The sequence below is a fragment of the Nyctibius grandis genome, chromosome 4 (genome assembly GCF_013368605.1).
Source record: "Nyctibius grandis isolate bNycGra1 chromosome 4, bNycGra1.pri, whole genome shotgun sequence".
Classification (NCBI taxonomy): Eukaryota; Metazoa; Chordata; class Aves; order Nyctibiiformes; family Nyctibiidae; genus Nyctibius; species Nyctibius grandis.
The window spans coordinates 33,043,750-33,275,346 of NC_090661.1; the positions used below are offsets into that span (position 1 = coordinate 33,043,750).

A 231,597-nucleotide genomic window follows, 5' to 3' on the forward strand; every position below is an offset into this window, starting at 1 on the left:
CATCTGCTTATGGCAGTAGGGGTCACATCAAGGAGGCATCAAACCTCTGTTGTACATCAAAACCAGAATATATTCCAGTCTTCAAAAGCATTTCTCTCCACTCCTCTCTGTTCAAGGTGACCAACCAACAATGACAAGAACAAAGGGACACTGTGGAAATAAAATATGTATATTTATGATAGCTTTACCTCTGTAATTTAACCGCATTTTAGATTATTAAACATGAAGACATTTTAAAAGTCTAATTTACTGTTCATCTCTGGCACAGCATGTTTGTTTTAGGCACTTTTCTTATCCTTCAAAATATTACAAAATTATTGCTGTTATTATATAATTATATAATGTCTGTATTTAGTTTCATATTTGCTTTCCGTTGCTGTTTTAGAGCATAACACCATGGGGAAATTTTAGATACCAACAGTTACCAGTGAAAACAAAAGATCAGCTTATGAATCTTGACAAGAGCACCCCATGGCACAGGCACAAACTCTTAACCCTTCTTCTTACTGCCAGGACTTTTAGTGCCCTTTTAAAAGCTGGAATGGGAGGGCACCAACTCTGCACATGGGCATCAGCAGCTGTGGTTATTTCTCTGACAGAGAGCTAACAGTACTCAGGTGAGACAGTAAGACTGAAGATGAGGTTAGCCTAATGCTGGAATATTAGAGTTACAAGACAAACTGTTTCTAAGGAAGGTTAGGGTGAGAGGAAAGAGGTAAGTAATAACCTCTCTTCTCAGCATGTCTGTAACTATAACAGCAACCTCTTAATTTCAGGACATTATTCTTACTGATTTTTTTTTTGTCAGTTGAAAGTCTGAGTCTGTGATTTGAGGTTTATGTCTCTCAAATGCTTACAAAGTTTAAAAAGGGACAGTTGTGCTCTCAGAGGCCCCGAGTGAGATGGTCCCCCAGCACTGAGCCTGTTCTCTGCGATGACTTCATCCCAGTCTCAGCACAGTGCAGAGATGGACACAGACCTGTTCTCTTGCTCTTACTGCTCCCAGCTGAAAGTTCGCATTTCTGGAATTCAGATCCATGTTGCCTTTGTGTTACTGAGATATTCAAGAAGCAGTCATCTCATGCTATGTTATTTTTTTATTCTTTAGTTCTGTTTATTTGTCTCTAGGCTGGAGAGGCTCACAGTACGCGTTAGTGGCCACTGAATTGCAATAATGTTAGTTGATTTTGTTACTACACGTGCCTTGACTTTCCTCTCATTTTAGTTTGTATATATGTGGTGGCTTATTGACACATTGGGAAAACTTTGGTAAAGTACCTCCACGGATTCCATGATGTGATTAATGGAGAAGATCAAAGGAAGCAATCATCAGTGTTTCATTTTTCAAATCATTTTAAATTACTCTTTGTGTTGAGACAGCGAGTGCCCTGTTCTATTTTGTCCCTGCTGTGCTTGCCATCAGGCAATGTTTTCGGTTGTGGAAAGGCTGTGTAGTGACGCAGGAAGCATTTAGAAGAGGGGCTTTCATTCTCCCAGCTCCACTCTGCCATTGCCACAGGCTATCAGAACATGGCAGAGCATTTGGCTACAGTAATAAGTGAAAACATCGCAGCCTATGCCTGGAGAATACGTGCTCTTAATCTCTAACACGTCAGCGCTCCATCATTGTGCATGTGGCTGTAGCTGAGAGGTGTTTGAGTGGATGGCACGTTTAACTACTAGCAGGAATGAATGACTAATGGCTCTAAATCTCAGAGTAAGACCGTTCGTTAGCGCTGTTGTAGCCAGCTTTGTTTTGAAAAGGCTATACAAGTTTTTGGGGGTCCAATGTGATTGGGACCCCCAAATGTGAAGGGACAACAATGCAGGAAAACAGACAGTATGATCATGGCAATCTTCTTTGCTTAGTAAACCAGGCTACAGAATGAAAGACATGGCTAGTGGCCAGGGCTTCACAACTGCTTTAATCAATGAGCTTTGATGGAAAGTTCAAAATTACAGAAGATGGCCCTCAGTAAAGACATGAGTTCACCTACCAAAGCTAGTGGGGACTCCATGTGCAGCTTAACAGCATTGAGCTGGCTTGTCTCTTGTTACAAGTGAAGATTCAGCTGGCTAAGTTCTGGCTGTCCACTGGGTGATTACTAATGCAGCCTTCAGCTCTCACTGGAGATGGCAGAGGCTGCGAATGTTTCTCTCCAGCAGTGCCCTCCATGCTTCCTGATCCTGAATGGCAATGTTTCCTGCTATTTCATCCCTGCTCTCCCTCCCACCCTGCCAAGGTATCCCAGGTGTAAGCTGCAGAAGCTCTTAGTCTCTCCGTGCCACTTGCTTTCCTGAAGTGTCCCTGACGTCAGTTCTGCAGGCTGGCTTTTCCAATGTGTGGGGGAGGTGAAATGCCTAGCTCTGTCGAGATTCAGTGAACTAGGCAGTCATTTGAACTAGTCATCATTTGATCTTGATTTTGCAAAGTGGCAGATTTTTGCCTTTGAGTTCCACTTTACCCAAGCCAAGTCCTTTTACCAAATACCCCACAGAAGCACAAAAGGAAGTTCAGAACACAGAAAAATGTTGGGAATCTGAGTCAAGGCCTCTCACTTCAAAGTCTTTGTAGATGTTCAACACAAAACAGAGAGGTATGCTCAGTGAGGCTAGTAACCCTATGTATGTGAAATACATCTTTATTGCTGGAAGTCCTTGCAAAGTAGGTATATGCAGTGCTAAATCTTTTCCAGGTGACTGCACTACCTAGAGCTCCTCAAGCAAGAAAAAGCAATCCTTGCCTTGCTGACAGGTGGAATAGCACTGTCTTCACTGCTGGGGATGCTGCAGCAGCTATTGATGCTCACATGGATTTTTCTTCGCTACGCACAGCAGGAGCCTTCGTTTTTTTCCCAAACTATTCACTGCAGGCTTTTCCTCTGCTGGAACGAGCTTGTCTGGGGAAATATGTTCTTTCTGTCACCTTCGAGGTTCTTGAAGGAAACTCCTCCTGAGAGGCTTCCTGTGGCAAACTACCCAGCCTCATGGTAGCACTGAGCTCCTCATCAGCCTCAGGGTTATCTTGAATCTTCTTCTCTGTAGTCTTTTGTTATTTTCTCATTTCTGTGACTTCAGAGGTGACCTTACTGAAGGTGAACTCCTCTTCCCCTTCCCCATACACATCCAAAGGGAATTTTATCTTAGTAGGATAATTCAGGGTCAGGCCCCGGCTACTGCAGTTTTGTGGATGGTGCTTTCATCTCACCATTAGGGACTATGCTGTCATGACTAACTTTGAATTTTTCAGTCCTGGCATACAGACAGACTGAACTGCCACTCATGGATGTAATTACCTTAATATAATAGCACAGTATGCTCATACAATGTTTTGTGATATTAGTGAATGGGCATTCACAGTTACCAAAAGTAATCAACAGTAAGAATAAGAGCATAATGTGTAGCAGCCCTAATCAAAAAATGAGAATGCCACTGTGCTAGGTGTTGTACAGACACCTAACAAAAAGAGCACATTTGCACAAAAAAGCTTCCAGGAGGAATAAATGGTTGGGGAGATTTCATTCCACATGCCACAGATGGCAGATGAAAAAAACGGGCAGAAACCTCAGAGGGGCTTCAGGACAGCACACGTTTCGCAGCCATATAGTCAGATCATGTTAAGCCTCGATTCCCCCCTCAGCACACACATGCTGTTGATGGCACCCCGGCCTTAAATCCTAGCTGCACACTTGTGCAGGCAACAGGATGGCTCCAGCCCCGTCCTTTCCTTCCCAGAGGTACAGTGGAACCTGTATCAGGTCTAAGCACCTTAGCTACGGCTGGTGTAGGACACAGGGACGTGCTCCCCTTCCCCATTTCTTCTCGGAAAAGCCAGAGGGGTGAGTGAAATGGATCACGGCCCAAGCTAGTACCAGGATGCAGGCTGCGTGTGTTAAACATCCGTTAATTCGGAGCTTCTGCGATGCGTGTGTGTGCGTATAACGTAGAAGCACCCTGTGGCTTTATAATCGGTGACTTTACAACGTTTTAGGCTTCTGGGCGTGCTGCACCCCCCCACTCCCAGCCCCGCCGAGGCCTCGGGCCGCAGCCGCCGCGCCAGGCAACGCGCCCGGCTCGCTGCGCGAGTCCGACCGCACGATTTCGTGTGGGTCATTGCAACGAGCGCTCAGCCGTGTCTGAGGAAAGGCGAGTAAGAGCTCGCTAAGCCCGGCCAGGCCGCACAGGCGGCGGCTGGTTGGCGCTGAGCTCCGCCGGGCCCAAGCCCCCTCTTTTTGCCAAACACCCCCCGCGGCACAGAGGGCACCGCGGGACCCGGACACCGGAGCGGAACGCGCTTTCCCCGGTTGCGTTGCCGCGGCGCAGGGGGCCGCTGTGGCGGGCGGACCCGCCCCGCGCCGGAAGTGCTGAGGCCGGGACGGAGGCGGGCGGGCGCTGCCCGGGGAGGGAGGGGGATGGAGCGGCTGCGGAAGGTGTGGCGAGGCCGCACGATGACCTTCGGGGTCCCCCTGTTGGTAAGCACCGCGGGGGTGGGGGGGCACCGGCACCGGGGGGCGCGGCCTGGGGGCGGGCCGGTGCGACGCGAGGCCCCGCCCCGGCGGCACCCCGTGGGGCGAGCGGGCTCCGGGGGTGCCACGGTCCCCTGAGGGGAGCGCACGGCCGGCGCCGCGGGCGCCTGCGGGGACCTTCACCCGTGTGCGGGGGGGCGCTGGGGACAGCGGCGGCTGAACTGATGCTGAGAGGGCAGGGGCGGGGGTGGGCTTTGGGGTAGCTGGTGGCGGGCGCTGCTGTCTGCCGCCCTCCTCAGGACCGGGCCGGGGGAGTGGTGTGTGCCGGGAGAGGGGTTGAAGGGAGGGCGTGAGCCCTGTGCCCCCTGTGCCCGCAGGTTCGGTGGGCCGGGGGAGGGCTATAAAGCATGCTCTTAGCGATATTCCTGACTAGGAGGTGAGGAGAATGCATCGTGGTGTTTTTTCTTTAAAGCGCTGCTTCTGTGTTTGTCTAACTTTCTTTAGCTTTTCAGCGGATTTTAACCCACAGCGGCGGATTTGATCTGGTAATTTGTACATCTAAATAAACAGAAAGAATTTGAGTAAATGAGTTGATACGGTTGTGCTCGAAGTGATGGGTGAGGCATTACTATTTAGAATGGTCGAGATTAGAAAAGATGAATAGAGTCAAAGCGAGAAAACAAAATTGTAGTAGGATGGACACCATAATAGATTGCACTTGCCTTCCTAAGTACCTGTGCACATTAGAGGAAAAACTAAACAACTGAAATGCACTTACGGATAAAAATTCATGAAGGAAGACAAAAGCAGCAGCCAGGACAGTGTGGTTTCTGTTTATGCAATTCACGTCTCATTTTCCATATATACAATTGGTTTAGAAAAAGTAAGCAAATTTCAAGGTGGATAAAGAGTAGGGCAAAGGATAATGTCAACATTTTTATAATCCTACTGGAGAAATTAGTGTCATCCTCCTCTAATCTTCAGCAATACGCCTCAAAATGGAGTGGTCCAAAGAAGGACAGTGACACTTGTTAAGAGTAAAAAGTTTAAGGCCATTTATTTTGAAGTGATGTTACAGAGGTTCTAGAGGAAGGACTTTAAGTGGAGATGTTCATGCAATTGAATACACTGAAGTATCTTTTCTCAAAATACTGATGAAGACATCTGTAAGAAATGAAAACAGATTTTTAAAAAAAAACAAACAAACCAACAAACTCGTGTAATAATACCACAACTGTATGAATCATTTGCATTAGCAACTCCACTCCCTGATATTGCAGACAACCTCTTCACTTTTCATAAAGTGATCATAGTGTTACAGCTGTTTAGATATCCTGCTGCATGCATGTATACCTAAAAGGCTGACCAGAACTTTTCTGCTTTCATGCTTAGGCTGAATTTGTTTTGCTTTCTGATTTTTCATGTCATTTTTTGAGTGCTCTGACATTATTTTTTAGTTTAATAATACCTTTCTTCAGTGTTTAAGGTTGGATGTAGTTTTAGGTCACAGTCCTATTTTTTATGTAATTATTTGAGGTTTACTACTTCTCTTTCAAGATGAGGGGAACCCACGCAGTTTAGTATTCTCCAGCTCAATTTTAACTCCGTAAAAGGTTTGGGGAAAATATTACGTGACTAAATTATAGATACTTAGACGTAGTGACCTAGTGGAGCAAAAAGTCACCATAGGTTTTCAATAATAAGTATATCAGATTTGATATTTGATAGGTTAACTGGTATAGTAGGTGAGGAGATGCCACTGATACACAAGATCTTGACTTTGATAAAACTTTCTACATTACCTTCCCTGTGAGAATTGTCCTTCAGAGAAAGTATGGCAAAGATGTGCTGCTTATCATTTGTGTTCTCAAAGGATTGAAAAAATATTATAAAATGTAGTTTTCAGATGCCTTCCAAATTGAAAGGTATCTTAGGTGGGGTGGGTCCTGGAGAAACAATGTGGGCTGTAATGTTGTGAAAAAACAGACATGTTATTATAAGACACAGAAGCTTGTCAAAAGTAAAGTAAAACATGGAACAGGACTCTTCCAGTCTACTTAAAGTCCTCAGCTGGAGTAATTTTCCAGCTTTGTGGTGTCATTGTAGAGATGATGAAGACAAACTGTAAAGTCTAGAAGAGAGCAACATAAAAGATACAGCAGACCTTCCACCTTTAAGGAATGCTTGAAGGAATAGACTTAAGTTTATTTTAGAAAAGTCTGAGAAGTTCTATACATCATATATTGAGAGTGGTGATTGCTTTTCGTGGCTTGGGAAAGAAGTCCCAAAATAAATAAGCTTTAGATCAGATGTTAGGAAAATATTACTCTTTGTTAGGATAGAGCACTCATGATTCATACTTGGGGTTTTTAAGGAGAGGTTCAACAACCATCTGGCAGCGATAGTATAGATTTTTCTCAGTTCTGCTTCAGTGCTGGAGGTAGGACTTCAGCTTCCTTGGCCAAGGTAGACCTGTGGTTGTCCTTTTGGCCTTCCTAGTGTTTTTGCCGATTTGCCATAGGTCATAGCAGAAATTTTTAAGACTGTTTTCTTTGACTTTGTACTGCCTAATTTCATTCCATTTCTGTTACTGCAGAGCTCTTTCCTCCAGAGACAATATTATACAGAGAAATACTCTATTTCTTTCCAGGGTTTCATGTCTCCCTGCTTTAAAATGATTTTCCCCTGTGAATACTTCAGAATGTTTCTGTGTTGCTGCCCAAAGGCTTCCCAAGGAGGAAGAAAAAAGGAAAATTCATGCAATTTTTGTCAATTCCCCAGCTGTCTATTGAACTCTGAAAGCATCTCTGAAGCTGAACAGAATTGTGCTAAAAGATCAATTATAGCAAAAAAGATACTGAATCTATGCACAGAATCAGAAGGAGCATGCCTTTGTAACCCTTTAAATTCTGCTGAATGTGTTGATAATACTGAAACCAAAGGTTTCGGTTAGATTCGTGCATCCTGTACACACTTTTTTTCACTAGACAGGTACAGGACTTTAATCTTCACTACTACTGGACTTTTCCTCAGTACCATATTTGCTTTTTTACGGGGGAAAAAATCAAATGGCTTTCATATCTTCCCTTCTTACACTGCATATTTAAATGAAGAATCCCTGTGCCACTTTTTCTAAAGGCTCCAAGGTTAAAGAGGTCATAATTCAAAGACAGATGAGTATCTCGTTATACACATGCATGCACAAATATATATTAAAAATATTTCTTACTTTTTAGTGTAAATTCTCTTGATCCTTTGTTCTTTTGGTCTTGGGGCTGTTAGAATATTTCAGTGCAGAAGGCATTTTCTTGATTGATCTTTAAACCTCAAACTGACAACAGCTTTCAGAGTAAGATGTGTACATCACAGTTTTCAGTCATACTTTCTCAGAAGAGAAGAATGTTTCTTTGTGAGCACCAACAAGACTGTAGGGGGTAGGAATTAAACCTGCAGGAAACCTTGATTTGTGAATGTTTCCTTTAACTCTGTAAACTTCGCAGATGAGATATCTCTGCATGGCATAAAACAGTAAGCATGCAAGAGAGAGTGATGTAGCCTGGCATGGAATATCTTAACAGCTTGAGCGCTACAGGGTGAGTAGTCCTAAAGCACTGGTAAAGATGGTAAAACATCTGTGTAGATGTTGCGATGAACTCCAATGAGCTTACAGATGTATCTGTAAAATTTGCTGTTATGATGGAGGGCTGTGCCACCTCTGTGGTAACTTAAACATCTTTGTCAGCTATACTGACATCTCCATTTCCTGTCATGCTAATGGAACTCTTTCCTTATCATGTGAAGCTTAACTTACAAGTTGTCAGGGTACTTGCCTCTGTTATAGAAAAGCTTCAGTCACTGCTGCTTTGTATTCCCTGATCACCTCTACCCGACCAAAAGGGATGTGTCTGTCAATGTCCTATTGCAGCTGTGATGCTTCTGTAAGATCCTGAGAGAACAAAGCTCTTTGGTATTACATCTAGTGGATCCAGTGTCATACCTTTCTTATGAGACACTGAACATGTAAGGTTACTTCTCTAGTGCAGTTAGAATGTTTAAGGGTTGCTGGAAGTAGTTTTTTTCAGACAAGTATAAATGGTGATTCTAGATCATTGAGGAAACATTTTTGGATTCAAAATTGCAAAGCAGTAACAGTTTTAAAACACATGTTAAAACGCTATTATTTCATATGCTCACACCACTTTCTAAAACTCGTGTTTGTGGTTCTGTCCATGTCCAATTCTAGACAAGGATCTTTCGTACTCTTCTTAAGTTGCAAAGTGAATGTATAGATGAAGTTACAGTTCTGCTGTCAACATGTTACAAGGGAAAAATTAAGTTCTGAGGATCCTAAGTGGCATCTTAGCAGACAGAAAATATAATCTGTGGCTCATTTGGTGATTTTTATTGCACAGCTAAAATAAATATGTTGCAGTATATATGTAGGGCTGCAAGTTTCGTATTTGCAGTATGTTGTGTTGCAACATTCTCCATATCTATAGCTGCAGATTTTGACTTAATTTTTCTGGTTTTTTTTTCCCCCTCTTCCTGTAATGACCGTGCTTTTACAAGTACTTTGCTTGTGCATCTCCTTTTCCTTCTGGATCTCATCTTTGGTGTTTTATGTGATATGCATAGTGTTGCCAAAAGAGAAGACGGGGCTAGCTTGGAACAGTGAAAGATTTTTCTGTGAGTGAACATGTTTCTAAAATCTATTTCCATCAGTGTTTATACACACAGACTGTACTACAATGCCATCTACATTGCCGCCTTGAACAGTGCAAGTTTACTTTGATAAACACTTTGTCAAGAGATGCCAAGAGTGCATGTCATGTACAGGACAAGAGAAAAGGTCAGATCAGAGCGAGTCCCTAACAATGCTGCAGCAGCGTGGTCAGTGGTCACCGTTAGAGAATGTCAGTGGCATCTCCAGCCCTTGTTTATGAACCAGTTGTCTCTCAACCTTTTGACAAACAAAACAGAACGCCTTTCCCAGACATGACATCAGGACGTGAAATTTTATGTCTGTGAACTAGTTTTGTTCACTGGTCAAGTCAGTGTCATCTGGAAGGCATGACTGATGCTCGGAAATGTTTTGCAGATATTGTAAAATGGTATTTTGTTGTACTGTGAGTCACTGAAAGTGAAAGTTTTACAGGATTAATGGATAGGGAAACTATGTTTTTATCATTTAAATGTATTTAAATAACTATGTTTCCAAAGAGTTCTTGAAATACAACATTCCTAATTAATTTCATAAAAAGCTGCTGAATTCTGAGTCCTGGGGTGTGCTAAATACAAGGCACACTTCTTCCCACAGTTTCTGGAGGATCTGGCTATAAAAGATTATATGAACGCTGAGAAATATGGAAAATTCTTCTCAGGAGGAATCATGTTTCTGAGATCTGTTGTTGCCATCAGTGTCTATGTGTAGAAGCTGTTTTTACATTATCTTCTGATATTGTATGAAAAAGAATTACTACAATCAGCATTTTTCACTTTTAGATATGTCAGTGTTACTATTAACATCATTCACGTTATCACCTTGAACAATTCATAATATTGAATTGCAGGACTTTTATTAATGTATATTATTTCATGTAACTTTACAATAAAATTTGTCGTATGCAGAACAGTTGATTTAAATGTTAATATGCATTTGAGAGATGAATAGAAGTTAACATTTACCCGTGAGAGGAGAATTCTGACTTCTAATATTTGTAGATAAATTGTGATTGCCTGTAACAGTCCACAGATATTACATTTGCAGCCTAGAAAAGCAATAAAACTGTTTTTAGAATTTTAAAATGGTTTCTCCCAATCAGCAAATCACAGTGTTGCTTTTATGCTTCAGTGACTTATATGGTAAATATTGGGTCTCCAAGTTTACGATATGTCTTCGACTTCTTTTGCGCTTCTGCTTTGTTCATCTGTGTGTGTTCGAATCCACAGCAGAATGTGGAGCGGTTCCAGACAAAACCACCCCCTGGAACTGTTTGTGACAGAGTGGAAGCCAGCATGTTCAAGCTGAAATGGGCTTCTGTGGACTCCGGTTTGTGCAGTCTCAATTAGCTGACTTCCATCTTTCAGATGACTTATCAGGCCTTAAAATTTCTGAGCTCATCTTTTGAATTAGTGCCTTAAACTTTTCTTTTGATTCTTAATCTTTGACTACTATTTTCCAGATAAATGTTAGACAAACACAATTTTGTACTCCAAATTTCGCCTCTGTTTCATTTTAAAACATAAAGAGTGTATTTACATTGTTTAGTGCTGTTAGAATGGACTAATCTGTGAAACGGTTGAGGGCCCCAAGAACAAAGAGGATGTTGTAAATACCTTAGACATTCGACTAACCTAGTTATATAAACAAAGGGAGCCTTTTTTTAATTTAGATGGGTATATCTCACTTCAGACAACTGGGCCTTGAAAAGATAGTTTCTAATTAGGGTGGCTGTATTTCACTTCAGACAACTTGGCCTTGGGAAAACAGAGGCACAGAAACCTAAAGATAAGGGAGTTGCAACAGCTGCCTTGAAGGACACAGCCTACGTGACCTACGTGATCCCTGGACTGAGTTTGCGCAGAAGCAGGGGTCAGTTAGCGAACACAGCGAGGAAGACTATAAGCCTTCATCTGAAGACCCCTGACGACCACCAGAGAAAACGACTGCGCATGCGGAACGGACATTTACATATATTAATGAGTTCCAGGAAATCTCATGACTATGCAAATGAGTTATTGGGAATCTTATGACTATGTATAACTTTATGGTATATAATCTCTGAAAATCTGCAAAATCGGCGGAGCACTCATGGTGGATAATCCCCAGTGCTGCCCAGCGCTGCAATAAAGAATGCCTGCTTAATAACACACTCTGGTGTTATTGAGTTTTCTTTCGGACTCCTTACCCAGCCGCACCTAGCTTCCCACTTCGGTGAGGAAAGTTAGAAAGCAAGGGGGTTTGGAGATCTCCGATTTTTTTTGTGTCATCTGGCACTCAGGGGAACTGAGGTTCTATGTTGAGCCTCAAACAGGAATATAAGTACAGACTTGCCTGTTTTCAATTTGTGTGTTTTGTCCTGCTCTAAGTCGCCACCTCCTTCAAGGGGTGGTGAAGGTAAAGATGTAAGATTAATATTTACTCTATAGTACATTTCATCCCCTGTCCAGTGTTGTCAGTGGGGAAGTCTGACTTGACTAGTAGTGGTTTCTTTTTATGTTCTTTAATGCAGGTTTCAGTTTATTGCTGTTTTGAGCTGGGCCTAACACATCACAAGAACACCAGGTTGCTGTGAGATGTAAACAGTTTCTCATTGTAGTGTACCTTGGCTAGATTTGAACCTGTGAGTAATGGGAATGATAATTTTAATAAGGACTCGAAATTTTGGCTTTTAGAAGCTTATGAAGAAAGAGAAGGTGGTTTTCAGAAACTGCAGCTTGACCACCACGGCAGACTTGGTTTTCAAACAGCTGCAGCTGCTGGGTGAAATTCTCTTGTCATCTGACCAGCCCAAGCAATGTGTGTAATACAAAATGACAATGCTGTGGCTGAAAATGCCCTTTTTCACTAATGCTGACGCTGAGGAACATATGGGTTTCTGTCTCTTCTGCATTGTTCTTAGATTGGTTTCTATTAAATGCATTTTCTGTGCTTTCCAACCTGTTGTAAAATGGACATTTTAATAAACAAGTGTTTTGTTTTCTTCCTAAGACATTGAATAGTAGCATTGAAAGGATATGGACAGTTTTTGTTGTACTCTGGCTTGTAGCTATTCATATTTGCAATCTTTAAAATCATTGCTTTGAAGATAGTCTATACTGAGCCAATTAACCTGATACCTTTGGTCAAGTTTAATATTCTGCACAGAGTTCTACATGCTGTGAAAACTACACTCTTCTGCTTTCTTAGTTGCTGTTGGCTCCAGTTTATATCAGCTGCTCTCCTGGGTAGCCAGCATGGTATCCATGCGGTCATCTACTGGCATGTTTAATCCATTTTTGAATGTAATGCAGTTCAGTCGTTCTACAATTTGTAAATTCTAATATATGCATTAAATCAGTGCATTCTCTTACTTTGTCATTCTTTTGAATGAAATAACTACTAAGGGATGCATAGTTTTGGTTTCTGTTTTCCCTCAAAGGAAGCCTCTGATCTGAACTAAAAATGATTTCCGTTTGTTGCAGACAAGAAGAAAAGGTGGACCCTCTTCTGCTCCTGTCGAGGGTGGGGAGAGGATTTAGTACGTTTCTGAGAAGAAACTTCTGCACTCTTTATTCTCAGCAGTGTCAGCGTTAGAGCCAAGTGCTGGAATGGCTGTGGGAAATACACTCTTCAGAGTTAGAGCTGGCAGAGGGGGGCGCTTCAGGTTAAGATCACTTGCCTGGGTCTTTTCTGGGACTGGCAGTTTGCCTTGCTACTCTAGGGAACAAATAAGAGACATCAGTCTTTGGGGCTGTCAAATTGCCGTCTTTCACCAGTCTTGCACTGCACATACGACAGTTCTTTAAAAAGGAAACCCCAGTGCTTTTTTTTACCATGATCACTGCAAACCAAAATAAAATCATTGCCATGACTGTTCTAGTTTGAAGCTCCTGATGAATAGCTGGAGGGTTTTGCAGGAGCAGCCTTGAAGAAGAGGTTAGAAAATTAACATGTTCCTTCTCCAGTGCTATGTATCATAACATTTTCCACCACTGCATAATCTCTGTTGCCAGCACTAAATACTGCGATTTGGTTAATTTAGGGATTTATGAGAAATGTAATTTTGTAGTCTGGCTTTCAGAATTGGTACCGTAGCAGGAATGGCTTTCTCTAACAACAGGGATGCCTATAATATGGCAAATTGCTGGTACTGCCAGAGAAATAGTGTCTTGTTATTTTGTTAAACCAAGGAACTGAAAATGTCTGCTTTAGATTATGCAGGAAACTAAAAAAGTAGGTATCTGCTGTAAGTCCCAAGTTATTCTGCTGTTATGAGTCCTCAGTGAACATCTCACTGTAGTTGGTGACAAATACAAGTATTTCCCATCCTAAGATGCAATTCAAGGCATCAGTCTGATGCCGTCTGTAACTGATTGCATAATATACTTCCAATGGAGAAGTGAACAAATAGAATTTTTAAAAGAATGTTATTAAAGAGAATTTTGTGTCATTTTTTTACATAAAACATTCATGGAGGTTTCTGAGTGTGTGTGACAGATGGTGCTCTTATGTCACGTCCTATCTTTCATTTTGTTTTGCAACATGCAAGTCTTCCATGCATGCATAATTGCATTACAAATTATAGGGTGTTTTTTTTTGTGTACTCACTGAAACATAAAGGAATAATCCAATGTGAGATCTTTAATGGGGGGTAGTGTTAGCACTGCTGTTAAGCTGCTTGCTTTGGTGTTAAGTGCTGACTAACTAGTATGTTTTATGATTTTTGCCTTCTTAAGGTAAACTTCAGGTGTAAAGGAAAAAGTGAGAAGTTATTGTCATCTCTTCAGTCTGCTGAATGCATTCAAGTAACTAGACAGATGATGTTCACTACATAACAACATTTTTTACTCCACATTCTGGAGCGTATAAAATGAATAGTTCCCTCACAATGAAAAAATGCAGGTATATTTGAACTTTCCAGCTTGAGTACTCTTTCGATGCCAATGCCTTGATATTTTATAATGTCAGTCAAGTATCTGTATGATTCTAAAATTAGATTGAAGAAAAATATATCTTAATTTTCATTATATGTGGCATTACTTTTCCCCTTTCAGTTAACTGGAGAATGAACTTGAGCCTGACTTCGTTAGAATATTGACTGCCTAACTGTTTTATTTATATGGCATCCTGAATAGCTGCTACTGTCTCTCTTGTGTCTGGACTGGTGGATGGAACATACTGGACTTTGCTGTTGCCCTTGGCTTACATTAAGCAAATTAATCCATTGTAGTGCTTTTTTAACTGTAGAGTGTTTTGCAGGGAATGTAGAGATTATTTTACAGATTAGGAAACTAGAAAGGTATGTGAGATGTACAGAATATTCAAAGCCAACAAGCTGATAATGTTGCTGGAATTTTTAACTCAAGTCTTATCCCACTTCTGTTTGTTCTGACTGGTGACTCTTGATGCTTCATTGTTGTTTGTTTGTATGCATTCTTCTCTTTAAATACAGTTAACTTAATTGAAGGTAGTGAGGGCATCTTCCATCATAAAGCAATAAAGAGAAAGGAAGCGCTTAAACCAAGACTAATATTTCTACTCAATGCATTGTCAGTCACTGAGTCCTCTACTACCTTTAATGCTATTACAGTTGCATAAACTCATCTATACCATCTCTTGTTGGCATTTGAACACAGTTTTCAAAAATCTGATTGACTGAATAGCTGTCCATTGCTGCTCTGGCTTGTGTAGATGAAAGTAATTCATGCTCAGGGTTGTCAGCTAACTGTATTGACATGCTGTTGGTTGGTTAAATAAGTGCTGAATATGACTGATTCTGGTCTGGTTTTACAATGAAGTCTTAGACAACATGTTTGGTTCTTTAGAACATTGGTCAAGTAAAACTGTAAACATATTATTTATACTTTGTGTGTATTCTGTACTTTTGAAAATTATTTAATCTTAATCCTAACCTTCCAGCATTACACTATGTAATATTTCAGTGGCATTTATAGTTTCTTACAGCATCAATATACTTTGACTCTGACACAGCCTAACTGATGTTTCATCATAAGATAAATGAACCATTACTGTATTGGAGGTTTAAGGGCAACTATACTGGTAATGCCTGGTAAGCGAAATATGCCAACTTGCCAGACTAGTTATACTGCTTATGCTGTATGAAGAGCAAAAGTACATCAGAAAACAAGTGGGTTTTTTCCCTTCAGTAGTATAAAGGTGATGTGAGTAAAATTACAGTCTCGGGCCAAAACCTGTCTAAAGGAACTGAGAAGTGTGTGTGTATTAACTTGTTTATCATGTGTATAGCTGCAAATGTAAAATGCACTGTATGGTTGCTGTCAAACAAGTGATAGGATGTGATGAGACAAAATGAGTAGCACATGACTTATTTCATGCAACAACCTTCTACTTGATTTCTCTTATTGTACACTACATAGTTTTAAGTCATCAAAGCTGAAGAATGTAATATTTCTTTTTTAGCTTGGAGTTGGCTTTGTAAGCCACAGTGTACCTTTTCATTATGTTAAATAATAGTTGGGTTATGAGGAACAGGCCACTTAAAGGTCTTCCACTTGTTCATATTGCATCTCGTAGTGGTATATACTTCATGCATGTTTGCTGTTGGGCAAACTAATTTTTCATTAATGTCACAAGTAATTGCTACTTTCTGCCTAGTTTAACAACTGTGTACTGAACTGTTTCTAGTGCAGTTTCTTTTGCCCCACCATAGCCACTCTTTGACAACATGCTAATATACGCAAAGGCAATAAGGTGTGGTTTGTAACAGCCATAAACTTGTCTATAGCACTTCTGATATCTGTTCATTAGGACATAAGTTTGTTAAGTTAACTCAGTGGCTGTCAGTTAACATAATACTTAAGAAATTAAAGAAGATCAGCTAATGAAAACTTATGCTGAGGTGTCAACCATATTAAAATTCAATTATAGTCTGATCCTTCAGACTTTCAGCATTATGTGTTACCATATCTTCAGCTGACAAATCTTCTGCTTTGATTGAATAAATCTTGAATAATTTTCAGGTTCTTTTTAACCATTTTGAATACTTGTCACGGTTTAAAGCTGGGCCGGCTATTAACCCGGTGGCAGACGCTCTCTGTTAACCCTCCCCCCCACCCCACCCTAAGGGAAAGGGAAAAGGGAGAGAGACTTACGGGTTGGAAAATTAAAACAGTTTTAATAAACTATAGTAATGAAACAGAGTATAATAAGAATAATAGAAATAATCAAATATATACAAATATATACAAAACCAAGATCGAGAGCTTGGAAATCCTCCTCAGGCAGAGTTGCTCCCCCCAGCACAGGCAGAGGGGAAAATGCAGTAGCTCCCCCTGCCATCACACCTGCAGGCTTTTAACTGGAGAATTGGCAAAGCTGGTACCAATCAGTGGGAGACAGGAGGGCCCCTCCCTCCTGGGCCCCACCTCCAGGAGGCAGTGGGTTAGTGATAAATAGGAAAGTGAGAATGACGTGTATGGGATGGAACATCTTGCTGGTCAATCCTGGGTCACCTGCCCTGTCCGCTTCTCCCCGCAGGTGTGACCCCCCTTCGGCTCTTCACTCATAAGCAGTGAGGAATTTAGCAGTGACCTTGGTTTTTCTAAGACTAATTGGCCTGGTTTGGGCCAAACCAGGACATTCCACCCCTTATTCCATACCATTCACATCATACTCAGATCACCACTACCTTTTCATTTTCAAATATATATACACATATCACTAGTTTATGATTCATCTTTATGCAAAAAATTTCATCAAGTTCATTTAGTTCAGGATTGTGGGTTTCCATCTGGCTAGCAGTCTCTCAGGGCAGGAGACATGGTATGAGTTTTGTCACGGTTCATGCCCACGGGTTGTAGGTTCAAGATGTCAGTCTTGAGGAGGTTACTGGACGCCACTTGCAGCTAGCTCCGGTCTCATCACCACTGTCTTAACCTGAAAGACACTTATGAACACTCTTAGTATTATGCAGCAACAACATACAGTTCAGAATTAAGTAGTCTCACCCAGAATCAGATCACCTTCAGGGACACATCGGTCTTCACCATCTTGCAACATCACCCACCAAGTACATCCAGGTCCCTGAGCAAAAGCAGTCCCACGAATGGGTTTACCTTTGCCCGTTGCAGGAAGAATCCAGACAGTTTTTCCCAATAGATTCCTTTCATGCACCACAGGGACTTTATCTCCTTCTACTGTATGTAGAAGGTCTGACTGAGCAGGGCCAGCTCGATTGATAGATCCCCTGGTGTTAACTAACCAGGTAGCTTGTGCCAGATGCTTATCCCAGTTTTTAAAGGTTCCACCCCCCATTGCTTTCAGGGTAGTTTTTAACAGCCCATTATACCGTTCAATTTTCCCAGAGGCTGGTGCATGATAGGGGATGTGATATACCCATTCGATGCCATGCTCTTTGGCCCAGTTGTCTATGAGACTGTTTTTGAAATGAGTCCCATTGTCCGACTCAATTCTCTCTGGCGTGCCGTGTCGCCACAAGATTTGCTTTTCGAGCCCCAGAATAGTGTTCCGGGCAGTGGCATGGGGCACAGCGTATGTTTCCAACCATCCGGTGGTCGCCTCCACCATGGAAAGCACATAACATTTACCCTGGCGGGTTTGAGGGAGTGTGATATAGTCAATTTGCCAGGCCTCCCCATATTTATATTTCAACCACCGTCCCCCATACCACAAAGGTTTTAACCGTTTGGCTTGCTTAATTGCAGCGCAAGTTTCACAATCATGGATAACCTGTGCAATAGAGTCCATGGTTAAGTCCACCCCTCGGTCACAAGCCCATCTATATGTTGCATCTCTCCCTTGATGACCTGAAGTGTCATGAGCCCACCGAGCTAAAAATAGTTCACCTTTATGTTCCCAGTCCAAATCTATTTGGAACACTTTAGCAGCTTGATCTGCTCGTTGGTTGTTTTGATGTTCCTCAGTTGCCCAACTTTTAGGTACGTGAGCATCTACATGACGTGCCTTCACAACTAGTTTCTCTAGCCGAGCAGCAATATCTTGCCACAATTCAGCAGCCCAAATAGGTTTACCTTTACGCTGCCAGTTGCTTCGCTTCCACTGCTTTAACCACCCCCACAAGGCATTTGCTACCATCCATGAGTCAGTATAAAGATACAGCCTTGGCCACTTTTCTCGTTCAGCAATGTCTAAAGCCAGCTGGATGGCTTTTACCTCTGCAAATTGACTTGATTCACCTTGTCCTTCTGTGGCTTCTGTGACTTGTCGTATGGGACTCCATACAGCAGCTTTCCACTTCCGATGCTTTCCTACAAGATAGCAGGATCCATCGGTGAACAGGGCATACTGCTTCTCATCCTCTGGTAGTTCATTATATGGTGGGGCTACTTCAGCACGTGTCACCTCCTTTTCTGGTAGCATTCCGAAGTCTTTGCCTTCTGGCCAGTCCATGATCACTTCTAAGATTCCTGGGCGATTATGGTTTCCTATTCGAGCCCTCTGTGTAATTAATGCAATCCATTTACTCCATGTAGCATCAGTTGCATGATGGGTAGTGGGAACCTTACCCTTGAACATCCAGCCTAGTACTGGTAATCGAGGTGCCAGGAGAAGTTGTGCTTCAGTACCAATTACCTCTGAAGCAGCTCTAACTCCTTCATATGCTGCCAGTATCTCTTTTTCAGTTGGGGTGTAATTGGCCTCGGAGCCCTTGTATCCTCGACTCCAAAATCCTAGGTGTCGACCTCGAGTCTCCCCTAGTACTTTCTGCCAGAGGCTCCAGGTAGGACCATTGTCCCCAGCTGAGGTGTAGAGCACATTTTTAACATCTTGTCCCGTACGGACTGGTCCAAGGGCTACTGCATGCACAATCTCTTGTTTAATCTGTTCAAAAGCCTGTCGTTGTTCAGGGCCCCACTGAAAATCATTCTTCTTTCTGGTCACTTGATAAAGAGGGCGTACAATCTGGCTGTAATCCGGAATATGCATTCTCCAGAAACCCACAACGCCTAAGAAGGCTTGTGTTTCCTTTTTGTTAGCTGGTGCGGACATAGCTGTTATTTTGTTGATCACCTCTATCGGGATCTGGCGACGCCCATCTTGCCATTTAATCCCTAAAAACTGGATCTCCCGGGCAGGTCCCTTGACCTTGCCTCTTTTTATGGCAAAACCAGCTTTCAGAAGAATTTGGATTATTTTCTCCCCTTTGTCAAAAACTTCTGCTGCTGTATCACCCCACACAATGATGTCATCAATGTATTGCAAACGTTCTGGAGCTCCACCCTTTTCTAGTGCAGTCTGGATCAGTCCATGGCAAATAGTAGGACTGTGTTTCCACCCCTGGGGCAGTCTATTCCAGGTATACTGGATACCTCTCCAGGTAAAAGCAAACCGTGGCCTGCACTTTGGTGCCAAAGGAATAGAGAAAAATGCATTAGCTATGTCTAGGGTGGCGTACCACTTGGCTGCCTTTGACTCCAGTTCATATTGAAGTTCTAGCATGTCTGGCACAGCAGCACTCAGCGGTGGCATAACTTCATTTAGGCCACGATAGTCCACAGTTAATCTCCATTCTCCATCAGACTTTCGCACTGGCCATATAGGACTATTAAAGGGTGAGCGAGTCTTGCCAATCACTCCTTGATTTTCTAATTGTCTAATCAGTTTATGAATGGGGATCAAGGAGTCTCGATTGGTGCGATATTGTCGTCGGTGCACTGTCGTTGTAACAATTGGCACCTGTTGTTCTTCAACCTTCAGCAACCCCACAACAGAAGGATCTTCTGAGAGGCCAGGCAAGGTAAACAGCTGTTTAATGTCCTCAGTCTCTACAGCTGCTATACCAAAGGCCCATCTATACCCTTTTGGGTCCTTAAAATACCCTCTCTTGAGGTAGTCTATGCCAAGGATGCACGGAGCATCTGGGCCAGTCACAATGGGGTGCTTTTTCCATTCATTTTTAGTTAGGCTCACTTCGGCCTCCAATACAGATAACACTTGAGATCCTCCTGTTACTCCTGAAATACTGATAGATTCTGTCCCTTTATGATCCGATGGCATTAGGGTGCACTGTGCACCAGTGTCTACCAGGGCTCGATATCTTTGTGGTTTTGATGCGCCAGGCCATTAAATCCACACAGTCCAATAAACTCGGTTGTCCCTCTCCTCCACCTGGCTGGAGGCAGGGCCCCCCTAATTAAGAAATGGATTCATGCTGCTCACAGGGACTGGACCTTCATTTCTCCTATTCACACTTGGGAAAAAGGGATTTGAGGCCCATCTACCCTGACTGGGGTCCTGCTCACTGGTAACTGGAGCAGCCATCCTTCTAGAAAAATTCTCTCTGGTATTTCTTTAGCTTGCAACTCACGTACTCGTGCCTGTAGGGTACTGGTAGGTTGTCCATGCCCTCTGCTCATGTCCTCCCCATAACCACGCAGGGCAAACCACAGGATACCTCGTGATGTGTTCCGTTTCCTTGGAGCTGGTCCTGTAGGAGAGCGTTTTCTCCTAACAGCTGCAACGTGCGCCTGTGTAGGTAGAGAGTCAAGTTTATTCTCGATCATGGACAGTTTGTCTGACAGTTGTTTAAATGAGTCCTTGTTTTCCTTAGTCAGTTTTTCCACAGCCGAGATGCGTGCCTGCAGTGGGGAAGAAATACTATCTTCATACTGTCGCATACAGTTAGCCATTTCACCCACACTAGGTCGTGCCATAGCATCTTCTCCCCATACTAATATTGACAATGTATGGGTATATGTCGGTGGAGCATTCTTCACAGCCTTCCGGAACATGGATTGGTTGCATTCCACTTCATCAGGACCTACAGGATCTACGATGTCCCGTGGGTGTCTATAAATGATCTCTTGCACAGCTAGTTCTCTAAGGCAGTTAATACCTTTTTCTATAGTGGTCCATTTGCTTAGGTGGCTCATAACATCATCTTTATAGGGATACCTGCTCTTTACAGCTGACAAGAGTCGCCTCCAGAGACTGATAGTGTTTGACTTTCTTGCGAGCGCCTTATCAATACCACTATCTCTGGACAGGGATCCCAACTGTCTGGCTTCTCTGCCATCTAATTGCATGCTATCTGCCCCATTATCCCAGCATCAGAGCAACCAGGTAATAATAGGTTCACCGTCATAACGGCTGAAGTCTTTCCTTATATTTCTCAGGTCCTTCAGGGATAAGGAGTGGTAGGTTATCTCTATGTCCGAGTCCTCCTCCTGTGATAGTTCTGCTTTAGAAGGACCTTTCTTCTGTGATGGGTCTGCTTTAAAAGGACGATCGAGGAAACCCCCATCTGTGTCAGGCCCTAACTCTGCCTGAGAAGGGCCCTCACCTGGGTCATATGATGGCTCTGCCTTAGAAGGCTCTGAGTCATCATCCTTCTCTTCACAAGCTGATTTCTTTTGGTATTTCTTCCTGGTTACAGGAGCAATTGGTACAGATTTGATAGATGCTGGGGTCTGAGTAGATGCAGTGGCTGTTGTGGGAGTGCTGAGACTTGTTAGAGTCTGAGTAGCTGCAGTGGCCATCTTGGGGGGTGTAGCAGCTGTGGTGCAGGCTGCTGAGGTTTCAGTGGGTTTAGTGGCTGTAGCAGCAGCACACGCTGTAGGATCTGAGGTGGCTGCATAACACCTACAACTGTCCCTGCACTGATATTTAATCTTATCCCACATCAGAAACACATTCAGGACAACCGAAAATAAAAACATGCCACCTAGACAGCACCACCCTAATTTCGCAAAATCTAGTGGAATCAGCTTGGCAGAAAAGGAGAAGGTACTATTTCCCGAAGTAAAACCGGAAGTGTAATCATTAACAGAATCAGCTAAAGGACGCCTGGAGCGTGCAGATGAAGTCGCTGCTACTGATTCGCGATTAAAGCTGCCCATCGTTGTGTCATAGAGATAAGAGATCGGAATATTAACTGCCTAGTTTATCACAGCATAAATCAGTATCAAACCCCATACCAAAACAATACATTTTGACCAGCGCCCACTGCTAAACTGCATGTAAACATTCATAAGAAGCAAGCAATAAGACAGTGCCCATAGCAGGTGCCATCATTGCAATACTCAACTGTGGAAGAAACTCTATAAAAAGACGAGATAACACAGCATTCAAAAATGACATCACCATCTTCACTATCTGTTTTAATTATCAACCCCTCATAAATCTCAAAGGAAGAAATCTGTTACTCTCTCAGCTGAGCTCTCTGGGTCTCCTCCCACCAGAGCCAGGATTCAGCTTATCAGAGCAACCTGTTGGAGCTTCTTTCGAGCCCCACGTTGGGTGCCAATAAATCGGTCATGGTTTAAAGCTGGGCCGGCTATTAAACCTGTGGCAGATGCTCTCTGTTAACCCTCTCCCCCCCACCCCACCCTAAGGGAAAGGGAAAAGGGAGAGAGACTTACGGGTTGGAAAATTAAAACAGTTTTAATAAACTATAGTAATAAAACAGAGTATAATAATAATAATAGAAATAATCAAATATATACAAATATATACAAAACCAAGATCAATAGCTTAGAAATCCTCCTCAGGCAGAGTTGCTCCCCCCAGCACAGGCAGAGGGGAAAATGCAATAGCTCCCCCTGCCATCACACCTACAGGCTTTTAACTGGAGAATTGGCAAAGCTGGTACCAATCAGTGGGAGACAGGAGGGCCCCTCCCTCCTGGGCCCCACCTCCAGGAGGCAGTGGGTTAGTGATAAATAGGAAAGTGAGAATGACGTGTATGGGATGGAACATCTTGCTGGTCAATCCTGGGTCACCTGCCCTGTCCGCTTCTCCCCGCAGGTGTGACCCCCCTTCGGCTCTTCACTCATAAGCAGTAAGGAATTTAGCAGTGACCTTGGTTTTTCTAAGACTAATTGGCCTGGTTTGGGCCAAACCAGGACAATACTTTATTTTCTCTTTCCTGTTATTCTTTCTTACCAAAACATTGACATGTGAAAAAGGCTTTTTTTTCCCCCTTTATATGAATACCTTTTTTTCTGTTGTGTATTTTGATGATTCAATATTTGCAAGAGCATCATTGATTCCTTGAACTGTTATGATACAAGTATGGTGCCATCTAGTTTTTGGTAGGTCAAATTTCTGGTTGCTGAAAGTTAACTTGCTACCACATGATGATTTTCTGATTGGCTTTCTGAAAGCAGAGTTCTGTGGCCTAGCAGCTGGATGTTCGTGTCAAAAAATTTTGGTCTATTTGTTTCAAATTATCAGCTAGATTCTTAGGCTTATCGAACGGGCCAGGCCAGACAGAGAGTGTGGAGCCTTTAACTCCTGGCTATTGGTGAAGGGTTCCCTGTTCTGTGAACAGAGCACATTAGTTCCTGAGTGCCAGTCTGTAACACACCAGCATCTAAGTGTGTGTGGGGAGTGTGTTCACATGGTTGTGAGTAGTTTTACCTGCTTGATAGGAAATCATGTAGTCTTGCAGGTTTTAGCAGGAATAAATGTAGAAGGCTTTTTTTTAAAAAAAAAAAAAAATTCCATTGAATGAATATGGCTTTGTGGCCTCAGTGACCTGAACTTCAGATAGCATACTTTTTGGACAGAACATATGTTTTGACTACCTATGCAGCATAATTATAACAATTCTTGGACACAGGCCATTGTTGCAAACCTAATATGTAGCAAGAAATCAGCCAGCATTGTGTAGACAACAGTTACCAGCGCAGCAACAGCCTGTAATGAAGGAGTGTAACAGCAATGTGGTGTGATAAAATAGGGTGGTGTTGGGGTTTGTTTTTTTTTTTTCCCACTCAGGTCTTAGAGCTTCCTTATGCTTCCACCTTCCTTTAGATATGCATCTCTAGATGTGAAGCCTTTTGGCCTCCTGTGCATCTGCCTTAACAGAGAACAGCAGACGGAGTCTGTCAGGTCAGAGCAGGAGCAAGAGGCCTGATTCTTCCACAAAGTAGCTAGATTTCTAAGCTAATTTTCAAATCCTTAATGGCGTTTGTTAACAATACTTCATCTTTTGGTTGATCTGCCCTTTTTTAATGGGAAAAATACATAGACAGGTTTATGATACCCTCTGTCATAAGAAAGAATAATTTAATTATTTCTTTACATGGATATGAAAGTTCCCCCTCCCCGCCCCCGCTATTTCTCCCTTTATTATTCTTGTCCATAAGCTTCACAGGTGTGGAGGGAATTGCAAGACAACTAAGGAGGCAATAATAAAAGTGCAGGTGTGCCGGATATGATTTCTTAGCCTATGTGATAATGAATCATTGAACTACAGCTTCAATCAGCTGGTCTGTTCAGAAGCTTAATTAGATCTCTTACCCACAGACATCAGAGTAAGTCCATGTGGCATTGTTACTTCCCTGTTGAGTTTGAAAATGATGAGAATAAATCCTGTGGCGGTGAGGTAGAGGTTCCTTTGCTGCACTTATGTCAGGAAGCCATATGGGGAGGGAAAAGAAGGGGTAAGAGGAGAGGAGGTCCCTAGAAAATGTGAGTCATGAAGCAGCTGTGTTTGTATGAAGGAGGAAATTTGTGAAGTCCAGGCCCAGAGAGTGGAAGAAGGCTCTGACTTTACATATATTCCCTCTTCTCTTATACATATATTCAAATTTATTATTTTCTTCAGTTCTTGGTGTTTCTGTTGGAAGTACAGTAGAGTCCCTTGGTAAATGAACTGGGTCAATATGCAAAGTGTTCTTTTTCATAGTAGTCCTAACACGTCTGTTTTCATTTTGTTGTTTTTCAGCTATATCTTGTTGGAGGATCTTTTGGACTCCGTGAATTTGCTCAAATAAGATACGATGTCCACAAACTACATGGCAAGGTAGTTGGAATGGTTTCCTTTACTTTTCCTTTTCATTTAATTTCATTTAATTTTGCTTATGTACTGTCTTGTAAAGGATTGCTAGGACAAGCAAACTGTTGGTATTGGGGATTTGCTTTTTACCACTGGGCTACAGCTGAGGCTCTTAGGCAGGGAGTAGTGTAGGTAACAATAAAGGGGCTGACATCATGATGAATCCTTTTGCTGTCTGTGAAACAGATCAACGTAAGTAATAGAAAAATTTTGTTCCTTTGGTTGATTATAAGTGGCAATTCTGAATCCCAACAAAGAAGTGTAACACATCCAGAAGGAGGTTATTACAAAGATATGGTATCTGATTTAGACTAAGAAAACTGATATTTTAAAAGGTCCTGTTTTCAAACAGTACTTGGCATTGAGTATATAATGTTAGATGGTTTTCGGGGCTTGGCTTTGCATTGACTGATATAAGCAAGTACCTTTAACACTGTGCTACATCCTGTTCTTTAAGCTCTGTGAAATAAACAGGAGCTAGCCTTTTCTCAGTATGTCAGAATGTACTATATGGAAGAAGCCTGCTTTTAAATGAACTGAAAACCTTCTGCATGAGGGAAGATTGCTTACTGGTGCTACTTGCACCTCCAAGGGTAATGCTAGTTCAGATTGTATAGGAAATGATCTGAAAGGAGCATGTCAGTTCAGCAGAAAGTAATATTGGCTTGCTTTTCTTAACTTTGCAATATGCAGGTCTGCCATTGCAATGCAGAGAGGCATTCTGGTCTCAGTGCTGCTGACTTGCAGGTGGCATGAAGCTTTTTTAAAGACTATTGGCACTTTATATAAAAAATATTTGTGTAAGACTCTAGACACTGTGGCTTTCTACTGTGGTGAAATCTTTAAGATCCTGAGCTGTTGAGAGTTTGGAGATCCCCTTGTTTTGTCTTAGACTCTTGTTGTGGGCCATCTAAATTACTTCAATCATTCCTCTTTGTTCCTTGTGTTGCATACCTAGCTGCGGCCTTTGAAGCACCACGTGTCCTGCTCCTGCTCAGTCCCGTTTTGACATAGCCCATAGACAGGGGAGAGTAATCTTACAAATCTTTTTTCCAGTGCTGTCTTCTGGGTAGTTATTTTCTACCAGTCCTGGGCTTTTAGGAACAGTTGGAGCCTTTAAGTTTTTCTCCAACTGGATGGGGATCACAACAGGGGCAAGAATTTGCTTGTTGTGTTTCTGTCAGGTTTTTTGTCAGATTCATACCCAGTGAATTACATTTGGCCTCCATGATCTGTGCTGTAACTGCAGCCCAGGGAAAAATAGTTGTGCTCGTTCAGATCTATGAGGCCCCTTGTCCCAGCATTTATAAACAAGTGAAACATCATCAAATTAGACAGTAGTACATGAAAGCTCTGAGGGGAAGCTGCTATACCCTGGAGTTCCTAAGCTCTGAAAAGCTAAGAGGACATCTGGATTCTGCTGTGACTGGTATTACTTAAGGCTGAAGCATCTCTTTTGTGTTTTCTTTTTCTTTTCATTATGATTTTATTTAGGAATAGATGAAACTTAAATAAAGAACAATGCAGTGTTGGCTGAGAACTAGCAACAGCAACTTTGGGCTTGTTTGTAGACAGACATATCAAAGCAATGTGTTCCATTAGTTTCTGTTTCTATGTCCATAAAAATAGACTTAAGAACCATTCTAATTCATTAAATAAGATGCAAAAAGACATTATAATGTATTTTAACTGCTACAGAGAAACAAACCTAGTTTAAAATGTACATGAAACTCAAAAAAAGAACATTAAGTTAAAAATGCTATTAAAAATCCTGATGGTCATAACATCTGTTTAATTTTTTACTGGTTAAAATGTTTCTGTGTTGGAGTAGAATCTGCTTTTCTCATATAACACACTTTGACTAGCATAAGTCCTTATCAAAACAGGGACAAGTGCTCCTTTTGGGGGGTTGGGCAGTTATATGCAAATTGCAATAGGTAATAAAGTAAATAGGGTTTTTTGTTACAGTTGCTCCTTCGGAATATAACAATGTTTAATTAAATAACACTTTTCATACAAGGACCTCAAAAGACTTTCACAGAATTTAAATGAATTAAGCTTCATAGCTTTACTGTTAGAAAAGGCACGGTTATTATTTCCATTTTACTGCTGAAAAAATGGAGGTTGTAAAAAGTTAAACAATCCATCCAAAAGTAGGCTAGGATTTGCAATACCTGAGTGCCTATATTTTTTGATCATGTTTTAAGGATGTGCAAACTGTATGCCCCTTTTTGCAAGCATGACTCCTAAACTTGTTTTCTTGCTAATTCAACTGCTAGATAGACCAGACTTAGATGATCCTTTTGTGGTATCTCTCTACTACATTTCAAATGCTAAACTATGATCCCTTCCTTTCAAAAGTATTTGTCCTTTTCCTTTTTTCAATCTAACCGTTCTCATTGTGCTGAGAGGGAAACCATGTTAGTAGGCAAGTTCTCAGTTGACAGTGGTATTTCAAAGGAAGCGTTATAGTAGAGCTAGTGTCTGTGTTTCAGTAACAAAGGGGTTAACTGCCACTTTCTCTTTGTATTCTTGTGGGTGAATGAGCAAAATCTGCATTAGTGATAATGCCTATGTTATTAATGTCAAACTGGCTTTTGAAGAACGTTCCTTGGTAAAGGAATTAAAATTCAAGAGAAAATTGTGGTTTGGACTTTTGGGGGAGTATGCTTTTTATGGTGATGCATTGGGCTGGGGCTAGAATTAGGGCTGGGTGAGAGACAGAGCCTAGAGCTGTAGCTGGAGTAGGGCTGGGAAGGGGCTGCAAAAGGAATTCTGTCCTATTGTTCATTTGAGCTGTGGCTTGGGATCTTGGGCTAAGGCTCAGCTGACGTGCAGGATAGAGAGACAGAGCCTAGAGCTGCAGCTGGAGAGGGGTTATTAACATCTCGAGAATAGATGTTTTATCCATTCGGAATAGCATCTTTGGATATCAGGGCTTTGTATATTCCCGTCTCTTACAAAAGCAAAAAACCATTTTGGGTACACCTTAATTTACTCAGGATACCTAAATCAGTCATATTCCCTCAGCACAATGAATGTTCTGCTTTTAAAGCAAACTTATGCTGAGACTCTTATTGATGTAAATGCCTGTTTATGCTAGTCAGAATTCTCCTGAAACTAATCAAAGATTCTCCATTATCTATTGTTACCAAAATGTCCATTAATGGAGAAATCATTCGGTTAGGTAATTGCTCCTTTTCTGGGAAGAATTTATGTAAATCAAAATTGGTTACAGAAAACCAGGTATGCTTACGGGAAAATCATATGGAATTAATGAAGAAGAAATGAGTAGGTTTGTATAGGCATCGTTCCAAATGCCTTTGTTCTCAAATGGAAAACTAGAGTCTTTCTTTGTCTTACTTCTCATTGTGTATGTAATTGAATAGAGATGCTTATTTAAGGAGGTTTTTTTACAGAAAATGTGACTTTGTTAAATATACAGAAAATGTTTCCTTTCAAGTATTTATAATAAATTATTTTTATTTACTGTGTTCATTGTTGTCATTCAAAGCATGATAGAGACTTGCTGATTGAGATCTGATTTTAGATATAAGAATCCTGGACATGTGGAATGGCTGATAGTTACTGTAGATAGTTGAAGAGAAGCAACTTATTAACTCTCTGGGAAAATCTAGGCTTTTAGGCTATCAGCAAACCATTTAGACTAATAAAATAGAGTTTGTAAGCTCCAAAACTGCTTTGTTGAATAAGTATTATTGTGAGGCAGGTTCTCAGAGTGTAGGGAGGGGATAGGACTGAGCAAGTTCCTCCAGGGTAACATGCAGCAGAAGCACTTCTAGGAAGGCTAGAATCTCTAGGTCATTTTGTCAGGAAACAAAACATCAATTAGCCTTTGAAGTCTGCAAATAGTTCCTGCTGTGGATTATGTGGGACAGTGTTACTATACTGACCTCTTCAGTGTTTACAAACTATGTAGGTCCTGTTCACTTTTCCTTTGTCCTATGCAAAGTGAATGCACCCCAAAAGTAGAATGCTAAGAAATGAGAATAATAATGTTTCTGTCTTCCTGAGGCAGAAAGTAGAGGCAGTGAAGGGTCAAAATGACAGAAGTTCTATCTTTTCTTTTACGTGAGTTTTACCTTTGGATTGGCTGTTGTGCGTTAAAATACATATGACCATTGCATGGCACTCCAGAGTTAAACTCCAACTGAAAATGAAAATACATGACCTGTTCTTTCAGAATGCCATCCTCTATGAGCAATAAAACTGTAAACACAGAAAGAGTACACAAGGAGTGATGGTGGTAGTGTGAAGCATACTCCTTAGCAAGCGTGCTAGGAGTGTAAAGCTTTCTTTATGCAGACTGAGTAGATTGCCTTTAAAATTTCTGTAAAGGGAATGGTAGTGTTTTGAGCTCCTTAGCAAATCTTTTTGATCAATTGACTGGCATGTAATTACCCATGAGGCATTGCTTATAGACACCTGCAAGGTGTGAGTGTTGCCATTGTCAATTCTCATTTATTGCATTTACTTGGTGTCTTGAAGTCCTAACTGATGAAGTGATATAACTGTGAAGATCTCAGCTTTCGTTTTATAATCCTAGACCTCGGAGTTGGGAAGAAGAGCACATATGGTGCATAGAGGATTATCCTGGAAGCTTTGCTGTCCTTTGAGAAAGAAAAGAATGAGGAGTGGAAGAAGAAAGGCGGCTAACAGGATAACTTATGACACACTGACATTTTACTGGTTTACAGCTGTTCTCATAATCGGGCTTGATAGTGATTTAAGTGTGTTGACTGGTTGGTTATACTCAATATTACAGCTTTAGAATATTGTTGGTGGGTCTCTGGTGTTGTCCTTTAACATGGTATCTTGAAGCTCATGAATGAGTGTCAGGGGACCCACAGCATCATGAGATTTAAATAATTTCCACTGATCTAATTGGAAATTTTATTTCCATCTTGTTCAGGTTCTTGCTTTAGTTCCCTCCTCTACCACAGAGCTCCTCTCTGCCTACAAGCAAGTCACTGAATTTTAGTGAGTCTCACTTTCTCAGTCTGTAAAAGGGAGATAATTAATGATGCTCTACTTTATATAGGGAACAGGAAAGTTATTTAATTCAAATAGAAGGAATTATTTAAATTCAAATGAGGATTTTAAAAAATGTTTAGTCAGGTGTGATCCATTAATTCAAGTGTTTTGGGTCAGGGTGAAATAGTTTAGGAGGAAACAAGAGCAGAGAACTGACCAGTTTCTGTGAGGCCTTTATATCAGGGGAGAACATAACTGGCATTTGCTTCTGGAAGGTCCAGGAAACCAGTCCAGCATTTTCTCATTATTATAAGTGGATAGTCGAGAAGTAAGTGGTATCTGTCTATTAGAATGCTTTTGTGTTGCAGTTGAAACATTACTCTGGTTCACCAACATACTGTAGTTTGCTTCAAACCATTGAGTTGAGATGGTGACAACTGCAGCAACACAGTGTTTAAATGATGTTGCAACATCCACCATAAAAGGGGAATAAATCTGTGACTGACTGGACAAGACTACGCTGTGTTCCTGGCTGGCACATTCGTATTGCTGTCATTATGTAAACTAGCTCAGGTACGTCTACAGGAGTTTCACACATAGGCATGCCCTGTAGTATTACAGCTAAAATTGTGTGTTGGTTATTGCTTCTATTTTATCTGCCTATGAACTCCATCTGGATAGGATTTCTGTGCCCCAGCAGAAGTTTGTTTTGTTTTTTTGTTTTGTTGTGGGTTGTGTTTTTTTTTTCCTGAAAAAGAAGCATTACAGAATTAGATGTAATTTAAAAGGTTATTGTAAAGTTAGTATTGTTTCTGAACAATCTGTCATGTTTCTATATGTCACATCATCTTCTTCCTGTAAATAATGTATTTCATATGAAGTGAAGATATTAAAACAAAGTCACATAAACCTCTGAATATGTCTGTAGCATTTAAAATTACTCAAATAATGCTATTTTTTACTTATAGTTGTGGAATATCAGCAGATTGTCCACATCATTAAACGTATTGCAAGCTGCTAGTGCTAGGTCTGCTTTACTTCAAGCTGTCTTGTTTATCTTATTTGAGGACCTGCATCTGTTTTAGAAAACAGTATTTGCTCTATTTGCAAAGCTATCAAAGGTACTAACAATTTTACTGAGATAGCAAACAGTATTGTAGCAGGATGTAAAGGTGTGTTTTTCACTTTCTTTCCTCGAACTGTTCAGTTGACTGAAAATTGTAAGGTGTTTTTATTGCAGTTCTTAATGGATAAGCATCCATACTTGAAATCATATTACACCTTGGTGTTCCCAAAGATCATAAGTCTGACCAAAACTTGACTGACTTTGTAATTTCAAGGAGTAATCTGGATGGGCCAAGTCTTTGTGATTGGACTGGGCTGGTGAAGCACATGGTGGTGTAGTTTGTTCTAATGACAACTAATGGGCTTAACGCTATTGCTGCCAGCCCAGGTCGTTCCATGCACTCAGTTATCTTCTGTGTTCTGCAGGCTTTCTGCTTGATTTTGTTCCAAATGGATTTAGACTCAGCCTCTAGACTTCCTGGTGTGCCAACACACCCTGCCAACACTAAGGTCAGTTTGAATTAACACTCTTAGTGCTGAAAATACTCTAAAAGGGTTATTTGTATTGTTAGAGTTAGGGAAGTGAAATTTAAACACTCGGTATCTGCTTAGCTAAATCTAAACGTATGTTTGTGGTGCTGTGCATTAAGTCGGGGATTCATCTTGCTCATGTTTCCATTGTCTTAAATGAAATGCCTGGTTTGAGATAGCTATCCAGGCAGCCCTTATAGATGGTTTGAGAGAGAAATGCCCCCATAAGATGCTTCATTCAATTTTAAAATAGATGCTTGAGAAAGATATTCTCTTTTGACCTATGGAAAAGTAGAAAGATTAAGTTTAACACTTTATTATTACCACATTTCAGGGAGATGAGTACCATCCTTAGTGTATGAATACATTTACATTTAATTTGACCAGTGAATGGTAGGCGAGATAAACCTCTGCCTAATTTCAGGTGCAGCCGAGTTAGGTTTTTGGACACATATCTTAAAGTGGGATTTATTTTCTCTAGAAATGCCCATCTCTATTCAGCTGACTGTAGGAGGAGCCTAAATAGAGACTTTGTGCTTCAAGTCAAAAGTTTAGATGGCTAAAATCTGGTGAGATGAAGCCCACTCTAAATATTCTCTCCCTGGAGCTTCATTGGCAAACTAGCAGATGGCTTGAAGGTAGAGGAACTCTTATTTAATCCATTGTTTGTGTCTGAGGTATTATGTGATTCTGGAGAGCTTCCTCCATAATTTCGTAGGAGGTTGTATTAAAAAGATCCTGTTTGATTTGAGTGTGAACAAAATCAAACTGAAATATCTTTTAATTGGTGTCTGGTGGGATCTTTTAGATGGGAAAGGTACCCTTTCTAAACTTGTCAGCAAGGGAACGTGGAATCATTTTAGCGTCTGTCACTGAACTTGGAAGAATAATTAAGTATTCTCAGCTAGCATTTTAGCATTTATTTACTTATAAATGCATCTTCATGCGTTTAATTGGTTTCAGCAAGCTAATTGCACAAGCACAGTGTGGCAAGGGATTGATGTTGGTGATTATAGTTTTCTTCTTTTTTTTTCCTTAAGCAGGTCAGGTTGGCCTGAGTCTCAAGTCTAATGAAGACAAACTTTGACTAATTTCCTTTTGTAAGTAGATTTAGTTGATTTTCAAAGACTAAATTCATTAATGAGCTTGGCCCTAGGTCCTCCAAAAATAAAGAAAATATTACACTGAAATGTCGTTTGGTGCTTTAGAGGATGTGAGAGGCATACATTTATGATTGCTTATAGGAAAAAAAAGAAGATCTTTGTCAGTCATTTATCTTTATGTAATGAAGCACATTTTACTAAATTAAAGCCAGACCTTGCTTTCAAGCATGGCGTGCTTAGTGGAGGGTTTTAGAATTGAATGTTAAGTGAGGCAGCGTGGCTCCTGACTGATGGCTAAGCAGGTGCCCTTATAGTGTCTTTGTTTCTGTTGGCAGGGAGAATTTGGAACTTGTTACATCTTTTGACCATGGTTCAGAGTCATCCAAGGTAGTAATTTCAATCCTGAATTATGGCACAGAAATGAAAGGGTAGCAGAGCTTTTCATACTCTGTATTGTGGTGGTACCAGATGTTCAGACGTCAGTTTTCTCTCTTGTTTCAGTTCAGTCCAGAGGGATTGTATGGAAATGAGCTCTTTATCCATGCTGTTCTTGAGGATTTTGAGGTTCAACTGCTGTTGGTGGGTTGAAGTTTTTGCATTGATTTCAGCAAAAACAAATCCATTTTGCTTGAGCTCAGATGACTTCTGCACTTTGTCTCTAAACACCTGCTTACTGAATTTGCTATGATACTGGACAGAGGTGTATGTTTTCATTTTCAGACATCTTTTTGGTTTAGCATATTAACGACCATTTTTCTGTAAAAGGCAAATAGGGGGTCAGTCTGGGGTTCAGTAAGATTTTTGTTGCTGCATTCTGAGGCTGACACTGTGTGTATGCTTTTGAATGGTTTCCAGTGATTGGATCCACCTAAACCCACTGCTTATTGTCACTACAAACAGCTTAAAGCACTGTAGGACAACTTGGAGATAAGGTATTGCCCATACCTGCCCTTTCATACCATCTTGTATCAAGTTGAAAAAAATGAGACCAAGGCCATCTAGCCTGTTCTGATGAAACCAGGAGACCTGTCAATACTGGAAGACTTCTGTTAATAAAGTGAAACAGGTATGGGCTCTCAAAATCACAATATGATGGTTAAAAGTTGGGGCAATCTAATTAAATCCGGATGTGATGATGTTAATAATAGTAATACAGAGATTATTTTGGTAATATGTGTGTTCACTGATGAAGAATTAAAGCTGTACTAATTTTTAACTTTGAAATACGTGAGTTTTAAATGAATCTTTAGTTTCAATCTTGTAATATTGTGCCAGCATATTTTTTGGCAATGAATATGAAATTGTATTGTTCATGATACTGAGTTTGGCCAGAGACCCTAAACAATAATATTCAGGGTTTCCATCATAAAGTGTTTCACTGAATCCTTGTCAAGCTTTTTTTACAAGTTTTTTTAATGAAGAAAAGCCCTTACCTATCAGTTTCCGTGTATGCTGTGGTTCCTACTACTGTACAATTCACAGGGGTTTTCTGCCATCCATTCTAGGGTGTCATGCTATCTCCTGTGTGTAAGGACACATTAAGAAACATAATTGAATCAAAAACGGCATGTCTCTGAGAGGCAGAGAGGTCTTGTGCCTTTTGTAAAGACTGGGAAAATTGACTTAAAGTTTCAGGGGCTTGATATCTGTCTAGATACAAGGTTTTCATTCTTAGAACTTCCATTCTGCAGCTGCCTGGATGTGTATTGCTTTTGGACTGAAGATCCTTTACGTGCCTGAAACTGCTTTTGGCCAAGCTCTCTAGTACCATAGTTTTCATGGTGCTGCTGCATAGCTTGGCATCTGTTAAATATATAGAAAATCTTACAGGCTCCATTAAATAGATGTTCCTCAATCTGTGTTAGCTGAGATGTGAGTGCCGCTAAGTGAGCTGTTGAGTACAACTTGTGAGGCTTCATACAAAATGGCTGTAGAAGTAGGGATGCTGCTTCCTGTGACGTGCTGGTTCAGCCAGAGGGCAGGTACATCTCCCATGGATGAGAGTTTCAAGGCACATCTCCTTTCTCTGGGAAACATGCAGTAACCATGAATTGCCTGGAGCTGCAGACATTATCAGCTTTTCTTTTTAAAACTCATCTCTGTATGGAATAGTTAAGAAATTAGAAGAAGGAGGGAGAAAATGTGATTGTGACCTAGTAGTTAGATTATTTACATGAAGTAAGGGAAACCTGGTTTTTAGTTCCTATGCCGTATAGAATTTCTCTGTTTTTATCAAATGAATATTCGATATGAAACATCTTGAAGCTGGGCCCCCTTTTGTCAGGGCATTTTTCTTTCTCTGAAATGAAGGATTTGTTCTTTTTCTTTAAAACAAACAAACAAAACTTGGTCCACCTCACTCTGAGATGGCTAAAGACTATGCATCCTAACTGGAAGGAGGTATGTTCTCAAATCTCAGGATAAGTTGTCTAGTACTTACAAACTCTTCAGCCTTTCTTCTTGTCTGTCTGTAGTTATTGCTGCTCTAGTTGCTGCCCTGTGTGTATCCCCTTTCTAAGCATCTAAATTGTCAGTTGCCTTTTTTTTTTTTTTTTTTTTTTTTTTTTTTGGCTTCCAGAAGTCTAATTCAGGCTGTGGATTTTGCAACACAACCAGGTGCTAGGTCCCTGTAAATCTAGTTGTGAATCTTAAAGTGTGTGTACTAACATGTATATGCCTTTTGCTGTTTACCTGTCTTGAACTAGTAAATACCTTGGTGACCCTGTGTGTTCTTCCAGCTTTCTCATATGTGTATGGGAGTTGTAAATGCACTTAGAAGATTGCTTAGAGTCAGTGCTTCATGTCAGGCCTCTCATATTTATGTCCAGGAAAGTCAGGACAGAATTGGGATCCTATCTGGCATGTCTTACTCGGGAGTACTCAGTAGAGGGAGCATGCTAGGTATGTTCCGCACACAAGGTAACTCTTCGGATGCACAAAAGTCCTGGTGGATATACATTGTCCACAATTTCCATGCATCAAGCAGTCACGTTAGAGCTACCACCTGACTATGCTGCCCAGAATCTGGAAATTCCAGGAAAATGGCCAGGTTTGTCTTTTTTTTTAGCCTGGACAGAATTTCTGTGTGGAAATAAAGGGCTGTATCTGGAGAAACCTGGACACCTGGCAGCTGTACCTCAGATTATTGAGCTTCTCTGTGATGAAATACAAAATAGAGTGCAAGTGTTCAGAGTTCCTTGTGTTAAACAGAAGCCATTTTTCCATTTCATAATTCTTGATGATATTTCTGTTGTCGAGATTAGATTTAGGTGAAGAGAAGGTTATTAACTGGAGAAACTCATTCTGATGCCGTTGCAAGTGGAACTAATTTCAGTACATAAGATGTTGATAGATTTCAGATCTTTGCATTTTATATACTACCAAGAATTCTGTTTGGTTGCTTTAAATCCTGTGATATTGCCACAATTAATTACTAGTATTTTTGCCTTGCAATTTAAGTGATTACAAGTGTGTAATTTAGCTTCAGGCAGCTTTTAGCCAAAACATAATTTACTATCCAGCAGTTTTTCCCCTCACCTCTCTCAAGCACCAGAAGACATCTAGCTTTCCAGACTCATCTTGTGAAGCCAATAGCCAGGGTGTCAGCAGATTGAAGCTCAAACAGAAGTACTGGTGTCCCAGTCCCTAGACCAGGATCTTCTGCACTTCTTGACTTGTAGATCACTACAGTTTTTACCAAGAAAGTGTTGAAAACCCTTTGCCCAGGAATGTTTCCATTTTAAGTGCAATCTCTGTCTAAATGGACCTTCCCTTTCTTCTGCTTTGTTTTTTGAGGCTAGAAAGACTCAAGTCAGTTGGTTCTGTTGCAAATTACAGCTATGCGGCAGTCTGAAAAAGCAGAGACGAAACTCTCATCTGGAGTAAAACCACTAATGAGAGGGGAAAATGCATAATCTGTCTCTCTTCAGATATCTGTCACTGCAGAAAGCATTTATAGGTTCGCTCGTGATTCAATAGGTGATATATTTTCCCTGGAGTCAGCACTGAACCTCCTGTATGTTGTGTCAGGCAGTGCTTAACTGCCTTTTTTTGATGAGGCATAAAAATAAAACTTTGCCTTTAGAACCTTAATGAGTTCTGAAATTATTGTTGTAGCTAGTACAACATCATGTTTTGCCTCCCTGGAGTGCAGCTCAAGGAGGGTAGAAGGTATCTGAGATTTTATGTTGTCCCTGTGCAAGTAGATGGGCAGCTATGGGGTCAAGAAATTCACAAGCTCTTCCTAACCGTCCTTCCACTTCTGCACCCTCAAAGACTATGTACTCTGTTCAAAAAGCCTACCAAGCATAAACTCTGGGATGATTCAGAGCAGGAGACTAATTGAGGTATTCCCAGAGGAACCTCTCTTTCTTCATTGATTACAGAGAGAATGTGGGAATGCAAGCTTCCTGGATACTGCATAGAGAAGAGAGATGACTTGTCTTATTAATGTCTAAAATGTATGAATTAAAATCTTCTTCATTCATAATTCCCACTGAATTTCGTAGAATTGTTTTGTTAATGTTGGATGTTTAGCCCTTTTAAGTACAGTAACAGCCAGAGGGCATAGGGATCTGCTTTCTGCGTAGCTGCTGTTGGATGCTATAACATTTTTAATACTCCTAAGTATGATGTGTTTCTTTAATATTTTTCTTTGCTATAAATAGATATGTTACACTTGAAACAATACATTAAGTGACAAGATCCAACTGATCAGAACACTTATTGGGAAATCGGAACTGAAATTTTTTGTCTGGCATAACAGGAAAACAGTAACTTTACTAGTCATGTTTTAAATTTGATTAAACCAGATCTTATCTAATGTAACTTATAACTTTATCTAATGTACCCATCAGAATGTCTAAGCCTTTGGCAGGTAAACATGTTATTTATTAAAAATAGTGGCAAAATATCTTTCAAAACAAAATAGTGCATGATGTACAAATGTGTTGCAAATTCTAGTAATCTAAAATATAAGTCATTTGGAAGATGAAAAGCTTTCTGTAAGTGCAAAGTATTAGAATAGGCTTTTTCGTCTTACTGTAAAACTTCACTAGATGTCAGTGTGGAAAGTATTTTTACTTAAATGTGAACTGTAGAGTGAGAAGTGTTAATTCCTTTAATACATGCAGATTAGGATGGCAGTTATTAGAATTTGGTAGTTGGAGATTTCTCAATATGTAATTTATTTTTAGAAATGCAGTTTCAGAACAATGAAAGCAATTTTGATGGGTTCACACTGAATTCTGAAAATTGTTTCTGTTCCAATAAACATAAAAAAGTCAAAATTTGTTTCAGTATTTACAGAAAGTTTTGAGATTTGTATTATAAATCAAAATGACATTTTGAATCATAATTAAAAACAATTCTTAGGGTTAAAAAACAGCAGACTTTTTGGTTTTGTTTTATATTGTTGATTATTTTGAGTCAGCAAAAATTCTAATGTATATTTTCTTGCTGTTGGTTTGTGAAAGCTGGACTTGTTTGTATGAGGGTAGCAAGGGTATTTTCACATGGCTCAAAGTTAAAGCTTTTGCTGATAAAGATCACATGATTCTGAATGCAGTAGTTCGACATTTTTCGTATTAGAACTGGACTTTCCTTTTGCATACACTGGTTAATGCTGTACTACTAGTAACTAAATAACACGGTGATGGGTTAACTGAAATATGCAGAAAACACATTTGAAAATGTAAATGTCAAATATATGTATTAACAGTAGACGCATTATAAGGAATTTTGAGAGGTTTGTTAAAACATTGAAAAGAGCTGACATATAAGTTAAGGTATGATGAAACCAATACTTATGAACTTAAAATCTTTTTTAAGTAGTAGATTTCATTAATTTTTCGTAAATTATACCCACATTTTGAGGAGAAGAAAAGGAATTTTTTAAGTACTGTTTTATGTAGCATTTCCTTTTTCTGAACTGATCCCTTAAGGGTGTTTAGTTTATGTCCTGTACTTCATGATGTTTAAGTGGCTGTAGCAGGACAGGTATAGCATACTAAAGAGACTTTACAAAGGCACCTTGAGAAATTGTCTTTCAGTGTTTTTAAAATAGATGTCTTACTCCTCTTGCTTTTTTCTCTGTCCATGTTTTATGATGGCTGACTCAGCAAATCCTGCAACTCTTGTTCCAGGTTAAGAATCTTTGTGACCAGTGGTCCACTTTTTGGCCCACAGGAAAGAACGTGTTATTGCCTTACTTTTCACCACTTTCTGTCGTGATAAGTAAATGCATTAAATCCTCTGAATCAGGCTGAACCACTCTTGCCTTTCTTGTATAGTTTACACCATGGATCTTCAGCATGTTCTGTCCAATTCACCTGGGAGGTCTTACACTTTTGTTTCTTGTTTCGAAGAAAGTAAAAAGGAAATTCGTGAAAAACTGTACAGAATACTTGGCAAGTTCCTCCCTTTGTACTAGGTTGCAGGGAAACCAAGATATAGCAAAGCCCAGGAATCCCAGCTTTGAGATCCTGTGTTGGAGAGCTCTGCTGTTCTGACTTTAAGGTGAGAGGTGTGGTTGGGTCTATACTTAGAACTGGTTCATATTTAAGAGTGCAGCAGGATTGCTTTCGCTTGCGGGGACCTTTCAAAAACACCAAGGGTCTTGTTGTTAGTTCCAGAGTTGTGGGGTTTTTTTCTCTGTTGGAATATTTTATTTTATACCAGAAGGACAGTTTTTGCAGTGAATTTTGCTGTGAAATGAAATTTATGCTAGCATACTGAGAGCCAAAGTTTAAGGCACTGATTTATGTTTTATAAATCAAATAAATAAATGCGCACCTGAAAATCAAGGTGGATGCGAAAGCATACAAATCATTGATTAAATGGTTGAGTACTTTCTTCTTGGAACTGAAAGCTATAGAACCCTTGTTAGTTTTGATGACCTTATGTATGAGAAATCTAGATATGCTTAAGTGCTTGCTGAAGTATGGGATGGTTTGGTCATCATATTAGCCTTTAACTTAATAATAATAACTTGCATTTCCCATGGCATTATCATGTGAAAATGTCCGGTCCAGAGTCTGGGATTGTAGGTCTTTTTTTATCCATCTAGAAGCAAGTAGAAGATTTGGATTTTGAGACATCACTGGTGCACCATGTACCATAACTCTGGGAACTGCGTCCGTAATACAATTTTATATTGCTCCTTTGGAAACGTCTGCATTGATTTCTGTCAGAGGCTGGATGAAATATTTTTTTGTTTAACCGTCTGTGTTCTATGCAGATCTTAGGAAAGAGTCAAAGGACACAAAGCCAGGTTTTGCATCTAGTCTCAGCTGTCTCACCAGTGTTCAAAGTATTCCTGTCCAAGCATATGCAGTAGCGTTACCTAAGTGTTTTTCATGTACTAAATATTATAAATGATGTGGTTAAAGGATGTTGTGAATGAAGTTGCACAAAATGTTATGTTTTGTCTTGCCCTTCTCTGTTACCAAAGACTGTATGCCAAACGGTTTAGCATAAGAACAACATTTGTTGTACTTTACAACCTTTACAAGCTTTGTTCCTTTAATTCCTCGAGTAGAATGGCACTCAGCTTGGCTGTAGTTCACACTGCACTTCCTGAGTCCTGGGATTTATCCTCTCTTGTCTACAGCTTCTCACTCTGCTCATAAACCACAATTTGGAATATTTCTGACACAGACTTTTGTAAAAATGTATGGGAGTGTTTTCTTAAGGAAGATTAAAGTTGACTGATCCACGCAAGATTGCTGATTTTCCATTTAGAGGAGTTAGGCATGTGATAAATGTTTTCAAAGAAGATATTCTATTGGGAGAGCCAGAACTGGTGGTTCTGGTTTACTCTGAGTTTAAAAATGGGTGGGGAGAACAAAATGAAGAATTTCATATAAACAGTCATTTTGTAGACTCTCTGTGTTGTGAATATTGCAGGAGAGTTGTGTCCCATCCATTTATGCATTTGTAAACAGATGAAAAAACAAAAGCTTAAATATGTTTATTACAGTGAAGCCACTGTTCCTCCCCGTTTCCAAAGTAAAAACTGAAATCTTTCTTGGTGGGATATTATTTTGTGGAGGATAGGGTGGGAAAGGATACTCATGTTTTAGTAAAAATAACTAACTAGTTTTAGGGTAGAAACATCTACCACCTTCTGGAAATGCTTGCTAGAGGGAAAGCTTTGTAAGACTTTGGCATACAAATATTTGGTCAGTACATGCTGGTCTCTGGACACAAGTATACAACTTACTGCGCTGACTTATGTGAGAGGACACTGTTAAAAGCACAGTCCTCTTCTCATGACATGGTTGTCTCCTGACAGTTTCCTTGTATAGTAATTGAACCCTTAATTTTAGAAAATGTAATATATTTGAGACTTGGTTTGTGCTAAAACCCATGGCCACAAATAGTAAGTGGACAAATAAATAATAATGGTTATAGCTGAGACAGATATTCCTTGTGAAAGTGGGCTATTTGAATTACAGATCTGGGCATACATGTATTGTGGACGACTGGGGTGGTAGCCTGAAAATCAGAAGTGAATCGACTTGCTGCTTCTATCTGAATGCTGAACAGGAGTGACACTGCTAATCTGCTTTGTATTCCTGTGTTTCATAGAATCGTTTGGCTTGGAAGGGACCTTTAAAGGTCATCTAGTCCAGCCCTCCTGCAGTGAGCAGGGACATCTTCAACTAAATCAGGTTGCTCAGAGCCCCGTCCAGCCTGGCCATGAGTGTTTCCAGGGATGGGGCATCTACCACCTCTCTGGGCAACCTGCTCCAGTGTTTCACCACCCTCATTGTAAAAAATTTCTTCCTTATGTCCAGTCTGAATCTACCCTCTTTTAGTTTAAAACCATTATCCCTTGTCGTGTCGGAACAAGCCCTACTGAAAAGTCTGTCCCCATCTTTCTTGTAAGCCCCCTTTAAGTACTGAAAGGCCACTATAAGGTGTCGCTGGAGCCTTCTCTTCTCCAGGCTAAACAACCCCAACTCTCTCAGCCTTTTTTCATAGGAGAGGTGTTTCATCCCTCTGAAATCAAAAGGGGATAGTGGTGGTGTTCTTTGGGTTCCTTTGTGGAAGAGCTATACTTTCCATATCCTAGAAATAAAGTTACGGACATTCACAAATTTCACAGTCACTCTATCTGTATTATTTGCTTCTGAACCGAAACGAACTGTGGTCACTGAGGATCAGAGCAAAATTGTTAGCCAGAGAACTTTTTTAGTAGCAGCACATTTAGGTTTATAACTGTACCAGAAATATTTGTGTCACAAACAAAAATTTCCCTTTACTGAAACGAATGTAGAGAGGCCAACAGTTTCTCACAGTGCATTGCAGGAGTCCCTGGTTTGGTAGGGGCTGCCAGCACCAGGTATTCCTGCTTTGCTCTGAAGTGATGCCTCTTGTCTGCAATTCGAGGTACACCTTTTTTCCATCTAGAAATTCTGTCTAGGTTCTCACTGAAAAACTGAAATGTCAGCCTTAAAATGAGAAGTGGCAGACACATTTTAAAAGATCTTTAGGTACTTACAGCCTCAAATAGCTGCCTACTAAGATTTCTAAGAATATTTTTGTGCTTAACCCCTATTCCTTTTAGCCACCTAAGAATTTTTTTAAAGTCTGTATTTTTGGGAACCTTTTGAAGTTAAGTAAGGGTAAATCTGAAGGAGCAGTGGAGTATGAAATGGGACAAAATTCAAATTTGAAAACTTTGTTCTTAAACCTTTTTTGAGATTTGTCTATATACCTGCCCTTGCAGTTCTGATTGATGTAATATAAAATAAGCCTGTATAGTGCAAAATACTCTGAGAATGTTTCATTCATTTTTGCCACAAGTACTACACAGGGAAGAAAGAAACAACCCACAGCCTAGGAAAAGAAATAGTAAAGCCTTGAAAAATTATATTTACAGTATTGGTTTTGAGGCCTTGCAGACAGCATGTCATGAAAGCTGTCTGAATATTTGCATCAAGTATTTCAATAGTTTTTCAGTAAGAATTTAATGTGAAGTTTTGCTGTAATTATAAGTCCACACATCTTTGAATTCCATATTTAGAGACAAAGCTTGAATTTAAATGGATCTTAAAGAAGCATCTGAGATTTTGCCTGACAAGAAGGAGTCCTCTAGTGTAAAGGGATATTGTCCGCTGTTCCTTCCTGCCTCCTAAATAATGGTGCTGAGGACACTGCCAGGCTGTTAGGCATTTGGGCTTTGTCTGCTTCCCCCATCATATTTACTAATAGGGATTTGTATTCATAATTTAGCTGGTGATTCATTTGCCAGTACATAGCTGAATACTTTTAGCTCATTTGGCAGTATGTGTGTTGGCATAACAGCCATCATGGAAGCCAAATGTATGTGTTTGTATTTGGATCTTGTGGTGGATGTGTAATATAAAGGAGCTACCACTTTGACATGGGCACTTTCCTGGCTCTGCCCACATTTTAAGTGTTCCTGGGTTATGATCTGTGATTGTGGCTCATATTGATGTTTATCTGCCTTATCAGAATGAAAATCGCACTGTTCTGTTTTCCTTTTTTTTTTTGTTCTTGTGATGTTGCAAAGGTAGTGCAGCATGGTACAAACACTGTGGAAACAGAACTTTATAATATACCTTTTCTCAACTGCCATATTGGTTCTGAAAACGATTTGTAACCTGTCTGTCTCCATTTGACAACTGAAAAGCAGAGGTTTGCAACCAAGGCTTTAGAATGTGCAGATGACTCAGTTTCTGTGCAGAGTCAAGTATGTTTAAATTATTCTACATGGATAAGTATGTAGGGAACAAAAACATAAAGATAAGAGGAAACACATACTTGCTCCCACCTCCTTTTTTTGTGGAACTTTGAGCAAAATAACATGTTCTGCAGGGTGGACTTAAGTCTTTCATGTGCCTTATGTTAAATATTAAGAGCTTGCCAAGATCTGTGTACAGTTTGCCATCAAAACAGGGTTTAACTACTCTTTTTGGTAACTTAATTTGCTGAATAAAATTCCTGCTTCTAAAGAAGAAGTAGTTTCTCTTAATTTCTCATTTACAGGATAACTTTTTCTGAGAAACTTCAGCTAGCCTTGTTCATTTCTGCATTTTTGTCAGTATTAAAGCTACAGCATCAAACAGTTATGAGTATTAGGATGCTGTGTCTCAGTTTTAGCTAGTCTTCTCCCTTTGTGCAGGCTGAAGAGAATGAATACACAAGGAAGTCTGAGGACAGAAGGGCCTGGAAGGGAGGAGAAGCAGCAGTAGCTTCACTGCTTGTTTCTCTTTACCTTACGCAAATGTGGCCATGCAAACACCACACATTAAGCAAACACTAAAAATTGCTAAAATAAAACTTTATAATGGGGATATTGAGCTGTCTTTGTAAGTTAAATTCTGTCTGTGGTTAATTAAGGAAAAATGCTGCTGCAACCATGTTATCTTGGGTGCCTTATTATTAAATGAAGGGCAAACATAGGAGGAAATAAAACTCTCTCTTGCTTCTTTACTTGCTGGAGCATTTATTTCCCCTTGTCCATATGTGTACTACGAGAACACCAAGCATAACAAACAGTGTTTGCATTTAGTTCTGAATACAGTGAGATCCACAATATGTGGATCTGTGAAAGCAAGCTCCAAAGCCTGTCTGGCTGCCTGATGAGTTCGTGTTTCTGCACATGTGATGGATGGGTTTGTTGCCCTAATGAAGCATGGCTGTTGTTGGAGGTTGTGGTCACAGAAGGAGAGGGGCAATCTGTCTTTAATGAGGGGCAGTTCTATGGAGGCCTTGAAAGCCGAGGCAGAGATGTAGCATTTCATTTTTAATTTGATGTAGAGGGTCGGTGCAGAGACAGTACCTTGTTTTACAAGTTTTTTTCTATTACAAAGAAGGTGGGAGCTGTATTTTGTACAAACTTTAACCGTTTTAGATGTTTTGGCTTAGTTTCCAAGTGTAATGAGTCTGGAGATTGCAAATGCATGTATTTCCATGGCCAGATCTCTGATCAGATAGGGAAATCAAACCTCTGGCCATGCACAGATGGTGTTAGACTTGCCTGTCTGAGCATCCTTAGGAACTGAGGTCTCACAGGCTGCATACTAACTAGCAGACAGTGTCTGTAATCAAGGGGAACATTATGGCCTAGGGAAATTCTTAAGAGCAATTCCCATCAATACAGGTAGTAGGTGTGTATTTTAAGTACCTCTGAGGATCAGGAGCTTGTGTTGGGGCAGAATCTGAAGGTGGATCTTCTCATTGACCAGGCAAATTCTATAATGTGTTTCCTCCTTTTTCTTTTCTAGACTGCTTAATTTGAGGTTGGTTGTGATAAGGGTAACTGAGCCCTTTTCATTCAGATCAAGCAACAGCAAATTAAGAGTAACAACTGTTCTTCACTGAACTAGTAATAGTTGGACTAGTGTACCAGGGATGTAGAACTAAACACGTTACCGGTCTCCTTACACATCTGGTTTGTTTAACACTGGTTGTATTTAAGGTCTAAAAATGAGAATGTTTTCTCATGGTAGATTTATTTGATATTTTAATTGATTAGCCTAAAGACTGTGTCTGAATACTGCATATGTGGTTGATGTCTGTTTGAGGAGAACATAAAATGCTTTCTCTAAGCATGAAGAATGCTAATTATCTTTTTCGCCTTTGCTTCTGTGCTTAGGCATGTGGGAGACAGATGTTATTTTGCAAAGGGAGGGATGAACATATCTTCTTCTGGAAGTTTGACTCATGCTTAGACCTTGAAAACCAGAGTATATTGTATACCTATTCACTGAACACAACATTCAGGAGTAAAATATGTAATGTGATCACAGTTTTCTCTTTCTTGGTCTTTCTTGTTTCATTTGTTTAAGGCTTTGTTTAGTTTAACAGTTTCAAACTAAACAGTTACAGATTTGAGTATCTAAGGTCATGCAAGTGCAGGGCTAGTTACAAATGTGCTTCCTTTTTGATTTGAAAAGTTTGGCTGTTGACTTGTCTCTTTTCAGCCCAGTTCTTGTACTGTGTTCATCATCCTGGTATCTGAATGAACAGCACATAAACTCATTTAGAGGAGAGGAGGGTTTGCATGTACCAATATTTAGTTTATTTGAGGTTAAGATTTCTTTAAAAAAAAATTCTTAAAGGCAAACATTTTTCCTGTATTTTTGTTTGTCTTGCAGGTTGATCCAGCTTTGAAAGAAAAATTAAAACAGAACACTGTGACACTGGAATCTGAATATGAGGTAAAATAAATTTGTTTCTTGGGGCTCATAACCTTGGCTACCCTTGATTACCCTGGCCCTGGTGGGTTTTATCTGTCCCTAACTAAAATTAGATCAGCCATCTGCCTTTGACTCACTGATGTCAAATAAAAACAAGGTTTTATGTAAAGAAAGGTTTTTGAACATGCAGTGCTTCTTTCTGAACACAGCTTTACTTTGATGTCCAGGTGCCAAGTACAGTGGTACAAATAAATTCCGCTATTTCTGTGGTTAACCTAGTCTATAAATGTAGAGCTGATGTTGGCCTTAGATGGAATGTGTATACGTATATGTCAACACTTCTGCTGCATGAGTTTGATGATCTTTAGACCAAATTACAGAACAATGTGCTTGACGTGCTTTCTGTTATTTTTTGCTTCTAAAACTTATGTGTATCTTTCAAACAACTGGTGTTCCTTTTTCACTGTTTCAGAAAAATTTATAGAGAAATATTTCACTCTTTCCTCAACAATGCATTTTCTTCAAACATTACTGAGCTCTAAAATGTCTGTTTTGGCCAGTTTAATATCCAGAGTTTCATAAGTCTTCAGGCCTGCAAAAAGCCATGTTAGGAAAACTGGAAAAAGCCTCCCTGTAGCCAGAAACAATGGATAAAGCTATTTAAGATAGTTTTTAATGTTTTAAAATTACTTGAATCAAATATCCAGCTACACTTTATCTATCTCTGTGGTCTTTATGCGGAACACAGGTTTTCTCTTTCTTCCCGTACCACATTCCTGTCACAAGCCTTTGAAGAGCTTGATTGCACCTATAGCTCTCATACTTAGGTGTCCAAATGGCAGTACACGGTCTTGCTAATAAAACCTTTCGTTATATTACTCTTTTGTGATTTGTCTGAAATAAAAATAAAACTTACCTTTTGTATTTTTACATGCCTGTTTTCACAGAACATGTGCCCACCTGCCAGGTTTGTGATGGTGTTTTACCATTATTGTGATTGTGAACAGTTTTGGGCTGTCCCCCTTCTGCGAAGAACTGTGTTTTATGGTGTAGGGAAGAAAAAGATTTGATCCCTGAGTGCATATGGAGAGCTGCCATGGAAACTCGAAACATACAAATCCATTAAGTTCTGATTGCCTCTGGGATTATTGTGTCTCTCACTTGCCATAGAATATACTGTAAGGCTGCTCTGATTTATTTATGTGGAAGAACCACAAGCAGTAAAAAGAACCACATCTCTCTGTTTAACTCACTACCTAACCTCAAAATCAACTGATCTGTATTCAGATAGGACTTGCTTTCTCTCCAGAAGATAAGTAAATAGTTGAAGGATAATATTTAAGTGGCCATAATTGCATTAGCTTTATGGATAAATCAGTAGTAATAAAATCCAACTGGCATAACAACATATAACAAGCCTGCTTGGGTAATGAGGCACCTTCCTGATGGACAGAAATGACAGAAGCAATCTTATTTTTTTCTTACTCTAAACTGGACAGAGTTCCCAGGCCGAAATTCTTCCAAAGTAGTGTTTGGGTATTATAGAGGGCAGATCAGTTCAACAAAACAAATGGATTTGCATTTCCATATAATGAAAATAGATTCAGACTATTGTTTAGAACTCTAATCTCAATATGTACTTCATTATGGGCACTAGGCATATTAATTTCTTGCTTCAGTGAAACTTTTGGAACTACCAGCAGTCATGCACATACTTTGCAGGCTCCACACTGAGTGTGTGACAATTTTAGTCAATGTACCTCTGTATTTTGGTGGACAAAATCTAACCAGTCACTAAGTTACAGCTGACATTTAGGAGAATAGTTTTCTGTGGACTCCATGTGTTCCAGGCTAGGGGGTTTTGGGTGGTGTTTTTTTCTCTTTCTTTATTTTTTTACTTGTCCAAGATATGGCTCTTAAGAACATCTTTTAATTCTATATATAGGTCACATTGGAGGATTACATTGGTGGCTGTTAGTGAATATGGTATGATAAGAGATCGAGGGCAGTTAAAAAAAATGTTGCTGTTTTGATATGTAAAGCCTTTCATATCAAACAAAACATTGCTAATGTTTTACAATATTATTAGCATTGTATCTGCAGCTGTTACTGAGAATACCAAGCCAGCTCTTTTGAAGCATGGTTGCCTGATGCATGCAAATGTCCATTGGCCCTCCCTAAGACTTTTAAAAATATCTTATTGTACTTACAGAAATGTACATATTGAATACATACTGAATTCTTTTAGAATGTCATCATTTCGGCTGTAAGCATACACTTTTATGGGCATATCGCAAAAGATAAAGACATTTCTGATATTTCAAACATGTTGAAGTCTGCATTTTGTCTCCAGTGTGGTGGTGGTGATGAAAAAAGTTGTAATCACAGATTTAATCAATTTACTGGGAGGCAGTTAACACAAAGACATTTTCTTACCTTCTAATTTACTAAATTATATCTTCTCAAACTATACAAAATTTACTTTATTTCATATAGGGAGTATTTCTGGCCAGGATACTCTTTTGAAGAAGAAAGAATTTGCATGTGTAATTTGTACTGTATTTCTTATATCTCAGATCTGTTAATAATGCCATTTATCTTGTGCCTTGGGACGTGCCAGAGGAGCAAGCTACCTTTGCATGTGTTCTCCATTGTTTATGCATTCCTCTCACACACTTACGTGTCCTCATATGGCCAATTAGTTCTGTTCCCCTTTGCCTTATAAATCATTGCTCTGTCCACTAGTGACACTGGTACTAATGTGAATGTAGTTCTGCTGCTGAGTTGGGCCTTGTAGAACACACTGTAAAATATGTCAAGTGTTTGACCTGTGACAAAAGCCTAGAATATTTTATTTGAAAGCACAAAAATACTGTTTGAAGGAGAGTGATAAAAAACTGATTAATGTGATGAGTGAAAAACATTCTCATGGATGTTTAACAATCACAGTACGTTACTTTGCGTCGGTTTAAATGCAATCTCAAATTAACATTCCTTATTGTAGCACTTGGTTTCTGTACTTCTGTGAAATTAATGGTCTAGTCACACTGAAAAATCTGGCCTCAGTCAGTTACATCAGACCCAAAAATAAACAATTGTTGTTCAGGGTTTTTCAAGCAAATAAAAACATCTTTAAGAAGAATTTATTAATATTTTACAATGGAAAAATCAGTTGAGTTTGAATCAAATATGTGATATCCAGTGGGAACCAATGGCAATTGAAGGCAGAGGAAAAAAATATTACAATAAATAAAAAATGTGAAGGATTGCTATGGAAACAGTAAATGAGAAGTTATAAAGCAGAGAAGATTGATAAAAGACACTGAGGACATCAGAGAGTTGTTTGATAAGTAAGCTGACAAGGACAGGGGTAAGAGGATGGTGTTGCAGCAAACTAAGAATAAAATAATGAGGGTGTAAAATCATGAATAACCACATTGGCAAAGTAGTAACATTCAAAAAATATATTTGTATTTCTTTTAGAAAAAAATTCCTTTGTATTCAAATCAGGAGAGGCAAGGGTTGTACTTCCAAACCTCCGAATAACCAAACAAGATGTTATTTAATATCTATTAGGCTCTCATGGTTTATAGCCAAGTTCCAAGAAAATGCTTGGAAGACTTCAGTGGCTTCTGAAAATCTCAGTCTAGAAATGATGGTTCTTTGGGAATCATCACGGGCAAGGAAGATGATATTTTAAGTGTTCTATGAGTTTGGTACATATCTGGGCAATACTGAACACTTTTTTCAGTGATACAGAAGAAATTGTAAAATCATTATTGATGTGCAAGTGACACGAAAGTATTGAAATAGAATCATAGAATGGTTTGGGTTGGAAGGCACCTTAAAGATCATCTAGTTCCAACCTCCCTGCCATGGGTAGGGACACCTTCCACCAGAGCAAGTTGCTCAAAGCCCCATCCAACCTGGCCTTGAACACTGCCAGGGAGGGCGCATCCACAACTTCTCTGGGCAACCTGTTCCAATGTCTTACCACCCTCACAGTGAAGAATTTCTTCTTACTATCTAATCTAAATCTACCCTCTTTCAGTTTAAAACCGTTCCCCCTGATCCTATCACTACATGCCCTTGTAAAAAGTGCCTTTCCTGCTTTCCTGTAGGCCCCCTTCAGGTACTGGAAGGCTTCTATAAGGTCTCCCCACAGCCTTCTCTTCTCCAGGCTGAACAACCCCAACTCTCTCAGCCTGTCTGCACAGGAGAGGTGCTCCAGCCTCATAAAAGTATGGCAAGGCAGGGACAGAGAGCTGTTCGTATTACTTGGTAAGCTGGGCCCCTTAAATCAGCAAAGTACTTTTTAAAGTAACCGAAGTTATTTGTTTAAAAAACTGGAAATACAGGCCAGAGTGGGCTGCATTATGGAAAGCAGCAACTCTGGAAAAGATTTAGGAGTCAGTGAATAAATAATTCAGATTGATCTACTGTGATGCGGTGGCACAAAGAGCTAATTCAGCCTTTATGAATATAAGCAGGAGTAGTAAGTGGTAAGAAGAGGTGATTTTACTTCTGAGTGTGGCACTGATGAGTCTAGTACTGAAATACTGGATCTCCTTCTGTTGTCCACATTTTGAACAGGGCTTTAAAATGGGATAGGTTGCAGAACAGGCTGAATATATTAACTTGGGGCTCAAGAAAATGCCTTAAAAGAAACTGAAAGATTTAAATCTTTTTAAAGGTACCAAAAAGAATGTTAGTTGTATATAAATACCTTCATAAGAAGAAAGTGCTAGCTATTGAAGATTTTTTTTTTATTACAGCAAAGATACTAAAATTAGAAGTCAGGTCTGTTATTAATAGATGGGAACATCATTTGAACACAACAGCAAGAAAAAATGGGTTCTCTGTGTTTCAGAATATCAAAACTGTAAAACTTTAAAAAGTTTTCCTTCAACTAGTTGCAAGCTATTGGACTCAGCATGGGATAAGTGAGGGAATATGCTGGTCTGCAAACAGTCAGTCTAGAGAATGCTGCTTTCTTGACTTAAAGTATATGAATAGTGAGCAGTTTTTGTTCCTCATAATTTGATAAATCTTAAAAGGTCAACATTAACTGTGGACAAAAGTTGTGTAATTGTTTATCCTGAGAATTACAAAAAGATTCAAGCAACTTAATGCTCTTTTGACTTAACTTTGGGGATTGTAGTGCCAACAGAATCACAGAATCATAGAATGTTAGGGGTTGGAAGGGACGTCTGGAGGTCATCGAGTCCAACCCCGCTGCCAGAGCAGGACTAATCTAGGGCAGGTTACACAGGAACGCATCCAGACGGGTCTTGAAAGTCTCCAGAGAAGGAGACTTCACAACCTCTCTGGAGAGCCTGTTCCAGTGCTCTGTAACCCTTACAGTCAAGAAGTTCTTCCTCATGTTGAGGTTGAACTTCCTGTGCTCTAGCTTGCATCCATTGCCCCTTGTCCTATTGCAAGGCACAAGTGAAAAGAGGTTGACCCTTTCCTCTTGACACCCAGCCCTCATATATTTATACACATTAATCAGATCCCCTCTCAGTCTTCTCTTCTCCAGACTAAAAAGCTCCAGGTCTCTCAACCTTTCCTCATAAGGCAGGTGTTCCAGTCCCTTAATCATCCTCGTAGCCCTTCGTTGGACTCTCTCCAGTAGATCTCTGTCCCTCTTGAACTGGGAAGCCCAGAACTGAACGCAGTACTCCAGGTGAGGTCTCACTGGGGTAGAGTAGAGGGGAAGGAGGACTTCCCTCGATCTGCTGGACACACTCTTCTTAATGCACCCCAGAATGGATGAAACATTCAGGAAGGAACAGTGTAGTAACATACTAATTTATAGTATTAAATAGATGCATTGAAGTGTGTGATGAGGACTACTCCTGAAGGAAGGTAATTCCTGAATGCCAGTAGTTCAAATCTGCAAGTATCTTGTTACTGCCATTATGCAGTGGTGCAGAGTCTAGTTGGAGGCCTGTAGCTAGCGGTGTTCCCCAGGGGTCAGTACTGGGTCCAGTTTTGTTCAAGTTATTCATCAGTGACCTGGATGAAGGGACAGAGTGTACCCTCAGCAAGTTTGCTGATGACACAAAACTGGGAGGTGTGTCTGATACACCAGAAGGCTGTGCTGCCATTCAGCATGACCTGAACAGGCTAGAGAGTTGGGCAGAGAGGAACCTAATGAAGTCCAACAAAGGCAAGTGTAGGGTCCTGCACCTAGGAAGGAATAACCCCATGTACCAGTACAGGCTGGGGGTTGACCTGCTGGAAAGCAGCTCTGTGGAAAAGGACCTGGGAGTCCTGATGGACAAGTTCACCATGAGCCAACAATGTGCCCTTGTGGCCAATAAGGCCAATGGTATCCTGGGGTGCATTAGGAAGAGTGTGGCCAGCAGGTCAAGGGAAGTTATCCTTCCCCTCTACACTGCCCTAGTGAGGCCACACCTGGAGTACTGTGTGCAGTTCTGGGCTCTCCAGTTCAAGAAAGACAAGTAACTACTGGAGAGAGTCCAGTGGAGGGCTACGAAGATGATAAGAGGACTGGAGCATCTCTCCTACGAGGAGAGGCTGAGGGAGCTGGGTCTGTTTAGCCTGGAGAAGAGAAGACTGAGGGGGGATCTTATCAATGCTTACAAATACCTTAAGGGCGGGTGTTGAGAGGATGGGGCCAGACTCTTCTCAGTGGTACCCAGTGACAGGACACGGGGCAATGGGCACAAACTGAAACACAGGAAGTTCCATCTAAATAGGAGGAGGAACTTCTTTACTTTGAGGGTGACAGAGCACTGGAACAGGCTCTCCAGAGAGGCTGTGGAGTCTCCTTCTCTGGAGATATTCAGAGCCTGCCTAGATGCGACCCTGTGCAATGTGCTCTAGGGGAACCTGCTTTGGCAGGCTGTTGGACTAGATGATCTCCAGAGGTCCTTTCCAACCCTAACCATTCTGTGATTCTGTGATTATCAGCACTAGAGGATTACTGATTTTGTTGTTGTTTAAGAATTAACAGATTAGTGTATTGAATTGATTTACTTCAGCATCTGTGAAGGTACTAGTGGCTAAATACCTTGAGCTGTTTGAGAGATGAGAAAGATGTTAGGAAAAAATCCCTCCTTAGTGACTGTTGTGACACTAAATGAGGTTGAGATATTGTTTTTTCCCCTTTTAATCACTGCAACCCTTTCATGCTCTCTTCTTTGTTGGTGCATTGTCCAGCCTAGCCGTTAGATTCTGAATGTCATCCAGGTTGTGTCTGGGACAAGTGGAGTTTCTTGCATTTCAATTTAGACACATGTAAAATGGTCTTGAGAGTTTTTATTTCACTGTGAGTCTTCATCCCTTCATGTTTTGTAGAGAAGGACAAAGTGGTGTTTGTTTATCATTAATGGAAACTGCCATGGGTAAGACAGGGAAAGGATTTTAGTTAAAATGGTTTGTGCTAGGCATTTTATTCTGAGTAGATGTTCAGTGCATAGCCAAGCTATAGTTTTCTCCTTTTCTTCTTGACATCTCAAAAGTCTTGTGTGCCATAGTTCAAAATGTGATCAGAGAAACACAAGGTGGAATTTGGTGATGGGTATGGCACAGCAAGAGTTCTGGTGGAAAAGCCTTCTTGCAGGAAGAGAGATACTTAGCCTCCAGAGGAAAGTTCACAGGGCATTGCTTTTTACTGGTCTTATTTCTAGAATTCGTATTTAGTAAATAGTCTTTCCTGTTCATGTTTATAACATATCTCTTTGCACAGGATTTTCCTCAACTGTGAGCTGTTTCTTTCATGTGTGTTGCATTTGCACTTTTCTTATCCCATAAGAAAACACTGATTTCTCATAGATGGAAAATGAAGTAAGGCAGTAAGGCAGTTAACAGTGCAATCAGACAGCAAACATGATCAGGATGTACAAATGCCTGTTATAAATAATTTCTTCTCTTCACCCTTTCTTCTCTCTCCAAAATAGAATCCTTTGTACCTGCTTGAGCTCCCTGTACACTTTTTTTTTATCCCAGAGGAACCGACCACTCTTGCAATGTTAGGGCCAACACTGTGTGTTGTCTCAGTCACAAAAATAAAGTTTGAGTAGGGAAAGTGGCACCCACACAGCATGGCCGAATTCTTTCATTTATTGTCCTAAAGGATACTGCTAGCTTCTACCAGGCAGTATTGGGAACATTTTCTTATGCAGCTGACTAGGTGGAAATGTTAAGGACTTCTGTCATACTAATGGGCCCCCAGTGGGGAATTGCTAGGTCTTTGGTATGAAATATCTCTGAAGTAACTTTAGTACAGTGCAGGGGAATTTAGCTACACGGCTGAGGCTGTATACATTCCTCTCATTGACTGCCTCTGAAGAGAATACAGCAAACCAGATAGTTTTGAAGGAAGCTCTTGTCTCAGCAACCAGGCAAAGTAGCTTTTTGCAAGAATATCCTCATTTGTTTTGCTTAGCTTTTTTTTCTTTTTTTTTTTTTTTTTTTTTCCAATTTCATAAACACTGTCTGGAATACTCTGTGACTGCCAGTGTGCTTCCAGATGATGCCCACATGGACACTCAGGCTAAATTTGAAATACTGCAAAAGATTGTTATACAATTCTTGCATGTTCTTTGCTTCTCAAATTACTGTTACCCATCTATATTTAATGCTCAGACTACGCTGTACAAATGTACTTTGCAGTAGCACGTTACTGTCAGAGAGTGGGTCGCTGTCCTAAGAGGCTTGCTGATCAAATGGAGAAATGAGATGCAAGATGATGGTGGAGACTGACCACGGAATTTGCACACTTTTTAACTAAATAATCAAACTTTTAAAAATGGAATGAGAAAGTTCCCTATTTCAATCCCTGAATTCATCATACATCTGATAAGACTTCAGTTTTGGCCAAGTGTAGCTGGGAGACTTCACTGAGAAGTTGAGAGGCTAAGGGAAATGCTGTTGGCAATTCAATATATAATACTTTATCTTGTTCATGACATCTTCCTAGCAAGTCATTGGACAGCCAGTGTCCCGCTGTGCCATATTACAGCTCTAACATGAAAATGAAGAAAGAGTCTTTAAGCACGATGCAGTTCAAAACCAAAATACCTTCCAACCGTAGAAAGACCCCAGACCTTACCTTCTAAAACTTCCTCTTCATTCTTGTAAAAATTAGGTAGGTGCCTTGATCCTTTTCAGATACAAGTCTTTCTGATTTGATTTTGAAGGCCTGTTGGTTCTGATGATAGAATGAAAGGTAGATTTATTCGTGAGTTATTTGTTCACTGTACATTCAGCAGTATTGCTGAGAAGTAGCTTTACCGTAATTGGCAGTATAGCAGGGGACTAACACCTGTATTACTGTCCTCATCAAATAGACAGGGGATGGTAGCCACAGAGAAGAAACAGGAGGGATTTTTTTTCCTATGAGAAATTTACCCAACAGCACAAATCAAACAGTAGCCATTGATGTCACTGATAAAACTATTTATGGCTGAAAGGACTGAAGTTGCTCTGATAACATTTAGCCAAAACCATAGTTTCTACACAGAGAAAAGCATTCTTTTTCAGCATATAAATTGACAGGAAGAGAGATGAGTGGAAAGAGTTCTGGAAGAGAGATGAGTGGAAAATCAGCAGGAAAGTGTAGATAAGAAACAAAAGTCCTAAACTACATTAACTCTGTGTGAATGTTACCTGAACTAACCAAAGCCAGGATAGAGGCATCAGCATGTGAGAGACAGCAGATTTAACTCACCAGTTCAGAGTGATCGACTATTTAATAAGGTTGACTGCTGGTTTGGAGGAGCGTGGTTACTTTAAGGTACTTATTTAATGACCTGGATTTAAGTTTAATTTGACATTATTGTCATAAACCTTCTCTAGTTGTTTCTTTTCTTATGCCTACACACTACTGTTAGTAGTTCCATGGTGGCAACTGATCATTTCTTGTGGTAATCTCTTAGCCCTTCCCTGTGATACTGATCACAGATTTTCCTCTCACATAAGAAACCTGTAAAAGCTTATTTTTCAGATCTCTTCAGAAGGAAAAACACCATGTGTGACTCATGGGTCTAATATATTTTGATCCTAGTACACCTCTTTTTCTTTTTTGATTAGAGTATCTTTTAATTATTATTAGAAGGACATACTGTGCCAAATTTTATATACACAGAGTGAAAAAATTGTCCACACTTCCAAGTATGCAAGTCCTAGCAAGATGTTTGAAATAAACCTTTTCTGTGGTGTCGGCAGGCTTTTGTGGGCTCCAGACAGGGACATGCTGTGGAGATCCATATGCTTTTCTTACCAGCCACAGGACTATCGTTTTTTTCTCTTACTGCATTCCTGTGCTGTAGATCACATACCACCTTCAGCCAAGCTCACCTTTATATAGTTGAAAAGGAGCCTGCAAACATCCCAAAAGTCTGTCCATGGCTTCTCCTCTTTTAGAGGGTTCTGCTGCGGTAACTAGGACATACCTTTACAAAGTTTAATATGATATGAAGTTGGCAAGATCAGGCACTCAAAGCTGGGAAATTCCTTGGTCCTATTAACTTGGCTAGGTCTCCCAAGTTGTAAATTTAGTGATAAACCTTAATAATCAGCACTTCTCTTTTTAGGGCTCATTAACCATACCTTGATAAAGCTTCCATGTACAAGGGAAATGAAAACTCTCCTAAATATACTTCATTGCTTAATTAAAAGTGGAATTTACTGAATTTTGAATGTTTGATCTGAAGGTATACTATTGCACTCATGCTATTCTTTGTATGTTGGATGTTTCAGAGTTTCATTTTTGCTCAAGAAAAGAAGGTAAGCTGAAAGTAAACGACCCCATGCATGAGTTCTCTTGACTTTACCCATAGAGCTTGTGAATACTTTGGAATGAGAAGTCCATCTTGGGTGATCTGCAGGTGTAATGCATAAATGGGTTATCCTCTGAGATTTGAAGTGGTTTTTAAGGCATTATTCATTTTAAGAAGGGAAACTGCATGTCGGTTAGGAGGAAATCATGGCAAACCCTAATTCCTAGATGGAAGTCTATCTGCCTAATGTTATTTTCTGTTATTTTGAAAATTCAAGGCTGTGTAACCGTGTAGTTTTAACCGAGTGCTATAATTGTTTGGTTTCCTGAGTAATTTGTACCACTATAGCATCTTCACACAAAACCATGAGAGCACTCTGCGAACATTAATTAAACTCTGTGACACCTATGAGATGGAGACAAGTCCTGTTCTCATTCTTCAAATTGGGAAAATGATGCACAAATTGGTGGTGCAGTTCCTTGATACACATCTTCTACAACATAGCCACCTAAAGATGCTTCTGTTCTCTCTCCACGCAATGATTCCTTCAGCTGTGCCAGTTCAAGGGTTTGCATAGTCTTATGCTTAAATAGGATTCATTCATAAACAGTATATGTTTGTTTTCCTAATCTGTTTAATTTTTCTGATTGTGGCACAGCCCTGCGTAGTGCTGAATTGGCATAATTAAAGGGAAAATAACCTATGGGGAAAGAGTCTCTTAAACCAGTTCACCATAGGTTAATTCATTGTGCCATAGATGAATGGTACTGGATCCCACTGAAGTTAGCAACAAAACCTCTGTTGGTTTCATCACTGCAATTTTTGCCAGTCTTCAGCAAAGCCAAAAAGAGAAGCAGTACTCTGGGTGCTTACATGCAAAAAAAAAAAACATCCCACATTTCTTCCCTTAATGAACAAAACCACCTTATTCTGGCTATAGCATGCTGCTTGCTGACTTGCTTGTACACTAATAGGATAAAAACCTAAACATTCTCTAGTTGGAAAAAATACTTCATTTTAATCTAAGGATTAAATCACTAATCACAGGCTATTAAATCACAGAATGTTAAATCACTAATCACAGATATTAAATTATGTCACATCCTAAGCAAAGTAAGTAACACTAAGTTTATATTAAGAAAATGAGATGTCAGAAAGGTGGCTCTGGGAAAGCGTTGTAAAAAAACCAATAAGGCCATATCAGTGTGGCGATAAAGTTAAGATTTTCAGTCACACACAAGACAGCAGATTCAGTGTTAGCCTTAATTCTGTACCTCTGTGTCTATATGTCATTACATAGAGTTCCTCATTATATCTTTTGTGGTCTTCAAGCTGCTTTGGCACCCCTGCAAAAACAGACTGGTTTAATGAAGTGCTTTCACTGCATCTTTCAGCCATGAAGATATTCTTCCCTGGCTCATCTTTTATCTGCAAATGGGTTTGCTTACTATAACGATGGGAAATACTTGTCTCTCTGAATTAGAGCAATTTCTTTCTGTGGTGCTCATCACAGAATTTATTGCATCAAGACGTAGAGTAAACAGGATTTTCTTATCCCTCCTTTCACATGTGGGGAACAGAGACTAAAGCCAAACATTTTTTGTAAGTGACCCACCTTGAATTAACTCAGCTTGAACAGCAATAGCTCTAAATGAATTTCTGCAGATTTCAGTTTGTTTAGTGTGGTATGAAGACTATCTTGCAAGAGTAGAATTCAAAATCTTCTTTATATTTTATTTTATTTTAAGGCTGACAGAGGATTATGGCTTTTACTTAATATCAAGCCAGGCATTTGAATCAGCAATTAAGAAGTGAAGGTCTCTTTACATCCTTATTGGTACCTTTGCACCAGGCAAGCTGTTTAACAGAAGTCTGAGAAGTCAAGTGTGTGTCAAACAGTTGAACATTTTTTTGTTGTTGTTCACTGTGCCTGTCTGCATAGCTGTATTTTTTTCTTGAATTTACAGCTTCTGTCAGTCCCATACTTTTAAGAGGCAGTTTAGCTGATTTAGAAGGTGAATCAGTAGATTTAATGGACTACACTGATCTTACTTTAAACAGCTAATTTTCAGTATCCTTTGGGCTATTTGAGACAAGCAGGAAAAGTGGTGCTGGTCTGATCTGATTACATTTCATTGTAGTCTCCAATGATTGACTATTTAGTACATTTGAATTGGGAGAAAAGCCTTTTTGGTTTTTAGATTGCCAGTTCATATGGATTTCCGTTTAGTAAAAGCTGGAAGTAGTTTACCATCTTTATGTGATGTCTCCATGAAGTTAGGTGGGCAGAGTCCAGGTGGCTAAAAAGAAAAAAAAGAAATAAAATAAGAAATTAAAAAGACTCAGCCAGTTCGAATGAAAGAGGTTGGCTTCATCTGGGAGCAGAACTAGGTGCTTGCCTCAATCCTCACTGTACAGCATAGCCCCGGCGATCTGAAGGAGCTGTGTAACTTTGCAGCCTGTGCTGCACCTAATCGATAGAAGGACTGTCAGTTTGGTCTTATTCTCAGCACTAAGATTAATTTAAAATGTAGCTACATACAGGTCTTTGGCCTACAACTAATGTAGCCGTTTATTCTGGGGTGATACTGTTGTAAGAATTTTCATGTCAGTGATGAAGCAAAAAGGTTAGGTTTTGTTTAGTCATATGTGAGGTGGTGTCGTGGTTCAGCCCCGGCTGGCATCTAAGCCCCACACCGCCACTCGCTCACTTCCCCCCGGTGGAATGGGGGAGAGATTCAGAAGGGTAAAAGTGAGAAAACTCGTGGGCTGAGATAGAGACAGCTTAATAGCTAAAGCAAAAGCCGCACCCATAAGCAAAGCAGAACAAGGAATTCATTCGCTACTTCCCATGGGCAGGCAGGTGTTCAGCCATCCCCAGGACAGCAGGGCTCCATCATGTGTAATGGTTACTTGGGAAGACAAATGCCATCACCCCTTTCCTTCTTCTTCCCCCAGCTTTATATGCTGAGCATGACACCATATGGTGTGGAATATCCCTTTGGTCAGCTCGGGTCAGCTGTCCTGGCTGTGTCCCCTCCCAGCTTCTTGTGCACCCCCAGCCCACTCACTGGTGGGGTGGTGTGAGAACCAGAAAAGGCCTTGACTCTGTGTAAGCACGGCTCAGCGATAACGAAAACATCCCTGTGCTATCAACACTGTTTTCAGCACAAATCCAAAACAGAGCTCCATACTGCTACTATGAAGAAAATTAACTCTATCCCAGCCCAAACCAGCACAGGTAGATGCATGTGAAAATAGCTATACAGTAGGAAAGCATTGCAGAATAGATTTTTGGGTCCCCTTTCACCGGTGATACTCCTTCTTATGCTTATCTACATGCAACAGGAGTCCTTTATTCTTTCAAAACTTGATAGCATCAGTTTAGATAATTGTTTAATCATGCTGCCTTCTGATGACTGAAAAGATACCTGTCCTGTAAACTACTAATTTTTGCAGATACTGTCATGTGCCAGTAAGGAAGGTGCTTTCTTCTTGAATTGCCACAAGTTATCAAACACAATCCAGTTGGAAACTGCCAAAATACTTTTTTGTACTGTTTAGTTTAGATTGTATAGTTTTGAAATATTTCCTGTTTTGGACAACCCTCCTCTTTGACAAGCCTTTGTGAAATTTCAGTGGCAGATTAATATGAGCTTCTAGTAAAGCTCTCCAGTATGCATGTCTCTTTTGATAGACTTCTTTATGTAGCCTGTCTTTAGATGCTACGAGTTTTGTTGTATATATTTTAAATGTTGATTCTTGTTCAGACTTTGGGAGCTGAGCACCTTTGGGAATAGTTAAGATTCTCAGAGCTGTGTTGTACCTTTGTGTTTAATAAAATCAGCATGCTTCCCTTCAGTTAAAGCACAAGGTTATTTTCAGTGTAGTTTCCTTGAAGCTTCCATCAGGATCAGATGTTAAATTCTGAATTTGCAATCAGAGTGGATAGTCGCTGCTGTGTGGGATGATGGGTACCTTCCCTACTTTTATCTCCTTCCGTGTCAGCTCAGATCCCTTCCGGTTGAAATGAAGTACCAGCTAATCATAAGATATATAAAGTAGTGAAGACAATTCTTCAGAAAGACCTATGCCAACTCCACTGTATAAAAAATTCAGCTGCTCCTACCTTGTGAAAGTCTGCTGTGTTTGTGCGTGTGTTGAATTCAACATTCTGTTGAATGTTGCCTAATTTCTTTTGATATCTGACTAACCTCATTGCAACTTCCTCAATTGTAGAAGTGGCAGAAGACTTTTACATAACATGAACTAATGGCAGCAGGTCCATTCTGTTCTAGCTGTTTAATTATTCTGCAACTATTATTCAAGTCCCTCAGTATCTGCCATTTATTTGGATGATTGATGGCAGGCAAATTAGACCACAGGCTCAGGGCAGGGTTAAGTATTTTCTGATGTATTTTTATAGCATTTGCTGAGATGAGGCCAGGATCACAAATCAGAAGTTTAAATACTGCTGCAGTACCTGTCATTAATGGTATTCAGTATTGCCCTTTTCAGTAGCATGTGGAATAGCCCTCTTTCAGGCAGCAGTGCAGATCTCCTCCTTAGTCTCTGGTTGGCAGAGCCCCATCATGTCTGATGTACCATTCCAGACTGCAGGCTGGTATGTGAGACTTGAGGTCTGTGTCTGCTGGGAAGGGACTTCTATGTCTCTGCCAGTAGAACTGTGAAAATGCAGTATATGTTTGTCATCTTCAACTGCAGCACTTGGTAGGTCAGGTTAGGAGGGTGCCTGTTCTTCATTTTTGTGCGCATCTAAGGCTAGATAAATACTGCAGTCATTGGTACTTCTGGGTGGGGATGATAGGAATAGTCAAGGAAGTAATTAAAATCTAGATAGTTTTTAAGTATCTGACAGTTCAGCCAGCTAGCCATGATAAGCTAGGCAGTAGAAAGCATTGCATACCTCTTTCAAGTTAAACCCACATGGATTGAAGGGGATTGCACTGTTACTGTCTCTCTTTGTGCTGGATAATTCATCTCTTCCAGTATGCTTTGCATCTGTGCTGACAGGATACTTCAGGTCACTAATTGCTAATCTTCTGAGATATACCAATACTTATCACTCCTACTACTTCAGTACTTGACAGACTTGCAGTTGAAGAACAGATCTGGAAAACAAGGTGACAGAAGAAAGAAAAAGTGAATACAAGATACCTTCAGTCGTGTTCAGATGCTATAGTGCTTCCTTTCCTACATGTTATTTATCTCTTGATAAGCAGATGCAGTAATGCCCACCGCAGTCATTTATGTAGCTAGATGGATAACTCACAAATTTTTTTTCCCCAGCTTCTCTTGCAGGGTAGGTGAAAGTTCATCCCAATAGTGATAGAGTTTCTTGTGCAAAAATAAAACAATATAGAATAATACATACTTTAAAACATGGGGCTGTCAAGATGACACTGTTATTTTTGCTGTTTATCTGCAGAAGCTGCAAAAGTCTGACTTGGATAACTGGGAGAACATCAGAGGACCCCGTCTGTGGGAAGATTCCAGGACTGTTCAGAAGCAACGGCGGGAGGCTGTCCGCCTCAAGACAGAGTGATTGAGCAAGCCTACTTTGATGCCTCTGCAAAAAAAAAAGTCTCTGGCTGAACTGTCTTATTTTTTAATCCAGTGTCAGGAACAGACACGGGAGGGGGGCATTGCACTGGGCAATTCAAGCCAGCATATATATAAGTAACTGTGAGATCAATCCAAAAGGCACTGTATTATATGAAGCTCTTTGATTGCATCCATTTGCACAGAGTTCCACAGGCTGTAGATATGAATTCTCAATTAAAAAATAGCTGATTATTCTACTGAGAATTTCCCATTGTTTTTCAATCCCTGTTGTTCAAAACTGAGATGCTTCAGCAAGGAATAACATTTCAGGAGTCACTTGTCAGTACCAGAAGTTGTCGTCCTGATGAGAACAACAGTGGTGTCATAAAGATGTATGTGACCAGATAAATGCTGCTTCAGGGAGCCCCTGCGTGACTTAAGGCTCTTAAGCTTGCAAGGGACTCCACAGGCGTGTGAGCTGTTCAGAACAGCGAGTCCATTTTTGGCTAAATAATATTCTTTTCTTTCATTTCCAGGAACTTGACTGTACAGAGGCCTGTACAGAGTGTTGGCTGGTACTTGGTCAAATAACATTTGTTTAGCTGTGGTTAGATTTTTATGATTCGTTTATTGATACCTTCGTGCAGGCAGGACCTTTGCACTGGAACTTCTCAATTTAAGTTGGAAGAATTCTTCCTCACTAAGAGCAGTGCTGTTCCTCTGTGAGCAAGTATTGTAGCAGAATCTTCTTGAACCACTGTATAGTGGCAAAGCTCATCTTACATGTATTATTACATGTATATTTGTGCATGTGCACAGAAATTTTTTTATCTTGTGATGAATTCTTCTGAAATGCTTATCTTTTTGTGTTTGTCTTTGTGTGCTAAATGTTTGCTGTTAGAGGAAACTATGCTAACGTTCAGGACCCTTTGCTGACACAGTTCAATGAAGAAGCATCTAGTCAATTTTTCAGATGAAATGAAGCTTTTGATAAGGTGTTACAACAGACTTGTAAAACTCCTCTGCAGGGGAATGGAGTAGGAGTAGCAGAATACAGAGTAACAGTAGATTCTAGTTTCAAAGCATTCAGCGACACCTATATGTAAATCCTTTTGGAACTGTCTTTGGAAGAGGTGTGGTCTTATTCCTCTCTGCAAGACATGTCAAATGCAATCTAAATGTCCTTTTGGCCACTTTATTTAGCGTAGCTTCCTTGTCCTCGTGTACATCTTCTCTCAGCACTTAATTTTCTTCAGTCTCTCAGTGATGAGGTCCAGTCTTTCAGGAAGAAGAATCAACGTTGATCTTTAGAGAGTTGTAAAGCAGTTCATAAAGCATTACATGAAATATCTTAATCATGTTTTGTGCATGTTTTCTTCTGTTAGAGTTGCAAAGACCATCAGAGAGTGTTACATGTTATCTGGAACAAGGTTGGCACCATGTGTTTGTGTGTTTCCCTGTTCAATATCATATATGTCTTTGGGTCTAAATAAATGTACTAACAAATTAAACCAACCAGGAGAGGAACAAGAGGAGCAATACAAGAGTGAGGTAATCATTAACGCTATAGGGAAACAACTGAAAAACTAGAATATGGAGGCATTAAGCTGTGCTAGATCTAGACAAGACAGAAATATGTTTAATTGTTTTGTCATTAGTTTTACCTAAAAGATAAAACAATATTCTTAGGCAAATAAGATATAAAATAGGACAAAAAAGGAGTAATTAAAACTGCATACCTTGCTAAGCATTTTTTCAACTCTTAAATTCAAATTCTGGTGCAGTTCCACTGACAGCAGCAAGATTGATTTCTCAAAGGACATCAATGCATTGACTACACTGACAGAGTATGCTCTGAGTTAGGGCTCCTGCAGCATCACTGCTACTGTTATGGTACTGGCTGGACTACTGGAAACGTTTCTTCACATCCCCCAGTATAGACCCATCTTGTGTGGACTCTGCAAGTTCACTGTGTCTTTTCCAGAGGATACACATCTTCCTTTTCCTAGCCTTGATGGAAGGAGAGGGGGAGTTGCCGTTGCTTTGCGTATGGAGAGGCATGATCAGCTCCCAATCTGGCAACATTGGCTCACAACATGGACCAACACTAACCCTGAAATAAACACATGGCTTTCTAGGAACAACATGTGTAGGAAAAGCTACCCCTTCCCCCAGGGGAAGAAGCAAAGATACTTCACTTTCATGAAGCCCTTAGACTTATCAGTTTTGATAAAAACAACACTCACTGAAATATCCTGTATATTTTTAGTAATTTGATATCCTGCAAAGACTATTTTGGAAATGGTCATATTATTTCAGCAGGTCTGGAATATAGTTGCAAATAATTACTTCTATGGAGAACACTTTTTATGTCCTAACTCAGGACCCAGTTTTGTTTGGAGGCTTGCTAGTTGTGGAGTCCCCCCACCCCTCCCTTTTTCATAGGCACTAAATTTTCTGTAGTTTCTGAGGGCATATTTGTAACTACCTTTGAAGTGGCATCTCTGGAAAATGAAGGATTTATCTTAGCATCTCTGAGAAACACTGACATGCAGCTGGAAAACTTTCCAGCTTGCCCTTCTTTTCAACTTCCCTTTAAAGAGACAGCCCATATCTATTGACAGACCACTAAAAAGAATTCCCACTTTTTTTTTTTAATGCTGTTGACTCATTTATGAATTAAAAAAAAACCAATAATAACTTTTGGCAGGTACAGAAGCTATACTTTTCATAAAATGGGGAGAGCAATTTCAGCAATTTCTCTTTATTGCTGTATACTTGGACAATGGCTTCATGTTTTATGCTGTGCTTTTCTTAGCCAGTGAATTGGAATATGAAAGGTGTGTTGAGAGTCAATTAAAGTCTCTTAAGTTATCATGCATCCTAAAGTAGAAGGCACTCCAGAAATGTGGAGAATTATAGTTCACAACACTAGCAAGAGAGGCAAACTTCAGTTGGTTCAGGACTCATGCTTAGTCTGGCTGCTTATTTGAATTGTCCTTTTGAAAGCCATGTCACAGCACTTCTGGTTATCTCTAAGGCACCTGGGAAGAACCTTGTTGAATTCCGGAATTGTTATTCTAAACATCTGTGGCTGCGGGGGTCAGAGGTAATTAAACACAATTGTCAGTTTGAGAGACTGATTGTCGTATTTGCATCCTCTTTGGTTACTGGCATATACCGGTCTGAGGGGAATGAAAACAAGGCTTTAGTGAGAGGTGTGAAGTATTAAATTGGTAAAAGAAGCCAGACCTTCTAGCCAGTGTTGCTGAAATTAGAAATAAAAGAAGGCAGTCTGGCTAGGTGTCTGTGAGTATGTGGACTGAAAAATCAGTTTCAAAATCTCTGTTTTGACAGTAAAGGAGAAAGTGTTTATCTCTCAAAGAAACTGCGGCAAGGTTGGTCTCTGGGATCTTCCATAACAAGAAAAGCAGTAGGGCACAGAAGTGGAGGGAATCTGGGGAACCTGTCTCCAGGAATAGGGAGACCTCAGTGTAGCACCAGTGCCTATCTGGCTGGATGGTTCCTAGTGGCAGCTACCTGCAGCTCAAAATGCTAAGCAGATCTTCGTATGAGATCAGCCCTGTGGATCCTGCTAATGGAGTGTGTTTCTCCTATAGCACTTCGAATTTGCAGGCTCATAGATGACCCAAAAGAGAAAGTGCTCAGTGTCTTAGTTCAGCTGTAACACAGCTGGAGAGGCTTAGCAAAAGCTGTAGCTACTGTGATCCAAAAAAGGTTTCAAAACCTGCTCAACAGCATAGCATTTGATTTTCAAAGCTTCTAAATACATCTGGATGAGCAGCTGGGTGTTAAAAACTTTTAGAATTAAGACACAGAGAACAATCTTGCTAATACTGATCCTCCAAGGTCTTGAAAATGGCTCCAGCTACCCCAAAAAGGTAGGTTATGGCATAGTAAGAGATGAGTGATGGGAGTTTTAAACCAGAATATAGAATGCAGAAACTTCTGAAAAACAACTTAAACATACCCTGTCATCAGCTGGTGACCAATCCCAAAAAGCAAAGAGAAATCCATTTCTTGACAGAGAGGCAGCAATTTGGAGTGATTTAAAGGTCACTGTTTGTTGGATGTTTTACGTGGACGCTTTTTGTTTAATTGTACGTGCGTGTGTACAGGTGAAACTTAAAACAGTAGTTTTCACCTTCTGAAATAACTACATAAACCCTTGTACTTCTTGATGATCTTGCATTTGCTCTGAGTTGCTGTGTTTGAATTTCCAGCACAAATCCAGGGCAAGTTTCATTTTTATATCGTGTATTTTCCAGAGGCTTTTCTTTCTACAAGAAATGGTAAAGCCTAATATTATCCTTTGCTACTAACTACTTCATGTCCACTGGAAAAAAAAAAAAGGAATCAAGAAACAGAGAAAAGAAGGGAATGATCTGAAGTCTTAGGGAAAGCGGAATAACTATTTTTACATGAAGATGGTCACAGAATTTTCCATGAACATTTATGGTTAGAAAGACTGCTTTTTGTCAGTCTTTTCAGTGGAAACCCTCTTTTCATCCTTCAGTGGAGTGAAGTTCACAAAAAAATTTCCACTCTATTTTAGACTAGCTAACTAGAAAGTTTCAATCAAAGGAAGGTAATTGCTTACTGTTAGGCCTTCTTTTCCTACAAGGACTTGCAGCCAGACTCAGACAGGGCACAAATAGTCTCTAGACTTACAAAGAAAAAGCCCATGAAGATGTTTTTCTTAAACTTTTCCACAGCCCAGGAGACCAAAGCAGTCTTTCATACCACTGGAATCAGACTGACCATATTTTCTTGTTGAACATGTGCTTTAACTGCATGTTTAACTGTCTTGCTTAACACAGACAGGCAATTAGTTTCACCCTCACCATCTCCGGGCTGCTTGGGAGATGTGTTAAAATTAAATTCAACCAAAGCAGCATCTGGTAGTGCTGCAGAAAGGACATGTAAAATATGGCTATACGTTGCAAATGTGAAAAGTAGTGTATGTTTGTGTCATAGTCACATGTCATTTGAGAAAGAAAAAATCCGAAAACCAGAAATAAGGGAGTACTGTGTATTGCCAGTGCCTCTGTAGATGTAATTTATGCACTTTCACCCAGCATGCTTGGAATCTGGCTTGATGTGCTTCAGTTGATGGAAAAAAATGACCGTACCTATTTAGCATGTTAGTTTCAAGGTGGTTGATGAGATCCTTTATGTTCAATACCAACGCCATTGTGCGTGTTCAGTACCAATTCCACTATGGTATCAACCTCAAGAAGGTCCAGTGGCTCCCAGGAGAACGGCTTACTCCCAGGCAGGATCAGGGGTAAACCCATCTGTCTGCCCTACACATCCATTCTCTTCTTTCCGTCCTGTATTGAGTGTTCTTCCTAAAAAGTAACAGCTCAGTCTCTGAGCTGCTCTTTTCTAATGGAGCTGGCTGTAAAATGTCACCTTCTTTTTTTAAAAGTTCATTGTCTACCAAGAATTGAAGAATAGTGGTTTCTAAATTAATTTGAAGATGCCCTGTAGAACGTAAGCTCGGAAACACAGACCCAGTATTATATCCCCTTAAGTATGGCACCCAGCATACACTGGGTCTCTTTTTATCTTTAGATACACAATGCTGTGCTCTCTATTTTATGTACAAAGGAAATTAAACGTACTTTTTTCTTTAAAAGATGAGATCTTCATACGTCACCAGCTGTCAGTTCCTAATAATGTTTCCCAGAGAAGTGTTATCTGTGATTTAGTGGCTTTAGTGGGCTATCTTTTGTTGAACAGAGGACAGCAGAATAAAATTTCAGCTTAATATAGCTCTTTTAATACTCCTCCTGAATAAACAGAGGAAAAGAGGAGAGCAAGAGCAAAGAATCTTGGTTTCCAGGCTCAAGTTGCTTCTGTTTTGCAATAGATGGGGCATTTTAAGAAAGAAAAGGAAGGAAAATGAAAGTGAAAAAAAAGGAAGTAAGAGAAAAGAAGAAATGTGAAAAGAAAAAAGCTTAGGGACAAAAATAGTAATAGAAAACAGTGTTCTTTCTGACTGGTCCCTCTGGATAGGGTAGGAAGGAAAATTGTTTCTGTCTCAGGAAAAACTTTTGAGCTCAAAAAGTACTTGTCTCAAGCCAGAATGAAAAGTCAGGTATAATATTCTGCAAGCTAGTGGTTTTAGAAAGACTTTTATTTGGGTGAACTGCTATGTTATATTTTGCTTTTCATGTTTTTCCATTTCTGATTCTTTTTCCTCAGGTAGCTTAACTCTGGAAATGAAAAACCACCACTGATCTTAAAAGCGCATTTTTCACTTAAAAGACTGTCAGCACAAAATGGTTCAACAGTTCCCAAAACTTTTCACAAAAAGCATTCTCAACAAGAGTAAAGATCTATCAAAATCGATCCCTCTCTATGAACAGGTTGCAAAGTGTCAATCAACCAGATTAAAAAAAAAAAAAAAAAGCATTGTAAAAGATCTTTTATTGACTGTGCCAGTCAATTGGTGAACACTGATCCTGCTTGCTGATGAGTGTGTGACTGCACACCTCTGTGGCTGTGTACACTAGCGTTCTCCCCACTAGATGTGCACACCTGCATTTGGAAAGTTGCATGCTTGCAATTTAACAGAGGATTTTGCTTCTCAGTTAACGCGTAAGAAGAGACCTCTACACCCCTTACTGCATCCAATATTCTGCTATCCCAAGTAATGACATTGCAACTTTTACATAAACTGATGCAGTTGCCTCTAAAAATGAGTCCTCCTTTCTCCCTGCTTTCCTAATGCTACAACCTAAATTTCCTTCTGTTTAGTTCACCTTAAATAATGTCATTTTGTATTAGATATTCAAACAGCGTGCTCATATGTTGTAATATAATAAGAAGAAACCCAACATTTTTCCAGTCTAAAAAAAGGCATCGCCCCTGTTCAAGTGCTAGGTCTAACGTTTCCATCATTTCAAGTTACCTGTTTGGCAACAAATTGGCAATCAAAGATGAAAAGCCTCCAGTCCTACTCACATTCATATATATATTTGAGGTGACTATAGTCCATCCAATTTTAGAGTCATGTCTTACCATTATTGGCTATCCACCCCACTGCAGATGCTTTTTTGCCTTGCAAACATTGTGACTGGGTGGTAGATGTGATTAAAGTTAAACACATATTTTCAGTACAAAAGTCTGAGGTTGCACATTTCTTATAACGAGCCTTTTGGGCTGTGTGCTCCCTGTGAAGTGCAAACATCCTTATCGGCTGTGCTGGAATAATAGACAGCAAAACCGTATGTTTTATTTTTATCAACCTTTAAATCAAGATGAACTTGAATGCAGTATGATCAAATTTTTAAAAGTTCACCCTGGCCCCGATACGGGTTTTTTTTGGAAGGTTTAAAAGTGAATTATGACAGACAATGTTTTGCAACTTGGCTTAGGGAGGTCATTGTGGAGGAACAGCTGGGAATTTACAGTATGTTTCAGTTTAGCAAAAGAAACCTATATTTTAAATAATCAGAAATTTAAATGTCTTCAATGCTTGTGTGAATGTCGTATTTTAGTGTATCTTCCATGACCAGCATAAAACACGTCATTTTTTGTTAACTGAACTGAGGTTTCTGACTAATCCAGGTTATTCAGACTTTGCAAGAAAAAGGTAGATATGGGAACCTGTATTTTCTACGGACAGACCCAGTTGGCTGGTCAGTGATTTTGATCTCCTACGAATAGGAGTAGGAGACCTTTATCTCTTAGCTTTCATCTGTTCAAGAAGATTTCTTACCCCTGTAATGAATTATTCACAACAGAAATTAAAAATTGAGCAGTCTTTGTCCCTTGAAGCTACACAGGATGTGCAATGTTATCTGACAGGTCCATTTTCCTAACACGTGCTGCACATGATCTTAAAAGTGCAGATATAATTTCCTGGCGAAGCCAGATTTGCACATTACTACATTAGATTAACTTCACTAACTTGATGATGTCCTCTGCATGTATCATATCATACACAGGTCTCTCAGTTATTTATCCCTGAGTTGTCTATTGTTTTCCTCCCATCTTCTTTGCTAGCAGTAGAAGGATGCACAAGGTTTTCTACAGCACCCAAAGGTTAAAAAAATCAATATTTCTTCTCCCAAAAAGGATATTTTCTTCATTTTTTTTTTTAGTTCTATTGCTGGCAAACACTATCCACTTTAACTGCCACATATTCTATACAGTCTTTTTGCGTTTCCCTTTCTGTGTGTTCAGGTAATGCCAAGAAACTAGTGGGAGAACAGGTGTTAGTTCTCTTCTGTGCTGTCTGCCCAGAGATACCCTGATGCAGGTACTCCTGCAGCAGTTGACCAAGGTATTTCTGTGCCTTGTTCTTTTGCCCTCCGAGGATTCTCCATTCTCTGCTTTCTTTGTGTGAAGAGGTGTAGCAGAAGATCTGAAATTTGGAAAATACGTAATGGCTTAAGGTCTCTTGTGTGTTGCCGTATGACTGTTAAAGCTGTTTTTTAGAGTGTGCATTATAGATCAAATATATATAGATAGATAGACATGCACATATTTAGAGAGCCCCAAAGACTGCATTTCCCTTTCTATGCACACACAACGGCGAGCTGGAGCATAGCATCCCTTTGCAATCATTGCCCTGCAAAGGTGGGAACTTTCAGGGATCACTTCTGAGGGGTGAGAATGGTTGCCTTAGCAGGAACTGGCTCTGTGCAGTGATTGCCTGCTCAGGTTACACAGAAGAGAATTCGTTTTCCCACCGGCATACATGGTAGCTCCATAGAAGTCAAGTGTCTAGGCAAACATTATCAAGGCACATGCAGACAGAGATCACCTCATTCAAAGGTAAATGTCTACCAAAGTGGGTGTTGAATTGTGCTCCACTGCTTCTTCCCTTCCACTGATCTTGGAAGCCACTTAGATGATGAGTTTTGATCACTTGTCCTTTATAAGGGCTAGCTTTGGGTGAGCTGGATCCCAAGAAGTCTCCTCATTTATTAAGCAGTCTGGGGAACTCCACTTTTGGCTTTCATTGAAGTAAAGCCAAAACCTTCAGATGGGTGCTTGCAAAAACAGCGAGAGCCTGTGTTCCTCTGCTAGTGCCCTCGACCTTCTCTCCCTGAACCCTCTGCGATAGGGTTATGGGCTCTGAATGAGTTTGAAAAATTAGGGCAGCTCTGATAGTGCCATAATTTTTTGATTTATTAGTTCTTCTTTCTCTTGAAAAGCTGCTGAGTTTATTGCCAGCTTAAATAAAAATTATCTCAGTAAATTATTATTACAAAGATCAGCAAATATCTTAACTCTGTCACACTGGTGTTTAGATGGAAACTGCAATCCCAGAATTGCCTACTGCAGAGGTAATGTATCTAAGCTACATTTCTGAGGAGGGGAATCATGGCATGGACAAGGGGAAGTCACATGATAGGCTTTCTTGGGCAGGACTGAATGCAGTCCTGTCTGCTTGATGAAATAAACTAAGGGAATACATCTTTCCTACTTCAAAAGCTAAGTTTTGCTTAGACCATCCTTCAGCCAAAGCTCATGTTGTATGGGCAATAAGGTCAGAGGATCCACAGTGTCCTCCAAGTCAACAGGGAGCAATAAAAATATATTTTCTGCCATTAAAGATAACCTTGTGTACAGCAAGTGCATGAACAGTGTGTCAGCAAAGTGGCCCTGTGAGACTACTTATTGATGCCGCTTCAGGTTTTTTTGTAACATGCAAAACAGCTTTATTACTAGAGTAGAGAACTGGCATAGACCTTTCAGGATTATGTATTAAGAGCAGCAAGTCAAATACCATCTGCCTAACGTGATAAATTCTAAGTATTATTCCAAAGAGGTTTGCCTGAATCTCCTTTGCAGACCGCATAGAGGCAGCCGCCAGTCGCTTTTATCCTCAGTCCCCTTCGCATTATTGCTTCGTGGCCTTTTGGCTAAGATCAAGTGTAGTATCAGTTGAAGTCTTGACATGTCCTCTCTTTGGGGACTCCATCCTGCCCTGGCAGCAGGCTGGGCTCAGTGACCTCCTAGCTCTTTCCCATCTGTAACTACTATCATTCCTGCTCTTTAAGAGACCTGGCAGCTTTTAGAAGTCAAGTCTCCTTTAACATGCCTTGCAAGTACAGCTGAGATGCATTGGCCTGAATTACTTCTGTTTCAAAAGGCAGGTGGGCCTCTGCTTTCTAAAGTGGGAGAATCACACAATGTTAGGGATTGGAAGGGACCTTGAAAGATCATCTAGTCCAATCCCCCTGCTGGAGCAGGATTACCTAGACCATATCACACAGGAATGTGTCCAGGCGGGTTTTGAATGTCTCCAGAGAAGGAGACTCCGCAACCTCTCTGGGCAGCCTGTTCCAGTGTTCGGTCACCCTCACTGTAAAGAAGTTTTTCCTCATATTTATGTGGAACCTCCTGTGTTCCAGCTTGCACCGAGAAAATGCATTGCTGTTGGTGGGCTTGGTTCCCTTTATATTGAAGGCCAACAAAAAACATCTGTAATAGGAGATTATTTACTTTTTTTGTGTTTTGGGGGTATTTTTTGTGTGTGGGGGGGGTTTTTTTGGTTTTTTTTTGTTGTTGTTTCTTTTTTGTTTTTTTTTTTAATTTTTTTAAAGTTAGTTTAATGTTTAGAGGAAATCTAAAACCAACATGTTTTGGCAGAAGACAGCACAGGTAAGTCCTCTGAGAGCTTTGTACCCCAGCATCGGTGGGGTTCTGGGACCAGGCAAAAAACCATCCCTTACACAGGAAGATCTTAAAATACTGTGATGATAATACAGTGATAATAATGTCCATATTTTTCTAGTTTCGGTAGTTGTAAACTTCCTAAATCTAAAGTTAAATATCCACAAGGGACACTTAATTGCCAGCCAGATTTAGTGCCTGAAGACCTTACCTAATCCTGGCTTTTATAAACAGATCTGTTAATTTGTGATGAAAAGGAGTTTGTTGGGCAGTCAGAATGGGGGGAAGATGCTGATGTCCCAGATAAAAACCTTTGGATGCTATTTTATCTGGGATTTTGTTGGGACACTGTTTTTTTTCATGCCTTGCCTTCCTGAGCTGTGACCCATTCTAACTACTGTGACAGGAGATGGGTGCCTCTGTTAAAGCCTGTGATATAATGCAGGTGGTGTGTCCCTTCCTTCCTAGTCTGTTTTTCATCCTGATGCAACTGCACCAGTCTAACTTCCAAGTGAGGAGCTCTCCACTAGCAGATTTTGTCCAGAGATCTGTGCATGTTTTTCTGGCATATTCTTTTCAGAGCAGTCCCTGGTTTGTTTTCTGTAGTGGACCTACCTCAGGGATTACATGGAACAGTTGCATCAGTGTAACTACATGATGCATGGGTGTGGTGGGGTTTTTTTGCCTATCATGGAACAGGAAATCATATATATTATCTATGGAATAGACCATAAAATGATGTAGCGAAACCTCGTGTGTAGCATTCCTACAGCAAACTCTGTAACTACAGGGTATCTTCAGTCTTTGTGCTGGGGGAGATCATTTAAATAATAAACTGTTGTCTCTGCAGCTACCCTTTGCAGAGGAGGTACATGGAGGATATTGTGAATTTGCCTTCCACCTAGGGAGGGCTGGCCAAGTACCCTCCAAAACCACTTCTGAGGCAGCACCAGCCAGCTTGGCATAGGGAGGGATGTAGGAGACTTCTGCTGCGGGAAACCTCTGGCTGGCTTCTGTGGGAAGGTAGTAATGTCTTCCAGGGTCTTAGTCTCCCAGCTGATTTTATCACAAAGATTTGTCTGGTCTAATGACACAAGTTGTGGGAGGCCAGGTTCTGTTCACTGTCTCTTGCTGCTATTTTCAGGATGTGATTTTTCTATTTTGGTTGGCTGAGGTGGAGGGAGTGTTGCTGTGCTTTAGGGAACACTGCAATTAGATGCACTCAAAACAATCATGATTAATAATTATGACTGATTTTTTGCTAAAAAAGGAAAAGGTAGAAATAAATAATAAACCACAGTTACTTTGAAGGCAGTCTGTGTCTTTCTCTGTGTCTCTTTGAAGAGCTTTGAATGGACTTAGGAGCATTTGGGCTATCCTTAGGGGACAGCAAAGCCCTCATTTCCATATGTGGCAGTGAGCCTTGCTCCAGTGTAAGTAATCCGATGAGCTCCCTGACAGAAGAACCACATTTACCAGTTGGTGACTCCTGTTTGGTAAATCTCGGATAACTGCAGCAGCTAGGCAAATCTCTACTGTGTTCCAAATAATTAGCAAAAGTATTTGAATCAATTATGGCAGGGAAGCCACTGAAACAGCTTTCCTGGAACAAATCAGCGAATAAACACTGAAAATTTTCAGTCCAAGTGAAATCTTTACTGAGCATAGCTGCTTTCTCCCTATGAGTGCGTGGCCTCAGGCCTGTGATGGCTGACAGAAGCTGTTACTACCTGAAATCACACTTCATTGTCCCATCAGGAGCTGAACTGGAGAAGAGTCACGCTAGCTGCTGGCCCAGTTTGCCAGCTTCTTGCTCCTCCTGATGTCACGGTCGGGAGATGTCTTGGTGTCAGGAAACAGTTCTGACCTGGGAAGCAGCTGCTTTGGGCTGCTGGCATGGTGCAGTGCTGCAGACAGGCTGGGGTGAGCAAGGGTGGTGAGAGTGGGCACACCGCACAGTGTGGTGAGCGTCTGTGCTGGGAGGGCAGGGCGCTGCCAGTTGCTCCCTGGAAGAAAAACATCTGTTTTCTTCAAGCTTCTGTAGACATTGGAATACACTGTGCAGTGAGAGTCTGGCAGCGTTGCTGTCAGTCTCTCATGGGCACCACCGCTCGGTGTCTCAGTCCTGGCAGGACTCCTTCACCACGAACAGGCAGTCTCGGGGGAGAGGATGCAGGCTGCCCTGTCCTTGTGGCAGCAGCTCTGCAGAATGTCTTTGGAGCTTTTTGAATCTCTTTTAGCTTATATATATATAAATAATAGACATTTTTTTATATATAAAAAAATATATGTACTCAGTTCACTTTTGACTTTGTTCACAGGAGCTGAAAAGCTGTTTCAGTTGGTCCAAGCACATGTGAAAGTGTCTTTAAATTAAAGTTATCTCTTAAAAAGTAACGAATTCTCATATCCTGTAATTGAAACAGAAGGTCATCTTCTCTCTTCTTAATTTTTCTGGAGAGGTAACTCATATTTCTGAGTTTACTAAGAATTCTCTTCCACGTTCCCAAAAGGGTAATTCATTAGCCCTCAATACAAATTTTATACTTAAACGATCTCTGATCAGTAACTAGAACATAAAGTGAGCGTGATGGTTTTGTACATAAAGATGTCCTCTTCATCTAACCTCGCTATGAAGTTGTTACATGAGGCTTGCATGCCTCTACCAAACATCCACCTCAAAAGGGTTTTTTCAATATGTAAATGTCTGATTTTAAGCAAATAAAAAAATTGGGGACCACAAAAGATGTGGTTAAAATGCTTTCAGTCATCAATTTCTTCTATAAAATTTTGAAATGAAAATTTTGGAGTGCTTATCAAAAGAAGTGTCTTTCAATAGTCTTGCACTCTTTGTGTACAAACCAGAGGCATAAGGGCATTTTTTCCTGAAAGAACAATGAAAAGCCAATGTCAGTCCCTAAGTTTTGGGATACTGACAATGATCCGGAGTAGAAATGTCTGTATTTTCTTAATCTTCCTAATGCAGAAATGTTTCATAGAATATGTTGCTTGAGGTAAAACTCTTCCTCTAACAACTGAGGTCTTGTACTAACGTGTCCTGGTTTTAGATAAAAACAACCATGTTACTGGTTTTTCTTCTCTTTTGATCCTCTGTAGTTGAGATCTATTGCCTGCCATTTATAGCATTTGCAACTTGCAATTAAGGCTTCTATTTTGAATACCTAACACATAAGCAGGAATTACTGTAACTTAGTATTTGGATATGTCTTTCAAACCATAGCAGAAAAAGAAAATGTTTCAGATGTGAGGTAAAAATGTTTAAAGCTAGAGAAAGTTTATAGTGACCTAACGGAATATGAATAAACTGTAATTTCATTAAATATTTTCCAGTCAGTTTGAAGAGGTCCCCTGCATAAAGTCTGTCTGATTTCAGCCTACAGATGATATTTTTTTTTTTTCAGAATTGCAAGTACATTGAGCATTTTGAGCAAGAAAAGTTTAAGATTTCTGTAATTAATTCTTTGTTATCTTAACTCCTGTATTTAAATGCTCAGCTGGCTTTGTGTAATAGAGACTGGTTGGACATTCATCTCTGGTCTGGAATGAGTATTGGAGCATCTGATCTGTGCATCCATGAGCTGTATTCCCCAGAAAGATAATTTCTACAGTCTGTGCCCCAGTTCCTGGGCCCCTCTCTCCCCAGGGCCCCGCAGGAGCAGCAGGCAGTTGGCAGGGCTTGTGTGGTGTATATATACTGGGAGGCTTGTGTTTTGGGGGAGCATCTAGCTGCTGCACGTGTGATGAACCCCCGCTCTGTGTCTCTGCTCAGTCTTATGGCAAGGAAGGGGCTGTGAGGGCCTCAGAGAGTAACTAAAGTGGCCAGCAGTGTGGGAAATACGGACACCACTGGGCTAGACCTTTAATGATGCTGAATGGCTGGCAGGTTGAAGGATGGGCAGGAGAAAGCTCCTTTCCCTTTGGGCTATGGGTGGGCTAACTGATGGTCATCTGAAGAACTAGACTGGGCTGTTAAGTTTGAGCCTTGGTTGTTAGTGTTGTGTAAAGGAAGGAGATAATGAAAAGAAAGAAATGCTCTTGTCCCCCAAACACCTTTCAGATTAAATCACTGTTTATTGGCTAACGGGAAAGCTGGAAATTCTATTCCACCAGAGACAGGGGAATGGAACGAAAGCCCATGTGTATTTTTAGCATCCCTTGTAATCATGTCACCTTTTGAAATGAAAGCATCAGTGCATTAGAGCGGAGGAACTGGGGAGAGAAGATGCTCTACCAAGAGAAATGTCATGCTCAAAGTGGATTGACTGAGTCATACGTTGACTGAGTGATACTGGCGCTGGCCAGGGCAAACCCATCTCCTCCCTGCTGCACGCTTCCTCCCCCTCCCAGCTCCTCAGTTTCATTTGGCTTTCTCCTTCATGCATCTCTGCTGGTTGTCTCCTCACGCATCTCTTCCCAGGTGATTTTACCCTCCAAACTATATCCAGCTGGAATAAAACCCAGCACATGCAAGATGCTTTGGGATGTTCACCCAGAGTCCTGCCCAGAGGGCAGGCAGCCCTGGCAAAGTGACATTGTGTGCCTTAGTGGAAGCTACTTAGCAATACCTTTTTCTTTTATCTTTTTGCCTAAGAAGAAATCGGATCTAACACAAGGAAGAGAGGAGGACATCTGTTCAACAATGAATGTTTATTTGCTGTTCACCTCTGAAATGCCAGTGAGCATTTGTGCTGTCTGGTTTGAACTGACTATTGGCCTTGGAGAAATTACTGATGCTATTCTTGAAAGAAATGGTCCCTTGCTTTCTAAGGAGGTAGAAAAGGTCTGTCACAGTCTCCCTCTGTAATCATGGATAGATCATGTCGTTGCTCTGCTACATCCAGGAAAAGGGAGTAAATCCTCTTTATTCTCACCCTTTGTCTAGCCTTCATAGGCTGGTAAGAAGGCAAAAATTAGTTTCTCTGCATTTACACGTTCTCCAGAACAATGATCCTCTGCACTAGACATATTCCTTCGTGCTGTTAGCATCCACCTCAAGCCATTAGATGTCCACCCTGTGCCCCTGGCTCAGCTCTGACAGGGGCATGCAGGCAACCAGCTGGTTTGTGCTGTTTTTTCAGCACATTATTCAGCACTGAGTGGGATGCTTGCACCCCTGGCAGGTAAAGAAGCAGGAGGAATGCAATGGCTTGAGAAGGGTTGACTGTCACACACCAAGCCATTCACTGCAGCTCTCTGTGCCTTGGTGAGGTGCTGTCTGTGGCTCAGGTGACCTTCCTTACCGAACAAGGCGGATATGCAGTTAGTGCTGTAATCTATTAAACAGGTCCTGGTGTCCAGGAGCCTCCCTTGATGCACCCGAGAGTGGCGGACAAGCCTCCCCTCTTTCCCCTTCCTCTCTCTGCTTCTTCCCTTGAGCGTTACATTAAATCCATTCTCCCTTATACTGGCACCAGCAGAAGTGTGATGTTTCTTCCTCGTGCCAAGACTTTGGTCTCATGTTTACATTACTTCCTGCTGCATGATAGCCACCCATAAGATTAATTAATCATCGGTGCTGGTTTTCTCATCTGTCTTGTGTATCTTCACTTGGTACACAAAGCTTTGTGACTTGACTGAAAGCAGAAATGGAAAACTTCATGCTAAGAGTATGAGGGCTCCCTCTGAAAGCAGCAAGCCCACAAGGGCAGCAAGCAAACACCAGTGGAGGAAGCTGGCCTGGGCTGGAAGGCAGCCTGGTCCTGCAGCCACTGCACACTGTCCCTGGAGCTCCTGAGACGAGATGTGTGCTCTGCCCCTGTCTCCCAGGGCTAAGTGACACTCCTTCAGCAGCTGGGGAGGGGTGCAGGGTCGGAGGCAGCCACAGGCAGGCTGCCTGCCCAGGGTTGCTTGCTACTTTTTTTTTAACCTGATCAGAGAGGAGGAAATTTTTCAAAGAGTAAATGTGGCTTTAGTAGATTACTTTTTTTTTTTTTTTTTTTTTTTTTTTTTTACCCCAGGCAACAGACCCACCAAAAGGCTTAGTGTAGATCTTCCCATCTTCCCCGTTTCTTTTTTCATTTTACCTGGTTGTTAATGACGACAATTTCTATTTGCACAGCACTCACCTAAGGCTCTCCAGATATTTTTCTAAAGGTAGATGTCTATTTTTAACCTAATTTTATAGACAGTGAAACTAAGTAGTAGACAGGTTTCTGCAACAAACTCCTTGCAGCACAGTTGTGTCAGGGTGAGAAGAGATGAGCTGGCTGGCTGCTGGAGCCAGGCAGTGCGTGGATGGGGCTGGGCAGCCCTCCTCAGCCTGCATCTGTCCCCCCATCTACCTTTCTTCTAGTGAAAATGGGATTTTCTCATCCAGAGTTTCTCTATTGTGACTTGGGACTGTTATACACATTTGGGGCATGGCTTTGTTGTCCCCTTGTGCACGCACTGGTACAGTACCTTGCTAAAGCATTCCTAGTGCTGCCTGAGCCAGGCCTCTCCAGCTCCCCAGTGAGTCTTGGCAGAGTTAGGGAGCAGCCCTGCGTACACATAAGCTTTTGCTTTAGTGACTTACCCATCAGTTAAAGTGGAGTTACATGCTTAACTTACCAAATTACTCTAGGCTTCGCTTCAGTATGTAATTAAGAATTATGTACTCAAAGATAACCATTTGTAGGGCTGGAGCTTGCTGTCCTGCTTCCGTTTTCCTAACAACATGGGCAAATTACTTGTGCTCTTGTCTTGTTCTTCCTGGGTAGTGTTTCCAGCTGCTGGGATCAAAGGATAACGGAGACAGAGTGTACAGATCCATAGGAACACCTCGTTGCTCTGGGAAGCAGTCTCAAAACATGGGAGCATTTCAGAGGTCCAAATAGAGCTGGAGAAGCTTATTTAAGGACAGTGCCAAATCCTGGCTGTCCTCCAACTCCAAGCCTTTCTTCAAGGGATCTTTCCCTCCGTGGGTGGGTTGGAAAGGAGCCAGCCATGGTTGCCCTCAGCCCAGCCACTGGCAGGGCTGTGTCCCAGAATCACCAGCTGGCCAAGGACTGGTTGGTGCAAGCTCAGCTTTGCAGACCGAAGCCCTCACGTACCTCCCCTGCCAGTGGTTTCTCCAAATTGCTATCAGTGTCCCAGGGGGACAGCACTGGGGCAATGCAAGCTGCCCATCCCTTATGGCTAAACGAGTATTGAAGGCTACAAATGAAGAGGGCTGACCAGCCACTGTGACCGCAGCCTTCCACCGGAGACACCCATCGGCAGAATGAGGCCAGGAAGATCATTTTGCTCAGAACTCCAGACTGTGGCAGGCAGAGAGCTCCTGAGCAGGAACGGGTCCGAACTGATAATGGCAGCAGGCGATGCCTAATGTCCATCAGCTCCTAGATGTTGGTGTTTCCTAAACAGCACTTTCCAGAGGGAGAGGGCACTTTGTCCCCGTGTGATTTTGGCAAGCTTTGCCTATGGCATGAGAGCAGCCAGAGGAAAGATGTATTGCCTCCTAAGGAAAGGAGTGCTGTGCAACTAGCACAGTGGGGATGCTCGCTGCTGTCCTTTCTTGTCACCCCTCTCGTCTTTCTCATTATGTCTACATGACCCATATTTGTAAAGATGGGGATGCAGGTTAAGGAGCTAAAACCCATTTGGTGTTTGTGTGATTTGGGTGATTTTTAAATACAAGAGGTAGGTTTGGGGGCAGTTTATCCTTTTCTTCTAATGATTCACATTGCCTTTTCAGGGCCAATTTGCCAGAGCTTGGAGAAGGTGATTTAAATTTTTCATGTTCCCACTCTCTTTTTCTTTCTCTCTTTAGGAAAAAAAAAAGTGTTCCTGCTTTCTTTTTCTGTCTCTCTCTCTTTTTTTTTTTTTTTTTAAAAAAAAAAAAAAAAGGTCTCTTTGCTCTGTGCTCCTTTCTCCTTTGCCCAGACTGAGCCTGACCCTTTGTGGTGCCTCTTGTACCACCATCTCCCCCTTTGGGCTCAGTGAGGTGCTATTGCAGGTGGGATGTGGTGGTAGGCCAGAACCACTGGTTGGACCCACTGGTCCATGGGCAGCTCTTCCTCTACCCATGTTGCGGGGACAGAAGGATGTGCAACTACCCGAGCACGATGCATTATCTATTACAGCTCTGCATGTGCTGTGCAAACAAACCGCAGAGGTCATTCAGGAGTCCTGTCTTCTGACATATGGCATCGTCACAAAATCTTGCAAGAGAGCTGTACCTCCTCCAGGCTGTCTTCCTGCATAGGCCATGCCATCTAAACTCATTGAGTAATCCCTGCCTCATTGCATTGAGTAAGCTCCTGCCCTAAAGCGGGTGGCATGGTTATGGTTGATGAAATCTTTGCTGTGCTCCTCCAGACTGTTTCATTTCACGGGTTGATGGAGTGACTCTGGGTGTTTTGTGTAGTTTTAGTAAGGCTTTTCTTTGATCCTTGGGAGATGAACTGCATTGTGGCTGATACATACCCTTGCTTTCTGCAGCAATGAGCAGGGCTTGGTCTGTTCACAATTTTTTCTCTCTAGTAAAGTGTGAGCAGCTTGGACAAGAATTTAATGGTGTCACCTACAGTATGTCTAGTCTTTAAGGAGAACCGAACTGCTTATCTGAAAATATGCCTTTGGAGCAGATGCTTGCTTCAGCCTGCACTGGAATGGAAGATCCTTGGCCCACAAAATGGGTGCTACCTTCAGTGCCCTTGGACTAATCTGTCTCTCAGAGTAAGCCTAAAAATGCTGTTGCTGCTATTCAAACAGTGATCACCTGCCCACACTGAGTAATTTCCACTTCCTTTTTTTCACTCCAGAGATACCAGTGACAAACTCTGTGTCACTTCAGTGTTACTGTTCAATTCATCCTGTGCGTTCAGTTCTGTTTTCCTCAGCTTTTAGCAGCTCTGTTGTTTGAACACAGCTTCATCCCACATCTTCCTGCATAGCTCCTCTCTCTGGAATACGCTAGGGAAAGGCAGGTTTGTGTGTGTGTCTTTGAGAAAGAAGCGTCTCTTTCCAAATTCCTGCCCATGACGTGGTTGTTCGGGAGCTGAACTCTCTGCCATAGCCATTTGTGGGGTTTTTTTTGGTGTGTTGGTTTTTTTTTTTTTTTTTTCATACAGAGGCGCCTCCTCTTCTCTGATCTTCTGATAGCAAATGTCTCCTTTCATGTCCTACATCAAGGCTGCTGCTTTGGCCTCCTATCCCATTTGCTCCTCTTTTTAATGCTGTGCCAAGCATATTAATGTCAGGCAGGGCTGCCCTGGACCCCTTGGCATAACTCCCAATGCAAAACCCTCCCTTCGCCCACCTGGCCAGAGCTTTGCTGGGCCAGCTCCTTCCCGGCCCCATGTGCAAGCCGTGACACCGTCTGGATCACAGCCATATACTGTCCTGTTTATTGTTCTTGGGGATCCAGGAGGCTGGACTGACTTCTGGCCCCACTGGCTTTTCTGTGTCCCTCTCTAAATGCAACCTGGTGCCCTCTAGTGAGAAATGCCTGTGGTTCAGGCCTGGCATTTGGGACCAGAAGGAGAAGAAAGGGAGTAAAATATCTGTTATATGCAGATATGGGTGCATTATCAGAGCCTGGCAATGGAGGACCTGCTGCTGACCACAGTGCCCAGCTCCTTTGGGAGCACATGCCACCTCCTTCTCCAGGCTTTGTGGGGTACTGGTCTGCTGCCTCCAATTCACCTGCTCACAAGTAAGCGTTATCCTCAGTCTAAATATACTGCAAACCCATCGAAAATCAAGAGCAGGGTGACAGGGAGACAGACAGGCTATAAAGGCAGTGGGGAAGAATGAGGGAAGGTGCAAGATATTTGACAGGTGATTATAATTAGGGATTTTCACAGAATCACAGAATGTTAGGGATTGGAAGGGACCTCGAAAGATCATCTAGTCCAATCCCCCTGCCGGGGCAGGATTGCCTAGACCATATCACACAGGAACGCGTCCAGGTGGGTTTTGAATGTCTCCAGAGAAGGAGACTCCACAACCTCTCTGGGCAGCCTGTTCCAGTGTTTGGTCACCCTCACAGTAAAGAAGTTTTTCCTCATATTTAAGTGGAACCTCCTGTGGTCCAGCTTGCACCCACTGCCTCTTGTCCTGTCAAGGGATGTCAGTGAGAAGAGCCTGGCTCCATCCTCATGACACTTGCCCTTTACATATTTATAAACATTAATGAGGTCACCCCTCAGTCTCCTCTTCTCCAAGCTAAAGAGACCCAGCTCCCTCAGCCTCTCCTCATAAGGGAGATGTTCCACTCCCTTAATCATCTTCGTGGCTCTGCGCTGGACTCTCTCTAGCAGTTCCCTGTCCTTCTTGAACTGAGGGGCCCAGAACTGGACACAGTACTCCAGATGCGGCCTCACCAGGGCAGAGTAAAGGGGGAGGAGAACCTCTCTTGACCTGCTGACCACACCCCTTCTAATCTACCCCAGTATGCCATTGGCCTTCTTGGCCACAAGGGCACACTGCTGGCTCATGGTCATCCTGCTGTCCACTAGGATCCCCAGGTCCCTTTCCCCTACGCTGGTCTCCAACAGGTCTGCCCCCAACCTGTACTCATACATGGGGTTGTTCTTGCCCAGATGCAGGACTCTACACTTGCCCTTGTTATATTTCATTAAATTTCTCCCCGCCCAACTCTCCAGCCTGTCCAGGTCTCTCTGAATGGCTGCGCAGCCTTCCGGTGCGTCAGCCACTCCTCCCAGTTTGGTGTCATCAGCGAATTTGCTGACAGTGCACTCTAATCCCTCATCCAAGTCATTAATGAAAATATTGAATAGAACTGGTCCCAGTACCAACCCTTGAGGGACTCCGCTAGACACAGGCCTCCAACTGGACTCTGTCCCATTGACCACCACTCTCTGGCTTCTTTCCTTCAGCCAGTTCACAATCCACCTCACTACCCGATCATCCAGACCACACTTCCTCAGTTTAGCTGCGAGGATGCTGTGGGAGACTGTGTCAAACGCTTTACTGAAATCAACACAGACCACATCCACTGCTTTACCATCATCTATCCACCGGGTAACATCCTCATAAAAGGCTATCAAGTTGGTTGAGCATGACTTCCCCTTGGTGAAGCCGTGCTGAGTGCCCCTAATGATCCCCCTATCCTTGATGTGCCTAGAGACAGCATCAAGAACAAGTTGTTCCATCACCTTTCCGGGGATGGAGGTGAGGCTGACCGCTCTATAGTTACCCGGGTCCTCCTTCTTGCCCTTTTTGAAGACTGGAGTGACATTCGCTTTCCTCCAGTCCTCAGGCACCTCTCCCGTTGCCCACGACTTAGCAAAGATGATGGAGAGTGGCCTAGCAATGACTTCCACCAGCTCCCTCAGCACCCGCGGGTGCATCCCATCAGGGCCCATGGATTTATGGGTGTCCAGATTGCTTAATTGGTCCCTGACCCAGCCCTCATCAACCAAGACAGATTCCTCCTCTATCCTGACTTCTTCTGAGGCCTCAGGGGTCCAGGACTCCTCAGGACAGCCTCCAACAGTATAGACAGAGGCAAAGAAGGCATTCAGTAACTCCGCCTTCTTTTTATCCTCTGTCTCCAGGGCCCCCACCTCATTCATCAGTGGGCCTACATTGCCTCTAGTGTTGGCTTTACCTGCAATGTATTTGAAGAAGCCCTTTCTGTTGTCCTTGACCTCTCTTGCAAGGTTTAATTCCAAGGAGGCCTTAGCTTTCCTAGTTGCCTCCCTACATCCTCTGACAACAGACTTATATTCCTCCCAAGTGGCCAGCCCCTCCTTCCATGATCTGTACACCCTCCTCTTCCACTTGAGTTTGCCCAGCAGTTCCCTGTTTAACCATGCAGGTCTCCTGGTACCCTTCCTTGACTTCCTACTTGTTGGGATGCTCTGGTCTTGAGCTCGGAAGAAGCAGTCCTTGAATGCTAACCAACTATCTTGGGCCCCCTTACCTTCTAGTACCCTGTCCCATGGGATTTCCCCTAGCAATTGCTTGAAAAGGCCAAAGTTGGCCCTCCTGAAGTCCAGGGTTGTGATTCTGCTAGCTATTCTGGTCCTGCTACATGAGATCCTGAACTCTACCATCTTATGGGCACTACAACCAAGGCTGCCCTCAACCTTCACCTCTTCAACCAGACCCTCCTTGTTAGTGAGGATAAGATCCAGCAGCGCTCCTGTCCTAGTTGGCTCATCCACCATTTGCATCAGAAAGTTATCATCAATGCACTGGAGGAACCTCCTGGACTGAGGATGGCTGGCTGAGTAGGCCTCCCAGCAAATATCAGGGTAGTTGAAATCCCCCATGACAACCAGGCCCTGTAATTGCGAGACTGCTCTCAGCTGCCTGTAGAAGGCCTCATCACCCTCCTCATCCTGATCTGGTTGCCTGTAATAGACACCCACAACAGTATCACCCCTGCCAGCCTGCCCCTTAATTCGCACCCACAAACTCTCAACTCGCTCCTGATCCGCCCCTGGACAGAACTCAATACATTCTAGCTGCTCACTCACATAAAGAGCAACTCCACCACCTCTCCTTAGTGGCCTGTCTTTCCTGAACAAGACATAGCCATCCATGACCACATTCCAGTCATGCGAGGCGTCCCACCAAGTCTCTGTAATTGCCACTAGATCATAGCCCCCCGACCGAACACGGATTTCCAACTCCTCCTGTTTATTCCCCATGCTGCGTGCATTGGTGTACAGGCATTTCAGGGAGCGAGCTGAGCACGCCGATTTGACCCCAGGGAGATGGGAGGCCTCCTGGTCTACCTCAACACTACAGCGTTGCCCCAGTGGTGCAAGCCCAGCTACTACCCCATCCCCCTTCGAATCTAGTTTAAAGCTCTCCGAATGAGCCCTGCTAATTCCTGTCCCAGAACCCTTTTGCCCCTACGACATAAACCTTTCCCATGTATTACGGTCACACCTGTTGTCTTATAAAACCAGCCATTATCAAAGAACCCAAAGCCCTGCCTCTAGCACCAGTCTCGTAGCCAGGCATTAATAGAGAGAATCCTACTATTCCATCCCACGTCATCACCTGAAAATGGAAGGAGGGAGGAGAAAACAACTTGTGCCCCAGACTCTTTCACCAACCGTCCTAGGGCCTTGTAGTCTTTCTTCATCCCCCTCAGACTACGGGATGCAGCTTCTTCCCCACCTGCCTGGAAGATCAGCAGGGGGTAGTAGTCTGTGGCCTTCACCAGGCAGGGGAGTTTCCTGGTGATATCCCTGATTCGGGCTCCAGGCAGGCTGCAGACCTCCCTGTGATGGGGGTCAGCTCTGCATATTGGGCCCTCAGTTCCCTTTAGGAAGGAGTCTCCAACCACTAAAACTTTTCTCTTCCTCCTTGTGGAGGAGGTAGCTATACGCCTGTCAGGTTTTTCTGACTGTGGTGGGACCTCTGATATAGGTTGCCTCTCCACCACATCCCCATTGGACCAGCTGTATTCCGCTAGGGCTTCATATCTATTGCTCAGAGGCACCTGTGGAGGCAAGGTAGGCAAGGAGGGCACTCGCCTTTTGCCACGGCCATAGACTTGCCTCCACTCACTCCTCATTTTCTTCCTATTTATCCTGGTGTAGCTGCATGCAAGCCAGTTGGACTGCTCTGTATTTACCCTGATGTAACTGGATTTTGCTGTGGCCTTAGCATGAACGTTGCACCATTGCAATGCAGAGGGAGATGCTCCTCATCATCCACCCCTCTAGTGCACAGGAGGGGTTTATCCAACCAGTCTGATGCCCTGCAACACACCGCTGCTGCCCAAGTTAATAAGGCACAGGAGGATCTGGTCCCTCTGTGTTACTGATAGCCCCCCTGGGCAGCCGAAGTACTGTGCAGTGTGACAGCTCTGGCTCAGCTGGCGATGAGTCACCCTGAGTACCTGACTTCTTGATAAATCCTGGAAAAAACAGGGCAGTTAGATGTCAGCCACTGGGGAAAACTTTCAGCTGGGGTAAGTTAAAGTAGCTTCACAGCTGTTGGGGACACTTGGCCACCAACCAACCACCTCCAGACTAGCTGGTTTAATAGCACTCACCTGCAGTGAATTTGCTGGGGTGAGGTGGTCCACAGTTTTTAAGGAAAGCTGGAGCTGCTGGTACTGTCCTTTCTCTCCTGAGGCCAAGTAGATAAAGAAAGAGGCTCTGTCTTCCCCTGCTTCTCAGGAATTCAGGTAAAGCAGCTGCTGGGAAAATGCCTCAATTTCTGCCTAATCTATGGTTCTTTCCAGCTCCTCAGCTGTCTCTTTAGTCACTTTAAAAGCTGATAGGAGTTATCGATTTCACTTACCCTCTGTATATCTTGAGTGATTCTTTATTTGGAAACTAGAGTCTTAAGATGCAGAGGAAAAGTAAAGTTTGTTTCATGGTCTAGAACAAAAATGTGCTTTAGTGTATCTGAAATCTATAAGGTGGCTTTGTGTTTCCATGGGTTGTGCTGAAATACCGAGTCCCTGGCAGAGGGGGGACTGTGACCCACTCCTGTGCTGTGGAGAGGACTCTGGCCTTCTGGTCCTCTAGCAAGAACCTCTTTTGCAACTGCCCTTGTGTGCATTTCTCCAGCTTACCTGAACTCCCAACTCTGGGGAAGGGCAGTTCCTGCTCAGGAGGAAAGCTGCAGCCAGCATTTCTGCCTCTGCCCAGGCAGCTTCTGCAATCTGTAGCAGGTCTTGACGGTACTGACTGAGGCGTAAGAGACAGAACTAACTCTTCATTTCCAGTTAGCGTTGCACAAGCTTCTCTCTGAGCTACAGCTCTCATTTTAGGTCTTAAAAGCGGGCTTGATGATCAGTCCTAAGAGCACTGAGGGAAAGCTCAGTAAAGAATATGGTTGACTTTTTAACCCTAGGAGCAGAGAGAGACACCTTTTCCAACAGCTGTGCTCAACAGTGAGATGTTTCAGATGACCCACCTGCAGGAAAGAGGGGAGAAAAAAAAAAAAAAAAAGAAAAATAATTCTTAATTCTGGACACTTCTTGACTTACTTCCCAGCCATGTTCTCTCCCCACCACCACCCATTGTCTGCGAGAGCAAAAGTTTTGCAAGGAAAATTGCTGTGTGACTGTTAATAGTTAAATGCAATTTTGTTTATTGGATGTTTTAGAAAACATAAAAAACAGCTAAGTGCACAGACAGACTGTTGCATCCAAATGATTTACTGCTTTGCCTTTTATAGCTCTTGATTACATCAGGTTGCTGCATCAATATCTTGTCTGTTACAGTTCAGCCTGATGGGCCAGCAAGGCAAGGAATATTACTGCTGGGTGGTTTTCCAGGTGCTGTGGCAATTAAAATAGCTTTCCAGGGTGATGTAGTGCAGATCCCCCAAAGCTGGGAAGCAATTTAAACTCATGCATGTTCAGATGCTTGTCCAGCCCATAGATCTAAAATAAAGATACACTGTTTTCATAAAATACCCACGGCATTTTGCTTAGGACTGGCTGGCTGTACTTAAGCAAAAACCTTGCCTGAGTATTTCACTGTCTTTGATCCAGGCTGCAATCTAGAAGTGCAAATACCTGTCTGTAACAAGAGGTGAGTGAGGGCTGTAAATCAGGGTCCGGACTCCAAAACCTCTAGGATATGAGCTGTTTGAGTCCAGATCAGAGAGGGACCAGTAGCAATGCCCTTCTCCAGGCTAGGATTCACAGGCTTAATCTCCTTCAGAATATCAGCAGGGTAGGATCCAGGACTTAGTGCCCCAGTGCCACATCAGGGTTTGGCTTTGCACCCACAAGTCTCATGGTTCTTCTGGCAGAGTGCTCTTCTGCCTGCCTAACAGCTGAGGAGGCATGTGATGGGATTTGACTTTGAGGGCTCATCAAAGCCCACACAGGAATGGATTCCTCATGCCCTGACAGCTCGACAGCTCCTGCAAGGACAGATCCAAACACAAAGGAGGTTTTACCATGTATTAGAAAATCTACCCCTGCCCTGTTGTGGTCCCCCTCCCTTCTCTGTCCCCTTCAGCAGGCAAGCCAGCTTTTGCTGTTGCATGCAGAAGGCAGCAGAGTGAAGGTAACTAAGGTTGGGTGCCCAGCGTATTACCTCTGCCATGGTGCAGGGCAGCTGGGACAGGAAGGGAGGGGGGAAGGGACTCTGTGCACTTTGAGAGAGGTTTCTTCACAGTGGACAGAAAAAGTGGGGCTAGAAAAGGAAGTACTAAAACATTTCATTGGTGTCTTGGTGAAAGAGGCAATAGTTGTGACCTTAAGCCCTGGACAACACAGAATGCGGGAGGCAGGGAGAGGAGAAGGAGGCTCCCTGCTGAAAACCATTTTCATCAACAGTTCAATTTCCTACTGTAGCCAGAGCCTGTACCTCATTCGCGTACATGTTTAAATTGATACACTTCATACTCCTGTTCTTCAGCTGCACACTAGTGATGGCAGGAAATTGAACACAGGACCGCGTGGCTGTGGCTGCTGGGAGCGCAATGGCATTAGCAATCCGACCAAGTGTCTCTTTCTGGTGGCTCCAGAACTCACTGAAATACAGTATAGAGTCTCAAATCCAATTTCCTGCTCCCCTTTATCCTGGGTGTACACGTCAGTCAGCGCAACTGCCTGTCATTATCAGGTGATCCATCATATTAAAACAAGGGGGAAGGAAAAAACGCAGCAAAAAGGAAAATTAATGCTTTGCAGTCTTTGAAGTACTTCCCCCTTTCATTCTAGCCCATAAAGCTTTAATTTAGTTTTGTATCCTGGCTAAAGGATTTCTCTCTGTCCCAGTGCTCTGAGCTGCTCAGTCTAGTTTGGACACTGGTGGAAGCCAAGCAGTACACGCACCTGCATGTGCTAACCTGGCCCATGCTAGCCTTCCCTTCTGGACAGGGTCAAGGCAGATGCCTTGCGGGACTGTCACTTCACCAATGCTAGCTAACACCATCCCATGCAAGGGAAGCAGAATAATTGTTGCTGCCCCAAGTAATCCTTTTCCCCCACCTGCTTCATTAAATAATAAACAGTCAGAGTGTAATGCCAGGGTGGCCAGTGACCTTGTGCCAGGCTGGTGTGTGAAAGAAGAGGTCCTGCAGCATGCAAGGGGAATGCAGGTTGCGTCAGGTCTCCATGCATGTTGCACTCTTCTCTTTGAGAGGCTGAGCCTGTCAAAGACTGGTGGTGGGACTGCAACAGTCTCCAGTCCAGTTCAAGGACAGGAGAAAACCAATGATCTGTTTGTGATCTTGCCTTTTAATAGAAGGCATCAACTCAGCAGTTGTCATTGAAGGTCTGCTATACTCCATGAGGGCACCAGCGGTTATCATGTTCTGGACAGAGTCCAAAGTTCATTCTGCTTCTGTGAATTCCCCTTGGAAGGTGTTGGATGCAGCATGCTTTGCTTCCTGCCCTCCACTGCTCTGCGCTGCCTCTCCAGGCTCTTCAGCAGCTCACGTAGCGTGTCATGGACTATAGTGCTCGCAGTGACGAAGTTCCAGCTAATTTCCATAGGATCAGGATTTGGCTTGATCTCATAATCCGTACTCTGCTAAAGTGACTGGAAGCTCTCTGCATCTTCCCCTGTGCGCTGCAGTAACACTGGGCTGCTCAGGACCTTATTGCACTTCTCTGTAAACACACTGGGTGAGGGAGAGGTCCCGTGTTGGCAGGTGTGGATGGGGTGAGGAGGGGTTGTCCTCAGATTCTCCAACAGCCCAGAAAACGCTGTCCGAAGTTCGGGAGTTTCTGTTCTCTGTATTGGTCCTACAAGGTGCAGAGACCCTTGACCTGGTCAAGGACAGTGCAATGCTTAGATAGTTAAGACAGTGCCTGGAGGCTGAGTCGAGTCTGGGCTCTTGGTGCTTCACAGCCAGGGCACCGGGGCTCAGAGCTCTGCCCTTGCTGCTGCCGAGTGGTGCAAGAGCCTTTTGCAGGCAGCAGAGCCCTGAAGGAACTGTGCACTTGTTGTATTTACTGTGTGCTGGCGAGAAATCTGTGAAGAGAACTTCCCCTGCTCAGCATCTTAGCATCCTTGGAAGTTTCTGTAGCAAGGACAGCCGCTCGTCTGAGTGTTTCCATCAAAGAGAAGAGGTGACCTGTTTTGGAGTGTTTTGTCTCATTGCTTTCCCCAGTGGTATCTGGGGTAAGGGGGGAGACTCGGTAGCTGAGAATGAACCTGCAGCTGCAATTGCATTCAGGAGAGAAAGGTTTCATGTCCCCACCTTCTGTGATGAAAATCGCAGTCATAGAATTAATTGGTGATTTCATACTTCCTGATATGCTATGAAAATGATTAGACACAGCAGCAGCTGGGGGAAGTGATGGGACTCATTGAGGCTTTGCTGCTTCTAATAATATTTTTTCTCTTTTTTTCCCTTTTTTGAACATGCATTCATTGTTCATGGAAGCTGGCAAAGGACTTAAAATCCCCATACACCCACCAAACAAGTCCAGCAAGGGAGCTGCTCTTGTAGGCTGTCCCCTGACCACATAGCAGCAGCTCTCTGTCTCGTGAAGGCAGTAAACGATAAAACCACCAATAAGGAAATGAGGATGAAAATGTGTCTATGTAGTGGCTAGATAAAGGGTGTTTCCTGGTTTCTGTCTTTCTGAAGGCATGACGAAATGAGCTTCACTTCATAGCTCTATTGCATGCTCTTGTCCCTGCTCACCCTTACAGGGATGGGATTAAAACCCTTACAGCATGTGGAGGGGGAGCTATGCCCTTCATCTCCCCTGGGAGCCCACGGTGGGTCTGGCAGTGACCCGAGCCAGGGACTTGCTGCCAGGCTTCTGAGCACGGTAGGTGAGAGGCAGCAGCCTGGATGCCCGGAGACATGCTGATCTGCAGGATTGTGTTGGGCAGAGCAGAGATGCAGAGAGGATAATGGTCACAGAATGTTAGGGATTGGAAGGGACCTCGAAAGATCATCTAGTCCAATCCCCCCGCCGGAGCAGGATTACCTAGATTATATCACACAGGAACGTGTCCAGGTGGGTTTTGAATGTCTCCAGAGAAGGAGACTCCACCACCTCTCTGGGCAGCCTGTTCCAGTGTTCGGTTACCCTCACTGTAAAGAAGTTTTTCCTCATATTTATGTGGAACCTCCTGTGTTCCAGCTTGCACTCATTGCCCCTTGTCCTGTCAAGGGATGTCACTGAGAAGAGCCTGGCTCCATCCTCATGACACTTGCCCTTTACATATTTATAAACATTAATGAGGTCACCCCTCAGTCTCCTCCAAGCTAAAGAGACCCAGCTCCTGCAGCCTCTCCTCATAAGGGAGATGTTCCACTCCCTTAATCATCTTGGTGGCTCTGCGCTGGACTCTCTCTAGCAGTTCCCTGTCCTTCTTGAACTGAGGGGCCTAGAACTGGACACAATATTCCAGATGCGGCCTCACCAGGGCAGAGTAGAAGGGGAGGAGAACCTCTCTCGACCTGCTAACCACACCCCTTCTAATCCACCCCAGGATGCCATTGGCCTTCTTGGCCACAAGGGCACACTGCTGGCTCATGGTCATCCTGTTGTCCACTAGGACCCCCAGGTCCCTTTCCCCTACGCTGGTCTCCAACAGGTCTGCCCCCAACTTGTACTGGTACATGGGGTTGTTCTTGCCCAGATGCAGGACTCTACACTTGCCCTTGTTATATTTCATTAAATTTCTCCCCGCCCAACTCTCCAGCCTGTCCAAGTCTCTCTGAATCGCTGCGCAGCCTTCTGGTGTGTCAGCCACTCCTCCCAGTTTTGTGTCATCAGCGAACTTGCTGACAGTGCACTCTATTCCCTCATCCAAGTCATTAATGAATATATTGAATAGTACTGGTCCCAGTACTGACCCTTGCGGGACTCCACTAGATACAGGCCTCCAACTGGACTCAGTCCCATTGACCACCACCCTCTGGCTTCTTTCCTTCAGCCAGTTCACAATCCACCTCACTACCCGATCATCCAGACCACACTTCCTCAGTTTAGCTGCGAGGATGCTGTGGGAGACTGTGTCAAACGCTTTACTGAAATCAACATAGACCACATCCACTGCTTTACCATCATCTGTCCACTGGGTTATGTCCTCATAAAAGGCTATCAAGTTGGTTAAGCATGACTTCCCCTTGGTGAAGCCATGCTGAGTGCCCCTAATGATCCCCCTATCCTTGATGTTCCTTGAGACAGCATCAAGAACAAGTTGTTCCATTACCTTTCCGGGGATGGAGGTGAGGCTGACCGGTCTGTAGTTACCCGGGTCCTCCTTCTTGCCCTTTTTGAAGACTGGAGTGATATTCGCTTTCCTCCAGTCCTCAGGCACCTCTCCCGTTGCCCACGACTTAGCAAAGATGATGGAGAGTGGCCTAGCAATGACTTTCGCCAGCTCCCTCAGCACCCGCGGGTGCATCCCATCAGGGCGCATGGATTTATGGGTGTCCAGATTGCTTAATTGGTCCCTGACCCAGCCCTCATCTACCAAGACAGATTCCTCCTCTATCCTGACTTCTTCTGGGGCCTCAGGGGTCCGGGGCTCCTCAGGACAGCCTCCAACAGTATAGACAGAGGCAAAGAAGGCATTCAGTAACTCTGCCTTATTTTTATTCTCTGTCTCCAGGGCACCCACCTCATTCATCAGTGGGCTTACATTGCCTCTAGTGTTGGTTTTATCTGCAATGTATTTGAAGAAGCCCTTTCTGTTGTCCTTGACCTCTCTTGCAAGGTTTAATTCCAAGTCACAGTGCCCCTGTGCCTAGTAGGACACAGAGACATCCCTCCACTCTCCCTTTCAGTAAAAAGAAAGTACTTGAAGAGCTTCTAGAAGGATGTTAAGTGAATACCATAGGAATATAACTACACTGAGTGAGTAAGGACTCAGTCCATTTCTAGATGCAGCTGAAACCAGTGACATGATGGCAATAGGGACAGCAGCTGAAGGGCGAGTGCAGCAGTTCATAGCAGAACCAGCTGAAAGGGAATCAAAGCACCGCAGGCCCTGCTGATCCTGCAGTGTGAGCAAAACCCCATGCTGCTGGGGAAGGAGGCTGCTTTGCGGTGCTGCCGCTCCTGGGATGCCATTTCCCTTGTCTAGTAAATACTAACTTCTGTAATGAGCCACATGAGTGTGCTGAACCACACCTTCATCCTCGGGAGGGCATTGCAACCAAGTGTCAAGCAAGTAGGCCTTGCAGCAGCCTTGGGAGATGAGTAAATGCCCCATTGCATTCAAGGAGTTGCCTGGTGCTGCTGAAGCTCCTGGAGTAAGATAGGTCTTAGTAAGCTAGGACTAAGGAGGTCTCCTGGCTCCTGGTCAAGTGACTTGGTCTGAGCACTGCTGGAACTCAGAAGCCTGTTCTGCTGCATGGGTGATGACTGGGAGATGTACCTGGAAAGTGCTTCTGGCATTGTCAGTACCTTTGACTTCCAGTTCAGGAGTAAATCCAAGCCCTTCTGAGGACCTTGGATGCAGCAGATGTGAGCTGAGGGCAGGCTGGGGCAGGGAACAGCACGTGGAGGCAGCAGCTGGGGAGCTCACATGGGTTCACAGATGCTCCCTGTCCCCAGGAGGAGTGGGGCTGGTGGCAGGACAGGGGTGAGGGCTCTGTGACCCCAGAAGGACTCCTGCAGGGCACTTCTATGGCACAGCAAAGGCAGGTATCTGAACGAGGACCTGCTCTCTGGCATCACCCATTGCTCTCCACAGAGGCAACAGTGCTGGGGAGGCAGCAAACTCCCCCGGGGGCTGGACCCCACCTGCAGCTTGTCACCATGCTGCTCCCACCCTGCTGGGCAGCCTGCTCTGAGCATGCACCCGCTCTCTGTGCAGGTGAGCTGGGCCTCCCTGAGCACCACAAAGCCACTTCTTCATCTCCTGCCAGCACTGCAGGGGACATGGCTCTGCCTCCAGCTCCTGTGTGCTGCTGGCCTTTGGGGCTTGGCTTCCTCTGAGCTCTGGTGTTTGCAGGAGGTTCTGCTGCTCTTCCCATTGAGGTAAATGGCATTTTCTCATGGGTTAGCCTTTGCAAAGGGCTTGTGGGGTTGGCACTTAATCTGTGTGTATGATACCTGCTGAGAGCCCTGTTGTGACTTCTGGACTGGGCTCCTGAGGCAAGGAGGCTGTGTGGTCTTCCTTTGCCACGAGGTACCTATCTGTGCTCATCTGATGGTCCCTTCTGTAGCTCTGGGACCTGCCAGCCTACTGCAGGGAAATTTGGTAGCTGGATAGCAGTTCCCAAAAATCTTAATTTCCCAGTTGTGGAAAAATTACAGAATCACAGAATCACAGAATGTTAGGGATTGGAAGGGACCTCAAAAGATCATCTAGTCCAATCCCCCTGCCGGAGCAGGATTGCCTAGACCATATCACACAGGAACGCGTCCAGGTGGGTTTTGAATGTCTCCAGAGAAGGAGACTCCACAACCTCTCTGGGCAGCCTGTTCCAGTATTCGGTCACCCTCACCGTAAAGAAGTTTTTCCTCATATTTATGTGGAACCTCCTGTGTTCCAGCTTGCACTCATTGCCCCTTGTCCTGTCAAGGGATGTCACTGAGAAGAGCCTGGCTTCATCCTCATGACACTTGCCCTTTACATATTTATAAACATTAATGAGGTCACCCCTCAGTCTCCTCTTCTCTAAGCTAAAGAGACCCAGCTCCCTCAGCCTCTCCTCATAAGGGAGATGTTCCACCCCCTTAATCATCTTCGTGGCTCTGCGCTGGACTCTCTCTAGCAGTTCCCTGTCCTTCTTGAACTGAGGGGCCCAGAACTGGACACAATATTCCAGATGCGGCCTCACCAGGGCAGAGTAGAGGGGGAGGAGAACCTCTCTCGACCTGCTAACCACGCCCCTTCTAATCCACCCCAGGATGCCATTGGCCTTCTTGGCCACAAGGGCACACTGCTGGCTCATGGTCATCCTGTTGTCCACTAGGACCCCCAGGTCCCTTTCCCCTACGCTGGTCTCCAACAGGTCTGCCCCCAACTTGTACTGGTACATGGGGTTGTTCTTGCCCAGATGCAGGACTCTACACTTGCCCTTGTTATATTTCATTAAATTTCTCCCCGCCCAACTCTCCAGCCTGTCCAAGTCTCTCTGAATCGCTGCGCAGCCTTCTGGTGTGTCAGCCACTCCTCCCAGTTTTGTGTCATCAGCGAACTTGCTGACAGTGCACTCTATTCCCTCATCCAAGTCATTAATGAATATATTGAATAGTACTGGTCCCAGTACCGACCCTTGAGGGACTCCGCTAGACACAGGCCTTCAACTGGACTCAGTCCCATTGACCACCACTCTCTGGCTTCTTTCCTTCAGCCAGTTCACAATCCACCTCGCTACCCGATCATCCAGACCACACTTCCTCAGTTTAGCTGCGAGGATGCTGTGGGAGACCGTGTCAAACGCTTTTCTGAAATCGAGATAGACCACATCCACAGCTTTACCATCATCTATCCACCGGGTTATGTCCTCATAAAAGGCTATCAAGTTGGTTAAGCATGACTTCCCCTTGGTGAAGCCGTGCTGAGTGCCCCTAATGATCCCCCTATCCTTGATGTGCCTAGAGACAGCACCAAGAACAAGTTGTTCCATCACCTTTCCGGGGATGGAGGTGAGGCTGACCGGTCTGTAGTTACCCGGGTCCTCCTTCTTGCCCTTTTTGAAGACTGGAGTGACATTCGCTTTCCTCCAGTCCTCAGGCACCTCTCCCGTTGCCCACGACTTAGCAAAGATGATGGAGAGTGGCCTAGCAATGACTTCCGCCAGCTCCCTCAGCACCCGTGGGTGCATCCCATCAGGGCCCATGGATTTATGGACGTCCAGGTTGCTTAATTGGTCCCTGACCCAGCCCTCATCTACCAAGACAGATTCCTCCTCTATCCTGACTTCTTCTGAGGCCTCAGGGGTCCGGGGCTCCTCAGGACAGCCTCCAGCAGTATAGACAGAGGCAAAGAAGGCATTCAGTAACTCCGCCTTCTTTTTATCCTCTGTCTCCAGGGCCCCCACCTCATTCATCAGTGGGCCTACATTGCCTCTAGTGTTGTCTTTACCTGCAATGTATTTGAAGAAGCCCCTTCTGTTATCCTTGACCTCTCTTGCAAGGTTTAATTCCAAGGAGGCCTTAGCTTTCCTAGTTGCCTCCCTACATCCTCTGACAACAGACTTATATTCCTCCCAAGTGGCCAGCCCCTCCTTCCATGATCTGTACACCCTCTTCTTCCACTTGAGTTTGCCCAGCAGTTCCCTGTTTAACCATGCAGGTCTCCTGGTACCCTTCCTTGACTTCCTACCTGTTGGGATGCTCTGATCTTGAGCTCGGAAGAAGCAGTCCTTGAATGCTAACCAACTATCTTGGGCCCCCTTACCTTCTAGTACCCTGTCCTATGGGATTTCCCCTAGCAATTGCTTGAAAAGGCCAAAGTTGGCCCTCCTGAAGTCCAGGGTTGTGATTCTGCTAGCTATTCTGTTCCTGCCACATGAGATCCTGAACTCTACCATCTCATGGTCACTACAACCAAGGCTGCCCTCAACCTTCACCTCTTCAACCAGACCCTCCTTGTTAGTGAGGATAAGATCCAGCAACGCTCCTCTCCTAGTTGGCTCATCCACCATTTGCATCAGAAAGTTATCATCAATGCACTGGAGGAACCTCCTGGACTGAGGATGGCTGGCTGAGTAGGCCTCCCAGCAAATATCAGGGTAGTTGAAATCCCCCATGACAACCAGACCCTGTAATTGCGAGACTGCTCTCAGCTGCCTGTAGAAGGCCTCATCACCCTCCTCATCCTGATCTGGTGGCCTGTAATAGACACCCACAACAGTATCACCCCTGCCAGCCTGCCCCTTAATTCGCACCCACAAACTCTCAACTCGCTCCTGATCCGCCCCTGGACAGAACTCAATACATTCTAGCTGCTCACTCACATAAAGAGCAACTCCACCACCTCTCCTTAGTGGCCTGTCTTTCCTGAACAAGACATAGCCATCCATGACCACATTCCAGTCATGCGAGGCGTCCCACCAAGTCTTTGTAATTGCCACTAGATCATAGCCCCCCGACCGAACACGGATTTCCAACTCCTCCTGTTTATTCCCCATGCTGCGTGCATTGGTGTACAGGCATTTCAGGGAGCGAGCTGAGTACACCGATTTGACCCCAGGGCGATGGGAGGCCTCCTGGTCTACCTCAACACTACAGCGTTGCCCCAGTGGTGCAAGCCCAGCTACTACCCCATCCCCCTCGAATCTAGTTTAAAGCTCTCCGAATGAGCCCTGCTAATTCCTGTCCCAGAACCCTTTTGCCCCTACGACATAAACCTTTCCCATGTATTACCGTCACGCAGGCAATTAGGCAGGTGTGGGGAAGAAGGAGAGGCTCGGGATGCCTAGGCTGAGGGAAGCACCCAGTACCTTAGGGCTCTACTGTGAGACATGGAGTGTTGCCAGCTGGGTCTCTTCTGACCAGCTCTGCTGAGTGATGTTGGGTCACTCCTCTCCAGTGTGGTTCAGGTGGCTGGTGCAGCTGCCAACCTTGACAAATCTCCTACCAGCATATGGAGACAAGGCGGTTTTTTCTACCTGGTGTTTCTGCTCGTGGCCCTTGGGGTGAGGTTGGTGTATTCAGTAAACAACACTGTGAGTGGCCCCATGTGACTGGGATTCCTGGAAGTGGGAGATACTGCTGTGCAGCTGCAAGATGGTCAGCAGTGCAAAAATGAATGTGAAAAACTGCACAGGCTGTGCAAAATGGCCATAGTCTCCCTCTGCCAGGAGCACCAGGAATGTGCCGAGGGCGAGAGGTGGGCAGCCCGAGACTCTTCAGGCTGAAGTGCTTCTGCCCTTCTGGGTTATTCCAGCTATTATCTCCAGAGCAAAACTCCTTCTGCACATTATGGGATGCAAATTAGTTATCGTGGAGAGAAAGAGCGAGCTACTCCAAGCTCACAGTTTATATGATGTGTTGACAAAGAGCAACAGCTAAACCCACATCCCCACAGCAACAACATAAAGGGGGGCTTAGAGAGGGTGTGCGGTGAGAGGAGCAAGGGCGAGAGGCACGAGTGGGTGGGAGACGGTGTACAAAAAGGGGCAGAGGCTGAATGTAGGACTGTGTACAAAGTACAGGAAAAAATATATTGTGTGTAAAAGAAACCCCTTCGGAAAGAAAACCCGGGGCTATTAGAGACCACCCTGTCTTTTGTGCCTTTCTCCTCCACTAATTAACTTCCTTCCATCTGAATCCTTTTGACTACTCTGAGGGTGGGATCCTGTTGTCAGACGAATAGTGTGGGACTGCTTCAGGCTGTGATGGCGTGTTTAGGACAAGCGGGTTGTGTTCAGCAGGATCTAAGCATATATAGGTATATATTGCATGTGCCTATGTCCTTTTGTGGTTGTGCATTTTTTTAAACATTGAAACAAAGGATAATGCTCTCATAAACTCAACTTTTAGGAGAACCTGAATAAGTCAATACTTTAAGGGTAACCTATGTTTTGTCACCCACTTCGTCCAAAAACATGGCACATATCAGAAGGACAGTTTGGTGACATAACTAGAGACTTAAAGTCAAGGCTTTAGTGCTGAGGGTGGTGGCAGAGCTTGCGTGGAGTCCCGACGGCAGCCTCTTCCCAGGCAGACTGTCTCTGCCCCTGTGTCTCACCAGAGCAATCTGGGGTCAGACCCTGCACCAGCAGCGCACATCCCATATGTGTTTCCCGGGTCCTGCCGGACCTGGGCAGAGGCCACATGTATCCTGGAGATGGATGCATCTCTCCAATCTCCCTATGCACAAGCCTCTCACTCCTTTAATTAAACTGTTAACTTTCATTAATGGCTGATGTTAATTTACTTTATAGTTTCTTTTTTTCCCCATGATTTTTATAAACCAGGATCAGAGTCTCCTGGAGGGAAGCACGCTTTCTTCTAACTGCTCAAGGGGAAGAGACAATCTGGCACTCTTCACTCTGTCCCAGATTTTTAAAGGAAGAGACACTACTGCATAGGAGACTTTTTTTTTTTAGTAGGTCTCAGCTGTTTTGCTAAGAAAATTATTACACTGACCTTAGGGGAATAGTAAAATCTTATTCTATCTTTATCCAGCATTTATTGTTATCCCTGTTGGACTGTGCTATCAAGGTCTGTAGTTGTGCTGTCTTGAGGTCAGGGGCCTTCAGCTCTGGCATCTTGCATGCTCCAAGTAGAGACAAACCACAGCATGAAACCTTGTTTGCAGCCCCCACAGAAATTGCCGTGAGGTTAAGGGCAGGGGCCGCCACAGCAACACCAGCATTTTCTGCCTGTGACCTGAGCACTGACAACCCCGTGCCAGGCACTGCTAGTGTAGGCGGGTGGCTGCAGGGTGCCTGTGGGTCCATTGGCCACCTGGGCTGCAAAATGGGTGGGAGGGTTTGAATTGCTGATGCTTTGAAAGACCCTTAGGAACTGGAAGCCAATATAGGGGACAACAAGCTCCTGCTATCTATATGCCATCTGCAATATAACATAACCCTAACCATTTTTCTTTACCAATAGCAGCAGAATTTAGCCTGTTAGCAAGCCCACTGGCCAGGGAGAAGCTTACCCAGAACTTGAAGGTACAGGCACAGGATGAAAGGGAAGAGTTTGAGAGAGGCATAAGAAAGCCAGCCTGTGCGTGGCACGTGGCCGAAGCATCGGCTGCTGCTCTAGAATCGCTGTGAATCCTCCTCTCCACAAAGAGCTGGCTTAGTTTTAGAAACGTGGATTTTTTTTTTTTACAAGTTATTAGCCAGCATGTGGTGCAGGAAGCAGAAAAAAACAAAATCTTGGTGCCAGTGTTTAACAGGGAAGCCAGAGTGGTAGAGGTACAATCGATTTTTGTCTTTGTTAGGTTTCAAAATCAATGAAATATGAGCTTTTCCCACTGACTTTTGGAATTCAAAATTATTTTGGGAAGCTGTTAAATAAATTGACAAGTTTGGGAGCCAAATCCTCTTCTAGGGCTTTGTAGGACATGCATGAGAACCCATCAGAACATGCTGATGTGCTTGCAGGCTTCTCGCCATGCTAATATCTGTTGCTGTCATCTGTCATGCCAAACCTCCTCCTCTGAGGCCAGGCTCCTTGGTCCTCAGTGAGAGTGAGGAGAGGAGAGGAGCAGATCCAGTCCACGGCTGTAATTTGAGCCTCGTGTACTTATTCTGCAGCTGAGAAAATGGGTGTATTGCCAGCAGTGTTGGTGCTGGTTGCTAATTACTGGTCACTGAAGTTGAAAGGCACCTTCTGGATCTGCTTGTGACCTCTGTCCTGGCACATGCCCTGATGCTGTAAGCAATAGAGTCCCATTGGTCCTTCCTGGAAAAAAATTATGTTTTTGGAGGGGTTTTATAACATATAGCCTAGTTTGTAACAGTTGCTGTTAAGCTATTGCTCTAAGACGCCAACAAAGAAGGGAAGTCTCAGAGCTCCTCAACCTGAGAAGGTCCCCCTGAATACCACCTGTGGTTGGCATTTTAAATGCTGGAAAAATCCCCTTCGAATGAGTGTCTGTTTCCTGCCCCAGGATGCCCTGGCTTGCCAGGCCTTGCCCCTGGGTGTTTGTCCTGGGCAGGTATGCTCCACCACAGATATCCACTTTCTCTGCATTCTGCAGTGGTCAATCTATGGATCAACACAGTTTCTGAAGCCAATGCCAAAATGGAAAACTTTGGAATTAATGTGTGTCCTGGATTCCACCATGATCAAAATCTGGTTTTGAGGTGTGCCTTCACTCTCCTTCTTTGTCAGGTGGATTCTTTGAAGAAGTCACTTCTCATAAAAAGTTTTCAAGGGTTTGAGTTGCCCTGGACTCCCAATGACTAGCTGCTATCTTTAGTTAGGGGTTTTTTTTTGGAGGGGGGAGTTGTACATGGTGTCTGAATACTGTGTTAAGTTCCTTTAGGTCCATGTTCACTTACACAGAATACCCTTGACAAGACCAGACCAGGACATGTTTGTGGTATCAGTCACCTACACGTGGGCTTGTCTCTACATTACTCTGCACTTAGTTGCAATGGTGAAGATGATTGCACAAAGAACTGCCCTTCCTTCTGAGACAGACCTGAGGAACACAGACTCCGACCCCAGACTAAACCTGGGAAGGTCTGCAATGAGACTAGAGGATCTTATCATACCTGACACCTGTCACAGCCACATCTGTGGATCAGAGGGATTAAACCCGTATTTCATAGAATCGTTTTGGTTGGAAAGGACCTTTAAGATCATCAAGACCAACCATTAACCTAACACTGCCAAGTCCACCACTAAACCATATCCCTAAGCACCATGTCTACATGTCTTTTAAATACCTCCAGGGATGGTGACTCAACCACTTCCCTGGACAGCCTGTTCCAATGCTTGATAACCCTTTCAGTGAAGAAATTTTTCCTGATATCCATCTAAACCTCCCCAGCGCAATCTGAGGTGGTTTCTTCTTGTCCTATTGCTCGTTACTTGGGAGAAGAGACTAACAGCCCCCTCAGTACAACCTCCTATTCAGGTAGTTGTAGAGAGCAATAAGGTCTCCCCTCAGCCTCCTTTTCTCCAGACTAAACAACCCCAGTTTTCTCAGCCATTCCTCATAAGACTTGTGCTCTAGACCCTTCACCAGCTTCGTTGCCCTTCTTTGGACTCGCTCCAGCACCTCAATTTCACTCCTTCCTGATAAGTGCACAAAATGAGCAATGGTTTTTTTTGTGCATCTGTGGCAGAAACCCATTTGCTAGGACCTGTGGAGGAATTGCCCGCTGGCCACAGGAAGTGCCATGAAGAGAGCATGGACTGTCCCAGGTGTCCCGTGGCTTGTCTGATAGGATCTTGTGCACTGTTGAGGATGTGTATGTAAAGTCCAGCTTGGCTCCCAGAACACCTGTTTGCAAAGCAGGCTTTTATGGGGGGAAAAAATAAAGCACAGAATTTTAGATTTAAACTGGGTTCATTCACTCTGTAATCATGGATAGTCTTGAAGCTGCCTCCTGCATGGTGGCTCCTTTCCTCTTTCCCCTAGAAAGTAATTTTTTTCCAGATTTGGAACTTCATTTCAAGGTTCTGCAGATGGATCATAGAATCACAGAATCACAGAATCAGTCAGGTTGGAAGAGACCTCTGGGATCATCCAGTCCAACCATTGCCCTGACACCACCATGTCAACTAGACCATGGCACTAAGTGCCATGTCCAGTCTTTTCTTAAACACATCCAGAGATGGTGACTCCACCACCTCCCTGGGCAGCCCGTTCCAATGTCTAATGACCCTTTCTGAGAAGAAATTCTTCCTAATGTCCAACCTGAACCTCCCCTGGCAAAGCTTGAGGCTATGTCCTCTTATCCTATCGCTCGTTGCCTGGGAGAAGAGGCTGACTCCCACTCCACTACAACCTCCCTTCAGGTAGTTGTAGACTGCAATAAGGTCACCTCGGAGCCTCCTCTTCTCCAGGCTAAACAACCCCAGCTCCCTCAGCCGTTCCTCATAGGTCAGACCCTCCAGACCCTTCACCAGCTTGGTCGCCCTCCTCTGGACTCGGTCCAACACCTCAACATCTTTCTTGAAGTGCGGGGCCCAGAACTGGACACAGTATTCAAGGTGCGGCCTCACCAGTGCCGAGTACAGAGGGACGATCACTTCCCTAGACTGGCTGGCTACACTATTCTTAATAGAGGCCAGGATGCCATTGGCCTTCTTGGCCACCTGGGCACACTGCTGGCTCATGTTTAGCAGGCTGTCGATCAGCACCCCCAAGTCTCTTTCCTCCAGGCTGCTTTCTAACCACTCTTCCCCCAGCCTGTAGCACTGCATGGTGTTGTTGTGGCCGAAGTGTAAGACCCGGCACTTGTTCTTGTTGAACCTCATGCCGTTGGTCTCGGCCCATCTATCTAACCTGTCCAGATCCCTCTGTAGGGCCTTCCTACCCTCCAGCAGATCGACACTCCCACCCAGCTTGGTGTCATCTGCAAATTTACCAAGGATGCACTCAATCCCTACGTCTAGATCATCTATAAAGATATTGAACAGCACCGGCCCCAGAACTGAGCCCTGGGGAACACCGCTAGTGACCGGCCGCCAGTTGGACTTTGCCCCATTCACCACCACTCTCTGGGCTCGGCCATCCAGCCAGTTTTTAACCCATCGAAGAGTCCACCCATCCAAGCCCCGGGCAGCCAGTTTGTCTAGGAGGATGCTGTGGGAGACAGTGTCAAATGCCTTACTGAAGTCTGGATAGACTACATCCACAGCCCTGCCCTCATCTACTAAGCAGGTCACTTTGTCATAGAAGGAGATCAGGTTGGTCAAGCAGGACCTGCCTTTCATGAATCCACGTTGGTTGGCCCCAATGCCCCGATTGTCCTGCATGTGCCGTGTAATGGCACTCAGGATGAGCTGTTCCATCACCTTGCCTGGCACCGAGGTCAGGCTGACAGGCCTATAGTTCCCTGGATCGTCCTTCCGACCCTTCTTGTAGATGGGCGTTACGTTTGCTAATTTCCAGTCAGCTGGAACTTCTCCAGTTAACCAGGACTGCCGGTAGATAATCGAGAGTGGTTTGGCAAGTTCATCTGCCAGTTCCTTCATTACTCTGGGGTGAATCCCATCCGGGCCCATAGCCTTGTGGGTGTCCAACTGGCACAGCAGGTCACTAACCGTCTCCTCCTGGATCATGGGAGGTTCACACAGCCCCCCGCCCCTAACTTCAGGCTCTGGGGGCTGAGTCTCCTGAGGACAACCGGTCTTGACATTAAAGACCAAGGCAAAGAAGGCATTGAGCACCTCTGCCTTCTCCTCATCCCCTGACACTACACTACCCTCCTCATTCAGCAAGTGGTGGAGGCTCTCCTTGACCCTCCTTTTGCTGTTGATGTATTTGTAGAAGCTTTTTTTGTTATCTTTGACTGTAGCAGCCAAATCAAGCTCTAATTGAGCTTTGGCCCTTCTAATCTTCTCCCTACACGACCTGGCAACATCCCTATAGACCTCCCAAGTTACCCGACCCTTCTTCCAGAGAGAGTAGGCTCTCTTTTTTTACCTTAAGTTCTAGCCTAAGTTCTCTGTTAAACCAGGCCGGTCTTTTTTCCCGACGGCTTGTCTTCCTACACACCGGGACAGCCTGTTCCTGAATATTTAGCAATTCCTTTTTAAAGCATGTCCAGCCTTCCTGGACTCCTTTGCCCTTCAGGACCAATTCCCAAGGGACTCTGTCCACCAACCTCTTAAACAGGCTAAAGTCTGCCCTGCAGAAATCTAAGGCAGAAGTTCTGCTCTTGCCCCTCCTTGCTTCCCCCACTATCGAAAACTCTTAACATTTCATGGTCACTATTCCCAAGACGGCCACTGACCCTCACATCTCCCACTAGTCCTTCTCTGTTCACAAACAACAGGTCAAGCAGGGCCCCTCCTCTAGTGGGCTCATTTACCACTTGCATTTACCACTATCATACTAATAAATGTCACATTATCCTGTCTCTTCTGACAGGAACGTGAGCAGGCACCTGATGATAGCTCATGAGGGAGGAAAAGCAAAGCTATGAAAAAAATAGCCTGACACATAACCCAGGTTTACCAAGACCAAATCTTGAATGAGAGAAGGGGGCTGTGCCATGCCCTTAGGTACAAACTTCGGGGCAGGAGCAGTTGGGCTGCTTGTATTCAAGCAATGAGGGCAAATGTATGTAGTGTTTGTGGCCATTCTTGGGTTGTTAGGCCAAGGGCTGAAAGATCGAAGGAGGACAACAAGATGTGGGAGCAATTCCCATAGCCTTGGTCAGCTAGAAATTTTCCAAGGAGGAGCCAAACCTGCACCTTGTGATGTCTGCTGCAATATAGCACTAATTTGGCCATACCTGCCTGAAATTTTGGATGGGAACTGTGTGCAATTCTTACCTGTATGTGCTAAGTGCATAGCTGGTGGATGAAGGGGAAGGAATAGGTCCTTTCTAACTCAGCTAGAGTTTCTTCCAGAACTTGTAGGACACTGGCAGGTTTTTATGTCAATAGATGTTGTTGGCCTGGCAGAGCAAGTCGATGCCTGCTACGCACATTGTCTTTATCGACAGCGCTGCTGTTGGCTACGTTCTACTGACAGCATCTTTATTATCAGCACGGTCGCCAGCAGAAGACTGAAGCCGTGGGATGTTGAAACCATGGATTAAGTTAAAAAAATCTTCTCTAGTCTTAAGTGGACAAGGACAGGAAGAGCAAAGCCTGCATTTCTTGTTCCACTCCAAAACTTAAGAGCTTGGAGACAGATTTGAGAGTGGGATTAAGGTCCTGATTGCTCATGGGAAAAGCACCCAACTGATGCCTTTCTGGTTCATGAGTGACATTGCCTACCTGTGGTTTCGGTTTCAGGTGATCATGGAGGAGTCTGGAGGGGAATAGGTTTTACTTTACAAATTTTGTATTTTTGTTGTTGCTGCACATTGTAATTAATTATGTTTATCATTGACAGAGGGAAAAGCTTTTACGAAAGAAATAGTGTGTATTCCCTCAGTGTATTAGTATTTGATAGTCTTCCAGTGGTTTTGGTTCAGGTGAGGTAACACTTGAAACAACAAGTGATCTTGTTATTCATTAAAAACTGACATCCAGGCTTGTTTAGTGAGATTGTGCTAAGCAGTCCAGGAGTTTGAGATCCCCGTATTTTATTTGCTAAAGCTAAAATAAACAAGAGGTTGGGTTTTAAATTTTTTTTAATAGTATTATTATGTAATGGGTTTGGATGCTTTCATGCAAGGTTAGTACCTTGCAAGCACACATTTAAGACTAAGGAGATAAAAAAAAAGTCATATACTCCCTCTTGTGATGAACAATTTCTGCCTGAACTGAGCAACGTAAGACCAGACCCATATGGAAAGAAAGGAAAGAGGGAAATGCCTGGGAGCATTTCTTAAACGTGTTAGGCATGATTTTATGTACTGAGTTGAGGAGATGAGGTGAAATGAAACATCTGTGTACAATAAAGAGCTCTGTCTGTCTTAAGTTATTGTCAACTGTAAATTTGTGTGTCACCCTCAGGGCTTGTTCCCGCTGACGAGCAGTTTGTACCACCGTTCCTCAACTCCAGACCCACTCTCGCTGAGCCTTAAACACAAGCGGTTGTTTAGAACTGCCTGACGATGAGCCACAGGTTGGGAGAGTTCCGTCATACCAGCCAGGGCAGTTTCCTTCCCTCGATGTTGGAGGGGACTGGAGAGCTGCCACCGCAGGGTCTGCTCCCCCTGGCAGGGGTGTGAGGTTTGGAGGTGTCCACCTGGAGATCGGCTGACACTGGCCAACACCAGGGTCCCTGCATCCACCCAGTCTTGGGTTTCAGCCATTGATGCTGTGCTGTTGATTTTATGTGTCGACGTTAATAAGGGCTCTTCCACAGCTCCAATGAGACTGATCGGCATTTTAATGCCTTGGCCCACACATGCGCATGTGCCTGTGTGCCTCCAGGCTCTGGGAAGCCCTTCCCCTCCTTGAAGTCACACAGAAGCATCATCCAGGTGTGCAGCCCTGTGCGGGGCTGGCTGGCACCCCAGGCTCAGGCAGCTTGGCACGTGTTAGGTCTTGCCTTGTCCTCTGGCACGCATGTATCCTGTGCCACGTTCCCACCTGGTACACCACCTTTCTTGGGCTATTTGGGGACAGCAGGAGTGGCAGGTGGCATTTGGGGAGTTACAGGGCTGAGTCTGGGAGCCACAGGACAATCTGCAATCTTCTGTGCTGCCATCTTCTACTTGTTCACCCCACCTAGCAGCAACCCTGTCCCCTCACGGCCTGCCCCATCTGCCCCTCTGTCTCTGGGTATCCATGCCCTGCTCTAACTAATAACAGTAAGTAGCCAGACCAAAATGGGTAACTGCTCTTCCAGGTCTCTGGATCCCTTCTGGGCTGAGGTGTGGGGCCAGGGGCTGCCCTGCAGAGCGGTAACCAGAACATACCAGCTGACTTTCAGGGACTTGGTGGTCTATACGTTCCTGCAGGAGGCACAGCCCGTTTCCAGCTTTCCTTACCCATTTTTAGCAACATGAAGTAAATGCAACTATTTCACGTCACCCTCCCAGTAACTGTTTTGCTGCCCTTTCCCCTTCCCTCTTTGTACACCTGCTGCCTGTGCTTGGTTGAGGTAAAAACTGTTGCCCAGTGTAGGACTTGGGCTTGGGTTTCTCATGGCAGTTTACACAGCTGCTTTTGACAGGGACTGTTTGCGCTTGCGCATGTGCTCAAGTCTCACCAGGAAGCTTCTGCTCCCTCATCACATCATGGGGTAAGGAGGGTCACTGGGGACCGCAGAGTGGGGACAGTTTCTCTCTGGAGGATGAAACTGCCCATCCTTTGGCAAAATGGCCTTGTGTCAGGGATCAGTGCCTTATAGTACATGGGCTTGCCAATTCTTTAAGTAAGGGAGAAGCCATGCCAGAAGGTAAATCTCCTGGAGGGACACATCTGCCCATAACTGCTTGGGCGAAAACAGAGGGGATCACAAGGAGAGACAAACCTGTGGGCAAACATCATGATGTGTCTTGTGCAAGGCATAAAGCTACTGTCCTGTTCCACCACCCTGGAAACCAGCCCCCAGTCATCATCTGCCAAAGTCAAACAGCAACTTTGGAGGCAATGTGTATTTTTTCCCTTAAAATGACTTGCTGTCTCACAACTTGTTATTTGACTTTGGTTAAAAAAAATGACTGGGTGGTTTCTGCAAGCACAAACCAAAGCATGCAGCTTCAAATGGAAACCAGGACCAACGCTGCCTGTGTAATTACATTGCCTATATTTAATCTCTCAGAAGTGTTTGGCAGATGCTTTAAATTTCACATATGCAACTAATATCTCCTGCTCTGAGGCTCAACTACTGTGTTCTTCCCTTGCTTGAAATACACAAAGTCAAGTCAATATACTTGGAGGGTACAGGAGTGATCGCCGCTCAGTAAGTGTTTATTTCTATCTATATATACCCACAGAGATCTCATAGAGAGATGTGTGTGTGTGAGTGTGCACGTGTTACGTGCCTTTATTTATTTTGGAAAGGGTTTGCTCTGGTTTTGTCGTGCCTTGCTTTAAACGATCTGAAAATCCCCCCCCTTGATTCGGAAGAATAAATATGCATGGCTTGTAATTCTGTTGCAGCTCTCGCTCCCAGCTGATAGGGTGACGTGCAGTTTGGAGGCTCGCAGATTGGCTTTTTGATTTGGCTTCTTGCTGCAGTTGTGCAAAGCTCGCTGGCTCCCAGAAATCAGGCTCAGCGCTTTGCCGTGCACCGTAATGCCGGGAAGCCTGGACCGAGCCTCGATGGTGTGAGAGCGGGAGCGGGGGAAGCCCAGCAGATTCAGTGGCAATCTGGGGTATAATCCATTTTCTTTTCCCCCCACCCTCGACCCCCATTCATCTCCGTCCTCCCCCCCCTTCGCCAGATCTCTCTTCCCTCCCCAAACTCCACCACACGGAGCTGAAGATCAAGGCTGGTGGATTTATCAACATTTTACCTCCACCCCCCACCCCCTTTTCCAGATGCACCTCCCCGCTCACCCTGACAGCTGCAAAAGCGAGCACAGGTTTTGTAGCCAGCAAGGCAACTTGGACTGACATGCAAAGGCGACCCCCCCCCGTACCCGCACACACCGTCGGTGAATCACCGGGAGATGCGATGAGCTCCCTTTAGGAACCGGAAGGATTTGTACTGGGGAGCCAGCAGAGCGCCCCCCTCCCAACCCGCCCGACCCTCCAAAAAAAAAGTCAGGAAAGCCACCAGAAGGGTAAGTAAGCGGGTGCTACCCCCTGCTCCGGAGGAGGTGCAGGGCTGGTGGTTAAGTTTCCTGCTATCAAGTGGGGCTTCATGCCTTGCATGGGAATGCCCGTGGAGCCGGGGGTGCTGGGGGGAGCAGGGGGCTCTTTGCAGGCTCATCTGCCGGGCTGGGGGCGGGGGAAGGGGTTTTAACGGTGCCCAGGCGCCGGGAGCCCGCTTCATTCGTGCCGTTTTCCCGGCGCCGCGGCTGCTCCGTGTGTGTGTGCGTGTGCGTGTGTGTGCTGCGGGGGGAGGGCTTTGCACGGGGCCGCGGAGCGGCCGCTGCGGGAGGGATGCGCGCCGGGGAGGGGGCGCCGGGCCGGGCCGGGGCCGGGCGCTGCGGGGCCGGGGCCTGGCGGCGGGAGCGGGCGAGCGGCGGGAGCCGCGGGGCTCCGGCGGGGCGTGCGCGCAGGGCGCAGCCCCGGCCCGCGGCACCGTGCGCGGCGGCACTGGGATCCCTCCCGCCGCCGGGGGCGGGGGGGTTACCTCGGCTCGGCGCGGCCCGCAGGGATGCCGGGGAGCCCGGGGGGGCGGCTCTGCCCGGGGCTGCCGGGCGGGGGCTCTCATGCAGTGCTATAAATTTCCTTTTTTAAAAAATTTGCTTTATTTTTTTTTTCGGCCGGGGGCGGGGGGGGGCGGGCCGGTCCAGCCCCGGCCGCGGGGTGGGGGCGCCGGGGCCGCCGTCCCGGGCAGCTGTCGCGCTCCGTCCGCCGGGGCCGGCTTGTTTACCCCGGGTGTCAAATATAGCTGCTGCGCCAGGCTCTGCCCTAAATAGGGCACGGGGCCGCTGGCGGGGCCCCCGCAGCCCCCGGCCGCAGCGGGAGGGCGATGATACACGCACGCACACGAGCTGACCTACATGTTGGGTAATTTCATACCCTGCTTCCCTCCCAGCCTGGCTCCAGGGCTTTATTTTTTTCACCTGTGTCTAAAGTATCAGTCACACAGGGTGGGAGGTGAAACCCTTGCGAGTGTTTTTGGTTTTTTTTTACTGTTCTTCTAAAACGTGAGGCTATGGCCATTTCCCCCACCTCCCCCCCAAGTGGAGCTGTAGTGTAATGGTTGGGTTTCTGGCTCCTCAGTTTGTTCCTGGGCTTGTTCTGGGTATTTCACCCTAAAATCTGTTTCAGATTTAAGGCGACACCCCAGAGGAACCGTGGGGATGAGAAGGGGTGCCTTGTGCACATCCACCCCTCCTCATGCATATATGTATATTCCTTTAGTTCCTCGCATCTCTTTGTAGAGCAAAAGGGTGATTTTCTTGAGCTGTTTTTTATTTCTGGAGAGGACAGGGCTGCAAGACTTAGGTAACAGTGGCGTCTTTCCATTCAAGAGTGCTCATCCCGTGCTCTCTGGGAGCCTGGCGGGAGGCCCAGGAGAGCTGAGCTGGCTTGGGGGACTGCTGAGACTCAGAGGCCTTGAAGGTGCTCTGTAGGTGTGGTGCAGCGGGGAGAGGCATCTCTCCCCCCGCGGCACAAGCATTTCTAGGGAGTTCCTAATCCTCCTCCATCCACTGCTGTTGCAGGCATTTGTTTACTCTAATCATGGTTTAGCTAAGAAAGTCAGTCATGTTTGCTTATGTTCAGGCTTCTGTGGTCAACTGAAACAAGACTTGTTTCCTGAGCAGAAGTAGTGATGTTAGAAAAGAGCATGTCCAGCTACTGCTGAGGGCTGGCTGGGGAGGAGTGAGAGCAGCCCAGGAGCCCTCAGCGATGTGATAACAGTCAAATCCGTTATCCCCTATTGTAAGTAACAGGGTGTAATATCAAGCGGGGTGGGGAAGGAGAGGTGCCAATCGTGAGTCCTATTCTAGTAAGTGAGTGGTTCAAGCATTTCCCAAATGCCCAAGGTACGACAGATTGTGGTAATCCCACTGCTGAGGTCCTGTGTGAGGGCACTGGAAATGCAGGTAGGCTCCCAGTCCCTGGCAAGCCTCCAGTGTGCTGCTGGGCACATCATTTCATCTCCCTGGGTCTCATCTGTATCGTTAATGATATTTTTCTACTTGCATGGGGAGTTGGTGAGGACATGGTTGCCATAACTAGTGGGTGGCACTGTGCGAAAGGGAAGGTGGATGTGTAGCCATCCTAACGCGACTCTGTGTAGCAATTGTCCCTTCCAGAGAGATTGCCCCTGTTCCTCTGCAAAGCTGCCACCTGAGAGGATGGCACCTGGGATTGCAGATGCCATCACCAGGTGGGATAGTCCTTTCCATCGCCCTGGGCAGCACGGGAAGCATGCTCTGTGCTCTCCTGGACACGAGCACCCAGCACAGGAGAGCGCGTGTAGAGCTGGATACCGAGCGTGGCCTGGGTCATGCACCATGCTGTGCTCCATAGGCTCTTTCTGGGCCGATGTGAGAGCAGGAGCTGCCTCATCCGACTGGGGACCATTTTGTCATTGGCACTCATGGGCAGTCATTTTGCGTGTCACACTCGGCGCACTGCTCCTCGGCTTGGCCGGCTTGTGGGAAGGAAAGAGGCACCCAGAGACAAACCCAGCCTCCCTGCTTCCTCTGCCTTCTTCTGGAGCTGGTGGGGCTGAAGTCAGATGAGGCTGGTCTGAGCGTGGTGGATCCTATGATATTGCTGGTAGGACAGGAAAGGGTTTTTCTAAGGTCCTGGGGTGACCTGCTGCCATGTCATGCCTGATCCTGCACGCATCCCTTGGTTTCAGAGGGTCCTTCCTGCTGTAGGCATCCTCCATCCCCAAGGCAGGGAAGTGCCATAACGGAGTGTGTCAGCACTTTTATTAGAAACCGAGTTAAGATGTATTCCCACCACCAATATTTTCAAGTGAAGTACTATACAGATAAATGGTCTGTCTGTCAGGGTTTTGTTTGCTTGTTTTAAACAAACAACATCAGTCTCCTCCCCTAAGCTTCCCCAATGACCAAGTGGCTTTGACAAATAGTTCCTTGTTCTTTGTTGCTGTCATGTTTCAGATGCCTTTTCATGTGCTTCAACAGTTAAAAAGATGGCTTTGATTGCCAGCCAAATTTAATTTCTTTTTTTTTTTTTTTTTACCAGGCAATAATATCTAATTCTGTACTTTAAAAAAAGTGAAGGAAATTAATTTACACAAAGAATAAAAATCATCTTAATATGGAAAAAAATGTCTGAAGCCAGGAAGTTGATAGTTGTGATGCTCTGTCTACCATCACCCACTGTGTTTAGGTGTTGTGGCACAAATTAATAATGTTGTTGATTTAATGTTTAGGTAACAGTGACTCCTAAAGGCATAAGCCTGGTTGGGGGTCCACGTTTCAAAGTGCCTTACAGATGTCTAATAAAAGATAGTCTCTGTCCTGAAGAGTTTCGTGCGTTGAGAGATACATGAGATCACAAGCTGTTCTTGGGGCACCTTCAAAGCACCTTCTGTACTAGTCCTACATTTGCTGATTTCAGTGATGTGGGGCTGTGGGGTTTGAGGCTGAAGACAAGCTTCCTGTCCCTGCTCATCTCCAAATGGAATCTGGGAACCACCTGGAGTCTCCTGCAGCTTGAGTGGGCTGCTGGGCTGCCTGGGGACTAACATGGTACAGACAGTAGTAGGCTTCCCTCCTCTCCTTTGCTCTCTCTGCCTTACTGCTTTAAACTGTGAGCTCTGGTTGAGGGCCATCGTGGATGTGTGTGCGCAAAGTGCAGCACAATGGCCTCCCAATCTTCCCTCTAGGCATTTCTGTCACAGGGTTTTGCAGGAATAGCAAGGCATCAGGCAGCAGGGATGTGTCATGCCATTCTGAAGGTATCACCACCGCCCCATCTTGCCAGTGTTGCAATGAGAAGACCCAGGTGCCATTGTTCCCGTGGTACAGCATCGTAAAGTAATTAGTTCACCCCATAAGACACATTTATAAAAAGGTGATGATCATGCCCCTGTGCTCCTTCAACTCTCAATTTTCTGGTAATTCTGTCTTTAAATCTGCTTGCTGGAGCCTTTGATCACACAGCTGAGCTGTCGCTGATGTCTCTGACAGTTGACATCATGGGAGAGAGGGGAGCTTAGGGCTCTTAACATTTCTTTTGTGATAGCTTGTTTTCTAACTAAACACTCCAATGAGGATTTTCCATCATAATAAGACAGGGAGCTTTTCCAGAGGGCTCAGATTTAGGGAGAAGCTTCTGTTTCCATTCAGCATTTCCATTCACTAGCAGATCATTTCAAGGCTGCAGAACTGGACTTGTTCTGTTTGCTGCCTTCCTCTACTCTGCTGTCTTTTTACCTAAGCCTGCTAACTCAGGACAGCAGGAGGGACAGCCAGGTCAAGAGCAATCAGAAATACTAAATATGCTATGCTGCTGGGCATGTTTTGCAACCAAGGAGGTGTCAAAGGGTTTTAAAAACGAGACTGCATTGCCACTGCTTTCATCGTCACCCTCTTCTCCACTGGAACTTGAAGGCTGTCTCGAAGCAAACAGCAGCACTCTCCAGCAGCGAAGCAGAATACGGTTTTAGTTAAAAGAAATGTAGTGATGCAGGGATGTGCCTGTGAGAGGGCACTTAGATCTGACTGCTGAGGTTGTGTTGAAGGTGACATGTCCAGGAGTGAATGGGAGCCTCCAGTGCCAACACCGCAAGGCGCCCTGCCACCGCGCTCATACGGTGTGTGCTGGTGAAAGCTGGTTTCCTTCCCCAGGCCAGAGCCAGGGCAAAAGCAGGGAGAGCTGGAGCATGTCTGCACCTTGCTCTGCAGTCAGGCTGCACCTCACTCTGGATGTGTCCTAGCTCCTCTCAAAGCGGGTAGTGGTAGGAGAGAGTCTGTCACCAGGGTCCAGGCAGGCTGTGAAACCCACTGGTGCCCCAGTGCCACAGCTCCCCACACCCATATTGGGGAAGGTGGCGCTGCCTCCATTGTGCACTGCTGGCCCAGCCCAGCTGGTGATGGATGGGGACGCAGAGTAATGCTCTGTGTGAAGAAGCAATACTTTTGCCCTACATACTGTTTGCTGTCAGAGAAATTTGTTCTGGGGCATTAAGGCCTGGATGTCTTGGTTTACCACCTTGAGGTGACCTTCCTTGGTGGGAAGTCATATCTTGATGTTGAGCTTAAAGTTCACCTTTATGAGCACCTTTATCCTCTTCCATGGTTTTGGTTGGGATTACTCAGTGACCCTTGAACTTTGTTTGGGAAAAATGGAGGTGGAGATGGCTCTCTGCCTTTGTGTGGCAAGACAAGGCTGTTAAATGGTCCAAGAAGCAGATGTTGCAGGATTCACCGCTACAAGAGGCAAACCTGCCCATGCAGCTAATGCCCCTGCCATGCTTGTCATTTGTACCTTGGTTTCTACAGCCTTCCCGCCCTGGCTGCTTGTTCCTGCTCCTGTCCCGCTCCCTGCAGGGTACTGGCGCAGTGGCGTGTGTGGCTGGGTGGTGGGTTCACCTTGCTTTTCAGCCACGTGGGTTCCTGGTCCTTGTTCATGGCATAGCCACGCAAACAGTTGTGCCAACAAAAAAGGGAGAGCTAGCGCAGAGTGGGAACAAATGACTAGAGGTGGAAAATGTTCAGGTTGGCTTAAGAAGCCCTGCTTCCACCCGTAAAGCTGCTGCCTAAATTGCCTGCAGCAGTTAAGGCTTGGAGTTGGCCTAGCCTTGAAGTCTGCTTTTGATGAGACGGATAGTCCTGAATGCAAATTAGTTGCAAAGAACCTAAGAGTGACGGGGTCTGCAAAGCACTTCTTAAGCTATTAGGAGGCACAAGAATCAGCAGAAAAAAAAAAGACAAAATAATTTTTAATATAAAAGCTTCCCAAGAACATGCACAGAACCTGATCCTGTTAACAACAAAAAAAAAATCAGCGAGTCTAGGCCAAGCTGTTTCTCAGATGCAACATGCTAACTGGACTCAGGTTCCTGAAGAAGAGGATGAAATGAGAACTTCCCCTCTGCTCTCCATTCTTTCAAGTCCCTTGAAAGCTTCATGCTAGCACTCAGCACTTCATCAACAACAATCTCTCCATGTTGAAGCCTCCAGACTGCATTGCCTGGCAGCACAAGTGGGAGCAGTGCCAACTGTTTTATTAGATTTGCACCCACGAAACCCACTAGCAAGGGAGGACCTGACTCCTTGTCCTCATGAGGCCGCAGTGGGCTAAGTTTGTGCTGCTGCCCTGCGCTCACTAAGGGTGCTGTGCTTAGCCAATGTGTGAGTCCTGGGGGAGCTGCCTGCCTCAGGGCTAATCAGGGGCCCCCGTGGGAGGACCTGAGGACCGAAGTGAGGTGGAGGTCTCAGTGGTGTTGTCTTCAAGTGCAAGACAAGGTGAGTCTCTCTGCGTGTGCTTTTCCTTTGTGAATAATCCCAGTGAGGGATAATGACATGCTGCTGCTTTTGTTTTGGCCGTCCCCAGAGAAGAATGAGCCTTTCAAAGCTTGCGTTATAGGAGGCAAGCAGAGGGGGTGCTGCTGGAGTTAGACATGGTGGGGTATTCTCCTGGCTGAGCATCTTGGAGAAGGGTGCACTAGATGTTGCCCTCACATAAATTACCACCTGCTCTCACTCTTTAAGCATCATTTTTTCCTTCCATTTTAACCTTCCAGAGTAGTTTCAGGTTCACTTCTTCTAGTAGATGTTTCCTTTTCTCTAACTTAAATAATCCATCTCCCCAAAGCTGACCTGCAGATGTTTCCCCCCGCAGTGACCCTGCATACACAGCATACTGCATGAAACCTGTCTTCCATGGGGAAATGCAGCACCAGCAGTGACCCTGCTGGTGTCCCAGCTAAAAATAAAGCCTGTCCCTCCTGGCTGTGTTGGGGTTTGCTTTTAAGTAGGTAGGCAGTTTTACCCATTGGCTGCACTGTGGTCTTGTGCCAGGCAGAAGGCGCAGCTTAACCTTCAGAGCATGACAGAGCTGCCTCCCCTCTGGGGAGTCACACTGGCAGACTGAAGTGAGAAGATGCTCAGCTGCACTTGGTGCACCTACATCACTCCCAAAAAACTGCCGGCTTGCCTGTTGCCTGCCTAGATCCACCTCCTTGCTGCTTCATGCATCCTAGTGAGTCATGACCACTCCTTCTTCCCTCAGCTCTGGCCTGTTCCCTCTGCTTTTCCTCTTAAATATATAGATTTCTTCACGATTCTCCAGTAACTGCCCCAACTACCCACTTCCCACAACAACTCCATCCCTTCTAGCTTCCCAGTCTTCTAATGGCATCCCTCACATGTTCAACCCGCCATTTATCCTCTGTGTGTGGCTTTCTGCCTGTTTCTCAGGTCCATATGGGCTTGGCTTCTAGGACAAAGCAAGAGGTTGGCCCAGTCAGCAAGCAGATGCTCAGTTAAGAAGGGCCTTTCCAGCTTTCACTGTATACACACGTTAGCGAGTTTCACAAAAACCTGTAAGCAAGTGGTTGAAATATGCTCTGGAGCAAGAGAAGGGATGCATCCTGGCTGGTGAACCTATGGATATTTTGAGTATTTATTTCCATGAACATCTGGTTTTCCTTTGAGCCTTCTAGTACTTATCTTAATATATTTCTTACGGTATTGAGTTCCACAGATTGCACAAATGCACAGCATAGAATTTAAAAAGTTTCCAGTGCTCACTAGATAAAATACCCCGAGTCTGGGAGCTTTCTGTTGGTGTTAGCCTCGAGATTCTTTTGGCCTGGTTTACCATCTCTGACCAAAGCTGATTTCCTGAAGAAGGCTGAGGGAGGGGACGTGGGAGTTGTTATGAAAGGGCTGAGAAACATGCTTGGTCATGCAGGATTCCAGAAACCTCATCTACCTATGGTTGCAAAGAGAGCACAAAGAAGTGGCATGGCCATAATTTGCAAGTATCTGCATGGGAGCCAATAGCTATCATGCACGACAGGCTGCATGTAATCAGCTCGGACAAAAGGGTGGTGGTCTCTCAGATGTCATGTTCTTATGCACTTCATGAAACGTGCACCAGTGCCTTGCTGACCAGTTGGCCAGCACACAGGACTCAGAAGGGGCTGCAGCACGTGCTGCCTCTTGCTTGGCTGGTAGCTGGGTATGGGAAGGACCGCAGGGGTTGCTATGGGAGGAAAGGTCAAGGGAAGGGGCATGGAAGGTCTGTGGGGAGAGAGCAGAGGGCGGGGAGAATGGGCAGAGGAAGGATTGCTGCAGAGTGGAGGGTTGTTGGGATACAGGGCTCAAATTCATTGAAAACCCATTTTTATTCATTTGTCTGCTCATTGAGCTTCTACAGCAAAATGGATTCATTTCAAGGCTTTGCTTGTCTTTAAAAGTGACCATCCTTTTGTCAAAGACCTTTTGTGCTTGTTCTTTTAACCATTTGTGTCACAGACCTGAATGAAATAGTAATGGTGGCTCTGCCCAGGGGAATGCTCTCCCTGTCCCACTGCTTCTCACCTGCTGGTGTTCGGGGACAGTTGCACCTGTTCTGGGCAAAGCAGTTTTTTCCATCACTTGTGACAGGTTTCCCAGATGACAGGAGTTACTGTCTTCAGCAATGGCAGGGAGGGCTGGGTTCGGGGCACTGCCACCGAAGTACAGCTGGGCAGGAGAGGTTCTGGGCTGAGGGAGTGGGGGACAGGGCAAGAGTGTGGAGTAAGGCTGTGGAAACAGGCTGATCATTCCTGCCTTAGGTGTTGCTCAAGTCAGTCCTCCACCGAAACTCCCAGCAAGAGAGGGACCCTGCAATTTTCTTGCCTTAGCCTTGTCTTAGGTGAGGTTTGGACTTCAAAGCAAGTAGAGCACGTCTCTGTTTTAATCTTCTCTTTGCAGAAATGGATGGAAAGATAATTTCTGCAGTGCCTGAAGGGGATTCTGAGCTCCTCAGTAAAACTGATGTAGATATGGGACTGCTGGCATCCATAATGGAGACTGTGCCCCTCAGTGGCAGGATAGGGGCTCTCCTCTCTCTTTGCCTTGGTGGCTTAAATAGACCGTACAGTGGGTGGCTGCATGGGGTGAGCATGTTATCCAAGCACCTACATTGATCCAGTGACTCCTGTCATTGTACCTCCAGGATGAGGCACTTCAGGAAGCTGATCCAAGGTGACACTGGGCAAGTGGTGGAGAAAAAAGACTCCAAGCCTTGTTTGCTGGGGTCTGGGTTGTGGAGGGAAAGAGGATTTTTCTCCTTCCCTTGTCTCTCTTGGCTGGTGTGGTCACCTTCCATGACTCAGCTGCTCCTGTTGGCAGGACTAGTTGTAGCAAATCTGGGGCCAGCATGGAGCATTGGGAGGAGGGAGGAACCAGGGCAGGATGGACAGGAATACAGTTAGTATGGAGGAAGCAGGAAGATGCACCCCAGCTGATGTGTGTGACGTGAATTGCAAAGAGGAAATAGATGAAGCTTTCCTTTTGGAGGTTTATGTTGTATGAAACATTGCCAAAGCTCCTCAGGCAGCTCTTCCAGTAGAATAAGCTGGCTCTGCTGACTTGGGCTCATTGGACCTATGCTAATTTATGCCAGAGAAAATCTGGTCCTAAGGACCCCCTCTCTCTTCTCTCTTGCCAGCCTTCAGTTGATGGTATGCAAGCTGACTGGTCTGGAAAGATAGTCCTCACTTTTAAGATGACTTTGTGTAGAAGGGGGCTTTTGGAGGGGAGGGTCAAGGGAGGGAAGCTGGTAGTGCTCTGAATACAATGAAAATGCTATTTCTTCCACTTTGGAGATAAAAAAGAGCATGATTATTATGTATTTTGCTAGGAAATTCTTCTGATACACAATGCCCTGCATACAGTTTTCAAATGTTCCTCACTAGTATCTAAGTTAAGACTTGCTGACTGCTGGGAATTGGGACAGTATCATTGCATGGCAAGGGGGGAGCCTCATCCTTTTCAGACAAGGTGCTTTGTTGTATGCACCGTTCCCAAGTTGGCATACACGTATAGATTTTTTTAATCTTCTTGAAGGATCAAGTCATGTATTTACCTGGCTTAGCCCTACGTCTTTTGGGTATGGGACCTGCCCAGTACTCTTGGCAGGAACCAAGAAGTAAACCTCATGTCTTTGGAGCAGATGGCAGCGGCCTCTCATAGTCATCTGTTTGGTTTTCTGCAGGGATTTTAAATCATGTTTAGGTGTCCAGTGGAAAATCTGTGATTTAGATGGGATCAAGGTGTCCAAGTGGGTTAAAGACCTGCTCCATTAAGCTTATAACTACCCTCTAAAATGTGGTCCTTTGCAACTCCCTTGGTGAAATAGCTGAGACACATTCAGACCATGGATGGGGCAGAGGAAGAAGTTAGTGCTGTTGTAACAGTGAGAGAGAAAATGGGGGTATTGAGGGCGACTAGCTCCAGATGATATTTCAGATTACCTACCCTTGAGAGGACAGAGTGGGGCAGGCAGCCAGGGAGGGCAGACCTGCAGCTGAAACACAGACTGAAAGGAAAAAGGTGAATAATCCTGTCTGGTAATGCCATAGTGAAGAACAAATCTCCGCCTGTCTCTGCTATAGAGATCAGAGTGGCACATGGCTTTACATAGCCCACGAGGAGAGCCGTCAGAGAGTGCGGAAAGAAGAAATGAAGGTGGTGCGGCAGATAGCCTGGAGACTGCTGCCGCTTACTGCAATTGCCGTAGCTGCCCAGCTTCCACTGTTGTCCATGTCATCCCTGCAATTACCATATGGTAAATATGACTTGAGTCTGTAGCAAATAACGGAGCTAATATTAAGAGAGAAGCTGTAAACAGGTAGTGCATAAATGAGCAAAGAGCAATAAACAGCCTGGACTTATGAAGAATGAATTAATCATGGTAGATGCAAAGGTTTATTTTTTTAAAGCAGTTGCAGAATTAGCAGCTGAAGAAACACTGAAGGATTAAGATATCTAAATTGTCAGTAAGAGATACGTGGGGAAATGTGTCAGTAAAGGATGAGGGTGCTGTGTGAAATCTTATTTGATAGCTGTATTCAAATGGATGAGTTTACAGGTTTTGGCACCTTCCAAGTGAAGTGGGAGGTATTTTGAGGATAACCCATAGCTCAGTGTATTTTTCATGCCTCCTGCTGTGCTCAGATCCGTAGAAGCAGTGAGCGCATTACAGCGTATTTCCCTCCTCTCAGCTGGAGACCCTGACCTTTTCGTTGAAACTCTGGAAATCTCTGCTTTCCTTCTACGCATGGCAGTCAGCACGGCGCTCCTCACGCAAGCCCCACCGTGCTGGGGACGGAGAAAAGATGCGGAGACACCTTCGAAAGTGAGCAACACAGCAAGCCCGTGTATAGCAATCTAGATTTAATCTTTGCAACAGTCCGTTACCTCCTGAAAACCTGTTGTATGGCAGAGATTTCACTGCCCAGGCTTGGCTTGCCTGCTCCAACAAGAGCAGACCGGCTGCTGGTTTTGATGGGAACAGACACTGAGGTGTGATGTTCCCAGATAGCTGGCTGCTTCTGACCGCCTTCAAGATGGAGAACCAAGAGGAGATCAAGATAAATGATTAAAGGGCATCCTGGGCTAATTTATCAAGATTAAAATAAATGTGTGCTTTGGCCAAAGAATAACTGTGGAGGAGAGCAGCTATTTACAAGTATCTGAAGCATGTAAATCTCAGGCAGGGAGGAGAATGGCTGAGAGTGCTCCAAGGACAGGATAATGAGAACTAGCAGCATAAATTTTCTTAATTTCGTCCTAAATATAAGGAAGACGGCTAAAACCTCTGAGATAAATTACATCATGGCATAGTCTCTATGGGAAGTTGTGGAAAATGCTGTCACTTGGGTAATTTAAAACTGGGCTGGACAAAGTGTTAGGAAATAATGTTCACAAGGGGAACAATGCAGCAGTGGCCCCTGAGACACGGACCAGACACCTCTTCTGGCTCTGGTCTAATTCTGAAAGTAGTGAAACCTGTGCTAATTGGACTAAGGGAGGACATTTCCTATCTAGCCTGTTTCTGTGCCCATCGCACAGAGAAGCATAGAAGTCTTCAGTTTAGCATGACAAATGACAACCACTTGTTCTCCATGGCAGTGGTAAAGATGATTTCTGAAGTGTAGCCTGCTCTTGCTTCTTTCCCCTCCCTGTTTTCTGCCCACTCTCCCACTGCCCCATTTGTGCTGCTTCTGCCTCCATTCACTTTTTAAATATTTTCTTTCTCACCGAGCCGGGAATGAGCCCTTCTGAATAGAGTTCTGGAGGGCTTATAATTTCTGTTGTGTGTGATGTGGCATTTTGGTAAAAATGTATTTTTTTTTCTGTATTCAACAACAAAATTAATTACTTTCCTTGGAGGAGAAGTTAAGAAATAAATGGGCCCATTTCCAGAGGATCAGAGCAGTGTGTGCCCCAGCTGCCGGGGTTAGCACCCAGCGTGGCTGGCTGGTGGCTGCCCCAGGAGCCCATGAGCCAGCCCCAGGGAAGAGCTCCCTGTCCAGCTACTTGTTGCATCAAATCCAGTACATCACATCATTTGTTTTGTTTGCCTCAAATGAGTGTTTTCTGTCAGAAAACTTGTATTTTTCTTAACTGGTTCTGGATCTAAAGAGGATGAGATGTGACTAAATACCTTTTCCCCTCTTATTTACCACTTAGCCTGCTTCTGTGTACGAGTAACTACTGGCTCTGCAGCACAAATGCACTGTTGACAACAAATCCTGGGGTCTTTAATTGTAGCTGTTGCAGATCTGTCAGCAGAGTGCTAAGGAAATGTCACGAGTTTCCACTGTCATCTTTCCTGTAGGATGCTGTGAGTCACTAAGGTGATAAGTTGCACTCTGATGGTGGCACCTGAACCAGCAGTATAATATGTCCATGAAGCAGGAGCAGTAAATAACACAACCTGTGTGCTGCCACGGGCAGTACATAAAATGTCTTTTACTGACAAGAAGTTTTCCTCACACAGCTGGAATAATTTTTTTCCCTTCCTTCTCTCCCCAAATGGTCTTTGCTGCTGTTTATAAACCTGCAAGACAGAGAGCGATGAAAAGCAGTGCCTTGAAGGCTGCAGCAGAGGAGTTGGCGCCTGTTGCCACCTCACACGTTGCTGGGTGGCTGCTCCGGGTTTTCTCCATCAGCTGCAGTCTGTGGAACAGGCAGGGGGGCAGCGAGTGGGTGACCCAGTAACTCCACTTCTTTATTTCCCTCAGCCTCCTAAACCTCAAAGGAAGGACTTTCAGCCCCTTCACTGGGCCTTTCACATCATAGGCATAAAATCAAGGGCCTGAAGAAGGCACTTGAAAGTACCTGCCCTCTCAGTTTGGGGCCATTCAGACTGCGAAGAATGGTGTTTTCAGACGTGCGCTGGTGGTATTCAAGAACCTAAAGGCTTTATTTGTGTTCAGAAATATGTCTAAATGCAATAAAGAGACTGATGTTTGAAGATCTGCCTCTAAGTGTCCACTGGAGGCTTCCCAGCGACTTCCAAAAGGTCACGACAATGACTTTTTGCCAGATGTGTGTGGTTGCCACTGAAGTGCTACAGTGAGCTCCCAGTGCAGTTTGTACACAGGGTGAGTTTGTTCTGGCTTCCCGTGCACTAACACTGGATGTGGTTGTCATGAGCAGGCCTGGACTCCATAACTGCACTTTTTTTCTTTTTTACTGTGAGGGTGATGGAGCACTGGCACAGGTTGCCCAGAGAGGTTGTGGAGACTCCATCCTTCATCCTTGAATATCCTACAGATATTCAAAAGCCAACTGGAGATGGTCCTGGGCAACTGGCTCTAGGTGGCCCAGCTTGAGCAGGGGGCTTGGACTAGATGACCTCCGGAGGTCCCTGCTATCTCCTGTGTGAACTGGCTGCTTGAAAGTCCCGGAAAAACAACAGTGAGATTGTGTAATATTCATGAAAAGAAAAAAACCTCATCTATATCAGAGCAGATAATACTGCTTTTTAAGCAGGAGGATGGCCACTACTAATCTATATGTCAGCCTAAATACCAGGTTTTGTTTTCTGAATGTAAAAAAGGCTACGGTTATGGGGGAAAAAAATGAAAAGGGTAATGCTCGCTGTCCCTTAGCCTGAGGAATCTCGGACATACGGATGTACATGGGGAGTGGAAGAGCAAGCGCACCGCGGCTCCCCAGAAGGCTGTGCTAGCCCACACCATAAATAGGGATGGCTCTCATAGCATGGCTGTGGTTGCCCATCGAAGGGTTTCCTTCAGTGTCTGCCTCCTCCTCCTTTACGTGTCTGTGCACAGAGTGTAAACTGCAGCTTCTATGTCCATATATATCCGTCTATCCTGTACGGATATTTTTCAGCTGGGGTGAGAGCAAGGAAATAAAATGCCCGGCCAGTCAAGTGCAGCCGGAAGGGGACAATTAAGTACGGGCATCTTTATGGGTTAGCTGTTTATGGCACTGCTTCTCCAGGAGCATCATGGATACTAAAATACAAAAAAACCATCATGGACCAGTTCCCTGGGGCAAGTTGAGTGTTTGAAGGTTGCTCCTAGCTGTATACAGACTTGTGCTCCGTTTGGGTCAGCCCCTGGGGTCACTGAATGTAACTGCAACACATCACTGCAGCATTTCTATAAGGAATTAGTGGACTTAAGTCATTACGTCAATTAACACCCATTTACTGTACTAGAATGGTAGGAACTGCTCAAATTAGTAGAGACACCAGCTTGTAAATATTAAAAGACTTGCTACGAGAGCTGCGTTTTTTATGGTAGCTTTTTGCATGATCTTGAGAGAAAATAAAGGCAGCTTTGACACATATTGAGGGGGTTATTCTGTAGGCAGCTAATTCTGGGTTTTGGCATGTTTACTGTGAAGTGCAAAGCAACAAGCACCTACGTCTCCCCGCCATAACTTTTCCATAGAGCCAAACTGCAGGGATCTGTCATGGCCTAAGCATGAGTTATGGTGCTTTTTCCCTTGTAAAACGTAAGTGGCGTGGTAGTAGGGAGTGAAACTACCTATTGCTGTGTAATAATCTGTGTAAAGTCAGCTTGGGGTCCTTGGTCGTGCTCGTTTCAGATAGGTGTGTGTCATCAGTGTGATGGTTTAAAGCGTGGTCTATGTTTGGAAATTTGCATTTGTCTGACATAAATGGATCTAATTACACTGCTCTGGCTTTTGGCTTGCAGGTAAATCTTAACATATACTCTGGGTATTACTCTTGTAGTGATGAGCAAAGGGCTCAATAGCATTTGAATGGAGATGATTGAAAAATATGCTTTATTTTGTATTAAATATTTTGTAATGCTTTTATTTGGGGGGAGGGAGGAGTGTGAATTAGGTATGATACCTCTTCTGTGAAAGCTCAGTCATTTGTGTTCTTTGGCAGAAAGGCTATAATTTCAGGTTTAGCTGATGGTTATCAAAAAACCTGTGTGCTCAATTAAAAAGCTTTTATGTGTGCTTTGGAGCTGAGGAATGTGAGGCCCTGTTATTAAGCTGAACCTTATTTCTATCTCCTCCAGCTTCAGAGCGGGGCTATAAGATGACAGTAATAGCAGCGCTGTATCTGCTCTGTTCTGGGACGGACGCTTGCCAAGCAGACAAAACCTTGATCTTGAGATGTCTCTGTCTGGCCCTCGTGCAGCACCCACGCCTGAGCGGGGCTCACCCCACGCTCAGATCTAATCAGCGGCCTTTCCTGGCTAGGCTCAAGTGAGGGGAGAGAGGATATATGGCCACAGATGTACTCCTGTGTCTGATTTATTTGGGGGGTGGGAAGGAGAGGGAAGTGCCAGACAACCTAATCTTGTTTGCAGGTCAAATCCAAACGTTTTTATGATGGTTTAAGGGGAATTTTGCCTAAATAAGAAATTAATAGGGACTTGGAGGTTTGCCTTTGGTTTTGTATTTACTGGGCAGTGATCTTGGGAACTTGGTATGTGGAGGTTACGTGTTAGCAGCCATCACTGTGTTATGTTGCCTCTTGATTTGATTTCTTGTTGTGAATGCTTTCTTTTGAAAATAACCTTGCCTTTAGAGTCCTGTGGGCAGCTGTGTACAAAAAGCTAAATTATAGGGGATCAGTATAGCCTTCCCAGCTTTCTAGCTCGCTGTAGGTCCACAGCGGGCAAACCATCGATCTTCTGAAACTCAGCTATTAGAAAAGATGTAAGGAGCTTGATAGTTGTCTAAAAGTTATTTTCTATTGCAGGCTTAGTTGTGACAAGCGTGGTCTGTGCTACTTTCTGGACTGTCTCCAGAATTATTTCAAGAACTGATTTTTTTATTTATGGGTTCTGTTTATGGATTTCTGGATCATGTGGCCATTGTCAACTCCTGTAGAAGGAGGAGTTCCCCCTGCTAAAATAACTGTTACGCATCTTCCCAGAGCCTTGCTATTGAACACTAGCTCATTCAGTTGTATGTATGCTTTCAGCTTTGTGTCTCTCTTTTGCATTGATTGTGTGCTTTGAGCTTACCATACCAGATAGGGGACACTTCACTCAGTACCACTGCCCTTATTTGCAGGTATTCGATGTGATAGCAACAGTGGGGCAGAGACCTGTGGGCCAAAATGATGTCTGATAGCAAAAAGGTAGCGTAAATGATGATCCTCATGGTATAAAGCCAAAGATCACCTAATACCAACTGACTTTCCCCTGTTGCTGCAGCCTCCAGCTGTTTGCATCCCGCAGGGCCAGGGCAGTGACGTTGCTGGAATGACACCTCTCTGCACCAGGCGTGGATGTGTTTTGTTACACTGGCGTCAGAGGAGTGACACTGTGATGCCTCCTGGGTGACTAGCAGTGACTCAGGAATGTGCTGCAAGCCCACCTGGAGTCTCGGTCCTCAGAGCAGGACTCACGCTGAAGGGTGGCTCTTGTCATAGTTAGCCCTGCTGACATCAGTGCTGCTGCTTAGAGGAGGGATAGGGGACATGTCTGCTTCGCTCTGGGCAGGCCAGAGCTACAAATGTCCACTCCAGGGATCTCTAGACTGAGTTTGGTAGGTATATCTGAGGGCAAACTTGCACCTTGTGTAAGCAACCGTGCTGACCTAGAGTGAGCTTTAACTCTTCCACCCTCTGTCATCTGAATGTTAAAACTTACCTCAATTTTTTATTAACAGCAGTTTTAAAATTTAGTAGTTTTATTCTATGTTGTAAAGCACTTTTGCACCAGTTCCCAAGGGGGAGATGACAGTAAGAATGCCTCACTGTGTTTTTCACATTGGTTAGGTTAATGCTTTTCGTATTAATGAACAAATATTAAGATCTTATTAGACAGTGTATCTGTGGGCAAAGTTACTGTTGAGCTCACTGGGGAGTTTTATCCGTGTCAAAGGTTTGCAGGATCAGGTCATTATTGTGTCATTTTAGAAAATGATTGTGACCTTTGCTTAACGTTAAAATGTTGTTAAAGCAAGTGAAAACCAGTGAAGAAGCGTATTCCCAAATTCTGAAATTTTAGTGTACAACCCATAGCCTGAGTTTGGAAATCCGAATGTGTAAACAGAGCCTACCCTGGTAGAGGTTGTTTTTGAAATAATATACAATTAGTTTGAGGAATAATAGTAAAATTACCCTCTGCTTAAAATCATATTAAAAATTCAAGAGGGACTGGCAAGGTCCTGGAGTGTGTTGAGGAATAGTTAGCAATAGAAACCATCATGGCATTACAGAAGGTAGACAGATAGTGTTAATTACAGAAGATGGCTGTCCCACAGAGAGGGAGGTTGGTGGTAGCAGTGATTTATTTCAGAGGGCAGTTTAGTCATTATGCTATTCCTAGACAGGGCTCTGAATTTAAGTGATACTTAGACTCTTAAGTTGTTTTTGAAACCAAATTTAGGTGCTTGAGTCACATAGATGTTTTTGAAATTACCCGTCTTTCTGTCAGCCATTTCTACATGGCTGATCTTGGAAGACAAAGCACCTACTGGCTGCTGTAGAGTTAAGTAGGAGCTGGAAGCTGGAAGTGTCAAGAGGTTGATGGATACCTGCCAGCATATGCAGTACAGAAAAGGATGATCTGATGTGCCCGGGGTGTTTTTGGAGCTGCTGTGCTTGTGCAGTGGGCTTCTGTGTGCACCTTCAGTCAGAGGCACCTGGAATGTGTCATCTTTACTGTGCATGTGCACACATCTACCTTGCAGCTCAGAGATCTTGGGCTTGCTGCTCGTAATCACTCTGCACATGTCCCTTTCTCAGAAATTTCCCAACATCCTGCAGCCAGAAATCTGGTAAAATACCATGTGGAGCAGGAGGGAGGACACAATGTGTCCTCCTGAGTGTCAAACTGAACCCAAGCTGTATGTGCTGGGTAGCTCAGTCTTCCCTGTGACCCTGAGCTGTGCAGGCAGTGGGGCATTTTAATGAGACTTCAAGGCTGGGGCTAGGGCTGGGGCTGGCTATCAGCCCTCACTGGGTCTGGGGTCCCTCTGATCCCCAGGGGCTCAGTCAGGCACTGGGGCTAGGGTAGACAGGCAGATAGGTAGGCATTGGAGAGAGAAGGTAAGTAGTAATGTGGGCGAATCTGTCTCTTCTGAATTAGTCCAGGTAGCATGAAGAAGTGTATTATTTTTTCATATCAAGGGTGTCAGATATGGATTTGTGATCCTGATACTGCGTAATCAATTCTCTCCCCTCTGCTGTGCTTTGTCAGGAGCGGTTTTGTTCATTTGCAGTCCTTGTTCACGCTCTCCTTCCTGTTTCGCTTGTCTTTATAGATTTTTATCTGAAAGTTGAAAACGTTTTTGTTGATACCAGGAAGATCGCACCCGCTTTCGGAAAGAGGCGAGCGACACAACATGATGATAAAATAGCTATTCAAGATGCATTTGTTAATGCTGATAACATTAAAATATTGCCTGGAATATTTACAGTGCAAGGGAGAGAGGAGGGACCTCCTCAAGTGTTCAGGGGCCAGTTCATCTCTTCAAACTGCCACCATCTGAAGGTTAGGTATTTGCTCTAAATTGGCTGGCTGGGCACCCTCTATAGACACGGAGGGAGATGGGCGGGGACAAAATCCCTTCTGGAGATGTGTGTCTTAAATACATCTTTTGAGTCAGAACAGGGTGGGACAGGAAGGATCATCCCCTGAAAGCGACTGTCTCTTTCCTCTGACTACAAAGGGAGCCTAAGTGCCTTCATTTAACTTACTGCCCAAGATTTAGAGAGCTGCAGTAGGGGAAATTAATCCCAGCCCTACGGATTTGGCAGTACAAACCTCAATGAAAGTTAGTGGTAGTTAAGGCTCTTGAACCTTCCAAGTGCTGTAGATAATGCCACTATTAAGTTTGATGTTTCCTGTGAGATACTTGGCTGTGTCTGGACTCACAAACGTGATTTGTCAGCTAAGCCTGAGACCAAATTCTTCCAGAGGCCTGATATAGAGGAAGGAGGATAGTGTGGTCCATGACAGTGTGAAGGGTTCAGAATCCAGTTTTAGGTGGTGCAAGCCCTGCAGTGATGTAGTCCATAAGTAACAGAAAGCATTGTTGGGCAGCGATATGCCAAATCTATGTGATACATCGATCAGCTTCTTTGGTTTTGCCTGGTATTTTGGGTTAGAGATTGCTTTCATTTTAGTGGGTATTTGAAAATAAATCAATTTCTTAGGGATGCAGAGGGAATGATGGTGGGTACATCCGTTTTGCTGTATCCTCTGGGTTTATGAGCACAACTTTTTCTAATTGTGGTGGTTTTGTAGGTTTCTGTGACCATTTAAAAGCAGGATTATTGATGTAAAATGTGATCCTCCAGATCACAATGGAAAGGCTAGTGAAAAATGGCCTTTGGTGCTTTGCCAAGCACACAAGTCCTCTGCCCTTTTTCTGGGCAGACATCATTACCTCCTAACATGGAGGCCCTGTGCCTCAGAAGCTTAGGGGAGCCCTAGGACTCTTCTGGAGACTTTGCAGCCTATTAGGAAGGGATGGTTTGGCCACCCAGGTACTCCATAATTCATAACCGAATTATGTTCAACAAATGGACTTAATTTGGAGATTGCTCACTGGCCTTAAATGGTGCTTCTTGTGTTGCTAGTGATTCCTTGACTTGTCTTCACCTGGGTGTTGAGACAAGGGAGCCTTTAAATTGGTTTCTTGTGCTGAGTGAAGTGCTATGTGCTGGTGAACACCGTGACATCATTAGGTGAGTGGCAGCTGAGCACTCAGTACTCTTGTTGCACATGTTGTAGGTCAAGAGTGGGATATTATATAAATACACTTTTCCTCTGAGTTACTTTTCTAGCAATTGATCTTCATAGGCTGGGCATGTAAATACTGCAGTTTGTTAGAGTCCCCGCTAAATACCTTCTTCAGAGTGACAGAGAGACAACCCCTGCATCTCTACCAGTACTCTTCAGTGGTGAGATACTGAAGTGCGTTTGGGTAAATGTTGCATCTTCATTTTCTCTCATGCTTCCCTCCCCCCTCTCTGTTTTGTTTGTTTCAGGTTCTCAGCGTTTTTGGATCTACACAGTGGAAGTTGCATCTTGTGTATGGCGTGGTTAAGCTTGCAGCCTGTCACCTCGGCCTTCCTCCATTTTGGGCTGGTTACTTTTGTGCTGTTTTTGCATGGTTTGCAGGTGGATGCTGGCCTGACGGGAGACTCAACCAGTTCAGTACAAAACAGCTCGTGTTCAGGATCTTTTGACTGCAAGGAAGGTGTTATCCTGCCAATATGGTACCCAGAAAACCCATCCCTTGGGGACAAAATTGCCCGTGTTATCGTATACTTTGTAGCGCTTATCTACATGTTCCTTGGAGTCTCCATCATTGCAGATCGTTTCATGGCATCTATAGAGGTCATCACATCACAAGAGAAAGAAATCACAATTAAGAAACCCAATGGAGAGACCACAACGACCACCATTCGGATTTGGAATGAAACTGTTTCCAACTTGACACTCATGGCTCTGGGCTCCTCTGCTCCTGAGATCCTTCTGTCTCTGATAGAAGTGTGTGGGCATGGATTCATAGCTGGAGACCTGGGGCCATCTACAATTGTTGGCAGCGCTGCTTTCAATATGTTTATCATCATTGCCATCTGTGTCTATGTGATCCCTGATGGGGAAACCAGAAAGATAAAACACCTGAGGGTTTTCTTTGTCACAGCTGCGTGGAGCATCTTTGCTTACATCTGGTTGTACATGATCCTTGCTGTCTTCTCTCCAGGTGTGGTTCAGGTCTGGGAAGGTCTGCTCACGCTTTTTTTCTTTCCACTTTGTGTCCTTCTGGCTTGGATAGCAGATAGACGTCTGCTTTTCTATAAGTATATGCACAAAAAGTACCGTACTGACAAGCACAGGGGCATTATCATAGAATCAGAAGGTGATCACCCTAAGGGAATTGAGATGGATGGGAAGATGATGAACTCCCACTTTATGGATGGAAACTTAGTGACTGTCGAGGGGAAGGAGGTGGATGAATCTCGCAAAGAGATGATCCGTATCCTTAAGGACCTGAAGCAAAAGCACCCAGAAAAGGACCTGGACCAGCTGGTAGAAATGGCTAACTACTATGCCTTGTCTCATCAGCAAAAGAGCAGAGCCTTTTATCGCATTCAAGCTACCAGAATGATGACGGGAGCTGGCAATATTCTGAAGAAGCATGCAGCTGAGCAAGCCAAGAAGAGCACCAGCTTACATGAGGTGCGGCCAGATGAACCTGAGGAATTCATCTCCAAAATTTATTTTGACCCGTGCTCCTACCAGTGTCTTGAGAACTGTGGTGCTGTTCTCCTGACAGTGGTGCGGAAAGGAGGGGACATGTCCAAGACCATCTATGTGGACTATAAAACAGAGGATGGCTCTGCCAATGCTGGTGCTGACTATGAGTTCACAGAGGGGACTGTTGTCTTGAAATCAGGGGAGACCCAGAAGGAGTTCTCAGTAGGAATTATTGATGATGACATCTTTGAGGAAGATGAGCATTTCTTTGTGCGGCTCAGTAACCTCCGTGTGGTGGAGACCGAGGAACCTCCAGAGCTCAGTAACTCCCCATATCCGAAGGCCATATTGGCTTCTCCTTGTGTGGCCACAGTGACTATACTGGATGATGACCATGCTGGCATCTTCACATTTGAGTGTGATGTTATACATGTTAGTGAGAGCATTGGTGTGATGGAAGTCAAAGTCCTAAGGACATCAGGTGCTCGGGGCACAGTCATAGTGCCATTTAGGACAGTAGAAGGGACAGCGAAAGGAGGTGGAGAAGACTTTGAAGACACTTATGGGGAGTTGGAGTTCAAGAATGATGAAACTGTGTAAGTACCCCATTTGTCTCTTTTCCTGGGTCTGGTTTTGGTGTTTAACCCCACATTTTGCCTCCATTACAGGTGAATGCTGACAAGGGAGAGGCTCCTTTCTTCAGCTTTCCTTCAGTTTCCCTACTTACCTCTTTCAGGCAAGAACCGACAGCAGGATTTAAGAGCTCAAAGCTCTTGTCCCTTCCCTCTTGGGAATGACAAAGTGAGGCTTAGAAATACTGCAGGGGAAGAGGGGGTAGAAGGAAAATATATCATTCTCTGAGGTCTTGTACTAAAGCTAAGGGTGAATGGAGGGTTAACATAGAGAAGAAAAAGGGTAAGCTTTTACCTGGCTAGGCAAATACGGGAAAGCCTCTTTTTGAACACCAAACATAAGAGGGCACAGGAGTTTATTGCTATCCCTAGATGAAAAGTTTACAACAGTTGTTCCTAGGCAAGCAAAAGCTGCTTAGTAGATATGGGGCTTTATTTTCACAGGAGCAACATATCATACCTGTGTCCCTAAGCTGCCTGTGCAACTTGCAGGTCCGTGTGGCAGCTAATTCACGACATAGGTGCAGCTGCAAGCTGTTCTGCTGGACTTGTGAAATCCTTCCAGCTTCTTTGTCCCTAAGGCCTACCCATGTTCCCCATGTCACTTTCGCTATCATCTCCCTATGTCTGTACTTCTACTACCTGTGCTTTTTTCCCCTTGTAAAATGCCATAACAATTGGCAATAATGGTCTAAAGCACTACAGCTCACAGCCTGTCCATGTGGCTCCATGACCCAGTGTTTTCATACAGAATAAAGAAGGGAAGCAAAATAGTCTGCACCAGTCCTGTTAATTCAGCTCTTTTATTGTGTACAAAGTAGCTGATACGAAGCTAGGAAGTAATAAAGACCAGGGACGCAATAATGTCTAATTGGTTTAAGTACCTGCTGTTAACATTAGTGGGGAATGAGAAAAATCCCTTGGCTGAATAGGGAGAGGGAGGGGGGTGTGAACCTGCTGCTAAAACTCCCTAGTGTTAAGTGCCTAGGTTCCTCTTGTTAACACCCGATCACTTGAGCCATCAAAGGAAGAATGGTGCAGACTTGCAACTGGCATCAGAGAAAGGAGATCTTTGTACCAAGCCTCCCAATACAGTACCCAAAAGGATGTTAATGTATTAAATGCTATGGAATAGGGATGCCCTAATTCAGTAGCACCCTCTGCCTTAGCCCACTAAACCATTTAATCAAGCTAATATCCACAGTCCTGATGCTTGATTGTAAGTATGTGTTCTTCTCTGTTCAGCCACTATCAGAGGTGGAAAAGGATCATATGGCCTTGTCAGGGAGATAGGCCATGCAGGTTAGTCTCCTTAATTGAGCCGCAGGCTGATTTTTCTAGAGAAAGTGAAGAAGAATGTCAGCTGTGTGGTTACAGTCTCCTGTGAGTAGACTGCCTAAAATATAATGGGTACTACCTTGCTTCAGCCAGATCTTGAAGAGACTTTTCTTGCTTGAAAATGACTCATCAGTGAAAGGCCAGCAGATTTGAGGTACCAGAGAAAAAGCCCGTGAGCCCTCTTACTCCCAACTGTACTCCCTTTCTTTCATCTTCTGTCTGATGGAAGACTTACTTTTGTCCTTGAAAAGTGTGACAGAAGGTCAGAGCATACCCACATAGTTGCTTCACTTGAGTTAAAACAAATCACGTTCAGCAGGACCGTGTGCATCCTTGTGGGACAGACTCTAATGAAAATGAAGGCAGTCCAGAAAGCAAGTATGTGTAGGTTGCTTAGTACTGTGGTTTGTGACCCAGAGAAGATGCCTTAGAGCACAGATGAGGCCTTTGTGGTGTACTTAAAACTGTGCCCACACCTAATGCACTAGTGTAGCTTTCAGTTCTGCATCAGAAGACTGCTGGGAACAAAGCCTGCTAGCCACAGTGGCCATGGAGACCATGTGGCTAGCAGAGATTAATTTATTTTGAAGCTGGAATTAGAATGGCTGGCTTAACATAGCACTTAATCAAACTAATAAGCCTAACAAGGAGGGAGATCATGCCAGCCAGCAGGCTGCCTTTATTCACTCCTGGGTTTAATTTTAAATCTCCAAGTCTTCTGCGAATGGAGTTTTGGGCTGGAAACACGTGAAGGTAGTTTTCAGTAATCAGCCCTTAGCCTTTAAAGCCAGTGAACACAGATCAGTTGCTGTACTTTGCCAGCTCTTCTCTGAGGTGCAGGTGGAAGCAGCTGTAGAAAATTGGAAGCAGTAATGGGTGGGTTTAATATCTTCCTCCTTTTTTGCTCTCTAAATCTGAATGCAGAAAATAATTTTGAGCAAGTATTCAAGCTGCAAACAAACTTGAGGTAATTCTGGGACAGTTTTGCTGACCTACAGGGCAGTTTATGAGTGACTGGTCATGGTACGGCTTAGTACAAGGCTGTATGAAGACACTGGGTCACCAAATAGCCAGGGGGTTGCCTGGCTGAATATTTCAATCTCTGCCTCTTAAATCCCTTACCACTGAGGGGAACCCACCGTGAGGTACTGGTGTCCCCTGTGCACTGAAGCGGGGACTGAGGGTCCACAAAGCGTGGTGCAGAAAAGAGGGGAAAGCAGGAAGACTAAGATGGTTAGTAGACAATGCCGAGAATGGGGTCAGAAAGCAGTGAGAAGTTATGTGCTCCCCACTTCAGCCTAATCGTTAGGCCCTTGCTTAGGAAAGGTGAAACTTGGGCTCTAGTTTCCATGCTGGTGTAGGAGCTGCTCGTGGTTTTGCACAAACTCGAGATGGGTCCTGCCTCCCTCGCTGCTTTAGCCTTGTCGTTCTCCTCAAAGAGTCACTTTGAAAAGATTTTTGACTCATGGAGGAAACAAATGTATTAACAGCATCTTGCAAACACGTAAGACGGCGTTATGCTTTACTGTGGCTGTGCGTGTATGCTAAGGATCTACAGAACTGCAGCTGCAAAGAAGCACTGATCAGTGTACACCAGAGGAGAGTAAAAGCTTCAGTTCAGGCTCTCAGCTTCCTCTCTGACACACAAATTAAAAAAAACTTCAGCTCGTGTTCTGCAGCAGCAGGCAATCTGTCAGTAGTTTGTAGGTCAGCTTCCTTAAGTGTAGCAATGGCTAGATTAATCTGAGAGGTGCTGGATTACGCAGCATCCTTGAGATTAAACTATAGGAGAGGCACTGCCATCTACCAAATCCCTAGGGCCAAGGATAAGCACTTGCCCTGAAAACTAAATGGAGAAGGGGTCTTCGCTTAAATATAACAAGATAAACTAAACTATCTCAAGGTTGTTTTTAAGAGGCTTTCCGTAAGATATGTGGAATTAAAAAAAAATGAGTTGACGCAAACATTACAGAATGAGAGGGAAATGGATCCTGCCACCGGCTCTTGCTTATTGCCTCTGTGATTCTTTCTAGACTAACGTGGTCAAAGTTTCCTTACTCACATTTGGGTGGGAGCATAAGAGAAAGCAGGCTGAGATGAGGAGGCTTGAAACAATGCTGTTATTACTGAAATATGGTCCCGTGCAGTGTGTGTGTGTGTGTGTGTGTGTGTATGGATACGTATGGGTGTTGGACAGCTATAAATCAAGCCATATAATCTTGAATGCTGTCATCTATTGAGAAGGGAATTGATCAGGTCTCAAATATTTGATTGTGCTGCCTCTTTTTCAGTACATTTGTTATTTCCAAACTCGTGCTCCAATGAGAGTCAGAAATGACCTAAGCAGCTGAAGCAGAATCCTAGTTCTCTTGTTGGCTAAAAGGAAACACAAGAAATCAAACCCAAAACTTAGAATTTTTTTGCAAGATGACTGAACACTTTTCTATTAACTGATTTTGTATGGAAGTAAATGTTAGGTTCTTGGAGGTATGAAAATGTAGAAGAATGATTGACCCAGATGCTTTATCATGTCCAAGCAATAACGAAATCATTAAGAGCCAGCAGCAGGAAGTGAATTGGGTTTTAAAGGATTTTCTTTTTGCATAATAAAGGGAACTCCTAGCAAGTCATTAAATTTAATTTAAATTTTCTCTGTTTAAATTGTTTCCTCTGTTTTAAACTGTTAAATTCATATGGAAATTTGTCTAGGTCTTGCTTTAGAAAGTTTAGGAAGATACACAAGTTACCAGTAACTAATTGATATGCCAGTTAGAAGATAAAGCGACAAGTTCTGCTGTGGCCATGTCACTTGCAGCAGCTATACTGAGGTAAGGTTTAGGCCAACAGATCTACTTTGTTACTTGCCATTGTTGCTGGTTGCTCAATTACTTGCAGGACCTGAAGGCCACTGGACATGTAGCCATCTGCCCTGGTCCATAGTTCCCAGCGTATTGCCTGTGGCTCAGGAAGGAACTGTGTGTTGAGAGATGCTGTGGTCTTGAACTGGTATTAGGTGGCGTGCAGAACCTCTTTGCAAAGTCAGCATGGCTGAACTTTGGTAACATGTGGGAACCTACAGTTGTTTAATGTGTGTGTTAGGCAGAGCGCTCGGTAACAGAAGGGCTTTCTCCTCCATTTGTACAGAGACTGCTGGAGACAAACATATTAAGCCTGCCCCGATAGTCAGTGAGATAGATTTTTTTTTTTTTTGCCTTTAGGATTTGGGCAGGGCATTGCATTTAAGTTGCACGTTGCCTCTTCTTGTCTGCTTCTCCCCGGAGAAGCCCCTAGGTTGCTGTGTGCATGACTGTGGCTGCTCCACCCAGTCACCGTGAGCCTTGGACTGTCTCTGAGTGCGTGACTAGCTTGGTGGGGCTGGTCCTCCAAAGTGCTGCCATGACACTGAGCGTTTCTTCCTGGCTTCAGGCATTTTCTGACAGGGGGACTCATGGGGTGTGCATGTATGTATGCATGAACTGTATCAGAGGTGGTCCTGTCTGGGTAAAGCTCAGGTTGATGCTGTGCCCCAAGGCTGGTGCTTAACAACTGTCCCAGGCAGCCACCATGTGCTGCTGCTGCCGCCCTCTCTCCTGTGTGTTGTGCCACCCTTGTTTGGTGGGAAGGTCAGTATCCCTTCCTCCTCCTTTTCCTCTCCTGTCCACCCATGCTTGGATGCGAAGAAACCTGGGCTCTAACCCCTTGCTTGTAGTCTTGCCGTGGCGGCTGTTAGCTTTCCCCAGCAGATCTGGTGAAGGTGATAGTGGAGAAAGGTGAATGGCAGCTGTCTGTTTGAAGGACGTCATACTGAGGTTTGGTGCAATTAATTGTCCTTCCTTTTTGCCATTCAGCGCTTGAGGAAACTGTCAACTTAATTTGATCACCTACACAGTCATGGATGTGGCATTTTGAGGGGAATGCTATTAATGATACTTAGCTCTTTTGCATGGTATTTTGTCAGTAGATCTCCTGGCACTCCACAAAGGAGATTGAGGGACATTGTTCCCATTTTGTAGATGAGAAAAAAAATGCAGAGAAAGTGACTTCTCTTCCCTCCAGATTACCCAGCAGATCAGAGGCCAAGACAGGAATAAAACTGATCTTCTTGAACTGCTGGTCTGTACTCTATCCAGAGGAAGGTCTATGTATGTCCAGCTTGTAATTTCCTGATACTTAGGCCCACAGTGATGGATTTATGCAGATTGCCTGACCTCTCCGCAGCCATCGCAAATCAGATTGGTGCAGATATAGGCAGTAGCTGCGACATCTCACTATTCCCCCAAGCTGTCAACAGTAATTGCGGTTTTGGGTGCTCACTTTCCTAAATCAAATTTTGGTCACATGACATGGAGGTGCGCTGCATCTGCAGACCTTGGTTTATCTATATCAGCTGTGCTGACTCCAGTTAATGACTGAGGTCATGACAAAATTGTTTTCGTAATCTAGTCTGAAGTCTTGTTCAACAGCTCTTGTAAACTGTGCACTGATCCTAAGGCTCTGGGCTCTGGGAATAACAGCCCTCAAAAAATTAAGACTTATTAGTGGGACTCCAGGCAATGTGAATTTGCTGGGTGAGGCTGATGGTTTCCTTCTCTCAGGACATGCTTCCTTCCGCTAGAGCCTACTTGAGATTGAATCCTCCAAACTCTTCTCCTGTTTGTTTCCATCAGTGGGTAAGCTTCTTCTGGCTTTCTTTTCCTACATCTTCACATAAATTAGAAGTTCTTGATTCCTATTTTAATTCGGATTAAGGGAAAACAGTAGCAGTTGTCCTCCAGTTAAAAAAACTTTCCCCCACTATGTTGCCAGTGGTGAAAGGCTGTTGTATTTGCTTCTTGCTGCAAACTTTTCATGTCAGTGTTCTTAACAGTACCAGTTTCTAATTTAACTGAAGTCCTTGACACACGCACACTCTGGGTTTCTGCTGTAGTCCTGATGTGAGGTCTAGGTGGTGTGACCTGCAGGGGATTAGTGTAAGGCGTCAGGGAACTGTTCTGGAGTGTATGTAAAATCAGCCTGCAGAAATGTGAGACTGTGACACCATCCTGGGAAGAAGAGAAGCCCTGAGCTGACCTTTACCTTCCCAGTTAGTCCTATTGACAGGTGTCGGGGGGACATACTTGCCATATGTCCATGAAGAAGGACAAATGACATCCTCAGAGACTGTGACTTCTTGCCCATCAAGGAGGCATTTGTATGAGTTTATGTGACAGCATTAAACAGGGGAGGACTGGGACCGCAGCTCAAAAGAGAAGCATGTGGTAGTGATCAGCTCTTCAGAGCTGTGTGTGCTCTGATCAGCAGAGAAGCCCCTGGGAAGCTCATGGGTTCCTGAAGCAGGAGGCCCTTGGAAGAGACATTCTGGGAGATATCAGAGAGGGCAGCAATGTTCCTAGTTTAGAGCAAACACAGGGAAATTGACTCTGCCAAATGACACAACAAAGTTTTGGGTTTAAAAATGAACAATGGACCAGAACTCCGATCCAAGATAGAACAAGTCTACTGTGGCTTGAGTGAGCTTTGCCTTCTTTACTCATACTGACTCATGCATTACTGCATGGAGCACCTTCGCAAATGAGTGGCTTAGACATCATGCCCCCTTTACACATAGGTGTGCAGAGGCACAGGTTTCCCACCTATAGGAAGGAGGAGAAGGCACAGTTTGAATGATGCAGCTTCAGGGGATAAGAAGAGATGCTGGTGTCAAGGCTTGATAGACCATATATCACTCCAAGTATGTGCTGGGCTTTTTTTTTAACCCACAGTGGGAATGTTACTTACAGCATCATTGTAATGAGTCTGTGACTTCTAACAGATCAGAGTGCCAGCAAAGTTGAGTTAGATACGGGTTTATCCTTTTCTAAATGAGATGAGAAAAGCAGAGTTTAAAATCTCCCCAGCCAGAGGTCCTCCAGCACCTTTTTGTTGTGGCTACATAGAAGCAGCTGATCCTGGTGGAAGGTGGCAGCTGTTTCAAACAAGAGATGATTTACCTGTTGCTAGCAATGTGGCTTGTTTCTTATTTACCTCATGTCAGGATAAAAGGTGATAAAAGAATTTGTTATGCTAGCTGATAGAAGCACTGGGGACCAAGTTCATCCTCTGTGAAAACAGCAGATTTAAAGCTGGGAGGAATGTGGGCTGGTACATATTTACAGCTGTCTTAGCAGATGGGCTGTTGACAGATGAGGCCCCTCAAGTCTCTGCCTCGGTGCCAGCACGTACTGCTGTGAGCATTTCAGCTGAGCCAGTCCTGGTGTTGAACAGGCCCTGGCTACTCGGCGTGTCGGGCCCTTTGGGTCATTTATGCTGGAAGGGTAGCAGGGTGGAAGTCTGAACATCAGACAGGACCAGTTCTTCCTGCCAGGGTTTGCAGGACCTGTCCTTAGGAGGCCGACAGAGATGTCTGCCAGGCTGCCTCGAAGCCTGAGCAGCCTCACGTGGAGCGTGTTGCAGCCCCAGAGCTGGACTGCAGCGCCTGGAAACCCTCCTCTGGACATCGGATCCCTGACAGCCTCCGCTGTGTCTTGCTACTCTCCTTCCAGGTGCTGGCGTGGAGCCCTTCTGAGGATTAAAAAGAGGACAGGACTTGATGCTCTACCCCATGTGAGCAAAAGCCATGGCTCTGATCTCCTGGTCCTTCTGTTAGATGGTGGAAGATCTCCTTCAGTGTTTTTAGGTGCTGAGGAGAAAGGAGGATTTTTCTCTCTCTCCCCCGTTCACCTCTCCAAACAGAGATTCCAGGAGTGGGGTTGCTCCTGCCTGTGCTGCAGCTCTTGTGCTGAGTGTGTTGTATATGGTTTATCTGCTGCTGTACCTCTTTGGTGCTCCATGTTGTTAAAGTGAAATGGGGTAGGAATTACCTTTTGTGCCTCTCTTTTTCTTTCCATGAGATAAGCAAGCCAAACAGATCCTACCCTCGTAAAAATCCCCACCTGAGCACCATGCTGCTCTGCTTTCATCCTTTAGAGAAAAAAGCATGATAAAGCTATCAATATTTAATGTAGAAATCCTGCTCTGCTTATCTTTGCTTTACCTGTCTTCCCTCCTGGACTGGTCTCTCCTTTACCTCATCTGCTTGAGAGTTTTGGCTTAATACCTCTGTCTCCACCTCCCTTAGTAAAGACAACTGGACCATGATGCTGTTTAGGAAGGATGTGCCAGGACCAGTGACTTGGCTGTGCAAGACTAAATAAGCACGGAGCGCTCTGTTTTCTAAAACATCAGAAATGCTTCTTTATTTTGGTGTCGATTGTGGTTAGTTTTGATAGCTCACAGTAGTTTTCTCTTTCTGTAGTGGAGTTGGGGAGGGAGAATGTGTGAACGGGCAGTTTTTCCCAGATGTGTCCTGTTAGCTGACACCACCAGAGGTGGGCAGAGCTGTGAATAATGGAAAAGTACGGTGAACGGACTGTGTATGAGCGATAACTGCTTGCCTAGCAGTCAGGCTCCTAGGGTTTCATCAGCTGGATCCTGCAGAGCAAGACCTGAAAGCTGTAGCATCAGATGCTTGGCTGCTGCTGGCCTGTGAGGTTGTAGCACTGTGAAAGCATGAGGAGCTGTGTGCGCTTTATCTCAGCAGTGACCGTGGTGCCTGTCCTATAGGAAGGCTGTCATTTTCTGTAATTAGCAAGTTCTTGGCATAACTGTCTTTCTTGCTCTTTTTGTGGCCTGACAAGTGAAGCAGTGCTAGACGTGGTCTGTGGGAGTCAGGTCTGATGGCAGCTTCAGTAGGTCATTAGACTTTGTGGTGGGCAGCTGCTGCTGGCTTTCCCTTGAGGTGACTTAAAAATTTTGGCTCAGGAGCCTGATTATCACATCCTTTGTATGGTACAGAGCAGCAAAAAAAATGCGTAACAGATGTGACATCTCTCCTGGCCTGACAGCAAGTTGTAGACAGCAGTCCTGGAGAGGAGTGCAGGGTGATTTCCCTGGTGCACAGCCCCCAGAGGAGAGGATAGAGAGGAAAGGAGAGCAGCAGTATGTGGACAGGTGGCTTTTTTCTCCTCTGAGCTCTCAGGGAGCGGTAGGTCCCATGTGTGTCCCTGTGCAGTGCTTCTGGCTAGCTGAGAGCCCGAGCAGGTGAGGTGCCATGGCACGGAGGTGGCTACTGGCAGTTCAGGAGTACCGCTCCCCAGCACGCTGCTCACAGGCAGGCTGCGCTGGGACTGCAGGGCAGCTGGTTTTGCAAGCCCAGTGCTGCAGCTCCCCTGGGAAGATTTGGTTCATGAGGAAAAACTGAATGAGTCCAGACTAACATGGAGAGCAAAATCCAAGGGTTGAAATAGGCCCCTGGGAGCATAGCTTTGGGCACCCCAGTGTGGGAAGCACGGCCAGCCTTGGGGGCTGAGCTGCCTTGTCCCGGGGTCACTCCAGCTGTCTCTGAGGGACCGGCGTAGCCGTTCGCAGCTCTGGGGTGTTTGAAGGCAGGGCAAATGGATGAGCAGGCTGGGGGGGAACCTCGCCAGCCTGCACTCTAGTGACTGGAGACCCTGTTTGGCCTGGCCTGGGACTGTTAGTGTCCTGCCTTTGGGGACTGCTTCTCAGGGTCTTTTCTAAGGAGGCTGAGACCTCCCTCATACATCTAGCCTGTCATGTGACACCTCGTGTGGCACAGTGTCTCCTGACCCCACGCTGGGAAGGGAGCCCAGCGGCCACGCTGGCAGGGGATGGTGGCTGCCCCCGGCGAGGGATTTCTCCCTTGCGGTGCAGGGCTGTCCAGGGTGGCAGGCGAGGGAGTTTCACAGGGCTGCGAGCTGGCGGAGGAGAGTCTGAGGAACAAGCAAACAGCAACAACAAACTTCTGCTAAGGGTACTTCCCTTCCAATTTTGGAGGGAGATGACATTTTTCAATCAAATTGCTGCACAGAGTAACAGCCCGCTCCCTGGAGGGTACAGCTAATGGAATTAAAGGGTATCTCTCTCTTGTTCTGGGCGGTGAGAGCTTCCTCGAACTGCTGCCCAGAATACTTGTGAGACACCCTATAATTCAATTAGAAGTACCCTCCAGGGAGCATATAATTATATCATATCTATGAAACGTAATGACAGCCCCCTCATATCACATGGTGAGCAACTCTCTGCTGCTGCCCAGAACCTTTCACCGGTAAGGAACTAATCTGCTTAGTGCAGATTGAACTCGGCGGCGTACAGCACTTACCCAAATGCTTCTAAAGGGAATCCCTGCCAGCGGAATAAACCTGTTAGCAGCACGTGAGCATCACCACCCATGCATCCCTCTTCTGAACTCTCGAACCAGTCTGACCAGGGCTGCTCACCTCCACCCTCACCACCCCTCTGACCAGTTTGGTCTCTGAAGCTTCCTGGGAATTTTGAAGGATGGGAAGTTTTCTTTAACCCTTTAAACTTGTCTTTTTGCCCCTTGTTGGGTGGTAATAGCCTGGGATACAGAGTGTGCTGAAGGGATTGAGCTCCATAATAGGCAGTGTCCTACCTTCCTGCTGATACCCTGTAAAATTTTGATACCAGTTGGGATGCTCTGGGGAGAGAAATAATTATAGTCCCTGTTGAAATGCAGCCACCTCCGGCGTGAACCACAGCGTCACAGTATCTGAAATGGTTTAAGGCTAGAAGTGAGGAGCACCCAAACTTCAGCACGTAGGGGACTTCCATGGGATACTGTAATTCCAATTAACTCTTACCAGAAGCATCAGCTTAAATCAATCTGCAGAAAACCGGAGAGTGAGGGCAGGGTGGGGTCTTGGGGTGACTTTGAGTACCTAAAGAAATCACGGGGAAGAATTTCCTTCCCCACTGTAGAAGTCCTCTGGGAAACAGTGTCGGCTGCCTTGTGATTAAAGGATACCCCTAGTCCGTACAGGTCTGACAATACACTGCCGAGACTGTAATGCCCCCAACCCTCCTGTAGTTCAGCAACTTCAGACGGCTCTCCCAGAAGGTTCATCCACCCACACAAATAATTAAACCCATCTACCTGTCACAAGATTGTGGTTTCTGTGAGTGCTGTTGTGTTGCTGGCTGTCAGCCCCAAGGTGTCTCTTTGCACTCAAATCCCGGAGCTCTGAGTGAGCTGGATACCTCTGGAGTATAAGATGGGAGCAGGGAAGGGACCTTTGAGAGATGACAGGGGCAGCGGGCAAGTGACGTTTGCTCCTGTTAGGAGGCAGGAGAATGTTGTGCCGACCTTGAAGGCAGCAGATCCGAATGCCAGTGTGTGTGCTTGACTGGATTTTTTGGTGTGAATCACCAAAGGTGGAGCAGATGTGTGTTTAGATGGTGGTGGTGTCTCCCTGGGGACAATTACGTGGGGAATCACTGGCCAGGAGGGCCCTGGTGGGGTTATGTCCAGGGGTCAAAGGAGCTTAACTGTGAATTGCTAAGTACTCTGGAGACAGGCAGATAGAGAATGTCATGGTTGTCATGACAAAAAGAAATGGATGAGAGTTACTTGCTGAGAACCATGGGGCCTTGGTCTTCTCCCCTAACGTGGGGCTGGGTCTTGGTTTCTCATTGCAAGGCCAGTACTTCAACCAGGACTTCAGTAACAATCACTGCTCTCCTACATTTGCACAAGGAAATCATTGTGCAGTAACACCTTGGTTTTCTGTTCCTAGGGCAATCCCTTTTACCAGCTGGCTTGTGCTTCACTTGTCCTTAGAAACTGCTACATGCTTTTTCTGTAACAAGGTGGTGGAACAGTAGCACGCCCAAGGTTACCAGACCTCCTGTAGACAGAGCATGGAGAGTGCCTGAGGAATATTGAGGTAATATTATTTGGTTACCTCAGGCAGTTTCTTGTATCAGTTAAAGGTATTTTGCATTTATTTTTCTCCTTTCATATGGAGGGATCCCAAATTGCTCAACAAATTGGGCAGGAGGATTGTTGTATCTACCAAGCAAAAGCTGGTGCCTGTAGGTATGCTGTGTTTGACAGCCTGCAGCCATGGTACCATTGGGCAGGGGGTGATAGGGCGAGGGGATGCATGGGTCAGGCAGGTTTGGGGCTGGCACAGTCGGCAGCAGTGTGCCCATCCCACGATGAAGGGTGCAGTGCTCTTGGGGAGTGTGCAGTGACCAAGGTGTGAGCACCTGGGGTGCTGAGCATCCTTCAGATCTGGATGGATAATGAGAGAGAGTTTGTGTGGTGCTCGGTTGAAAACACAGGCTCCGGAGAGCGGGGCAGTTGGCACGGCTGGGATGCAGGAACTCAAAATGCATGCTTTTCTTCAGCAAGAGCACCACTGCTGCGGAAATCACAGCCTGCCTTACCGCATGGCCACCAAGTAGCACCAGGTGCTGGGGACAAAACCTCCCTGGGGTGGCCTCTCTGGGGTGGCCTCTCCAGGGTTGCCTCTGAGATGCTTCAGTCATTGTGCCCAGGTGGGGCACGTTGATCCTCTTTGGGAACAGAGGTAGGTTGGTGGGCTTTACGTCACGCTGTGGCACTGGTGCCCCTGCCACCTCCAGCTCCCACAGCCCTCTCCGAGGAGCCCGCTTGGATCCAAATGTCAGCTATTGCTGCGAGGCTCCTGCAGGGATGTGGAGTCTCACCAGAGCCCTGCCATTTAAAGCGTCAACCTCTTGCTAACCCCTTAGCAGCTGTGGAAATACCGATCTGTTTTTACCTGTTTGCAACAACTGGGCACACTGACCCCTCTCTCTGTCACACGCAAGCCACCTATGTTGTGGGCAGGAGGTGATGCCACTGTCTCCTCCACTCGTGCTACCCATACTGTCCCCAATAAGGACCTGCTCCCAGAGTCTGGTGAGTACCTCTGTGAATTGTGGAGACTGAAGTCCCATCTGTAAAGGTGGCAGGGTCTCACTCACAGCCTGCTCGTTAGCTGACATCAGGGCATGTGCCTCTCAACTTGTGCAATAAGCCCTTACTCACTCTAGCCTCTCTCCAGAGACCATTAGGCCTTGACCAGCCTGAGAACCTACAAGGAAAAGCTTTTTTACAGCGAAGGACAACCAATTTGCAGTGGGTAGCTGTTAGATTGTGCTATTTCTAAGTGTGGGAAGGTGACTGGGAACAATCAGGATGAGTTTACCATAGCAGATCATGCCTGACTAACCTGATTGCTTTACATGATGAGATGCCTCAGTTGATGGCCGTGGAGAGAGCAGTGCATGTCATTTGCCTTGGCTTTTGATTTTTGACGCGTTATCCCATAGCATCCTTATAGCCAGACTGTGGAGATGGGGCCTTGATAGGTGACTACAAGATGGATTAAAAAACTGTCTGGTCTGTCAGGCTGAAAAAGTAGCGGTCAGTGATTTGAGGTTTAACAGGTAGCTGGTTCCTAGTCACAACCCTGAGGAGTCATCATAAGGCCTGAACAGTTCAGTATCTTCATCCACGCCAGGGATGATGGAGTGACATGGAGCCCTGCCCCAGTGAGCCCATGGGGACCATGATCCAAGGGGAAGGTTGGTATGCCGGAGTGTGGGTTGCCAGCTGGACAGGCCTTGAGGTGCAGCAGAAATGGGCTGACAGGAGCCTCTGGAAGCTGGGCAAGAGAAATGCAGGTCCGGTTCCTGGGATGGGGTCAGCCGCTGCCCTGGCTCTGCAGGGAAGGAGGTGTGCTGCGGGGAAAAACTACTCTGTTCATGCAGTTTAAACCAAATCAGGACTGAAGCAGTGCATTGATTTATCAGCGATGTGTAATTAGCTGGCAATCAGTGAACTACATAAGGAGGATCAATATCAACACAGTGGAGAAACCACAGTGCTGGACACCTACGTGATGCTGATATTCAACTACAAAATTCTATGTGCTCTTCTATAACTGGTACCCAGAAGTTATGCTCATGTACACAGTTATGTGCCCCCATGGTGTCCCTGTCTCAGTGACTGGTGCTGCCCAGAGTGGGCCCCTCTGAGACCCCATGGACCTGGCGGTCCCTGTGGACGTGAGTCAGCAGTGTAGCACATCTTAATTACTAGCCTGGGATTTTACAGGCAGTGGCAGAAGTTTATTCCCTGTAAAGATGGAAGCAGCTGCAACCCTTGCTGGGATGTCAAGGGGGGGTCTCCCTGGGCTGCCCACCTTCCCCCCTGCTCCAGGGGTTGTCCAGGCAAAGGCAGTGCAAAGGCAGTGAGCTAGAATTTCCTAGCCAATGTTCATTTTGTGCCTTTTTCCCATCTGGAACAGGCAAGTCCTCTTAGACAGACGCTGACCACCTGAGGTGTTGGTTATTCGACATGTAGCAAAGCTCCTGGGGAGAGCATGGCCCTGCGGTAGCAGCTTATATCCCAGTCCCACAAGTGTCCACCTGGGCAGCGTTAGAGGATGTCCCTTTGCATGATGGCTACGTGTGATACATACTCACTATGTGTTGTTGAGCCTCTGTCTGCACAGCTGTACACAGATGTTGTTGGCTGCTGCAAATGGCTGAGGACATGCAGTGACATGCTCTCCGGTGATCTGTTGCTTTGACCTTAGGGTGGTATTTCTAAATTTTAAGAGTTTGGCACATGCTGAGGTTGTGGTGGCAGAAGCAAGTGCCCCTGGGCTGTGTTATTGTGTGAAACTCGCTGAGGCCCAGCAGTGGTGACCCCAGAGCAGGTTTCTCTTCTGGGTACTGGCATTGTAGCACATGGGAGATTTAGCAGAAAGGGAAAAAAAGCAGGAGAAACATTCTAGAAATAATAGTCAAAAGAAGTGCAAATGATAAGGAGAGGAGAAGCACCATCTTCTAGAGATCTCAGATATCATTTATGTCGTGTGGAGTAACACAACAGCCAGCTTGGCTGTCTTTCAACCCTAATGTCTGGTTGAATTTCTTCTTCTTTTTTCTATTAACATTCAATTTTAAATAGAGTAGTCCTCTGAGGGCCTGAGCTGAAGCCTCTTACAGGTGATAGAATGACTCTCAAAGTTAGAGCGGGTGGAGGGAGTTGCGTTAACCATCTCTTTGCTGATATTTTCTGGTTTGTTGGCGAAGTATTTTGATATCATTTTGACTTGATCGATTGGAACAACAGAAGCCATGCAGTCATGGCAGCTTATTTGAAGCTTCCCTTCTCAGGCAGTCCAGGTATCTCTAGATGGTCATGTGCCATGAGGATATATCAGTAAACAGTCATGAACTGGGCTATTTACATGAGATTTTAACCAAGGTCTGTCAGGACTGGAGTGCAAGTAAGCACTGAAATATTGAAGTCCCCTATGGGAGTGGAAGGACTTTCTTTTCCTATCTGAGAGGGTGTGGCACAGAAGAAGAGTTTGTGGAATATTCTTTGAGAACGTCAGTTTTTGGTAGTGTTTCTTTGTGAGCAATGGAATAAAAGGGCATTGGCTGCATGGCATTTTTGTTTCTTGTAGTGACTTGGAAGCACAATGGGGAGCAATGAGAAGATGCAGTAAACAGTCATCCCTACCATTAGGAGCCTTTCCTGCAATTGTTCCTGCTCTCCCTGGGTTTCAGCAGGAGCAGGAATTTGGCTCTTCCGTTGGCTTTTTTGGCCTGGATGGAGATCGGGAAGTTTTCTCTGAAGCAGATGTGGCTACATACTTCAGTCATCGGAGGGGTTAAATCTCAGTCATCAGGGTTGGAAATGTAACATAGGAGATTAAATCTAGAATCACATTTTTCTGGTGCACTGATAACAGGATCTTATCAGCCTGCCACTCTGATTACTAACACTGCTACTGCAGAAGCTGAGAGGGGGAGAGATGGGAAGTGGCTGTTGATTGGCAATCAATAGGGACAGAGGTGCTTTCATCAGCCCCAGGGAAGGTGGCACATTCACCTGCTGATTGCAGCCTGCAAATCCCAGAGGAGATGCTCTGGGCCCTGGGTATTGGCATGGCAGCTTGTTGTGCTATCAGACCAATGCTAGAAGAGATCAGTCTTGAAATTAGTGCTTTTGGCACTGGCCCTGTGTAAGCTGTGCCATGCAGTGACAGAGCCACCCACGCTCCAGCCTAAGGTTAGCAGCATTGACTGAATTCATCAAACATGCCCTGGGAGGATGGAGAACAACTGGGTATTGTACAGTGGGGCTGACTGCCCTCACTGTTTGAATACTGATTTTTCATTAAACAATAGGAGCTTGTGCAGTTGGGAACAGGACCAAGCCTCCATTTTTCTTGAAAGCAGCCAGATGAATTTCATATTCTTTTTTTTCTCTCTCTTTTTCTCTGCATGTACTCCTATATGCATCTTTTATCTCCTCTCCTTCTCTAGCCCTCCTTCATTTCTCAATTCACTTGTGTTTTCGCCTCCAGGTGCCCCTCTGCTTCATATGCTTTAAAAGTCTTTGAAGAAAGAAGCCAGGATTGGCAAGTAATGCAAATACAAGAAAAGCTGAGGAACATCATACATAATGTCTTTGTCACCTCCAGTAAGCAAGTTTTAGGAGATAAGAAAGGGCAGTCTCTCATACAGCCCCTTGTATACAGCATGCTGTGGTGGAGACAGACTGGGGTGCAGATGGTCCCTAAGTTCCTGGAGACTGGAAGCTGGAATATGGAGGGGAGACCATCACGTTCCCTTCTGCTCTTTCCTGAATTAGACTTAGTGCTGGGCAGGGCCAAGCTACCTCTTGCCATCGCTAGTTATCCGTGCAGGGCACGCAGTGCTGCACCCTGACGCAGGACCATTAATGGCAAATTGGGACAGCACCGGGCCCAGCTAAATGGTGTTTAATGTTCAGTATGCGTAAGCAGGACAGACATTTGATGGCGCTTTTGGCATCAGGCAGGGAACATAGCTTTGTTCTTTGCTAGCAGTTGCTGAACTGTGTTCAGCCATGGGAACCGCACAAAACAGACTTTGGACACAGCTAAGTTTCTGATAGAGGTGTTCATGAACACCATGTGTTGCAGTTGTTCCTGCTTTGCTTCTCCTTAGCCTTCCTTTCTGCTGTTAAGGTGACTTTTTTTTCTGTAGTAAACCGCGTGCAGCTGAGCATGGCTACGCTGCACCCCAGTAACCCACACCTGCATGGGCTGCCAGAAGCAGGAGCTGGGGCAGGATGCTCGCTAAGGGGATCTGCAGGGGTGCACCCCTGTCCCGTAGCCTCCTGAGCAGAGCTGCCCGGGGCAAGCATGTGGCACATCCAACGGAGGGTGCTTTTGTGTGAAATCCTTCCCTGGGATGGAGAGCTGCCTTCCTTCTCTTGCATTCTCTATTTGAATGCAAGAGAGACTATTTTAAAAATCTTGTTAAGACAATGTTCCATTTGCATGATTAAGTCCTAGAAGTCAATAATGCCAAGCAGAACATTAATTCTGCCCCCACTGTGTATAGTTATAAAATGATATTTAATTACACAATTACAAACTGTTTATCTGATAATCAAATGTACTCTCAGTGTCTTCTCCATGCAGAGCTTCATATGTGAAACATCTTGTTGGATTATTGCAGTCTGCTGTACTCTCACCAGTTTAATTATCCTGGTCCTGCCATGTGCAGCTGAATTGACCTATGCCTAATTCTCTTAATTTTTACTGAGCCACTGGTATATGTCAGAAGATGCTCCCTTCTCGTAAAGAGAGTTATGCTGGTGTAAATCAGGCAAAATAAAATAAGGAGTTTGTTCCTAGTACAGGTGTTGTCAGCCCTTCTCAATTTGTTGGCCCTTCAAAATGTTCTGTATGAGCCCCTTTAGAAATATCTGACTTTGTTTTATAGTGTATAGTGATCTTCTTTTTTGCAGTAACCTTTTGTGAATCCCTCGGGAGCAGTCCGCAGTCTGCCATCAAAATGGCAGGCTGAAAGCCGCTGCTCTAAGCCTTTTAGGCAAAAATTCCCTTCCAAGTCGATGGCTGTGTGTTGTGCCATTCACTGTCCATTAGCACTCCGCTTTGGAGGGTGAAGCAGTTAACTTTGGAGCTATTTTAGCTGCAAAACTTAAGTGGCCTAAATATGCCTGCAGCAGTTCTCTCTTATTATGTGCTGTTATATTTAATTCCTAGTATGTTGTGTAAGAGCAGTGTACTAAACTCTTTTCTCATTAATGAGTCTGAGAAGTGCGGTCTGTAATACATAAAGATTTGCTGTACTGGGAGGTATTGCATTTACCTATATAATGTGGTTTTGTGGTATTTAAATAACGAGACTGGTTATGTCGTTGATGTCTGCACTGTGTGTAAAGAGAAAGAATTACCTTTGGGTAAGCATCTCTATCATGCCATGGGACAAAATTAATTCTGCCATCCTAGTGTTCTTCTTGATATTGCTCCTTTATTTGGTTGATGTAGTACATGTGCCAGAATGCTGCTGAGCTGAGACTGCAGGCTCAAGCATCACTTTTCCGTAGCACAATCAAATCATGCTTTTTAGTGGGAATCTTTTTTTTTTCCAAATGGCTGAGTGCAAACATCTTTCTCGTGATTTACTATTGCAATCAAAAAACAAGTTCTTATCTTAGTGCAACAAAATAATAAAATAACATCCAAATGATAGCGATAGGCTAGCACGTAAAAATGTTCTCTGCTGACCAAAGCTGGCAGAGTAGAGCATGGCCACAGTGCTACTTGAACACCCTGTAGCTTATTGGTAGCAGCTGTGTGTTTGGAGTGGTTGAGTCCAGGCTATGGCCATGCTGCTCTCCAGGAAGCTCATGGTGGCTCTGGCCTCTGCCATGACAATGCATGTGAAGTTTCTGGTAGTTGTTACAATACCTGGTTCTTAGTGTAGGGATGAAGATATGCCCAGAAGCTGTGGAAAAGTTGGAAAAGGAACAAAAATGGAGCACACTGCTGCTGGTTGTCTAGGTTGGTGGCCATGCAGTCAGACTCAAGCCTCTCAAAACCAGGCTTGGCCAGGTTTATTTTTATTGACTAAGGGATTGTCTGCAGATGTTTAGTTACAGTCTGTTAAATCCTTGTGTGGATGAGCTCACTCCTGTGGCCTTACTGTAGCCTAATTGCCTTTGCAGGAAAATTAAGCTAAGCTGAACTGATGTCATGTTACTTCAGAGCGTGAGCATCCGCACAGGGCTTTCTCATACCTTAACTCCCCACTCCTAATTAATTCAGCTTAATTTTCTGGAGCATCCCCAGGCAGATGAGCCCATCCCAAGTGTTGCTAGATTGCGGTTTTCATATGTGGTGTCTGAAGCACGTGTACTTCCTCCTCCTAAAACTAGAAGATGGGGGGAGCAAACAGGCTGTGGTAAGTCTAGAGTCCTCAAAGAAACTGGCAAACATCACTTGGAACCACCACCTGGGACTGTGCCATCATACCGGGGCACCCAGGAGAAGCCCCGAGCTCTGGCAACAGCGGAGCTCCTCGGCAGCGCTAGCTGCGGAGCACCCGGTGCAGGCGCCGCTTGGATTTCAGCCTGACACGGGTCTGTTCTGCACTCCCAGCAGCTGCCGGGGCAAAATCCACCTTCGCTGGCAAAAAAGGACATCATACCTTTATTATGTCTCCATTCACCATAACTGAGTAGGCTAGGATTAGATCAGATATAAATTCTGTTGGGATTTTTTCCCAACAGTGATACAGTTGAGCTTCTTTTCCCATTTTGGCCATGCTTAACAGCCTTATATGATGCAGGTCTAAGGGGAATAGTTTAGTCTCTGCTCAGTTACTAGCAGTCCCTGTGGCAAAACAGTGGTGAAAGGGTGTGTGAGGGCAGGTAGTCCAGCCTAGGACGAAGGTTCCTGATTTAGTGTAAAGGCTGTGCAGTGGTGGTTCGACTGGCCAGACTTGGTGAGCTGGGAGTGCTCACAGGGCAGCTGAGGCAGCTGCAAGCAGGAAAATCCATTTAAATCTGTTGCTAACATGCCTGTGGCTACTGCAGACCTGCCTGGCCAGTTCCCTTTTCCAGCCATTGCTTTATAGGTAGGTTGGTGGAGGAAGGTGGAGGAAGCTGGCTTCTTCTCCTGGACCTGTCTCAGGTTTGCTGTGCAGCCGTGGTGAAGCCACATCACTGCTCGGTGCCTCAGTTTCCCCATATGCAAAATGAGGGTAATGTAGCAGCCATTACCTCTTGTACTGCTGTCTTATCATGGCAAGTCTCTTACCCTGGATCTTGTCCCTGGCCACTGCTTGTTGCACCGCTCTGTTCCAGGGAGGCTCAGAACTGAGCATCTCTGCCCTAATATGGGACATTTAGGAAGAGTCAGAAGGAGACTAGAACTGAGTGGGTTTGTTCAAAGAGGTAAGGGGAGAAGAATAGTCTTTTCTTCAGAGAGAGGTTTGATCAATGGGTGCATTTCTTTGCTCAAGTACTGCATTTGTGCTTGGTTTAAAATAGACAGCTGGATGCAGTAAGCAGAGACTAATGTGGCAACTTGAAGCCTTGTGAAAATCCCTGTAGGGTTTGGTATGAATTCTGCCCCAGCAGAGAGAGGTCCAGCTCCAGCCTGCTGGAGAGGGCACGGCTCCTGACATCTGCCCCTTGCCCGTCAGGTGCTGGTGCAGTGGGGAATGGTGCCCTGGCTCCTCCAGGCTTGGTGGCTGGCTTTCCCAATGGGGTGGTGGGCTTTTCCCACTACAGGTGGTCTCAGTGGCTGTGGGAGAGCTGTCAGCACGATGATGACTATGTGGTGTGGTGTGCTTCCCTACCTGTGTTGTACACAGAGCCATGGGGGATGTGATGGATACAGTATTTAAAAAAATAATTGTCCTTTCCTTTCTCGACCAGCTTCACAGCTTTAATGTTATGCAAGGCCCAGTCTCTCTGTGAATCACCTCTGTTCATGCAGCCGGTGTGGGTAAGCTGTTCTCAGTCTTGCACAAGGATGGTAGCTATGGAAAAATAGACTGGGATGCCTTCTGGCTTGTCTGTCAGCACCAGGCTTTCCTGTGTAACTACAAGGCCTTTATTACTGGGGAAAGCAGACAAGACCTTGTCTGACCCTCAGATCCTAGGCTGGGCTTGCAGAAGTGGCAGTTAATAAATAAATAAATAAATAAATAAATAAAGTCATCCTTTGACTTGAAGACTGAGCCTGTTTAATATGGGAACCATTGGAGGGAAAAACCCCAAACCAAAATCCCAGCAACAACAGCAAAAAACAAATTACAGAGTAGCTCTAACACTAACTACACTCTGGGAGCTAAATATGTCTCCCTCTTAACACTCACAGCATTTAATTAGCAAAGCCAGGCAGTCATGGAGGAGACCACCAGCCATCTCTGAGCTGGACACATGTGACTTGCTGGCAGTATTTGCAAGGTCACCCCTTTCCTCTCTTTCCCACCCCCAAAACTGGCATAGCGGGGAGCATCTGCTGTCCATTTCCCTCTGCCAGGGAGTGACTGGAAAGATGCACTGGGAAGGTGAGAAGCATGAGTGATAGCAGCGTAGCCATACTGAATTATTGTCTCTTGCATGGGGAGCAGAGATTTGCTTTTGGGATGCTGGACTCTAAATCATCCATCTCTTTCTTTTAAAGGTGAACTGAAGAGCTTTGCACGAGAGAAAAAATTAACCAATTATCATAGAATCAATCAGGTTGGAAGAGACCTCTGGGATCATCGAGTCCAACCATTGCCCTGACACCACCCTGTCAACTAGACCATGGCACTAAGTGCCATGTCCAGTCTTGTCTTAAACATATCCAGAGATGGTGACTCCACCACCTCCCTGGGCAGCCCGTTCCAATGTCTAATGACCCTTTCTGAGAAGAAATTCTTCCTAATGTCCAACCTGAACCTCCCCTGGCAAAGCTTGAGGCTATGTCCTCTTGTCCTACCACTAGTTGCCTGGGAGAAGAGGCCAACTCCCACTCCACTACAACCTCCCTTCAGGTAGTTGTAGACTGCAATAAGGTCACCTCGGAGCCTCCTCTTCTCCAGGCTAAACAACCCCAGCTCCCTCAGCCATTCCTCATAAGTCAGACTTTTCAGACCCTTCATCAGCTTGGTCGCCCTCCTCTGGACTCGCTCCAACACCTCAACATCTTCCTTGAAGTGCGGGGCCCAGAACTGGACACAGTACTCAAGATGCGGCCTCACCAGTGCCGAGTACAGAGGGATGATCACTTCCCTAGACTGGCTGGCTACACTATTCTTAATAGAGGCCAGGATGCCATTGGCCTTCTTGGCCACCTGGGCACACTGCTGGCTCATGTTTAGCAGGCTGTCGATCAGCACCCCCAAGTCTCTTTCCTCCAGGCTGCTTTCTAACCACTCTTCCCCCAGCCTGTAGCACTGCATGGTGTTGTTGTGGCCGAAGTGTAAGACCCGGCACTTGTTCTTGTTGAACCTCATGCCGTTGGTCTCGGCCCATCTATCTAACCTGTCCAGATCCCTCTGTAGGGCCTTCCTACCCTCCAGCAGATCGACACTCCCACCCAGCTTGGTGTCATCTGCAAATTTGCTGAGGATGCACTCAATCCCTACATCTAGATCATCTATAAAGATATTGAACAGCACAGTAAGCTTTGAGCACAGATACATTTACTTATTGAAAATTAGGTCTGAAAATCACTTCCTCCTTTATTTCTTCTCTACCTGATTTTTGGTAGTTGCTTTTGTCTAGTCAACAGTACCAAGTAAATCAGTATTGGAAAGGGTTACTGTATTTTAGTGCTGTGCTTTCCAAAGTGCCGCCTGTTCCCTCGTGTTCTCTTGAAATGCATCGATCCTGGAGTGAAACTGCTGTTGTATCTTGAGATCTTTGAGATGGGATGGGGGGGCTGGTCAACACAACCCCAGTGCAGACCCTTAGACCCACTTCATCTAGAGTCATTCAGGAGCTACAAGTTGGTTACGTGTTTCTGTGTTTTCAGAAGATGCAGGTGTGAATGCATATCTGCATCTGGGGTAAGATTTGGGGTACAGAATAGCTTTTAACTGAGATTTGTGTGGTGCCTAACTGTGTGGAAATCCAAGTTTGACTTAAAAGTAATTCCAGGGTAACTGGTGGCTAACCTCAAGGAACATCTGTTTCTGTGGGTGTGAAAATCCGAAGCAGTAAAAGGACTCTTAAAGTATCCCAGTCCCAGTGCGATGCCCTGCCATGGAGCCACCTGCTCTGGGTTGAGAGGCAGCAGGGCAGAGGGACCCTACTGCAGGCAGGGAGGGAGCCTGCCTTCCAGCATACCTAAGAGCAGCAGCTTTGCTCTTCAGTGGCACTTTCTAGCATCCCTTACAGATCTAACACTCCATTTTGCAGGTGAAACTAAGGCAAGGAAGCAGTTTTGTGAGGTTAAACCATGACGCTCTGCAGAGGGGAGAATGGGACCAGAGCCTCCAGGGTCTCCAGGGCTTTTCTCTTCTACAAACCCCTCCCTCCTTCTTCCTCCTGAAGGAACAAGTTTTCTCTGTCCTTCTTTCTTTCTCAGGCTTAAAGGGCTTCTTTCCCTACTCCTTAGATGCAAAAGCACAGCCCTTGCCATGGTATTACACCACACATGGCATCTGTCCAGGGAGAAGGTTGGTGGATGCCAGCCTGGTCATGAGGAGCCAATCTGGCTGTTGAGGGTGAGATCTGTGTGGGGAATGTGTTTCCCAGGGAATTTTGGGCTTCCTGTGGGTAGGTGCCAATGTGGGAGCATGTGGACCTGCAGGGGCTTTGTGAAGGGAGGCAAGGAGCTTCAGGCCCTTCATGGTGCCTGCCCTGAGCCAGGGAGTCCTGATCTCATGTGCCATCTAACTGAGGGCCTCAGTGAGGGACCCTGAGGGCTGGGAAGGAGGGACTGGAGTTTGGTTTTATCAACTGTCCCTCCTGCCAAGTAGGAGCAGAAGTGAGTAAAAGGCTCCCACAGAGGAGTTTCCATATTATCTCTGCCTGCAGCAGCGTAAGGCACATGGTGGCGTGGGGACCGCTCAGCCTCTCAGAGCCACCCTGCCCCGGGAGAGCAGGCAGTGCTCTACCATGGGTGAAGTGCCTTGGCAGGAGTGGGTGAAGTTTTGGGACCAGAGCAATGGTTATCACTGCGGCCTGGGCCTGAGATGCAGCAATGGGAGTAGGAGGGTGGAAGTGCTCTTGCGTGGCTGCCTCTTGGCTCCCCTGCTTGAGCATCTCCCTTCCCATCTGGTTGCTCTTCCACTCAGGGGGTTTAAAAACTTGGAGCCCAGTACTCTCTCCTGTTTGAATTATCTCTCCTGCCCTCCTTCTGGGGTATCACGTGAGCATGGGCTGACATTTCCCCTTTCAGCGGACAAATTGCTTGCTGCCATTTGGTGTGGTCTCTCCTGGAGATCAGCATCCCCCCAAGAGCCTGCTTGGGCTTTATTGAAGCACTGCCTGCCTTGGAGACTCCCCTGGATCTTTCTGTCTCTTTTGTTTTTATTGCTGTAATAAATCTTCCCGGATCTCTCTAGCTGGAGGGGTGGGAGGGATGGAGAAGGGAGGTTTCCTGCATAGTGCATTGCAGGCTTTTATTGACTGCCAGAAGTAGCAGTAAATCTGAAGCGGAAGGTGGGCTGGCATTGGTGAGCAGAGCACCGAGTCCTCGGTGGGGATCCAGCCCAGTCCCCGGGGACATCAGTGCTTCTTCACAGGCCCATCAGCAGACAGAGCTCAGCTTTGAGATGGAGCTGGCCTTACAGCCTTGGTGCAGCTGAGCGAGGCAGGTCATCCGCTTCTCCAGGGCTCAGGTCAGTGTGTCTTTGCGGATCTTCAGCAATCTGGGAGTGATGTAAATCTGACAGAAGAAAAACCTACCCTGAAATGTCCTGGCTGGCACCAATGCGATGCTTGGCCGCCTGGTTTCCAGGGGGTTACCAGCTAGCTGCTTCATTTTAGCCAATTTTTTTTTTAAATCTACAGCCCCAAAGCCCAAACTGTCTTTGTTTTTAGGCTTACTGATTTTTTCCTGTTAAAAAATTCTTTGTGTTTGTCAGAAGCAGTGTATGTAATCAGGGGGGCTGGTGCGTGGCACGTTTCCCTGCAGCCTAGCAGGGCCAGCCCCGGCAGCCCCCAGTGCCGCAGCACACGGCGGCATCTATTTAGAGGTGATAGCAGTGCTGTGGTAGTGATGAAATCCCAGTTCTTTCCCTGCTTCCCTTGGGATGTTTAAATTCCAGAGCGGATAACCTGGGGCTTGTGCAGTCTCTATCGTTGGAGGATTTAAAAAACATAGATTAGATGGCTGTGTGTCCAGGAGTGGCACAGGTAAAATTTGTGTTGCTTGGAGGAGGTGGCCACCAGTGCTGGTGAGGGGCTCTCCCGAATTTCCTCCATGAGATTCCTGCCCTTTGGCACCAGCACTTCCTGCAGCATGGAGACGGGACTGTCACAGCTGGAGCAAAGGCAACAGCTTCAGTGGTTGTGCATCCTGGAGGGCCATGGGCTGTAGCTTTGAGAGCACTGCGGGGTCCAGCCTGGGAAGTGGGAGGGGTGGGAGAGAGGGGGTGCCGAGTTGTGTGTAGCGCTGCGCCGTGCCTCTCCTCCTGCACCATGGCTAGAGCACAGGCCCTGGATATCTTTTCAGGAAGCATTAATGCAGTCAGACTTCAGGGTTATCGCATGGATGTCAGCTCTGAGCGTAGGTGTCAACAGTCTTCCCAGCAGCCTTCAGAGAGAGCACACTGTATGATTCTGTAGTAAATAAGTGCTTAATACCCACCAAAACATTGTGAATAGTATTTTAAATACTTATGAAGAGCATTTTTCAAAAAAAGCTATTAGGCAGTAAGTCTGCCGGGGTTCTCTATGCAGATCTTCCCACTTTGTCATGCTTAAATGCGAGGCTGCAGTGTAACACTTGCACTTCTTAACTTTAGCACATGCATACATTAAGTACATCCACCTCTGATTTTCTTTCGGAGGTGCTTTCTCAGACTCCTTGGTAAGAACATGATAAGGGGATGTGTGTCACCTGGATTCCTCTAGGCTGGGAAGAATGACAATGTCTCGTCTCTTATTTTTAACATGGCCCATCAGAACTGTGTCAACCAAGTGAAGTCCAGGGATCCCTACAGCTAGCAACATCCTGCTGTTAGGGTAAGGCTAGAGTGCTATCCTCAGTTGCTGGTAAATCATAAAACCTCTAGCCTGCAGTCCAGGTCAGACAAATAATAGAGAGGTCTGCTTGTAAGAGATCCTTTCCTTGGATTTCTCAATGAATGTCATTTCCCACCCGCCCCGCCCACATAAGTGCAGCAGGTTAGATGAGAATCTCCATCTCTGCTTCTGTGAGCTCTTCCCTGCTCTCTTTTAAAGGGAGCATGAATCCCAGCTCTGTGTGATGACAGAAGTGGTTGTGGCCCCTCTAGCAATGACAGTCACTTCTTCCTCTGCTGTCGTTCAAGTGAGCAGTAGAGGCAAAATACTACTCTAGCAAAGGGACTCTCTAGTACTTAAGCGAGAAAGCTCGGCTTTTATAACTTGTGGCATGAAAGGTGTAGAGGTGGCTTGTATCTCATCCTCCTGGCTTTAATTTCCCTTAATTAGCACCTTAAGGAACTCTTCAGAACATGACTCTGCACCCATAATGAAGCATCCTTGTGGTCTTACCCCTCCATCCTTGGACAGGAGAGACCCACACAGAGGTCTGTGTCCCCTCCCTACACTCCACTCATTTCTTCTCCCCCATAGGTAAATGCTGGACTATGAAGCTCCACACCTGGAAGGGACATTCCTGTCTCTCTTGTGAAATTTGAATACTTCTTACAGTAATTCAGCTAGAAGCAAGAATATCTTTTCAAATTAGATTTCAGCACACTGACTGCATTCCTGGCCAGGATCTGGCAGTTTGTTGGCAAGAGAAAATGCAAAGAAATAGGGGGGAAATGTAAAAAACATCAGATTCCTAATGACATTCTAAAACTGGGGATGCTAGAAAAATGGACGTGGATCTCAGCTCTGTAAAACCAATTCTCACATCCTTAATTCATAGTCTGTCTCACCTGAACAGTGGGGCCAAATGTCGTGGCTGGGGAGGTGATTGACAGCGTCTCTACCACAGTGCACACAGTGTAGTGCTCTGGCTTTTTGAGGTCAAGCCAGGTAAGCAAAGGGCTTTTTCTCCTCCCAACTAGCCAGCTCTCAGATTAGCCTTATTGCTCATCCTGTGTTGGCTCTGTTATTTATAGAGGAGAATGCCACTACTCTGCTGTGGTGGTTTACCATCAGCAGTCACCATTAATACCCGCTTTAACTTGGAAGAGATTTCTCACTCCCCTGGTGCCAGCCTGCCTCCCAATAACTGCAGTCAATGCAGTGCCCTGTCTTACAGGGGAGAGCAGGCAGGCGAGGAGATGGCTCTTGGTGAATTACCTGTGGTGAAAAAGCTCAGTTTGTGGAGGCCGACAGTCTACGAAGTTCAAAAGATGATCCATCTGAGGAGAGGAATATCCCTCTTTTGCTGTCCCAAGCCAAGCACAATGACTGTTGCTTGCTCAGCTGAGAAACATAGGCATAACACGGCCATCTAAAAGATGCACCATGCAACATCTTCTCAGCATAAAGGAGATCCATTTGCACCTATGTCATTTCTGACATATATTTTTCCAGCCTGTTCTTGAAGACCTTTGGTGCGGAGGCATCTACAGTATCCCTAGGCAATCTCTTGTAGGTCTTCACCATCCTAACTCATTAGAAAGATGTTTCTAATTTTTAAGCTAAGTTGACCTTGCTCCACCTCCAGCCTCATATTGTTTATTCTGACCATTGGGGACATGGAAAATACATTTTTCCCAGATCCTTTCTTGGTTCTTCCTAATATGCCTTTCATGTCCTTGAATGCTGTGCCTGAAAGTTGCACTCCCCCTCCCATATTCTCCTGTTCTATAGGGTAATCTCAGTTCCTTTTAACCTTTCTTTGAATAAACCAGCCCTTCTTGCCCTCCAGTTGTTCTCTTTGATCTTCTGTGGACTTCTTCCATTTGGTCCATGTCTCTCTTGAGGTGCAGCACCCTGAACTGGACACTGTACTCCAGCTGAGGCCTTTCCAGTAGTGGAAGTGGTAGTGTGGAGAGATGGATTTGGTGCCAGGACTGCTGGTCCATGACTGTCTCTGCCACCTTCTCTTGGTCCTGCCAGTCCATGCTGGTGGATCTTTCTTTCCAGCCCTTATTTCTGTCTCCTTTCCTAGCCAGTTAAAAGTAGTTCTCATCTATCTCTGTAGTTAGCACTGTGGTCTGCAAAACTTTCCCTATTTGATGAGGCTGAAGGTACGCCTGCTGTGGCTGCTCTTCCTGTTCTCACCCCTCCCTCTCAGCTTTGTGCCACTGTAAGTCCTCCTTTTCCTCTCTTCTGGCCTCTCCCGATGCTCCCCAGGACTTCTGCTTTCCTGTGTCTGCCAGGGTGCACTGGGTGCTGAGCACAACCCTCCAGGCCCAAGGACTATTCACTTCACACCCTGCCTATGAGAAGGTGACTGTTTATCCTACTTTATAATACACACTCTATTATGAAGCTGTTGCAGATCCCTCTGTCCTGATATACCTGAATTCAGCCTTAACCAGCTGCTGTAAATGACCCTTAAGCCTTCCTCCTCCTGTTGCGTCCAAGTTGCCTTTGTCACCCCTCTGGCTGCAGGAGAAAGACTTCCCTAATGCCTGTCGAGCTCTCCAAATTTATTGAAGAACTGTGAAGTCTGTAACGTGCTAAAAATATCCTTTTTCGTACTCAGATAATATTTTGAAATATACTACTGGTCTGGGACAGACATCTTAATCCTATTTTTGGAAGATCATTTGGCTAATTAGGAAACTGCCTGGTGTGTCTGAGGGGACATTGTATTCCTACCGAGCCTTGGTTTGAAGATGGAGTAAGGAGAGAGGTATGCTATTCCCTGGATGAAGGACAAGAGGGAGATTATCAAACAGGACATGCCCTCCACTTCTGTCACATGTGCTGTCTTGGCACTAGTCCCCTTACAGACCCAGGAGACCTCAGGGCTGGGATTTGCACATTCACAATGCGCTTCTGCCCAACCACAAATGGCAGGTGTGACAGGAGGCACTGTGATTCCCTGTGTGTTTGCAGAGCTGTTGGTGACTCCCTGCGCAGGGGTGATGCTGGTACATCACACAGCCACACTCACAGGCTGGCAGGGTGCGTCCCCTCGTAGCGCCTCGCCTTGCTGTGGGATCTCCTCCATCCATTTATGATGGGCTCATGCCTGAGTCAACAGCTCATGGAATCAGAGGAGTGTCCCCATGCTAGTGGTGCTCCGTAGAGGTGGGTGCCTGTGAGGCCAGGCGAGCATCACCTGTCTTCTCTTTTTCTCTGTCTTGCCTCCCAGTGTAACATAAGCCCGGACAAGTGTGATGCTCTCTTCAGGGAACAGCACAAGGCAAGTCCCTAAATTCTCCTGGGTCTCACCCCTCCTTATTCCCTTCTCCCACTTTTCCTCCCAGTCTCGGTCTCACTCTTGCTCGTCTGTGTGCGTGAAGGTTTTGGAAGTAGCTTGGAGGAGGTGGCTCAATTGCCACCTCTGGTTTAGCTGTCCTGCTGACACAGCCTGGACTTAGCCGTGTAGGTCTTCTGAGAACTCAGATGAGGATGCTGTGCCTTAACAACGTCCTCCATCCCCAAAAAGCTGCATGCAGGCAGAGTGCCTGAGGCACCAGGTATGACTGATCTGTTCCAAAAGTCCTCTGAGCTGCTGAGAGTCCCTGCTGGGGTGAGCAAGGGATCTGTGAACAACTCCCCAGAGATCCTACAAGGAAAGGAAAAAGAGTTTCTTGTTTTCTCCTGTGTCACCTGAGTGAGGCAGTGGGGCTGGGTATTTCTTGGAGGAGTCTTTAGGTGCCAAGTCTGTCTTCAGTATTGTGCAACATGAATAATCAGACAGCTGAAGAGACACTGGGACAGTTGGGAAGAGACTGGAGCTTTTGGGAGAGGAGTCAGGGAGAAGAGATTTTCTTTCTCAAACTGAATGGGTTAGATTGGTCTGTGGATCTGCCTGGGGCCTGGAGATAGCCCAAGGAAGGAGACTAGTGAAAAAGGATGGGGAGGAGGGAACAGGTGAATATGATTTGGCAGATAATGGCATCAGGAGATAAGGAAAGCCGTGACAGATGGGACTGCAGTGGGAAGGGAGGGTGAGCTCTGCTGGGACCCCGTATTTGGTAGGAGCTTCTCCCCCAGGGCAGAAGGCCTTTTGCTCCTATTTGTGAACAATGTTTCTATGAATTAGGCATTTATCTGAATAAGAATAGTATCAGCAGTTGTACAAATTAGCATGAAAGGAGTCCTCAAGCTCCAAGATAGGAGCTGAATGCCAGCCAGGGCCAGGAGAAATCAAAGACTGTTTTAGAGACCTCTAACACAGGTGGGTGTGCTGCAAGGCACCATGCCAAAACCAGCTGGAGTTGAGCACTGCCACGATGTCGAGGTGGATCAAACAGGTCACCTGCTCGATGTTGCAGACATCTGTTATTCTGTTGTGGGAGGTCGGGTAAGGACAGGGCCTGTCCAGCACGTTCTGGGAAGTAAGGAATTCCAGTTGGCTTTTCCTCTCAGAAAAGCAGGCACAGCTGGTGGTGACAACTACAGATGAAGAGGTAAAGTGAATGTCTGGGATGCCTTCTCTCTCTGCCTTTTTTGAAGATCTCAGGAGGCACTTCTAGGAGACATTACCTCGACAGCAGATCTCAGGCGGAGATCTCAAAATTGTTTCCACCCCTCTGAGATATAGAGGCACAAAAATTCATTGTGGGTATATACAGGACTGCTTCCACCGAGTATCTTCTAAAACATCACTCTTGGAGACTGGTGTAATGTTTGCTTTACACAGCATTTCTAGTGCCAGTTGGTATGCTCAGCATGTCTGTTGCCTCTTTGAAGCTTGCTCTTTTTTTCTGGGATGTCACAGTCATTTATCGTGTGTGAGATGGACCCCAAGTTGGCTATCAGCTAACAGTCTGCCTTCCTAGTGAGGCTGTGTAGGAACCAGCAGCTTCAAGATGAAAGTCCCCCAGATCTGCTGACAACTCTCTGAATTACCCAGGCCCTGGAAACTGTGATGGACACATTCATTTTGTCCCAGTTCTTGTGGTGAGCTCTTACATGGTGAATCCCTGAAGTTCAAAGCAGGCAATGTTGTACGGTGGTTGTGATGGCATCAGTCAGACCAGGAGCTGCAGGCAGGAGGAGAGATGCTGTAATGCATCTGTAACTATGTGGTACCCAAATTGCAAGTGGTGAGGAATAGTCCCAGCTTTTCTCCCTTCATTCCCTCATCAGGTCCTGTGTGGACCATGTGTTGCTGGGTTTTGGGTGCATCCACTTTCAGCTGTTTTGTGCAAAAGAGGGACACTGATGCCACTCACCATATCAGTGGCTCCTAGCCAGGAGCAAGCCCCATGTGAGCCTGAGCCCATGGGGTGCCCTTTTCTCCCTTGGGAAGTCAGGCTTGGGTCACAAAAATTTGGTGTCACCGTTCAGATGTACGCATTGCCCCAGGCCTGGTGCTCCAGACCTGAGTGCTTCCCCACCTCCTGGAAGGGTGTAAACCACAACACAGATATCATGCGTAATACTTTGGCCACCAACACTGTGGAAAATGCGATGGAAAAGGAATTTTGGTCCTTGGTAGGAAGCTGTACAGCTAGACGTGGTCTTTTTAGCTCTAACCTTCTAGGCAACTTGTAATTGAACCTTTCATTCCTCTCTGAAATATCTTCACTGGCCCCTTGAGCTCCCTCCCCCTCCCACAGTCATTGCTTTTTTTGTGTAGTGTTTTTTGTATCGGGACATCTCCTGTGCCTGCTTTCCTCAGTGGACACTGATGTGACATGCAGAGCTGAGCTGTCAGAACTCTGGGGTATTTTTTCTTCTCCCTGTGATGAGCTGTGACACTGCCGCATCCTAGCTCCACAGGCCACTACTCCCTGCTTTTGTTCACGTTTCATTGTGAATGCAGCAGGGGTCCAGGAGTAAAACACAGTGGCTAGAGGTGTGCCCAGGTCAGGGGGGATTTTTGAAATATGTCGTTTTTCAGCTTTACTTGAAGAAACTGTAAGGTAGCATTGGAGATTATTCCTGCTCCCTTTCTTTGCCGTTCTTCTCCTGGATTTTTTCCCTGTTATTCTAGATTGTCCCAGCCATTATCTGCTTCCTTCTGCTCCTCTTCTGTCTAGCTCGGGGGAGAGTTTTGTGGGTGTATCATGAGCTCTTTGGGGCAAATTTACATCCCTTGGTGATGCAAATGAGGAAACACATTATTGGAGTTGGTAGTGCTGAGCAGCATAAATGAAATGATCCCCGCAGGCTTATTTCCACGGGATAAAATAAGGCTGGATATGAGGAGGGAGCCAAAGAAGCACAAGCAGAGCTTCTTTGTTGGATCTTGTTTAACAGCCATTGCAATGAATTAAATTTCACCTGTGGCCCCTACGAGGGCCAGTTGGTACACTGGGCAGTGTGAAGGCGAGATCTGGGCCTCTAGCCAGCCTGACAGGCAGGGAAAGCCGGGAGCCTGGGAGCAGCTACCTGCATCCTGCTGAGAAAGAGCAGGTCGAGGAGAGGCAAAGCTATGGCCTCCCCAGGGCTGTAGGGGACATCTCCTTGTAGCCAGCCTGGTGCAGGGAGGGACACCTGGGATGTGAAGAGAGCAGGCACTTCACTGGCAGTGCTCCGTGCTGGGGGAGGAGGCTTTGCATTTCCAGTACAATGTGAGAAGGGTTTGATTAATTCTGCCACAACATGTGGTGATACGCTGGGCCTTGCACCTTCCTCTCTGGACACCTAAGCTTATACATGGGCTTGGGAGAAAGGGTGTGAGTGGGAGGAGGTCCCTCTGGGGAGCTGCTTCGCCCTGGCATGCAAGGTGCTGTGAGGGGCTCGTGTCCTGCTCCCCCCACCATTCAGGATGGTGGTTGTTGCAGTGTGGCATGGTGTCTGTTGGCAGCTGCACGTCTCCTCCTCAGCTGCCTCCTGTGCAGTGGCAGTGGCCACCAGATGCTGGTGCCTGGACCAGTGGGAGAGGACATTCTGCTACCGCTTGTGGCTGTGCAGTCCCCCATGTCCCTCTGCTGCATCCCCCATGGAAGCCTATCTCCTCCCCATCTCGGGCTGGCAGCCCTGCAAGTCTCACCTATGTGGAAGCAGGTACTTGGACCACATGGCCACTGGGCCAGGGAAGAGGGTCAGTGTGCAGCAGTACACCAGCACAGCTCGACTAGCTGGCTCCTGACACCTCCAGTCAAAGGCCATCACTTCGTTTCTGACTGCAACCTAATTACTGCAGAGCAGGTGCTGCGTGCCAGATGCTCGAGCGAGCTGCTGGGGCTGGGGCTGGGCCAAGGCTGGGGCTGTCCCTGCGCTGTGGTGCCTGGGCATGTGGGGCTCCAGCTGTCCTGGGTGGGGGTTCTTCAGTCGGCACTGGCTAGGGGTCCTTCCTGGGAAGAGGCTGAGCATCCCCTGCCTCCGTAGGGTGCTAACGGGATCAGGCGGTGGAGGTGTGAGGTTGGGGCACCCTCTGAGGGGAGCCAGCATGCAGGGGAGGTTTGCTTTTAGAGATGCTGCTGAGCAGTTATACTAAAGGGGTGTTTGCATGGCTTAAACTAAGCATCAGTTTTGCTTAGGACTATTTGTCCCTTTGCCAGACCATCCCCAGAGTCTTTTCTAGAGAGACTGATGTGCACCGGCACTATTCCCCCTCACTGCACGAGTGAATGTTTCCAGTGGGGAAACATTGCAGTCCCACAGGGGAGACACCTGGTTATAAAGAGGCAAGGTCTGGCAGGGAAATGTCTAGCTCCTTGGTCTCCAGTGATCCCAGCTGCGCATCGACGCTGGAGAAGCAGTGAGCTGCAGGCAACATCACATTTTGCTCTCCCCATGAGTCACAGCTTCTACATTTCAGTTTCCCTTGTCTGCGGGCAAGGTCAGAAGGTGTCAGCGATGCCCTGGTTGGTGGAAGATGTGGGAAGAAGCCCAGGCTCCTGGCCAGCAGCCCTGTGCAGGGCATAGGGTGGTGGGGAGGAGACTTTGCTCTTGTCAAACCAGCTAGGGCAGAGCAGGAGTGAGGAGCCAGGGTGTACAGTCAGACTGGGGAGCAGGACTCACAGTGGGACACCCCCAGACAGGGCAGGCTGCTGGAAACGGCGAGCAGGAAAAAGGACCTTTCCTTGCTCCAAAATCTATATTTTTAAACTATAATCCAACTATGTTCCCCACTCAGAAGTCCCAGGCAAGGACTTCTTTGAAGAAACCATGCATCTCGACCATGTTCCAGATACTGTAGTGTTGAAAAAGATCAAATGCTGGAAAGTATCAGTTCTCGTCTAGCAGATGCCCTGGCAGGGAAGCTGACTGGAAATCCTCAGAGAGAGTACCCTGATCTCCTCACAAACAGAGAAGCATGGAATAGAATAACTTATTTTAAATATTAATGCTAATTTAACATTAATTTTGACTTTGTTGCTGGTGGGAGGTACTGCTGTGACACTCCTAACAAGCTGAAATCTTAGACGCCTTAGTCTTACAAAACTGAGATGGGAATGACAGAGCAGATGCTTTGCTGTGCTCTTCTGCAAACTCGTTGAAAATCTGCAGTTCATTTGACTGTTGGCCCATTTTGGTGATTCTTTGAATAATGTGGAAAAGCTTTTGGAAAAAAAAAAACCTTTTTCCAGGTTAGGAAAAAAAGCTGTAGTCATTCCAGCGGGAACAGTTTAATTTGTCAGTACAGCATCTCAGAGGGTTTTCTTCAGGTTCGGGTTTCCAGAGTAGGTAAAACCACATGTTGGCAAACAGGCTCTCTGTAAAGAGCACTTTCCACAACAGCAGGGGTAACAATAGATGTACATGGATACTAGGATGCCTAAAGAACTTCCAAGACCTGGACACTGAGCTTTGCACTGCTGTAATTATGTTGAAAATATTGCTGAATTTGGAAAAGTAATCTATAAATTAGATTTGTTGCTGCAGACCCACTGCCAACTATGGGACTTGTGCAGTCTCTGCAGAAGTCAGGGCTAACTTTGGCATTTGCTTCAGTGCATCTTGGCCTGAGCTTGGACTCGGATAACTTTGAGACTTTTTGGTGGATGTTTGTTGATAAAGCAGGCTGTGGCCAAATGTTGGGAAGGGCCAGGCCTTCTCCTCTGCACTGGTGTGCACTGGTGTACACTGGTGTGTACTGGCAGGGCTCATTGCTAGTTTTGCTGGGCCACTGCAGGGCTGGGTTGGCCAAACTCAGCACAGGTTCTCCCAGCAGCAGTTCAGGGATGTGCTCAGGTCGGGGCATGCTGTTAAAACAAATCATAGCCCTTTGTGGATCCATTATGCAAATTTCATGAGACGTAGAAATATTCCCCTCCCCGTGCCTCTATACCCTAACTGTGCTAGAAATTCACACAGGTATGTGATTATGTGGAAGTATTATGCAACGAGGGCTTTAGAAAAGTACAACACACTCTGTTTTGCAGCAGTTGAGAGGTTTTTCCAAAGCATTTAGCAGTAGAACTGATTAAGCCATACCAGCATCATGGCTGGGCAATTCCTGCATCTCTTCTGGATACAGCAACATCTGTTTGCCACTGTGAATATGTTGTGTGATCCTTTTTGTCCCCATTCCAGGAATGTTGCAGATTTGCTGATAGAGCTGGTTGAAATAGAGCCAAACTCATATTTGTTGGGATATTTCCTCAGCAGCACTGAAATATCAGGATATTATCTTTGTGTTCTGGCTGCGTGGAGAAAAGAAAGCCCAAGACATAGCCCTTGTCTCCCCTGAGCTTTGTGTGAGTGTATATGCATGTATTGAGGGATCTTTTTTTCCATATGCTGTTTATCTCACAGGTTTACTTCAACTGATAAGATTTTACAGACCTGCCATTTAGAGCATGCATTGTAGACAAAAAGGCGATGGTGCAGCCTTTGGGAATCAGACCCTACCCTGGATCTTGTGAAGGGTGAGGGCAGAACTGAGCATAAACGGTATACACAGAGCACTGAGACAGAGCTGTCTTTCAAAATAAGATGCTTCAGACTGTTCTAGCAAAAGTAATGAAAGCCAAAGAAAAACAGAAGATGACTGCAGGGGTTTCTTTTCCATGCTCAGCCAAACCAAGCCTTTGGCTTTTAAGCTTAGGGCTCTTAGAGACACTTGGACAACAACCTCTCCTCCCTCAACCCAGCTATCATGCTTTTGGGGTGGCTGCTGATGACCCTGTTTTGCTTTGGCAGGGATGAATCATGCCTATGCATATGTCAAGCTGCAAGAAACAGCAAAGGAGGGAAGGAAGGAAAGGTCTCTCTCTGCTGTAGGAGCACTTCCCACATGGTTGGTCCTGGTCCCTCTCTGCTGGCATCTTATCTGGACCCACCTTTCCCTTCAATAAAAGGAAAAACAGACGAAAAAAAGGCCCTGCTGCAAGTCTCCTTCCTTTGGGCACAGCGTCTGGGGTAGAAGTAAAGAGGTGCAATATCTTTGCACAGGAAATCATGTGTCTCCCATTATTCATGAGCTGCAAGGGTTAAGGAGATTAGCTGTTTCAGTGGATTAGTAAGGGACTTCAGATCTGTTTGTCTCTGCATGGCTATCTGTCTTGTGAGTGGATGTGTTGAGCATCTAAAAATAATTCAAGTATTTCTGCAAAATATCTGTCAGGCTTGTTTCCCTCAGGCAGGCGTTTGCTTCCATAGCACTACTCTCGCAGTGCGAGGTCCGACCTGAAGAGAGATGGGAACAGATCCCTGATCCCTGCCACAGATGTAGAGCGTCAAGCTGCTGGTTCCCCACTCCTCCTCCTCCACCCAAACCAAGGAGACTCTCCCCCCGATGCTGTTTCAAGTGGTAGGCTTCCCTCTTTCCCCTCTACCCCTCCACACCTTGGCCACACCCTTGCTGTCTGTCCCCCAATGCCCATGGCTGGAGGTGGCTGTGGTGCCTGGGCAGGGCCACTGCAGGCAGCCCCCTGATCTGGTGCTGCCCCGGCACTGGTGCGACTGTGGGGAGCATGCGTGAGCACAGGGTCTCCCTGCTTCTGCCCTGGCTGCTGGGGACGTTCCTCAGTGGGAATAACTCTGTGCCCAGACACTCAGTATTAGTCTTCTCCAGCGTGAGTGCAATAAAAATCAGTGGCCCTGGGCGATGTGAAATGAACTTTGGAGGTGTACTGAAGCCTTGGCTATAGATTCTCCACCTTTTTCAATATATGAAAAATAATAAATTTTTTATAGATCCCTGAGGCATCTCTTAGGCATGAGAGAACATTTCAGCTTTTTGTGCTGGTGTTACTCCTGCCCGCGTGTGGCTGGTTGGACTAGAGGTCCCCATGGTGTCCGGTCAGGGTTAAAGCCATGAAGCAGCACGGGGTGGGGAGCAGCGGCAAGGGAAAGGGGTGCGAAGGCGGCAGGATCTTGGATTCTTTCCCAGTTTCTTCCACTGAGCTCCTGGGTGCACTGGCAGGTCACTCACTTCACTGTGTCTCTTCTTTGCTATTTGTAAACGGGAACACGTTTCACCTCGCAGGGCTGCTGCGAAGCTTAATTAAGATTTGCAAAATGCTTTGATGCTGTATAAATGCCAGTCACTTTAATTAATAAAAGGAAATGGCTGCATACTCTTGGCTTCTTTGTTTACCTGAACATGATCAAGAAGCAGCTAGCGTGTTGATGTGCAATACAGCTGATATGCCATATGTTTTATGAATGTCCTGTTTTCCTGAAGGCCTTACTGACCTGTTAGACTTGCCCACTCCCAGACTGGACATCACCTTTGGAAACCAGGGATGAGTAGTATCAAGCCTAAGTTGTGAGGACTGCCTTACCTCTGCAGGTGGTCATCTGTCAGGGACATGAGAGGATGCAGCAGAAAGCACGTGTGTCCATACGTGTTTTAGCATCCTACTTTCTGATGCCCAGAAGGCAGAACAAACTGCCTGCATGTGCCTGGACCCAGGGGGCTCGATGGTGTGTAATGTCAGTGGTGAACATCAGCTGCTCAGGCTGAGCACTGCCTGGCAGTGGAAGAGCTGTGATGTGCAGGAGGAGAGGTCCGTGGTGACGAGACAGGGATGGGGAGCGGGTCAGGGTCTGGGCTGCATTGGCAGAGTCAGGCAGGAACGGGGAACAAGAGCCTCAGCTGAAAAGCAGCTCCCCGTTGAAGGAGAGGATGAAGGTCCCTGCTGAGGCTCTGGAGGAGAGCTAGTTTTGGGAGGCTCTGCTGAGGCTGCTTCTAGCTTGCTCCTTCACAGCAGGTCTTATCAGCCAGCGAGCCTGGAGCACGGGGAGGTGGGGCAGCTCACTCCGGGCTCTGCACGGTGGGCGATGCAAAGAGGACCAAAGCAGCCCACAGAAATGGCTTTTCTTTCCCTCTCCTTCATTTTCCCTGACCATGTTCAAGGAAGGATTTTGCCAGCTGTGTCATCTGCATCTTTATAGTAAAGGCTTATTTCACATTCATGAGAGCCAAAAATGTCCAGGAGGGAGAAGCTAGCAAAAAAGCTTGTTAAGAGATTTTTTTTCTTAGTCGTCCAGGTGCCAAATGCTTGAGAGAGTGCTCTCAGGTCTGTCCCTCAGTGCCTGGCCCAGATCTCCAGCAGTTGCTGTGTCCAGTGCGATGCAAGCCAGGGTTGCTTCACTCTGCAGTGACTCAATGTTGTCACATGCTGGTCCAACAAGAACAACCCAGAGACCAACAGTCGTACATTTCTGGCTGCCCTAGATCCAGATCTGATCATCCTTGCTCTGAAATAGGAATCAAAACATGAGATCTGCAGTCTCTTTGAGTTTCCAGTGGGTTTGGCTCTGCATCTGGAAAATGCACCATGGTTATCTGTGAGTGCTCTGCTCTCTGGGTGACAGAGGATAGGTTGTTCAAAGAGGAGTCCTAAATAAATGACGATATGAGGGAGGAAGAATCTGCATGAGTGCTGTCTGTTCCTGGGCATGTATCCCAGATGAAAGTTCATGGGAAGAGCCCCCTGAGAGCTGTTTCTTGGAGTTAATAATAACCCAGCTTTGCCCAGACTCTTGTCTGATGTAGACACTAGGACAGGCTTCTCTTCTTTCTTTCTTTTTTGTTCGTTTGTGGGAAATGCTGTTCCGCTCGTGAGATATGGTTCCTTTTTTGTAGCTCAGACCTGTCCCTCTCCTTCACGCTGAGAAGGGTGGAGCGACAGTGGACCCTCATCTGAACAGTGGTACCAAGCTGTTGTCTTTCAGCCCTTCCATCTGAGTGTAACTGCAGCATGGATGAGTCTAAATCATAAACACCTCACCAACTTCTTAATTTTTCTCTCATGCTGTTGGTTTCAATCCTCAGACCCTAGGCCAAACGGATGGTTTTCTGAATATGCAAACTTCCCACCACCCTGTCCAAGGCCAAGCCTGTGGAGGCCACCTGGTTTGATGGATCCAGGGTCCTGGATCCCTGCCGTTGAAGGCACTGCAGGCTGGCACGCAGGCACATCCTCTCCTGGAGGAAACTGTGGGCGGGCAGGAGATCCCATGTCTCCTGGTGAGGATGATGTTTAAGCATGTAGGTATCAGTGTTGGTACAATCTGTTAGCATGCATTGCTGTGTGTATCTCCACACCTATCATTTGTTCTATAAAGCAGCACTACCTCTTATCTGGAAGTCTGCACCCCAGGGATGAGTAGGTGTGTGTGTAGATGACTGCTTTTTATGAGCTGCCAAAGGTTCGTACGTGCAGTCCACCGGGGTGCTTGTACTTGAACACCAGGTGCATCTCTCTCTCTTTTCCACCCCAGCCCTTTGGGTCTGAGTTTTCTGGGTGATTTCTCAGCAGTCGCCTCTGTGCTGGACTAAAACTAACCTTTGGGTCTGATTATCGCACCACAGTTCAGGCTTCTAAGCAGAAATCCGTATCATCTTTCTGCCCTTGCAAAATACGAATAGCTCAAAGCATGGGCAGCAGCGATGCTCACGGGGATCAGGGTACTCACGGACTCTCATATTGCTTCTTACTCATCTCTGTGTGACCCTGATGTTATATCACAACTTAGTATGTTGTCCAGAATGTAATGTGTTAGCATAGTAGCAAATACCAGAGACAGTCACAAGATCAAATGAAACTCCATGCCACTGACAGATTTGATTTCAGGAGTGAATTTACAGCAGGGGATGGATGTGTGGAGTCTAATTCTGAGGCCAATATGAATTGCAAAAGCATAAGCTGGATCTTTAAAAACTGATGAGAATATATTAATATTTTTACATTTTATGTAGCCATTTCTATATACTATATATTCTATATTATTAACAACATAATATGCTGTTGTTTAAATTTAAAAGGGTGATCAACAGTCAGATCTAGCACAAATAGCCCTTAAAGAGGTTATTGCTTTTTGCCAATCTGGATGTTAATACTAGATTAGCCTTGCAGCTTGTTTGTACATCAAGGAACAAAATTTTAACTAATTATGTTGTTTCTTTAAGCATACATGTAACCCAAGGATCTACTTAGTGTCTCTACTGTGGTTTGCACCAGTTTAAGCCTATCAGATTTTAACCCCTTTTTAATTAAACCACTACAATTTCTTGTGCAGACAAAGTCAGTGAGAATGAGTATAAAGTAGTTGGAAGTAGTATGTGTAATTCTGTGGTGAATATTTTCTTGAATCAATGTTACGAGACGCTCAGCACGTCCTATGCAAGGTACAAAGGAATGTGCTTTCCTGGTGACATCTCTGTTGGTGAGAAGGTGAGTGGCCAGTACAGGACACTTGCCAGCCTGGAGAGGAGGTGAAACCACAGGAGTCCATCAGGGGGGTTAACTCGTTTTAGAGGCAGACAGACCTCGTAGAGGATATCAAGAGCGGCAGGCAAAAAGCCACACCACCACCATCAGTGATGGGGCAGACTTCAGCCCACCTTCTCTCAGAAATGTCCTTGTTAGAGGACCAGTGATGCACGGTGGCTGAGCTGTGATGCAAATGCAGTGGAGGCCTCATTATTGCAGGACTAGCTGGTACCATACAAAGCAAATACAGAAGCATTGGTTTTAGTTCTTACTGGGTAGTGTGGCTCAGTCTGAAAAGAGCCACTGACTATGGCTGAAGTCAGAGCGGCATAAAGGTGTGGGACGTGCTCATGGCTGCAGAACAAAGCCAGTGAGCCCTAAAGGTGATCTCAAAGGATTTGATTAAAAGCGTAGCCAGAATTGGAGTGTTTAAATGAGTTCAGACCTCCTCAGAGAGGCTGAGGCTGGAGCTTCACTTCAAGAGGCCTGGCATTGCCAGGATGATGCTGAACATGATCTGCACAGTGTGAAAACAGCGTTAGTCTACTTAGCCTTTTCACTGTCCAGGCGTGGAAGTGCAAAGAGCAGTGAAAAGTTAAAAAGCTAAAGAAACTCCTTTGAAATCTCAGGAGTGGAGTTCAGTTCAGATGCTAGCCACAAAAGTTCAGAGACCATTTTTTTTTCCTTGCTCTAATAACACTTTACTCCCAGGAGCGTTGGCTGAGAAACTCAAAAAACAGCATTCATTCAGTGACTGATTTCAACTTCTCGGAAATATTGTGTGACCATCTCACTATCTCCTGGAGAGACCCAAAGGCCCTGCGAGCAGGAGGGAAGGTGGCTCATCTCTCCGGCGACTGGAGAGGGGAACCTGCAGCCAAGATCCTGCAGGCTGCCTGCGGTCATGACCAGCTCTCTGCATATCCCCTGGCCTAGACAGAGCAATTTTGGCTGGTGTGTTGGCTGCATTAGAGGACCTGCCTCCTTGTAAGGCATTTTTTTGTCAAAGCTGGGGTGCCCCATCTTAGTTGCAAAGCTGTGAGCAGCAGGGCCCTGGGAGCAGGAGCATTTCCATGATAGGAGAGTTACAGGGCTGCTGACTCACTGTGCATGCCAGCAGCACTGCTCTGCCATCCCTAGCATGGAGGAGGAGGGAGACAGAGCCACTGCAAAGACTGGTTGAGAGAAAAGGTCACCTAGTGCCTCCGGTCACCAAATCAAAGTAGCTGGGATTTTCACGATGTCATTTGCCCACGCGGAGAAGAAAGAAAAAACCCTTTACATGCTACCCATGGATGAATCCCCTTCTTAACAGCCCTGACTTCATTCAGATGCCTGATTTAAAACTACGTGTATCAGGAAGGAGATTCAAGAATTAATTAGTGTTGAGCTGGCCTGGTTTGATGTGCCAGGTGAGATCAGCCCACCTGAGGTGTTTGGTACAGCATCCTGGAACATCCTCTGGTTTCACAGAATCACAGAATGTTAGGGATTGGAAGGGACCTCGAAAGATCATCTAGTCCAATCCCCCTGCCGGAGCAGGATTACCTAGACCGTATCACACAGGAACGCGTCCAGGCGGGTTTTGAATGTCTCCAGAGAAGGAGACTCCACAACCTCTCTGGGCAGCCTGTTCCAGTGTTTGGTCACCCTCACTGTAAAGAAGTTTTTCCTCATATTTATGTGGAACCTCCTGTGTTCCAGCTTGCACCCATTGCCCCTTGTCCTGTCAATGGATGTCACTGAGAAGAGCCTGGCTCCATCCTCATGACGCTTGCCCTTTACATATTTATAAACATTAATGAGGTCACCCCTCAGTCTCCTCTTCTCTAAGCTAAAGAGACCCAGCTCCCTCAGCCTCTCCTCATAAGGGAGATGTTCCACCCCCTTAATCATCTTTGTGGCTCTGCGCTGGACTCTCTCTAGCAGTTCCCTGTCCTTCTTGAACTGAGGGGCCCAGAACTGGACACAATACTCCAGATGCGGCCTCACCAGGGCAGAGTAGAGGGGGAGGAGAACCTCTCTCGACCTGCTAACCACACCCCTTCTAATACACTCCAGGAGGCCCTCTTGGCCTTCTTGGCCACAAGGGCACACTGCTGGCTCATGGTCATCCTGTTGTCCACTAGGACCCCCAGGTCCCTTTCCCCTACGCTGGTCTCCAACAGGTCTGTCCCCAACTTGTACTGGTACATGGGGTTGTTCTTGCCCAGATGCAGGACTCTACACTTGCCCTTGTTATATTTCATTAAATTTCTCCCCGCCCAACTCTCCAGCCTGTCTAGGTCCCTCTGAATGGCTGCGCAGCCTTCCGTTGTGTCAGCCACTCCTCCCAGTTTTGTGTCATCAGCGAACTTGCTGACAGTGCACTCTATTCCCTCATCCAAGTCATTAATGAATATATTGAATAGAACTGGTCCCAGTACCGACCCTTGAGGGACTCCACTAGACACAGGCCTCCAACTGGACTCAGTCCCATTGACCACCACTCTCTGGCTTCTTTCCTTCAGCCAGTTCACAATCCACCTCACTACCCGATCATCCAGACCACACTTCCTCAGTTTAGCTGCGAGGATGCTGTGGGAGACCGTGTCAAATGCCTTACTGAAATCGAGATAGACCACGTCCACAGCTTTACCATCATCTATCCGCCGGGTTATGTCCTCATAAAAGGCTATCAAGTTGGTTAAGCATGACTTCCCCTTGGTGAAGCCGTGCTGAGTGCCCCTAATGATCCCCCTATCCTTGATGTGCCTAGAGACAGCACCAAGAACAAGTTGTTCCATCACCTTTCTGGGGATGGAGGTGAGGCTGACCGGTCTATAGTTACCCGGGTCCTCCTTCTTGCCCTTTTTGAAGACTGGAGTGACATTCGCTTTCCTCCAGTCCTCAGGCACCTCTCCCATTGCCCACGACTTAGCAAAGATGATGGAGAGTGGCCTAGCAATGACTTCCGCCAGCTCCCTCAGCACCCGCTTGTGCATCCCATCAGGGCCCATGGATTTATGGGTGTCCAGATTGCTTAATTGGTCCCTGACCCAGCCCTCATCTACCAAGACAGATTCCTCCTCTATCCTGACTTCTTCTGAGGCCTCAGGGGTCCAGGACTCCTCAGGACAGCCTCCAGCAGTATAGACAGAGGCAAAGAAGGCATTCAGTAACTCCGCCTTCTTTTTATCCTCTGTCTCCAGGGCCCCCACCTCATTCATCAGTGGGCCTACATTGCCTCTAGTGTTGGCTTTACCTGCAATGTATTTGAAGAAGCCCTTTCTGTTGTCCTTGACCTCTCTTGCAAGGTTTAATTCCAAGGAGGCCTTAGCTTTCCTAGTTGCCTCCCTACATCCTCTGACAACAGACTTATATTCCTCCCAAGTGGCCAGCCCCTCCTTCCATGATCTGTACACCCTCTTCTTCCACTTGAGTTTGCCCAGCAGTTCCCTGTTTAACCATGCAGGTCTCCTGGTACCCTTCCTTGACTTCCTACCTGCTGGGATGCTCTGATCTTGAGCTTGGAAGAAGCAGTCCTTGAATGCTAACCAACTATCTTGGGCCCCCTTACCTTCTAGTACCCTGTCCCATGGGATTTCCCCTAGCAATTGCTTGAAAAGGCCAAAGTTGGCCCTCCTGAAGTCCAGGGTTGTGATTCTGCTAGCTATTCTGTTCCTGCTACATGAGATCCTGAACTCTACCATCTCATGGTCACTACAACCAAGGCTGCCCTCAACCTTCACCTCTTCAACCAGACCCTCCTTGTTAGTGAGGATAAGATCCAGCAGCGCTCCTGTCCTAGTTGGCTCATCCACCATTTGCATCAGAAAGTTATCATCAATGCACTGGAGGAACCTCCTGGACTGAGGATGGCTGGCTGAGTAGGCCTCCCAGCAAATATCAGGGTAGTTGAAATCCCCCACAACAACCAGGCCCTGTAATTGCGAGACTGCTCTCAGCTGCCTGTAGAAGGCCTCATCACCCTCCTCATCCTGATCTGGTGGCCTGTAATAGACACCCACAACAGTATCACCCCTGCCAGCCTGCCCCTTAATTCGCACCCACAAACTCTCAACTCGCTCCTGATCCGCCCCTGGACAGAACTCAATACATTCTAGCTGCTCACTCACATAAAGAGCAACTCCACCACCTCTCCTTAGTGGCCTGTCTTTCCTGAACAAGACATAGCCATCCATGACCACATTCCAGTCATGCGAGGCGTCCCACCAAGTCTCTGTAATTGCCACTAGATCATAGCCCCCCGACCGAACACGGATTTCCAACTCCTCCTGTTTATTCCCCATGCTGCGCGCATTGGTGTACAGGCATTTCAGGGAGCGAGCTGAGCACACCGATTTGACCCCAGGGGGATGGGAGGCCTCCTGGTCTACCTCAACACTACAGCGTTGCCCCAGTGGTGCAAGCCCAGCTACTACCCCATCCCCCTTCGAATCTAGTTTAAAGCTCTCCGAATGAGCCCTGCTAATTCCTGTCCCAGAACCCTTTTGCCCCTACGACATAAACCTTTCCCATGTATTACGGTCACGCCTGGTGTCTTATAAAACCAGCCATTACCAAAGAACCCAAAGCCCTGCCTGTAGCACCAGTCTCGTAGCCAGGCATTAATAGAGAGAATCCTACTATTCCATCCCACGTCATCACCTGAAAATGGAAGGAGGGAGGAGAAAACAACTTGTGCCCCAGACTCTTTCACCAACAGTCCTAGGGCCTTGTAGTCTTTCTTCATCCCCCTCAGACTACGGGATGCAGCTTCTTCCCCACCTGTCTGGAAGATGGTTCTGTTGTTTGTTAGGCATAGGTGTCCTCTCTTCCAGCAAGAGTCATCTCCCACTCTAATCCAATGCTCAGGATCAATAACACGGTATTGTGATGCTTGTGGTTAATTCTCCCCAGGCTTGAACTGTAAATGCCAAGGTGCTGTGACATTTGCCTGCCAGGCACAGCCCATGCCAGGCAGCAGAGTGACTTCCCCCAGGAGCAAGGGACCTCCCCAGACATTGCCACTTCCCTCTTTAAGTGCAGGGTACCTTCCTGCAGCTTGCTGCAGCCGACAGGACCACACAGCAGCAAGTACCTTGGAAAAAGCAAACCACTAAACCCTACCAAGACAGAACTCTGTGCTGCATCCAGAGCCTTCCGCGTCCATAGCCTGTGGGGGAGGATGGGAGTGATAACAAAGCACACGTGACAAGCGTTAGTCACATTGCTAATGAAGGGCTAGGAGGCTCTCACAGACCACAGACCCTGAATAGATGAAGGCTACTCATGTGGATTTTCTGGCCCTAAAGTTAAAGAAACATAAAAGACCTTGTTCTTACAAGATTTCAGGTCAGGTTTTTCTGTCAGAGATATATATGTATTCAGGATAACCATGAAAGGGAGCTCTTCAAAGTGAGCTGAAAATGAAGGGGGTTTGGGAATTCCTCTTCTTTTGCTCTTGAAAATAATCCACTAGGCTGGCAACTGGGCATTTCCTTGAGCTGATCCTTTTGACATTTTTAACTTCCCCATCATCTTCCTCTTCCAGCCTCTCAGTTCTTGACCCCATTCCTTCCCTGAGGTAAATACAATGCCAGGGCTAATTATTTAAAAAGGAAATATTAGCGAACATCATAGGAAAAGTATGAGGTGAAAATCTTTTCAGTGCAATGGGCACAGCTGCCTGCTTAGAGCACCCTGCCCAACATATTGCTTATGCTGTTTGCTTACTTTCTTTACAGACCCTTTGACAGATGAGTTGCAGTGCTCCTTGGATGGCTTGTAGTCCTCTGCCTGGCACTTTCTGTGGCTCCCTTTACACGTTTCAAATCAACCATCAAAAGGAGCCACAGGAGAGCCTGGTGCAGACAGACAGGCTCAGGCTCTCTTTTAGCCCAGCTGGTCAAAAATAGGCTTGGGAAACTCTGTGAATCTTGGACGGGAGTAGAAAGAGCAGGGCAGGTCACTGTTTAAAAAGTGACAGATGCTTTGCCATTGCGACAGCAGCCGGTCTGACAACCACGTAGGGATGCTCTGCAGGCCACCGGTGCCCCACAGACCACGGTCTAAGAGCCGCTGTCTGCCATATGGATTTTTAATAACTTAGCCTTCGTGTTCTTTCAGTCACTGAAATATTTAGCATCCTTTTACTGCTCTGCATTGGCCGTTCTAGTTCAAGATCCCAGGAGTACAAAGTTTGACTTTTCTCTCAAAAATTTTCAGCCTTCATAATAAGCAGGTTGTATTTTCCTTTCAGAACAGAGGGATAGGCAGTCATTTCCCTTAATCTGCTTGTGGAAGTCCAGCCAGTGGTTTAATCCACCTCAGAATAGGGGTCACCAATCCTCTTTCCCCTGTGGACATGTTATTGAATCAAGGGAGCAGCGGGGAGGCTGTTCCCTGTGTTTATCCAGTGGGAGAGCAAGCATTTGCAGGACTGAAGGAGGTAGGTACCGATCTGTTGATTGCACACATGCAGGCCAGTGCAAGCAAGCTCGCAGCCAGAGATGTTACTGCTATCATCAGCTCAAGTCTTACAGGCCATTGCGTGAGTCCCAGACACAGTAAGATTGCACGTCTGTATTAGTTTTCTCACAGTATTTCCAGCATATGCCACCATTGCTGGGCCATTTCTGGTTTGTTGTGCTCTTTGGGGAATGGTTATGCCTTTGGGGAGAGGAATCTCACACTGCTCATTTCTAGAGCACTTGACATCTTAGCATCCTGCTTATTCACAGGTTTCACAGAATCACAGAGTGGCTGGAAGGGACCTCTGGAGGTCATCTGGTCCAATCCCCCTGCTCAAGTACAGCCACCTACAGCCAGTTGCCGAGGACATTGTCCAGATGGCTTTTGACTGTCTCCAAGGTTGGAGACTCCACAACCTCTCTGGGCAACCTGTGCCAGTGCTCAGTCACCCTCACAGTAAAAAAGTGCTTCCTGATGTTCAGAGGGAACCTCTTGTGTTTCAGTGTGTGCCCCATTGCATCTTGTCCTGTCAGTGGGCACCACTGAGGGGGTCCTGGCTCCACCTCCTTTGCAGCCTTCCTTCAGGTATTTATATATATGAGTAGAGGGGAATGATCACCTTCCTCAACCTGCTGGCAATACACCTCCTAATGCAGCCTGGGATACCATTGGCCATGACCACCAGGGCCCCCGTGGCAGGTCTTCTTCTGCCAAGCTGCCTTCCAGCCAGGCAGCCCCCAGCATGTACTGGTGTCTGTGTTTTTTTCTCCCCAGGTGCAGCTTCAGCCTCATTCGGTGTGTTCACCCATGCCAGGGTGAAAACGTTCAGTATGAGAGTAGAAATAAGTATTCATCAGTTGGTCAACCCTCCATTATGCTGTAGTCCTCAGTAAAGGTCACAAAGAAAAGAAAAATGGTTGCTTGTACCCAGGCACACCAGTGCCCAGCATCCCATGCATGGCTGCCACCTGCTCCCCAGGAGCTGTGGGAGAAGAGCAGCTCTGAATTGCACCAGCAGGGTTTCTGGATTACATCTGCAGCCCTGGGCTTGGCTGATGGGGCACAGGACAGGTGAAGAAGCAGATCAGGCCTCTGCTTTCACAGCTTTGAGTTCTATTTCCTTCTTTTTCTCAAAGCCAGTCTAGCACTTTTCCTAGGCAATCACTTATGTACCCTTCTTCCACGTAGCCACGAGCCTTCTGAGCCTGCTCTCTCCCTTTGCTTTTGTCCCTTTCCATTGCAGTGCTGCTAGCAAGGAAAGTCAGCTCCTGCCTGTAGGCGCAGAGCTCTGCACTTGGGACCATGACAGAGCTCTGTGAAGAAACAATTGTATATCCAGCTAGGAAATGAAAATACCAGTCCAGAGAGCACCTACTAAGTGTTCAAGCACAGCCCCAGGGAGTGAGGAGAAGCTGAGTAGATGTTCCCACCACTCCCCTGAAGGCTGATTTTCACCCCTTAGCCCAGGTGGGAGCAGGCAGGGGCTGCCCTAACCAGTGCCAGCTGGGGAGAGATCAAGTGCTGCCTCGTTGACTCCTTCCTTCCCCTGCCACAGTGGTAGCAGAGGCAGCCATGGTGGTATAGACACCAGCTAGGTCCTGACGTCAAGGAGACCCTCCGTACAGGGCTGGCAGGGGTTTTGTGTACTCTAGTGAGCAGTCTGGAGGAGCTAGAGCCAAAACTCTCAACCAGAGGTAACAAGACTACAAATGTGAAGAGGAAGCAGGAGCTGTGTCTGTGCAGCATCTTGGGGGGCGGCTGGGGTGTAGAAAGGATAAAACCTCTATTTTAGGCCTTTAATTCTTTTAGGCCTTTAATTCTGGACGTGTCTGTGCTGTGACTGCAGTTTGTAGAAGGAGACGTGAGAGTTTTAAAACAGTTGCAGTATCTTGGAGAGCAATACAGTCAATTTTTCCTCAGATTTGCAGGCATCTTTCACCCTGTGAGTAGCTCTGTGCTGCCGTGGCTATGTTGCTAGCAGCCCCTAATTTAGATGGGGATAGCCAACATGAGTAGCTTGACACCACATATAGTTATAGCAGTGATTGCAGTACAGACGCAGCCCTCAGCATGCAAGCCTGAAAATATTGGCCAGTCTACCTATATGTAAATCTCAGTGCATATATTTATTTGTGTCAAGAACTAAATTAAATAGAAATGGATGGCTTGCAAGAGCTATAAAAATGTCAGGTCTTCAGAAGAGCCCTATCTCTGCAAGAGTATTTGAAATATTGCATATATATTGGAGGGGATTAGAGCCAAATGAGAAGATACCAGGCAGCAATAAACTCAGCCTTGCAGCCTGTTGTGTCAGGGCTTAGGAGAAAAGACACTGCAGATCCACCTTGCAACAAACAGAAGTTACTCTTAGGGAGCATGGCAGGCTCCTTGGGTGTATGTAGAACTGGACACATCTTCACTACATTTATGTGAGGTTTTTTTCCTCCCATTGAGCTTAACAGACAGGGTCTCTTTCATGAGTTCATGCTCAGATTCTTCAGAAAATGGTGTTAAAGCAGGGGGTAGGTTTCTAACATGGGGTGGGAAGTGAGCGTGGCACGCTAGCAGTAATGTGGGAGCTGGTACAAACCCACAGGAGCTTCTTCTTTAGGGCTTCAAGCTAATGATTTTCCTTTTGATAATTTATATATATGGTGCCCCTTTTAACCTGAGCAGTTAGATTGAAAAACAAAACGCAAACAGACAAAAGCAAATGTTCCTCTCGGTCCCTAGCCCCAGGATTGAGCTGGCTGGGGTAAGAGAACATGGTGAGAGCCAGAGATTTACATAGACCGAATCCTGTTTCACACTCAGCCTGTAGGTTTTCTGCAGTTGCTGCTTTAGTCTTTGTCTGACGTTTCCTCCTCTTCCATCACAGAGGTTATTTTTCCTCCCCTTTCACAAAACAACAGCTAACAGGGCTCTTCTGCCTATAGATGTCTTCATTTTGGGTAATAAGATGAGGCTCAGTTTAGGCATCATCTCTTAGCTACCTTATGCAGAAGATAGGCTTTTATCCAAGAGATACACCACAAATCTGTCACCTGTGGTACTTCTGGCAGGCTCTTTTCCAGAGATGATCAGGACTCAGATGAGAGAATCATTTATATGTGAGATGCAGACCAGAGTTGCTTGTTAAGCATGCTTTAACAGAAGCTTCATCTCTAGCTCATTCTCTAAAATCCAGAGTATTTAAAAAAAAAATTGCAATGATTTTATTATCCCTCTTTCCTCTCCTGTTGCCTGACCCAAATGCAACAACAGCCTGCAAGGAGGGTGTAATCTACTACAGACTTCCCTTTGTAGCCAGCACACCAGATTGTATGCCTATTCATAAGACAAAATAACAAAAAAAAATACTTCTATCTTTGGTTGTAGTCTTGTCTTACAAGCTCTTGAACATCAAGCCAAATACAAAGCAATGCTTGACGACTCCTTGCCCACACGTTACTGGTGTTTGAAGAGCAGTAAAGTAGTAGATGCATTTGCAAGTGGTTCAAACCTATAGCACGTTCTCCAAGCCCTGGGTACAGCTTTGAGCGTTCTCTCTGAGGTCCAGACAAGAAGCAGGCTGCCTAGTTCTTAGCTGGTAGGTTTAAAAACATGCCTGTTCAATAAGTTCAATTCTAACTTTGGTGGTCTGGGCTACACTGGGTTTCTGTCCAGGAGCCAACGTGGCTCTGCTTAGAGGGTTTCATTCGTGATGGGCTGGTGCAGCCATGGGGAGTTACACACGCTTCTTCTTTATGGGGTGGGAGTGTCAGCCACTGAAATCTCCCCAGGCAATCTGGTTGGAGGCATCAGACCCTGGCAGTGTTCAGGCATCATTTTCCATCCCTAGCTGCCATCTACAGGAACACTTGTCTAGAGGAGGGTTTTCTCCCGCCTGGGAGCCACAGGAGCTCTGCGGTGCCTGCTGGGCACTGTGGGTGGGAGCCACAGCTCCTGCTGTAGTTCTTCCTTTGGTTCCCATCTCATTGGCATGCTGCAAGGGTAAGTGCATGAAAGTGCGCGAGACATTAGGTTGTTAAGAGTCCTGTAAGAGACCAGACTGATTGAAACGGCTGTGGCCTTCCTATTCACAGCAAGCCTGTAAGCTCTGCCAGCAAGCCTCATAATTGATTACAAGCAGAGGTCTAAGGCTGCGTGGCTGGGTTTTATCGTTCTTGACAGATTTGCTGACTTTTTGGTTTGTGAGAGCTGGGGACGCAGCAGGGCTCCTGAGCGGACTAAGGAGCCGAGCCGACCTCAGCCTACGTTCGGGTTATGTGCCATGTGTCCCTGCCTTGGTGTCACGCTGCAGGACACCCTTCTGCCAGCAGAGAGAGAAGGTCCGTGGCAGCTGGGCTTGTCCCCTCTTGACAGCTTTGTCCCTCTTACAGGCAGCTCCCTTACTGACTCTGTGCTGCTGGCTGGTCCTGTGTTGGTGCTCCTGGGGATCCAGAGAACCTTGCACAGAACTGCTGGGAGTGGAGCCGGGAAGGGAGGGAAGAGAAGGAAAATGGGACCAGTGTCCAGGAAGACTGTCCTGCTAAGAGCATTCCTAACGAAAAATCCTGGAAAGGGAGAGAACACAGAAAAGCATGGAGGATGTCTGAGGCCAGGTGGCTGGGCTGCCTGGTGAGGTGGAAACCTGCCAGAGTTCTCTGCCTCACTGTGAGGTGTGAAAACAACCCACGAGCAAAGCCTGTGAGAGTTGCTTTGGGGCCAAAAAAGTCATTATCTTATTTTGTATATGTAGTAAAGCAAGATTTCTAGTCTGGCTGGGAATGACAGTGATCAGCAGTGTGGCTGGAGAAGGGCAGGCAGGAGAGGTGGTGCTTTGGGATGCCCCCTCTGGGGCATCTTCTCCACTCCCATTCCCCAGGGTAGGGCCCTTGGAGTCTCTCTGATTGCTTACATGGTTCTGGTTCCTACAGCATGACTGGTCATCTCCAAACATACTGCACTTTTCTTACATCCTTGATAGACTCGCCTGGGCTGTTGCTCTTAGAGACCAGGAGCACCTTCATATTTCCTAAAAGCTAACACCTACCCTTGCTGTGAGGTTGGTTTTTACAAGAGCTTTTCTCAGGCAGGCTCTCATCAGTCCTGGTGAGGACTGAACAGACATTCAAGAACCTTCTTAAGGGTTTGGCCTATTATTATTAAGTTCCACATCTTGCCATTTCCTGTAAGTTAGTGTGTGTTTCACCAGGATGTATGATCTTGTGTAGCAAGGTGGGTGATGATAGGGCAAATTATCTCTCTGTATGCTGCCTTCCCTATGACTGGAGCTACAAATCTGGTGCACCAGTGGTGGAATATAGTGTCGCAGCAAATATTTTATGTTGCATCTTAGGTTGTCTGAAGCCAGAGCCGTGGTGGAGAGCTGAAGTGTTTCCAGAAGCTGATGAGGATGCCGGCTTGATTGCTTTCTTGCTTTTAAGTAAAAATTTAATTAGCTATTTATGCTATTGCAAACTGTGATGGCCTAAGGATATGAGTGGCAAAGTCTCTAGGGATAGGAAGTATGAGCCCAGCTGGTTGATGTGAGTTCCCAGGAAAAGGCAATTTGAGGCAATGCAAACCTTTTTACAGGCTTAAACAGAAATCCCAGATTTGAAACTGAGTACATTTTGGGCACAAATTCCTTATGCTCAGAAGCTCATACAGCAATATTAGTTGAGCTAGTAAAGCATATTACCTCTCCTTAAAAACCTTGCTTCTACTTACTTATGCATTTCAAGCATTCTTTCCCCCGTAATATTGAAGCATCTTGAAATATTAATGCATTCATGCTTATGACATGCTTCAGAGGCAAAGGAGCGTTTGTTCCCATTTTACAAGCAAGGAAAGAAGTGACTTTCTTGGAGTCACAAAGGAGGACACTGGCCCAGGAAGAGCAAGGACCACACGGTGGCATCTCCAGTGCTGCGATTCCTCTGATTAGGAAATCTAGATTAAGCTAAGGAGTTTGAAATGGAAGAGGCCTATGCTCTCACTGTATGCCATTCGTAATTTAACTCCGTGTTATGGGGAATGATATTGGATTGTGCTCTAATTTTAACCTTAACTTGGCCTTCATCTACATGAAGGTGTGGACATGGCTGACTTCCCCATTCCCCACCAGTGGTGCACTCCAGCAGCCCAGGCACTTACTTTGATCAAGGAGATGCTGCACTAGCTCATCCCTCACACCGTCATCTGTCATCCTGGAGAAGGACATATAGAGTCTTGATGTTCGATGATTTATTTCAGAACTCAGTGGGGTAATGAGTCTGGGTTTTGAATTGCATCGCTGTACAATGCAAAATGACTGCCCAGGCCTATTTCATGTCAAAAGTTATTTTTAATAAAGCTCACAAAGGGAAAGGAGAAAAATCTTGAGGAAACGTGACCACTGTGGTTCAGACTACACTTTCCTGAGAAAGCAGGTCCGTATGAGCTAACCTGTCCATCCATCACCTTTCCAAAGAGGAGACCAGAGCAAGCTCCAGAGACCAGCTTTGCTGAACCAGCATGAACCTGGTGCCACAGAGGCTGGGAGGTCCCGTCAACCTCTCTGTGTGTGGCTCGGAGATTGATGGTGAGGCTACAGCCAAGCAGCCCTGGGACGTGAGAAGCAGGAAGGAAGGAAGCGGGGGGGATGGCTGAACAGGCAGCATTTTCTTTCCGGCTTGATAACCACAGGTGGTCAGGACCAGGGCTGCTGCAGTGCTGGGGACACCTCCACATTAGCAAGTGGCAGTGGCCAGTTTTCTGCATGGGTGATGACATTTTGTGTCCCTAAATTTCTCCGGTGGCTTCAGCATCTTAATTTGCGGCATTGGTTTTGGTGCTGTGTGTAGTTTAACAAGCGCCAGGTTTCATCCTAGCAGCAGGCACTTTCCGTGGGGCAGAGAAATGATTTTCTATGATAGCTTGTGAAATGCTTCATGTTGTGTTTCAGTAGGCTTGTAACAGGACATGAATCTGGTTTAGCAGGAGGGGCATAACTGATGGGAGCTAATGTATACAAAATCAGCTCATGTAAGAGTTAGGTGCCTCCAAGTGATGACTTCTCACATCAACAGGAATAGCTTGTTCTGGAGAAGGGTACTGGGCAGATTGCTCTAAATTGAAGGAAGCCTGAATATGAGGAGCTGAGGCAAAAGAAGTAGGAAGCAGTGACTTTGTTTTTAACATTCAGATATATGGGTTTCAGACCAGGTTAGGGCATCTAGCTGGGGCACTTGATTTTAGGGGTGGTTTATTTTAAAGGCACTTGATGTTTTGGCTAGAATTTTCAATAACAAGCTGCAATTCTCAGAGCCTGGATTTTTATGTTCCCAGTGCCAAATACTTGGATTTGGGCAGAGGCTGGGTATTCCCTTTTTCCATTAAATTCTTCCATGCTTCAGTTTCTCATCAGTGAAATGAAAATGTTAATATTTACCTTTATTTTTTGAGTTGCTTCTATTCTTTTTGGTCCTTTGATAGGAAGTAGTGTCCCAGTACAAGATGGTGTATTACTCTGTAAATGAAATAAGAAGAAATTCCTGAAAAAAAATCTGCATTTTGGAAAAATATTGAATATTTATAATGGAAACAGGAGCTTTGATCTGTGACCCCGTGAGCATTTTCCAGCATAGCTGTTACCCTCTGAATAGCAAATTTAACCAACTAGCAAGAGGATGGCTTTTCTGAGGTGCTTTCCACATTGCACAGAAATAATCCATGGATCCCTAAACACTCGTCAGCACAGGACAGCCTCTGCTGATCTAATACTTAGAGCTATGCACACCAAAGTGGGATTTTGGCCAGCATGTATCCTTACTCTTACACACAGTGTGGATCAGTATGAAGGACAGGAGGCAATAGTCTCAGTTTTATTCTTCTTTGAAAGCCAGGCTTACAACATCTTTTTATCCCAGATTTTTCATCACCTGTGGAGTTTCTTTTCTGTTTGTGTTTTTTGTTTCCTCCCTGCACTGGCAGAGAGGGCATCCATGAAACATCAACCAACTCCACTTCCCCCATGCCCTTAGGTGTCCTCAGGTCTCCTGGCTCCGTATTGGCCAGTTCTGCTGCAGTATTTTGTGAGCTCTGGCAGGAGCCCGTTTTTACTGAAAAGGATGTTTATAGCATTGGAAGACTGAAACAGGCTCCTTGATTTATCCCTATTTTAACATTTCTGCCTGTGGGTGATTGAGTTTAATTAAGGCTGACTAGTAAATATTTATCCTCATGACAGAAATAGGTCCAGGTTCGTCCGTTAAAAATACTACACAGCTTTCCTCTTTGGCTGCAGCTAACTGAACGGAATGCTCGGCAATTTTATTAATACCAGCAAGGAAAAAACCTCAAACCCCACTGCCGCAAGCTTTCAACTGTGCGGCTCTCCTCGGGCAAGGAGCACCTCTCCCCCCAGGCATCCCTGTCCCCTGCATCCCGGTCCCTGCCAAAGTGAAGCCTGTTGCCATGGAAGCCTCATTAAATCTGCATCTCGCCAGGGCCGGGGCTGTAGGGGCTGCAGCTGTATTTTTAGCAGGTGGTGGTTGCATAAGGGGGGCGGAATGGGACGGGGATGTGACTTACATCTTGCCTTGATGGAGGCCTGCCAGGAACCACCACCAGCCAAAAGACACGTCCTGCTTGGGAAAGCTCTCTCAGGCTGGGCAGCCCTTGGCAGCACCCAGTGTTGCTAGAGCTGAGCATGGGGGAGATGCAGCGAATGGAGCTGGTCTTAACGGCCAAGCAAGCTTTTGGGTGGTGGCATAGTTCTGCTGGCACCAGGGGCTCCAAAGAACGGGGGTCTCGTTAGATTAGACTAAAGATAACAAATCTCTCTTGATTTGAGCAAAACCTTAATGCCTGGAGGGGTAGGAAGAAACTCATCTGAGCTCAGCTGAAGGACAGCACTGCCCTCCTAGTCATGAATATTTTTGGGGAAAGTGATGCCACATATAAGCGCACAGCCCCCAGAAAGAAGGAAATAGAGCTAGATGGTGTCATAGATGCTCAGGGTGAATCCAGTCTTGGGTGCAGTCTTGCAAAAATTCAGTTTTTGTAAGGACTGAATTTGAGCCCATCTCCCTGTTTGAGGAACACAAGGCACTGAAGGATCTGAAATCTGCACTTATTGTAAAAAATGAGAAAAAAAACACCCCACATGTTCACTCTTGGTCAATTCAAATCAGATTTGCTGGCAGTGGAAGACAAAAAAAGAGGAGGTTTTAGTGTCTCAGCACTATCAGGATTTTCTTGGCTCAAAACATGGGGCTGGGCCCTCTGTCTCTCTCAGCACTGAATCCCAGCAGTGCTAAATGCTCCAAAAAACAGATTTTATCCTGAATTACACCTGGGCAATCTTTCAGTCTTCAGTGGGTCTCACAGATGGCCGGGAGAGCCTTGTTTAGCCAGCAAAACTGTTATTATTTGTGCTGAGGCATGAGAAGGAAAGAGTCCAGCTCGACTGTAAACTAATAACTCTTGTCTCTAATAAAAGCCGTCTCTTTCTTTGGAGGCTGTGAAAATTTGATCTGGAGCAGTTGGCCTAAAATTAAAATAGAGCCCAATGCTGCCATCCAGTATAGTCACACTCCGTCAGAGCAGAGTCATATGTGAAGCTCCAAGGGCTAGTAGGGACTGTTACCATCATTGCTTTTTAAAGAGATGGCAGTATCATTAGAAGCTTTTTTTTTCTCCTTTTTCCACAGTCACAGATCTCCAAATGTCTGTCTCTGCAGGGGGCACCAACTGGTAAATAAACATTAAAAAAACCCAAAAACAAACCCAGGATTATATCTAATTTGCAGGAAATGGGATGTGACCTGGTTCTCTGTAGGTGAGTGTGCCTGACAAAGCCAGCTTTTGCAGCTGTAGGCTATCTGTGCTGTAGACCGTCTCTAAGTCCTCCATGGGGAGTTATTTCCAGCTTCAAGGCTGGCTCTGCAGACCCTTCTCAACATTAGGACCATGAAAAAGTCAGTGCCTGTGGTTTGCAGGCATTCACAGGCTCTCCTCTACCACTGTAGGATGTGCAACTCACCTTCAGTCTTGCTGTGAGAGTAGGGCAAGTGGTATTTTGCCGAGGCAGCCTCATTTCTCCTAGTCCAGTGTCATGATTTTGAGTCTTGCACAGCTTGAGTTGAAGTGGGCTGCTAGACTTACTTCAGAAAGGCCTAAATCTCTTCCTCTGGCTCTTGCTCAGGCCCCGACTCTGGATTCAAAGACCCAAGCTGGTGAGCTCCCTGCTTGGCGGTGCCCACCCACCCAGGAGGGCATGTGTGGGGTAGGGACCTGGCAGGCCCAGGGCACTTCTTTTTGTGCTCTTGCAGCCTCTGTGCACCAGTGATGCTGCTGCAAACGAGTCACGGGACAGCAATAGGCTGCTGTGCTCCGGTGTGGAGCCAGCGCTGCGCCAGTCCAGCAGCAGCCTGGGGTGTGAGGGGTGTTCCTCGGCAGCGGGGAGGCCGAGCGAGTGCCCGAGGAGCGACCAGGGAGGCTCTCGCTCGTGTGTTTCATTCCCAGTTGCTCCAGCTGATTGCTGCCTGTGAAGCCAAGCAAGTCTTTGATACCCTCTCTGCTTCAGCTCTGCTTCTGGAGAGCAAAGGTAAGTGCAGCCTACCCACGGGTGCGAAGCCAGGAGAGAACCTCAGACCAACGAGGCGCATGTTCAGATCCAGGTTGTGGGCGATCAGCATCAGTTTGGGGGGCTCTTTTAGCATTTAGAGAGAGTTTATTTCTCAGCATACATTTTAATCCAGTGCCTTTCTGGGGTGACTAAGGAGGCGGTGGCGGGGAAGTGTGATGGCAGGGAGCAGAGCTAGGGACAGCATCTGAAAAATAGAATAAGCCACTGATAAACACAGACAGACACCCTGGTAGACAGACAGAGCAGAAGGCTCCTGCTCCTGACAGTCTCCCCAGTGTATAGCAGTTTTCTTGTAAGAGTGCTGACACTCACTGCAGGGCACTTGTGAAGTCAGCTGGAAGAAAGCAGAGGCTGGAGCAGGGAGCAGGGAGGGAGAGATGCTCGGGCACCAGTGGCATTGCAACCCAATTATGTTCTGGCTGGGCAGAGAGCTAGGATGGGACCTCCTTTCAGAAAAAATCAAAATCAGCTCGAAAAAAGTCAAACGCATCTTTTCCTTTTTCTTCAGAAGCTATGTATCTTGAGGTTTCAAGTCCTAAAAAGTCTTCTAGGTCCTATAATGAGAAAGACTCTTGATGGAGTCAGGGAGTGACATTTTAAAGGTGAGAGGGCTAGGACAGCAAATGGGGAGCTCCTTAGGCAACAGCCCCTCCTCTAAAACCGTGAGGTATTTCTTGTAGAGGTCTGCATGAGGTTTTAGCCTTCAGGGCAGTTGTGTCATCTTACTAAAGCCTGGGGGACATGTTTGCTGATGCTGGAGTGAAGGGTGCTGCACTTACCGCCAAGCTGGGTGGAAGACCAGGGATGGGAGAATGGTTATTTTTCATTATCAGGTTATGGTTCTAACCAGGTGGTAAGAAGTGTGTGGCACCAGCCTGCAAACCCAACGTTTGGTGGGAGTTTGAAACAATTTACACCAAAGTGTATCAGGAGTGTGGCTGGGCTTTGCCAGGACAGGTCAAGTCAAACAGTTGTTCAGCGGTACCATCAAAAATTGAAAGAAAGAAGACAGAGCATTCAAGATGTTGAGGGAGCTGCAATAGGAGGATTTAGACAGCAAGAAGGTGAACAAGAGTTGAGGAGCACATTGGGAAGATGTTAAGGCTGGCTCTTAGGATGGGTAAAGGGCCTTGGCACTAACTCTTGCCATGAGGCAGAAAGGGCAGGAGGAGACTCCTGTCTGTCAGCCAGAGACTCCAAGAGGAGTTCAAGCCCTCTCTGATGTGGATTGGTCAGCAGGCTTTGCCAAAAATGCTTCCCACAAAGCTGGATCCACATGTGAAGGCTGAGGTGGGAGTAAGTGTTATTAGGGTGGAAATTATAGCAGTAAGATGGTAGAGGACTTGTTGATTAAAGGAGACTTGCTTGGGCAGATGAGGGCTGCGCAGGCTGTGGTCTGTTTGGTCTGTTTGATGTGGTCATGCCAGCATGCAGCACTTGTTCCCTTCTCTGGCCAAGCCGGGCTGTCCTGCAAGGGGACCAGCTGTGGGGAGGCAGGAGAGCATCCGGCAGCCACTCTGAGTTGAAGCGGGGTCATCTGCAAAATCAAGCAAGGCTCAAAGGTTGCCCTGCTCCTAGATTTAACCCTTCTGAAACACTCTTCTTCTCTGCAAAGCTGACTGATGACATTAGTTTTGTTCAGTTTATGAACACAGAGGTGGCTCTTTTATGGTCCAAAGCTCAGGATTCTGGAAGCACAAGCCCAGCAGGGCTGGCCGCCTCCTGGGAACCTGCAGCTCCTCCTGAGGCGTTAGCTCCTGGAAGCTAACAAATGGTCCTGGTTGTTTTTTTCAGTGTGTTTTAATAGGTAAGAAATAGAATGAAAACAGTCCCAAAGAAATGAAATGGTGTAACTGAGAATCCTCTACCCTATTTTCAGTGCTACAGAAGAGAAGAAAACAGTGAATCTGGTCAAATGCAGAGGGCCTTGGATAAAGGTGCAATATCTTGGCTCTGTGTAAATGGTTGGATATGCAACTTTGATGTTGCTGTGGCAATTCAGCGTACTGTCCCTTATCTTGGTCACAAGAAGCCTGTGACTGGAGCCAAAGCACCCCGGCTCCGGCTCCAGCTCCTTTTGTTCATATGTAATAATTGTATCTTCAGCGTGCAGAGCAGGCTCCTTCCAGGCTGGCAGCTGCACAGCGTTGTTTGCAGCTCATTAATTTCCTCCAGATTGCTGCCTTGCTGCTCCATTGAATGTAGCGCAGCTCCGATGGCGGGGCTGAACACAGCCCTGCTGAGCTGAAAGCACCCTCTGCGTGCGTGTGTGCGTGGGAAGAGCAGGGCCAGGGAGGGCAAGGAGGGGCTCACCAGGCTGATGTCTGGAGACGTTTGCGATGCGAAAGTTTGCTTTGCCCCACACCATTTTTTGTGTGCTTTGAGCACTGAAATCTGGGGATGCTGTCACGTGCAGGAGCCAGGAAGGGGGTCTAGGCAGGCATGGGGGGGTTGAGATATGACAGCTCCCATGCTGGGAAGGGGGGGACTGTTCTGACCTTTCTTGAAAAGCCAAATTTCACTGCAAGTGAATTAATTGTACGACAGCGAGTCTTGGGAACAGCGACGATAAGCAGAGCCCTTGGTCTCCACCTACGTTGTCTGTGTTGGAAAGAGCAGTGTGGTGGGCAGTAGGTGTGAATCTCTGCTGGCAGCTGCATATCTGGGCTGTGCCTATAGCTGATGCCAGCCTGGGGGATGGGGATGTGTCATGGGGGAGATTGAGGGTCTCTAATCCCTGCTGGCAGTGGCCACCTTCACTCCCACCACAGCCTGTGTCCCGTTGCAGTAGGATCAGCAAGCTGAGGTCTCCATGGCCATCAGCCTCCCCTCCTGTGCTGGGTGGCTTGTCCTCAGTGTGCCAGCGTGTCCCCTGCCCGTGCTGCTGGGGAGCCTTGAGCAGCTCTGTCCCTAGCTGTGGCTCCCTGTCTGAGACAAAGCCACCCCAGTGATGCCAGGAGCCAGCTGAGTACAGAGTCAATATGAGTTTGTGAAGCAGCACGGCAGCAGCAGGACTTGAGTGGAGCTCCCAGAGGGCTGCTTTGGGCACTCAGGCAGCAGCAGCTAGCGTGTTTCCGCTGGGATGCAATGTGGCAGTGCAGGTTTGATTTTGGGCATGCCACATCAGAAGACTTTGCAAATCCATTGGGAGTTCAGAGAACTGAATTTTGAAGAGAGATCAAAGACATTGCGTAGAGCTCAGCTGAGCTACAGCCAGCAGTGGGTGGCATGCAGCCCTCCAGAGCTGTGCCCAGAGAGAAGGACATGGGTGGTGGTTGTCCTCAGGATGTCTGGGGGTGGATGACCCAAGGGCGCAGCTGGTTATCAGTACTCAACAGGAGTGATGAGCTGAGGCAGAGATCGGTGCTCAGCGCACTCCCCAGGGCAGCAAGCTCAGATCGATGGGGACGTGTTCTCCCAAAAGAGCAGTGCCCAAAGGCCAGCCACTTGAGTCTCTTCAAACCTGCCGTGACAAAGCACTGAGCGATGTGTGGCAGGGCCACACCATTGGGCAGTGCCAGGGGCTCATTTCAGCTAAGCCTTAAGCAGTTTTTGCTCTATGAGGAATTTAAAGCCTTCCTGGGCTGGTGAGGGTTGTTCTGAATCTGGCACATCTCATTCCTCAGCTTCCTCTCCCTCTCTGTCCCCACCTTCTTGTCCTTGCCAGCATCTCCATGGCAACCTTGTTGCTGGAGAATAGAGAAGACATCTAAATATAGCTTCCAAATCTCCATGCCTTCAGCAAAAAGACTAAAACCAGGGGCGATGGCTTGAAGCGCTGGGCTGCTACTACCAGCCAGTGACAAGTGGGATTCGGGAGTGCTGTGGTGGGACGGGGAATCACTTCTAGCTGAATGGCAGTTCTGTGTTTGCTCACAACATCTCAGGGGGCTTTGAGGTAGTCCAGCCTACCCTATCCTGTCCAGGGCGCTCCTGCTCCTGCACCCTGTCAAGTTTTGGAGCCATTCTCTAGAACAAAAACCAAGCATCTCCAGTACTCCGTTTGGCCATCAATATCCATGATGGGTTTTGACATCATAGGCTTTTGTGGCGCTGTGTTAGACTAAGCTGGAAGCAGGAGAATTCAAAGACCTTTAGTAAGGAGTACATTCTCTTCCTTCCTTCTTTCTCCACCCTCTACTTTTTCTTTAATTTTGTACTGTGTGACCACAGTGGGGTTGTGACTGAGGTTTTGCTGCTTTAAAAATTCCTTTCTGAGAGAAAAAGGGCACAGCATCTTCTCAGTGCAGCCGTTCCCCTGGGAACCTGCCCAAGATAGGGAGGAGAGAAATGTCCATGCCCAGGGCCCTGGCACTGCTTTGCACCTACACCAGGCTGATACCCACCAGAACTGTTTGGTTTCATGGGCTGCCAAGTTGAGTTATTACTTGTACGAGACAAGTGCTTATTGTACAGACCTCAACAAATAGCTCCACAGGCTGTCAAGACTTTGTCTGCTCTCCTCTGGCCCTAAAGCATCAAGTTTCATAGGGTCAGCAAGAAAAAGCTGACCTGCAGCAGGCCAGGCAAGGGCCTGCTTGTGTCTGTACTATTTGGAGCCAACAGTCTGGAAGGTGATGCACAGATCAGCCTAGACTTTTTTTTTTTTTTTTTTTAAGAGCAGAACCTGAAAATGTTTTAACATAAAAAAAAAAAACTTTATTAAACTGAATAAAGGAAAAAAACTTGTGGAGCTGGGCTATTATGCTTGTACAACCCAACTTAAATAACTCAGCTGATCAGCAGCATGGACTCAGCTGAGAGAAAGGGAGTTTGACAAACTGTGGTTTTCCCCTCTTTGCAGAAATTCTTAAAACCAAATTGTGGTGTCTTTCCTTGAAGAACTCTCTGTATTAGAGCATTTTATCGTGTTTGAACAAAGTGAATTACAGAATGCTTTGGAAACCTGCTTGTCTGTCAGGGCTGACTGCATTAAGGAAACTCTCTAAGCATTTTTTTGTGCTTCCCTACTGTGCCTTTTCCAGCTCTTCAGGGCTTCCAAGTTGAGTGTGAGACATTTGCCACTTACTAGCTCCGGTGCTGGTTCCCGTGGCTGACACATGTGGATATACCGCATCTCTTGAATTGCCCTAAATAACATACTGCATACTTCAGGATTTTTTTTGCAAGGCGTGACAGTGCTTATAATGGGCTCACCTGCCTGCAGTATAGCTCTGATTCCTCATTGCTGGTACAGTTGTTTGCACTGGTACAAAGTAGGTGTGAAGTGCTGTCATGTGAAGTTGACAGCATTTCATGTCTCTTTGCAGGGTTGCGTGGCCGTGGGAAGCGAGGAGCGGGATGCTGTGGCAGGAAACAAGCACAAATTGAAAAGTGAAGCTGAGCACAAGCACAAAGTGACCCCTTTAGTTTTGCCATGCAGGATGGAGGAAGGATAACAGTTAGGCAATTTTTTTTAATTTATTTTTTTACCAGCTATCCCCATACATCTTTTACTGGTAACACTTAGAAGTTTTCTGGTACAAGTAAAGACTTTAAAAAACATGGCTTTAGTCTTGGCTATGTCCGTTTAATTATCCTGTCAGCTACTAAAGCATTTTCAATAGTGCTAATTGAAACACGAGCCAATTTACTAATTAGCCAAGATTACACGGGGAATACACAAAGGGAAATTGCCTTTCTGTGTCAATATTTCCTCCTTTACCCTTTATGAAGACCTGGTGCGACGTGACCAAACTGCAGCACCAACAGCCAGCCAGGCAGAGCCCCTGAGCTCCCGGCGCTCCCGAGCAGAGTCCCACGGAGTCCCTAGGAGATGGGCATGGAGGGGCATGCAGGGTTTTAGACTGAGGTCCTGGTCTCTGCCTCAGGGTACAGCCACTACCCGCACAGTGTCTTCCTCAGCAGACCTTTTCCCCCCTCCCCTGTGACCCACTGTAGCAGAGATGGATGTTTCTGGACCTGGCCCTCACAGGAATGGAGCAGAGGTACCCCAAGTGCTGCACACATGGCAGGGGTAGGGGCATGCAGAAGGACTCTAGGTCACCTGTGTGGGTCCCAGCCCCTGCCTGTGAGGGGAGGGACAGCAGGGTCATAGGGAGCCCTCCTTGCTACCTGTGCCAGGAGGCAGCGCCAAAGGCTTCTTCCCCCTCCTCTACCAAGCAAGTTATACCTTGTCAGTCTGGGTGGACATTACAAAGATCTTTCCAGGAGTAAAGAGCTGAAATATGGGGAAAGAAACCATCTCTACCATGAAGCTTTCAAAAACCAGTTGGGCAACCACCTACCTGCCAGAAATGGCTTGGTGGGACTGGCCCTGCCCAGAGATGGGGTGATAGCTGAGTGCTAGCAGTAGTTTGCAGCCCTGTTTTCTGAGGTCTTTTGGTTCCCTAATGGCATAAAGGAACTTAAGTGAGGAAGAGAAGGTGCCCTAAAGAAGTGCACGGCTCTCTTCAAATGAGAACCAAAACAGAGGAAGCAGAGTAAGTTGATACTCATGTGAATAAGTGATGCTTCCACCACCACTTCAAGCTCTCTCTGCTTTCTTCCCTCACCCTCCTTATGGCTGCGTTGCTGTAACATCTTCCACATTAGGAGTTCAAAGCAAGTTGGTACTGTCCCCTGTCAAATCCCTGTGAGGAATAAGGATCACAGCCACTACATGGGTATAGAAACTGAAGCGCAGAAGTATCAAGTGACTTGCTTGGATGGCTTCAGGCTTGCCTGGAGAAATACATAGGTATTCGATGTGTAGAATAGTACATAGTGATTAGCACTGCAGAGAGCCCTATTTTAATGATAAGATGATAACTAGTTATCATCTGGTTATTCCGTAGGCCGACTTGAAGACAAAAGAGAAAAAATCCCGTTTCTGGGGGTGCTTCTGTCTATGACACCTTGCAGCCAGCTAGTCTGGTAGTGAGGTGGTCCAGGCTGTTCCCCATGTGCTTGCCGCACAGAGTGGGATCTCTTGCACAGCTGCTCTTCCAAGGTCCTCATGAATGACACAGCCAGTTCCTGGAAACTGGCCCACAATGGCTTGTCTCCAGCTCTGTACTAGCACCAGTTCTTCTGTAACTCATGCATCAGCAACTTGCACATCAATGACCTGCTTGAAACTCTGTCCTGACAGTTCGTCTATCCTGTTGACATCTGCTTAGGTAATTGGTACCAATGTCTGCTTTGACCTTAGAGACACCTTCAGTTCTGACCTGGCTTCTAGAACAAACTGTGGCCATCACCGGTGGCTGCAGCTGGATGCTTCAGAACCTGTTCCTTCCTCCCTAATTCCTGTGGGAGCCAAAAACCTTCTTGCATGAGCATGAGCTTAAGCCCAATGTGCAGCCCATCTGTCTTGATCATACTTGGGATAGGTTCCTAAATCATGATGATTTCCTATCGAAATTAAGATCACCCATCATCTCCTTGGTCAGTCTAGTGAATCTGCTTTGGGATCTAATGATCCTCCTGCTCAAACACCTCCCATCTTTGTCTGTGCTGTGTGACAGCCTAATTCTTGGCTTCAAAATGGCTCAGCTTGTCCCACCTTGAGTTACTTGATGCGCAACTCCATGTGACCATGTGCATCATATCAGGGCTTCTCTTGCTGGCTTCTTCACCTTGTCTGCCAGCACTGTCATGTTGCTCTGTTAAATATCTGCCTGCAGTGAGCTGGGCAAAGACAGCGCCTCACTATGCGTAGCCTTATTTAATCCCTTCAGGTTTGCCTCAAATGTTGACATCTTACCTAGTCAGCATTTCTGCAGTAGGACTTCTCAATGAGGACTTCTCAATTCTGGCAGAGTGAATAGGTCTTGTCTGTAGTTTCATGTTGAAATCCCAGCCCAGTTCAGAGCTCTGGGGAAGAGTCAGACTGGCACCACGCACTTTGAAATTCATGCTGCAGGGACCTGCATCCACAGCAAATCGGATCAGGATTTGGGTGTATCAAGATGTGTCAAGAACACTGTGGCTTGACCCAAGATGTGTGCACTAATGATTCACATTAATGAGTTACTACAGATCTCCTGGTACTTCTTGCTGTCCCAGGGATGTTTACCTTGCTGTCTTGGCTACTTTCCATCCTGGCTAACAGCATCCCACCAGGGACTGTAAATCCTGCCCTTGTACAGCCCTGCCTGTTTCAATGGTATACACTATGTGACATCTCCTTACTTAGGCTGTTTTTAGAGCTGAGCCTTATTTCACATTCCAAAGTCACGCAGACACATCCTCTTAACCTCCTCGGCAATAATTCCTGCAAATGAGAGTCTCCACACAGAGAGATACTCAATATTTTCTAGCACATTAATCAAATAACCATCCAGTTGTTGCCTTATGTGTTGGAAGTGGACATGTTGTCAAATAAAATGATTTTATAGATTATCCTCTGTACTTCCCAGACAGGGAATTTAGCAACATCATGTGCACCAAGTCCTTTAGGAGAAGTTTGATGTCTATTCATTTCATCTTCTGTTGCTTACTCAGGGAAATCTCATACTTAATGTTGCTCCCCAGAGGATCTTTCCCATCCCTAACTTTTAAAACCAGTGATTGTTTCTAAGTGCATGTTGAAAGGAGAGCCTGGACCGCCATCATTGGTGGGTTGTTGGTAGCAGCTTGCAATGACCCCAGAGAAAAAGAAGAGAGCAAGCAGCTATCCTGATGTCTGCATGGCCAGGTGATCCCCGGGAACGCCGGCTTTCAGCTGGCCCTGCTGCGTCACAGCCCAAGCCGAAAGCATTGCTCGGTCTGCTCAAAACACCACTGAGGCCTGAATTAAAGAGCTCTTCCCACCAATGTACTCAGGGAGGGGTTGAGACTGGACTATGCTGTGGCTCAATGCTGGCAGTGGGGCTTTGGTGTTTGCAGAGTGGCTCCTCACTGCCAGCTCCCAGTGGCATTTAACGAAGGCAGTTGATTGCCAGGAGAGGCTTTTGGATGGCCTCTGTTGTTCTCTGCTTTCGAGCTGTCTGAGGTGCATCTTGGATATGACGAAGCTGTCAGAGAGAAAGGGAAAGGCTGGAAAGTGTCCTCCTTTCCCCACGTGGAGCAACCAGAGGCTGGGGAATGAAAGCTGCTTGGCTGAGCAAGGTGGGCTTCAGATCCCTCACTTGCCGTTGCGGTGAGCGTGCCACCAGGGCTGCTGCACTGCCAGCCCCTCTGGTGCCTGCTTCTGCCTCAATTAATTTCAAGAAGCTGTCAGGATGTTCTTGCAGCAAAATGTTCCCGAGCCTCCTGCTCCCATGTGCTCTCTGCCTCTTGGTGTCCTCCTGTCACATCCCTCGTGTTAACGTGATGTTTTCCCGGGGCGGTGTTACGCTCCAGCCCTTCTCCCCATCCATCTCCTCTGCTCTCCATGCCTTCTGAGGAGGTAGCTCTCAGTGTGGCTGCAGGTGAGAGATGAGATTGCGCGGGAGCAATCTGTGTTTTGGCCTCCAGACAATTTACGACAGCTCAGGACGCAGCTGTAGTTACAGTGGCTTTCATAGCGCTGGAGAGAAGCGAGCTGCTCACAGTGGCTAGGGAAGCCGCAGACCCTGGGAAACGGCAGCCCCAGCAGCAGGGGCGGGCTGGGAGGGGTGGCCTGATGGGCCACCGCAACCACCCTCCATCAGCGCTGACCTTTCTCCAGTGACAGTCACGGGAGCAGCCAACCAGCTGAGAGAAGGGCACTGCCCCGCAAGGGAGCAAGCCCAGCCCCGTGCCCCGATCACTGCAGGCTGCAGAGCAACCCAGGGGCTGGGATGCTGGTCTTCCCTCGGCCACAAAATCCCAGCGAAAGGTTAACTGCTCCCCTGTTATCTGGCACTGGGTCTGTGAGCCCTCACGCCCCTCCCAGTGTCACTGCACAGTCCCTGCAGCCTTCTGCCATGCTCCTTTTCTCCTTGCACGGGGAGGTCTGGCAATGTGCTGGCTCTGGAGCAAGAGCAGGCAGCACCTGTGGTTTGGCTGGAGCCCTCCATTCCATGCCACCCAACTGTGGGTGGTGCCAGGGTCCCCACACCACACAGCCCACACCTCTGGGCTCCTGTGCTGGATTCCCAAAGCTTTCATGGTGCCGTGGACCTGCTGAGCACTCACCACCTCTCAGCAAAGCTGGGGAGGTCGGACACCTCCTCCTCTTTTGGGACTCAGTCAGGTTGTGCGAGGGGTGCAAGGTCCTGCCTGTGTCCGTGCAGGGCACCTGCAGTTTTGGTTGGTGGAAGTTCTGCCCCTCACCTGTTGTTCCAGAGACAGGCAAAAGGTCCTTTTCTCCCTATGGCTCGTAGCAAAGGAGGAAACCAGCAATTTACTGGATTGGTCACTAAATTCAAACACCCTTTTTGAAAAGCCACTGGAGGCTTGAGCGTGTGGTAGCAGTCCAGTTTGCCGCAGAGCTGAGCTGGTGTAGGAGTCCAGAGGGTTTGCTCTCTCGGTTTTCTGTCCCAAGGAGGCTTGCTTTGCAAAGTCAGCATTTTACCGTGCATCCTCCCTATGGATCCCCACCACATTTTCTTCCTCTTTCTTGACTTTTCTTTTTTTAAACATTAAAAAATGACTACGCTAAGGAAACCTCACTGCTGTGGGACTACTTAGTAAGCTGTATAGAGCTCTCTGTACTTAACAAAATGTGCACGCAGCGAGTCATTATTCCTTGAGCCCACAGCTCTGAGTACTCATTGCACAGATGAGGGGCTCACATGAAATCAGGCTTTCCATACACACAGCACACGGCCGGGGAGATCATCTGCCAGGCACGTGTCCTCATTAAATGAGCATTTCTCCTCCACTGTGGTATGTGCATGCACCATTCATGGAGACGGAAGAGCCACCTCATAAAAAAAAAAAGAAAGAAAGAAAGGAAAAGAAAGTTGCTGTATGAAAGCAAACTTAAATGGTTGTGCATGCCTAATATTAATTGCATAAAACCTTAGAATAGCTTTGTGACGATACCTAAGCTGGGCCCCGGGAAACAAGGTCTGTGGTTTTTTTTCCAAATTTTTGCAGACAAGCAATACTGAGTGATTTGGAGCTCCTAGAATGGAAAAAACATCAGCAATGGTAATTATGAAAAGGATTTTAAAAAGCAACCCATGGTCAGGAAGCACTGACTGCTTTTGAAAATCCTGCCTTCTGTTTTGTAGTGTATGAGCAAGGAAAAGACCAGAGCTATGAATCAGCTGTAGGTTTAACTCAGCAAATTGAACAAGATTTGCAAAGTACCAGAGGCCCAGACAACATCTGGTTCAAAAGCCAAATTCAGTCCAAAGAAAATGCAATGAAATTATTGTGGTGAAGTCTTAGCCAAGCACCAACACTTACACCAGAGAAGTAAAATTTAAAATCCTACATTCTTCAGACTGGATTAGCAGAGATGGAAAGGGTCTGGAGAAGGGAAAGGAGGCTTGCTGGCATTGGCACAGGATGTGGGTAGAACAAGCACTGGCAAAAATAAAGCTGATTTATTTTAGAAAGAAGAATTAGAGGTGATTTTCCTTGCATATTCCTGCACTTATGGATATAGCAGAAGTTGTCCAAACTTTTCCCCCTATCCTGTATGCCATCATTTGAAAGACAGGGTTTGGGACCAAGCCAAAAACAAGAGTCAGCACAGGGAATGGGATTTCTGTAGTCAAGAGTGCAGGAGCAGTTATGACTTGAGAGTCAAATTGGAGGAGGGGTGGATAATTTTGTGGTCATTAGTGATACCAGTAGGAATGCAAGCTGCAGCGATGAGAATTAATCAACCCTCCTGTTCTCCATTGTGAAATGGTGATTTTCAGGGGGTTGCTGGCAGTAGCAGCATCCCCAGGATGGGGATTGCAGCATCCCCAGGATGCAGGGATGGACTGCTCATTCTTTGAAGCGCTGTGGAATCAAAGACACTGGATATATTTAATGCCAAGGGCTACCAGCTGAAGGACATAGGGATTTGAAGCTTGGGGCTGTTTTTCCAGACTCTGTGATTGCCAGTCCTGCTTTTCTCCTCCTTTCCGTCCCCAGCCGAGACTGATTGTGGACAAAATGCACCAGGGACTGCTCTGAACATTGAGGATGGGCAGAGAGGGGAGGTTGTAGCTGCAGGGCCACATATGGGTATGGAGCTGTGGGAAGGGGCTTTACTGGCAGGAGGGGCAGCTGGCCTGGTGGCTCTCAGGGGCAGTTGTTTTGGGGTAAGAGAAATGCTTTTTAACTGGAACTGACTTTTCCTTTAAAAAGTGCAGTTCCAGCTTAGAGTTGTGGCCAACTGGGAGTCCAGGAGCTCTGAGATGGCAAGTGCATGCCCCTTTAGAGTGGTTGCATTTATACAAGCATGTAATTTTATGTGCTTATCAGTGCACATGCAGACAATGTGGCTTTTAAGAGGGTGTGAGATCAGCTCAGAATAAAAGCACCAGTCCCTTCTGTCACGAGTGAGGGAAGAGACTGCATGAAGCCTTACAGCCACCAGGAAAGCAAGGGGAGCACAGGGGTCATTTTCAGCCCGCAACAGTCTGTGTAGCCCTGTCTGGAAGGAGGTGGCGGGTTGGCAGAGCCTTCAACTCATTTCCCTTGTTCTGTTTGTGTGTGAAAGCTGAGGGACAGTGATGCCCTCTGGATAAGGTATGTATTTGCTGTGAAGGAAACCATGGCACTCATAAGAAATTTGCTTAAGGAGAGACATAGGATGTGCTGCCTGGCTGCTCCAGCAGCCATCACCTTTCCGAGCAGGCTGATGAAGCTGTTCCTTCGGCAGCTGATGAACTCACATGACCTAGGGTTCGCTCTGAGGTGAGTTATATCAGCAGCACGGTGCCTGCGGGGTGTGTGTGCTCGTGCGTCTGCTTTTTCATGCCTGTGTGTGCGGTGGGTGGCAGGGTGAGGGACGCCTGCTTCTCTGCTGGCCATGAGACCTCGTTGCCCGCACACTGAGCTGTGAGCTGCTGTGCTGGCGGCTCCTGAGCCCCTCGCTGGTTTGCCGGGGGATCAGAGCTATTTTTGTCTAACTTTGCTTTGCAGCGTGGCCTGCCTTCATGCCTTTGGGTTAAACAGAAAATTGGCCAGTGTCACTTGCAGGAGTGGGTCTTTAGCCTTTCTCAAGGGCCATGTTGAGCTTGTTCAGTGGGTGAGAAAACTTTGACTCTCTAATGTCCCCATTCAATTCTTTACTTTCCTCCACTGTTGCTTCTCTGTTCCCTTCTCCCCTTTATGACACTTACTATTTTTCCATCCACAGCAAAACAGTTCACATCAAGGTAATTGATGATGAGGAGTATGAAAAAAACAAGAATTTCTTCATTGAGCTGATGAGCCCCAGCATGGTGGATATGAGTTTACAGAAAGGTGTAGTACTGGCCCTCCAGACTAACATTAACATTCTTTCCTCTTCTCTTCCGTCTCCTTCCTCCTCTTCTCCTCCTCTTCCTCTGATGTCTCTCTGTCTCCAACCGCTCTGCCCTAAACACTGCTGTGCGCACACACCGTGTCACATGGTACCCATGGAGGGGGAGTGATGCAGGGACCAGGGAAAGGCAAAGTGGCAAGGCGGGCAGAGAGAGAAGGATGGAGAGCAGTCCCGCTTGTCCGTATTTCTGCGGCAGCTTGAGAGGGACCTTCTGCCATCCCCACTGGAGGGTCCAAGCAAATTTTGTAGCGTCAGCAGGAAGATGCTGGCTAGAAACACATCCAGCATCTCAGGAGGTCATCGACCCTCCCTGGTCCCATGGGGTGTCCTGGTCAGACCTATGTTAGATAAAGACAGGAATCGAGGCCTGGCAGAGAAGCAGCTCCTGTAATTTCTGAGAAGGACTCGGCAAAGGCTGCGCAGCCACCGGTCCGGTTACTGCGGAGCGTCTCTGGGAGCTGGAGAAGAGGGCAGGGAGGAGCTGATGCCCCGCTTTGGTCCCCTGAGGGCTCAGAGCAGCTGTGTGCATTGCAGGGGTGCTGGAGGGAGCCAGGCAAGCTGGCAGCAGGGAGAAGGGGCCAGCCCCACTCCAGCACCCAGAGTATTTCCATTTGAGCCTCAGAGGCATTTTAGTCCCATTGTATCCCCTGTGAGGTCCCAGCAAAGCTGTTCGCTCCCAGGGAAAGCAGCATCCTCGCTCCGGGAGCAGGTCAGGGGGAAGAGGCAGACACTATTGAGGAGAAAAAGCAATAAGACATGCCATTTTAAAAATGGCAATCAGAAATGTCAGCCTCCTTCGCAGCTGATAGAGCTGTAGCCTGCCAGCAGAGACCCACCTCACCCCGCTGGGGAACGTGTCTGTGAGTGCCCATCTCTCTCTCTTCTCCTCAGGCTCCCAGCCCAGAGTCCCTGCAGATTTATTGTTAATTGTGAGGGTAGCAGAAGCAATTGATCTTCCAGATAAAACACAGTGGGTACCCTAGGGTGGTCCCTGGTGATTTCCAGGCAGCCGATACCCGTTCTGATACCATGTGACACTGAAAAAAATGCGCTGCAGAAGTCGCCTCCCACTAACCATCAGCAAGGTCCTCCTCCTCCTCTCCTTCCCCCCTCGCCCCTTCGCCAGCCCCTTCTCCCCCTAACACGTTCCCGCTCCCCAAGGAGCAGCTGCGACGGATGCCCCGTGTCCAACAGGCAGGCCGACGTGCACCGCCCCACCGGGGAAGGGGCTGCGTGCCAGGAGCCCGCACCGCTGCTGCTGCTGCTGCTGCTGCTGCCGCCTCGCCTCCGGCCGGCCGACCCGCTGTACACAGTTGTCTCTCTTGTTGTCCCTACAGGAAGACCGTAAGGGTTAAGATAGTAGATGAGGAGGAATACGAAAGGCAGGAGAATTTCTTCATTGCCCTTGGTGAACCGAAATGGATGGAACGAGGAATATCAGGTGTGAGATCCTTTATGAAAAAAATGAAAAAAGAAAAAAATCAGAATCAAGTCTCCAAACCCCAAATCCAGAAAATATAACCCTCTTTCTCCTCCTTCCCCTCCCTCTTTTTCTCCTGCTCTTGTAGAGGGATCATCTTTTATTCTCTGCCCTCCTGTATTCTCGCTCTCACCCTGTTTCGGTGACATTTCTACCTTTTAGAGCCCAGCTTACTTCTGATCCTCCTTTTGTGCAATGCTTGAGCCTCGGAGGCTGTATTATTTTGATTGGGTTTCCTTGTCTTGATCTGTTTTATTGTTCTAAGCACACCTTTGCTGTTCTCCCCTCTCCTGCTCCTTTGCCAGAACCTTGGGGAACGTGAAAGGCAAGAGAAGGGTGTAATGCATGGCTGCCCCTTCGGCTCCTCCTGTATGCCCCCTTGTCCTTCCCTCTGTTGTTCCTTGCCAGTGGCATTGCCTTGGTACACCTGGGTCCCTATGATGTGCAATGAAAAGCTCGCGGGAGAAGAGGGAAGGCGTGAGGTATCTCATTTTGCTTTTATTTTTAAAATGGTTCTCCATGTCTTTCATCTGAAAACCCCCTTAATGTGTTGCAAACAATCACAGCCAGTCATGCAGAGGGTGTGGAGCTCTGCTGAGGTCCTACTTCATCAGCAGTGACACCCAGGATCTCCCAGCAGAGCAGAATTATAGTGGGAGTAAACCCTGACTTATGGTTGTGCCTTGCCTAGATGTATCTTTGTCCTTGTCCACTTTGTCACCGAGTGAGTCTTGCCATTGGCTTCACCAGCTTTGGGGTGGCCCGGGAGGGCCAAGCTTTAAACAGAAGCACTTTAGAAAAGGGAATTCAAATGCACCTTCTGTGTGTCTGATAGGGAGTAGAGACAGACGTGTGTGCCCACAGGCTTATATCTCCTCCCGGTGCTGCTGCAGGTGATGAGAACACCTGGCAGTTGCCCGTGCATCGCACAGCCTTCCCTTGCTGAAATGCGTCTTGTCTCTTGTCTCGCCGGCACAGCAGCGACCCTCTGGCCAGTCCGAGCTCCCATGCACAGCTCTGCAGGACATTTGGATAGACATAGCTTGCATTAGCATGACAATAGCATCTGTGCATTTGTAAAATGTAACCCCAAAGAGAATTCGTAGTTGAATGCCATTAGACCACCTCAAGCAGCCCACAAACAATGAGGGACACTAGGTTTCACTGTGTGCTGAGCACAGGCCCTCAGGTTTCACCAAAGTCCAACTGCCCTTGATCGGAAGCAGTGACCAACCTGCCATAACCCATGGGAGTATGTCCCAGCAATTAATTGCCCTCTAGGGTAAAGATATGGGCACGGCTTCTAGGTAGAAGTTGTCTGGCCTCAGCTGGTAGCCACTAGTTATTTTCCTACTTTTCTCCATCAGATTAAAGAACTATGTAGTGTCCTGCAGCTTCTGTGTAGGCACCTGCTCACTATAGCTGTGTTACCAGATTTCTTCTTGGGAGTTTAAGGAGATTAAGCCCTTCGAGTCTGTGACTCCTAAATGTTGCGCTGGGAGGTCTCCTCTCCGCACATGCCCCTTCCTGTCCTCGGGGCTCCCACCTCCATCTCAGCAGGTACAGGAGGAAAATCACCTGCCTTTGGCTCTCTCCTGCTTATGTGCTCAGCAGCCTGGAGCATCACACTGAAGCTTCTGCTCGGTTGTCTGCTCTCTGTGAGCCCTGCATCCTTTTCTAAACCAGTGAGCTTCAGGATACAGAGTCAGGATTGGTCTGGTTTCTCTGAAGTCCTGCATTTCTTTTTCCCATATAGGCCACTTTGCATCTGGCTGAATAAAAACACTTATTTGAAAAATATCCAAATAGCCCTTAAGGTGGTTCAGTTGTAAAATGTCCTCGTCGTTATTAGGACTACCAAGCCAGTTTGCCGTATTGTGGGTGTCTCATTTACACCAGCATCAGCTGGAGTCAGTGGAACTGTCTGATTTGCAACAGGCAGAGAGGAGATCAGAGCTGGAGTAAATGATCTGCAGCACAGAGCCTGCAGGCCAGACCCTTCCCACACCAGAGGTGAGGGTGCACCCTTGGATGGACCCTCTTTACCTGGAGGAAGTGAAGGACCATGCCAAGTAGCAGACGCGGAGCCCTGCTTGGCCTCGTTAGAGACAAGTCAGAGCGAGAGCACCATGATTCTAAAATCTAAGAGGCGGGAGGTTAAAATGCATTTGTAAATGTTGCTGGCACAAGGTGGCACAGTCGCTACATTAATTCCAGGGCATCTGGAAAGCTCCCCAGCTCGGTAGTGCTGTGCGTCATGGCATCTCTGACGAGCATACCTTGTGCGTGGGATGAAGAATAAGGAGCTACACGAGGCTTTCCCATGCAGAGCATTGGCAGTGATCGACAGTGGATGCTGTTGCTTCACAGGGCGCATGCGTGAGCAGCCGGCTCCCGGTGGAGAGGAGGCAGCCCGGGATGCACACGGGCTCGCAAACAACTTATAACAGCCCCACACCTGCTGCGCAGATGCTACCATAGCCCCACACCCACAGATGGGAATATCCCAGACCGCAGCCGCCTAGCTGGGACTCCGCTTGGTTTTGTTGCAGTGATGAATGGGTCCCCACGCGACTCACACGGCGAGGGCTTAGCACAGCTCCTGCTTCTCCTGGGAGGTTCAGGCTGGGTTGCTTTTGATGAAGAGTCTCTCTGGGTTTTGGCTACCCACACGTTTGTTTCCAGCACCGCAAAAGGCTTGGTTTTCTTGATGGTGTGTCCTCATTTTGTTGTTACTCCCCCCATTAGCTCTGTCCCACTGAGCCAGTGCCTAGGGTTCTGTAGGAGTATTGGATGTTCTCAGATGGCTCTTCGTAGTGTCTTCAAAACATTCTTTCTGGCCCTGTTGGGAGCAGGGCAGTGTTGGGCGCCTCAGCTGACTGGCAGTCGTGTTTGGAAGTGATCTGCGATCTGGATTGCACAGAGACAGCCAGTCTATCACAGTCATGCCTGCACTGTCACAGCTTCGTATCGAGAGCCTGTGCTCACCCCAGGACCTCACCTGAAGGACACAAGCTAGGTAGCAGTGATGAAATCAGTGATGAAATGTGGTGCCCTGAAGGGCAGGCAGAGCTGACAGCGGGACTGGTGATCAGGGGAATAGCTGTGTGCTTCTCAAACCAGCCTGGGGCAGAGTTTGGGTGGTTTATTTTGGATGCAGAACTTGGTCTGGAGCCCTGTGCTATTAAAATCCCCTGTGCTGTCCCTGAGGGTACCTGCACTGCTGCTGGCTGCAGTGGCAGCAGTTTCTGACAGACACGTAGCAAAAGAGGACAGGAAGCGGGAGGAGGGTTCGCTACTGTGTGGTTGATTTGCATTACTGGCTGCGCTGTCCCATACACATGCCGGTACAAAGCAGTTGCCACCAGTCAAGGGAACATCTGCTTGCCCTGACTGGAGCTGTGGGGTAGAGGGGAATGACCTTATCTTGGGCTGCACAATTAGATGAGGCTGTGTATCTCCAGGAGGGTCACTGTGACGGCCAGAGCTCAGCAGGAAATTCATCCTATTGCTTTTGCTGTTTGCACCTGCAAGCACCTTACCAGGGGAAAGCATCTCTACTCAGGAAGGTACTTGTGGTGGTCCAAACACGGATTCCTGTCTTCTGGTTGCTCAGGGCCTACACAACGCGTAACGGCCACTGAAACAGCCTTTTGACTGAAACATTTTGCATCATCTGCAGCTGCTGCTCCTTACTGTTCACCCCCAATTATATCAGTGCCGTGCTGCTTTGAGCCTTGGGGCACTCAGTTGTTAACCCTCACCATAAGGAGACCTGACCATTTACTCCTGCTCTTTGCTTTTCCCCCCTTATATAAATGTTACATCTACAATACCAAACCTTGTCCTGCAGCCCTTTTGTTCTTTTTCATCAATTGCTTTCTGCAGCTGGAGTTTTTCGAAGACTTTCTGATCATCCAAACAAATCACATCAAGTAGTTCTACTTTAGCAGCTCTTTTTGTTGATGCGCTGCAGTAATTCAAAGAGATGAGAATAGATCTGCGATGGGTATCTTGCCAGCCCGGTTTGTGATGAAGACTTGATACTGACTCAGTGGTGGCGTATCAGATGCAAGGAACACTAGCAAAGATGGCGCTTGCCGCAAGCTGGTTATACCAAAGTGAATGAGTAAAAAGAAATCAAAGAGAGACTCACATTCTCTGCTTGGCAAAGATGGTAAATGTGGCTTTTCTCTATCCTGCTGGACATTTCCCATGTTTCCTGGTTTTTTTGGTCTTCTCCATTTCTAAGAAATCAATCTCTGAATCCTTCTTGTCTCACCTTTCCTCTGTATGTGTCGTCATGTAAACTGAATCCTCGTCTACTGACCACTGCAGGGCTTTGAAACCTCCTAGCACCCTCAGCCACCTTTCTGGCCATCCTTTTTTCAGCACCTTTTTAAAGTGTTCCTGCAGTGAAACAAGTCCTTTCCTTTATGACAAGATGCTGTCTGTTGGTTTGACTCTTGCTCTCATGGCAGCTCTGGTGTCGTGTCAGCTCACAACTCTGACCGAGGATGTTGCTGCTGTCAGCCAAGCAGGATTTTGGAGAAATGCTTTCTTCACACATCAGCTTTCACACTTTGTCTGCAGTACTGGATCACAGGAGAAAAACTTGTTTTGCTTTCTCTGGATAAAGTTGGTCTTCTGCTTAAATTGTAGTTAACCTTAGTGTTGATGGAGCCCAAATGGCAAGGGAGGCTACTTTGGAAGATTTCACTTGATAGCAGATAATGGTGAAAATAGCATTTGGAAGATTCTGTTTCTTGAGGGTAATTGGGAGTCTGCTCCTGCAAATTCAGCTCATGACACAGTGGTGGAAGATTCAACCTCAGGGCTGGTGCGTGAAGGCTGAGTCTTGAGGGTTACGCTTTGTAAAAGAGACCGACATCCTTCATGCAAAATTTTGCATCAGAAAGCATGTCTCCCACAAGATACAACTTCACTGGGAACAGGAGCACAGAGGGCTGGCGAGCACTATTAAACAGCTTGCTGGCATGACCTGGCTTGGGAAGATTTTGTCTGAAGTCCCCTCAGCCCTCCCAGCACATTGTCAACTGGACTGGACAAATCTCATAACACATCTATTGTGGTTTAACCCCAGCTGGCAGCTGAGCGCCACACAGCTGCTCTCTCACTTCTCCACAGTGGGATGGGGGAGAGAATTGGAAGAGTAAAAGTGAGAAAACTTGTAGGTTGAGATAAAGACAGCTTAACAGGTAAAGCAAAAGCTGCACACACAAACAAAGCAGAACAAGGAATCCGTTCACTACTTCCCATGGGCAGGCAGGTGTTCAGCCATCCCCAGGACAGCAGGGCTCCATCACGTGTAATGGTTACTTGAGAAGACAAACGCCATCACTCCGAACATTCTGCCCTTCCTTCTTCCTCCAGCTTTATATGCTGAGCATTACACCATATGGTGTGGAATATCCCTTTGGTCAGTTGGGGTCAACTGTCCTGGCTGTGTCCCCTCCGAGCTTCTTGTGCACCCCCAGCCTCCTCGCTGGTGGGGTGGTGTGAGGAGCAGAAAAGGCCTTGACTCTGTGTAAGCACTGCTCAGCGATAACGAAAACATCTCTGCGTTATCAACACTGTTTTCAGCACAAATCCAAAACATAGCCCATACTGCTACTATGAAGAAAATCAACTCTATTCCAGCCAAAAGCAGCACAACATCTCCTTTCAATCAAGTGTCAGGACCCCTGACGGGAAAGCTTCATGCCCCAGAGGGAGGATATAGCTGGGAGTCTCAGAGGAAGAATTAAACTGCAAAGGAAGAAGGATTCCTAGCTTGGATTGATCCAGCAAGTTATCTATATCAAAATATCGATGAAATGATCTGACTTGGTACAGAGATCCATGCCTGGATAAGATAAGCTGCATTGATACGTGAACACACGTGCTGCAGTTTTCTGAAGCATGGGCAGATGCTGAGAAACTCCTTCTTCCATCAGCTGCTGATGGGAATAGCAAAGAAATGTTAGATTGCTGTTACCTCCATCCCCGAAGGTTTAGCTTGCATCTCTGTAATTAAGCTGAATGTTGCTGATTCTCCTGATGGAGAGGAGTGTCTTGGAGTCTGCAAGAGCTTTGCTATTGACTTCACTAATAACAGCATTCAGGTTAATGCTGCAAAATCTCTGCCTTGTTTAGCCTATAAAAAAAACAAACCCATGTTTATAGCCCTTCACAGTCCATTAGGGAAACAGTTTGCTCACCTCAGTGAGCAAATCTGGAGGCAGAGCCTGTGTACAGTTACATATGGAAGACAGGGGATCCTTACCTCTTTGGGGAACTGAGCCCACGGTTTGCATGGTCGCTGAGCTCCTTGGGGTGCACACGGGGTGCAGGCAATGTGTTCTCTTGCCTTTGGCTGCCTGTGACTGCCCTGTTGTGTGACTGAGGGTCTCCTCAAAATGCACAGCCTCCTCTCCCTCATTTCAGCTCACTCTGTAAATCTCAGGCCTTTAACAAGGATTCTCTCATCTATGCATTGTCTTCCTGGAGTCTTTAGGGATATTGATTAGAAAAGATTTATGTTAATGAAGAATGAGTCCCGAATAAAGCATGCAGTGTGGACAAATCTCTCTCTGAGGTAAACAGCAGAAAGAGATATTTCACTGTTTAGAAAAAGTCTGGGACACGTATTTAGCACAGGATTTACAGGATTGCCCGATTAGTGGTCTGCTTCCATCCTAAGCCCAGTTCCTCTTGCTTTAACCTTCTTTGGCTTCAGTAGAGTTAAAGCAGGAGGGAATTCAATTCCTGATCTGTACCCCACACCAACATGCACGTCACAGCAGGATTTCACCCCAAAGTACATTGAAAACATGCAGATGAAATAATTTATTAGTAATTAGCTTTTTAGGAGCTAAATTCAGGTCTAAATTGACCAGTTTCAGGGGTGGCGGGGGAAGCAGAGATCATGCACACAATTTTGACTTTGCCAAGTAAAAACCAGGTCTGCCGGGCAGAGAAATCCCAGTAAAGGAGGAACTGCAACCCAGAGCTGAAGGCTTTGAGTCTCCTGAGAGAGTCAGCATCACCTACGCTGTCTGCAGGCACGGGTGTTTGCCTCCATTCATGCCGTGCATGGGTTAGGTAAGGGATACTTGGGACTGCTATTTTGGATTTGACTGTGGAGCTAATTTTAGCATCTCCCTGTAAGAACACGCATGTCAAGCCGCTGAGGCTACCTGAGATGCCAACAGCAATGAGGTGGCCTGGCTTGGCCCCATGAGGAGCGTGATGCGCAGAGCAGGAGTGCAGGAGGAGGAGAGTGCCCTGGGGAGAGATGGAGGGATGCAGCCAGGGCCAGGGGCAGCGGAGGGAGGCTTGAGGAATGGAACAGCATGGGGGCCATTGGCAGGGCTGGTATGGGTACAGCATCTCCAGATGGACTGTCAGGAAACATTACAGGTCAGGGCTAAGGGCACATTAGCAGATGCACGTGTAGGAAGGAAACTTTAGTTGGTGAAATCATTTTCTTGCTTGCATGCACAGCATTCACTCAGGAATATAAAGATAAAATAATCCCTTGGCTTTTTGCATGCTGCATTCTTGATGTTTCATTCGTAGCTTTATAGGCTTCTTCAAATATTCATGTATCATATCATAAGTGAAACGGAGAAAAATAGTTCTTTTGCAGGCTCAACAGCAAACGGGAAAAAAAAAAACCCTCAAATCCCAGAGCACTAGAATAACAGTTTTAAAAAACATGAGGAACCAATGATTTTTTTTTTTTAATAGCCACAGTAACTTAGGGGCCCAGTGATATTTCATTATATTAAATTTGAACACCGAATCGACCCATTGTACTAATGCTTGTAATTGCCAAATGCAAATTAAATTTCCCCACATTGTTTGGAGAACCAGAAGACCATGGAATAGTAAGGAGGCCACAGGGTAGCATGGAGCTGCAGCAGAATGGAGCTACAAGGAGACTCCAGCTTGGTGCTACAAGGAGCAGTGACAAGGCTGTTGGAGACTTGTAGGCAGAGCTGCATGGAGGACAGGAGGTGGTGCGGGCAGGGCAAACTGTGTGCTTCTCATGGCTCTGTGGCACTGTACATGCTGCAGAACACATTCACAAATGGTTCCTCCAAAGGTTTTTGACTCTCGAAAGGAATAGACTCTGAAATACGAGGGGTGCTCAGCAAGGAGCCTCTTCATTGCCCCTTCCCCTTTCACTCCGCCTTTGCCTGCCTGCACAGACAAGGCAGATCTCCCCGAGTGCGCGGGTATTTCCAGCTGGGGAGATGGATAGGTGGATGAAGGTCTTGACTGGGCTGATGCCTCTTCGCAGGCTGTCGGGAAGGCTGTGCCCATGGCTGCTGCCTGACGGAGCAGAGACGTGACTGGGAGCCGGCACTCAGGATTGCTTTCCCTGGCTCTGCCACTGATGCACTGTGTGACCTTTGACAAATCGCTTAGGAAACCACTTTCAAGCCAGCACAGATACAATTAGGTGCCTCTGTATATAAATGCCTGCTTTTCAGAGGCCTGAACCAGCAAGCGTGGGTAACTTAGCGCTTTTGGACTCCGGCCCACTTCTGAGTTTGCAAAACATTCCCTTTAGCCTCTCTTTGCCTGCTTCACCATCTGTCAAATGGGGCTGTTAATATTGACTCAGTCTTTGTACAGAGTTTTAAGCTTCTGAAACTAAAAGTGCATGATAATAAGTGTTAGTAATTACAATACCATCATCACATGCAGCCAAGCCTTCAGGGACTGGTTTGCTGTTTGAAGGACAGGTAGAAGTCAAAGCTAAGGCACAGAGCGGGTGCTTGGCCCCTTTCAAAGAGAGTTCAGTATTTTTTGCTATACGGACTCTTCTGTAGTTAGTTTGAAACTTGGATGCAGGCTGTGGCTTTCTAGGGGCAACACCTAAGAGGGATCCAGCCAGATGTTTCTTTGTGACAGCTCTGGGGAGTGGGGAACTCAAGGCAGGGGAGGGCCAGGACGTCACTGCCCCAGGCAGCAAGAGGGCTCTGCTGTGCCTGTATAGAAAGTCAGGGTAAGGTTGTCACCTGCAAGGACCTTCTCCCCCATCTCCTCCCTTCCTCTAATCTCACAGGACCACACGGTCGCATTTCCCGGGAGGCAGTTGCATCCCACTGCGATGACATTGCACAGCATATGCCCGTGCAGCGTTGTCAGGCAGACCTGCGCTTGGGAGCAAAGAGAGCCAGGAGGACTCAAAGCGATGATGCTTTATGTGTGCCTGTGCTCCTTTCGGCACCCTGACCCTCTGGGAGCGGTACCTGTGGGGCGCAGGATAGGCATAGGTGAGCCAGGGCATCCCGGGGATGACCCACAGCCGTGTTACCCCCTGCCCCATTTCATACTGGAGGCCAGCACCCATTTTATCAACACCTCCCCTGATGATGCTCTTCCCAGTGAGCTGCCCCTCACCCCTGGCCACCCTCTCTTCTCAGCCACCCATGGGTTTACCGGGTTCTCCCCAGTTGTGCCAAGCCTCTCCACAAGCACACACTCCCAGCTGACGCAGAGGCATCTCCCGTACCTTTGGGTCAGTTTGGGTCACGTCAGGCCCCGACAGCAAGCATAGCCATCCCCCTCCACTTTTCCCTTCCCCTCCCTGCTACTCCCCACCCACATCCCATCCCTCTGCCTTCGCTTGTGGGGGTGTGACTTTGGGGAGCCAGCACCCCAGTGCTCGCCAGCCTCCTCTCCATCTCACTGCCGCGGGGTCAGCTACCCAGCCTGCGCCCAGCATGCAGCCCCGGCGAGCTCGCACGCCGCCTTGCGCCCTGTCCATCGCTCACTGACAGCCGTCATCTGCAAAACAGCTTGTCCCCCGGGGATATTAACTTTTTCCCTCTCTTCTTCTCTCTCCCTGTCTTTCTCATGTTCTTCTCTCCCCACAGCCCTGCTGCTCACCCAAGGTAAGTGCTTCTTCTCCTTTCCTCTGCCTGCTCTGGCTGTGTTTTCGTCCCCTTCGGTCAGCACCCCCCCAGATTTGTGTTTGCTGTGTGGTAGACAACCCCAGCCCACAGTGTTCACGTCCAGCAGGAAGTAGTTAAGAGCAATGCATTAAGAACATGACAGTGATTGACTGACGTCTGAGAGCCTTCCCCATGTTCCAGATTTTTTCCCCAGGGTTTTGGGAGATGACCAGGGTTGCAAAGCAGAACATGCAGCTCTGACTGGTACAGGGCCATGACTTGACCCTCTCTTCGGGCAGCTCTGGGGCTTGGGTTGTGCTGATGCACTGGGGAGCATGGGGCTTTTCTGCACAGGGGTGACACTCCTGGGGTGCAGGGCGGTGTTGTCTGGGGTGGCCAAGGGTGCAGGTGTCCTCTTCCCATGCAGGATCAGGCCATGCATCACCCCTCAGAGCCTGCACCCAGGTGCTCTCCACCTCCCGTCCTGGAGGGTCCCCAGGGTGCGCCCAGCACCAGGGCAGCGCTACGAGGGCACAATAAGCATCAGCACCTTTTCCCTCTCACCCTCAGCTCTAGCTCTGCACTCTTTATCTCTTCTACCTGTGGCAGGACTTTATATGTATTAATACTGAGCCCCCTGCCTTCCTTGTCCGAAATCCCTGTTAACAGCAGTCTCGATCCCACTGCGGTGCAATGTACGCCTCCTGTATTTTTCTTATTCCTTCAATTCCAGAGATGATTACAGGTGAATTTGCACTAAAGAAACATTTGTCAAAAGATAAGGGAGGCACGCAGGGTGCAAAGAAGAGCTCGAGTCTGACAGGTTTGCAAGCAGAGCTGAAAACCAAAGTGTTCATCACACCTGAGCTGTGCTGCGAATCGAAGGAGCAGCATCTGCTGCGCAAGCTTCAGTCTCTGCTGCTTTTCGGAGGGTGACAAATCTGCTGCACAGGGGATGGCCTGAGCTCATTGGCTTTTGGGCTAATTAGGAAATTGCTAGTGGCAGGCAGAAGTCCCCAGCTCCCCAAATATCAGCTTAGGGTGTTTACGGAAAACTCCTTGGAGCTGTTTGCGTGTTTTCCTTTGTTACTTCTTCAGGTCTGGGAGGACTGGAAATAAGTTAAGCACAGCCTCCTTCACAGTAATTTTGTTGCTTTAATTCAGTAGCTGCCTAATTTGATCAGAACCCTGGGAACGAAATAATTTCTATTAAAATAACGTAACTTTCCTCCCTCTGTTGTGGTCCAGCCTGATTGCTTTTGGCAGCCATTATTGGAGAACTTGGTCACCAGCTATGGGAAGTTGCTTTCCAGTTAATACACAAAAGCCTCCTCTCTGTCTGGGAGGGGAAGTCCCTGGGCTGCCCCACTTGCCGGGCTGCCCGCCGTGCCTATGGTGCATGCTTGGCCCACGGTTCGAGCCCGCGGCGCTCAGCCCCCGCACGCACCTCAAGCTAGTGGCCGGACGGCGAGCAGAGCCCTGCTCGCTGCAGAGGCACATGCTGGAGTGTCACTCAGCGGCAATCATGGCTAATCAGCGGGGAGAGAAGTGACGTCCTCGTTTAGTCCATGTCATGTTAGATTTAGATTACATGGACGCGCAGGAATCTTTGTAAAAAAACTGCATTATTGAGCATTTCAGTGGAATCTGTCGGTCCCGCTCCTCATCCCCTCCCTCCTGGAGCAGCTCGCACAGCTTTTCCCAGGCAGTGTCCCTTTCCCCGGGGCTGTCTCCCTGGGACCCTGGGCACCCTGGCTCTCCTCTGCAGCCCTGGGGCATTCACCCTCCCACGGCACCTCTTTGGCAGCCGCCACGGGGCCAGCAGCAGCACAGCCCCCACTCGCTGCAGTGTCCCCGTCTCTTTGCAGAAGCCCTGGGATGCCCCAATGGATGAACCCAAGTGAAAATGCCTCTCTTATCGCAGCAGCCTTTAGCTGGGGGTAAACAGGAGATCCTGGCTCTGCCCCCCCTGCCTTGCAGGGCCCTCCCTGGGAAAACAGGGCTGTGGATGTTACACAAGGCAAAGTAACTGGGCAGGGGAGAGCCTTTGGCACAGGTTCAGCTCAGCATTTGTTTCCTCCAAATGGGCTTGCTGAGCCAGTCTTGCAAGGCTGTGCAAAGCTTTTGAAAGCCTTGCTTGGCCAAGTGTCCTGTGCCAGCTGTTAGGGCTGCAGAGGACCACAGTAGTATGGAGTGGCTATGGAGTTACTTGAGAGTCAAACCTGGGTTGTTTTTTTTTTTTTTTAACTTCTCTGATGCATAACCTTTTGTTTCGGCACTGGCAATGATGATCTCTCTGTATACTCTTTATACAGGGAAATATTCGATACCAAAGTGCATAGCTACTCCGGTTGTCCCTGCCACTGCCAGCAGAGGACAAGCTGCGCTGGTGGTCTTTCCAGCCTTTGCAAAAGTCACTGAAAGCCTGAGCAGAACCTTGACTTGCAAGTTTTTGGGCTCAGGAGGTTCAGATCTTTAAAGGGATGAGGAATTATCTAAGTGGTAGATGCTTCTCTACTCTCATTTCCACATATTCACCCAGATCAAGGAAAATATTTCTAAATATGTTTATTTATGCATTAAAACTCATGGGTCCACTTTGCAGTGGGAAAGACTGGGGAGCAGAGACGCCATCTGACTGGCCTGTCGGGGACGGTCATGTCAACAGCGATCTCAAGGCAGAGCCGGCAGCGGAGTAATGCGCAGTTCCCAGCCCTGTGCCTTAGCCTCCCTCTCATGAATGTGCAGCATTTCCCAGTTAGTGTTAAGGACGCTGGGGCATGTATATGGGATGTATCATGCCTCAAAAATAGCTTTCAGGGCTAAGTAAGCAGATTCCTCCCTTTTTAGAAAGCAGCCCAGGCTGTTGGTGCTTGTGCATGTGTTGCAGTAAAGGGCATATCCATATGCTAACCTAAAAGCCAGAGTGTCTTTTAGCCAGCAGTCTTCCCCAGTTGTGACTGATGGCTTGACAGCACTCTGCAGAGAGGAGCTCATTCATGCTCACTGTTTACTTTTTTAGCCAGGATTATATTTTATTGAGCCGCAACAAAAAAATCCCATTTTAATTGTATTTTTAATTTCTTCCTAGCAGCGCGGTCCCCAGAAGGGGTGACCTTCATGCAGATACACGCCCGCTCTAGAAATGGATGGAGACGAGATAGCTCGAGGGGTGTGAAATGGCCTTCATAGCAATCTTTCATGAATACATTGCTGGTTTTAATCCAATTTATTCAGCAAGTGACAGGAAATACAAACTGGTCCATGGCTGTTTGATAGTCTTGCAGCATTGCTGAGGTGATGGGTAGCTACCTCTCTAACGGTGTTACAGGGCCTTCCCGTTGCCTGTTTCAGCTCAGGTGTAGTGGCCAGATTACCGCATGGAAATGAGCTTTATCTAGCTTTGATTTCTGATGTGTCCAGAGGGCTACAGGCAATGTCCAGTTCCTATTTGGTCCCCCCAGTCTGAAGGAGGTTGAGCTAGCAAGCGCTCGTGGAGTACTGACCTTCCAGGAGCAATGCGTGATGTAGGAACACTGCTCAGTGCTCCCCTTTCCCCTGGAGGGGCTCTGCTTGGAGTATTTTGAGTCCAAGAAACTGCCTATCATGTGTAAGTCAGAAAGCGCTTTGCAAATAGCTGCAGATCGAGTCCCAGGATGGCCCTTCAGGGTAAATCGTTCTCAGTGTGGTGAGAGAGCTGAGGGGTGAGCATGGCAGGGACATGCCCAGCAAGGCCGCAGAGCACGGCAGTGGCAGGACCATAACTGGGACCTGCTGGCCCCCCTCATCTGTCTGAACTTTAAGGGTCTGAACTGACCCTGAATGAAGCAGAATAAGTGAGAACATGGAGTGGTTTAGCCAGAAACCTCTCCTCGCTTCCTGCAAGCAAGTGTTGGGTCCAGTGCCTAGCGAGTGTTGGCTGTGGCCATTGCTACACCCTGGGCAAAAGTGGACTTCATTCTCATTCCTCACACCCAGCCTTTGATCTTACCAGAGCTGTTTGTCTCCTCTGCTTGTAGCATCTCCTCTCTAACCGATGGGCTCCCTGGCACAAGGAGCAGAGTACCTTCGTGCAGCAACCCCAGCTTGCGTAGCCTTAGCAACCTGTGCATGCTCCTGTAGCCCAGATAGGTTGCTAGCACTCGATGGTAGCACACACCTACACACCAGAGCGGGCAGGGTTTAGGGGACCCCTCTTTCCCCTCCTTCCGTTTCCCAGGGAGGAGGTGGAGGCCGCCCAGGAGGTCCTGGCAAGCTCCTGTTCTTGCTGGGCATAGCCAGACCTTCTCAGGCTTAATTGGGGTTGGCAGCAGGGAGTCCAGGGTGCAAGCTGTATTGAAAAGAAGTTACTGATGCTGATACAAACAGAAATCAGGCTAGTTAATAATTAAGCTGCCGCTTGGCAGCATTCACCTTGACAGACCTGACCTTCCAAATTAAAAGTCTGTCTTTTCCCATGTCGCCCCTTGTGTTTTATTTATTGCAGCCCTTGATAGTCATCTTTACAGGCTAACGCAGTGGTGTGATGTGTGACACACCTCACCGATGCCCTGTCTGTGCTTCCTGGAGGAGTCCTCCAAGACCCCCATCCCGACACCTGGTCCCTCAGGAGATGGGGGCCTGTGGCAACCGTAGCCTGCCCCACGCTTACTGCAGAGACAGTGGCCTCCTGCGGCTCTGAAGGCAGACTGGTGCACCATGCTGCTGGCTGAAGTGCTTCTCTGAAAGGCAGGAGCAACAGGAGTGTGCTCTGCCATTGGGATGTAGCAAGAGTTTATTCCTTCTCAGCTGTTGGATCTATACACACGGGGCTCAACTCAGTCCTCAGCATCCCATGGGAACAGATCGACCCAGCAGACTTGGAGGTTCAGGTTGGGGTCTGGTGTTTTGCAGAGGTTGGCACTGATTCATGCTACAGGGTGCTCAAGTGTCCTAAATGGTAGGTGGGGAGAAGTGGCCGATTCATGTAGGTGCTTTGTATTGCTCTTTGGAGGTGCTTAACTCCCCCTTAATTGCATGGTGAGTATAGATTGAGGCAAGAAACATGTCAACTGGGCTCTTAAGCTTGTCCTTCCTACCACAAATGGCACTGCTCTAACTTCAGAGGACAGTCAGCAGCCTGGTATGTGGCACCTATGGATCGCTTGCACGAATGCATTGAGCAAGATCCAGTACAGTATTGGCATGTGACTCAAACTGTCTCCTACAGCAGGACAGAGGCTCAGTGAAAATGCAAGGGCAGGTTCAATGTTTTCAGAGGCACCTTCAAAGTTTGTTAGGTTTCTGTGCTTTGCTTTCCTGTTGCGCATTCGCAAATGTGACTTAATGAGGCACAAAGAAATTACCTTCTTTTTTCATTATCTGCAAGCTTCTTCTATTAACATTTCTGTGAGGTACCCATTTGGAGATGCTGCCTATGCCTGTTCTCTTGCAGCTGACATTGAAAGACACAGCCTGGGAGTGGTATTCAACCAGCTACCCCCATAGGACATCCTTGACGTGCCTTCTTGGGTGACCGTGTTTCTTCTCTCTGTGCCCCAGTCCACTGTATTCACCACAGACAAGCTGCGTGGTGACAGCAGTGCCTCCATTATTCACGTCTCGATGGACATACTGTCAGCAGGCTGCAGGTCTCCATCGCTGGTCAGCTTGTCCCTTCACCGTGAGTGGCCTACTTGGGGCTTGAAGGTGCCTCTGGTGGCATTTATTCCACTGACAAGGTGCCCCCTGAAAGTGCAAGTCCCACAGCCCTTCAGTGCTGTGGTAAGCACCAGCACCTTCACTTTGGTGGAGTGTCCCATCCCATGCTTCTGGTGCAGCCAGCGCCAGGGCCACCAGAGCTCTCTGTCTTGGACGTGGACATGTCTCTCGATTTACTCTCTTCTAAGAGCTGCCTGGCAAGCAATTGCCATTATCATCAAATCATTAAGTGAGCTACAAGTGGCTTGCAGAGGCCATAAAGCCACCTGCCAGCAGCTGAAGCTCCTGCTGCTGGCCACGGACATGGGGGTTCCCATGCAGCCTGCCTGACAGCCTTGGTGGCAGTCAGAAGAGATGAAGGAGGTTGTCCTCCTCAGAGGAGGGTTTTGGGTCTCACGCTGTCCTGCCTGGCACAGGTACATAAACCAGCATGAGCAAGACACCAGGTTCTGGGATCAAGCCGTGTTGGATACTGCTGCCTACAGGGAGGAGAAGGCTTTCTACACTGCGTGTGCTTACAGACCCGCCTGCAGCTCAGCCTTGCCTAGATAGCTGATACTTGCATGAGGCTCCACGTTGTCTTACCATGCCAAAGGCTTTTGTCAAATCAGTTAAAGTGGGGACTTGAGGTTTGTTGCATTGTTTCTCCTAGAGTTATTAAGCCGAGGAAATTCTGCCTGGTATTCCCCGTTTTCAGGGCAGCTCCTCTGATTCCAGGCATTTGCTTTCTGCGCTGTGCAACCGCAGCCAGTGGGCAAGAGCCCAAGGGACCGTGCCACCAGCTGTGACCTGCAGACTCTCTGATGTAGTTACTTCCCAGCAAAGGTTGTAGTGAGCCAGACTATCCCCAAGTCTGGGCTTTGCAGCCCTGCTGGGATGGCTGCTGTGCTTTTGCTCAGCTCAATACTGTCAGCACACATCAGTGCGCGCTTGGCTCATCTGCCAAGCTGGGCCTTGCAGAGCTGAGGGTGCCTCCTCCCCTGAGCTTCAGGTTGTGGTGGAGCTCAGACAGGAGAGAGCCACATATGTGGTATGGCAACTGGCGTGTGAGCACCAGCATTTTCGACGAGGGATACCACTTGTCATCTTCATACACTCCCAGGTAGAGGCAGAGACTGGAATTTCTAGATCTCTCTCTTGGAAAACTCCCTGCTTAAGTGAATATAAGTAACTTGAATCTTGTTCTTGATGATCATCAGTTCATGCCTCCAAGTACAATGTAAGGCAGAACATTTTGTCCTCCTCTTCCTGCGTTTCTTCAGCTCAGCTCCCTCCTCCCCTCTGTGCTTGCTTGGTCTTTGACTGCAGTTGCCCGCCCTGTCCCCTGGCATCCTGCATTGCCCATCTGCCTCTCCAGGTGCTGTGCTCCCCTGTATTTGTAAACTTCTGGGGATTCCCAAATCTGGAGTACACTGTCTTTGAGCTAAGCAGTGATGGTTTTGAGGTACGTCATTGATTTCAGATGATGGATGTTGTTATTTCTGCTTCTGTGATGGGTTATAATAATCTCACCTGCCACAGGAGTTACTATATATTTTATAAACTCTGCAGGTCCTGCAAGGCTTACAGTCTTTGCAATCAATCTAGGCAGGCTGGTGAAGAGAAGGCAGAGTTTGTAACTAGATTTCAGTGGGACTTCATGATGTTTGTGTGATTTTTGGTGTGGATTATGAGATCTGCTGGAGCCCACATGGGATTAATCACATCTGAAACATTACCTGGGGTGTCTGTGAACTCTGCAAGAAACCTTGGGTAATATCTGACCCCCTGCTCAGCCAGAACAAGATGCTTTACATTTGTGATACCTCCACCAGGTTCTGCAGAGCTCCGGCTCCCACACCGGCTCAGCTGGGCTGTGTGCTGCAGCTCGTATGACCCGACTGGTCAGGCACAGGAAAGCCAGGGGAAACCCAGCTTCTTTCTTGAGATGTCAAGGCTTTTCAGAGAACCCATTGGCATGTGCCTGCACTGGGGTGTGTGGGTGGGAGAGGAGACCTGGGTCAGGGCTGGGGACAGTGCCAGGGCACCCTTCCTGCTGATTGGGGTGCTCCTTCCCTTCCAGGCAACCAGAACCTCCCCAGGCACCTCCCTGGGTTTGCTGAGGTATCAGTAAGGGGAGCCTGACACAAGGTCATCTCGACATGCTGCACCTCCCAGGCAGTCCCACAGGGCACCCCTCCTGCCCCATGGTGGCACCTGCTGACCTGGGGTCCTGGTTTCATTTCCTCCAGCAGAAACTAAACATCCAGTAACATGAAAGCAAAAACCCGCTTGGCTTCTGACTTACTTCTTCCTGTTCATTTTTCCAAATGCTAGGAAGATGTACGTGTGTGCATGTGTGGTTGTGACTGTGTGTGTCTGTCTGAGTGTTAGATCAAGCACTGAGTGGCACAGGGTGCCAACAGTGGTTTTCTAATCAAAGGGGAATAAACAGATACTGTCTTTTGTTCATTCAAACCAGGAAACATGCCAGGGCATTAAAGCTGTCTTAAAGGACGCTTGTGCCAAATGGCAGAATGAATGAGTACCTCGATCTCCCCAAAGATGTGGCTGCTGCAGGGATGATGGGAGGGTGTACATCATCCAAGAGCACCAACGCAGGCTGAAGAACCATTTGGTTTTTTTTTAATAAATTTGAACCATGTTGTGTATGTTCTTGGTGATTAACTGATATTCAGAAATCTTGGTCCTTTGTTTCTGTGGTCCAACACCCCACTACTGCCCCCCAAATTGCTGTGTGAGCTTAGCAAGCTGTGAAGGGGCTGCAGAAGCCCATGCTTAGGCCCTGCAGAGAAGCCCCCGTGGTGCCCCAGTGCTCCAGGTCTGCTCTCCACAACTTGGTGTTGACCTTGCTTTCACAGAGGTAGCTGAGAGGAAGCTGACGGTTGAGGAGGAGGAAGCCAAGAGGATTGCAGAGATGGGCAAACCAATACTTGGCGAGCATCCCAAACTAGAAGTCATCATTGAGGAGTCCTATGAGTTCAAGGTCAGTAGTTGTCCCAGGTGTCCTGCAGAAGGGGAAAGCTGTGTGCCACTGAAGAGCAGCCATAGAAAGCAGAACGGAGGAGGCTGGGGGTGGCCACATGTGCAGGGAAAGGGCTGCTGGGAGATGAAAAGGAGTATGCAATGCAATAAAGTATGGGGGAAGCCTACAAGAAGTGCCAGGGGACGTAGCTACTTGGTAGGCAGAGGTGAAGGGAGGAAGACAAGGGAGCCCTGCTGGAAACAGAAGCCAGTGTGCAGGAGAGGGCAGGAGCAAAGCTAACTCTGGTGAGGCAGGGGTGAGGGAAGAAGGGGCCTCCTCTGGAGTAAGGGGTGGCAGAGAAGCAGGCTCTGGTGAGGTTTGGGTCAGCCTGTCCAGGGAGAACGTGGGCCCAACTCCAGTCATGGCCTCATCTGACTGGTAGGGTAGTGCTTGTGGCACCTCAGCAGTTTGGGAAGGGTCAGTGAGACCACAGTGCACTGCAAGATCAGCCCTGCCTGCTAGCAGCCAGTTTAATTGCTGTGCATCTTTATTCCCACAACAGAACACCGTGGACAAGCTGATTAAGAAGACAAACCTGGCTTTGGTTGTAGGGACACATTCCTGGAGGGACCAGTTCATGGAGGCTATTACCGTCAGTGCAGGTGAGGGGACATCAGAAAACCCACACCAGCATCCCCAGGGTTCATGCAGCCTGGGATGAGATGTCTGGGCTCAGGAGACAGCGTCTGCCTGGTCAGTGATGCTCAGCTGTTGTGTGCATGGTGGTCATTGGCAAAGCCAGTCCAAAGAGCTCCTCTCTTGCAAATATACTGGACTTTTTGCAGATGCATTTGCTGGGAGCCCAGGAGATCCATCTTTTGTTGTAGAGCCATCCAGAATGCCAGTTTTCAAAGACCCTACTTCTGCTGGCAGTGCTCCTGCTGCTTCAGTGGTCTGATGAGCAGTGTACAGGCAGCAAAATCTCATCCTGGCTAGGCTGCTGGCCTCTGGTGTGTCCAGTGCTGCCCTGTTCAGATAGCTCCTGCTGCTGGAAGATGTCCTGTCTGCCACAGCCAGTAGAGCCTCTGGGAGTAAGGAGGGTTACCACATGCAGACAGAAAATGTTGCCCCATGAGGCAGCAGCTGGTGGAGGGAAAGGCCCAGAGACCTGCCAGCTGTTGCCTAGGTAGCCTGAAAGAGCTCACTGCTTCCAGAGCCGGACAGCCGTGGAGCAGCATTTTAGACACGTCCATGCCATTAATGGCACTCGGGCACCTTTCTGAACCTTCCCTTGAAGGTTTGGCATCTTTCCCGAAGGGCTGCTTTCCACCCAGGTGTGGTGCAGGCAGCGGGCAGGCAGCTGAGCAGGAGCTGTCGCCAGTGGCCACAAGGGCTTCTTCTGATGTGAAAGAAGAGGTGCGGGGTATTCAATTTTCTTCTTTCTAGAAATTAAGAGAAACTGCTGCTGTGGAAACAGTACTTCCAGCCTTATAGCAAGCAGGCCTGCTACTCTCTTCCTCCATCTCTTTCCTTCTTGTGCCATCTACTCTGTGTGTCCTACCTGCTTTCTTTTTTACCAGTTTATTTCCATTGTCCTGTACCTGCACAAAGACCAGCAGTGCTTCCAGCCTTGGGGCTGACCTGGCCCACCAGGCTAAGGAGGGAACCCCTCCAAGTGACTGCAGTGCTGCTGCTGATATCCCCACATAGATGACAAATTTCTTGCTGGGGTACTGCTGGTGACCAGCCCGTGCTCTGGAGCAGGAGGACCAAGAGGTCACTTCTTCAGTTTTCCAATTCTATCACTTCCTCCTATTTTACCCCCTAAAACATCACTCCCCTGTATGACTTCATGGTGCCCCTCAACAGGGATCTCCACAGGCTGACTACATACTATGTGACTGCCTGTGGATGAGAACGGGGCCGGGGATGGGGCTGCCTCTCTGTGAGTACAACGCACCGCTCTGCCACTCCCCAGCCCTGCAGGCTCTGGGGTGTCACAGGCGGCACCCCTCTCCCCAAGCCTCATCCCTGTCACTGAGGGACCTGGTGTGTCCTGAGCCCACTGTCATGGCTGGCATCACGCTGCCTTGTCCCAGGAGAGAAGCATCCCTGGAGCCCTGGGGCAGGGGGCCAAGCATAGGCTGCAGTCCACCCCTGTATTCTTGACACATCCCATCATGAGCACTGGACCACTCCTTCCACGTTGTTTGCAGCGGGTGACGAGGACGAGGACGAGTCCGGCGAGGAGCGCCTGCCGTCCTGCTTCGACTATGTGATGCACTTCCTGACGGTCTTCTGGAAGGTGCTGTTTGCCTGCGTGCCCCCCACTGAGTACTGCAATGGCTGGGCCTGCTTCGTCGTTTCCATCCTCATCATTGGCATGCTCACGGCTGTCATTGGCGACCTCGCCTCCCACTTTGGCTGCACCATCGGCCTCAAGGACTCAGTGACTGCTGTCATCTTTGTCGCCTTTGGCACTTCAGTACCAGGTGGGGTGGCTGTGGGAAGGGGAGGGGGTGGGAGGAGAGTCCTCTGGCGGCTCTCCTGCCCCCAGGGGCGCAGCTCCGTCATGGGGAAGGGGTTCAGGCTGGGAAGGGGCTCCACAGCACCCTGTCCCCAGGAAAAGTCTGTGCCCCACTTGGTGGCAACACGGGGTCCCTGGGCCCAGCAGGTGGGGTGTGCACCAAGAGAGGTCCATGTCCCAACCTGGCCTGTGCCACACCTGAGCCTCCCTTGTCCCCTAGACATGAAGGGTTGCCCATTTCTCCTGTTGGACCTCCAGTGATTTCTCCTTCCCTCCTCCCCCAACCCCAGACACGTTTGCCAGCAAAGCCGCGGCCATCCAGGACGTCTATGCCGACGCCTCCATCAGCAACGTTACGGGCAGCAACGCCGTCAACGTCTTCCTGGGCATCGGGCTGGCGTGGTCAGTGGCAGCAATCTACTGGGCGTCGCAGGGGCAGGAGTTCCAGGTGTCGGCGGGCACCCTGGCCTTCTCCGTCACTCTCTTCACCATCTTCGCCTTCATCTGCATCAGCGTCCTCCTCTACCGCCGGCGGCCCCACCTCGGGGGGGAGCTGGGCGGCCCCCGGGGGTGCAAAGTGGCCACGACATTGCTCTTCGTCAGCCTCTGGCTGCTCTACATCCTCTTCGCCACCCTGGAGGCCTATTGCTACATCAAGGGGTTTTAGGCGGTGGAGGGACGGTGCCACCGGGGGGAGGGACCCCTCCTCCATTACCTCACCAGACACCGGTCCTGGAAGCGTGGTTTCACTGGAGGGGATGGCTGTCCGTCGGGTGCCACCGCTGCCCAGACGGTCGGACAGCTGGGTGCCAAAAAGGGCAAAACTATCACAGAGTGAAAAAAAAAAACAAACCCAAACAAAACCCGCCCCAAATGATACAAATGAAAAGAAAGCAACAATGGCAAGTGTTGAAATAAATAAAACAAAACAGAATAAACCCAGCCACTGACCCCATTCAATGAGATAAAGACGTTTCAGCCATCTCCAAAGGCCACCTCTCCCATAGGGGCTTGTCTGCTTTCCTCCCAATCACCCCTCCGCTGTAAGGAGACATTTTCTTATTTTTACTGGTTGGGAATTTCAGAAGACTGATCAGGAATTTGGTTTGGTTTTTTTTTTTTTCCTTTTTTTTCTTTCATTTGCTTGTTGCTTTTTGGTTTGGGGGTGGGGCACACTGCTTGGTTATTTTTTTCTTTTTTACTACTAAAACAGAAAAACGTTAAAAATCTACTCTAAAGCTTCAAGCTGCTGTCACTGCTGGAATTGAACATGTGTATTTTTTGAAGCCACAAAAGACTGTGACACAGTCAAAGAATTTTTTCACTATTAGTCGTTTCCTCCTTCGCCACCTTCCATTTCTTTCTTTTTTAAGAACATCACAAGACTGATATATTTTTAATAAAACACAGACACACAGACACATTCAGTGACAAAGGCTGGAGCATGTAGCATCTCAATCACCTGCCTGGGCTAAGAAAAAAAGGAGGGAAAAAGAAAAAAAAAAAATAACCCAACCCTCTAATATAATGCATACCATGTATATTTTGACTATGGCATTTCTCTTTGTGTAATTAACTTTGAGCTTGTGGTAGTGCAGGGAGAGAAAATTATGTTAATTTACAACTGATAAAGAAATAAATGGCTACCCAGGAATAGCCTGCCCTGGGCGGGGAGCGATTGGGCCATGGAAAGCAGTACTGGCTCCTTGGGGTGGTGGTGGTGGGTTTGCTGCGTGGTCCTCCTGCTTGGAGGTGGAAATGAATTCAGGAAAACCTGGATAAGGTGCCCATGTGTTCCCAGCACCATCCCACCCCGAGCTGTGGTGTGGCTGCCCTTTCATTTTTTTGCTATCCCGGTTTTCATGGGGCCCACGTCTTTCTGGTGGTCTTCAGGCCATTGAAAGGTATGGGCTTAAAAACTGCCACCCATGTCAGGCTTCCTGTAGCATCTCAAGTACCTTTTAGGAACACCAGACAGACAAAAAGGCATCCTTTTCATTTGAAGTGAATTTCTTTTTAAGGGAAAAAAAAAACAAAAAACAACCACGAGAGTTTGTCATGAATTACATCAATGGCTGCAAATTGAAATGTTGGGTTGGTAATAAATAAAAACTATATCGATATAAACAGTGCTATCCAGAAACATATTTCTTAATTGAGAGCCCTGGAAGAGGATGTTAAAACCTTACTCTTTATAAAGTGTTTTCAAGATGAAGATGATTTCTTCTATCAAGAAACAGGTGCTGTAAGGGAAACATTTTCTTCATGAAGTTCCCTATAATAAGCCAAAACTTGGGAGGCAGCAAGTAAGAGGGGGGGGGCTGCTGAAAGGTACATGTCTACCTGCTGCAGTGCTTTCTGCCGCCCCAGGAGGAGGTGGCCACAGGTCAGGAAAAAAACAATGGGAACAAGGTTATCACGAACAAAAGAGATGTAACATTATAGCAGGTGACTAGATGGGAGTGATGATGGTCCTTAACACACAGATGAAGTATTTATTTTCATATGAAATGTTTATCAGATATCTATATATAAATGTGTATACACGTAATGCAGAGAAGAAGGATCCTTCTCAGAGGAGCAGCAGGAGCTTTGCCTGTGGGAGCCCACCATGGATGAAGGCCGTTGGGTTTGAAGCCAACAAGCATCCAGCCTCCTGCCTCCTTACCCTTCCTTCGCCATGCCTTTGGGAAAGGGCCTGAAAAAGATGGGTGAGAAACCCGAGGTCAGTCTCCCACCGAGCTTGCCAGTCCTGGTCTCCAGCTGTGCCAACAGCCACCCAGAGCAGCTTCTGTTGCCGCTGGCCACCGCCATCACTGGCCACCATCACCACTGCCCGCCAGCCAGGGACCCCAGAGCACACACGTGTGACACTGAAAGAGAAATTACAAAAGCCCCCCAAATGCTGTCTGTGGGTTTAAGGTGCAGTGAGGGGGTTGTTATCATTGCTGTTCTTACTTTGGACATACGAAGTCTATTGAGCTTTTATTTTACCCATGCCAGCTCACCCACCTGGGGGCATAGCCCGGCCTGGGGAGCTGCTGTGCTGTTCTTCTGTCGCTTGTGCTGTTCCCGCCACGTGCTTTTCATCCGCTTCCTTCAGCTGACCTTGGTGGGGGGGTGCAGGGGAGGACTGGCTGCCCTGAGTGCCAACTGCATGAGGACTTCGGTGCCCTCCATGCACAAGGGCGATCTGCGCCAGGCTGACAACATCTGTGGAGTGTTTCTTTATTTTTATTTTTTACTTCATTAAAAAATACGCAAGCTGAAAAAAAAAAAAGCAAGTTTGGTGCCTTTGGGGATTTTTTTTACTTTTTTTTTTGCTGAGGCTTTTATGTTTTATTTTGGGTCTAGCTATCTGCTTGCTCCCGTTTTCCTTTGGGCAGGTGCCTGGACTTGGCCACACTGGCTCTGGCTGATTTGCTCCCTGCTCTACTCCAGCCCTCTGGTTCGGTGCTGCTGGGACAACCCCGCAGCGCTTGCCCCTGGCTGGCTGGCGGAGAGGAGATGTTGCTGGTGTTTTTGTTGTCACTGCTCCTTCCCCTTTGTTTCTCCCATTAGCTTCCCGTGGCAGCCTGCCATAACAGCCGCTGGCCTCCCTCGGCAGCCCTCGGGCTCTGGGCGGCAGATGTTCACCCTTCGGCCTCCCTCTCCCCTCCGTCCCCATTTTTCGCCAAGGCCCCTTCACTGCTGCAGTTGAGGAAAAATAACGTGCCCTGACCTCAGGAGGGGAAAGCAGAGGTGATCAAAGGAGGTGCTCTGTCCCTGGGGATGCCATGGCACGGGGCACAGCCTAAGGGCCACGCGTGGTGCGGGGCCAGTGGTACCTCTGGCTGCCCTCCCTCTCCACTGCCATGGGGCGCACCCCCAGCACCCCACGGGTTTTGCCATCCAGGGGATGCTGCACTGCATGGATGCCAGTCAAACATCAGCCTTTGGGTAAAATCCAGTTTTACAAAGAGGCATCACTTGCCCATCCCCCTCAAGCTGGCCAGGAATCATGTCCTGGGTTCGGCCGGCACCATGCTGCCCCCTCAGCCAGCATGGCCACTGACTGCCTTTTTCCACTTGTATTTGGGCCCCTGACCCAAAAAATCCCCTTTACAGTGAGCCTTGTGCCAGAACCATCCCCACATGCCTTTCTGCGGCAAAGGGGCGGCTGGTGCAGCCCGTAACCCTGGTGGGACCAGGGTGGGAGGACGCCCAGCGGGGTGCCTGTGCTGCAGGAAAGGCAGCTGGATTGGGGCAGCTGTGGTGGGGCTGGGTGGGAGGGGAGCGACCTTTTGGGGCTGGCTCACTGCCACAGCTGTGCAGAAGCATCCCGGTCCCCACAAGAGCTGAGGCTTAGGTCCGGGACTGAAGGCTGCCATCCCAGAACGAGCTGGGCTGAGGGACAGGAGCATGCAGGCATCAGGAATCAGCTGCAGTATGGTACGGTGAGAATGAAGTGTTTGTTAGAGCCAGTGAGCAAAGGTTTTAAGCCAGGGAGGAGGCAACTGCAGCTCTCAGAACGGGCTTTGTCACCTTTTTGGCAATTACTGTGTTGGTGCGATCAAGGCTCTTCTGGACGAGCACAAATTAAACACAAAAATATTCTGTGATGCACATTTCCTCTGATTCCACAGCTGGGGCTGCTGGACTGGTTTGTAAGCCACTTACTTGTCTCTGCTATGGGAGGACCCCCACCACCACCCTTCATCCCAAAGAAGCAACACGACTTCACCTCACAGCACCACCTGCAAGGACAAGTCCCCATCAGCTGCGTGTGCCACCTCAGGCTTCAACCACCCTGGCCCACTGCTGTGGTGGGATGATGCCTACCTGCATGTCTCCACCAGCATAGCACTTTGCTTTGGGAAAGCATTTTGGAGTACAGCCAGTACTGTTGTACCTGGACACTGTTGAGATAAAGGGTTGGTAACAAGACCTTTGAGTAATGACCATCATCCAGTTCTTCATAGCACAATAGAATAGATATAGATAGTAACAGAAGGGTCTCCAGGAGATCTGGTCATGCTTGAACATACCACCATTCAAAGCCAGGAAATTTCAACCTAGCCTCAGTCACACTTTGGTGTTAGCTGGCAGCAGGTCGTTCCTCATATCATTCACCTGAAATTGCTTTTTTTTCCTGGGGAAAGCGTTTTTAGGTTAATTCTGCCTGGGAGTGGTTGCAGCCCTGACCTTGGTGTAGGAGCCTGCCCTCATGAATGGGAGCAGCAGTTGCGGAGGCCTGGCCAGCCCTGGCCACAAGCAGAAAAGCACTTGTCACCAAGAATAACCTTTTGAGTATTATATAGGAAAAAAAAATGGTTTTAATGACCACTGTCATCTGTGTGCATGTGCCAGCAGCAGCCAGCTTGTTAATAACGGAGCTATGTGAGCCAGTGCTGTTGAGCGCCCAGTAGAGGAGACAGGGCTCCCAGCGTGCCTCCACAGGGGGAAGGGATTAAGGACCTCCCAGTATTTAAATGAGCTTTTTAAAATACCTAGATAATTAACACCATGAGTAGATTTACCTGCCCCACACACATACACGTCTGCCTTCCCTTCTCCCAGGGGCTGTCTGTTCTTTGCCCAGCAGCATGTGGTAGTGGAGAGAGACCAGCACCTCAGGCCCACAGGGCATCCCAGCAGGTGGCTGGAGGGTCGCTCATGCTTGCCAGCAGCAGAAACCCTCAGCCCCTCTCCATGCCAAACTGGCAAACCCATCTCTTCCCCACACTTGGCCTGAGGTGGTAATTTGAGCTTAGACATGGAGCCTGCAGGCATGATGTGAGGTTGATGAGCTCATCAGATGTTCCTACTGCATCTAAATGTGAGCATTCACTGATGTCCCAGACAGTACTCCTGCTATTGCCACGTATGTGGGAAGCTGAGTGCGAGCTGTGGCTAAAGGAAAAATCGTGACCTACCTACTACTCATTGCTGGGCATGCACTCAGAAATCAGCCCAGTTTGAAGAGCGTAATAAAAAATAACACAGGTCTAGGAAATAGTTTGAAACTGGTACGAAATCTAGGTGAATTAAGATTTAAACCATCCAAGCACGATTTTTTTTTGGGGGGGGAGGGGGGATTTAAGATGTGAAGTTATAAATACCTTCACAGGAAGATGTCTCTGTTGTCTCAGAAAATAAGCTTGCATTACAGAAACATTGGTCCCATTTTGTGAGAATTATTTGTGTACAACTTGGGTGCAC

General features: G+C 46.2%; 2 protein-coding genes, 1 long non-coding RNA gene and 1 other non-coding gene across 12 annotated transcripts; all 4 read left to right on the forward strand.

The window, feature by feature from the left end:
* Positions 1-4,362: 4,362 nt before the first annotated feature.
* Positions 4,363-62,419, forward strand: COX16 (cytochrome c oxidase assembly factor COX16). Of its 2 annotated transcripts, XM_068397880.1 has the most exons (5): positions 4,363-4,472; positions 24,863-24,940; positions 31,460-31,543; positions 45,798-45,860; positions 62,040-62,419. In XM_068397880.1, exons 1-5 carry the CDS (start codon positions 4,413-4,415, stop codon positions 62,154-62,156), a joined length of 402 nt encoding a protein of 133 aa, XP_068253981.1. In that variant the 5' UTR covers positions 4,363-4,412; the 3' UTR covers positions 62,157-62,419. The 2 variants fall into 2 exon arrangements, with proteins under 2 accessions (XP_068253981.1, XP_068253982.1); XM_068397881.1 differs by lacking the exon at positions 31,460-31,543.
* On the forward strand, positions 4,783-11,338 carry LOC137662017 (uncharacterized). 2 transcript variants are annotated; one of them, XR_011047934.1, is made up of 3 exons: positions 4,913-8,059; positions 9,036-9,152; positions 10,416-11,338. It is a non-coding gene; the product is annotated as an uncharacterized lncRNA (long non-coding RNA). The 2 variants fall into 2 exon arrangements; XR_011047935.1 differs by lacking the exons at positions 4,913-8,059; positions 9,036-9,152 and adding an exon at positions 4,783-4,902.
* A 9,621-nt stretch (positions 62,420-72,040) lies between the features above and the next one.
* Positions 72,041-72,155, forward strand: LOC137663271 (U2 spliceosomal RNA). The gene has a single exon (XR_011048170.1). It is a non-coding gene; the product is annotated as a U2 spliceosomal RNA (small nuclear RNA).
* A 36,743-nt stretch (positions 72,156-108,898) lies between these two features.
* SLC8A3 (solute carrier family 8 member A3) lies at positions 108,899-228,657 on the forward strand. Of its 7 annotated transcripts, XM_068398930.1 has the most exons (9): positions 108,899-109,021; positions 109,188-109,432; positions 129,720-131,531; positions 202,646-202,752; positions 214,187-214,204; positions 222,766-222,890; positions 223,432-223,531; positions 225,086-225,361; positions 225,687-228,657. In XM_068398930.1, the coding sequence occupies exons 3-9, from the start codon at positions 129,766-129,768 to the stop codon at positions 226,061-226,063; spliced, it is 2,769 nt and encodes a 922-aa protein (XP_068255031.1). In that variant the 5' UTR covers positions 108,899-109,021; positions 109,188-109,432; positions 129,720-129,765; the 3' UTR covers positions 226,064-228,657. The 7 variants fall into 7 exon arrangements, with proteins under 7 accessions (XP_068255031.1, XP_068255034.1, XP_068255035.1 ...); XM_068398933.1 differs by lacking the exon at positions 202,646-202,752 and adding an exon at positions 204,151-204,254 and having other exon boundaries at positions 108,899-109,432; XM_068398936.1 differs by lacking the exon at positions 108,899-109,021 and having other exon boundaries at positions 109,330-109,432; positions 129,853-131,531.
* Positions 228,658-231,597: the final 2,940 nt, after the last annotated feature.

Bases quoted from the DNA above. Each gene is read 5' to 3' on its own strand.
- SLC8A3 (XM_068398930.1), top strand. From the start codon at position 129,766: ATGGCGTGGTTAAGCTTGCAGCCTGTCACCTCGGCCTTCCTCCATTTT. The intron at 222,891-223,431 runs GTCAGTAGTTGT...TTCCCACAACAG, and splicing joins AGGAGTCCTATGAGTTCAAG to AACACCGTGGACAAGCTGAT. The intron at 225,362-225,686 runs GTGGGGTGGCTG...CCCCAACCCCAG, and splicing joins CTTTGGCACTTCAGTACCAG to ACACGTTTGCCAGCAAAGCC.
- COX16 (XM_068397880.1), top strand. From the start codon at position 4,413: ATGGAGCGGCTGCGGAAGGTGTGGCGAGGCCGCACGATGACCTTCGGG. The intron at 4,473-24,862 runs GTAAGCACCGCG...GTTGTTTTTCAG, and splicing joins CCTTCGGGGTCCCCCTGTTG to CTATATCTTGTTGGAGGATC. The intron at 31,544-45,797 runs GTCAGTTTGAAT...TTTGTCTTGCAG, and splicing joins CACACCCTGCCAACACTAAG to GTTGATCCAGCTTTGAAAGA.